The sequence below is a fragment of the Podarcis gaigeae genome (genome assembly GCF_964106915.1).
Source record: "Podarcis gaigeae genome assembly, chromosome: 9".
Taxonomy (NCBI): Eukaryota; Metazoa; Chordata; class Lepidosauria; order Squamata; family Lacertidae; genus Podarcis; species Podarcis gaigeae.
In genome coordinates, this window is record NC_139685.1 from 49,766,383 (window position 1) to 50,010,175 (window position 243,793).

Genomic DNA, 243,793 nt, shown 5'->3' on the forward strand with positions numbered 1-243,793 from the left:
TAATGAGACCAGGATAAACTGGTTTATGTGCTGATGCTTGTACAACTGTTGGCTTCCTTCTGTGGGGTTATGGTCTTGGGGTTGCTTAAAAGAAGTGGTTTGTGGCTTGCTTCAGAGACTGATTTATTTTTTCATGGGGCTACTGTAAAGTCTATGGGTTACAAGCTGTATCAAAACACTACTTTAATGGTTGTCTCAAAACACCACTTTAAAATAACCACTCAAGTGTGTGGACAAGGGAATGAGTTTAATAGAAAAAACAAGCAAAAAGTCCAATTATTGGAGGAAGGTGGGAGGCAGAGTCTTTGTAAGGAAAATCTCATTTAATTCTCTTTAAAAAAAGCAAAGAGCACCCCCACCCAAGATCTATAATCTTGACTATGGGCTATCAACACCAATTGGCATTAGCTGAATACTGAACTTTCTCCGGTATTTACAGCTGACAGACAATAGCATTTGCTGATAGACTGAATTATCTCTGTATTGCCTGCCACCTCGAGTAGTATAGAAAGCAGAATCGGTTCTGAGAGATAAAGTAATTTTCCACAGCGTTGCTCACTCTGGCAAATGCAAATAAAGGAGCAAAAGAGTCAATGCACACAAAGCCTTTAACTAACAGAACATCGTGTTACTAGTCCTTTAGTTTTTTTATATCCTTTCTCCCCCGCCCCACTACCCAACAAGGCCTTTTCATCTTGACTTATCTGTTCCTGCTGAGGCAGGCAGGCTGAGGTTTCCCCCCTCCCCTACCCTGCTGGTGTCAAGATACTTTTCTTCCCTTTCAAAATTCAGTGTCATGTAGCATTAAGGAAGTTGGTTTCTCAAATATAAATTCTCCCTCTTTTCCCATCAATGGTGCTGTATACAAGGTAACATATGTTGGATCCCAGTCCTTATTGTAAGGCAAAGCTGCAAACTGCAATCAGAAGTACAGGGGAACATTTCCCCCTCCTAGCTCTGCAGTAAAATTTCCTTTCTAGCTCTGCAATATATGCAGCAGTATCCAGCAGGACACGGGTGGCACTGTGGGTTAAACCACAGAGCCTAGGACTTGCCGATCAGAAGGTTGGCGGTTCAAATCCCCATGACGGGGTGAGCTCCTGTTGCTTGGTCCCTGCTGCTGCCAACCTAGCAGTTCGAAAGCACGTCAAAGTGCAAATAGATAAATAGGTACCGCTGTGGTGGGAAGGTAAACGGCGTTTCCATGTGCTGCTCTGGTTCACCAGAAGCGGCTTAGTCATGCTGGCCACATGACCCGGAAGTTGTATGCCGGCTCCTTCGGCCAATAAAGCGAGATGAGTGCCACAACCCCAGAGTCAGCCACGACTGGGCCTAATGGTCAGGGGTCCCTTTACTTTTACCTTTTAACCAGCAGGTTTGCCATATTTAGGAGTAAAATTAATGGGCAGCTTGTTTCCCTTGGCCTGGAGTACAATGAGTATAAGTGAGTACTGGTGTCACCATCATGACAGCTTCCTGAATTATTGACATCTGAATAAGCCAATGAAAAAAGAGCATGTGATTTGCTGTGCACTAAACACAGGAAGCTGCCTTATATGGATCCTGGTCATTGGTCCATCTAACTCTGTATGGTCTGCACTGACTGATTCTCCAGGATTTCAGGCATGATATATTACCACCCTACCTGCCAGAGATTGAATCTGGGACCTTCAACATGCTAAGCAAATGCTCAACTATTGAGCTATGGACAAGGAAATGAGAAAAAAATGTCCCTGGACTTGCCTCCCTCACCCCTTCAGCTAGTCTCCCAACTTCTAAATTATTATTAAATACATGCTGCGTGAGGCTATCAATTGCTACTAGTCATGTTTGTTCTACATTTCCTCTAAGATCAGAGGCAGCATCACTCTGAATGCCAGCTGGTGGGAAAGAACAGTAGGAGATGGCTATTGCCCTTGGCATTGCTCTTGACCTTTCCAGAGATGTTTGGTTAGCCCCTACTGGTTACAGGATGCTAGATGCCATACCATGCAACATCCAATGGATTGGGATGCTCCCAGCTTCACACAGGACCCAAGAGGAGCCCTGTCATGTCAGGGCTCCTTTTAGGGGGCCCTCAGAGATGCCCCCAAAGTCCCTGTTCCCCTTTTGCTACATTGTCAGGTGGCCTCCCCTCAGCTATGAACTAGCTATGAACCAGCCCAGGGCAGTCACAGTGGTGACAGCATGGAAAGCGCTTCCTGCTCCCTCTGCTGCTAGGCCTCAAAGCCCCAACCTTACATAAGCTACTCACCTGGTGCTGGACATGAACAGCCTCTCCAGTGCTTCTGGCCTCACCCCATCTCTCCTGGTCAGGTGAAGGGGGCCACCTTGGTCACATAGACGTAGGTGCCTAAAATGGCCTGCTCTGATCCACCTCCCCATGCAAAGATGAGGAGGCCATAAAGGGCATAAAGGAAGGGCAGGTTGCGATCACAGTTGGAGTCAAATAAGGACACAGGAACATAAGGAGCTTGAGGAGAGCCTTGCATCTGTCACTCTGATGCAAGCCAGCTGATCTGCACGAGGGCTCCGGACCAAAAAATGGGACATTCCAGGATCCAATCAGAAGCCGGGATGGTGACTGTAATTACAGGGTGTCCCACTCAAATCATGACTGTTGAGGGGTATGAGATAGGCCTTGGTTCTGATCCAAATCAGCAGAACTCCAGTAGGGGTCTTTCCTGATCTTATCTGGTGGTGCTATGGATTGAATCTGAGGCCTTCAACCTGCAAAACTTTTATTCCAATATCCAGCTAAATGCTTGACACATGATAAAAGATAGTGCTTGAGCTTGAACCTTATTTGAAATAGAAATCCTTGTAGAATATGCTTTCCACAAATCTTATTTGGAAGACACTGGAACCTTTGTTTAGCAAATGGTTTTCACACTAAATCCTGGTATGTCTACCGCAATACTGTATTTAACAACATGGCTGTTATTAAGTGTATTAAGTAGCTTTAGGTACAATTCAAAACTCCTTTTTTATTTTGGGCATAAGCATTATTCCTCTTGTAAAATCTCCTGGGAAATCCACTGCAGGCGAGAAAGTAGTTTTATGTTCTATTCTTCTCTGCCTTCAATATAAAATCTCGTACGGTGGTCCAGTCTTTAACTTATATGACATGGATATGTTAAACCATTTCCATTTATTTGCTTTATTAAGTTCAAGCTTCAGATAACATCACACTGCTAGTCTTCACTATTTCTGGTTAGGCTGCAATCCACATGGACCTGCCAATCCATCCCTTCACTGCCAACAGACACAAAAACCTCTGGTGTTTTCATTTTCTCCATTCTAAAAGTAACAAGCATTCAGATTATCTCTTTGTAGTATGCAGTCTATGCTCAGGTACAAATGTACGGTAAGTCAAATTGGGTGAAATTTAATGCTGCCTTTCCACATGCACAATGCCTTTTTGATTCAACAGAGGCATCCACTAATGCAGGCTATTTTCACCCATTCTGATTTTCACCAGGCACAATATTTGGGGCTTTTTTTCAGTTTACAGAAAAGGTGAGTAAGAGATGTGATATAAAATTATGTGAAGAAAGTGAATAGTGAGACATTTTTGTCTGATAATACGAGAACTCAGAGACATCCAGGGAAGCTTTGCATGTTGGAAGATTTGGGACAGAGAAAAGGAGGTATTTCATACAGGGAATAGCTTAACTATGGAATTTACTTCCCAAAGTGATACTGAGATCACCAACTTGGATGGCTTTAAAAAGGACTGCATAAATTCTTGAAAGATAAGGCTTTGTGCTACCTCCACTGTCAGAGACAGCACGTCTCTGAATACCAGTTGATGGTATCACAAGTGGGGATAGGGCTGGTGCACTCTCCTGCATGCAGGATTTCAAAAGCATTTGGTTGGCCACTGTGAGAGCAGGATGCTATATTAGATGGGCCTTTGACCTGAACCAGCAGGGCTCTTATGTTCCTAATCCACCAGACGTACATTTAAGATTGCATTGCAGCAGCAACCCCCTTTGTTGTGAGCAGAACCTAGGAGAGTAGAGCAGCAAAATTTATGGCATTTCAACTTCCAATATGCTGTTTCCCTTCAATGTCATGTTGGATCAGTGTGTTGTGGGTCATTGTCCATTTTGCTTGTGTTTATTCATAAGTCTGTTCCATCCTGTTTCCACATCAGCCTGTGAAAACTCCTATCATCAGAATTTAAATATATATTTCATTGCAATGTACACATTTCAGAAAATACATTTTATTCCCAAAATACACTCTTTCCATTGGTATGTTTTTACTATGTTTGTTGAGAAGGCAATGATATTACAAAATCTGGAGAAGTGTGAAATCCAAAGGATCATTGTGTTCTGATCCATACATTAATCCAGTATACATTAATCTACTTAATGTAGATGGAACTAATTTCTTCTTCATTGCTAGTGCAGTGTGTGGTTGGTATCGCAGTGAAGAACTTGTCGCAGTGGCAGAATTGGCACCAGAACTAATCACATCTGAACAGTATTAATGAGATAGTCAGAAAACAGCATTAAGGAAAGCTTCCAATTAAAATGAAAGTAAATTGCACTACACAGAAATCAGCAAGCTATCAGTAAGGTTTTAAATGCTTTTATGTCTTAGCAATCTCTGACATCTCTGTCAGTTCTGTTTTTCTCTCTCTTTCACACACACATTTGTTTTTGAGCCTAAGAACAAAAAGCAGAAGTATGCCTTCTAATTCCCCCATTATGAGATGAAATGCACTTCACACTTAGTTTTACCAATTTATAAATAAAATGTAATATGTCAAAAAATAAAACACAGAAGAATGCATTAGATACCACTGTAATGAACAGTTTCTCATACCCCAGTGATCTACAGTTCATATCACAGCAGTGAGCAAGGCAAGAGCACAGAAACAGTTTGGTTTCCATTGGCAAAAAGGTATATAAAATATGTATGTCTGCTTTATGCATATGTCTTCCTTTTTCATACTGTGGCACCTCGGGTTACATACGCTTTAGGTTACATACACTTCAGGTTACAGACTCCGCTAACCCAGAAATAGTACCTCGGGTTAAGAACTTTGCTTCAGGATGAGAACAGAAATCGTGGTCCAGTGGCAGCAGGAGGCCCCATTAGCTAAAGTGGTTAAGAACAGTTTCAGGTTAAGAACGGACCTCCGGAATGAATTAAGTACTTAACCCGAGGTACCACTGTATAGCTTATTATTTTAATTCTTCCCTCATGAGCAAGCATGAGTATCACTATCAAATAGAAAAACCTATCTTACTAAACTTCCTCTGCATATCTAAGAACATAGGGAAGAATGGCCATAGTGGTTCAAACCACAGGTTCTAACTAGCAGAACACATTGCCTATCACCTGTAGCCACATAGGTGACTCACAGATTCACAAAAATGCGACAAGATTTGCAATATTTATCTCCCAGTTCCTGACCAGGAAAGCACAAAACAACTAGGGAGATAGGCACCAGCCCTGCCTTTGATGTTCCTACCACTACCATACCTGATTTTTCTGGGTTGAGCATGAATGTCTGAAGGGGCTTCTAAGCATGTTCAGTTTAGTGCTTGGGCACTCTGATAATGCTTAGCATGGGAAGGTCTGTGGTGGACAGCTCTTTGGTAAACCAGATCGGGACCCTGGGATGGGATGGAGTGGCATGCATATCTCGACATGCCCTACTGGTGTTGTAATTCCCTCTTCAGGGGCAGAGCTACCTGTGAAAATAGAAGTTGCATTATGCTATGCAGCTTCTACATACTCTGTAACTAATGTGGATGGATTGTTTGAACTTTCTGCTTGCAACACACAGAGGTATTAATCTGTTTCATAGAAGTTTTCCTGAGAAAATACAGTAGGGTTTTATATTATTGTATGCAATTCGCTATTTAAATGGAGAATGAATTTTCTTTCTGCAGAAACACCAGGTTGTTCTATAGATTCTTATTTCTGAATATTCCCAATGGGCAATAGTGTAATTTCCATTTGAAATGTTAGAATGAAAAACAAAGCCTATCATTTAGACTCCCCACTCCAATAGCAATATTCAGCTTAATGGCAGTAAAAAAAGAAGTCATATATCTTGTAACAGCCGTAATATATGAAGTTCAGACTTCTAACTTTAAGGAATTTTGTGACATATTTATTGCTGATTCTTAACTAGATTTTGTTTCTCCTAGCTACAACTGAATACAACATGCAGCTTTTGCATGCATTACATTAAAATGCACTGGGAAATGCTCATTCTTAAATCCCATTTATTTATTTCAGTGGCAGAGCTTTATGTTGAAATTCTAAGGAGGTTTACTTAAATCAAACATAAGACCCACTGTGGTAATCCCTAGGGAGTGGATTTAGGAAATGGTGCAATCCAGTACCCATTTACCTAGCAGCCCAATTAAGAACATATGATGAGCCTGCTGTATCAAGCCCATTTAGTCCATCTGCCTGGTCTCACAGTGGACAACAAGAAGCCCAAGGGAAACCAGCAAGTGGAACCTGAATAAATTCACTCACTGAGTGAACTGAATTCATTGACACTTCTAAATCGATAGTATGGTTAGAACAGACTTTCTTTACACATAGCCTTACTTATCCTATGCTACATTATCCATCTGTTCTGACCCATCTGTTCTGTCAGTTGGAAAAGAGGATGGGCTCCTACACCTTTCATAGTTGTGTAGAAGAGGTAATTTCAGCTGGAAGAGATTGCATGACAAGCTGCAACCTGCTGAGCTTCCTTCTTCCACTCAATTGTTAGAAGGTGCAGAATCCCAGTCCTCTTTGCCATCTGCCCACCCTACTGATAAGTTTCCTTTCATTACAAAGAGTGAGCTGCTGCTTATACAAAGTTTTCATTATGCTGTTCTGAATCTTTTTAGGTACAATGTGGAAACCTATTGTATTTCTTGTGAAGCTTCTGCCTACCAGCATTAAGACTTCATGGACAACCCTGGTAAGCATTCTGTTGTTCTTTATGGGTTAGACAGAGGTATCTTAGCAAATTAAGTACTTGACCTAAATCAAGTGTGCGGAACCTTTGGCCCTCCAGTTGTTGCTGAACTGCAAATCCTATAATCCCTAGTCATATGCCATACTTGCAGGAGCTGATGGGAGTTATAGTTCAGCAACAGGTAGAGGGCCAAATGTTCCCCGCACCTGGTCTAGATAAACACAGGGAAAGGACAAATAACCCAGGTGTATTTTCGGATGTGAATTAGTAGTGTTTGGCCTTCTTTTGACCATGTGGCATTCTCTGGCATGTCTCCCTAGTCCTGGGTCTATAACCATATATTGCATGCAAATCCTGCTGACAGGGTGCAGAAATAATGGGAGAATACATATATACATACTTTCAGCATTTGTGTTCAGAATAAATTGTCCTTTATTTGATTCACTAGACATTTGGAATTCTGCCATGTTTAGCAACTGAAATGTATCACATTTGCTGATTCCTTTGTCAACAGAGCAAGTACAAGTTGCAGATACCCCCAGTCATTTTAACTCTCTGTGTCAGACTGGGAGAAGAGCAGCCCATACAAAAGATTCATTCTGTATTAATATAAATAGTCTGGACATGGATCAAATGAGGGTGGAGAAATTAATCATTCTTATAAGTGCATTCATCTCGTGACCTCCATGAGTGAAACATATCCATTTATCAGGCAAGAATGTGACTGGATCAAGTTGTGCAGAAATATCAAGGAAATAATTTTATATATATTTAATGCTCTGAGGTTAAATCATTGAGCCCAGGTCATTGAGAGGCAAGTTGTCCTGCCTGTCTGTCAAAGTTGGCCCATGGGGGTGGGGACAGAGAGATCTCCCAATAGGGATCTGGCCCGTTAGGCCAAAAAAGTTCCCTATTCCTGGCCTGAATAATGTGTCTGTTAAGGGTGTGGCCCTTAACAGTTTTCATTTCCTGACATTTTGGAACTTCAGCAACATGGAAAGCCATTAACAGAACATGTTAAACTGTTTTTGTGGTTAACTTGAACACAGTACTCTGCAGAAACAAGAGCAACAGTATTTGCCGAATCATAAAAGTGCATTTTTCAATTGTCATTATTAACTCACCTTGATGAAAGACGACCTGGGAACTATGGAAGTCATTATGAAATCCGGTGATATAGAGTTGGGCTGTCCTGCTCACCTGTCAAAGTCCCTTGGTGTTTGGAAAGGGCTGGGTGCAAGGTTTACAAAGTACTTGGTACTGTGCTTCCCAAGTATTCAACAACAGTCTGATTGCCAGGTGCTTGTGAAGTGCTGGGCAATGGGGCTTTGCAGGCCTGCTGGTTGCCCCCTTTTGGCAAAGCCCCACCTTTACCTGCCCTGCACTTGACTTCATATATACATCAAGTATAGAGCAGGTAAGTGTGGCTTGTAGGCTAAATGGGGAGGCCTGGTGGGGCAGATTAGGCCCATGGGCTAGAGTTTCACCACCCCTGATTTAGGCAGTATGGATATCATATTGAATCCTATCCTGCAGTCAGTACCAGTTTCACCCCTACCCTGGAACTTGGAGCCTTGGAGCTGGGTGGAGAGAGGTGGATCCAAGCTGACATTCTATTTGTACAGCAGACCTTTCTGTGTGTGATACTATTCTTATTCTCCATCTCCTACATCCCTCTGCATATCCTCAGTATCAGCACCAGAACTCTAGGGACCTCTCTGGAATAGATTTTGAAGAAGTGCAGGGTGATGAGATAAAATGGAAATCAAATTGTACAAGCAGAACTTTGATTGCTCAGCAGTGCATACAACCCCCAGATTTTGTTCCAATATAGGATAGTACATTTTAGGAAATAATGAAACCAAAGACACTTCAGTAGAAGGTAGGCATAGTTTAGTCCCAGTGAAACCAATATATTGTGTACATAAGTATCCAGATCAAGCCACTGTGAGTGTTACAACTGAGAACTTACAAAAGTTCAAGGGTTTGGAAAGCCCTAAAAATGTTCAGGGGTCAGTGCAAATCCTTTCAGAAACTCAAAGCCACACTTAAAGCACTTACTCACACCTCTGTCATCTTTCCCTTTCTCTTCTCCAAGCCCCCCCCCAAAAAAAATCTGGGATAGAGGAAGGTGCTTCTACTCTCGTGATAGAACATATTTTAACTGTTATTTTGGGTGGTATTCAACTAATTCCTACTCAGAGTAAGCCCAATGAAAAAACAAATCCAAGCCTATTTGTTTCAATGGGTCTATTTTGAGTATGACCTAGTCCAGAGTTTGCCAACCTTTTGGGACTTGTGGGTGCATTTGCAAAGAAGAGAAACCGCTAAGGACATCACACACAACACAGACCATTCTAACAGAATGCTTCCTTTAAGCCTCATTTTGGTTGGGTTGGGGGGAATGCTGTAGGTGCTAAGAGGGCCACACTGATGCACTCTTGTTTAAGGGGATGGGATGATTTTGAATTCCCCGTTTGCTGTTTAAGCCCAATAAGAAATTCAGCCCTAGACAAATTTGTTCTTCTTTGAGTTACATCATAGAGAACTCTTTCCACCCCCATCCCCCAGAATGTACAAAGGGCAACTACTGATCAAACAAATGAAGTTTGTGTAATGTTCTGAATAATTAGTTACAATTAAAATCTTGGAGGGTTTTTGCTTATGCAAAGAGGGTAAGCTGCCTGGAAAAGCAAGGTAGACATTTATGGTGGGGAACAATAATCTTGTGTTTTAATATGGCCATTGTTTCTCTGGCTAATTACTGCTGACTACACCAGTAGGGAGTCCTGCTATAAATCAGCAGGAGCTGACACCTCTCATGTGAATGCTCTTTTTTTGGAAGAGTTGAAGTCAAAACGAGAGGGAGGGAGTCAGAATGAAAACAACAGTCTAATAGTTTATTTTTCTGGGACTGGACTCAATATAGTCCATAATACACTCAGTATATATTTGTTGAGGCATATGCACCAACATGAGTTAGTAATCATGGCTCAAGGGTGTCAATGTGATAACCACTCTTGTGTTCCCAGTGCCATTCAAAATAGCCCTGTTAAACCTTGAACCCCTTCCAACCGGTTCAAGCAAATATGTTTTAACTTATGGCTGTTTTATTTCATATTTTTAAGGCATTGTTCCATTCTATAGTGGACCAAGCAACTGAGCCAAAAGCTTACAGATAGCCTATGTGTATTTTGGAAAGTGGAACAGAAAAGTGAGCAACACTTGATTATACAGCTATGAAAAAGTAACTACATTAAGAATAACGATGATCACACTGTTAAGCAGTTGAATGTTTCTTTTCAAGAGTTTAAGGAGCATAACCGCATCCTGATTTGAGCTGTATATTTGAGCTGGGACTTGTACCTGCACTGCTCCCATAATACCTTTGCAGTCTTAGCATCATAGTGCCTTAGTGTACTGTAGCATGTTACCTTGGTGCAGTGATGGCAGCCTTGTGTTGTTTGTGCTCTTCTTGAAGAAATCTTGGAGAAATCAATAGTGTTTAAAAACACAAAAATATTTACAGTGTTATCTGACACATTATAAACCTTTTTCACTAGTGAAATTGGAACTAGTATTGTGAAACATCTCTTAATGCTTTTAAAGACAGAGCCATAGTGATTTAGTGTCATGAAGCACAGCACATAGTCCTTTATTTTAGCCCAAGTTGCTTCATGGATGAGACTATAAGGATTCTATGAAGGAGGTCCTTTGAATTTGAATTGTCCATGATTACCATTGCAAAATCTCTCTGTGTTATCATGATGGACAGATCAGTTGGCTCATGGGCCAAATACATGCAGCAAAAAAGAGGCTTATATATAAAGCAATCCTGTAGTTTAGTGTCTTCTTATCAATAATTGTCTGGTGCTGTAATAGTTCCCATTTAGAAAGCATTCTCCATGCAAGGGAGAAAAGTTCCAGTTTCTGCATTTTAAAAGCTCTTATAATAGAATTTTCTAATGATTCACCTACATTCACAAATATTTAACAGAAAGCCAGCTTAACTGATTAAAAAGGATCTAGTTTTTTTCTCTCCCATCCAACTGATCTGTCTAGGTCCATACATTGAAACTCTTTGTCTCATTTCAGCAATCTAAACTGTATTATTTACATACCCGCTTTTTGACACTCATAAAAAGTCTATGAAGAGCTCTGCTGGGTCAGACCAAAGGCCAGAATTCTATTCTCAGAGTGGGCAGCCAGATGTTTATGGGAAGCCCAGAAGCAGAAAACAAATGCAATAGTGTTCTCCCACATGAGCTAAGCATCATTCAGTGTACTGTGAACTCCACTATGGTAGTCATCCAGTTTCCTGTGTCCACTGCCTTAGCTTGCATGCCATCTCCCCAAAGCTCAGAGACCTGTGAGTTGGGAACACAGAGAAAACATGTCTGCATGCCATTGTGTCAATGACCAGGGTAAACTTGCTAGTCCACTTTAAGACATCAGAACAGAGCAAACACTGGTATCAGTAGGCAAGGTATACTGATATAGAAGTTCATGTATTCATTAGGCCTTATGGCACTTTGCAGGTAGATAATACATATTCTCTCCATTTCAATGATACACTGAAGCTTTTAAGGTGGTAAGGACCTGTCCAAGAAAATCTTGTTTTCAGTGTGACCCAATAATTGCAATGCCTATTTTCTGGCCAGATGAAAATTTCATGTCCAAGATGTGTTACCTCCAGGGTTGCATGAATTATGGTCTGAATTATACTCAGTAGAATATATTGTATAATCAAAGCAATGCACACCATTTTAATTTAGCAGTAAAGGGCTGGAAGTATCAGTGGGATACTGTTAATTAGGAACTGGGGCATTAAACTTGCATCTGATTTATCTCTGTAGTCGGATTAACACCGATGCCAAGACTAAAGGTAGGTTGTGAAGTCATGTTGTACATGATTTGGAATTGATTTAATTGTGCAACCTGTCCTGGGTCTTTCTTTTCCTTTTGTTTTTCAACACTGCCTTGGCATTACAGATACAGTATGTTTCTCTTATCCTGCAGCCTTTGATGTTCCAGTTCAGTTATAATGAAGTCAGTTCCCACTGTGTCTAATTTTTTAAACAAGAACAAAAGAACGACTGCTGATTTTCTTCATGTTAACTATGCCTTTGGGGAAATGCTATAACAGTTTCTGAAAGTTGGAGGGAAATAATCAGTCCCCTGCCAGGGGGATAAGCAATGCAAAGAACAATGTCCAACTTTAGACAAGCTGATTGAAACAGAACTGGAGCCAAGCTCAAGCTTTGGTCTCACCTGCTAGTGGTGTCACTCATACTTAGCCATGTATATATGTTAAGGGGGATGCAAGATGAGCAGTTAATGTCATGCACATTTGCCGGGCCTTATGGAGAATGTGCGCATAATCCATGAAGATGGAATTATACACATTTCCTGGTCAATATACATAAACTCAGAGGATAAAATTTGGGTTTTCACTCTCTTGAGTTACTGCTAAAAAACCTGTAGATTGGTTAAAGTACACTCACTCTTGAGTTACTGCTAAAAAACCTGTAGATTGGTTAAAGTACACTCATACTTAGCCATGTATATATGTTAAGGGGGATGCAAGATGAGCCGTTAATGTCATGCACATTTGCCGGGCCTTATGGAGAATGTGCGCATAATCCATGAAGATGGAATTATACACATTTCCTGGTCAATATACATAAACTCAGAGGAAAAAATTTGGGTTTTCACTCTCTTGAGTTACTGCTAAAAAACCTGTAGATTGGTTAAAGTACAAAAGTTGATTTGAGAAGATATTTGATATCCCTAATAAAACACAATGGTTTAATGGAATTTAATTTTTCTTTATATACTGTTGACTTGGATTATGATTTTTTTCCTGCCATGATATGTTTAAAGTTATAATACAGATCATTTTTTAGAAACCCTAATCACAAGAATCAGTGAATGGAAACAAGGCAGAGAAAAGTCAACACTCGAAATGTTTCCCCTACCATTGAAGAGTATAAACATTCACCCCTTAAAAGATATTACAAGCTTACTGTTCTATCTCCTGTATTGTAACATGCAAATCATCCCAGAATCTATCATTCTTCTTGTAAACACATATTATGTTCTTTGATGATCTTGGCAGAATTTCTTATATACATCCTTACTGTGCAGTGCAAAGAAGGATTACATCAGTGTGGTGCTGCCCTCAGTCCTATTTGATTTCTCCAGTGTTGTGGATGTAGTTTCCAGCTGTTTTACAGATGCAGACAAGCTGAGAAATGGTTTTTAGGATTCCGTCAAAAGATCATGTAACGGGGGAAATGCAGGCTGCTGCTCTGAAAGGAACCCCTCCTTGTGCCACCTTACAGGGTTTCCTCAAATACTTGTAACTTAAACCAAAGGAATGGGCAAACCACAGAAGATTTAGAAGATATAGCATTCAAATAAATAATCCCCTGCTCAGGGGTTTCTGCATTTATTCTAACTTTTGCGTAGAAAACCATACTAGATCAGGTTGTGTCTTAAAAATCTCTTGTCAAGACATACTGGCCCACCACTGAAAAGTGAAACTTCCTTTCCCCCCCAGTGCTGATATTCTCAGTATATTCACTTTCTTCATGATTAGACCCCAAACAATGGGTACATTTAGATAGGGTTTTTTTTTGGGGGGGGGGGAGTTTGCTTGTTTGTTTTTTAAAAAGACAATCTCAGCTGAACTGGATCCCAGCCTATTTCTTTAAAGCCCTAATGAGTTTGGGAAGAGGTTTCACAAAAAAGCATCTTCTCCAAGCCAGGCCATTAAGATCCTTCTTGGAGGTTTGCTTTCAAGTTCTGCTGAAAGCAAACCTCCAAGTGAGGCAGGTAACCACCAGGGAGTGGGCCTTCTCAGTAGCATGCCCCCCGACCTTTGGCGACCATATGAATTGCAATAATTTCTTCTTCCCATTTCCATTTGTGACAGAATTCTCTGACCTCCCTAAAAGCTGGCTATGGAACAGCCTTCCCAGAAAAGTTTGCTTGGCGCATCTTTGTGAGAGATGAAGAGGATTTTTTTCCTGGAGATGAAGAGTTTTCTGTTCATCTGAGCATTTCAAATCATACATTCTTTTTGATATGAAGTTCTTGTCCTTATTAATTTTGTATCAGCAAAGTCTGTGATATTTGCAGGTGTTCATGCAATTTTAAATTATAGTCTATGCTCGGGTTGCAAACGTGATCCGTGCGGGATGCACGTTCGCAACCCGCGTGTTCGCAACCCGCAACGGCGCATCTGCACATATGTGGGTTGCGATTTGGTCTTCTGCGCATGCGCAAACCGCGATTTAGCACGTCTGTGCATGTGTGACCACTGAAACCTGGAAGTAACCCATTCCAGTACTTCCGGGTTTCAGCGGTCCATAACCCAAAAAAACACAACCTGAAGCAGCTGTAACCCGAGGTATGACTGTATATCCCCGTACTACAGGGATTAATGGCAGGACAGCAAAAGTGGATTTTGTGAACCCTTATTGTTGCTAAGAGACATTAACTTTGAGCCTGGAAGGATAAACACTCACTGTTTATTACGCAAAGGTCTGAGAATCTTACTGCCTATGTTTGAACATATTTTTTATAATTGGCAATCTCATGTGGATATCTATCTGGACGACTTATAAATTAAGATGGAGATCTTGATGGTTATTGTATTCTTAATGTGAGGAGATCTGCCTTTTTATATCATTTCCTCCATTTTATTTTCCCCCTTTTTTCACTATTTGTTAAATTTGTTTCTAAAAGAAGACTATTTTTTAATGAGTTATAGAAATACATAGATGGAGTGGTAGAGAAACATCAGATATCAACCTTATTTATTACACTGCCACGTGGTATCAGGAGCCTGGAAGAATTTTTGAAGAAATGAAGTGCAGCACGACTTGGAAGTGCACCATATCAGAGAGTGTTCCATGTGGCATGACTGAAAGAAAAGTTTAAAGAAAGAAAAAAGTGAGCCAAAGAAGATGTTAGAGCCAAAAATAAAACCCTACAGAGGTTTCTCACCCAAAGGAGGGGGGAAATCTTCGTTTTTTAACATGTGTTCACCTCCGTCAATAGCCACCTCCAATTGTAGAAATTGGTGAAATGTTTCAGTATAAGCCACAGGAAAAGTCCTTCAATGATGCTGCAAACAAGTTCTTATATATAACGTGAAATGTGTAAAGATATCCCTGATGCATTCAAGTCAATCAACACTTTTCAAAAGTCTCTTGAATACCAGGGGGGCAAGGCGACTGCATTTCTCTCCTGCTGCTCAGCCTCCACTTCTTTTGAACTGAATATCAGAGTGAATATATACAGTATATTAAAAAAAAAAAACTGATGAAAATTCATAAGTGGTGAGGTGTACAATAGAACCCCACATCAACTGAAGAAATAGCTTTGGACTTTGATATATTATTATTTATTGAATCTATATTATAAAGGTTAGAGTAGTTTCTATGCAACTTTGTTATCACACCCCAATAATTGGAAGACATACTTCAGTCAGCATTCATGTGAACTATGGCAGGAACCAAGGTGCCTTTTGTTTCTCTCTGTGGCCATGTTTGCATGCCATTCTAAGTCAAACTACGATTTAGTGTGAACAACAGATTGGTTCCCAAGGAAGAGATCAAAGTTGCCATGCTTTTCCTTGGAATTTTTAGGTCTGTGCAGCTTCTAAGGTTGCTTGATTCAGAAAAGGCTTAGGACTAGGTTTGGGTAGGGAAGAAAGTTCCCTGCAGGGAGTTCTCTTGTGTACCCAAACTGAGCAGGATTGACCTCCAAGTGTACAAACTGATGCACAGGGGTCCAATCCTGCTTTGTGTAACACTTTGTGTAACACTTCAGAAGCTCCTGACAACCAGCTGCTTGTTGGGTACTCTGGAAGAATTGAAAAATGTTGTGAGAAAACATCATCACCCATTTACACTGAGTTGTAAAATGTTCTTGGTTGTGCCAATAATGATACCGTGTGATATAGTTGTCTGGTTCTTCTTTCGATTCAATGGGTAGTATTCAGAAAGAAAATAGGAACACAAATCTCCCTCTCCCTGCTGAAAGGGAAAGTCTAAAATTGTGAAATATTTTGTATCGCTTCCACCTTCTGAACTATGTCTCATCAGGTTTAAATCCTTTGTATTTAATCTCAGAAGCTCAGCTTTTCCCATTAAATCTCAGCTTGCTTTCATCCTAAAACAAGAGAAAAGAATAGAAAAAGAAATACACATGCACAAAATCAAAGGACTCCGGCCATTCATCATCTGTGACTACGTTAGCAAATGGCTTTGTGTGTTGTGGACTTCCACATGATATGGTTAATAATGTGCTGCCATCAATGCTGTGTCCAAAACCTAGCCACACAAAAAAGGGCAGAAAAGAAAGAAAACAAAATAGCCTTTAGAGGGAGAGATTTCACATATATTCACACTGGGAAGCTACAAAAAGCTCTTTTATAAGGCATCAGCTTGTTTTTGGCAAATACCATAAATCAATAAATCTTATGTAAAAGCACCCCTCTTAGAATAACCTAAGTTATAATTACTACCACCAAAAGGCAAATCAGAGATTTGTTTCTCATGGAGAGAAAAGTGCCATTTTTAAAAAAATGCCATGTTTTGTTTTGGTTTAAGGAAACAAATATCTCCATGCTAAACTTCATTGGTAGAAGCCAATCAGACTAGAAAGCTAATTTCACACAGGCCCTGTTTAGTGAGAAAGAACAGATTGGCTGGGTAAAATGGATTTTACCCATACACCTCAGGATTTTCAAACCTTTAAGCTGCATGCAGTCACTTCAAATGGTGAACAAGCATAGAATACTAAAACCCTTTGATTTATTTCGAAGCAAACTTGGAACATGCAGCTTATAGGCAGCTTACTACCTCCTTTTATCCATAGAATGGATTACCTTCTAAACCAATGAGGAGTAGACTTCACATACTTAAGAGACAATAATTCAACATGCCTTGCAATGAAATGCAATTTCCAGAGGTTTTGCCTCTGGAAGAGACTCTTTTGAGATTGTCCGGAACCTTCATGCACATGGTTTTACTTTAGGAATGGTATGGACGAGATGAGTTAAAAGTCATTCCTTATCCCCTTCCTTGGGATGAAGAATTATAGGGGAACATGTGGCTGTCTTCTTCGGACAGAAAATACTTGAAAATAGAGAGCTGCAGCTTACAACTCCCCAGCATTTTACAACAGTGGGCAGTTCAGTAACATGGTAATCTTTCTTTGGTGCCATTAGTATTCCACATATGAATGGGATTTGGGGATCCAATCATAAGAACAGAGATGCAGGCAAAAGTTGACTAAATCAGGTTTGTAAAAGCTATCCACAAAAGAAAGGCAAGTACCCCAAATTCTTTAACTTGGATGAAAATCTGAACCAGAGAAGAATTTCTGGCTTCCTCCACCACCCGCCAGTCTCCAAACCACACTTCATTTATCTGTCAAGGGACAACAGTTAAGGAAGTGACAGTGTGTGGGAAGAAGGGAAGAGGTAAATTTTACCTTCCCACTCTGCATTTGTGTTGCTCAAGTTTGTGAGATGGTGGGAGAGAGAGAGTTGTCCCAAATGCAGCAGCCCTTGGAATAACTACATCCAGGGATGCCAACAGGCTCCCCTGGGCCTTGTGCACTATATGTGGATTGGGCCCCTTGCATCATGCCACCTCTGCTTGGCAATCTGTTGACAAGAATGGTATTTATGCACATATATTAACTTAACCTCACCTACCTCGCAGGACTGTTGAAAATATAAAAGGGAGGAGGAAAATTATACACAACCTATTGCTCCTAGGTGGTAAAACAAGATACAAATATATTTCACTCAGTGCATACCGGTAGTTAAACTGTGGAATACACCAGAGCAGGCAGTGTTGGTCACCAACTTGGTTGGCTTTGAAAGAGGACCAGAGAAATAGATGGAGGATAAGGCTATATCAGTGGCAAAAAAACAAACGATAACAAGAAGATTGGAAGACGATTGGTAAAGGATAACAACAAAGAGATGGAAAGATAGAACTGTGAACATCAAAGCAGCACAAATATGAGAGGATTGGACCTTTCCTGAGCTTGAAGCATGGGTACCCCCAACAAAAATTTAAAATTTGGCTAAATATTTGGAAATATTTGGAGTTTATTATGTATTGGTATAATTTGGAACTAATGTGATTTGATTGGTTTATTAATAAAAATTATTTTTAAAAAAGTCTTTATCAGTGGCTATGCACTGCCTCGACAGTCATAAACATGCAAAGAATTCTAGCTGTTATCATCTACTGGACTACAGAGCAGCTGGATTCTTATGGGAGGAAGATCATCCCTATGTGCCACACTACAACTCTTCAAGTTTTCAGTGTCTCCTTACCCAACTTCCTAAGAGAGTCAGTTCACTTCCTCAGTAACCCGGCTGAGATAAGGTTAGCCAGAGTCCCCTTTCGCTGCAATCAGAGCACACCAGATTAATGAACAACAACAAAAAATGTTAATAGTTACAGGTAGGTAGCCGTGTTGGTCTGCTGTAGTCAAAACAAAATAAAAATATTCCTTCTGGTAGCACCTTAGTTGGTCTCTAAGGTGCTACTGGAAGGATTTTTTTTATTTTGTTAAAAAATGTTAAGTTTTTTAACAAAACACAAAATAGATCTGCAGTCAAGGAAATAAACAAATGCAAATATCAGTTCTCTCTCTTAATCTTGGCAGTAGTGGATCTAGTAAAGGTAAAGGTAAAGGGACCCCTGACTGTTAGGTCCAGTTGCGAACAACGCGGGTTGTGGCGCTCATCTCGCTTTACTGGCCGAGGGAGCCGGTGTACAGCTTCCGGGTCACGTGGCCAGCATGACTAAGTTGCTTCTGGTGAACCAGAGCAGCGCACGGAAATGCTGTTTACCTTCCCGTCAGAGCGGTACCTATATATCTACTTGTACTTTGACGAGCTTTCAAACTGCTAGGTTGGCAGGAGCAGGGACTGAGCAACGGGAGCTCACCCTGTCGCAGGGATTTGAGCCACTTCTGATCGGCAAGCCCTAGGCTCAGTGGTTTAGACCACAGCGCCACCCGCGTCCTAGTAGGCATCTCTTATATGGCATCCAAAAAACCTCAGCAAAAGACAGTAGCTGAATCAAGTACATCTGTGTTCTCCTGGCAGAAGAGGCAGCATGAAATCTGGGAAGGATGGCATCTGCTGACTCCAAACTGAAGAGTCTTAACCAAAGATGTGGTTGCATATTTACAGGAACTTGCCCTCAATATTGATGTAATAGCTGAGCCCGCTTTAGGATATAAGGCATATTTATTCATTTATATGCCACATTTTACCTGTACCTTTGAGGCAGATTACAGAAATTAAAACAGCAAGCAGAACAACAATAAATACACATCTGGTGTCATCAGCTCCAGGTTTTAGGAGCCAGGCTTTCAGTGGTTAAGTTAGACCCAACTGGGCTGCTCATCTTATTGCATTGTTGAATAAGCATTTGAGAATTTGGTTGTTGTTGTTTAAAAAATTGTCTCTTAATTTATTTTACCTGTTTGTATTTTAGCATGTTTAGTTTCAGAGAGTGTGGAATAGGGAGGTTCCCCCTTGAATGCAAGCTGAGACAAGGATCTCCCCCCAACTGTAGTTCTAGCTTTGTGTAATTTCATATTATTTTCCATATCTAAGCAATATTCTTACAATTTGAGTTTTTCTTTTTTCTTTTCTTTTTTTTTAAAATAGTTAATATGCATATGAACTGCACTTCTGGCTATGAGCAGGAATGCCCAAACCAGTTGAGAATGCTTCTTCCTCACATAATTCTCCTATTCCTTTATTCCACTCTTAACATGATGCAGATTTAAAGATCGGCCTGAATGATTATTAGACTCATTTTACTTGGGTAGGGCTTTCGTAGATAATCTAAAGAGATGAATAAGGAGATCACAAATTCCTGACTGTAATCATTGGGCATTTGTTTCTTTTTAAAAAGGGATTTCTAACCTAACATCTGTTGTTTGAAGGGTCTGTGGAATACCTACTTTTTACTGGATAGTATTAGCAGGTGGGTTTATAATCAACTAAAATAAATGCTGTCGTTAATATTCTTTTTAGAAAAGAAACCTTAATACAAATTTTATTTGTAGCAGCAACAGATTGCGTTTACATTTGGTAAACTAAGACTGAAATATATTGCAATTCTTCTTAAGACTCAGAAGCGAAATTAAGAGAGGGATGGAGGGAAGGAAGAAGGGAGATCTGTAGCAGGCACTTGATAAGCCAGGATCTTAAATATTTTCCTCTGAGTGAGGGGTTGAAATCACACACTGCTCTTGTGGCAATGTCATATTTAGGCTCCTCACTCCACAGTCTTAAGCATCACATGATTTGACAGCAGATAATTGCTTCTGGAATGTTAGATAAGTTTGGCACAAGTAGAGCTCTACAAAATATTGCTACTTATTATATCTGACAGATGCAAATTGCAGTGGTTTTAAAGAGGTTTATTCCAGAACCTAACCTGTCACTCTAATTATTGTGTAGTCCCCCCCACCCTGCCAGAGAATATCATGTTGATAATCTAAGTGGGTGCAGCACTGAAATAACTTAGATAATTTAAATGCCTTTAGCCTAAAGCATGGCAGAGGCAAATCAAACTAACGTTGAGTGCAAATATGAAACCTTAGAACGATCAGTTCAGAAACACATCTCAATGTGGCTGTAAAAGTTCTTCATGTGCAAAGGGAGGGTCATGTGCAAAGGGAGGGCCTACCTTAGGCTCTGTTGAACCGTAGCAGAGCTACATGGTATCCTGTGCAACATTCCCAGGGCCAGTACAGCAGAACATGTGATCCCTTTGTCCCCACCCCTGGATCCAAGCCTGTCATGTTGCTATAGCATCAACCACTTTGCACAATGGCCTTCTGGGCAAGAAAGGGGATGGGAAGGATAGAGCCAAATATGGCACCTTTTGCAGAATCCAAGGAAATAAGCCTAATTAATTACCCACAAGGGAGAACATGGGGATATTAAGTGCTAGGGCTGTGAGATAGATCTGGATGAATCCTGGCTCTTGAACCAAATTGGGTGGATTTAGGTTGACCTAGGCCAGATAAGTTAGAGAAAGCCCTGGGTTGGATCAGGTCCACCAGGAGCAATATGGACAGTTTCGTACAGAGAAATTTCTCCTACAGAGAAGTTATGTCTCTATTACAAAATCAGCAGAGAATCTCGTGGCACTTGGAAAACATTTATTCTGTTATACATTTATTATATGCATAACATTTATTATGTTATACATTTTTGTGAACTATACCCCACTGAATCAGATGCGTGAAAGTGAGTTGCAGAGTGGTTAAGATTGAAGGCTTTTAAACAGTGAGCTTGGATGGAAATGAGATGCAGAAAAATACAGATTATGATGATGAAGTAGACTAGGACTATAATCCATGAAAGTTCATATCATAAGAATTGTGTTAAGTCTTTAAAGCGTCACAAGAAAACATTATGCTTTTTTGTTTTGTTTTCCAAATGCTAAGGTGACTACCTCTCCAGAAAAATATATTTGTTGGATATTAAGCACATATGACTTTGGACTCGGCTACATTCATAAAGTGCTTTATATGGCTTATAACACTGTGCAGTCCTGTCTTTCACTAACGGGATTTCCCTGTGTGAAATTTACAACGCGTTTCACCAGACCACTTTTTTAATGTGTCTACATCTAGCCTTTGTGTACTGTACCCTCTGTAATTGAAATAAAATGAGATGTTGCATAAACATGCCACGTATATTAATTCCAGTGGAGGATGGGCCATTAAGGCAAATGGGGCACTGCCCAACCTACCTGTCTGCCTTTCACCAGCCTTCACCTACCAGTAGGTGGTACCACTTGTCAGCTTTCTCCTGCTTAGTGGCCTTGTTGCAAAACTATGCAGTAAAGAGGATGGGGTAAAATTAGCTGGCTCTTCCTGTCATTGGCTCTGTGCTCCATCTATTGTTGGGCCTCTTGCCTTTCACCCCACCCATGCCAATGGTCACCAGTTAATTCTAAACAGCAGAGTGTTAGTACCTAGTGAAACAAATGTGATTGGTTGAATGATTCTTCAGTGATTCTCAGAAAGAGAACAAATCAGCAAGATTTAGTGGACAGATGTATAATATCATTCTTCTTGTAACTCATTCCTGGTAACTCTCTGAAGGAAGAAAGAATCCCTACAGCTTGCTTGGTGTATTACGTTCCATTTTTCACGTTAAGAACATTTCAGTCCAAGTTCTGCCTCTTCAGCTTTGTGAGCTATGGAGATATCTGTGAAACTCTCTTCATTTGCCAAACAACAACCTTCGAACATTACACCGCATGTCTGGGCAATCTCAGCCCTATCAACAAGGCTACTCTGTTCATTCCGGGAGGAAAGATTACGGAAGGCGGCATGAAAAGGAGAATCAAAATGACTATCAAGGGATACACTTACTTTTATAAAAAGACCTACTTAGAATACAGAGTCATCAGGCTGTCTCTTTGTGAAGTTCAGAAGGAGGTGTGCAGCAGACAGCATTGCGAGCCATCAATTCTCTTTCCTGTTCAGAGGTCAATAATCAGGGCCACTGGCACCAGGTAGCAGCAAACTAATTTGTTTATTATTCCAATGTGCCCAATTTTACATTCTCTAGTAGTATCTTTCCTACTGCAGTTTGTAGAAGAATTACAATTCTTCTTGCAAATGGTTGTAGCCAGGGCTTTTTTTTAGCTGGAACTCACTAGAACTCAATTCCAGCCCCTCTCAGGTGGGCCCCATTGCCATTATAAGAGAATGAAGGGAGGCGTTCGTGGTCAGTTCAGGCACCTCTTTTTCTAGAAAAACAGCACTGGTTGCAGCTGAATTTGTTATTCCATGACATTACTCTAACCTGTCTTGAAACTTATGGTGAAATGTGGATAAATAAATACATAAACCGAGTTAGTATCTGGCGATGCTTCATTAGCCACCAAGCAAAATAACTCCTCTGAGTTACTCCAGTGCCCACTATCTACACACATTCAAGAAAATCATCAGTTCATTCATGTTTTAGAAGAAAAATTAAAAGTGGAACCGAGTAGGGAAAATGTACCAAACCACTTGGAAACTTTTGATTCAGTTCTACTCCTGAATTTTTAGAAAAAAGATTTACTCGTTCTTTTCATTACTAGAAGTTGAATAATCCCAGACAGCCTAAAGATTTCCAGGTTTACTAGTGACCTCATAGGCATGGAATAGTGGCAAGATATCTGCTTGCACAGTGGAAAAAAAACAAACCCAACTGTGTATAGTTCTAATTATTGAATTGCATGAAGATAAATAGCAGCCTCAAAGGCGTCTTGCAATCAGCTAGCAGGAATAACTGAATAGGCACAAAGTTTTATTTATCATGAGAAGAATGATATAGTGCAAATATTTTTCAAGGGCTCCAAAAACACTGCCATGTCTCAATGGCTTTCAGAAAGGAAGAATTTGCAAAACAATCTATTCATTTTACGTTGAAACGTAAACACTTCTGTAATAAATACAGATAAGTCAGTGAGTTCATCACTTGGCAAATGCACAACTGTTCCAAGTCTATTGGAGGGAAAAGTTAAAATTTCAGCCCTGAAAATGAGCACAAGCACAATTTTGAGAAAGTCTCACACTTAAATCCCATTGACGCCAACAGTATTTAAATGCTTAACTGTACACTGAAGCCTAATTGAGTTCAATTAACATTCTTTGGATGGCAGCAGTGCTATTCAAATTACAAGTGATGCATTGGAAACAATCCAGATTATTGCAAGCAGAATAAATAAAAATTCCATGGGTATACAAGTCACACGCACTACTGGTTGTAGAACAAATTTTATGGCAGTTGCTTCATTTTTCTTGCACAGAGCTGCTTTGCATATGGAGGAGAATTTCTGAATTGTGATTGCCTGAGACACTCACCTTAAGATCCATGAAAAAATGGTCAAGGAGGAAATGTCAGCAGTGCATTAAGGCATGGGGTTAAGATTCAGAGCAAGGTTGAACATTACAAGAAAGCTGTCCATCATTATTTAAGAGCATTTGTTGTGGTTCTATGTTAACCAGACATGCAGTACTTCTGAGGCAGGGCAGCCTACAAAGCACCCTCCAAATGTTTGGACTCCAACTCCCATGATCCCTAATGATTGACTGTACTGGCTAGCGTGGGTACCTTACAGATGTTTTTGACTGCTACTCCCATCAGTCCCAGCAAGTCTGACCAAAGATCAGGGATGATGGGAGTTGGAGTCCAAAATATCTGGATGGCACTATGCTGACTATCCATATTGTAAGGAAGAATTACTTACTGTATTACACATGGTGTGGTGGCTCAGGCAGCCTTTATTGAGTGAAACAAACCTAGCATCAGCATCATCTAAACATCTTTAGGAGTTACAATGCAAGTGCCATTAATATGGGGAAAATATATAGAGAGCAGTCACCTTAACCTGGTGCCCTCCAGATGTTTTGGACCACGAATCCCATCAGCCATGACTTTTGGTCATGCTGGCTGGGCTGATGGGAGTTGTAATCTAAAGCATCTGCAGGACAATGGGTTAAGGAAGGCTAGTCTGGAGTATCCATACTAGAAATACAAATTATGGATCCTTTTGGGGGGCCCTTTCCCTTTCAAATAAACATGCAGAGACTTTGGTTCTTTGAAACAAAGTTTTATCCTTATCCTATTTTCATTGGAAATGAACTGGCACCGAGTTGGCTTAGTCGGTAGAGCATGAGACTCTTAATCTCAGGGTTGTGGATTTAAGCCCCACATTGGACAAAAAATTCCTGCACTGCAGGGGGTGCAGATTTTGGACCAGATAATCCTTACGGTTCCTTCCAACTGTACAGTGCTATGAAAACCTTTGGAACGACATGAAAATCATCCTGAAAATGAACACAGTTACCAACTGCAATAATAAAAACAGTAGTCACCCATTACTGAGATGAGCAAATATTTCAATCATAGGTGCTGCTGAGTGGCTTTTGTTCTGAAACTGGTTGTGATTGAACACTAAAATAATGAGATTCTTTATCATTTAAAGGGCTCAATTTCACCCACAGCTCTGAAGTCCAGACCTTAAATAAGTTTAATCATGAGCATCACTTGTCAGGCACTTCGCAAAAGGAGAGCCATCTTTTTGGAGTATATCAGTTTTTCATGCCTTCAGCCTGATGCTGCAATCCAGTATACACTCATGAGTTAATTCCATTGAAACTGATATGATTTATTCATTGATGAGTAAGTGTCATACTCGCAGTACTAGGGGCTGTTATGGTTGTAGGGAGAAAGAGACAAAAGGACTATAGATTAGCAGGCCAGAACAAAATCCTCAGACAAGTAATTAGCAAGGGCAAAGAGATTCTCATTAGCAGTTCAAGCTACAACTCCGGCTTTTCTCTTCTCACTAAAAGCTTTTGAAATTGGATTGCCATATTCAAAAATAAAGAACAGAATGCTGGAACACACTTTCAACAAATGAGACACAAGTGTGAAAATATTAAAATATGGAAAAACAAGCTTCTATGCTGTACTTTATAGAGGGTGATAAATATATCTCCAAGCTAACAGAGCTAGGGGAAAATACACAAACATTTAAATTGCATATAATGCGAGGTTATAGAAGAATACTAAGTAGGAGACGTAAGTCATAGAGGGGAAGAAAAACATGCACTGATTATTGAAATGTGGTAGGTCCATGTTTCTTTTTAGCAAATCCCAGTGTTTAATAATGTGACATTTCTGGGATGTTTTTCAAGGATGCTAAAAATTGGGTTTAATATATAATAAGGTCTGCAGCAATTTTTCTTTCTTTCTGGAACAGGCATTGATCTGACTTGGGAAACAGCAGTTAACTAATGAGTCTTGGTCTGGTCTTGCTTTCTATTACTCTTGTCCTCATGCACAGGCCAATGGGTGTTTATATGCATGTGAGCTATCCCAGCACCAGAAATGCCAAGGGATGCATACCCAGGACTATCATTTTCAGTGAAATAAATGGGACTGTTCTGACTACAGGAGTGGGGAACCTATGGTCTTCAAAGTTTGCTAGACTACAACTTCCCTCATCCCTGCCCATTGGCCATGCTGGCTGGGGCTGATGGGAGTTGGAATCCAACCATCTCTGAGCAGGCCACAGATTCCCCAGTCCAGCCTTACTTGTTGGGCAGCTGCAAACATGTGCACAAAAGGTTACTCTTGTTTGCAGCAAATTGCAGGCCCAAGGCATGTCCTAACAGCACTATTTTAGAACCATGCAAGCTCTAAATGACTTGGAACCCAAGTTCCTAAAATACTGCCTTAACCATTTTGGGCTCTAATATGGGCAGGACTGCAAGAAGATCAAACCTATCCATTCTTAAGGAAATCAGCCCTGAGTGCTCACTGGAAGGACAGATCATGAAGCCGAGGCTCCAATACTTTGGCCACCTCATGAGAAGAGAAGACTCCCTGGAAAAGACCCTGATGTTGGGAAAGATGGAGGGCACAAGGAGAAGGGGATGACAGAGGACGAGATGGTTGGACAGTGTTCTCGAAGCTACCAGCAAGAGTTTGACCAAACTGTGGGAGGTAGTGGAAGACAGAAGTGCCTGGCATGCTCTGGTCCATGGGGTCACGAAGAGTCAGACATGACTAAACGACTAAACAACAACAACAACAGCAACAACAAAATGGGCAGGAAAGGTCCTGTTGATGGTGTCACCACTGGGGGCTGAATGTTTGGGAGTGCCTGATAACAAGGTCTTATTGTTAGGTCCCCATCTGAATGCCCTCCCTATTGCGGTGTGCCTGACTCTCTCTCAACACTAACAATAACTTTTAGGAATAATCTAAAAACATTTGATTTACTGTTTGTTCAAAGGAGTTTATGTTGCCTTCAACAAAAGTATTAATGGTGATGATGATGATGATTGCAATTTTGAACAAAAGAAAAAAGCAACGAAAAAGACTATGACCCGAAAACAAAACCATCCAACAGAAATAGTGATTAAAAACCTGTGAAAATATCTGACAGTTCTTTGCTAGGTGTCTAAAAGATAACACTATGGGTACCCAGTGAACATCTCTAGGGAGTGAATCCCATAAACAGAGTGCAACACTAAGAAGGCCCTCTCTCCACTCACTACCTGGCTCTTTGAATTCTGCTCAGAAATGGACCAGGAGATGGTAGAGGTCTTTAAATCCTAGCAGGATATGTTCCAAGCAACTGGTCCCAGTTAGGAACCTTTCCGCCGTTTTGATCATAGTTACCAAGCATATCTCAAAGGCAGCCCTTCATATAATCCATTGCACTCTGGAGGTAACTAGAGCATGATTAAGACCATATCCAGGCTACCATCCCATTTCATCCTATCCTATCTGGTCAGGAGTAATGCCATGGGGAAATTCTCCATACCATTGCTGCAGGTACTACAGGTGATCAGTTCCCCAGGCTTAATGTTCACTTACTGTCTGTTTAATGTTCACTTAAAGGTAAAAGTAAATGTTCACTTACTGCTTGGCAAATGTCCCTCAGGTGTTTATCATAGCACATGACCTCAAGCCAATAACCAGGAATCAAGTCTTCATTCTAGTATCCATTAATCCCTAGATGTTGACAAGGGTGTGTTAATTTATCACAAACTCGCTGTGCTTCACATTTAGGCTTCCACATTGCTGGGAGTATTGCTCTTCATAGATAAAAACAAAAGGCAAACTTAGTTAATAACACAGTGTAATTAAGAGACTTTATGTATTCGAAAGCACGTCAAAGTGCTAGTAGATACTGCTCCGGCGGAAAGGTAAATGGCGTTTCCATGCACTGCTCTGGTTTCGCCAGAAGTGGCTTAGTCATGCTGGTCACATGACCTAGAAAAACTGTCTGCAGACAAACGTCTGCTCCCTTGGCCAGTAAAGCAAGATGAGCGCCACAACCCCAGATACTTAACTGTCAGGGTCCTTTACCTTTACCTTTTTATGTGTTTTGATATGGAACACCAAGTTAAGAAAAGACCACAACCTCTGTATCTGTCTAAATTTTAAATGAGCCAAATGATCTTGAGTAGGTTATGCCTGAGACTCCAATTTTCAATCATTTCCAAATATACTCAGGCTGGTGAGGAAATATATATTCTGCTTATCATAACAAAGTTATTTTAGTATTGTGGCTCTTGTGCTGAAAAAAAAGAAAATGGCAGACTATCATTCCACAAAGGTAATGGGACATACACTGTGCATGTACAGCTTTTTAGTTTTTCTGTTGTCATTTGTCTATTGCCTGAAACTAGACCTTCAGTAAATCATATCTGTCCTAACACTTGAACTTGCCACACAAAACTGAATCCTAATCTAACGTATCTGTGAGCCAACTTGAAGGGCCATTTTTCACCCCTCCTGTTCTTTTCAGGATGAAAAAGTCTAATATGCCATGGAATGATCCAGATGTAATATAAATGGATTCTTAAATGGCACCTCCAGCACTCTCCTCCAACTTTGCAAACCACAAGTATTTGTAATGGGCTTCAGGAGCTTATTTCTTGAGTCAAGTTCTGCTATACACTTTATGTTTAGCATTACCCTTTCCACCCTTCCCAACTCTCCCCCTCCTCCACCCACAACAACATCATGGAAAAATAAGCTTCTAAGCTTATGCAGGAATGTAAATTGTTGCTGGGCCATGCAAAACAGTGCCCTAGAAGGTAGTTGCAGATCTCGACTGGCCAAGATAGGAGATCTTGCACTACTGTGCTTTTTATGATTCCATTTACATTAAAATCTCCATAGGGCGATTGGAACTATGCAGAAGGGCCATAGCTCAGTGGTAGAGCATCTGCTTTGCATCCAGAAGGCCCAAGGTTCAATTCCCAGTATCTCTAGGTAGAGCTGGCATAGTACTCTGTCTGAAATAATGGAGAACATTGTCAGTCACCTTGAAGAAGCAATGTTCTCACTCAGTATAAGGCCACCTCCTACATTTCCTGTGTTTCTTCCTAGAAATGGCCTACAAATTCTAGCAGCTATGAGGCCATAGAGGTTAGGGCATAGCACAAATGTGCTGCTTCTGCCTCTCTCACAACCCTGCCCAGTTCTAGCAGGTGGTGCATTGTGGGTTGTGCAATGACAGCGGGGGGTGGAGGCTGGAGCCCACAGCAAAAAAACTTGTGGGTGCCCAGGCCCTGGGAGCCCCCTGGAGATGGAACCACTGGTGGGGGAAGAGGAGGGAGGGGGAAGCACACTGCCCCTGGCAGTGTGATCCCGGTGGGGTGCCATTGCGGCTCCCCCCACACACACTGGGGCCCACGCCCTTGCAGTCAGCATGCCACACCCCCAGGATGCATGTCACACCCCTGCAGGCAGCACGTCACACCCCAGGACGTGCATCATGCCCCTGTGGGCAGTGCGCCCCACTGCTGCCTGCTCTCCACCCCCCGGTGCCGGAGCATGAAGCTCCGCCATTGCTTCAGACTCTCCCTAGCCCATGACTTCTTCCCACCCTTCTCACTGAACCTGCTCCACACCTTCCTTGAGTACTTTTGCCTGAGTGGAATGTGTCTTTGAATAATGATAATGCCTCTGCCTGAAAGGATGACCAAAACTATTTACATGTGTAGAAACATCTGAGAGCCAGTGTGGTGTAGTGGTTAAGAGCGGTAGACTGGTAATCTGGTGAACCGGGTTCGCGTCCCCGCTCCTCCACATGCAGCTGCTGGGTGAGCTTGGGCTAGTCACACTTCTCTGAAGTCTCTCAGCCTCACTCACCTCACGGAGTATTTGTTGTGGGGGAGGAAGGGAAGGGAGATTGTTAGCCACTTTGAGACTCTTTAGAGTAGTGATAAAGCTATCCACCCAGTTTTGCCTCTCATTCACCAGAAGGTTCCCCACTGAAAACGTTCCCCACCCATGATGCTGAGGGACTAGCATCTGCACTGAGGGTAGGGCCCACGGACCTCTTAAAAAGTGAAGAGGCTCTAAGCTTCCTGCTTTCCTTCAAGGAATATAGAGTCTATAGGCCTGTTGTTGTGAGAGATGAAGCAAGCCTGTGAAAAAAGACAATAAAGGAAGTGTGTGTGTGTGTGTGTGTGTGTGTGTGTGTGTTTTAGATGCAGTTAAAATACTTTTTAATAAAGTAGCATTGACATCAGCCTTATTCTTTCCAGAAGAACATGAACAGATCTAAGAACCTTTAGAAAGGTAAACACATATCGGAAGCCTCAGTTGAAGACTTCAAGGTTTCTATCTGGTTTCACAACACCCTAAACATCTATAGAAAGGGTCTCCTTTGAAGATTTCAGCCCACTATTTCTTTTTCCCTTATCTGTGCAACCAACATCTTCATTCAGCTTTGGCTGGCTATTTTGTGAATTTCTAATCACAGCCTTTCTTTGTGGGCAAAGCTTAATCTTTTGAACTTGAGGAATAATTGTTATTGCAAGGAAAGTGTGTGTGGAGGTTATTGTGTGTGGCAGGGAGGGGAGAGAGTTGACCAAGGGGAAAGTAGCTACGGGGTCATTCACTGCTTCCAGTCTCTCTGGGTAGCAGAACAAGAACCTATTTGTTAGTGTTGGAATGTGGTCAATTTTACCGGAGATTGACACTCCATCTACCCAGGTTAACCATATTGCAGCGTATCATAAGAAGTGCATTAAAAAAGATTTACATCCACTGTTGCTGTTTTTAGGTGCAAGGAACCCATTTTTAAATCTTCGGTGGTTATAGTCACATCACACAATTTCCTGAAAGTGTAAGTGGCATTTGCCTTTTTAAAAAATGAGGACTTTCAAGGTTGTAACTTGCATAGGGAGTTTGGAAGGGGGGGGGCACACACCTGACCTTTTCCAGTTCTTTTCAAACAGAGGTTTGATATGCAGAAAGCATCAGGTTTCACTTGTAATCCAATTCAGTGCTGAGTTACATGATCATGCACTAATTGCTTAAATCAAACTGCTGCTAAGAGGGCGCTACGGGGCCTAATTGCCAACCCTGTGGCTTATGTGTTTTATTATTCAGCGTTAACAGCATTACTTATGACAGATTGATAGCAATGAAACTTCTAGGTCTTGATGAACTGAACTCCCATGGATTTCAATAGGACAAGGTCTGGATCCAACCCAATATTGTTCTGATCAAAAGCCATCATGAACTTCCTTTGGATTTGTCGTGGCAACTTATTTTATTTTAGTTATATTTATCTATATATTTATAGATATATTTTTATCTGTCTGTCTATACTATCTATATTTATATTTATCCATTGCTAGTATTTCTAAGTTGCCTTTCAGACCAAAAACCTAAGGTGCAAGTGGCCTCTCAAAATTCTTCACCCTCTTTGTGGGCAGAAAAACAGTAAGCCATGGGTTTGCCTAGGGAGTAGAGCAATTCTCCAGCAGTTTCTTGGGAGTGGCACTCACTATTAGCTGTGGCAACAGCACATACTCTTTTTTCATAAGTTTTTATTTCTTTCTGTTGCTGTAGCTACTGCTGTACAGGAACATTTGGGTGAGTGGGGAAGTGGGAGATTGTGGCCTTCACAAAAAAATGGAGAGGAAGTGTGAGAAAAATAAAAATAAAGAAGTCTTTGGGGCTGAGATTTTTGGTGCTAACCCTGGCAAAGCATACAAAGTGAAAACATAAAATACAAAATTAAAGCAGCAGGTTCTTTAAAAAAAAGAAAATAAAGCAAGAAAACTATAAAATAAAAGCTCTGACACGCTGCCTTTAACTAAATGCAGAGTGAAACAGAAGAGTTTTCAATGCCCTTGAAAAATTGATCAAGAAGAGGCAACATATATCCCTTGAGAGAGAGTTCTACAAGACTGAGGCCACCACTGAGAAGGCCCTGTTTTTAGTGCAATACAAAGCACAGTATGCAGTCTGAAGCATGATATCCTGTGTCTTTTTACAGGTGGAATTGCATGCTTTTACATAAGGTAGCATTAAAAAAATGTAATGCCCTCACCTGCAGTCTCAGGTGGTACATGCAATTTCAGCACAGCAGGACTCTAGCCTCTCATTACCACCACTGCTGTTGCCTATGTTGATCTAGTCTCAGGTGAGAATAGATGGGGATGCTTCATATAATATTGGTTGAACTGATGGAATTTAGTTAAACTGCCCAGCAGGTTAGGCCTAATATTATCATATCATAGCTGTAAATAGCCAGCAGGGTGATAATTTGTCAGTGCACAGCAATGAAACCTAAAGAGTTTGGGGAAGTTAGAAGCTCATTGATAGGTGTAAAGCAAGATAACAGATCATGATCCTGGTAGCAAAATACCATTTTGACCATGAAGATGAACAAATCTCCACCAAGGTTCAACAAATCATGGGAACAGATAGAAATGGTGAAGTTGGCACTCCTATACAGTGGTACCTCGCAAGACGAAAAATGCGCAAGACGAAAGAGTTTTCCGTTTTTTGAGTCGTTCCGCAAGACGAATTTCCCTATGGGCTTGCTTCACAAGATGAAACGTCTTGCGAGTTCTTGTGAGTTTGTTTCCTTTTTCTTAAAGCCGCTAAGCCATTAATAGACGCTAAGCCGCTAAGCCGCTAATAGCCGTGCTTCACAAGACAAAAAAACCGCAAGATGAAGAGACTCGCGGAACAGATTAATTTCGTCTTGCGAGGCACCACTGTATCTAAAGAACAAGAGGAGGACTTTGTTTCAGTGCTGCCTGGATTTTGAATATGTCTCTTAAAAACCATTTTTTACTGGAGCACAAAGTCACTAACATGACTGATGCCACATATGGCCTTGATTAAATTGTTTTGTTGCTGACTCACATTTTGGGCTATTATGGTGATGCATACAGATTTGCATGTCTGTAAACTTGTAAAAGTAGAACCCCAAGTCACAGGGGAGGTAAGATACAGTGTGTGCAAAAGATAACAGTTTCTTGGCACCCCCCCTCTTTTATTCAATCATGTGCTCATGTGCATGATTGCATCAACATTCCTTTCAGTAAGAGTGATTCGTTTTACCGAACTTAACTCATGGCTGTCTTAGATGCTTTAACAAACTTCAGTTAAAACAAAGGTTCCAGCTGATCTAACAAGCACCTGACAGCTGATCCACTCCACCCATAAAATTATCCTAGGGCTTTTTCCTAGGTGGGTCCCAATTAAGAGATATTTGAAATAATATATTTTATGAAAATTTGTACGCTTGAGTCCCTGACCTGAGGAATGCCTGTTATAAACGATAAAAGTCAGTTGTATAAGCTGGGAAGGTATTCAGAGTTCTCTGACTCTGGAGGAGCTATGGGAATAGCAGAGCAGCAGTCTCATTTCTGTAGGACCCAGAGTGCCTTCTGGAGACAATAGTAATGGCAATGCTAAATTTTGAAGTGTGGGAGCTCATAATGGGCAGCTGCCCCCCCCCCCAAGAGAGTCCAAAAATGCAACCAGTTATGTTGATCCATATTGCACAAACCCCCATTGAAGGATTTGTAGTGCTGCATCACAGCCCTGAATTTGCAGTAAGTTGGGGGTGGGGGGTGGGGATAGGGAAGCAAACGAGAAGGTAGATTACGCAGCAGCAGCACCCATGGTAATGACAGTGAGAATGGAGGGACACTGACAAGAGGAAAGTGGTGGTTTAAAACAACAGCACAAGGTTTAGGTAAAATTTAAGAAATGGAGAGAACTGAGAGGAAAATGGAGGCTTTAAACAATGACAGAGCTTTGAATAAAGCAGGGATGTAGGGACACAGAGGAAAATCATGCTTTTAAGCAACATGTAACTCAGGCGTTTCCGTGTGCTGCTCTGGTTTGCCAGAAGCGGCTTAGTCATGCTGGCCACCAGGGGCGCCGACTTATAAAAAATATTGGGGGGGCCCATAACGGGGTCCTGCCCCGGGAAGTTTTCTAAATTTTAGATGAAAATTAGTGAGTTTTAAAGTTTTTTAAAAGTATTTTAGAGTCATATGATCAACATTAGAACCCCGAAAACTCGACTCTCTATAACTCCACACTCCAGGAAACTCGACAAGCCTGAAACACTTTTTGGCTTTGAAAAAAGAAACAAAACAAAAACACGCACGGTATTTTCGTAAAAAGCTAATTTAATTTACAGTAACAATTATGCTTATAGACTATTACAGAGCAGTGAATATATAGCTCTGAAAAGACTGAAATGATATTTAAATAAATCCTAAACTATCATTAAAAGAATAAAACATAAAATATTGCTGTCGCACAGTAATAGCACTTTGATTAATAAGTGAAATAGCTAATTTAAGCTTACTTTGAATAAGGCTGAGGGTTCATTAAATAAATATAATATCTCAAAGTTAATGCTTTAATACAGTTAATAAAGTTAATACAGTATGCCTAATACTGTATGTAAATACTGTAATACTGTATGTAAATAACGGGCTTTAATTGGGTCTTACACCCTAAAAATATTTAAGTATTTGAAAATAACTAATACAGTACTATAGTAATATAGAAATACAGTACTAAACTAGTACTAATATTTCAAAACTGAAAATTTAACATTCTGTATGCATTTAATTCTCTATTTTATAAAGATTTTTATATCTGACAGTGAGTTTGGAGTAGCCCAATGCAAAAATCCTGAGGATCCATGTGGATCCCTGCTTTGTAACCACTTTTTGCACCACTGTGACCCTAGGCAACAGTGGGTGCATGATTTTTTTGGTGCAAGATGTAGCCATGGACATGCTATGTGATCTGATGGTGACTTTGGGGTGACCCAATGCAAAAATCCTGAGGATCCATGTGGATCCGTGCTTTGTCACCACGTTTTAAATGGGGAGGGAAGGAAAAACACAGAAGGGACAAGAAGCACAAGAGGGGTGTGCGGAGAAGCAGCTGGCTAAGGATGCAGGGGAGGAGTTTAACGGGGTGGGGGGGAGGAAAGGAAGGCAAAAATCCCCCCCCAGCCAGCCCTCTCTCTCTCTCTCTCTCTCTCTCCCACCTGCATCCCTAGAGCACGGAGAGGAGGAGGTGGTGGGCTGGAGCCTGCACGCAGTGTGACTAGGAAAGAATTAGAAGGAAGGACTCGATCCTTTCCTTAACCCTCTGCTTGCCAGGAGGGCAGGGGATTCCCTGCTCTTTGTTGAGTTTGAGCAAACGCAGCAACAGAAGCAGGTGGGCAGTAAGACCCTGAGGCAGAATGCAGGAAAGCAGCTGTACGCACAGCTGAGGCGCATGCAGGCTTTGGTGGAGGGACATGCTTTGAGAACATGTCTGAGCATGGTCACACCAAATGCATGAGGGAGATTTTGACTGAGGAGCCATCTGCACATATCTGAAACAAGCTTGAACACAGCTGCATGGGACAGTCACATCTTTGTGGACTCTCTTGTCTAGATCAAGATGTTGCCCTTAAGATACTGTTCAGCTCTTATTCCCATTAGCCTTTGCCAGCATGGTTCTAATGGAATCATAGAGTTTTAGGCGCCTTGTAGATAATCTAGTCCAACCCATCATTGATGCAAGAAACCTACTGCTACAGCATCAAGTGATGGCTGGCCTGCCTCTCCCTGAAGACCTCCAGCAAGAGAGGGTCCACTATCCCATTAGTTTCAGTGGTGAAGAAATGTATTTTATTACATAGTGGCTAGCCAAATTCAGTCTCTCCCCTACCACCCAAGATTGATATGCAATTTAGAATATGCCTTTGTCTTTGCACATTAAGATTTGTACTTATAATTAGGATCCGGGAAAATAAAAACCCTCAGGATAGTAGTGCCAGTGCTCGCTTTTATTGCTGTTTTCATTAGAAGAATCACTCCACAGAGAAGTCATCTGTGAGAGATTTCATTGGCTCAGAGCTTCCACTGGCAGCATAATATAGCTAATGACATAGTTATTCCCTAAGATTATTCATACTGGCACACCACTTCGGCACTATTGATCTCCGCTAAATAATTTTTCTTTCTCTTCTTTCAATTTCTTCCTAAGTAGAAAGTTGAAAGCTACTGGTGTGCCCTCGAAAAGTTAACAGCAGTTTCATTTCCTAGTTAAACTATATTATAAATATATGACAGCATGGACCAGTCTTTGTCATTCATTCTAGAACGCTTGCTTTCAGTTTTTGGAGTATAATTAAATGTGAGTCATGGGAGCACATATGATCTAAAGAACGGAAAATAAAAATCACACAAGCACAGGTGGCACGGGAGTAGAATACAGCTACAACACCCAACTCAGTGCCAGCCAAGGTCCAAGGTTTACAAAATGTGCAGTGGCCAATTGAACAAACATTAAGTGGCTAGATGAATGGTTTACTTAATGGTAGAATGGGGAAGGAACTAGTGGTCGTCAGCTGTCAAAAAAAGAAAAGAGAATGTTTTCAAAGGCTGGAATCCTATTGGTGTGCTTTTAATCCAGCCAATGGAAGGGGAGAGGAGACCATTTTTAGCAATTGCCCTTCTCCTTCTCCCATAAGCCACCACCACTTCACACACTGTTGAGTCTTCCAACTCTTTGGAGCCAATCGGTGAGGGGGGCACTGAGGCTTCAGAGGTGAGAAAGAATCCGCAAATATCACTTCGTCTCTCCTTCCGTTAGTGGAGGCATCTGGTGGATTAAAAGCCCTTCTTTGAGCACCAGGGTACCCAACTTGATTCCACCCGAAGACTCCAAAACCTCCCAAATTTATTACTCCTAACCATGAAGGATTTATATAGCTTTTACAGTTTAGATCCATGTGGATCTGCATCTTTTGAGATATCTGGTATGGATCTAGCTCCTAGGCAGCCTGGTAATATAGCAAGTTCTCTCTTTTGTCTACCATCTTCTTGCAAGACTCATCCTGCTGCCAAAGCAAATCATGTCTTCTCACCCTGTCTCATTGTCACACTGGAGTGAAGCAATCCTCTTCTCATAGAAAAAACCTAGTAAAATAGCATGATTGTTTCCTTCTTATAGCTGTTCCCATTTCATTATATACTTTATCAAACAGGGATATTTGGATTAAAACTGATAAGATGATGAAAATAGAGTAAAAAAAGAAAAGAAAAGGCAGCAACAAGAATTTTTGATCCAAGAGCGGACCATACCTCAAATACATTTGGTTGATTTTATTGACAGCTATTCGCCCCACTCCAACCATCTCTGCTTTAGGGGCAGAACTTACCCTTATGTGTGAGCCAATGGAACCAGACATAAAGGGAAGAAAAACAATTTGTAGTGCAGCTATTTTGATGCAACGTTGTTTTTATTAAATTTCTATACTGCCCTTCATCCGAACATCTCAAAGCAGCTCACAGCATAAAAAGACAAGATAGAAACACAAAATACATAATAAAAACAAGAACAGAACAAAACAATATCCCTGATCTTCCACAAATACGTTTAAAATGCTGACCTCACACAGGGCGGCAAAGGTCCACTTATACTGAGCCTTTACAGTTAGATGCTTCTGAAAGCCAGTTGCTGGATGGGAGAGAGCTCTTGTGGTCACATCCTGCTTGCCAGTTTCTCATAGGTATCTGGCTATCTGCTGGGAGAATAGGATGTTAAAATAGATGGACCATTGGGCTGATTCAGCAAGCTCTTCTTGTGTTCTTTAACCTGTTCCTTCCTTCTATGCAAAGACAATACTACCCTATAATTCAGAGTGAGAAACAAAGCGATGATTGCGGATTAAGCCCAGTGAGCGAGGCACTGTGTTCCTGGCAGCAGTGCTGCTGGTCTGCCTCTGTAAATAATATACTGATTGTTCCTTTGTAGAAATAACTTTCTTTTCCTGTTAGCCTTGCCTGTTTAAAAATAACATATCCCAGAAATGAAGGAGGGGAAACTGCAAGCAACAGGACACATGAAAAATGCCAAAGGGACTGATACTTCCTGGCATTCAAGACAGGAAGGCACAACATCAGTGGGGCTTGTAGAATATGATATACACACATTGTTTTAAAGGGTCTAAAACATAGCTGAGCTGCCAAGTTTTATATCAGGCAAAACTCATTTGATATACATAAAAAAAAATCTAAAGCTGGACATTAGAAAAGGGTTTTGCCAAGTTACGTTGAAATTAACCTTTCTCCAGTTTTCAAAACAAAGCCTCTGCAAAATTTTAATTTATTTCCCCCCCCCCCTTCTCAATAGTTAAGGTCTGCATGCATAGAGTAGTGTCCCTATTTCCCCTGATTTCAAGAAGTCATCCTGGTTACTGATTTGATCCTGGAATGTCACACTTTTCGTTAGGATGTCCCTATTTTCACTGGAGAAATGTTAGAGGGTATGGAGTTATCCGACCCCTGAGCCGTCTGAAGGCAATCCTGTATAGGGAAAGTTTTTTTTTAATATTTATTGTTGTATTATTATTTTTATATATGTTGAAAGTTGCCCAGAGTGGCTGGGGCAACCCAGTAAGGTGTGTGGGGTATAAATAGTAAAATTATCATTATGGAATGGGACGTCCCTATCTTCTTCCGAGTAATGTTGGAGGGTATGCAACCTTCTATAATCACTATAAGCAAGGGAGGAGAATTCTTCTCCCAGTCACAAATCCCAATGGTACATGCAGTAGCAATGGAGGAGAAAAATGCTCAGTCTGTATTTTAATGCTAAATGCCAGATTTGCAGCCATGAACTTGCAGTTGTTTGTGACTATATCATGTTCAGATTACATGCATTGAGCCAGCAGTTCCGCTAGCAGAAGCCAGCACAAGGACTCCTAGTAGTGCAAAATAATTTTCTTCCCCCAGCCTCCTTCCCCATGTGCCCCCTGTACCTCCCCCAGATTTTTTCTGGAGGGTCAGGAGAACCCCCAGAACAGCACATGGGGGAGGAAAGGGGTGATTGTTTCATCAGCTGAGCAGAAATGCAAGCACTGACTGCATTCCACAGCATCTCCTTAGAGCTGTGTTGAACTCCACCCACTGAAATCAAGTAACACAACTTACTTAAGTCCATTAATTTCATTGGGTCTACTCTCAGTATGACTTAGTTCACAGGTGGCCAATCTCTGGCCCATAGGCCTAATTAGGAAGCACTGCCCAACTCTGCAAATTGAATGTGGTCATAATGGGTCATTTGATATCACTGATGTCAGTAGGTTGCCCAGTGTCAAACTTGGCCTGTAAATGTTTGTGGAAGTAAGGGTCCAGCCCAACAGCTGGATCCATTTCCCCACTTCTGACTTAGTTGGATCAAGCCCATTATCTTGATTTAGAAGCTTCAGGCTGCAATCCTATATGCACTTAGGCTATATACACTTACCTGGGAGTAAGGCCCACTGAACTCAATAGCTGTTACTTTTAAGTAGACATGGTCGAGATTCCGCTGTTACCTAGAAGTAAGCCCCATTAAATGCAGCAGGCCTTACTTCTGAGGAAGCATGCAATGAGCTTGCAGCCGCAGAGGTACAAACAAACTTGATGTTGGGATATTTAATTCAGATGGTGCTAATGAGATGTAGGAAACCCGCTTCTCATTTTGTGTAAACAAAATGGGGCTCGAACTGTATTTGTTTTGCCATTTCTTCAGATTCCTGCTGTCATTTTTAGGAAAATATTTAAACACAATATAGCATAGTAAACTCAGTTTTTCCAAGGTTATAGCTTGTTGACATTGAAACTCATGCAGTTTTACACTGTCTGCTCAGGCTGCCACAGCACTCTTAGATCAACAGCGCCAGCTGCTCTCCTAATTCCTTTGGGAGCCAACATTTAAGTGCAGCTAAATATTAGGTCTAGGCCTAAATCTATTTTGTAAATATTGTCATTAATGGAGAGGAGATCCTTTTTAACATTTCTTGCTTTGTTGACAACTCCAGCTTTCCATATATATAACGTTTAAGGATCACCATAAGAAGTGTTTATTTCAGCTAGTTATGTTCCGCAATCTATTTATTTTTTTGCAATGTGTCATTTCTTCCTTCCCAGTAATAAAAGCAGTTGGTCACTCCACAAAGAATGTCATGATGACATGATGTCAGGTCATACTGTGTATGTGCGTATGGGGGGGGGGACAATTCAAAGGAAAACAACAATAAAAGACTGGGCCTTAAGTCTGGAACACAGCATTTGCAACTGCATTGAATTGAACTTGACATAAAGAAATGGTCATCAGTTCTGATGTGGAAGCTTCGATGAAGAAGGTCAAGAAATGCAACATGGCTGATAAGTGTGGTGCTATTTGCCTCTTTCCACTGCCCTTCGGATGTTGCCGCTGACTTGAATCCCTTTTAATTATTACATTTCTATCCCTCCTTTCCTCAAAGGAGCTCAACAAGACATAAAATGGCCCCCATTTTACCCTCATAAGAATAGGGTGTGATAGGTTGAGCTGAGTGACAGTGACTGGCTCAAAGTCACCCAATGAGCTTCACAGCAGAGTGGGGACCAGAATCCCAGTCTCCCAGGTCTTGGTTCAGGTTTAATGATAATTTTGCAGAACTGTAAAGTTTCATTAAGTTTATACAGTGGTACTAGTTCGGAGCCCCGTTCGCATCCTGAAGTGAATGTAACATTCGACTGTGCATCTGCACGTGTGCATGTCACGTTTCACCACTTCCGCGCATGCCTGTGACATCATTTTGAGTGTTTGCGCATGCACGAGTGGCAAAACCTGGAAGTAACGCGCTCCGTTACATTTGGGTCACCGTGGCGCACAACCCGAAAATGCTTAACCTGAAACGTATTCATCCCAAGGTATGACTGTACAGTGGTACCTTGGGTTAAGTACTTAATTCGTTCCGGAGGTCCGTACTTAACCTGAAACTGTTCTTAACCTGAAGCACCATTTTAGCTAATGGGGCCTCCAGCTGCTGCCATGCCGCCGGAGCACAATTTCTGTTCCCATCCTGAAGCAAAGTTCTTAACCTGAAGCACTATTTCTGGGTTAGCAGAGTCTGTAACCTGAAGCGTATGTAACCTGAAGCGTATGTAACCTGAAGCGTATGTATCCCGAGGTACCACTGTATAGGAACAGCCATTTGGAGAACTAATTCCTTTGTACATTTGCTGGCATCTTCTCAATATATTTTCTTCTCTCTTATCATATTACATTGGAATCGTCCCGTGCAACTGAGCAGAAAAAAGCTCCTGTTGCGTTGTCAACTGTTTGTCAGTCGCTTGACAGTAGGCAGACTGCTTTAAGGCGTGGAGGTATTTAAATAGAGAAGGAAATATATCAGGGAAGGTACAGTTTTTTCCTGCCCTACTGATCTTGCATTCTGCAGAAGGCTGAACTAGACAACCTCTGGAATAACTTTCAAATCTATGATTCTATGAATTTACAAAAGATAAAACCCATACTGACAACTATCCATTTAAAATACGATAGGCTAACAACTCAACCTTTTAAAAAACAAAAAACTACGTACATTTTGCTACCCGCCTTTCCCCCAATGAGCTCATGGAGGACCCTCTCTCCATATTATTCATATTACCAACCTTGTGATGTAGATTTGACTGAGAGTTGGTGACTGACCCAAGGTTACCCAATGAGTTTCATGGCCAAGTAGGAATTTGAACCCTGGTCTGTCAGCTCCTAGTCTGACACTTTAACAGCTACATCACACTGGCTCTCATCTAAATTAAGGATAACATGTACATGAGAACATCAATAACAAATGTTTCAGTAATACTGTATGGTGGCTGGTTACTGAGGACAGGGTCTTTTGAGTAGTGGTGACCCTGGCTTTGGACATCGCTCCCCAGAGAGGCTTGCTTATTAGTAGAAGGTTATCAAAGCAGGCACCACTCTCTTTTTGATCTGTTTTATTCTGGCTTGGGCATTAATTTGATGATACTTTATTTCCCCATCTTTTAGAGCATGTGAATATATATATTTTACTATATATATACTACAGATTTTATATATTGGATAACTGGTCTGGCTGGTGGTTTCAGATCTTAATAATAAATAGGGGATTGATTGACAGTGTGTTTAGTTACAGCTAGCCCTAATGAAGCTAAAGTTACCTGATGCTGAAATTACACTTTTGTAATGTTCTCCTTTGATCATGTAGTCAGCAATTTCACGGTCCATTTTATGAAGTTTTATGGAGGAGGCTGAATGGCACAGCTTTTCATTACAACACTCGTAAGCACTGAAATCTAAATCTTGTAGTTTGTATTATGCTCTATGTTTAGCGAAAAGGTATTTGGCCTTAAGCAACGCTGTGCATTTTTGCCTATAGAAGATGAACTCACATCGAAACTGCTTCTGTTATTATGGTGAATTTGTTTTCAATGAAAAACAGGGGGAAAAGAACAGTACTTTCCGAGTCCACTTATGGTGAAGATCATTTTTATATTCTTGCATAGTTTTCTGCCTGTGGAAATAATTTCCAAGTGATTTAAAAAGCTGGTTGCTCTTCACGTTTTCATTCTTTGCATTTGAATGCATCTGGCTTATCAAACTTTTCAAGGAAATGTAAGCCTCGAAGCACAGGAGCCGTACATAATTTGTCTTGTGTAGTCCCGGAGGCAGCCTCTGCATTCTTGAAACCATTTTATAGTGTTAGGGCAGATGTTTCTTTGTAGGTCAGGTCAGTTAGTGTAATGGGGAATTGAGAAATCTAGGGGAGAAATTGTATTTAATGTCACAGTAAGTCTAAAAATAATTTCTTTTACTCTAAGATTGCATTGCCTCGAGCGCAAAACAGCTCACTCCATATAGTAAGTATTAAGTATCTGACTGACTCGTATTCAGAACCGTGGCAACTGGTTTGAAGATACTCAGAACTGACCTGAATTATTGGGTCGTTCCCTATAAGGTGGGTTTCCTGCCATTCCCCTGAAGGTTATCCAAAGCAAGTAGGTATGAATGGTAAATCTATTTGGAGAATACAGACTAAGATACTGCTGAGAAGGCATCCTGATGCATATAGCAGATGTTTGATTCAGCAAAGTGCTGCAAACCTTCCATGCTGAAAAGTCTAGCGCTTAATGGGCTGAATCTCAGTGGAGGGCTGTATGCCTAACTGATGATCTTGTGACACCTGTGGTGGCATTTCTTCTTGTTGTTGCAAATGGTTCAAGAAAGGAAAATGCAGCACTTCTTGTTTCACAGTGGCTGCACGTTTTGCAGCACTACAGCTCTAGAAGAATCTGCATTCAACCTAAATTATGATAGCACACATAGGTAAACAATGGCTTTTTAAAGATGTTAGAGAAATTTCCATTCCATAAGTAGCATTGGGATGTTGGCTTTAAAGGCTCGCTTACCAGGAGAGGCAGATGGACTTCCCAAAAAGTCCATCTGTCCCTACATTGTCCATCACCTAGCAAAATGCTGTGGACAGTGGCCCAAATACAAGGGAAGTCAGTCATTCTAAAGTCCTGTTGAAATTCACAGGGCATAAATTGGTTGCAAGAAACCTGTCCTACTGATTTCAATGGGATGTTGGCCGTTTTTCTCAGAATGCAACCAGCATTTTTATGCACTTACCTGATCAAAATGATACTTGAGTGCAGAGTTCTTCAACTTTGGGCTCCATATGCTGTTGGATTCCAACTGCCATAAACCTTAGCCAGTTTAACCAATCACCAGTAGTGGTGAGAGTTGTAGTCCAACAACATCTAGACCCAAAGTTGAAGAAAGTTGCTTTAGTGTAAATGTGTACTGATAAGTAAGACCTACAGAGCTCAAAAGGCACCTGGGCATATAATAATAATAATAATAATAATAATAATAATAATAATAATAATGCGATAAAACCACAAGCATTAAAAGCTTCTCTAAACAGGGTAATAATAATAATAATAATAATAATAATAATAATAATAATAATAATAATTTATTATTTATACCCTACCCATCTGGCTGGGTTTCCCCAGCCACTCTGGGTGACTTCCAACAAAATATTAAAATACAATAGTCCTTCAGATATTAAAAGCTTCCCTAAAGAGGGCTGCCTTCAGATGTCTTCTAAAAGTCTGGTAGTTGTTTTTTCCTTTGACATCTGGCGGGAGGGCGTTCCACAGGGCGGGCGCCACTACCAAGAAGGCCCTCTGCCTGGTTCCCTGTATCTTCACTTCTCGCAATGAGGAAACATCCAGAAAGCCCTCGGAGCTGGAACTCAGTGTCCAGGCTGAACAATGGGGGTGGAGATGCTCCTTCAGGTATACTGGGTCAAGGCCATTTAGGGCTCTGAAGGTCAGCTCCAACACTTTGAATTGTGCTCAGAAACGTAATTCTATGCAAGAATGATTTAGATAAACAATTGGCAAATGTTCAAATTATTCCACAACCTTTGTCAAGGAATTGCAAGGAACAAGTTAATGATATATCCTATTTAATCACCCTTATTCTCAAATTGTTTTAAAGTCATCTAAAGTGGTGACTGCTTATTTTCATTACAAGTGCGTCAGAGGCAGCCTTGCTTCATACAGACACAACTCATGTTTTCTTTGCTACCTGCACATTCTGGTTCTGAACATCTGCTCTTGATCTTCTCTTATGAATACTTACACCTTGAATGTAAAATGATCCCTTCAGACTTTTTGGTAGGCCACCCTTGCTCTTATTCTTGTTTCAGAAAATAGAAAACATTCAACAATTGAAGCCACCTCTTACTTAAATTACATGGTCTCTCATAGGATCTTTGAGACTTGAAATTCTGGTGTTGTTTTGGAGATGTGGATAGCACAGCTTATTTATATTGAACCAGTATTACGGTGCACAAAACACCGTGTTATTTTTAACTGCATTTTTATTCTGATATCAAGTTGATTTTTATTTTATGTTACAATATTTACTTGTAGTTACCTGATGTTAAGCTACACAAGGCATTTAAAAGAGCACTGGCCTGCAGTCCCCAAACATTTGCTCATGAAGGGATGTGGTCCTTAGGGTGAAGATTTTTTCACCCATAAAAGGTGCTCAAATTCAGTATAAGAAGGGAAGAATACTGTAAACAATATGAACTGTTCTTCATATAAAATTGAAGGGGAGGCTTAATGATCTTCTTCTATGATGCAGCAAAAAGAGGACTGTAAATGGCAAGGAGAGTGCATCTCATTTACAAAATTGGAAAATTACAGTTTCTTGCTAAGTTTCAACTAATATATGTGCTTTTTTATACTGTACAGCTGTTTTCATGATGGTGTTGATATCCCAGTCCAATTTCCAACCTAAAAATGTGCAGAACTAGGATTACTATCAATTTTGTTTTCTCTCAGTTTCTCATTTTTTCTCATCTAAAATTCAGTTCTCCAAATTTCCACACCAGTTAGTTGTTTTTTAAAAGTTTTCATGAAAATTAATCAGCATTTTGCATAAATTTCTCCAAATATAGATGCTTTACCCCAATACATGCATTTCTGTGCACATTACTTAGCTGGAGAAATGTACTGCAAAATTCAGAGAATTGCAAATTTCAAAGGAAGGCTATGTTTTGGATTACATATTGTTTCAGAAATTGCATATTAGGTAAGCTCATCTTTAACTAATAACTGTATCAAATACCTCCCACAGCCATGGCCAGAACGTATAGTCTGCTTACTTCATTTGGGCATTTTATACTGAACATACTGAAGATATCTTTTTCATATTTCGTGCATGAAAGACGACAATGCAATTTTGTAAGGATGCCACAGGAAGCACATATATAAGAAAAAACTGTGGCATTTGCCATCCTGCTTCCTGAATTACAGAAATAAATGGAGGGTGCTGGTGACATGTCCTGAGGTTTAGTAGGACTTCTCTTTACAGTTTGCTGATTCTTTTGTCACTCACAAATCAGCATGACAGCTCCACAAAGCTCCGGGTCTTCAAACTAGACACGTCAAAAGAACTATAAAGAGTAAGTTAGTGAAATGTCCAGTTCAATATCTTTTTCTTTCAGCATTTGCTATCTCCATTGTTCTGTGACATTGTGCTAAGAAATGAGAATGATTATTTCCACCATAAATCCTCAATCTTTACCCAATAAATTGTGAACAACAAATGAATTCTCCCCAACCAACTCAATTTACTTAGGGAGGGATACATTTATTTATTTTTAATAAACAATATTTTAATACTGCCTTTTGGTCCTAACAATAACCCTCAAGGTGGTATACAAGAAAGGGAAATGCCAGAAAACCATATGAGAATTAAAACGACGTCTTAGAAAGCAAGAACAAAGTTTGAATCTAAGCCACTCTATGAATTGTAGCTCTGTTAGAGGGACAGGGGTTTCCCAACAAACTCTTAGAATACTTAACAAACCCCATCTCCCAGAATTCTGTGGGAGAAGCCATGACTGTGGCCATGGTGAACCAGGAGAGACAAAGTGGTAATCAAACACTTCTCTCATTCCCAAAGCAGGCTTCACACACAAACACATGCTACTTCTACTGAATTTAAACCATAATGTTTGAAAGTTTTGAAAATTATAGGAATATTATTTTAATATATGCATATTGTTTAAACACAAATGTCTCAAGCATGCAAAAAAGCTAAATGAGTAATCTTCCAGCATAAATGTCAAATTAGAGCATTTTCTCTGAATCTCGATGTTTTTTACAATGGAAGATAATGCTTCTCTCTCCCCCTCCCCCACTTCAGACAGACCATTAGTTTATTTGCTATCAGAGCTGTTACATATTACATTCTCAATCCTGACAACAGGAAATAACTGGAAAGCAACAAGGGACAAGGTAAAATGGAGTTCAAGGACCCTTTCAACATACTTTGAGTCTTTGAAGTTCATATGACTAACTGGGGTTGTAGAATATGCATCCACTGGATAGCAAATGACTTGCCATGGATTTATCACTATAGGAAAGCTTGTGCTTTGTTACATATTTCAAATCAAGAGACCACATTCGTTTTCATTTGTTATGTTTGTATCCCACCCTTACTCTAAGGAGTGGAGAGCATGATTTTCAAAACCTTATCTTTATTGGACTTGATGAGAGACATATCACATATAAATTACTTTGCATACAGCAGTGGCTTCTATATATTTATGTCAAGAACATAAGAAGAGCCTGCTGGATCAGGCCAAAGTCCCATCTAGTCCAGCATCTTGTTCTCATAAAGGCCAACTGGATGCTTATGGGAAGCTCAAAAGCAGGACCTGTTAGGATTCTTGCTCCATGCTTGCAGTCATGGGATTGTTGTCTGTCACATAACAGTGTATGTTTTCATTCCACAGTGTGGGAAATGACGGAGACAGGATGTTTGGTATTACTGTGTTTCTGTGATGTTGGACTATTGTCCTTTGTTCTTTCTCTTTGCTGTCTGATGAGAAAGAGGAAGGAGCCAAGTCAGAATGCTCCGAATGTATTATATGTAAATAAAGTAGATTAGCCAAAATGTTATGCTACTGAGTTCTGTTACGCAAACTGCTAACACTCTGCTGGATCCTAAGCGTGCTAATGCCTTTTGGTATCAGTCGCTGTGATGTTTGGGCTGGAGAAAGCTTTTGAAGCTCCCGAACAACCAACAAGGAGGGAGAGAACATGCCAATCGGGTATGTGTCTCTGCCAGGGTTCTACATGTGAGTAGGACGATCCTAAGAAGTGCAACAGAACTCTGCCCATTTGTAAATCTCAGCTACTGGCACTGGAAGTAGAACATAGCTGTCCTGACTAGTAACCATGGTCTTAACCATGGTTAAGTTAGTCTTAACTTGATCTGAAGCTCATGCTTTAATTTGAGTAATGAATGGAACTCCCTCAAATCAGCCTTAAGGAGTAGTTCAGTCTTCTTTAGAGTGACTCACGGAGTGTCCATGGTCAGTCAAATGGAATTTGAACATGGGTTTCTTATACCCAGCCTCAGATATTAGGCACCACATCCCACAGGTTAAAGGTGTAATAACAATAAGCTGAATATGTGATTGTGAGGGGCATCCCAATTCTATTTAAGTCTTCGAAGCTACTTTGGTTTTTCACACAGGACTTAAAAACTTGCCTCTCACTGTGACATTTTCCAACATCCTCTACAGTTGGCTAGTAAACTTTAGCACATTGGGAGTTAACAATTTATTGAAATTAATTGGACTCAGTTTCAAGAACATACACTCAGGCAATTTGGGAATACAGTGGTACCTCGGGTTACAGACGCTTCAGGTTACAGTCGCTTCAGGTTACAGACTCCATTAACCCAGAAATAGTACCTCAGGTTAAAAACTTTGCTTCAGGATGAGAACAGAAATCACATGGTGGCAGCACAGCAGCAGTGGGAGGCCCCATTAGCTAAAGTGGTACCTCAGGTTAAGAACATTTTCAGGTTAAGAACAGACCTCCAGAACGAATTAAGTTCTTAACCCGAGGTACCACTGTAATGGAATTAGGGCAGGTTTCTTCCTCTCCCAGAACTGGCTGTCTCACTCAATCACACACCCTTTATTCAGTATAGTAAAACTACGATTGCTGCCACCCCTGTCTTATGGGGTGTTTTTAATGTTTGAGGTTTTACTATGTTTTTATATGTACTGTAGGCCGCTCTACAGTATAATAATACCACTAATAATAGAAATCTCCATGATGAAACAAGGGTGATTTATTTACAGAGCTTTCTGTAAAGTCAAGTAGGAATTGTGTTTGAGCCATGGCCCCAGTCTCAAGCGCAGAGTTGGAGGAGTCCAGGGCTGCTGTTGGAGGAGGATGACCAGAGTCCAGGGCTGCTGTACTACCAGATGGGAAACTGGGCAGGGTTCCTGATGCTGAACTTGATGCTGCTGGTCAAGAACCTGTAGAACCCAAACTTTCATGGATCCCTTCCCCTGGGCATTAGATGGAGGGACTCAAGCGGCTTTGGTTCAATTCTAGCCTTCATCAGTTCCAGTTGTCCTCTTGGAGCTGTCCATGGTGCTACAACTCCTGCCTTTCCTTGCTGGGTACCTACACAGCAGTAGACAATGGTGCTGGTCTGTGCCTGTTTTCTAGTGCTTGAAGGGGAAGGCCAAGAGCACGTGCAGAAGGCCTCAGGTTCAATCCATGTCATCTCCATGTCAGTGTAGACAATACTGGGCTAGGTGGACCAATGCCCTGGCTTGGGCAGCTTTCTATGCTCCTTTACATTATACCCAGAAGTGGCATAGCATATGAGAGAGCGAGCTGCTCTGCTCTGTTAGCTTCCTGGCAGGTGGCTCGCTGGGAGAGAGTGGGGTGCGGCAAAGAGCATCAAGGAAGTTAGCTCAGTGCAAATGCACGGGCAGAACACATCCAGCACTCCTGGTGTGGGAGTTGGTATAAAAATGCCCAGTTGTTGTTTAAGTTTGTTTACTGCCCAGTACCCATAGATCTCAGGGCAGTTTACAATATAAAATAACAATGTAACAATATAGAAAACAGAAAATACATAATGGAAACAACCCAATAATCTCCCCTTCCACACCACATTTTAAAAGGGCATCGGATGTCTATCAGCCAGAGGCCTAAGACAGTGGTGTCCAAACCTTTTTCAAAGAGGGCCAGATTTGATGAAATGAAGGCTGTGGGGGCCAACCAAAGGCCAGTTGAGGGGGGTTTTTTGGATTTTACCCTAGGAAATAAACTGCCACAGGGGCCAGATTAAACCGACCAACAGGCCGGATTAGGCCCCTGAAACAGACTTTGGACATGCCTGGCCTAAGTAAATAAATATTCATATTGCCGTTGTTGCCCTTGTCGCACTGCATCTGTCAGCTTTGGGAAGTTCATTTAAACTTGTTTGTTTGTTTGTCCTGTTTGTTTGTTTGTTTGTTTGTTTACCACTTAATCCCCAGATAGGCTTCCAAGCAGTTTACACAGTATGCAAACCGAATGCACAAACAATAAAATATAAAACATTGGTAATTAAAATGTGCAATAAGACAATCTCATTAAAACAACACAGCAATTTAAAACACAGATGTGGGACAAGTAGCAGTAGAAGCAATTAAGCCAATGCAAGACTTTTCAAGCTAAAAGTTTAGTGGGGTTTCGCCTCTTTTGGAAAGCTCATCAAAAATGACCTAGTTGTGGGTCTGACAACTTTTATTCTAGAAGAGAAACACATCTGATCCTAAGAAATGTACTTGGTCTGCAACTCTATACACCCTTACCTGGAAGTAAGCCCCACTGAAAACAATGAGCAGCCATACATAGAAATACACTGCTAGTATACTGCAGTACAAAGACAGCGTTCTCTCCAAATTAAAAAACCGTTTGATAAATGTCATCTCAGCAACTTCTATAAAGGTTTCTTGTGTTATCAAAACTGGCAGACATTAAACAGAACATTTTTCAGAATAATGGCTATGGATGAAAGAATAAGCATTTAGACTCCCAGTAGCCCAGCCACCTGTGCAAACAGCAATCCAGCTTCAGTGTGAATGGCTGGATTCTGAAAAGCAAATTATTGGAGGCTTTGTGGAGAACATACTGCAGAAAATATTATCCAGACACGTTTGGATATTCTTATTAAATGGGACTTTCACACTGCACTTTCACAGTGCCCCAACCCCCACTCCCTGTAAAGTTACTTTTGCTTTGTTTCGGTTTTGTGAGTTCTGCTGCAACTTTGGTGTATTTGCCATCACACCTTCTAACAGACATGCCTTTCTGCAATTTAAAATAAACTGATTTTTGAGTTTACTGGCATCGTAAAAGATGGAAGCATTTTTTAAAATGCGCCATTAATGGCTATAGGAGCACAGGAAATGCTCTTGCTCCATCTAGCTTGTTATTGTCACCACTGATTGCAAGTGGCTCTATTTAAGGCAGAAGTCTCTCATAGAACCACTCGCATACAAGGCAGATGCTCTACCACTGACCTATAAATTCCCTCCACATGCTGAGGCAGCATGCCTCTGAATACCATTCCTGGGGAATAGCAGCAGGAGAGGGCTATATTGCCCTCCTGTCCTGCTCATGGACTTGCCTGGTGGCATGTTGATCAGAGTGAATGTCTTGGGGTGTTGTGGGTGAATGTCACCCCTGTCCCTGTCCACAGTTTGCCCTTGAGTACATGTGTTTTCTTAGAAAGGTAGATAAAAGAAAAGATATAGAGAAAAGGACAGAGAAATATTAATTGGGAGTGTACTGTCAATACCTGGCATCCATTCAGCAGCAGCTGATCATTAAAAAGTTAGGCTGCCTTCAATCTGCTTTGCTGAAAAAATCAATCTGAATGGGTTGCTGCCAGGTGTCACTCCAAAAGCATCTCTGCTGTAGAAAGTAAGTACAGTATTCACTGATGCAGCCCAGTCAAAGTGTGTCCTTAGAATGTCAAAGCATGTGGAATCACCATCTTGCAAATCGCCTGTGCACAGTATTTAGTTTCATTGCAAATTTGTCCTTCCCCTGTTTACTAATATCTCTGCTCATAAAAAGAGGAATATTTATGTGGCTTCATGTCAGATAATGCTATCATGTTTTTTGGTGTGTCCCCCTGTTTCTTTCACCTCCCCCCCTTTTGAATTAGTAAACCAGGACCTCTGTTTCCCTTAGCCCCCCGGCAATGTGCTTAAGTGCTTTTTTATGTGTTGATATACATTGTAAACCAAACAGCGGCTGGCCAACTTTGGATTCCCATTTTCAAAACTGTATATATTTGGCTCGGAGGCTGCAAATGACATGAATGGCCTGTCACAAAATACAGCTCTAGGAAGGCTTTCATCTTGCCCTCTCCGTTCCTTTGCAGTTATGAACTGAGCAAGAATAGTTGAAGGGGGAGGCGGGGAAACAAGACAAACAGAAACTCCAAAAAATCCCACCCCTTTCCTTTCCAGCTGAAAGGCTCCAGGTTGCACACTCTTAACTGAAACAAATGCTCAAAAATGCATCATTCAATTTCGGCCACAATTTCAGGCCCTATTTTGCTGAATGTGGGCAAATTAGCTTTTTCACCTTGAATAGCCATGCTCTCTGGGGTAGATGAGAAATGTAGTCCCAACCTTCTGGAGGGCACCAGGTTGAGGAAAACTGTTCTTGAAGAATTGAAGGCTGAGGCACCTCTGGGGGTCCATATGCCAGTGGTGTGTGTGGCCAAAAGTATTTGTGGCCACCCCACTTCATTGCGTGTGCACCTTCTCATGTACACACAGAGGACATGGCTGCTAGTCATGATGGCTATGTTCTACCTCCACTGTCAAAAGTTCTATGCCTCTGAATCTCAGTTGCTGGGAATCACAAGTCGGGAGATGTCAGGGACTGGACTGGACTGGACTTAGGAAGAATGGTGGGAGCCATCCCCCCCCACCTTTCTGAACTTTCCCAAGAGCAGGAGGACAGTATTGATTTAGAACAGTGGTTTGCAGAGGGACATAGTCCAGAGGGGGAAAGAAGGGAAATACTGGGTGAGGAACAGCTAGAAGAGGAAACACCAGGAAAGAGACATCTGGCAGATTCACTGTCTTTAGAAAGCATTCCTGACCCCCTTCCCCTAAGACTAGACGGGCTATGAGAGTGATAGAACAGAAAGCGCAGTGGCAACAAACTCAGATTACCCGACATAGGAGTGACAGAGATTAATGGGGACAGAGGGGGTGAACCTTTACTGGGAGCAACACCATTTTTTAGAGAGATATGCATTCCTTTGTCACTCACTGTGATTATTAAAAACTTATCTGGTAAGAATGCTCCTTTTGTTTGATCTGCTTATTTACTGCCACCAGGGGAGGGATCTGATTCCATGAAACCTGACAGGAGAGTAGTGCTGGTCCTGGCTTTGGTCTTCCCACAGGCATCTGGTTGGCCACAATGAAAACAAGAGGCTGGACCAGATGGACCATTGGCCAGATCCAGCAAGGCTCTTTTATTTTTTAGGTTCATCTTCACTTTATTTTTTAGGTGTCTTCACTGATGAATCTGAAGAGCCCTGGAGAGTAGCATAAATATTTGTTTCTTTTTTAAAGCTTTTAAAATGATTTCCTTTAAAGGAAAAAGCAGAGTTAAGAGAAACAAAAGCAAAACATTTCTTAAAGTGAGCCACCAGTGTGTGCAAGATCCACCCCCCATTTTGTTTCTCTGTTCAACTTTGTTTTTATAGAGCACATTTGTTTCATTATTCATTCAGTAATGCAAATCACATTCATTTTGTTCTTCATTTGTTGCAGTCACATTAATTTTCATTGCTCACATTTGTGGTCTGTGTGCAGCTACTGTGTTTGTGTAACGGAAGCAGAAGTCTCCTTGCCTTTCCATGGCTTCCTAGTGGGCTCCATTTTAATTACCCACCATATTATGTACTCTTTTCTATTTTTATTTTTAAAAATCACCCATGTCTACTGTTAGTGTTTTCTAGGCTTTCTAGCTTGCATGCTAGCCCCCTACTACTTCATTCACACATTGTGTTTGCTTCCTTCCTCAAGGAAGGGGCATAGCTCAGGGGTAGAGCCAACAGTGTAGCTAGCCACTTAGGTGCCCAGGGCGGTGCACACATCCTGCACCTGGGAGCAGAGTGAGCACAAAGCCTCTCCGCCGCCTCCCCCTCAACTGTAGGGCAGCTGAGGGAGAGGCAAGCCCCACGGTGCCAGGAGAGACACTTGGCTCGGGCATGCTGCAGGCCCCACGGTAAGTGCTGGCCTCCACAGTTTAGCGCCCAGTGCCAGCCGCGTTTCATTGTTTGTTGACTGAACTAAAAAGTTTGTGAGCCCCACCCCAATGTTTTTTTTTTTTTTTTTTTAAAAACATATTTTTGTCATTTTGTCAACCCCCTCAGTGATGACACCTGGGGCGGATCACACCCACCGCACCCCCCTTCCTACGCCACTGAGTAGAGTGTAAGAACACAAGAAGAGCCTGCTGGTTCAGGTCAATTTCCCATGTAGTCCAGCATCCTGGAACGCCCTTCCAGCAGATGTCAAAGCGATAAACAACTACCTGACATTCAGAAGACATCTTAAGGCAGCCCTGGTCAGGGAAGTTTTTAAGGTGTGATATTTTACTGTATTTTTGGTTTTTATGGAAGCCGCCCAGAGTGGCTGGGGAGGCCCAGCCAGATGGGCGGGGTATAAATTATTATTATTATTATTATTATTATTATTATTATTATTATTATCCCACAGTAGATAACCACATGCCTGTGGGAAACCTAAAAGCAGGATCCAAGCACAAAATCACTCTCCGCTCCTGTGACTTCTAGCAACTGGTACTTACACTAGTAGCCAAAACTGTGGAAACCTTTTAGGAAAAGTGTATTTCTGAGGTCTGATGGCTCATAACACCACTTTTTTGGAGTAATACCATAAAATTATATAACGACGGAAAGATAATTTAATGAAGAATGGATTGCAACAAAGTTTGTTCAGTTATCTGTATTCTGTCAAAAGTTATAGTCAAATAACCAGAAAAAGCAAGCACAACTTGCTTAGGTTGATATGCCGTAGCTTTGAATGTAGCCAGTGATCATGAATGTTTAGAGAGCTAATCAGGTGTTATGAGCCATCAAACTTTGGAAATACAGTGGTACCTCGGGTTACAGATGCTTCAGGTTACAGACTCCGCTAACCCAGAAATAGTACCTCAGGTTAAATACTTTGCTTCAGGATGAGAATAGAAATTGTGCAGTGGCGGCCCGGCAGCAGCAGCGGGAGGCCCCATTAGCTAAAGTGGTACCTCAGGTTAAGAACAGTTTCAGGTTAAGAACGGACCTCCGGAATGAAGTTCTTAACCTGAGGTACCACTGTACACTTTTTCATAAAGGTTTCCACAATTTTGGCTGCTAGCGTAGAAGGATTACTGCCCCCAACTCTGGAGCCACAGCATAGTCGTCATGGCTAGTAGCCATTGATAACCTTAAACTCAATTCATCTGCCCAATCCTCCTTTAAAGCCATCCGAGTTGATGGCTATCACTACTTCCTGTAGAAGTGAGTTCCACAGTTAAATGTGCACTGCACAAAGAGGTACTTTCTTTTATCTGTCCTGAATCTTCCAACCTTCAGCTTCCTTGGATGTCTATGAGTTGTAGAGTTCTATGTCTGTGTGTGTTAGAGAGAGAGAGAGAGAGAGAGAGAGAGAGAGAGAGAGAGAGCTTTTCATCCACCTTCTCCACGCCATAATGTTATCTGCTTTACATACACAGCATTTTGCTTTGCATACAGAAGGTCCCAGTCCTCAGCATCTCCAGGAAGGGCTAGAAAATACTCCCTGCTTGAAACCCTGGAGATGCTGCCGGTCCGTGCAGACAACATTGCGCTAGAGGGAGCAGGGGTCTGACTCAGTATGAAACAGCCTCCTGTGTTCCTACACTCCACAGTGCTGGCGTATTATTTGGTTATCCTGGCTGTTTTACTGCATATAAATAACATCCACTTATGACAATATTAATTCGAATAATTATACACTTATTCCCAGCTGTAATAGTGGCTTGAGACAGCTGCCTTCTGCAGACTCTACTGTGGAGTAGTGCATAAGTGGGATAACAGCCAGGGGAAAGCCTAGTAATAAAGATTAGTTACCTATAATCTTATTTTCTCCCATGAGAGGAAATAAAAGGATAGAGCTTAACAAATGGAGGGATATTCTGGCAAGGAAACTAAAAAGTACAGTAATATATAGAGAGTGGTTTTAAAAAATTAATTAAAAACATTTCATCTTCTCTGTCAGAAGTTATGTCTTCCTATCTACTGTAATAAAGAATATGCCTAAGTGATATTTTTTTTAAAGGGCTAACATTTGTTGATGGCTTTAAAAACAAAAAGAAACTCGCTTTGCAGAACTCTGTTGAAACAAAACAAAACAGACAATTACTTTCAACAAGTTTGGAGGAAGGTCATTAGCACATCAACTCAAATCTGTGTCAGCCACAGCTTCTGTGATGTATAAGGATCACAAAGCAGTTTTGGAACCTTGAGCATGGCCTCCATTTTCTCATGACTTCAAACCTATGGGCTTGTTTTCAGAATCAGTTATTCTGGGATAATGAGGAGATAGATCGATCTGTCCAATTTAAGTTTCTCACTTTTGCAACTTTAAGTTCAGCTTGATTTTTTTCTCATTGAAAATTCATTCAAATTTCTCCTAATGTATGCATTTTTGGAAACAGATCCCCCAAATTTAGCTTTGCATGTTATTTTGTCATGGGGTTCTCCAACCCCAAAAGTGTGCACACTATTGGGGTTGGAGAACAGCACCACAAAATTCAGAGAAGTGCAAATTTTGGAGGATAGCTGTGTTCTAGTTTACTTATTTGTTAGGGAAGTTCAAATTAGGTAGGTACTTATTAAAATGTGAATATGACACTTTTCTCACTCCTTAACACTTCAGCCCATGATTTCTTCATATATCCACACAGCTGCTAACAATTTGAAGTTAACTAAAGTGGAGGAAAGCAATTCCAGTTAAAACAGGGGCTCTTCTTCACATTGAGATAAGTGATGGTGTAAAACAAGAATAGAGAAGTTACCTTGGAAATTTACAGTTAGTTGGGATGTTGAACTTCCTGAACAGTCATAAGGATTTAGGAATAACCTCGGAAAGTAAATGAGTCACAATCCTATGCAGTTTTACCTGCAGAAAAGAGAAAACCAAAATGATCAGAGAATTGAAATAACTCCCCTGCAACAAAAAGGTACAACATTTGAGGCTATTTGGTTTAAAAACAAGGCAAATAAGAGTGAACATGATGGAGGGATATAAAATAATCAATGGTGTGGAGAAGTCAATACAGAGATGTTTGTCTGCCCGTCTTGTAATACTAGAAACCTGAGGTCATCCAATGAAACTAAATGTTGGAAGATTCAGGACAGGCAAAACTAAGTAACCCCCCCCCCCCAGCACATAGTTAAGCTACTGTATGTAATTTACTTCCACAAGAGGTAGTGATGACAACCAACTAAGGCAGTTTCAAAATGGGATTAAACATTTTATTTTATTTTAAAGAGAAGGCTATCAAGGGCTACTATTTGTCCCTGGCCATTGGCCATGGGGCTCCAAGAAAGATGGAGCTCCAAGAAAGTCAAATGTCCCCTTGACGCTTTCTGTGAATTAACCGAGGTGAAATTTGAGCAGGATGCAACTTAAACAACTTGTGTCTGTCATCTGAAACAGTGGTGAAGAAAATATTTTACTATACTTATGCACCTGATCACCAATCCAGGGAAGGTGGGAATGGTACCGCTATTTTCACCGGTTGACAGAACAGCAGTGGGCAAGTGTCCCTTGGCAAGTGTCAACATGCACATTGTGGCAAGTTACCACTGAGTAAGTGCTCATCTGTATTCATCCCATGCATTCCCAGTGTGAAAGTATGATTTATGTCCTTTTCCTCACTAACGTTGAGTTTCTACATTTGTTCTGTACAAATTAGTGCAGCGCAGTGTTGCCAGATGAGGTCATATTTGGCTATAGTATATTTTTGGTGACCGCTACTTGTAACCATAGCAGCTGTTTTCTATGTTTCTTTCTCTCTAGTGCAGAGGGAGGGAACCTCACTTTTTTTTAAGCCCTCAGGCCTCATTCCCACATGGGCAACCTTCCAGGGACTGCATGCCAGTGGTGGGTGGATCCTGAGGCAAAAGTGGCCAGAGTAACAGATATGACTCTTGCCTTTGTACAGTAGGCTTCCTTCCAGCCATGTAAACATATATACTATGTTTGTATACAGCTCCACTTGCACATGTATTCCATTAAGGCAAGCAAGAGGCATCACCATAGCATAAGAGCCTAAGAAGAACCCTGCTAGATCAGTCAATGGCCCATTGTCTCCAGCAGACTGTTCTCATGGTGGCTAACAAAATGCCTGTGGGAAAGCCACAAAAAGGAGCTGAGCACAAGAAGACTCTCCCCTCCTGTAGTTTCCAGTTACTAGTATTCAACAACATTACTGCCTCCAACCATGAAGGCAGAGCGTAGCCATCATGGCTAGTAGCTATTGGTAACTTTGTTCTCCATTAATTTGCTTAATTCTCTTTGAGAGCCATCCAAGTTAGTGTCCATCACAGCCTCCGCTGGGAGTGAGTTCATGCACTACGTAAAGAAGTATCTTGTCCTGGTCTTCCAATATTCAGCTTCATTGGATTTCTATGCGCTCTAGTGCTATGAGAGAGGGAGAATAATCTCTATTCACATTCTCCACGACACACATCATTTTATAGACTTATATCCTGTCACAGGACGGAATGGACAGGTGGGCGGAGACACTGAGCACCTCTGGTGTGACAGCCCCACTGGCCAAGAAGAAGAAAGTCAAGGAGGTCAAGTGAGTAGGGGCAGCGAGACACTAGGGGGAGCAGCTGTGCAAGCTGTCCCCCCCACTCTCCAGCTCTCCCCTGCTCTTTTTGCGCCGCTTTTGTGCCATTTCCTGCTTCAAACAATTTATTTATTTATTTGACACAAACACATGCATAAGTGGAAGGTGCTTAAGGGGGGTAAGGGGGCGTGTCTGTAATTTATTTATTTTAAAGCATTTTGTGCATTGGCTGGTTGGTTATAATATATGGATATAAAGTATTCAAAATGGAGGGTTTGGGAGTGATTTAAGTCCTGAGAAACAGGATCTAAGGGAGATCCTCGGAAGATATAACTGTTTGGTAGGGCCTTGGATAAACATCAAATTCTGAGGTTAGCCCACCAACCTGCTTTGAGATGTTATGACCACACTTTTGTTGTTTCTGAGACTGCAAATAATGTGAAAAGTAGGGGAAACCACCTCTAATGAAGTTCACAGCCCTTCGGCTTGAATTCAGACAGCACTAGGTATTCAGTTTTAGAAGGATGGGGAAGCTTGTTCTCAGAAAACAGAACAGACTATTCTTTATATTCCTAAAAGGCATACAATGCATGTATTCTTTGCTTTTACAATAATTGCTGGTGATTTAATTGCATGGGAACTACCATATATTTACAGAGAAAATACATGGATATTTTTGTTCTCTAAATCACAGTGCAGATTATATCATACAATAATTATCCTTTGGACTCTCAATAAGCAGTCGTGAAGTTTGAGAGAACAAAAGTCCTCTAAAAAGACAAATCTTCAAGGCTGGCTGGGTGACTGAACATTTCTTCCATCTCTTCCATTAACCTGCTCAACCAGCTATAAGACCTTTCCCCCTTTTTTTCTTTTGCTCTCCAGTCTTCAGTCTTCAGTCATGAACCAGTGATATGGCATGTCAGTTGTATGAGGCAAAGGTGGAGGTGGGCAACTTGAATGAAGCACCCACTAACAGAGGTTACCCTAGCAACTAGGACCTAACATTTAGTTTATCACATGCCTTATGGCAGGGATGCTATGAAGGTGTCCATCTTCTACATATGGCATGCCTATTGGGTAATGTTCAGTGGCAAGCTCTTATTTATTGTATTTGCTTACATTTTTATCTTGACTTTCTTCCATCATGGAGCCCAAAGTGTCATGCATGTGGTTCCTAGGCATCCAGACACTGTCTTGAACCTCCTTAATTTGCCAGGTGGTGGCCTCATGTGTCTTCAGATCATAGTCAGGGGTATGGAACCCCATAGCTCTTGTGAACAGAGCATAAGGTTGAGCACAGGAGAAACATACCAGGGAGCTATCTTTCCTTTGATAATGTGGGGTAATAGTGTAATTCCATATGCCATCTTTCCTCTTTCATTTTCAGTTATTCAGCAGGAGGGAGTGGACTGTGGTTCTGTATAATTTTGGTAATGCAGATGAAATTTTATTTAAAGCAAAAACAATCCAACTTAAAAGTACTATTTCTTTTTTTAAGGTGTAAGATTTGGCAGCTTGGCACTATGGAAAATGTAGAAATAGTGAAGGGACCTGGAAGGAATAGAAGCTACATTGGTGTGTCAGTCAATCATTTAACACTTATGTCCATTCGTATTACTCATATATTATAAATGGCATAGCACTAAATAGACAGGTAGTATTATGGTGCCACTGGTATGGTTACTGCAATTGGCTTTTGCCATCTACGAACATCATATAACTGCCAAAGTTGCTGTTGCATTAAAAAAGTGACTTGTAGGAAATTGAAGAATAACGAAAGAGCATCATTCTAATTTATAAATAATAATATTTAGCTGATGCCACTCTAAGGACAAGATTTACAGTGTTTTATTTCTCAAATTGTCAAAGAAAATGATTTAAATACACATTTAATATGCAGAACAAATAAATTTTGGAGGGGGAAGAAAAGTGTGCATGAAAGTTCACACACATTGTGCTTCTCTGCTTATATACTCATTTTTTGCAAGCAATTTCTAATATAATGCATTTTATACACTTCTTCACTAATATACAATTTGTGTGTGTGCATGTTTCCCTTGCAAATGCTTTCCTGTACACCTATTTTAAAAAGTTTCACAAAATTAAGAGAACTGTAAAATTCTGTTGGCATTCAGCGCAAACTGAGGAAAACTATGCTCTCCCTTTTATCCTATATGCTAACAATGAACTATAATGAACTCATTCTCTGTGCCTATCCTTATGTTGCCAAAATAGCACCATCAATGCACAGCAGGAAGGAACAGGAGGCGTGGGGAATCTCCAAGGTTTGTGGAAGTAACCTTGGGGGGGGGGGAACCTTCATGGGAGAAAATCTCTATAAAGTGTACATTTCGTGTTATAAATCAGTTGGAATGCTGAGAATGAAATCATGTTTTCCTTTAGTGATACATAACTTCTAGGAAAATACTCACACTCCATTAGAAAACCATATGTAATGTAATTAAGAGCTTACCCTATAACTTTCAAGTATATATAAATAAAAATCTATTTAATTTTTATTTGCATTTTTATGCTTTTTTAAATAGTTTACAGTATTCATAATGACCTTTGCCTTTGACATTTCCTTAAAGTTAATGCCTTGTTAAATTAAGTATGAGCAGGTTTGCTTTCAACTTTCAGCCAGTCAACCATCCAATACCAGGAAATGCCTTCTCTATTGGTTGTTACCTCTGACTTACATTTATTAATTCTACCTTTTAAAACATAATGAGAGTGAGTGTACCCCTCATATTTTTGCTTCTCTCGTACCCCCACCCCCACTACTACGTACATAAATATGTCAAAAGACTTTCTATTATATAATCAAATTCATTTCCAAGGTTTATAAGTATGAAATGAAAAAGTGATCCTCTCTGCCCTGCCATAAAGATTACCAGTGTTATGCACTGACACAACTGATCATTTGTTGTGTGGAGGGAAGACAGACCCCGCAGGCCAGAAATTTATCTTTGCCCTGGGCATGGGGCCAAGCACCACCATTGGTCAGTTGGCCCCAAGCCCAGGGGAATGCCCTCTGATTCCTGCCGTCAAATCTGGCGGCAGGAGGATGATCCAGCCTGCAATAGGCCGGTTCACAGAGGAGGCCTGGGGCCTGCCCGCAAAGCCATGCACCCAAGAACGGACTTCCTGGATGAGTTCTACCACAGATTCAAAGCCTTTTGCTTCACTCACAGTTTTGCGTAATGAGAAAGTATTGTGAACTAACATAAGAAGAGTTCTTCTGGATCACACCAAGAGTTCATCTAGTCCACCATCCTGTTTCATACCGTAGCTAACCAGGTGCCTTTGGAAAGCCCACAAATAACACAATAGCCATGTCCCATGGTTGTTCCATAGCAACTGGCCTTTAGTGGCATTGAATTTATTACTTCTCAGCCATTAGGATTATGTGAAGTATGTTTAGAAACTACTATTGAAAAAGCATTTCCACCAGAGACTATGGATCTGTTTTATTTCATACAATTACAGCCCACCATTCTTCCATCAACGTGGCGTATGTAGAGGCACTGACCAGACCCAGACCTCCTTTACTGCAGCAAGTTGGTTGTGCAAAGTGCCCTCAGGCCATGCCCTGATGTTTGGCAAAGAAAATTAACTTGGGAGATCAAACTCTAAAGAACCTGACACGATTTCAGTTGAAGTTGGTTTACAAATCTCACCTTGACTTAAGTACGTCAGAAATGGTTCAGTATGTGCTGGAAAGCAAGCCAGGAATGCTTCTGTCTCTTCTTAAAGTTAGGCAACTCAACATTCCAGTAATGGCAGAGACACTGCTGTTGAAATTATTTGCCTCTGGAATTCAATTCCCCCTTCCCCCCAAACCCAAGAATTTGGTTCAAATGTTATAGGTCTATAGCTTCTTAAACCTGATCTGAACATTTTGAGGCCCATCCACCATGATTTCAAATGGCTTATGAGTCATACTTGCAAGAACAAGGATTATGCATTCTCACAGTGTTTGTTTTGTTACGCCAAGCCATCTGCTCTAGGTTTTACATTTGATTTTTAAAAAAAAATCCTATATATCCTTAACTCATGGAATAGTATAGGACTAAAACCTTAGTGAATGAATGGGAAGGGATTCTCCAGGATCTGTGGAAAAGGTCAGGGCTATACTCTTGTAGATCTCTCATTCATTTGAATGAGGCTTGAACATCAGAACTTCCTCATAGCTTGTCCCCCATCTCTGCATGTTATCACCATCAGTCTTGCCAGAATCCTGCTTCTCAACTAATCTATTGAAATTATAGAGTGTGTTTAAAATATTTCAAGTTTGAACTTGGCTCTCTTAGGACCTAATCATGAATGCAGTTTCTTGGAGGAAATGATCATGAAAGAAAAAGGGGGGGCATTGTGTAAGCATACAATCACAGTTTCCCAGAGTTACCTGTCAAGAACATGAATGAATGTATGTGTTGAAATTATGCAGGTTCTTCTTCAATACTTGGAACCTTTTTTTTAATGAATGGCTGTTTCATATTATTCCTCCAGTGGCAAACCCCACAATTTCTAAAAGGGAAGATGCCATGCTTGAAGGCTGACTGGATTCCTCAATAACAATGCCAATCCCAAGTGTGAACCATGCTGTGAATATTTAGTGGTAAGAGAAACACACTTTGTACAGGCTTGGGTGCAAGATTAACAAGTTCCTGAGCTGAGCACTGGGTTATAATGAACCCCAACAAATGCTCCCCACCCCCACATCCTAGGAATGATTCCTGCTACCTCATTCAACATATTCTACCAAATCCATACATATATTCTGTCTTTAACCTTCAGAAGAAAATATGTTTATGTGTGAAATGACTATTGCGTGGACAGGCGGAGTCCCCAGATCCCCCGCGGTCCCCCCGTCATGCGGAATAATGACTCGAGGCAACATGCTCTGGGATTAAATTGACCACAACTTTATTAAATTTCAAATGTGGGTAGACCTTGGCTCAGGCATTGGGCGTTCTCCCTTCCCAGTCCCCAGCCGGGGACCTAGGGAGCATCAGGGTTATCCAGTGTGGGGGGGGTGGGGTGGGCCGGCTCTGGAGAACATATGTTCAAGCAGAGATAGCTGCCCCCGTAACACCGCCACCGCAGGGGAGAGCAATGACAACCTCTCGGTGCACGGCCAAAGCCTCCCTTCAGAAACCCCTTTAACGGGGAACCCTGGTATCGCCGCCGCAAAGAGGAAGATGGACTAAAGGATTCCACCCAAGGCCTGATACCGCCAAAGTTGTGACGTTTTGCTATGGGAAAGGCGAAACCTGGCAATGCAGGGAAATTCCTTTCCGGCCCTTTAACAGCGACCTTAACGTAGCAGCGCCCGCATACCTATGAAGAAAAGTTAACCTGCAAAATAAGACATTAACTGAGGGTGGGTAGAGTGGGAGAAGCTCTGGAGCCAAGTGAGGATTCCCAGGTAAGATCCTCCCTCTATTGTTTGGGCAGGTAATCCCTCCCCTACCTGGCCTGGTCTCCTTGGCAACGCTTCCCCCAGGTGGGATTGGGCAAATGACTGAGGTAGGCAGAGACCTCCAGGTATCCCACCTGAGGGAAGGCAAGGCCACGCCTATGCTGTTGGAGCTGCTCCAGATCTAGGGGCTGCACGCGTCCACGCAAAGGGTGCCCCCGTTTTAAGCGGGGAGCGGTCATTACCAGACTTTGGCTACCTATACAACCTATAAATAAAGGGGTAGAAGGGATCTAAATTTGCACCATTGAAAAAAAGCCTTTCTTTTAGCCAATCTACACCTGGTGATCAGACAAATGCATGACATAGGAGAGCAAGTCTCATCATACCAGAATTGCACATAGGTAGGGAACATGCAGAAATCCAACTCCGTTTACATTCAAAGCTGAATCTACCAAATCCACATATTCCCTAATAATATACACACTGAAATATAGCCATCCTAATTTCACACCTCCAAATTTTGCAGTGTAGTTCTTTGGCAACGTGAAATGAAAGACAAGGGTAAAGTGTGCATATAAATGCTTATATTATTGGAAGCAGGAAACAAAAATGCACTATACAGTCATATCTTGGAAGTCAAACAGCCTAGTTCTCAAACGTTTTGGCTTCCGAACAATCGAAACCCGGAAGTGGTTTTTGAACGTTCTTTTGGAAGCCAAACATCCTATTCTGCAGCTTCCAATTGGCTGCATGAGCTTCCTGCAGCCAATCAGAAGCCACGTTTTGGTTTCTGAATGTTTTGGAAGTTGGACGGACTTCCGTCCGACTTCCAAGGTACGACTGTATAAGGGTAAATTGTATTGGGAAAATGTGTATATTGGACAAAACTGCAAACAAAAATGTGCATATTAGCATACTAAAATGTTGGTGAATTTCCATAAAGATGTTATTTTAAATCTCAAGCTCATGTTGAAATGTGGCGAATTGAACTAAAGGAAAGACACAATAGTGATGGAGCAACATGCACAGGGCCTGAATTCAGATCCCTGTGCAGCAGCTCTTCTGGAGTGGTTGAGAACTAGGCTGGATGGAACGCCTCATCGCACTGTATCTTCCCACTGGCCGAATGGATGCTTAAAAGGGCTGGAGATCAGTATAAAGCTGTATACAAAGGGGAAAGGGAAGTAAAGAAAGAACACACAAGTCAGGTACCTTTCAACAGTTGCTAAGCTACATGGACCCCTCACCCCTCGAGGGAAAAGAATGCTAAAGATTTCACACTTCCTATGAAAGCAGCAGAAAAATACACCTTGCTTTTGCAGGAGGTCAGATGATTTTTTTTTAAGCGCTAAGAGGGGACCAAGGAATTTGTGTGTGAACTAGGTTCCATTTCTTTCCATTGGATTCTGAGCACGTTAAAATCTCTTGACTTTTGATGTGTGTTTTTCTGTTTTATGAACAGTTGCATAATTGGTGTAGCAAAACTCCCAGGATTTTTCATGGCCCCTAAAATTCCATCCCACTATAACAAAGAAATGAACATGTTAAACAGTTTCCCCCTCATCAGCTTTGGTTTGTGATGGGTGAAAGTCCATTAAATTAATTGGAATCAGTTGGTTGAGTTCAGTGGGCTTTGGCTCAAGCCCAGTGTGAATTATATCATCAGAAAAATATTCTTGGATTTCTTGTCATGCAAAACAAATGAGCAATGAATTTATATATGGAATACTGATGCAAGGGAAGTGTGGACTGAAGTAAGGACTACATTGGCGTGAGATTTTCATCCTCAGATAATAAGCACCATCTCAGATGAGTGGTAAAAAAACCTTTTAGACTTTACTTCCTTACCTGGGAGTAAGCGCTATTGAACTTACTGTTGCTTACTTTTGAGTAAAGTACATAGGTAAAGTACCTTTTAGGCCTTTATGATATGCAACATCCACTGCATAGAAAACTGTTGAGCAGTGGTACATGTTCTAGGTGAATTAAAACAAGCAATAAATAATCACCCCAATTAACCTTTCTTGCTAATAACATAGAGCAGATTTAAGCACCAGTGCAAACTATAATCTTACAGACATTTGAATCACACAAATTATAAGAAGAAAATGAAGAAGTTTTGTCTTTGCTTTTCCATGGGAGCAAAAACATGGTCTGGAAAAAGAACTTTATCCACAGTTATTCAAACAAATAATCATGATCTGATTATTTTGAAGAACTAATCATCTGTTAAAACATTTCTATTGCATACTGCCAGCTCATCAGTTTCATATGCACCTTGTATCTTCCTTTCTGATTTCTAGGAGAAATGTAAAACTCAAAAGTCATTCCTTCGACATCATTTTATGTTGACACTGCAATTTTGCCAGAAACAATCCTGCATTAAACCTACAGGGTATGAGCCTGTTTTCAATATGGCCTGTAGCTGGAGGGGAAACACTCTTCAATTACACAGGCCCGGTGGTGCTGGCAGAAATTCAGAGCAGCTGCAAAAATTACTAACATAAACTAGGACATCACTTGTGAGTTCTTCTTGTCTTAAATTTAGGGTTAAACAGCAAAATCTAGGAAACCCATCATTTATGAGCTCTTTTCAAATGATTTTTTTCCTACTGTGAAACTAATTTAATCTAATGGTCTTCTAGTCTATCGGTGGCTCTTTTCAACAGAACAGTGACAGTGTCAGCTATCCATGTCCTCAATGTTGGCTCAGTCCATGAGTCCACCTCTTCCCCAATGCTCTGGCGGGAAGGTAAATGGTGTTTCCGTGCGCTGCTCTGGTTTCACCAGAAGCGGCTTAGTCATGCTAGCCACATGCTAGCCAGAAAACCTGTCTGTGGACAAACGCCGGCTCCCTCAGCCAGTAAAGCGAGATGAGCAACCCCAGAGTCGTTTGCGACTGGACTTAACTGTCAGGGGTCCTTTACCTTTACCTTTTTATCTATTATATAACCATAGTATCCAAAATTCATGTCACTTTACAAGTGTCATTGTATTCCTGCTAACAATTTCAACTGTTTACAGTGGTCTCTCAGATATGTTAAGAAATTGTTCCAGGCCTTCAGACATAATTGGTTTTCCTGGTTTCTGATCTTTCCTGTCAATCTTGCCATTTCCACATATTCCATCAGCATGGTCTGCCACTCTTCTCTGGTCAGTACTATTTCTTCTTACCATCTCTGGGCTAAGAGCATCCTTGCTGCTGTCGTTGCAAACATAAACAGTTTTTATTTTCTTTTGGTAGTTCCTCATCTATAATTCTTAACAAAAAAGCCTCTGGGTTTTTTTTGACAAAGGTTATCTCAAACATTTTTTTTAACTCATTGTATATCATTTCCCAGAATGCTTTTACCACCCCACCAAAGGGCTTGGATTGGTCAGGGTAACCGCTTGCACACTGGACCCTCGCCCCTTTTGGCTGATAACAACAAACAACTGATATTCAGAACTCTCAGGGACGTAGCGGGAGCACAGGGAGGGGAGGAGATGGAGAGCGAGGGGGAGCAATCCGAGGGCAGCGTAGGAGATGACAGTAGCCCGAGAGATTCCATGAGCCTCTCCAGCGAATCGGAAGATTCACAGAAGGGGGCGCCGGTGGCCAGGGCAAGGGGGGCCCCAAGGGGGACACCCCAGAAGCAAGAGGCCAGCGGGGACTCCCAGAGCAGCAGTTGGAAATCAGGACCAGCTTCCCCACCAGAGCGTAGTGGGGGGGAGGAGTCCCAGGTATTGGGGCCAGCGTATTCACCACCAGCGAGAGAAGATGAGTCAGGATTGACCACGCCTCCATCGGAGAGCGGGGGAACGGTCAAGAGGAAGGTTGCCGGCTGGGCGCGCGCGCCAAGTTCAAATGTACAGCAGGTAGCCCGGATAGGGAACCAGGTCCTAAAGCCCGCCGGAAGGAGGGGCAAGAATCAGGGGGGTCAGCGTCAGAAGAGTCCAGAAAGGATGAAACTCCAGCGGGCAGGAGGGCCCAGAGGAGGAAGGAGCTAAGGAAGAGGTGGAGCAAGGCTAGAGTCTTAAACTGGTGTGGAAGGGGAGGAGATTCAGACGGAGCTTCGCCGGTCTAGGGTTTAAGACGTAGAGCTGCACGCTGCGGCTTCGAAATGGAAACTGAACGTCAATAAAGACTTTTGTACATAACTACAGCCGGGCGTTGGTCCTCTGTGAGCTGGGACCTAGGGGCGACTCTGACATTACTGTTGCTACTTCTCTTGCCATCGCCACCCACTCATCTGGTCCAGAGGGAGGCCACCAACAAGCAATGAGAAGGAGCAGAAGGAGCAGCAGTTGCCATTGCCTGTTCAGTCATCTTTTCTTTCTATTTTGGAAGAGGTGGAGACTGGGCCTAGAAGTAGTGGAAGAGCAAGTGGTTGATTGCAGGGTGAAGAAGAGGGTCCCCAAAAGGAGCTCTTGCCTATCACTCCCCCCCTCCCACATATGCACACACCAAAAACTCCTAGAGCCAGCGTTAGTTGAAAGGGTGAGTCTAAGGGTTTTTCCAAATGGAAATTCTGAGGATGATGTACGCAGTAATGAAAACTATTTGGAAGGCACTGACCCACTTAATCTTACATTTTCAAAATGAGAAATTAAACAGTGAACTATAATCAAAGTGTATTTCAAAGAGACAGAATGGATATAATGGTTAAAAGAAGCAGAGAAAATTTAAAGGGATAAGGTCTGCTATACATAATATAATTCCGTTTAGATTAACGGGATGTTTCACCGTTTGGTCCTGAGAATGACTGTCATATATTTTACACAACTAATCAGTTTTGACTTGGTGAAAAAAGTTTTATTTGCAATAATGCTATTAAAGTCGTAACACTTACTGTGTTGTAATTAACGTGTGTATTTCTTTCCCTTTCACTCGGCTAGTTACAACTTCTCAATATATATCTCTCTCTCTTCAGCAAGGGGCCTCTCTTGCCTTTTTTATTGCTTTATACAAGAGGGTTATTTATTTTAAAACCTAAACCAAACGTGGGATTGAAAAGCAGACATTCAGAATAAAAAAATGAACAAAAAGAAAACAAACCTTCACCTTTCATTATGCCTGTCATAAGAGTCTCCTTTATTAAATTTGCCTGATGTTTAAACCCTCTTATTTATTTATTTATTTTTTTAAAAAAAAGTCAGGTACATTTGGTTTTTACTATTTCGAACAGGCTGTGCTGAATGTAGTGATTATTCTAAGCTAAACAAATAAGTAATTTGCTCTTTGAAAATTAAAGAAAAATGCTTCAAGACATCTGTATGCAGAACATGATTCATAACGTTCATATAATTTAACAGATGTCATGGCATACGTTGATTTTGAAGAATAGAAAATCTAAATGGACTTGTCCCACATAGTGATATGGCCATGCATTAAAGTTGTACTTTGAAACACTTGGAATGAATAAAACTCAGACCTCCTTAAGAGGCACTTTCCACACCAGAAGAGCAATTTCCTTATTTTGCAAATACACCTGTCATTGTATCACACTGCTCCTTGATTCCTCTCATCTATGTAGCTCTCAAATGAGGACTTGCCCTTAAGCCAGGGTAAAGCCAGCTTTCCTTTCCTTACTGTTTCATCTAAAGCTGTTCCCACATCCAAAGTCTTTTCTGCCATGGAATCTGCTTGTCCATAATCAAAAAAGTTCTAGTCGAATTCATGTCTGTCCCCTATGCATAGCACAGCTTTTGGATCCCAGCTTATATATTCTCACTGCTGAAGGGTGCTAGGGAAGTAAGGTTTTACTTAAGGAGATGGTTTTTAAATGAAAGTTGGATCAGGGCACTACACAGATTCTTTCCTTCAATTGTTTTTTTAGGCAAACAATATCGCAAGCTAGTTCACGGGTGTAGCTAGGAACTAGTGCAACAAAGATATCCAAGAACAATGCTCCATTGGAAGGCAAAATCAACATAGATTTTACAGGGAAGATTCCGAACATAATCAGTCAACAATCCATCTGTTTTCAAGATGAACTTTGCACAGCAATGTGACATTTATTCTTTCATATTCTGGTCCATACATATTTCTCCATACATATTTCTCTTTTCATATTCTGGTCCATACATATTACGTATAAGCTTGTTTAGCTTTATACGTAAATCTGGCAGTGACAAACTGGAACGTGTCCAGAGGAGGGCAACCAAAATGGTCAAAGGCCTGGAAACGATGCCTTATGAGGAACGGCTAAGGGAGCTGGGAATGTTTAGCCTGGAGAAGAGGAGGTTAAGGGGTGATATGATAGCCATGTTCAAATATATAAAAGGATGTCACAGAGAGGAGGGAGAAAGGTTGTTTTCTGCTGCTCCAGAGAAGTGGACACGGAGCAATGGATCCAAACTACAAGAAAGAAGATTCCACCTAAACATTAGGAAGAACTTCCTGACAGTAAGAGCTGTTCGACAGTGGAATTTGCTGCCAAGGAGTGTGGTGGAGTCTACTTCTTTGGAGGTCTTTAAGCAGAGGCTTGACAACCATATGTCAGGAGTGCTCTGATGGTGTTTCCTGCTTGGCAGGGGGTTGGACTCGATGGCCCTTGTGGTCTCTTCCAACTCTATGATTCTATGATTCTATGACCCTTAGCCTGAAGTGAGATGAGCCCCGTAGTCACCTTTGATGGGGCTTAACCATCCAGGGGTCCTTTACCTTCTTCTTTTTTTAACCTACTAATGTGATGTAGGCCCAGTGTGGAGGACTGAGGGTGGATGTTAGATAAGGATAACAAACTATGGCTAACATTATTTGAAAAGTATTCTAATTCATTCACTGACAGGCTGTGGATGATCAGTCTCCACTGTTTACTTTTATGTTTCACATCTGACTTAGAATATAGTGCTCTAAGTTTACATTTTGGCACTAGTGTGTTTTTATTGTGTTTGCATTTTTCCTCACAGTTTCTTTTGATTTCATCCTATAGAGTCATATGAGGAATTGGCACTTGGCTGCCAGACTAAGAACAGGTGCTACCCATTTTAGGGAGACCAGGACGGATTTTGTAAATTATCTTCATATTACATATAGATGTGCAATGTATGCATTTATTTTTTGATTTTTTTAAAGCATTTGCTAGAGTGGGGAATCACTAAAAAGACCAAAAACACTAAATAAGAATATTCAATTTCACCCTCCAGTGCCAGATATAGGAATAAACATTATCAGATGTACCACAGAAAGCTTTTTATTGACTGCTTGTTGGGATAACACCATTTTGTTATCCCAACAAGTAGTCAATAAAAAGCTTTCTGTGGTATAGTCTTGCTCCCCTCACATTTCAGTTCCTGTTACTTTGGGCAGGAGAGTCTGATGGGTGTGAGGTTTTTTTTTCAAATAGCCTGGCCACTTTAAAAGAAGGAAAAATACCACCATGTGGCATTATACCTACTTTGGTCTGTTCCCTTCCAACATTTTGATGTGCAACTAAGTTCATCACTGAACCAATTTATAAAAGCCAAAATATCTTTTCATTTGTGCTTATTTCTCTGGCCTAAGAGAGCTCCCAGATATAAAAAGCTGATGCTGATATGAGTTCCATGTTTCTGACTGAGCAGTCCATTACATACGGTAAATTAAAATGCTATATCTAAGCATCTTTTCCCGACTATTTGCTCTCCTTTATTCTTTTTTCATGATGTCAGAGAAAGTCTGTTTGTGGATTACATGAGCTTTGGGGAGTACAAGAAAGGAGAAGGGCCATTAAAACTGAAAACTACAAATTATATATGTCTAAAGAAAGAGAAAAAGAATAGAGAAAGACCATTCTCGGACCTCACACACACAGCTTTCAACAATAGGAAGAAAAACTCTCGGGAATTCATACCCAAAAGTAATGGAAGAATTCTAGAATAATGACTGCTGGCTCAACCACCACCACCAGACCTTGTCTGCGTGCAACATAAACAGTCATTACATCAGCCTCTACAACTGAGAACAGACAATAAAAGCTGTCAATTTCCATACACCAGATTTCATAGCTACAGTGTTACTTTTGTGCGTGTGTAGCTAATAATTCATTTCCCTTTTTATATGGATCATAATGTCATTAGGTTACAATATTGGTTTTCTCTCTTCTCACGAGCTAATTCTTTCTTTATGGAAGACCAGCAATTCATTCTGAAATATATATGTATCAGTGCTCTGTTTCCAATGAACTTACTCAAAGCATTATGCAGAAATGCGGTAAGTCCACAAAAATCCCTTTTAAAAATTATTTGATTGGCTACAGCTGAAGAGAAAATAAAGCCACAAATTATAATTTGTTTACTGGGAACCTTTCTGTTGAACTTTGGCTAGCACTGAATTGCTGGACCAATCTGTTCTTTGGAAAGTTACAAAGAAGACAATGTCCGTTAGTGGACTTTAACAAGGAGCACATCAAATACAGCAGTTCTCAGCATGCTTTTACTTTGCGATTGTTTTTAAGTCACACGCTTCTTTTTGCTCAGCAAATTGTTTTCGAATAACGAAATAAAGGAGAAAATAAAGTCAACTAGCAACATAACTTCTAACTCTAACTCAGTCTTGTTTACCAGTGATTGCTGGTGCCCATTGGGACTGGTAGGGCAGAAAGCACGGAGGCCAAACAGCAGGTGGAGCCAGAGCCAACGACAGACAAAACCAAGGAATTCCAGTTTTCTAACTCCCTGGTGAGTTCTACAAGGAACAACACTGAGACTAAGGAAAGGGAAGTGACTGCCCGTGTGTTCCAATGGACCACCCTCCATTGAATTTCTGTTCTGAATTGCTTGTGTGGTACTTTCTTCTTGGACTGTCGGTGCTTTAATATGCCAACATTATAACGCCAGGCCTTGGGAGTGAAAACAGATCCCAAGACTAAGCTCTGAGTGTATTATTTATATCATTAATTTTGCATCATTTACATCATCCTTTGAAGGTATTGTGAGTCCACAAAGTGCTTCCAGATAGTTACTGTGCCTAACCAGCGAGTAAGACTTATGGAATAGTCATTAGCTCCATTGGCTTGAATCGTTGTAAACTACCTCAGTTAAAGCAAAGTGCTCCACACACGTTTTACTGCCCTCCTTTGAGTAGGCAAGTAGCTAGTACTGGAAGTGTTCACCAGACCTGTCCCTTGCCCTGTCCCATGCCAGGGGAGTTCAGCCTCCTCTTAGATATTTTTTTCCTGGAGGCAAGAGATGCATCAGGATAGAGAATTATGCAACCATACATCTCATATAGTTTATCCTCCCAGGACTGCCTTTGTTTTGTTCTTCTCTGTTTGGGTGAGTAGAAAACTTCCTCCTTTCCTGTTCTCAAATGTGTGCAAGCTTACCCGAACTTTCTTTTTTCCCCCATTTGCCATGGTAAGCAAAATAGAATATACTGACAAACATTGAAACTATTAAATATTTTCCCTTATCTCTTCCTCATGCATATTGCATGCCCTGACTAATTGGGTTGTGGATTACAGTTACTAAGTCAGCAGTTTCACAGCTAAAAAGAGCCCCTCCAGAATATTTTCTTTCCCCTAAAATGCTTACGACACTCCATTAGGATGCAAATGAATTTGAAGGGGGAATCTATTGGTTTTCTCTGGCATTCACTATCCCTGCACCCACAAAGGACAGGTTAAAATGTGGCTTTTGCCTGTCCAATGCAGCACTGCACAGCCAACAGCAACCTGCCTGTCATAGCTGCCAATGAAAAGGACACTCCTTGAATTGAGGAGTCATGCTGCCTTGAAATCCTGAGGGTGCTGCACAAAACCATTTTTCAGAATCAGTGCTGCTGCACCTTTTCCAAGTTGTCAAAATTTGCTCCTTGCTGAAGAAGTGGTGCTTAAGCTGGAAAAACAAACAAACCCTAAAATAGCATTTAATAGTCAATCACACTAGGCCTGACATATTAACACACAGCTACCTGACACAGGAAAGTGTGCTCTTTTCCCTCAAGTCAGTGACAAAAAGAGACAGTTGTTGTAATCAGCTTTCAGTGTTTCATCCAAAACCAAAATCGTTTCAGTCTAAAAGAGCTTTTCACTGAGAGAAGATGACAGGAGTGGGGCATTCTAACAGGAGCATGCTCATCTCTAAATCTACCAGTCGGGAGCTTAAGGTTCTGTTTTATGGCTTTTAATTTCTGCTTGTAAGCTGCCCAGAGAACCTTTGCTACTATGAGGTATGCAAATAAGTATAGGGTTTAAAAAAAATTAATTTAGGGTAGTGTTCCAGTATTGGAACACCTGTGAAACAATTCTCTTCAGGTGTCAGGATGCTGTCAGCGGCTCCCAGCTGGTTGCCCAGGAAAGTATAAAGACAAAGAAAAGTTTCTTACAGTCCTTTTTTATTTCAAACTTTACAGAGAGAAGCCATCGAACCCTGCCTCTTGGATAATGTTATTGTCCAGAGTGAATCTCCACCCCCTGTCTCTCTTTTTTGTATCGGATAAAAGTTAAGATATAGTGTTGAGAGAGGATTCTGCAGTTTTCTATCTCTTTTTATGATTCTTTTAGATTAGTTCATTTTTTATTATATCATGAAAAACTTAAAACTTTTCAAAAGAGAGAGAGAGATAGAAAATAAGTTAGCAAAACAACAACAAGCCAAAATCCTGTGTTAAAGAAGCCAAGGTTCTAAGAACAATCGTTCTTCTAAAGAATGATAGTGATAAAGTTAAGAAGACCGTGGCTGTTTCAATATGGCTAAAGGGCCCAAGCCCTTGCATTCTGCTTGAACCCTCTTACACTCTGGGTTGCTTACATTTACACCTTGCCTTGCTCGCCTTAGCCCAATAACACCCAAACTCTCAATGCAGACATTCTGGAGAACATTGGGTTGAGGGAATCTTTGCCTTGCCATGGGACATGAGTTTAATTTGAGCAGCGACACAGCAGAGCTCTTTTGAATGCCAGGGTTCACAAAGTAATAATTGTTGTGCACTTTTACCACTGAATAACCACAGCCAGCTCCCAAACATCTGGGATTAGGGGAAGGGAGCCAGAAGGCAACGAGGGAAGCTTGAAATCATGACCATTTGAACACTTCCATCATGCAGTGGTTATGATAGCACTTGAAGAGTACATTGTAGCTAACGGCTACTAAATACATTGAATGAGCATAGACTTGGCTGTAAGAAGGGAATTAGCAAAAGCAAAGAATAAAGAAAAAGGACATCACTGAGTTGGGGAGGGGGATGACTTGAAGCAATTTGGGGGCTGCTGACATGGTATATGGACAAATGAATTCCCAGTTTCAGATGCATTGCTCTCTGGAGACAGTAGTGTGGAATGAGAAAAAGAAACGATACAATTGTTCAAAAGCCCATGAAGTTTGCACACTTTTCCAAGAGAAAGTCTACTCCACATTGAATGAATAATGTGCTTGAGACGATGGATGCCAAACGATGATGTCAAGTAGTAGTTGCTAATACCCTTGGGCACGGGTCTCATGTCATATACTGTACTCATTCAAACATTATAGCCAATGATGTAATGAGTGTAAAAGATGCTTTGCCACATTATTTCCTGCTGCACAGCTCTATCAAACAGACGTGGCTATGTACTCCCAAGTTAGTTTGCTGATATTCTCACTTTTCTGTATGCTGCATGATGATAATGCTCATTCAGTCTCAGGGAATAGATTGCAAGATATCCACAGCAGAACATGCTACTCCCATTGAATGGAATAGGACTTACTCCCAGGCAACTAGTTATAGGATTGCAACCTTTATTGACTTAAATCTGAGTTCTAGCTCAGATGGCTTTTAAAGGGGGATAGATCTGTTAATGATTATTGGCCATTATGGCCACAGAGAAATATTTTTGGTTACTGTCCTTGATGCTGCGGCATGGCACTACAAATATAGATTCTCTTAAAGACATGATGTTCTTGAGTGGTGTTTTCTGTGAGTGCTGCTGACATACCGGTATGTGCACACATGAAATCCCACTTTAAAACGCATTGCTCTTAGGATACATTCAAATGGCAGATTAAAAATATAGAATATATTAAAATAGGTATATCTTATCCATGGCCCCCAACTGCCACATGATGATAATAAAATCCAGGAAATTAGGAAAGAATTATAACTTGAAAGAGTTTTTTAAAATAATTATTTGTTTTATTTTAATTCTTTCCCCCTCTAGCCAGTTCTCTTCCTGCATGCACTGAATGTTAGAATGAATACAAGTGCAACAAAAAATTTTAAATGTTATTTTTTGGGGGGTTTCAATAAGTAAATTTAAATCTTATCCCCACCCCAAGACAATAAATCATTCAAAGCATTAAATGAAGGCTAACATCACCCAGTCATGATGATGGGAATTGTGGTCCTGGAACATCTGGAGACACACAGGTTAGCCACAACAGCATTAGATGATCAGTGGCTTATATAGGTAGGAGTGCTATAATTCTAATCAATTGGAAAGTTTGGCTGTGCGTGCTAGTCATTTGTAGCCAGAAGAAGAGGGAGGGATCAGCTAGTTTGGGCAAGTTTGCAAAAATGGGGGGGGGGGCACCTACAGGTTCCATCTTCAGCATAAATGTGTGTGATTGCATGGAGGAAGGATGAGTTTGAAGAAAAGAGCAAAATTCCAGGCTGTTCAGCCAAGCCCCCTGAGTGGATTCAATCTGTAGAGATAAAGTATGTCTGGCTAATGGAGGAGAAAGAAGGAGAAAAGGAAGGGCATAAAAAGAGGGCAGAAGACACCAAGGAAGTGAGGGGCTTATATGCAACTGGCCGAGATGACTGGCAGAATCCGAGACCTGGGAGAAGAGAGGGTTGAAGAAGACTGGAAGAAATTTAAGATTTATTTACAAAAATATTGTAATTTGGTTGAATGTTAAGAAGGATGCTAGATCAAAATAACTGTCCACCACTAAATTAGATTTGAATTCGATGATAAGTGAGACTAAGGAAAATATAAACCTTTTGGAGAACTGCTAGACTGTACTTAAATGAGCGGATATAAGATTGCAAACAAGATGATAATTTGCTTGAAAAAACTTTTTAACGATGTAAGTGGGAGCGGGAGACGTGAGGGAGTCCAAAGAAGTGATGAAATTATGTTATGATATAAGTAATGTTGTTTATTATTTATGCATTTGTATTCAAAAATTTTAATAAATATATTTTTTTTTTAAAAAAAAAGGAAGTGAGGGGCTTGTGGGTGGCACAAAAACCTTGTGGGAAAGTTTTGACAATCCACTGGGGAAAATATTGAAAACTGAGTGGCGGGAGAGGAATCGCATATCCAGCTGGAGGGCAGTGATGCTGAGGAATCCCTCCTTCCTACTGGGGATTCCAAATATGCACAACACAGAATATTCTCTTAAGTGTATATGCTGCACTTGAACTCAAAATAAGGCCCAAACAACTTGTGACTCATCGAGATGACAGCCTACCTGCCATGTATATAGAATCATGGAATTGTAGAGTTGGAAGGGGGATGCCAAGGGTCTCCTAGTCCAACCAGGTTCTTGGCCTAACTATCCTTTTCCAGTCATTCTATGCAGGCAGCAAAAATAAGGGGTTTATTGCCATATATGCTAAGCGGATGGTGTTTGGTCTGGTGGGTTACTTTCACAAGTTATTCAAACTTTCCTTAAATTAGTTTTTCCCCTCTTCAAATTATGCACTGAGCATTTTTCATCTTTAATATCATTCATTTATATGACTGATTTTTTTCTCTGTCTCAAGGCACTTTTAGAGTGTTGCCATTTTGCATGAGGGATTCAATCTCAAACTGGCAAATTCGGTTTGCCCAATTAAAGTGTTTTTTGTAACCCTTGTGCAAGAAACCTTTTGGGGGGCTTTTTGAAATAAGGAAAATGATGGGGAAATGCACTGGGAATTGTCGGATAACATTCGTTGTGTGTAATATGTGATAGTGGTATATTCGTGTTTTAAATGTTTGGTGTGGATGTGGCCCAACTGAGCTTCTGCAAGGAGTAAAAGGGCCCTTGGGACAGAGTTGTGCCTATCTCCATCACACCAATATCAAGTCTGAAGTGCCTGAGGTGGCGGAATCTAGGAAGTCTCAGGGTGAAACAACACAGGGCAATAAGCATTACATGTTTGTAATAGTCAAAATTCTATTTGCAACTAAAGGACTACCCCTGTAGTCTCACAACTTATTGTCCATGTTCCAGCAAAATGTTACTAGCTGACATGTAAATCAATGATGTTTTGAAAACATCACTGAAGGACAGGCTAAAACTAGATGACCCAGTGTTGGTTATACTGTAAAATACTTATAAATGAATTATTGTCCAGAGCCCCAAGCTGAAGTTTTTATGTAAATACTGTGATCTTAATTTATGGTCTTCTTATTTGTGTAACATTCTAGCTATTGGCATTTGTCCTATGAATATATGGTTTTGGAAATTGTGCACCAAGGTTATAAAACACTCTTGTCCCAATTCACAGCTGTAACAGAGAAAGAAGAAAGAATCGCTTCTTTCAAAAGATTTGCCTGGTAAACTGTTTTACATTGAAGAACAGCATCACAGACATACGTTTGAGGGAAGTAAAAGCCTAGCCATTGGCAGGTTTAAAGTCAACAAAGGGATTCTTTTATTTTATTTTTTACATGCTGAACAATTGACCTGTGGAAATCATTGTCAAGGAATCAGCTGCCAGGAAATTTTTTGTTTTGTTTTTTTAAATTAGGGACATGAAAATCAGGGAAACGTTTAGGGAGCTGTCTTATGCCATGAGACCATAGCATGCTATGAATATCTCTCTCTTTTGCAGGCCTCCCCAGTGCAGTGGTGGAAAGCTTCTCTGTTGTTGGGCTGCCACTGGTGCTGTGCTGCTAGTGGGGCCAGAAACAGGACAGTGTGTGTGTGTGTGTGTGTGTGTGTGTGTGTGTCTGACAACAAGCATCCTTACACAACTGTAACACAAATTTCTGTTACACAACCAGCAGCCAGGAAACTAGGTGCTGTTTACTTCTTGTGTACACTCCCCCCCCTAACCATGGAATCTTAAAACCATGCTTCACTATATTTTTTGTGTGCCTGAATACACATGTGAAGGTGTGTGCAATTGTGTCTTTATTGGAAATCACATGAATTTCAGCTGGGCTTGAACCAGGGATTACAGCACAGTTGAGAAAGCATAGTGCAATATTAGCATCTCTTTCTGAAACAGTGACTTCAGCACTTTCCCACTCCTCTTATTCCCACTGGCTGCTCTTGTAAACGCAGCACCTTTGGATAGAGCACGTACAATCCTGAGATGCCAAAACTCCTTCCCTGCTTCTGAATCAGTTGAGAATAGGCGTGCCACTCAGTTCAGCCATGACAGCCTGGGAAAGAAAGGGGGGAAAGTGCTTTATTTGCCTGGTCTGCAGAATCTGGCTGATTAGAAAAGAGAAAGGGGAGATTACACGGTGTCAGCCATCAGGCACAGTTCGGTTTGGTTTAATTGCTCTGCCGAGCAAACTGGAGGCTGAAGTCTGAGCAATTTCAGAGCAAAAACTTTGTGACTTTCTCAGCACTCTTATGGAAATGTGTGGTATTAATGTGCAGTGAAAGTTCATTCCTGCTGGTGTTATGAAGAAAGTTCTGCTTTTTAAAAAAATGAAATTGTTATAGACAATGGGCTATAATAGATGAAGGATTCTCTTGAATTGGTATGCAAAAACAACAAAGCCTACCCCATAACTACATGTCAGTTTCACCTGAAAAGCCTTTGCCCTAGCATCTTCTTCCATTTCTTCGGTTGGAAGAACCATAGCTAGGTGGTTTACATATTGTTTACATACAAAAGATCCTGGGTTCAATCCCAGCTAAATCATCAGGTAGCAGTTGATAGGAAAGAGTTCTGCCAGATTCCATGGAGAGCAGCAACCAGCCTGAGTAGACAGTAAATGGATAAATTGTCTGGCCTGGTATATAACGGATGTTGCTTTGTTCTTCTCTTCCTTTCCCGATTTCTAAGGGTTTGAACAACTGGTAAACAGGGAGCCAGCAAGCTTTTACAATCCCTATCAAATGATTTTTTAAAAATGTTCTTACCATGGATATGAAATGCACAGGGGCTTTCATCTAGATCAGGGGTAGGGAAGCTCAGGCTTGGTGGTGGAGATGAATACTGTTCTCTAGCCTCTATCTGGCTCTTTCCAGGCATGTCAAACCTGAGGGACATTTAAGGGAGTAATCTGTTGGTGGGAAGAACCTAATGGGAGAAACAAACCTAGATGTTGCTGGTCAGGATCAGGAAAGGTTAGGTCTTCAGATCTCACTTTTGAGAAGTTGCTATAAAGGTGGGCAAGGGGTGAAAGAAGATGTTATTCCTAGGATCACTTTTGCTTGCTTGGAATAGAGACAGAGAATACTGTTGTTTGCTGATGTGTAACTTGTTACTGCGGTGTATGTATGTTGCATGTGCATTGTGTGCAATCTCTATGCATGTGAGAAAAGGAATGTGAGTTATAGCAATGGAGTGTGAATCTACATATCCAATGAGAGTAAGGGCTGCTTTCTGGCCAGTTTAAAATTTGAGACCCCTGTTGAGAATACTTAAAACAGAGGCCTCTGCTTTCTGTATCCCAGGTTCCGTTTATTCTTGATGATAGATGAAAAAGAGACTACTGTTAGGATAAGATACTAGACAGCCAGGTAGTATGTAGAAAAGGAATATTGTACGTGGCAATATTGTACAAGCAGTAGCTGAAGTATCTGTTGATTACACACAAAAGGAGAAAGAAACCATGGCAGGGACCCACTGTGAATCAAGTGAAGAATGAGTCAAAAATTCATCCTCAGTCATCACAGGAAAATGTGCTGAATCATCTGGTCAGCTCTGGGGGTTCCTTTGCTGGAGACAAAGGAGCATCTGTGCAGGTGGGGGAATGTCTGGCTTGGGTTACTTGTGGAATTACAGACAGCTATGGATCTTAGAGTTCTCACAAAGCATAAATGACATCATACGCTTGTGTCTATAGTGCTTCGCTTAAGAGTGCAAGCGGGAACTTACATGATGGAAAAACATCTAGAAAACAACCTTCTCAAAGAAAGTTCAGACTCGATTGGTTATAGGGGTGAGAAGGAACGACCAGTTCTCCTTGAGCCCTCAACAACTCAACTGTGCCTCTCTAGCTGATTGTGGGATCAAGGATGCCCTCTCCATAGATTTGACAATGTGTGGTTCTGAGTGGAATATTTAATAAGGAATAAACTGCTAAAACCCATCCTACTATGGACATTTGTTTATTCCATGTATTTATACATTGCTTAATATCTAGAATTTCTAATTTAACATTCCCTTAACAGACCCCAGCAAACACTTCCATTTGGAAGAAGATTGGGAGCTACCAAGAGGCTCTAGCATTCCAGCTGGACGACAGCATCCAAGGACAGCACAGAGCAGGGCAGGTGAGAGGTGAAGCCGGGAGACAAGGTGACCTAGAGAAGAGAAATGGCAACCAGAGAATTCGGAGGACCAGATAGAGAAGCTGTTCCTGCACTAAGGCAATGACAGCCTCTGTCATTATCCTAACTGCTCTACCTCCCCTTGATCAAAATGTTAATTTTCAGTTTCTCCTTCTCTCCTCCACATGGCTCGTACTTGATCACAGTCCACCTGCCAACTTGTGACAACAAAGAAATCCAATCAATCCAAGTCAGAAAACACGATTCCACCCCACCTCCAATAAGGACATTGGCCACAAAAACACACCAGCCTGGAGGGGTTCTTGTGCCAGTCCTGAAGTGGAATAGTTTATTATATTGTTACAAATGTTGGACACGCTCTCTGCCAAGCAGTAGCAAAATTCCAGGCAGGTTCAAGGCACTCACCTGGGATCTGTGTTCCTTTGAGAATCAAGTTGCAGTGGAGACTGCTGTAGCTTTAAGAAATATGATTTATTCTCATATTTACACCTGAGTTTGGATGGAGGGAGTCCAGATCTTACAGCATGGTCATCACAAGAGGGTCTTGTTTCACACAGCAGTGTAATACTGGAGTCCAAGGCATCTCTTCCAACCTTCAGCCAGCTTGCCCAAGATGGATCTCTGTCTTTTTGTTCTCCCTTCTTCCCAGCACACCTTGCTAAAAACACCCTTTTCCTGTCACCTCACACCCAGTCACCCTGGCAACCTTCCATACCATCTTTTTGGCCTAAAACTGTTTCTGTGGAATTTAGGTAGATGGTGCCTATTCAGCTCTCAGGATGCTGTTATTGGAGGAGAAAGTCTTCTTTTTTCATGCAGCAAAGGATGGCATAGTTTATCTCACATCACCTTCAAATGAATGCATTGGGAATGTGAAAAGAATGAGCAAAGTTTTAATATTTGACCCATTGCTTTAGGAGGATTTTTAAAAATGTATTTTGAGTAAGTTTTAAAAACAAACAAAAAACTTTACAACTTTTTTGACGTTGCCAAATAGTTCTCTCTAGAAACTGTTCCAATCTATAAATGCTAAAGGTTTTACTTTACAGTAATGTTATATATGGTTCTTTTTTAAAAAAAGAAAAAAAGTCTCAAAAGCCAAATTCTAAATTGAAAGAAAAATCCTTTTAAGGCCTTATCCATCCCTTAAATCCCAGGGAATTGGTGATCAGTGTAAAGTACAGTTTTCATTCTTTACCAGCTACTTATTAGTTCCCTCTGTTACATAAAAACAGTATCTCTCAAAATCTCTGACACCTTTTTTTTCCCATTGTTTCACATTTTCTGGCAAAAGAAATCAGTGGAGATTATCTAGTTCACTTTCTCAAAACCATGCAGTTTAATCAAAGTCAGTCTGTTTGATTTAATAGACCTCCTGACCTAGTTCTATGTGCTCCTGCAGTGAAGTGATTCTTTATACATCTGGCCACTAGTACATATATTACTGTACATATAGTAATAATGCACAAGTTGCTGTATATTGCTTATTACTGCTGTGCAAAAAACTTTTTCTGGTAGACTGGGATGGATAAGGGAGAAGGCCTACCAAAGGTCAACCTATGCTCACTCACTGAGAGTAGATAATAGCAACTGTGCTACAATGACCCAACCGTCTTCCTGCATTCATATAGAATATGGGAAATGGAAAGAAGGATAATGTTTCTACCATACTTATCAGAAATTAGATGTTGCTTCAGGAGCTGACAGTGTAAGAAACTTTGTAATGAGGAGAGTGAACGCACCCCTTCCATCCAACCTACTACTATATTCATGTTTAATCTTGAAAGTGGCCCTGTCCCATATTACGTTAGATATTGCTTACCAGCTCTGCTATATAGTGTAAAATGAGCAGTTTGCTGAGTAATGATTGTAGAAGCAGACCCATAGGCCTCAACCAAGATCTCTGAACTCTTAGGTTGCATCTTATAGAAGACTAGTAACAAAGAAGCAGCAAACAGACAAAGTTTGGGGCTTGGGCTTACATCTCTGCCTCCCAAAAAATTGTCAGTGGCCTTAGATAAGCTAGTCTTATCATCATTGTCTGGGCTTTACAGTAGGACAAGTGCATCAGACATGCATCATGTTGCTTTTGGGCCAAGCAGTGAGGTGATAGACCAAATTCTCTCTTTCAGTCAAAAAATGAGGAATGGAGGACCCTTTCAGATGAACAATTTGTAATAGTATAGCTGCTGTTTTGCTTCTGCATAATGTTGTTACCATTTCATCTATATTCCGGAATATTGCTGAAATCAAACCACTTGCTCCTAATGCAAAAAAATTGACATTTGTGAAATATTTGGAACAGTTCTGCAATATTTTCATTGTGTCGAAGGCGTTTTGTACTATTTCCTGCACTTTGCACGGCATTTGGGGGTGTGTGGTTTGACCAACTTCTTTTTCATGCTTTTAAAAACTGGAACAACAAGTGTTAAATACCGCCGCCCCCCCCCCAGTGAAAGAGCTTTAGAACCCTGTGTGCATGCTCATAACTCCAACATTTACTGGCTGGAGGAGCAAGGGAACAAAAGGGGAGTGCCTACAGCTTTTCACAATTTGTCACAATCTAAACTCATCCATTATTAGTGCAGATGGGGAAAACACTCTTTCCAAAATGATACATGACTGGTGGTGTGGATGGTCCACTACAGTTCACTACAAGAAAACATTGGAACTAATGTCTGTAAAACAGTACACCTGGAGTGGGCCAGAGAGCGCCAGAAATGGACAGATTCAGCCATCCCTACCCCTAGATAGGTCCATTGCTCGATCCCCTGGACAGACCCATTTATCTACAATCCACAATTCGTACAAGCTGGTTTGTAACCCGTGCAGATTGAATCCATAATGTGTTTTTGAATCACAACCTTTAATTTTTAGTTTGAAGAGATCTGGGAGCTCTAGAGTGCCTGCTGCTTTTGTTGAACAGTAGCCTAAAATGTCATGCATCTGGTCTTTTAGCTGTTAAAAATATTTAAAAGCCTGCCCTAGGTACATTAGCCAGGCATCTGATTGCCAGTTGAAACATTTCTTGTTTGTTTTGTATGCAACTTGCTACCGCCAAATGTTCCCAAAATGAGATTAGATTAAGGTACATGCTTTCAAAGAAACATCACAGAAATTAGCCTCCAATATATCCTTCTCATATATCCTCCCAGCCATTACGTTGCTTTCTTTACTCTCTCTCTCTCTCTCTCTCTCTCTCTCTCTCTCTCTCTCTCTCTCTAAAAAAGAATAGTGTCTGGCATATGTGAATAATTACTGCACACTCCAAACCCTCTCCTTTAGCAGCACTGAGCATACCAGAGAGTACTGACAGGACAGGCAATATTAGAAGGCCTGTGTGTTTCACTGAGCCTCTGAAGCCAGATGAAAACCTTTCTTTATGTGAAGTTTAGATGTTCAGCTAAACCATTGCACTTTACATTACCTATTACATAGGGCAGAAAATATTTGCCTGATTTTAATTAGAGAAGCATTTCTCAAACATCGCTGGGAAACCAGGATTAGCTCAGTCTACCAAAAAGAGAAGGAAGGAGAGAGACATTTAAAGTAGCAGTGAAATGTTGCTGGGGTTTTTTGGGGTGGTTGGGGGGGGGTGGAGAAGGGCAATGAAACTGCTTTGTGAAGTTTTAGGATTCAGCACACACAGAAACACGCCCAATTTCACCTAAGAATGACTTCTGCCAACTGGTGGCCTTGCTAGGAGAGGACAGATGTGATGTTCTCCTTGCTGTCTCCTAATGCTGAGCACTTAGGGGAAGTCAAGGATAGCATTAGATGGGTGAGCAAAGGATTGCCTTCGCTTAACTAGTGGCAGATGGGGTGGCGAAGCTGTGCTGCTCACCTGCTGACCTCCATCTGTCTGGGTTGCTGCAGCATCCCAGAAGGAGACTGGGACGAATGCAGTGGTGATGAAGTTGCTTCGGAGCAAACACGCGGTTAGGTAAAGGTAAAGGGACCCCTGACCATTAGGTCCAGTCATGACCGACTCTGGGGTTGCGGCGCTCATCTTGCTTTATTGGCCAAGGGAGCCAGCGTACAGCTTCCGGGTCATGTGCCAGCATGACTAAGCCGCTTCTGGCGAACCAGACCAGTGCACAGAAACGCCGTTTACCTTCCCACTGAAGTGGTACCTATTTATCTACTTGCACTTTGATGTGCTTTCGAACTGCTAGGTTGGCAGGAGCAGGGACCGAGCAATGGCAGCTCACCCTGCCGCGGGGATTCGAACCGCCGACCTTCTGATCAGCAGTTCCTAGGCTCTGTGGTTTAACCCACAGTGCCACCCTTCCCAAACATGTGATTAGGGACCTCCTAACTATCATCAGCACCCTTCACAACCTGCAGCTCCCAGAATTCTTTGGGGGAACCTATGACTGTAAAATAATAAATACATACGTGGTGTGAATGTAGCCATAGGTTGGCTGCCTTGTTCTCAGGTTGTACGATAGGCTGAGGATGGAAGAGAAAGGAAAAGCAATAAAGATAAATGAGGACAGAATTAAATGAAGGCAGAGTTAAAGGTATGTAATATTCTCTCTGTGTGTATTTCTGTATCTCTCTGTCTCTCTCTCTCCCTCTATCTGAAAGCATAGTGTGGTAAAATGCCTGCAGAAACCAGGGTGGGAGGTGGGCTCAACAAGGCCTTCACATGGTGCAAAAGCCACTTCCAGAAAACTAATGGAATAGAAATCCATATGTAGCTTTCTTAAACTGGAAAATCATGGGAGTAAAATGACAAAATTTAAGGGGGTATACTTTCATATTTCCTTCTGTTTTCACGAAGAATCATGGGGGGAAGGAGAGAAGCATGCATGTGTGGAAAAGGTGGGTGAGTAAGTAACATTGTCCAGGGGCATTGGTTGTTGTGTCACATTGGTCTGAGTTAAATTTAGCATGACATGCCAATATATTGGTCAAAAAGCAACAGTTCCATAAAGCAACAAATACTGCAGTTTGAAAAGAACATGAGAAAATGTAATGGAAGTTCTAGCATTTCTATGTGGGTTGTTTGTTTGGTGTTAGCCAAGACTCGACAACAGCATAAAAGTGATAAATTGCAATGACTCTTTGACTACGTAGGACAGGAGTGGGAAACCTCAGGCCAAATGCGACCGTCAAGACCCTCCGGACTCTGCCCAGACCATACCTCTCACCATCACCATCACTGTTCACTGCTTGTTTTGGATACTTTTGCCTGGCAGGAGTGTCTATTTGAGCTATGATAATGCCTCTTCCTTGCCTGGATGGAGAATGTATATTCTCTCCCCCCCCCCCCAATGTATAAACCTCTGAATTTTTGTGTGGTTGTAATGTAGCCAGTAAACAAAATTAAGAGCCCACTGGAAACCAGGCAGAGGGCCTTCTCAGTAGTGGCACCTGCTCTCTGGAATGCCCACCCATTGTCAGACAGATGAACAATGATACAACTTTTAGAAGATGTTTTTAATGTTTAATGTTTTATTGTATTTTTAATATTTTGTTGGGAGCTGTCCAGGGTGGCTGGGGCAGCCCAGTCAGATGGACTAATAGTAATAATAATAATAATAATAATAATAATAATAATATCATCTGTGAGGAAATGCAGTCCTTAGCTTGAGAGACGGAATGATTTATGACCCCTCATCTGGGGGCAGATGCAGATATTCAGACATGGAAAAGAAAATCCGAGTCCAGTGGTCTCCACTTCTTAGTGGTGTTTTGTTATTGTTTCTGTGTAATGCCTGAAGTGGAGGCTCACACAATATGTCAGTGGTCCTAAACTGGGAACACATGGGTCCATTTTGGAAGTTATAAATATATACAGAATACAGGAAGTCCAAGCCATGCATACTTCCTGTCCCCTGCCACCATTTAGAATTCCTGAAGCCACTCAAACCATGTGCAAGAATCCGTAGACTTCAGTGAGTACAGAGCCAAGCTCCTAATTCACAAATGGCTGAAATGTTATAGGTGTTAATAAAACATTCTCCCTGTTCATGCTTACCCCACCAAACATTTCTTGATTGGCTGTTCTTGGGTGGATGCCTGTGACATGTTTTTGTAAAGGGAGATGAGAGTACTGATATTAAAGCAGCAGATTGCATGTGTGTGAATGTGTATCCTACTCCAACATACTACTTGTAGATCATATGTGTATCCAATTATGAGCTACTAGAATAAAAGGAAAATGTAAAATGAAACAAAAAATATCTTGGAAGCACCATCAATTTGATCACTAAATCTAGAATAAGAATAATAATCAGGAACCTTTTGAGTTTCCTCTTTCTTTCTTCGCTTTCTTTTTTTGCTCCTTAAAAAAAAAAAAAGATCAAAGCCACCCTTGCTGAATGGATGTTAATGGTCCATGTGCTCATTTGCGAAAGCTCCGGGCCCCTGAAATTTGCACATTGATTGCCCCCCTCCCCGTCCATTTACAAAGAGCCCAATAGAAAGTGTATCTGACACTATTAGCAGGAATTATGCCTTCCTAACTAAACAAGGCCAATTTACCATGTGTGAAGCAGCAGCTAAACTGTGAGCCATGCAAGCTTTCATCTTCTGTAATAGAAGAAGGACACTGAAAGCCTGAGCTGCTGTGGGAGGGTTAATGAGTCTCTTCCTCATGCATATGTACCTTCCTCGCATTGTTTTCACAGAGATATATGTGTGTTCAAGCGAAGGCTAACAGGCTTGGGAAAATGACTGAAATGAAGATGGTAGTATTAATCTCCTAGATCAGCCATTACCATTCAAATGCAATGTGTTTCTATGTTTATGTCACTGGACATGTTGCTACTCCCCCCACCTTTTTCACACATGCACACTTCTGCTGCCCCATGAAAGCAGAAGAAAAAAACCACATGTTGGTCTGCTACCTAAGTTTTGTCACTTAATCCCCCTGATATTTTGGGTTAAGAGGGGACTCAGCTACATTGGCAAAGAAAAAGTGCTTCATTTGCATTGTTTATGCATTCTAACACTTTGACACCAGGTGGCACCGTGGAGTTTCGTTTTTGCCAACCTGATTTCTCATGCAAAGTTTGCAACACGTTTAACTGAAACACTTCTTTGATGTGTCGAGAGGGTTGCCAACAGATTGTTCCTGGAAACAATTTACACAGAAATGAGAGCTAAACTTCCACTATTTCTAGAAGTGGCTTTCATGTCACGTGAAAGATCAAATAAAATGCAAAAATGATCAGGTAAGGAAATGGCAAGAGAACAGAATGAACTGCCATTGGAATGCATCCAGTGTACTCCCGATGACAGCAACCTACCTACGGGGGTGCAGGGCAGGTTGTCTGAACACCTACATCTTTCCTCTGACATTTTGCTGCCGCTACATGACCTCCACCCCCCCCCTCAGTATCAGCTACTAGAGATGAAAGGGGCAGGCCCTGCTGCCAAGTAAGGCCAATGGGGGGCACTGCAGCAGAGTCAGTATGTTGAGCCCCTCTTTGTTAGATAATGATTTGGTTTATGATTTGGTGGAAGCAACTCTGGATGGAAAGGAAACTTGAAACCTGGTTTTGTGCATACTGCCTCTTGGCTGTGTAGAGCCTGTCTCTGGATTGTGATCGATGGCTGGGATCCTCTGAAAGGAAATGGATTCTAAAGTATCGGGGGGGGGGGGGGAAGGTGCAATCTGAACAGTTGGAAAAGGATGTTGATTGGCATCCCATGAAAGGAAATGCACCACTAAAGAGAAGCGTTGCTGAACCAATAGGTAGTTCTGAAACGTGGCAGAGGAAATATCAAAGCTTCCTCGTGTTATGTTAATACCTCATTAGCAAAATGAGCTTGGAAATAATCCTGTAAATGCCTGAGAGGCATTTTGTCCATAGAAGGTATATTGTATTGCTGTATAAATAATAGTGGCAATGCGGGATTTCATCACCGTCATAAACAATTGATCAGCAAGCTGTACTTAAGAGAGACCACATCTTGGTGCCAGCAGAGCTGCTCCTCCTAAAGACAGATTAGGTCAGCTAATGAATTTTCCTTCTGTTTCTGAAAAAGACATTTTATATATCTGCTTCTGGCTGAGATGCACTCTGGCTCTCGAGTTTCATACGATATTGGCCACCAGATAGTGGTAATTTTATTTTGCTGGATAAGATTATGCCAGCCTTCTTAACTATTAGCTAAGGGCTTTTGAGTCCCGTAAAGATTTTTTTGGATAAGAAATGAGAGCCAATTCACACAGCCTCACATTTGGCTTCTTCCACCATTCTCTTTCTCTCTCTCCTTAAAAAATAAAATCTTCATTATTAAATATGCACATGGTGGCAAACTAGTGATGTGAATATGCCACAGAGTCACCATGGACCTGATGTGGTGGATGCAATAATTCATGAAACTCATCTTAGGCCCTTACCACACTGGTCCACACCTGCACCAGGCCTTTAAAGCACTGTTATGCTACTTCTTCCAAAAAAATCCTGGGAACTCTAGTTATTAAGGTTGCTAAAAGTTGCCAGGAGACTTGCTATTCCCGCCACAAGAGCTACAACTCCCAAAGGTTCCTGGGAATAAGGATTGTTAAACCACACTGGGAAGTGTACCTTTATGAAAGGAGAGGTTTCCTAACCAGCCTCAGTACCCATGATTCTTTGGGACAATCTATGACTGTTAAAGTGGTATAGCAGTGCTTTCAAGGCATGGTGTGGATGTCGCTTTTGTGTTGTATTGCATCACATGAGCCCCTCCCTTCAGAAAGTAATCAGCAAAGTCTGCACTGATTGAAGAAAGAACACACACGCCACATCACATGTGGGCCCATTCTCATGACAGTTTAATACCCCTCTTTCCAATCGGCAGGTAGTACAGCTCTTTACTATGGGGAAATGGTGTACAAATAAACTGGTGGTGTTGGCGATGATTACATCTTTCACCCTTCTACTTTTTAACACAAAGCTAACTAGAAATAGACACATGGGTGTCCATGGCTGCATTCAGACAGCACTTTATTCCCTATTCTGATGTTTCTTTACTCAATAATTTCCACTTTGTATGTGATATTTCACAGGATGTAAAAGCCACTTCTAGTGGAATCTAACGGAAGTTTGGCATTCATTTCCATGTTATTTGCTTCTAGGGGAGGAAAAAATGTTTGCAGCTCCGTTAAGGCAGAACATTGCTGGAGTTTTGCTTTGAAATTTGGGGTGGTGTTTTGGCATACAATCCTTTCCCGCCATTTAAAAGTTAGCATTACGTGGCAGTACATCAAGCAAAAAGCCACAATGCCATAACACGACAGGTAATGCAGTATAAAATCTTGGACAGAAGCATGAGCATTATTATCAAGAAAACTAATGCAATAACCCCCACATCGCACCCTACAGGAATCTTTTTTTGTGGGGTGGGGAGTAAAACACTGAAAGTGGAGGGCAATGATAAATAGGCTTGTTTATTGGGGGGGGGCATTATAAAAACAGTGCCTGTACATTTTGCCTTATGCCTTTGGTTCTACAAATGCTAAAAAACTTGCTCTTTTTTAAAAGAAAGAAAGAAAGAAAGAAAGAAAGAAAGAAAGAAAGAAAGAAAGAAAGAGGTATCTAGGGATTATGGTTCATCTGCGGGAGAAGCAACTGCCCCCTTTATGGATGCCCATGGTGAAGTATATCCCATCAGATTTTGAAATGCTTACCTTCCATGATGCTTCTATAGCGGGGGTGGTGTGGGAGTGTCAGTGAGAAGGGAGTTTGTAAGAGGAGACAAAATAGTCATGAAACAAGCATTCGGCCACATGTAGTTTAATGGTTTGATTTACTGAGACTTCACTCTGGAATCTGTGTGTGTGGTTTCCCCCCTCCCCCTCGCTGACTGAGTTTGCCATATCAGTTTGCAAGCCTGGCAAACACTGAGGACATTTCTCCTCTAATATAAAAGTAAATTTGCTCAGTAGGCAATTTGCATCTTGCCTCTGTCTAGTCATGAGATCATTATAATCAAAAAACAGAGTCCCTAGAAATCTAGGTCACTCAGAGGCAGGGTTTTTCTTTCTTCCCCTAGCAAAAAAGAAGAAAAGAAGAATGGCACAGCATCTTTTATTGGAGGCTGCAGCTGTGGAAACGTGGAGCTAGCTAGCTATTCTTTCACACCCTCCAGAGCCTGATGCCGCTGCGAAAGCCCTATCCACTTTGCCTCAGAGTGATCTTATGATCACAGCATTACTCAGATTAATTGCCTTGGAAGTGAACAAACTTAGCCGTAAACTTGATGAGGGAATCGGGGTCTTTTCTGAAAAAGAAATTGTGTACTGATGTCAATCGCAAGCCAGCTACAGTGGCCTGTTTGATGCTCCATTTAAACCAAAGGAAGCAGTTAGTTAATCTCCACAAACTCAGATACCATCGATTGTAATGCATGGTTTTTATTCAACTATGTTAAAAAAAAAAAAACCCTCCCCACTAAGTTTTACTCAGATTAGACCCACTGAAATGAACAGATCATGGGCCATTAATTGAAATGGGTCTTCTCTGAGTAAAATTTAAATACTACATTTTCTGTTTTTGTCATGGCAAAGGACAAAACTAAATTATGGCAAAACATATCACTTTTATTTTAAAGAAAACACAGCTGTGGGGTCCTGGTCCAGAATGTGCTCCAGATTCAGATTAGGGCCCTGATTAAATTTCATGCTGACCACACACACCTGAAGCTGTAATTTCCGATTGAAGGTGCCATAAAGTAATAAATGTATAATGTAATAAATGTCAGGGCCAAACAGCAGCTGGAAGGAAACATGCACCCTGATCTGGATTGAGAGAACATTCTAGAGTGTGGCTCTGAAACTGCTCCCCCTCCCCCCCGAGTAAAAATGCCAAGTTCACTCTTGGTTTTTCAAAAGCATGTTTAGCATGACCATCACATTCAGCAGAAGATGTAGTTTGGCCTGAACACATGCTGCAATCCTGTATCTATTTACCAGGGAATAAGTACTCAGACATCTTTATGAGTAGAGATGTGGGAGAAATTCAACTCAGTTCACATTTAAAGGTGAACCTACCTAATTCTTAATTTCAAAAGCAGCTCACAACCCCCAAACTAGCTGTTGTTGTTGTTTTTTTAAAAAAGGACAACAAAATCACACTTCTCCAAATTTTGCAGTACTGTCTTCCAGCCAAGGAAAGTTTACAAGCATGGATATACTGAAGTGTGCATCCAAAATGCATATGTTAGTAAAAAATACAGAGAGAAAATGCATTATATTAGGAGAAACTGCTTTACAAAAATGTGTATATTAGGCTGACTTGTGAACAGACATTAGGATATAGCTACACTAAAATGCTGATGAATTTTAATTAAAATATATATCTCAAAATGATGTGGAAATGTGGAGAACTGAATTAAGGATGGGAGGTGGGGAATGAGAAATTGAGTGACCAAAATTGTGAGTAAACATGTGTAGGCTTGCATTGATAAACTGTATTGGCTCTGGAATATATAAATATGCAGTATGTGTGTCACCCTTTTGATATGAAGTGTGGGGAATGTGTGTGTGTTTAAATCTTATGCTTTATTAACATCATTACAAAGCTGCCTGGTCTTGTACCACAAGATTCTGCTTCAAAGAATTTGAGGAAGGATAATGTTCAAGCTCCATCTCATGTGCATGAGAAACAGCCTTTAAAAAGAGAAAGAAGGCAAGGAGTTTTTTTGATGGGGGAGGATCTGTGCTTAAAATGGTGTGTTTTCAAAAGGGGGGCAATGGATCCCTCGTCTGTGTGTGTGTTGCATGGCATTCAGGACTGTGCTGGAGCAGTGTGAAGCTCATCAAACAACTTTTTAAACTCGAGTAAGCAGGAACAAGCAAAACAGAAAGAGAAGACAACATGTGAATTAAAACTCTGTGAGGGGATCTCTAAACAATTTCTCATTCATAAGAGTCTTTGAATCTATTACAACATTTTTTTTCTAAAGCTTTTGGAAGCGTCAATCTCCCTGCTGCTGCTGCTTTCTGCATGTAGCGTTCAGCTGGCAGGTCATCGAAAGAAATATACACATCTCCCTGAATATAATAACCCTGTAACATTTCTCCTTTGGGAAAGCATCCGTAGTACGGAGGACTGGCTTTCCAGGCAGGTGATCCAAGCAGTCACCCAGAGTGCTGGGCTTGTGGGGTGTTTGGACTCAACTGTTCACCTAACAGCTGAAACAAATAGTACAAATAGTTCATCACCACTGAGGAAACAGGCGATGCTAACCTGTGGGGCCAGCACGGTGTTAGAATTTGGGGTTGTTATTGTTTACTTGCAACAGCACATTTCAGCAATTAGTGTTCACTGTTTTGAATATTGTATTTTAAAACGCTTGTAATAGGGCCTCACTGTGAAGGGAGGGTAAGAAATATAAAGAAAAGTAACAACAACAGTGGCCTTAACAAATGGGCTGTGTGTGAATTATTGGGCACGACTGTCATCAGATCCTTGTGTGTAAACATACTGTCTTTTACCACAGGGATAAAGTGTGTGTGTGTGTGTATTCTAGAGTGCCTCTTCAGGCAACCCCAAAGCACTTTTTACAACACATTTCAAACCAGTAACGTCAGGCCGTATATACACTGTAACTTAAAAGCACATTTGAAGTACATTCTTTTCCGCAAAGAATGAGCACTGTAGTTTACCCCTCACATAGTTAGAGTTTGCAGCAATGCTTAACAAACTACAGTGCACAGAATTCTTTGAGGAAAAGAATGCATTTCAAAGTTGCTCTAAAATAGCACATGCACAGCCTAAAAATTGTGAAATGGGATGGAAATACAATTAAAAACACACACAAGGTATTCAATAGTTAAATAGTGGAATGGATGCCAAGAACGTTCTTCACCCAGCATTTAAGACAAGGGTGAACATTTTTCACCCTGAGAGCCACATTCCCTTCAGTAAAACTTTATGAGGGCCACATGCCTACGAGTGAGCAGAGCTAGAAGCAAAAGTAGAAGGAGCAAAAGATAGGATTCTTTATATAGTAGCTTACATTCTAGCTGTGTATAAGTTAGAGATTTACACCCCCTCACACCCTTCCATCCTCAGGCAAACAAGTTGGGACAATTACCATGGTTAGGAACTGGCAAAAGCACTGAAGGGCTGATGAATGGCCCAGTGCCACACAGCAAGGCCTTGATGCTTGCATTTGGCCCTCAGACCCTTGCCCCTGATCAAGTTGATCTAAGGCTGGCCCTGGTACAATTCTGTGCAGCTGTATATGATTGGAGCATGGTTTCTCTTCGTAATGCAGTCGAGGAGGTGAAGCCACCAACCTTTCCTGAGAGCAAAGTTAATTAGATGAGAAAACGTGAAGAAGGCCACCTTAAGCTGCTTAAGCTAATGATGGGTGAGTTTCATTGGAAGAAAAAGGGAACATGCTGTACTAAACCTTTGAAACCCGGAGATAAATGCACGTCCCATTATGTCATGCTTGGAAATAGAAAAGACCCCGCTCTCTGATGCGCCTGCCCTTCTCTTGCTGTTTTTCTTTTGCGTATTGGATGTCACTTGAAACACAACAAATTGCCTGGTTTGTATCCTGTTACAGCTATCCTGGGAAATCACAAAGTCAAAACAGAAGCCGCTAAAATCATGAGGCGAAGGAAACGTCGATGGCACTGCAGGGGAAAAAAGAAACCCTGTCAGACTCAATTTTTCAGGGCCTCGGCCACTGTTGGGAAGGGCTCATTTCACAACAGTCTTGGCACTGCACAAGAGGGGAGGAGGAGGAGAGGAACAAGGCTTATTGCCGTACAATGCAAAGACATTCAAATGGGTCTTTCATATAACACAGAGTACAAAGAGACACCCAAAGGTTTTTCATATATACCCCTGACTACAAAGGGTGGAGGATTACAATTCACACAGGGTCAAAGTAGAGGTGAAATTCAATGTAACTTTGCATGTGTTGTATTAAAAAATAAATAATAAAAACCTAGCTTTTCTCCCAGTGTAGACAGCAGCTTCAGAGTAGCTGTTTCCCTCAAGATTGCATCAGAATTAGAAAAGAGTTAGGGACATAGGAAGTCCTTATATACTGAGTCAGATCCATTGGTTCATCTCGTTTAGTATTCCCTACTCTGACTGGCAGCAGCTTTCCAGTGTTTCAGGCAGAAGTCTACCTGGAAACATCATGGATTGAACCTAGGGTCTTCTGAATGCAATGCAGATGCTCTATCACTTAGCTACGGCCTGTCCTCAAAATGAGGCAAGACAGCAAAAAGCAGGATGATAGCGAGAGAGTCTAATATATGCTTCTGCCGTGAAAGGAGGGTCTTTTATCAGTTCTTGAAAATATTAGTGCTTGCAACTTTTTCAGCCCAATGGCCACATTCCCTCATGAGCAATTTCCTATTAAATTTCAGACAGGTATCAATATTGTCTTCTCAGCACCTATTGAAGACCTGCCTCTTCTGTCAAGGCTTTTAAGTAGAGCTCATTTCCAGTCTGCTTCTATACTGACATTGTTTTGAGTTGTTTCAGATGCTTTCGTGCTTGTGTGTTTGCCACCCTGGGCTCCATTGGGAGAGCAGGCTATAGATTTAATAAAACAGCAACATCAACAACCTTTTAAGGGAGCCACATGCCAATGGGGCCAGAGGCTGATGTGTGTGGAGCAACAGATATGATTCTTACCTACGTACAGTTGGCTACATTCCAACCAACCAAAAGTCTGGGGGGCTCTAAACATGCGCATCTTTCCATTAGGCATCTAGGCAAGCAGGAGGCATGGTCACAGTTGAAGAGCACACTCTAGACAGGACAAAGCACTCAAGAGTAGATGGAGCAAGGCCAGTGAGGAGCATGGTCTGAGTAGAAGCTGGATGTCCTGCAGTGGAACCAGGGGAGAGTTGTGAAGGCCAGACACAGAGGCTGGAGGGCAGCATCTGCTCCTGGGCCTGAGGTTCTTCAACCTTGTTGTAGTGTTCTGAAACAGGCCAAGAACTATTCCTGGGAATAAGCTGTCTTTTGCCCATGGACCCAGCTTCTGCTAATGGCAAATCAGGAAAAAGAGGACTTGAATGGTCAGATAGGAAGTCTGAAATGCATAGGTCATACTTGGCCCCAAAAGAGGACTACAAACATGTATTCAGAAAGTCATTGGTACAGGATGCAATATATGTTTTGACTGAGCAAAGAGAAAGAGAAAAATGAGTGTGCTATATAACTGTGAAGGCTTAAAGGAATGTTATCAATTCAGTTTAAGCCAACACAAGGTATAATTTTCCTGTAACAATATAAAACGATAATCTTAAAACAACTTCTTTTTTTAAAACAGGCATATTGCAAGCCGTAAGAAGCCTGGTGTTAATTTCAAAAGATTTTCATCGTTGAAGCCTCTAACTGGAGTTCAAATCAGGATTTGGCTTGGGTACAATCAGTATTAAGAGGATAATATCTGACCCAAACAGACAGCTTTTTAACAGATGCTTAATTAGAGCAAGCCCTGAACCCACAGATCAGCTGTAGATAGCCTGTTATTTCAGATGCAACTACTTAGTTGTAAATGAATACTGTTCTGGCCCACTGTCTTCTGCTCAGCACACTGACAACGGGCAACAACTTGACAACAACAGAAACTTTGCCAGAAAAGATTGGTTCAGCTTCCTTGTGCAAATGCAGAAGCAGAAATTTCCAAATTTTGCTCCCTGTGAAGAATAGCTAGAGAGTCTTGCTAAGCATCACTGTACTTGTAACTCCCATTCATTTTGAAAAATTGACTTAGCATAGTTTATTATGTAGTTTGTTACCATAAGCTAAAGTCATTGTAGTATAACAGAAACCACAATACTCAATTAAGTCATTCACAGTTGAAGGAATGAGATGGAGAGAGAGAAGTGCCTGGGAGGGGTCTTGAGGACCACATAGAGAGTTCTGGAAGGCCACCTGGGGCCCACAGGATGGAGTCTATTCACTCCAGATCTAGATGAACCTGTCCGGCTGGTTTGCGTCTGTCTGTAGAATCACAAAGTTGGAAGGACCCAAGAGCCATCTAGTCCAATCCGCTGTAATACAGGACTCTCAACACATGGTCTCCCATCCAATTTGAATATACTTGTGTGAACCTGCCTGAACACAAAGGTTAACTCTGGAGCCCCTGCTGTATATCCTTCCACCACCAAAAAGTCAGGGCCTTTTTTGTTTCTTCAAGGTCCAGCTCATCTTCGGGGCTGGCATGCCTGTTACATATCCAGAGTGACAATGATGGCCAGTTGCATTAGCCCATGGCATGGTGGGTCTGAGCTTGTGTTAAATCCACCACTGTTCCCCCAACGTAACAGCTGGGTGACTGTATTAGCCCAAAGTCTGGATCTTTGCCCTTTGCGCCACCATTCTCTGTGTAAGCTGTAACCAGTCAACCTGTGGCCATTTTTAACCCATTCCCAGTTACAGGGTCATTCATGTTCTCTCACTCTATCTGTGCTCCAAGCTGCAGACCCAACTAAGAATATATATATTTTCCCTGGTAGGGGAAAACAGCAACAACCTGGCAAGATGAAGAGTGGCAGATCAAGTAGTAGTTGAGGCGTAACTCCTTGTTCCTATCACTGCACACAAGACAGTTTAAATAAATATTTTAATTCTATTATTGGCATTTACACATAGAAAGCATACGGTATGTTACAATTTTTATCAAAATGTGAAAAATATGGGTGTTACATAAGTAACAAATGTAAAAAAAGGGGGGAGAAAAGAAGAAAAGCATTTTTCTTACTTTCCCTGAAAGTAAGAAAAGCATTCAGTATAGGAAAATATTGATACCAAAAACATAGTTTAGCTAAAACAAAAACGGGTGAGAAAGGGAGAGAAACAGCAACACCTCCCCACGCACACAGAAAACATTTATTTTTAAATTTTTAAACAGTACTATAGGAGCTGCATGGAAACACAGGGTTTGTTTACACAAAGCAAATTCAAAATGAGGGGGATTTAGAACAGTCACCTACCATGACTTGGAGTTTTTAGGCATTTCTCAGAGTCCCTTCTTAGGATACAGTTTGTACTTGGGTATGGGTAGATGAGCACAGAACACACGCGCATTGTATCAGCAATGCATAGAGCCTGTATGTATGTTTCCTACTTTCCCCTTTAAAGTATATGTGCTTGCACCAGAAGAACCCCCTCTTTGCATGCATTTTTAAAAAGAAAAGCAGACTGGTGCCATGTATAACTGATACAATGTGTGTATCTTTCATACTTAAGGACCTGTTAAATGCATGTTCCTCTGATCCAAGACTGCAATGATTTCCCCCCAATAAATATTTTTATGTCAAAAACTTCAGTCGTAGTAAACGTTGTGATGTAGGAAAAGGTCACTCCAGGATCTGGTAGGGAAGGCAGTGCTTACAATAAGAGTTAGTGCTTTATGGCTTTTAAACAACTTTTTATAGGCAAGTAGTCCTCACAATGGCCCCCTGTGAGGTAGGTTTGTAATTTTTTTTAAGAGCCCCCTCCCATTTTCATAGATGGCAAAACTGAAACACTGATATTGAATAGTTGCCAAGACCATACAGAGCTGAGATTCATTTGAAACCAGTGGAGTTCCGTCTACTAACCTCACCTTGCACTGTACCCACTCCCTGTTCTACAGATTCTATTATTTGTTCAACTTGATAATGTCAACTTGGTTTCCATACTAGCTAGAAATACTGTTGCTTGGAGGAAATAAGGACAGAAGATTCAGAAGTTCTCACACAACTTTGTCAAATATAATAATAAAAAACCCTAAAGTGCTGATGAGCTTGAGCTGGTTCTAGCACCCTTTGTATTGAGAAAGATAATATAGCCATCGCTCAAGCTTATCGTTCCTTAAAGTATCCAGATCTGAGCAACTGCGGTATACAGGAAATAGGTTTTCTGAGAGAACCTGATAGCATTGTTCCTTCACCCAGCCTTTGCAGAATTGCTTCAAATATCTCCCAACAAAAACAACATACTTGATATTCTTGCATTTCAGAACAACTTATTAAAATTGGATACAAACACGCTTTCCACAATAAACAGTCTTGGGTCCATATTTAGAACCAATCACTATTAATTTAAAAAATCACAAACCAAACATGGAATACAGAAAATTCTTTCCAAATGCTGCATGCCAAATACCTTGTTTGGAAATATAATGCATGCAGAGAAAAACAAATTCAACTGATCTCAATTAAATTAAACAAAAAAGATGTATTTGTCCTTTTCAGCAGCATAATAATGATTATTTTTTTTAAAAAAAATGTGTCCTAACTACTGGCCCTGGGTAAAAAAAATGTTGTTTTTATAAAAAAATCTGCCCTTCTCTTATCTACAACGATAGAATGGCTTGAAAGTTTCGTGCTTTTGCATTTTGACAATGTCAGTATGGAGTTCTATACATACTGTTCGGCTTCCCCATCTTTGGGTTGTGTTGTACCATTTTTGCTCTCTTCACTTACATTTGTGGTTGCCTTTTCTGGAAGAGATGCCAGATCTTTAAAAACATCCACATAATGCCCAAATCCTGGGCCCCAGTTCAAAAGGTTGTCCCAGTTGAAATTCCCTCCTTGCTGCCCAAGTCTTAAAGGTGACGTACTCTCATGAACACTGGGTGCAGTTGCCTGTGCACCCACAGGCCCACCACCCTCTCCTCTTCGGCCTGGGTATCTCCTGGGCTTCAACCTAGCCCCATAATTGTCTTCATCATCTGCATCTGACTCATTAACTTGAGATAATTTGGGCATTCTGGAGGTGTACACCATGGGCTTTTCCCTGTCATACTCCATCTCAGAACATGTAAAAGAGTCGTGGGAATCACTGTCAGATGATGATTCCGGTGCTGGAATGCCATCAGCTGGATTCCTTGTTCTGGACAGTGGCCTTCTGCAGTCCTCCTCAGAAGAAGACCTTCCATGGTCAGCGCTGCAGATGCTTGGATTTCTAGGACGCGGGGTGTTAAGCCTCTCCACCTCTTCAATGGAAAGGCCCACCGGAGGACCACTCTCCAGTGGAATCTGCCCTATGGGTTGCTTTAAGCGGCTTCCGGGCCTGGAACTATGAGTTACCATCATCTGAGGGCTCTTGCTTCTTCTCCCTAGTCGAGTGGGGTAGTTAAAAATGCCTGTCTGGCAGACATCATTGTGCATTTCCAAAGAGCTCCCTTCTCTAATGGAAAGATGCATGTCCCTTGCAGGGCTGTTTCTGTAGAAAGTCGACGATTTGGAAAACGGAGCAGGGCTGTGACGAGAAAGGTGGTTGGGTGTCGCGCATGCAGAGTGACTTAAGGAACTGGTCCTTAGGCCTTGACCGTACGAAGGCTGGTATGTTAAGCTGCTTGCCCCCAGGGGCATAGGCGACTGCCTTGCAAACCCCAAAGGACTGTGCCTTTGGATGGAGAATTTCGGCGTGTGACTCCGGAACTGCTTATAGTGCTGAATGATGTCTGCATCCGAAGGAGCTATGCTGCTTGCGTTGTCAATGTCATAGTGCTCTATCTCAGGCTCAGGAGAAGCTAGAGGAGCACTGGGGATAGTCTCTGTGTTGTGCGGGATATCCGTCTCATCAAAGATGAGGTAAGGGTTTTCCCTCTCAATTATATCAGGCTTCGGGTTTCCTTCAGGCTGCTTCCTGATCGTCATATCATCGCCGTAGGGTGGGATGTTATCGGGGTCATCAAAAGCATCATTCTCACTCCCCTTCTTTTTCTTCTCCTTTGCTTTCTTCTCCTCTTTGGGGGCCTTGGCCTTCTTTCCCTTGCACTGATTGCACAGGATCAAGCTCAGCACCAGCAAGGCCAGCACAGTAGCACAGCTACCAACAATGGCAGGAACAGCCCAGAGAGGCAAGGAGAGCTCAGCTGGGTAAGTCTGTGGGACACAGACATAGGCTCCATTCGCCTCTCCCTTACACACTTTCCCATGGGCACATATGATGCCAAGGCAAGCCACCACTGTGTCACACGTTCTCCCAGTGTAAGATTCTGGGCAGATGCAGGTAAATCCAGACCTTTCTCCAGGTTCACAGCTGCCACCATTCTGGCAGGGGTTGGAGGCACAGGCTCCAGGCAGCACACACTTGTATGTATACCACTGGTTAATGCACATCAATTCGCCCCCGCAGGGACTGCTGGCACAGATGTTGGGCCCTCGGCAGCCAATCTTCACAGAGGGGTCCGTTTTAGAGATAGTGGCGAGACTGTGCTTTCCGGTGAAGGGAAGGCTTTCATCCCCATACTTGAAATAGGCAATGCAGCCATCAAAATCTAGGAAAACAGAAAGAAATAATAATAAGGATTTGGAAACTGAAGGAGCTTAGCTTGTTTAATGGACGTTAACTTCCCCTTCCTCTTTCCCATTTTCTTTTCTTTGCGTGACATGTCCTTTTATATTATGACCATCTTAGTACTGATTTTTGAAAGCTGCTGAAGGGCAGGGTATAAATACTGTAAGCAAATAAATACTTTAATTAGAGGGAGCAAGGGAGCAATATAAACCAGGTATGAATGAATGAGTGAATACCACTCGGAGTTCTCTACAACATAGCACCCACAAAAGTACATGGACAGTCCACCAAACATGCCTACTTTAAAGCTTTATTCATGTCAGTGGTAGTTGGGAATAGAACCCAGTGCAGCAAACCAGCAACATGGCTTTTGTAAGAAATGGGTTCATATTTTCAGGGGTTGTAGCATTATTTATTTATTTATATATTTATTTTCAGTGCTTCGCATCTGCACGCACTTGGAGTGTCACCATCATGTTCAAAGTGAGTATCTGAGTCACAGCCCACTTGCTTAGAAATTGCTGATAAAATCCACAATTGCTGAGAAGTTCACTTATGAAACAATTATTGGACAAAATATCACAGAGTGAGAACAGTTTTAAATAAATAACAATTTAATCAGTCTAAGTAACTCTAAGCACTTTGGAAAGTCACATTAATTTCAAAGGCAGAGGTAAGCACACACATGCTACTTGAATATAGGTTCTGTTGAGTTCAATGTGGCATATTGGGTATAGGACTGCAGCCTCCATCTCTCCCACTGAAGAATCTCCTGTTGGACTCTCTCCCATTCGACTTAAAACTGATACATTTGAATGGCTCACATCTTTACTTTTGCTTTGTTGTACAGTTACACCACAATTCCCCCTTTTGCCCTCTAAAATTCCAGATAAGTTTATTTAGGATTGCATTATTGCCCAGAGTTTCTAAAACTTTTGCTACATTTTCCAACAGATCACCGAGTCTCTTCATGCACATTTTCTGTTTGATGGTTGACTGCCTTCAGAAGCCAGGAAATAAAACTGATGAAAAGAAACCCCCATGGGCTAAAAAAGGGCACGTGCAAATGGGCACATTTCTGTCAGCCAGTGACCAGATTACATCTGAACTTTGAAATTCAACGGGAGATTTTCGTGACAGTAGCCGGAGAACATGAAAATGTATTGTGACCTACCGACCATCCGATGAAATGTATTGCTTCCACAACTCTCTCTCTCTCCCACCCCCCATATCATTGTTTCTGTGCATAACTGGAAAATAAAGGCATCAGGACTACAGTTCTTAAACCACAAACAATTCTGGTGCTGGAGGAGACTCTTGAGAGTCCCATGGTCTGCAAGAAGATCAAACCTCTCCATCCTTAAGGAAATCAGCCCTGAGTGCTCACTGGAAGGACAGATCGTGAAGCTGAGGCTCCAATACTTTGGCCACCTCGTGAGAAGAGAAGAATCCCAGGAAAAGACCCTGATGTTGGGAAAGATTGAGGGCAGAAGGAGAGGGGGACAATGGAGGACAAGATGGTTGCACAGTGTTCTCAAAGCTACCAGCTTGAGTTTGACCAAACTGCGGGAGGTAATGGAAGACAGGAGTGCCTGGAGTGCTGTGGTCCATGGGGTCACAAAGAGTTTGACATGACTAAACGACTAAACAAAAACAAGGAGAAACAGTGCAATGCACTTTAATGAGACTGCGGTGGGGTTAATTTTGTAGCCGATGTCATCCTCCCATTGTTTTTTGATTGTCAAGGGGGTTTGTGCAGCTTTGGAGCAGTGTTTTGTATATTGTGGATACTAGCTGAAGATTCTGACACAAACTTTGTTGAATGAATTTATGTTAGAAATAACATCTTCTGCAGACATATAAAAAGGGGGGAAATCTTTCATTTGGAGTTCTTTCTTTGAAGTTGAAAAATCAAATGTCAGTTGAATTACAAACCATTCTTTCTTTCCTTTCTATGAATAAAATGAAATATTGCATCTCTGCATTTCAGAAGGTATTTCAAATAGCTCCAGGGAGCAGCAGCTTGATATAAAAAGGTGGTTACTATAGTATTACGGAGCAGAAAAAATGCCCAGGATATATTTTCATTGGATTGTGTGTTTTGCTCCATTAGTTGTACATCTCTAAAATTTGTTACATATTTATTTTTGCTTTCCTGATTCTTCAGATATCCTGAACATAGGAGTTCACACAGAGTTTTATACCTCCCTTCATAAATCTTTGGCATGTCACATGCAGTGTAATCCAATATTAAGAAAACACTGAATGAAAAAATGGTTTTGGAGCATGCATCCCTAGTTCAGGCCAGACTCCTGTAACTTGTCAACGTCCACATCAGTCATTTTAGTTAAATGCTCCATTTCCTCATCTCTTCCCATCAGCTTTGGTCCTAGCAGACTTCCTGTCAATACACATACTATGATTTTGACTTCATAATCAATATGCAGCAATAGGTCAGGAGCAGTGAATGCCCTAAGTGTCATTTCATTCACACTGCATCTCATACCAAACGAGGCAATTTGGATCTCGTTGTTTTCGTTGGATACGGTGAAAAATGTGAAGTGTGAATTTACAACAGGCAAGGTTATTCTATCTGGTGATAATCCTTTAAGTTAGATTCTTTTTTATATAAAGAGCTCTCTCTGAAACATCACTCCTTACTGCTGAACTAGTCTGGGTGTCTGTATTTAAAAATCACTTCCATTAAAAAAAGAATAAAAAAGGAATTCCAAGCATGAACACTAACACCCAAACTGCTGAGTTAATCTGTAAATGTGACTGTTTCTGTTCATGTGTGGCTCTGATTTAGTTGATCTGAACAACAAGAGGTTGCAATCCCTGCAGCGGAGGCCATGACAAGCAAACAGCAAGTTGAATGGAGTATTCTGCTACTAGGGTTTTAAGTAGGCAGCAATGCCATTACAAGAGGAGTGCCAACTCTAGTGCTATAGCAAGATGCTTCCATTGCTCAGAGATGATGTGGGCACTGGGACTGATGCAACTGACCCTATGTGCTCTGGAACTACAGTTGTGCCATATGCATTGGAGAGAACAATGAAAAACGGGATCAATGATATATGGTTTAGGACACAGCTCCTGATCTAACCCTTAGACAGCCTAATCAATCCTGCAATCCTTCTGTGTTGCTAAACTCTGAAGCTTGCCCTGTTGGCTGTGTATTACAAAATGATGCCTACCTAATGATACCCAACTATTTGTGATACTGTTCATATGTATGGCTTTCCTTCTTACCTGGATTGCTGCTTTTAGGGGCATGGTTAGGTGGGATTCCGCCAAGTGAAATCATAAGGACATTTAGTCCTCCAAAATCTTGTGTAACATGCAGGACGTCTCTACTGTAGGTCTTGTCGACTGTTAATATTGTGGAGCTCCCATTCTTCTCAACAAAGAAGGTATGCCAGTGGCCATCAGAAACATAAGCTTCAGGAATGCTGCGTTCCACCTTTCCACCAACTCCAGCATCAGAGATATACTGTACTTTGCCACCTTTGATCTACAAGGAAATATATATACAAATATATATGTATTTAAAAATCACAGAATTATAGAACTGTAGTGTCTGAAGGGACCCCAAGGGTCATCTAGTCCAAGCCCCTGCAATGTAGGAATTTCAGCCAAAGAAAATGCCTAAGTCAAAGGCTTGTGTGGCTCATAGAGCTAAACCACAAGGCCAGATTTGGTCCACATACTAAGCAAGTGATGGCTTAGCTTTACATGGTGCATCAGCAAAATGACCAAGAAGGAATGAGGGGGCCATGATCTCCTCCTTTGGAGGCCACATGCTTGTGTTTTTGCACCAAGCCATAGTTGGGCTTCCCGTGATGTGCAAACCAGGTAAAAAAGAAATTGCATCTTTTGTGCAACAGAAACTGCAGTGATACAGGCTTAAAAGGCCCCTGTGTATTTCCTTTTACGTTACACATTAATCAGCTAAGAAGCACTGGCGAGAACATGCAAGATTTGATGGGATGCAGCTACTCAAACCTTCATAAAGTTTATACATATATAGGTGACAGATAAGAAGCACCCATCTCTTGGGCTGAAAGCGTGATTTCATAGCTTCACATCCATGCTAGCAGTTTACACAGAGTCACTCCTTACAGACAGAATATGACCCTCAAAAAACTAAACCACACATTTTTAAATTGCCTTCTGTACACAAGGCAACACAAACAAAAATTGCTGAGGATGCAGGACTGTAGCCACATAGACTTTGGGGCTCTCTTGTTACAAACAGCCTGCACAACACCTGTGTTGGTCAAAGGATGTGGCTTCTTGATGTTTAGCTGAGAGGTGCTGGGGTCCTTGCATTGCCACCTGACTGAGTGGAAATGCATTCTCACAGCTGTGGAATAGCAGAGCAGGACTTCATATGTGCACTGTTCCAGGTCGCCAGATAAAGGCCACTGGTGCCTGAGCTTATCAGTTGGCTCCCTATCCACTTGCGATGTCTCCATTTTTTTTTTATAATATTTTTTTATTAGTTTTATGAAATACAGAAAAAAGAATAAAGAACATATTATAAAAGTAGAAAAAGAAAGTTACAAATTTTTCTTACTCTTTTTTCCAAATCTGTTGGACTTCCCCACATCCTCCCAACCCTGCATTCTCTGTAATGCATAACGTCTGCAATTTGTTAACTTATTTCAATACTTATTGTATCTTCCTTTTTATCATGTTACCCAATTTCAAATAAATTATGACCCAAATCATGTACGTTTTCATTTTAACACAATAAAGTTGTTTCATTATTCTATCTCTGACTCCTTGTACCTTAATTTGCATTTCTTTAATTTAACATTACTGAAGCTAGAATTTCCTAGAAGGTGCGTTTTTTAACATTCATACAACTTATAATGTTTTTCCAAATAGTCTTTAAATTTTCTCCAATCCTCCTCGAACGTTTCTTCTCCCAAGTCTCGGATTCTGCCAGTCATTTCGGCCAGTTCCATATAGTCCATCAACTGCGTGTGCCATTCCTCCAGTGTGGGTAAATCTTGTGTCTTCCAATGTTTTGCAATCAGGATCCTTGCTGCTGTAGTAGCATACATAAAAAAGGTTCTGTCCTTCTTAAGCACTCTCTGGTCCACCATGCCCAGGAGGAAGGCCTCTGGTTTCTTAGGTAAGGTATATCTAAATACCTTTTTTAGTTCATTATGAATCATTTCCCAAAAGGCCTTCACTTTCGGGCAGGTCCACCAGAGGTGAAAGAATGTCCCTTCCGCCTCTTTACATTTCCAGCATTTATTATCAGACAGGTGATATATCTTAGCAAGCTTGACTGGGGTCATGTACCACCGGTATATCATTTTCATAATGTTTTCCTTCAAGGCACTACATGCCGTAAATTTCATTCCGGTGTTCCATAACCTTTCCCAGTCTTCAAACATAATGTTATGCCCCAAATCCTGTGCCCACTTTATCATGGCGGATTTGACTGTCTCATCCTGAGTATTCCATTTAAGCAGCAGGTTATACATTCTCGAAAGTAGTTTACTTTTTGGTTCTAACAATTCTGTCTCTAGTTTCGATTTTTCCACCTGGAATCCAACCTTCTTGTCTACTTTAAAAACCTCTTGAATTTGTGCATAATGCAACCAATCTCGCACCTTGTTTTTTAGTTTTTCCAAGCTCTGCAACCTCCAATTGTCTCCAATCTTTTCAATAATTTCCCCATATTTAGGCCAATTGGCTTCCATATTAGGTCTCTTACGTGCCTTGGCCTCCACCGGTGAGAGCCACCTCGGAGTCTTACTCTCCAATAAGTCTTTATATTTTGTCCAGACCATTAAAATTGCTCTCCTGACAACGTGGTTTTTAAACAGTTTATGCACTTTAACCTTGTCATACCACAAATATGCATGCCACCCAAAGGCGTTGTCAAACCCTTCCAGATCTAGGACATCAGTGTTTTCCAGTAAAATCCAATCTTTCAACCAGCAGAAGGCTGCCGATTCGTAATATAACCTTAAGTCTGGCAGGGCAAATCCCCCTCTTTCTTTCGCATCAGTTAGTATCTTAAACTTTATTCGGGGCTTTTTGCCCTGCCAAACAAACTTAGAGATATCCTTCTGCCACCTTCCAAAGCATTCCACCTTGTCCACGATCTGTAGGGTCTGAAACAAAAATAACATTTTTGGCAATACATTCATCTTTATAGCTGCTATTCGGCCCAACAAGGAAAGTTTCAATCTTGACCATGTTTCCAAATCTCTTTTGATTTCTGACCAACATTTCTCATAGTTGTCCTTAAACAGATTCAAATTTTTGGAGGTCAGATACACCCCTAGGTATTTTACTTTTTTAACCACATTTAGTTCTGTTTCTTTCACAAACTCATCTGTTTCTATACTTGTCAAATTTTTTGCTATAACCTTAGTTTTTTGCTTGTTCAGTTTAAATCCCGCCACCCGACCAAAGTCAGAAATTAATTCTAACACTCTTTTAGTACTAGAGACAGGCTCCTGCAGTGTTAATACCAGGTCATCTGCAAATGCTTTCAATTTATATTGTTTCACTCCGACCTCAATTCCCTGTACCAACCGGTCCTTTCTAATCATATTCAATAGCACCTCCAGAACTGAAATAAACAATAGGGGGGATAGGGGGCACCCCTGCCGTGTCCCTTTTTCAATTTTAAACTCCTCTGTCACCACATTGTTTACTATCAATTTCGCTTTTTGTTCTGAATATATTGCTTCTATTCCATTTTCAAACCCCCGCCCCACTCCCATCCCTTCCAAATTTTTCTTCATAAACATCCAGGAAATATTGTCAAAGGCTTTCTCCACATCAATAAAGATTAACACTGCTCTAGTGTTTAGCTTTGTTTGTAAAAGCTCCAAAATGTCAATAATGTTTCTTGTGTTGCCAAACAAATGCCTACCAGGGAGAAAGCCAGCCTGGTCCTTATGGATCACTTCATTAAGCACTTTTTTAAACCTACTTGCCAAAATGTCTGCAAAAATTTTGTAATCCACATTTAGGAGTGAGATGGGGCGGTAGTTCTTAAGCTGAGTCTTTTCAGTTTCTAGTTTGGGTATCAATGTGATGAAAGCTTCTTTCCACGTTTCCGGTGCCTTCCTCCCCTCCATAATCTGGTTACAAACCTCCAACAAAGGTTGTATCAAATAGTCCTTCAAAACCTTATAGTATTTGGAGGTAAGTCCGTCGGGGCCTGGAGATTTGCTAATTGGAGGTTCTGAATGGCGCTTTCAATTTCTTGCTGTGTGATATTACTATTCAGGGTTGTTCTCATTTCCTGAGGTATTTTCTGTAATCCGTTGGTTTTAAGAAATTGGTCCACCTCCGAATCTTTCTGTGGCCCTTGTGAATAAAGCTCTTTGAAGTATCTCTGGAAGCACTTTCTAATTTCCTCGGGTTTCTGTACCATTCTCCCTTCAATCTCTAGATTTGTAACTGTATTAAGTTTTTGTCTCTTTTTCAACTGCCATGCTAGCAGTTTCCCACACTTATTTGCTGATTCAAAAGATCTTTGTTTCATTTGTTTAATTCTCCATTCCACCTCTTGATTTATCAATTTCAAATATTGTGCTTGGAAAAATTTCACTTCTCTCAGCACTTCCTTCGACTTGGGCCTGGATCTTAGTTTTTTTTCTCCATCTCTTATTTTTTCCAATATCTTCTCCTTCTTTTCATTCCAGAGTTTTTTCTTGATCGTGTTTTGTTGTATTAGAAACCCTCTCATGACTGCTTTACTTGCGTCCCAGATTATTCTTTTTTCCACAGTGGTATTTAAATTTATCTCAAAATAGTCCTTTAAAGTTTTTTGGGCCTTCTTAACAATCTTCTCATCCCTTAGTAGGGTGTCATTCATTTTCCATCTGAAGGATCCGGTTGTATTTAGTCTAAGTTCCATTTTCAAAGCATTATGGTCGGAGCAGGTTTTTGGGCAGATTTCCACCTTTCTAGTCTTAGGTGCCAGTCCTCTAGTTATCCATATTTGGTCGATTCGTGTCCATGTCAGATGAGCTTCAGAAAAGAAAGTCCCTTCTTTTCCTAGGGGGTTCTTAACCCTCCATATGTCAATTAAGTCCACATTGTCAGTCATTTCAAAAAAAGTTTTAGGTAGTCTGCCATCTTTCGTTATGTTAGCACTTTGCGACTTATCCATATTTACAGACACAACCCCATTCATATCACCCATCATGATGATGTTGTTATAGTCTAGATAGTCCAGCATAGTCTCATGCAGCTTCCTGAAAAATTCCGATTTTCCTTCATTTGGGGCGTATATTCCTAATATCAGAAATTTTTCTCCTTGTGTCTGAATTTCAATCGCCAAAATTCTGCCGTGTTCATCTTTAAATAAGAATTTCGGTGACAGGCTCTCCTTTGCATATATCACCACTCCTCTTTTCTTCACTTTGTCCGAAGAGATGAATTCTTGGCCTAGTCTTTTATTGATTAGCACTTTTCTGTGGAGCCTTGTCACATGTGTTTCTTGCAGGCAAATAATGTCCAATTGTTCTTTTCTCAAAATATGAAATACTTTTCTTCTTTTTTCCGGAGAATTTCCGCCGTTTATATTCCAACTAAGAAACTGCAGCGACATCCTGGTCTAATTGGTGGGTCTACAATGGGGTATCTAGGTTTCCCTCCGATCCCGGAGGTGGTAATGTTGGTCCAGATCCAGGCGGTGTAGGCTTTGGAGATGGTCCCGGTGGTGGTGGAGGCCAAGAAGCTGCAGCTCCTTTCTGGAGGTCCTCCTCGTGGTCGTGTAAGAACTTCTGTTGGTCCTCCGGTGTTTTAATTCTTACTTTCCTTCCTTTGTAGGTAAATGATAGTCCTTGCGGAAACTCCCACCTATAAGGGATTGTGTTGTATCTCAACAATTTGGTCAAATCTGTATAAGTGGTCCTAAGATCCAAAAGGTGTTTAGGTATATCTCTGTAAATTTCAGCCTTTTTACCTTCTATCTCCAAAGATTTTTTGAAATGTAGGCCTAGTATCTTGTCTCTTTCCTCTCTCGATCTCAAAATAACCAAACAGTCTCTGGACTTGTCCTTCTTTATCAATTTTCCCAGTCTAAAGGCAGTCACAATTTTAAAGTCCTTATCTTCCTCTATCCCCCAAAATTTGGAGAACAAAAGTGTTAAAAATCCCTGTAAGTTTCCTTCCTCCAATTCTGGGATAGCCCTTAATCTGAGATTATTTTCCTTACTTTTCAATTCAACCAATGACAGGTAGGCTTGTTGTTCCCCTACCTGTCTTTTCAGAGGCCTTACTTCCCCCCTAATCTCATCAACCTTTTTGTTCGCCTGTTCTGCTTTTTGACAAGCTTCCACCGCAAGCTTATAATTTTCAGTCGTTGCCCCTTGCAATTTTTCAATTGCCTGAGTATGATGAGAAACTTGCTCGGATAGTTTAGTAATAGAGGATGTAGCTTGGTCAATTTTTGATGATTGATTGTCCACTTTTTGATTTAAAATTCCAAGTTGTTCCAAGATTTGCTTCAGGACTATTTCAGATCCTCCAGTTGCCATATCTTCTGCAGCAGGCTCTACAGCAGGCTCTTCAATTTCCACCTCCTGTGCTATCAGCACAGTTGGGACGGATGATCTTCGTTGATGAGATAGGGTTGTTTGAATAAGTTGCCCTGGTTTCTTTTCTTTTTCTTTAGCTTTAGCTGCTCTTGTTCTCCCTGTGCCACTCATTCCACACCTGCCTCTGTTCAAGGTCAAATTTTCTTTTGTTTCATAAGTTAGACAAAGTCCAGAGTGTAAACAATTTAACCACAGAGAATCACAATAAAGTACAGTTCCCAGGCCTCTATATCTCCACAATCCTCTAGGTGGGGGTATTTCAAAGTTTCAAGGAAGGAGAGAACTCTTGTCCGCCATTGAAGTTCTTATATTCCCTATGTTAAGTCTTTAATAGTTCCAGAGCACAAAAGGAAGTTTCCACAGGCTTTCTTTGTCTTAAAGAAAAGCCACAAGGTGTCAAGAAAGGTCCCAGCAACAATGTTTAAACGTTAGTATCTCAGTCTATGTATCAGTTAGGCTCCAATAACAGTATCAGCAGTTTGACAGTTCTCCTTTGCACACTGACAGCCCGATCGCTGGGTTGTCTCTTTTAACTCCACATAGCTCAAAATTAGGAAGAAGGTCCCAAAAATAAAATCCACAACTTTTACAAAGATTTCCTGCTTGTTTTTTCACTACAAAGTCTGACAAATACACCCTCGTTTTACTTTTACAGTCCCTTTTCAGCGCTTCAGCGCTCTTCTGCGCAATTGCTTTAATCTGGTTAGCAGGATCGGGAGACGGACTTCCTGTTACTCGCCTCCCGTTTTCAGCCGAATTTCAACCAAATTCCCAAATTTTCCGATGTTTAACTCCCCTTACTCACGGGTATGTAGCAGCCAATTTTGATGTTTTCAAGAAGAAAGGTCGGCGCTCATCATCATCAGCAGCGCGGCTTTGCATCCACGAAAAGAGCGATGAACTCACAGCGCCGCTCCCCCTTTCGCGTTCTGGAGCCCCTTACGGAGCCCCTTCTTCGTTTCCGGGGGGGCTTTGGGCGCCCGCCGAGTCCCACGGCCGCAGGCTCGCTCTGCCTGCGGTTTTTCTTAATGGGTCTCCGCTTTGCCGTAGCGGACGACCCTTTTTCGCGGAGCCCCTCTTCACTGGGTAAAGAGGACCGCCATTGCTATTTTGCGCCGCCTCCGGAAGTCCCGCGATGTCTCCATTTTTTGCCTCCCATGCCACACTGTGGGAAAAGGTTTGACCTCTGCCCTTGCAGGCATTCTATAGTGATGGTATCCACTGACCAAGAAAATGCAAATAAAAGACCATGTTGCTATTGTCTGCTTAAAGAAAAAAGCAGAGGTAATTGCAAATTATGTGATAATATCCTGATAACTTGCTAGTGCAAGCTTTTGCATTGGAAAATATGGGTACTGAGAAGCCTGATACAACTGATAAATTAATGCTGGCTGAAGCACAGAATTGTGGTCTTACACTGGAGAGACTTATAGGCTAGGGAGAAAATGGAAATAATTAAAGGAGTCATGAAAACTTGGATCTTGTAACCATCCAAGAGGTTTGCCAGCACTACGGTTTCACTCATTTAGCGTTAGGGCTAAATTGACAGAGTCAGCCCTAAGAATTGACTCCACTGCTTTCTCTTGTGCAAAAGATACAGCAGAATACTCTGAAATCAATTTCCCTATATCGTAATTGCGTGTTGAGGTCCCCAATCCACCCCCCAAAATAACTCACAACGGACACGTAATTTTTGTTTAAGATTTTTGGCATGGTTTTGGCCACAACTTTATTAAAATACAAACTGTGAGTGGTTGTTTAGGCATTGGTTAAGACTATCTGTCCCCCCGCCTGGGGACAGAACTGACTTCCGGGCACCACCGAAAGACAGTGCGGGGGAAAGCAAGTCAGGGAAGAATTGGAGCTGAGACACAGACCCTCAACTCTCACCCGCCTGCTCCCCGAAGGCTTGCCGGCCCTAGTCCCATTCCAGGGATTGGACGAAAAGATGGCAAGCCCCAGGATTCCTTTAACGGAATTCCCTTTCCGCAGCAACCATGGAGGGGCAGGCCCAGCCTATCCTGAACCCCTCCATGGAGGGGTAGGCCCAGCCTATCCTAACCCCTCCTCCACCAGATTTATAACCAATGCCTAACCACAACCTTACAAGTTGTGACGATTTGCTACGCAGTAGGCAAAAACCACCCAGCCAGCCAATTTGCCAGGTGGAAAAATTCCTACCAGGCCCCTGCTCAAAGGCAGACGACCCCATGACAGGCATAGCAAGGTCAATGCAACAAACCCCTTATTCTAGGGCGGGTGGGCGGGTGATCCGTTGCACGCAGCAAAAGAGAAAGTACAAGGCGGCGTGCAGAGTATTTAAACCTTTTACCCCTCCCACCAAAATTGCAACATGACTTTTGCCCCAGCAACTCGGCAATCCAGTCAATGCCCCCTGGCCATCTTGGAGAACTTACCCAGCAACAAAGGGGTGGCTCAGTAGACCCCACCGCAACACGTGCTCTCCCTGAAGGAGAACACGCTTAGTGACGTTCACATGCTACATTAAGAGAATATGCAAGCTGTGTACCTATGTACACAAATACTTGAGCTGTACAATTAATTCACATGCACCACTCAATGTGTGCACAGCCTCTAGGCCCATGTACACAACAGTTGCACAAGTGTACACCATTTTACACAAACACTTGGAAACGTGTAGAAATATCTTGTACCTGTTCAGTGCAATGTGGGAACAAGCCCAATGATTCTTCAGCATCCTTGTGGGAGCCAGCTGTAACTGTGGCTTTAATGAAGCCAAAGTGCCTGGTACAAGTAAACGCCACTCAGTTCAATGGTGTATCTATCAGGAGTGGGGAACCACTGGCCCTTCAAATGGTATTAAACTCCATCTTCCAATACCTCTGACCATTGGTCATGTTGGTTATGGCTGATGGACATTGGAGTCTACAACATCTGGGAGGCCACAGGTTCCTCACCTGTGATCAATAGAATTGCAGCTGGTTAAAACCAAGGACTTTGCCTTAATTGATCTGAGGACTGGGTTGTGTGTGCTACTATGCCTTTAAAAAATCCAAGAGTTTTAAATCTGAGCTTGGTGGTCACATTTTATAGGAGGTCTGAATGAGGAGGGAAAAGTTAATCGGAGAAAAGATTTCACTCTAGCGTGCAATGTTTCATTAAGAACATATGCAACAAACATTATTCCGGCTGCCATTCAAATAGTCAGTACTTGGAGTCTAGACAAAGCTGATTAGAAGCAAAATCATTCAGCCCTTTTGATAGCTGGAGGTGTGCCCAACACTAGTCAACGCTCTGGTATTTCTAAAGTAAAAGACTGGGGCAAATTCAGGAGAAATGAAGACCACTTCATAACAAGTTGCCCAATCAAATCCACTTGGCCTTACCTTCACAGTAGTATAATTGCTGCTTTCCTGGATATGAATTAAAACTCCGCTTTTACTCCTTGTCCTGAATTTGACTTCTATACTCTCCATGGTACTCTGAGGCTCCAAAATGGTGTTGTCAAAGCTACGTCTCATCATGTATTCCCATTTCCTTTTCTGACTTATGTGGTAGTCAAGGCGACCTTTGCCTTCTAATGACAAGGCAGTATCAGCCGTAACATCTAGAATAAAGAAGTAAAGTGTGAAAAAATATAATAATTCATCATTCACAATTCTATCTCACCCACCCACCACAGATAAAGAATGAAAAGATCATAAATAAAAAGTAATGAAGAAAAAAATCTGTCAATTTTGATTTCTCAGTTTCTAACTTTTCCAATCTTAAGTTCAGTTATCCAACATTTTTAAAGCCCTCATGAAAACCAATTAGCAATTTTCTTCAAATTCTGCACATTTTTGTATACAAGTTACACTATTGGCCATGTTTTTTCAAAGTTTTCCCCCTGATATAATGCATTTTAATGCTATTTTCATGAATATATGCATTTGTATGCACACTTTTATATGCATTTTTACACACCTTATTTGGTTGGAGAATTGTACTGCAAAATGAAGAGTAATGTGAGTTGTATTGTATTGTATTGTATTGTATTGTATTGTATTGTATTGTATTGTAAAGTATGAATTGGGAATGAGAACTGAATTGACCAGCAGACCATGTTGAGAAAATGTGTCTGGTTTTTAACTGGTTAAAAAAAAACTAGCTTCCTTTCCAATAATTTCCCCAATTCCATTCTATTTCATACCCAACAGCCTTTAAGTGAAAACAAAAACAACCCTAGTTGCAATTAAGAATTAAAAAATATATTAAGGCAATAGAAAGTGGCTGGCTGGGTTTAATAGATGGATTCCTACTTTTTAAATGTGTTTCTGTTGCAATTTGCTGGTCCCTTGTGGAGTTGGGCCAGCATGATATTTTGCTTCATAATTACTGTTATAATGAATTCAATCATTACATATTTCTTCCATGTGCAAAGCAGAAAACACAAAGATGTTTATGGGAGATGTAAATGTAGGTTAAAAGCAGAAGGGGTGGGGGCAAAGAAACACTCTGTTTACATTTTTCACAGTGTTTTCCAGTCAGTCCTTCTTTGCAGTGACACTGCTGCCAAGACCACTGATCCACACAAGTGCCACCATGTTGGCAAGGGTTAATAGCACAAGTTCCTTCCAGCCTAGGACACCTGAACAAGCAAAAATAAAATAAAATAAAATAAATAACGATAGTTTCATTGCTTGCATATTTCTTAAATTATTCCCACCCCAGAGACCAAGACACCACACAGGATCTCCCCTTTCTCCACAATAGCCCTGTGAGACAGTGGGTCACTCAAGCTGACCCATTGAGCTTCCTTGCTGAGAAGGAGTTAGAACCAGAAATGATAAACACTTATTTTTTTCATTTCATGTGTCTAGCAGCATCAAACGTGATGAGGTAGAGCCATCCTCTCAATACTAATATCTTTGCTCCTTACATGGACTGAGCTTGGGTGGGGCAGTGGCAAGGTTGGAGCTACACAGCTGCACTCTCAGGGATGCCAAATTGGCAATGGTCCTCCTGTTGGTGAAGTCCAGCTCCACTGTCACCCCACCCCATTCAGGCGAGCAGCAGAAACACTGTTGTCAGAAGAGCAGCCCCACTGCTCTATCCAACAGGTAAAGGTAAGGGAAAGGACCCCTGGACGGTTAAGTCCTGTCAAAGGTGAAGGAGCTTCCAGGCCGAGGGAGCCGGTGTTTGTCCAGAGACAGCTTTCTGGGTCAAGTGACCAGTATGACTAAACAGCTTCTGGCGCAACAAAACACCGTGATGGAAAGCAGAATGCACAGAAAGGCCATTTACCTTCCTGCTGCAGCGGTACCTATTTATCTACTTGCACTGGCGTGCTTTCAAACTGCTAGGTTGGCAGAAGTTGGGACAGAGCTACAGGAGCACATTCTGCTGCAGGGATTCAAACCGCCAACCTTCTGATCGGCAAGCTCAAGAGGCTCAGTGGTTTAGACCACAGAGCCACCCACGTCCCACCTTTACCAACCATTTTTTTCCATTGACACCCAAGATGCTTCATTGATGTGCCACATATCTTTTGGGCTAACCTGCTGTCCCTGAGAGCAAGCTGTGCCAAAGGGAGAGGATAGCTCAGCGATGATATCGTGGAAACCACATTAGGGGAGAGATCTCTTGTGTTCAGATCCTGCTTGCAAGCTTCCCACAGGCAGCTGGTTGGCTGCTGTGAGAACTGGATGCTGCATTAGAGGGGCCATGGGCCTGATCCGGCAGGCTCTTCTTATGTTTTCACACAGAGGGAGGGAGGAAGGAAGGGTAACAAAACACCAGGGGCCAAGCACTGGGGCTGAGCAACAATGCCAGGATTTTGAGAGGCTGTGCCCTCTGAGCTGTCATGCAGTCTATTTCTTATGACAAGAGTGCATGCTCTGTATCCTTCATGGAGATTGTTGTGGACAGTGCCTTGTCACCTTAATGTAGGGCAAGAAAGAATGACTTCCTATTGGCCATTCTTGGCTGCATTTTCATCAAGTCTTTACTACTTCATTTTCTCTCTCTCTTCCAAACAAGATGGTTAGGAATATAAGCTAGGAGGGGACGTATTTGGATTGATGCCTATATTTTAATTTGATATTTAATTTCAGGATAAATTCATGCGTTTATAAAATGCAAGCCTGCTTCAAAAACCAGCTCCCCCCCCCCCACATTCCTCACACCCTCAAGCAGGAATGGGCACAGCTACATGAAGAAACATAAACCCTTTAACTCAACTCACACCGTCTCAACCATACATCATCCCAACACCTTTCTCTGAAGTGTGAAGTTAAAATGCTGCAAAATGTTTGCTGCTTCCTGCCTTTAATATTCCAAGTATGAGGAAGGTGCTTTCCGTTGAGGGATTGTTGACTTACACCATGAGACTGGTCATTTACGGCCTAAGTGGAAGTAAGTCCCACTGTATATTCAATGAAGTGTGCGCCCAAGTGAAAAGTGCACAGAATGGTAATCTTAAATGTTATCCCTGAACAAGAGGCACTCAAAGTAAAACAGTTTCCAAGTAACTACCCTAATGCATAAAGGAAACCAGGCTAAAACTTTTCAAAATGAAAAATGTAGCCCTGTTTTTTCCTTTTTCTTAAAAAAAGATAAACTCCACTCCCGACATAACTTGATTTTAAAATAGTACTCCTTCAGTTTAATGATGAAATACGCATTTCATCAGAGAGATTACTATATTCTACCTATGTTTTAGTGTGTAGCAGGGTAGCCACACTAGGGCTCATCCTCTTGTTCTGTATTTTGATTATATTGTGTCTTCTCATTGTTCCACAGCTATGCCTTGTGAAACCCTGATCTTACCAGCTGAATTGGATCTTATCAGATGCTCGGAAAATCTCAACAGAGGTTTTGCTTACCGAGCTTCCAATTCAGTGGGTAAGAGGTTCAGATGATCCCAAGGCACAGCCAGGGAAAAACAAGAAAAGCTCTAGAGACCCATGGGGGAATGAATCAGTACACAATCCAATCTAAATAGATAGCAAGTGAAAGTGTGAAGAAGCCCTTAGTGTGTTTCAGCCAAAGACTCTGATGGCACCTTATGTCATGATAAATCTGCCAGTCTTTAAGGTGCCATGAAACTCTGTTGTTTTTAAACCAGCTTTTTGTTATTCATTAAATATCACATTTACCAACATCCACCTGGCAGGATGTGACTGTTCCTGAATGTTTCTCTTATGCTGCTTGAAATCAAGTAAAATTGCTTCATGAGAATATTTATGCTTGATTATCCAGATAGACCAAATGACACACACACACACACACACACACACACACACTTCAGTTTTATAGCTTCATACTAGACATTGGCCACTTGTGAACCTCTGGGTCCCAGCAGCACATGTTAACATTGAGACGCAAAAGAGATTCCAGAGCCATTTAGTTGCAATAACCGCATTTCACACAGCCTGAAAATAGAATGCGGAAAGTAACCAGAGTGGAATAAACTTGAGCTGTCCATTGAATTTAGAGCAGTATGATTTTTACTTTACTGTCTGCCAAGTCAATCTGAAAGGAAGCCTGAAACACTTTTCTCTGTGCAACTGTCCAAGACATTAAATAAAGAATCCTGGTGGACAAGAGATAAAAAACAACAACAATATACACATCTATCCTTCACTGGTGAAGGTCCAATGTTTGGCTGTCTGTGAAATTGTAATTGATGTTGATCTCTGTGCTACAGAGCTTCAGGAAATCTTATGCCACAAGCTGAGACTATGAAAAGCAGAGGGGTGAGCTAACCACTCAGGACATCCTCTTATTCCACCCCTAAGTTCAAACAGTGGGATGGAAGAAACAACAGGTTCAGTTAATCAATCATTTTGAACAGTGTTCACAGGGGGAGATGGTACAGGGAACTGCCTTGACATCTGAGAGGAAAAGTGAGATAACAGACACTTGGACCATACGGACGGTGTTTAATGCACTGGATATAACAATGCAGACAAATGTTAAAGAATGGTGCTTTTCTAGATCTAGAACATCTGCTGGTGGACTTTATAGCATACTGTTGCTGATCTGTATGTCTGTTCATAGGAAAGGTGCCTTCTTATGAGTCATGAGAACATTAAGAAGAGTCCTGCTGGATCAGACCAAAGGCCTATCCAGTCCAGCATTTTCACAGTGACCAACTGGAGGTCTATGGGAAGCGCACAAGCATAACATGAACATGATAGCCCTCTCCCCAGCAAGCAGGATACAGAAGCACACCATGCCCAATGCCGGAGGAAGTGTAGCCACCATCATGACTACCCATTGATGGCCTTCTATTCAGCCCACTGGTCCACCTAGCTCAGGATTATCTGCACTGATTGGCAGTGGCTCTTCAAGTTTTCATGTGGGGTCCATTCTCAGCTCTACCTAGAGGTATCAAGAATGGAACCTGGGTCCTTCTGCATGCAAACATGAGCTGAGCTGAGCACACGCCCTTCAACTCTTTCACCATCTTTGTGTATGTCAGACTTTGCTGACTTCTCTTCCTAGTGGTGCTTAGGAACAAGCAACAACATGATGGCCCTCTTACATCATGCATAACAATACATATACAATCTTGGAGAGTGGAATTCTCATATACTTTGTAATATGGGTGGAGAACTATCCATGCAGTGTGGTGCAAATAAAGAGAACCCTCAGGTTCTTCTAGTGAAATGCACATTTCAACAGAGAAGGAGCATTTGGTCTACGACATAATTTGCAACCCAGCAAGAGAATCAGCCTGTAGATGCTGTCTCCTCGCGCACCTTTCCCCTGCTGTACCAGAGCATTCATGGGTAACAGACGTGAATTTTCAGACACGTGAGGATCACAAAACAGAATTAGTCAATTGTTATTCTGATATTACGTAAAACACATACTGATCCAAGATTCCTTCAGCTGCCAAAGCCTGGCTGGGTTCTAAGGGACGTCCATTGACTGCAAATTCCATTATGCAACCCACAAAATCGTGACTTTCCAGCTGTCCCTTCCTTTGAAGTATTGGCTCCAGGGCTCTGATACCTCCAATGGTGACTCTGTTTGGCTGCACGTCTAAAGTCCTGAGGGTGGGAGAGACAAAGAACAAACAATGAACTCAGAGGGGCTTACTTAACAATAGGACCCTAGTATAAGGCTGCAATCCTCTAACTAAGAGTAAATTCTCCTTAACTTCTGAGTAGGCATGTTTTAGATAGCACAATTGCTTTGTAACAATCAGAAGTCTCATTTTGACAACTCCGCATGTTGTACTGCTGCAAAGCCCTTAGCATGCTTTATACAGAAAGCACCATATATGATGCACATAGAACAGATTATTGTTCCTGAGGGTGTGGTGGGGGCAGGAAAAGACCTTGTAATGACAGCTGTGTCTGGACAATATGAGCTAAGCCAGGCATAGGCAAACTCGGCCCTCCAGATGTTTCAGGACTACAACTCCCATCATCCCTGACCACTGGTCATGTTAGCTATGGATGATGGGAGTTGTAGTTCCGAAGCATCTGGAGGGCCGAGTTTGCCTATGCCTCAGCTAAGCAATATGCAGAGTGTAACTAAACATGAGGATGCCATTGCAGTCCTCTGTTTTTTTTTTATAAGATGTAGCTCCACCATAAGTGGCTATTGGCCTGACCATACTGCATGTGATGTAAAAGCCTAGTGCGGCTTATAGCTAAGTCATTGGACCTCTTTACATGTTGCTCACAATGAAAAGGGTATGGATGGTTTAAGGGGTATGGAACTGTGTGTTTTGCTCTGCTCTTAACCTGCCATGCTCACCATAATATATGTAGCAGTGGGCCAATTCCACGCATGGAGGCTCCTGGAGTGATCGAGAACCCTGTTCGGAAATCATGTGGGACATCATGGACAGAACAGGCTCCCTGCTGCATAAGTCGTGGGGGAAATGATGGGGGGAGAGGTGCCATGCAATTTAGGATTGGGGCTAAATACATTGCCTGAAAGCTCTTGTCAGCACAAGTGTAGTTCCATTAGGCTTTGCAAACAAATATGTTTTGCTTTTGAATGAAACCATGAACTTTTTTACTTTTATTTTTAACATTTTTGGATCAGAGTCTAGTAGGGCACTGGAGGGACAGACTAATTCGACTTGATTATTTCTCATATAGGCCATTTTTGAAAACCGACAAAACCTTCGTCACCAAAAGCATGAATCTCTCTTTGTTCTTAGATCAAAGTGTTCACCTGAAAGTTAGTGAGTCATGCATCCATTTCATCTCTTTAATATATGGGTGGGTGGGTGTTTTGCTAGTAAACCTCGTTACGGCTTACTGAAATTTGATAGCTTGTTTTACATTGTCGGTAGCTGCATAACGTGGTTGCTGATGTCATCACAGCCAATTTCTCACTGAATGCTTCTTCTAATTATTCTCTTTTATATTCAGAAACTAGGGAGGTAGAAAAGATCACAGTGATATCTCTTCAGTAGCTTAATTGACTCAGCTGAGGCCCAGTCTGTGAACTAAAGATACATTAAATCCCATAGAATCAATAGGCCTCCTTCTGCAGAAAGGCTTCTTTTATTCTTTGCGGGCCAGGCGGTGTCTATTGAGCACAATCACCAAAGGATAAAATGAAAGGTTCTTTACCAGTCGCTAGATGAAGCCACATTGCTAACAGTGCAGTAGCCAGGTTCTTGTTCCTCTGAGCAGGAGTCCACGGTCAAGGACGCTGCCTGAAAAAATCACACTAAGATGATCATTTACGCATACCAACCCATCAAGTTTAGATTACATGGAGTACTAAATATATTTAGGGGTGAAACACTTATATTGTGGCTTAGGTTTCCGTGTATATCTTTATGCACTGGAGGGGATGGATACTTATAGGTAAATGAACTCTAATTGTCAGTTGCAGCTTTCATATTACAGACATAAGCACAGCTTTGCTCCTAGAAAACTAAGGCAGAATTTGGAAGAAGGGGGAAACCATGGCACTTAAATCTGTGTATGTTGGCAGCATAGATACCAGGGTGCTGTCAGATAAAGTTGTGTTCCTGCAGCACTGACATGAGTTTTGGAGGTTTCAAAAGAGGTGAAAATGATGCCCATATCTTGCCCCCTCAGTGGCTAATAGTAGCTTGGTGTGGGGAGGGTGGGATTTATGTCAGGGACTTGGATTAGGGCCAGTGGTTGCATGCTCTTCCTCCTCTCCATGACTGAAATGCAAAATGGATGGTTTCAGGCTCTAGTATTTCGAGAGAATGAAAAGAAACATTTCTCTCACCACTCTCTCCACAGTATGGATAATTTTACACACCTCTATCCTGTACTCACCTTTTTTCAAAATGGAAAAGCCACAGAAGCAAGGGAGGTCCGTACAGGAATTTCTATCAATTTATAGATTGCTATGTATTCTGAGATGGCAGAGCCATCTGAAGGAAGAGTTATTTCAAACAGTATTTTACTTGGATCTGATTTCATACAATTCAACTTTCTAATGATAGTCAAATGTTCCTGCTTGGTGACTTTAGCAGTTAATTTGCTACTGTTACCTCTTTAGTTATGAGAGTTTCTACTGTGTCACTTTGCTATATCTCAAACCTGACAAGTTAATGCTTTTACCAGCTTTCCATAAAAATTCTGAAGTCCTGTAGGAAATGACAGATTTTAAATCCAGTAGAGTTATTTTATACCCTTTTGACATGCAGAATGCTCCCCCACCCCCTCCAGCAGAAATACTTCAATAAAGGTAGTTCCTCCTTCACATTTTAGGTTTGTAAACACAGGGAGAAGGAAAAGTCTAGAGATTGAATTATTGTAGAGGCCTATCAAATAGTTCATCACGTCTTTTATGAAGTCTCCTTTGCTGATTTAAATACATTTCAACTTGAATATTATTGCAACTTTGCTTAATTGAAAAATGGATTCAATGGGCGGCACCCATTACATTAGTGCAATGATGTTTTGCTGCAGTATATTAACCCCCCCAATACCTTCGCCTTCCCCCACCACCTAAATCTCCTCCAGAGGTTCCAGAAGCCTCTGCAGCAGATTCAGTGGGTGCATGTGCATGTATATGTGGTAAGTAGAAAGGAAAGGGCAGGGAAACAAAAACAAAAATTGTAGGCTTGTTGAGGTCTGCTTTGAATTTTCCAGATAATCTCAACGGTTATTGGCAGGTACTAACACTGCAACATTGCAGCTGACACAGCATCCTGTACTGGAAATCATGGAGTCCTCAAAGAATCTGTCGCTGGGGAAAAATATTTCCTCCTTAGAGAACTGTTTTTCTTATGCTGCTTGACATTTAATCTCTCTACTCCTCAATCAGACCATTTGGGAGATGCTACAAATCTTTGGCGGTATGAATCACTATGCAGTATGGGAAATATATTTCAATAGGTTAAAAATAAAACAAAAAATGTGTTTCAGTCACTGAACAGGGCATTTTTGTTGAAGATAAAAACTACTCAGTGATTTGAAAACAGAAATGATGGTCGCTTCTTTCTAGATAACTAAATTACCAAAGGTGTTTTGTGGGAATTATACTGTATCAGCATATATAAGGTAGCATGGAGTCGTTCCATTTCACAGTTCCTTTAGTGTTGTTCATACTTGCTTTCCTCTCCATCTGTCTCCTGTATTTTATATTGAAAATGTTGCTACTTAATTTAGGAAATAATACTTGTGTCGTTGGTCTTGCCATGTGTATGAATGATGGTGCACATTGACAAACAGGCAATCTTTTTAATTTGTTCCACCGTTCATGTGTTACGGAGTGAGAAATTGCACTAACATATTTGATGGAGAGATCCTGACTTGGCTGTTTGCATTTAGCAAATCTAAGTTTTCATTTGCTCCCATTCCTTCCAGTTAATGGAAAACTCTGGAATGCTTAGTTTCAAAATCACAGTGACCATTGCTTCCCCTTAATTTAAAAGCAGAGATCTTTCTGTCTTTCTTTTTAAAGTAAATGCATCTGCTCACAATCTTTCCCTTAATAACACAGTGGCCCGTTAAAACACAAACCTGTCCACTGGTGCTTGGCAATGGAGAGGGTAAGGTGGTAGCAGCAAAAGATTTAGAAGGAGGTACACTGTCTAATATGGCAATTTTCTATATAGCAGAACTGGGTAGTTATCATCCACAAAGAAAACTCTGTTTCACATTTTTCAATAATTTCAGAACATTTGCAGAATGAACAAAATTCATCTCTGTTCAAAAATAACATGCATGGCAATTACATAGCCTTCAGTTACAAAGGGTTTTGTTTTTGCATCATTCCAAACATTAAATCTGCCTCTTAATTAGTCTTCAGTGCTTATTCTTCCTATAGTCTGCACCAATTAATTAGATCTGGATAGTCATTAATTCCCTTCATTAATCAACCTCACATTTAGAGAGCGTCCTTTGAAGAAGCCATTTAAAATGCTTCAGGGTAATTTTTATGGAACAAAAAAGCTTTTGTGTTTTTTAAAAGAAGTTTTTGCAAAAAACCCCAACCCAAAACCAAAGCCCCCTCAACCATCCATTTGTACTTCCTTAAAAGCTGATGTGACTTGGAACTGAGTGAAGCTTTATCATCATCATCATCATCATCATCATTATCATTATTATTTCTGTAAAGCAACGCTTACCATTCCAGCCCTCCGGGCAATAACAGTGTGAAACTGTCCATCAGACACCTTCTTTGCTGTGGTGAGTTTGTAAGTGCCACTGCCAAGATTGTATGAGAATCTCAGCCTCTCTTCTGTTATTTCCAGGGCCAGGAATTCTGCCCGATCTCCAGTCTGGTTGTCATAATTATATAACAGAAGGGCATTGCTTTGGATGGTGGCAAACTTGATGTATATATAATTGTTGTTCGGATCCATACTGGGGAATTCCATGTAAGACAATTCTTCAAATCCATAGCTATTTACTTCACAATGCTTTCCGAAAACTCCTGTGGAAATAAAAATGTAACAATGATCAAGAACTGCAGAAGCACTCTAAAATATAATTCTTTTAGGGGGGGTGGCAATCCTGTTGCAAGATCTGTTAGGATGAGAAGCTCAGGGTGCAGTAGATCTTCGGTTCAACCAGCTGATTCGTGGCCCAGCCAGTGCTAAGTACCCAACACTGGTTTAGCCAAAGATGTGATCACTGCAGATGGCGAGAGCAGTCATGAAATTAAAAGATGCCTGCTTCTTGGGAGAAAAGCAATGACAAACATAGACAGCATCTTAAAAAGCAGAGACATCACCTTGCCAACAAAGGTCCGTATAGTTAAAGCCATGGTTTTCCCAGTAGTGATGTATGGAAGTGAGAGCTGGACCATAAAGAAGGCTGATCGCCGAAGAATTGATGCTTTTGAATTATGGTGCTGGAGGAGACTCTTGAGAGTCCCATGGACTGCAAGAAGATCAAACCTATCCATTCTTAAGGAAATCAGCCCTGAGTGCTCACTGGAAGGAGAGATCCTGAAGCTAAGGCTCCAATACTTTGGCCACCTCATGAGAAGAGAAGACTCCCTGGAAAAGACCCTGATGTTGGGAAAGATGGATGGCACAAGGAGAAGGGGACGACAGAGGACGAGATGGTTGGATAGTGTTCTCGAAGCTACAAGCATGAGTTTGACCAAATTGCGGGAGGCAGTGGAAGACAGAAGTGCCTGGCGTGCTCTGGTCCATGGGGTCATGAAGAGTCGGACACGACTAAACAACAACAACATGTTCAGACTGGCTTAGCCAGGGCTCAGCCAGCTGAACTGAGGCTAGTGTAAATTCACCCAAAGGCGTAGGACAGGGTGTGGCCAGAGAAGGGGAACTTAGACTGGCTACTGTGATCAGGCAACCTGGCATAAAACATTATTTTAAAGGCTTGCTTTCCCTCTGCCCGGCTTAGGCCAAGCAGCAGAAGCTGAGCAGGGATTAGATCTGGTATAACTTTATGCCATCTTAATTGACACCAGCTTGCTTTTTGCCAACTTCTTGTATGACTGCTCTCTTGTTGAAGAAGCTGTCAAAAATGAAGATACTGGGTGAGAGCCAGCCAAGTTAGCACATTTAGATGCCATCTATTTCAATGGATAAATCATGCATTTATATATATTCTAATAGGAGTAAAAGTGGCAAATTTTTGCATCATCAGTATCATTTTTAAGAGAACCACTATTTGTATGGCATAAATATAGATTGGGAGTGATTATTTATGCGTTAAAGACATGTGGTCTACATATTTTTTAACCTCCATCAATTTGATTAAGACCTGTTTACACAGACTCTTTATTAGCACTCTGGTTCATGTTATCACTTAATGTTTTAATGTATGTGTCACTTTTCCTGCTTTCTTTTTAAAAAAAGTATTGATATTTTATGGCATTATTTTTTTAAAAAAGGCTTCTATTATTAGTAGCCTTGGGTGCTATATATTTAGCACAGGATACAATTATTCAAATATAATGTAAAAAATAAAATTCTAAAGCAAAATATTTGCAGTAGCTTCTATTGTTCTAAGCACCAATAAAATATTTTGGATTGTAGCCAATGAGGTCTAGTGAGTTCAAAGATTTCTATTTGAGCAATTGAACTTCCCATGCCAGATCTGCTGAAGAATGTTGGGGTAACCCCCAGAACAGATTTTGGGGGAAGCAGGTGAATGAGAGGCAAATAGGAATCCTTGTGACACGGGGGTGACTTTGATGGACATAACACTTCCCTTCCAAATGTGTTAAAATATCTCTTCATGTGTTACAAAAGTGGAAATGGTCTTTGTGACCTGTACTAACACATACATAATATCATTTAGATAAACAGTACCATATTATCTTGCCCTTTGGCATTCCATACGCCTATGAATTTTGCATACTACGTGTTCCCTGTTATATATTATTTACTTTCAAAACCAAATTTAGTCAATCAGTCAATACATCTGAATGCATTTCCCTCCTTCTGCCTACTTTTGCTTCCTTTTTTTATTTGTGCTGCTTCTGTTTCCCTTGTTTTAAATCATATTTCATTTCAAAACTAGCCAATAAATCCACCCCCTTTGCTATCAGCATTTTCTAGCTATGCCAAATAATATGGAATAAAAATAAAATCCAATATGGAACCAATGATAGATGCATTCCTCCTTGATTTTGGCAGAACACCATCTAGTATTCTTTAGATCAAATCAACATACAATGCATTTTGAAGAGTACATACAGTATGTTTCTTTGTTGTTAGCTGCTTTCAAACATGCAGGCACTACATTCCATCCATATTGTATTTCATCAAAATATGAATGCTTTTATAATAATATTTTTATAAAATACTTGGCTGCAGTCTTTAAAGGGTTTTAAGATGTTATGATGTTAACTATATTTTTGTAAAATGGCAAAGACCTTTTTTGCATCCTGCTTCTGACTGGCTCATTAATTTCTGAAGTTAGAAAAGAATGTGGCAAGTAGGAAACAAAGAGAAAGGGAAAGAACTAGATTGCAGGACAGGATGGGATTGGGTGGGATCTGAGATGGAGAGGAAGGCAGAAAGAGCAGAATTAGGATCAGGAAGAAATGAGATCTGAAGTAAGTGTTGGGAGATGTAGAATTGGAATATAGGAATGGGTTGGATTACGGATGGTCAAATATGTCAATTTTGGTTCCTCATTTTTCCAGTCTTGAATTCAGTTCTCCACATTAGTTTGCAAAATTCAACATCACTATAGTGACCCCCCCCAATATGCACATTTTTAATGCAATTTTGCCTAATATACACATTTTGCAAGTCATTTTCCCTAATATAATGAATGCATTTGTGCATGTTGTTTTCACCAATGTATGCATTTTTGCTCATATTACTTGCAGTAGTGGTGTTCATGCTCCCACTGCTGCTTCTCCTCTTCAGTATCCACTGCCTTGGCCCTCTTGGTAACTGGCAGTGGTGCTTGGCACTGGGAAGCCAGATGAGGAAAAATGCTTCATCCATGGCACATTGTTAAATGTTAGTGATTGTTAGGACAACATTGCAAAATTCGCAAGAGTGTGAATTTTGAAGGATTACTACATTTCAGTCCATATATTGTTTCAGGAAGTGCAAACTAGATCTATCTTGAAGGATGAACTGAACCACATTTCTCCTCCATTCCTAGCTTAGAGTTGGGAGAATTGGAATTGGACATTAGAATGGAATAGGACTGAGGAGCATCAGGGAAGAAGAATGAGCTCCTTCATTGCCCCAGCTCCTTCCTATAAAGAAGTATCACCTCTTTCTTTCCTTGCAATGAAGAAGGGAATCCTTTGGAAGACATCATCTGTGATAATAGAATAGGTGAGTTGAACCTAATTTCCCCTTCTCCCCATAATGATTATTTGGGAGAAATGTGATGGGAAGCTGCGCCAGCCGAAACTTACAAACAGATATAGATGCAACAGCTCTATTTTATATGATCAGTGGTAATTTAACATGGATTTTAAGTTCATGCAAGACTTGTATGTGATTGTAGCCAGATGCTGTATCTCCTCTTACATTTTCTATACACAGCAGGCTCACGGTCTAAGCTAGTGATTTCCAAGTTCTTCTATAATTGCTACCATATATTGGTCCTTCAAAAAAAAGAGAAGTCTTTCTGGCTTCATCCATACATTTCTTGAGAATACTGCTTGGCAATGATTGCAGGAATAAGGCACAATTGCTGCAAATATAATGTAGTTTGATTTTGACATACCTTTACATACGTTTAAGAGAAGCTTTAATAATTATAACATTATAAGTAATTGTGTTATACTGGGATGTCTGGTACCTCTGAGGCACTGGGGCATGATCTTTCCCAGCTCTTTAATGTTTTGTGGTTCAAATGCCCTCACTTATCCTGTGCTTTTACAGCTGTTCCTTGTCACAGGGTTTTCAAAGTACCAAAGCCCCATTCAGGAATTACATGTGATCTGCCATGGACCAGGTGCAGATGTCAAACAAAAACACAGTGTGGAGATTTGGAGTGGGATGCAAGATTTCCTTAACCTTCACACACCCCTTCCATCCAGTGTGTGAATTTCCTTTGCCTATCTTTAATCAATTTCTGTGTTACATATGTGACCATTGCTGAATAAAGCTGAAATGGAACTGTGTATGCTACTAACTTTGAGAACTCCAGTTTAACCGAGGCTCCCAAGGCGTATGGAAATTAAGAGTTTCTTCAAACCTCATCAAGATGTCTTCAGCAGATGCCCTGCTTTGATGTCTCCACCTACAGAGGCAGGGTAGCTAATCTTATTTGTGAAACTTCTTTAGCTGTGTATTGTAGAATGGAGAAAGGTAAAGAAAAGTGCCATCTTTCTCCTTCTAGAATATTATCTTCAAACTAGGGACTGGTGGAGGAAGGCAAGAAATGGGAGAGATGATAGAGTTTTGTAAAATTATGCATGGTGTGGAGGAAGTAAGGAGAGTGTAGATTATCTTTCACATTATGCAGAACCTGAGGTAACATCCAAATAAATTAAATGGTGGGAAATTCAGCACAGACCAATGATGTACTTCTTCACTCACTAGCGGTGTGTAGGGTTTACAATGCAGGAGGCTCTATGGAAGGCCACTAAGCCCAGCAGAATGGAGAGAACCAATGGTCCTCATGTCCTATTGTAGACTTCCCATAGGTATCTGGTTGGTTACCATGAGCAACACAATATGGAACAAGATAGGTTTTCATTATGATTCGGTAGGCATTCTTCTTATCTTTGTAATGACAATTGACAGAAAAAGGAGGAAAAGAAACTCTAGGTCCTGCAAAATATCATTTATTGTGAGTCCAAAGGGTTTTAGATATTTATTTTGTTATTTTTTTAAGCAACAGTTCTGACACACTAATCTACAGATACTGTAATTATTTCCTGTGAATACTGCAACATCCCTGGTGTGTCAGGATTGTTGCTAAGATGCCATTAATAAAAAATTTATTGCAAAACATGTTGGGCTCACAACAGATGAAATTTTGTAGCATTTGGAGATCCTGCCTCACCTTTTTTTGACTACTCCAGTTCTTTGTTTGGTTTCCTGCCAGATGGTAACTGACCAACCAAGTCACATTGCTTTGCTTTATTCTGATTAAAACATTATTATCATATAAAAATTAATAAGTAAGCTATAACATCCATAGGTGGTTGTATTTGGGGGCTAGGGTCAAAAGGATTAGGGTTCTGCAAGAAAATCTGAATAAAGTACCAAATTTCTACTCACCAAATGGACAATGACAGTAATATCCCTCCACTCCATTTTGACAGGATCCTCCATGGAAACAGGGGTTGCATTCACAGTAATTGACGGTGGAGTCACACATTTTTCCTGCAATAGTAGAAGACAGTACCATATGGAAACTGAGTTGCACTTAGGCAATTTGCATTATGAACAAAGTGGGATAATTTGCATTAGTTGTAACTTGAGCCCAGAAATAATTTGTTTAATTTAAAAGTGAGTTTCATTCTCTATATTCTGGAGTGAGTTTTTATTATTATATTTTTAATGTAGAAACACTGAACATCATACTGATGTGGAATTAACTTGTAATACTTTCATGGAGAGTAATTGCCATGACTAGGGATGGTGCAGAAATTCGATTCAGTTTGCATTTGAAGTAAACCTGCGTTTTCTGAAACAGGACCTGAACTGAGAAACAGCCATTCCTCAAAAATCACAATGCAGTTCTCCAGCCAAGTAATCTGTATAAAAATGCTTGTGCTGGGGTATATGCATATCTTTCTGATATGTATTGTATTATGGGGAGATGCTTTGCAAATGTGTCTAATAGGAGAAATGTGAATTAAAATGCTGACAATTTTCATGAGGATTATATATATATATATATATATATATATCATACTGATGTAGAAATATGGAGAACTGAATTTAAGAATGGGAAAAATGAGAAACTGGGACAAACTGAAACTGACAAACTTGTCCAGCTCTAGTCATAACTTCCTAAAATTGACGTGCAACAATAAGTTATTCCAATAAGAACTGGCCACTGCTCAGAGCATGGAAGTTCTCTACATGCTAACATGAACAGAGTTGAGCCTCAAACTGCATTCTAAAATGCTGCCACTTCTATTTTGAACGAAAAGCCAACAGAGATCTTGATCTGAATCCTGCACAGATTTGCCTCTGAAAATTTCCTATGGCTGCTATTCTCCCCTGAAGGTGATGTTTTCAATAGAAGAAGAAGAAGAAGAAGAAGAAGAAGAAGAAGAAGAAGAAGAAGAAGAAGAAGAAGCTGGTAGACTGTTATTTTGTAGAGAAACCTGCTTGGGACTGTATTCCAGAGCAGGGCCTCACACAGCTGCTTCAAACTGTTTTAAAAATGTGACTAACGTAATGTGTAGCTTTGCCCTAACCTTCAATCGTTGCATTCTCATTTTTTGTCACTTCATGATAGAACTTACTTGGACGCCGTTCATCACTGCAAGGGTTCGCTGCATGGTGCAAGCTGCACAGTTTTATTGCCTTTTGTAAAGATTTCTCCACTGAATTTAATTAAATTTGCAAGCCTGAAGATGGGTTGGTTTTTTAAAATACATTCCTCGGGCTATTTTTTCCCCTCCAAAACATTTCACAGCTCTATAATTAATTGCATATGGTTCAAATAATAATGTTTTGATGAGAGAAACTAGTGATTTGCTTGGGTAAATTATGCCCTGAAGTTAAACAAATCACCAAATGACTGGATTCGTGAACTCTGAAGGTCTACAAGAGGCTCATCTACAAGTTTCAATTTCACGGATTTTGAACACTTTGCCCATTTTCAACCAAACTGGGCAATGACTAATTTTGATAGGTTACTAGCTATTCTGTACATGCATGCCCAAAGATAAACTGTGAGGATCTGGAATGGGAGCCACATAATGTTTATCATTTTTAACAGAAAAACTCAGAAAGAATAGCCCAAAGCTGTACAAGTCTCCTCAGATATAAGCCCCACTGAGTTATATCCAACTTACCCACAGGTATTACTATATATAGATTGAAGGCTGGGGGGAATTCAACATCATGATAATATGATTGTTCTACGGGTAGGAGTGCCATATTTTGAAGAGCAAAAAAGAGGACACATTTGCCGACTTCTACTTTTAACTATGGATCGCTATGACAACTCTAACCATGAAAAAGAGGGCGTGTCCTGGGAAAAGAGGACATATGGCAACCCTACCCAGGCTCATGGGTAGCTCGCCACAGGCTGTAAACCGGGGGGGGGGGACTTGTTTACAGCTCATGGTTAGTCTGGAAAAAGCTAAGCCATGACCCTGGGTTTGGACAACACACTAAGCCAAGCCATGGCATAGCTCAGGATAGCAGCAACAGAATGACAGGGAGGGGCAAATGGGATATGATCCTTTCTTTGGAAGCCTACATACTCTAGGCCATGGTTTGGTTTAGCATGAAGAGAGAACCAGTTCTCTGCATTCTTGGTAAATAATGACAGTTGGATAATATGCAACTGAATCTCCAGTCAGCCAGCATGTCCCAGCAAGGATGGGGAGAAATGAGCAGTTAAGTTTCTGCTTTGTTGATTCACTGACAACCGTATGAAAAGCCTTTTATTTATCATTGCTTTATATGGAGTATTTGCATATAGTTGTTGGGAAGAACTGATTTAAGATAACGTTAGACTTTTTCTAAGATGGCAGTCTCTTTCAGATCACCTTCTTGCTTAAAAAACTGAACTGATTCCACAAAACTCATCCTAAAAAGGTCCAGAAAAGAGGAACTGAGGGGTTCATGGAAAGGGCAGACAACACACTACTGTATGTCATCTGATATATCCCATCTTGCAACTGATTCGTTCCAAAACAAAATATGATCATCATTAATAGACATAATTATAACAGATTGCTTAAACCTCAGTGTTACACTGATGTAATCTTTCATTATGGTTGCGCTCACTGCAATGAGCCTAATTGCTTCTATAGAGTGATGAAGTGAAATGCAGCTGGCCAAACATAATAAATCAGTGAAAAAACCTGTGTACCCCCTCAGCAAGGTAAGGGAAGCCATTCTAGATGAACTCAGACTTACAGTGAAAAGAAGGAAAGCTTGCTTTAGAAAACAACAGAAGCTACAGAGAAGAGCAGCTGCCTTGATCCAGACAGGGGTCATGCATACATACATATAGGATGGTATTCTACTAAGTCACTCAGAATAGACCCACTGAAATTAATGAACAGGACTAAATGTATTTCATTAATTTCAAAAGGTCTACTCTTTTGGTTCCTAAGGATTCCCAAGCAATACTGGGAACGAGGCTGCTAGTAACATATATTTTAGGTTTTTGTTATGAACAGGATGAAAAGGTCTCTGCCTTCAGTGTTCCTTTTGTATTGTTTTCAAACCTACTTTGGGCTGTTTTGTGATATATTTGTAAATTGTCAATTCAATCAATGAGTTACACTGATTTTCCTCTTTTACAATTATTCTCTCCTAGGAGAAAACACTGCCGCTTTACATTTCTAACATGGGTGTATTGTGTCTGCTACCATATTGCCTTTTTATTTCTGGAGAGGGAATGCAAGAGCATAACCCACATGATGGGAACACTTAATTCTCTCTCCCTCCCTCTCTCTCTCTCTCTCTCTCTCACACACACACACATTACTTTTCAAATTTCTTCCATGACACATTTCTGCTTTCAGCAGATGGGGGGAAAATTAATGTGTTACAATGTGGGGAAATACTGTATGTGACAAGCGTCAGGCATGACAGTCACCTCAGCAAATCACTGTAGTTTCATTAACCCCAATTACAAGCTACAGGACTGATGTGACTGCATTGTGTGCTATTGTTAAAATGAGTGTTCTGCTGAGGTGTCCCAGTGAGCTGGCAAGTACATGCCTATTTAACCTCTGATGCTAATGACTTAAAAGGTTACCCGCAATTGTGGCATGGAATTGTTCTGCTACGCTGCTGGCCAAATAATTTGATGTGATGATTCACTGCGAAACACAATCTCAGATCATTAGGTTAATTAGAACAGCCATTCAATTACGAATAATTACTTGTGACCTGAGGCTCAGCAGGCTATACTGATGGTGCATACATAGAAAGATCCCATCAGTGTCTTTTATGTCAAGGCGGCTCTAACAGTGAACATGTGTCAGTTGCCACATATGCTATTTAAATGGAGATGCATTTGATGGCTCTCGATACTTTCCTGGCAGAAAGCTAAGAGGCATCACTCTATATCTAACTGATATGTTTATTAGAAAGGCTGAAAATCCTGATTATGATTTTTTACACAAGGCTCTGTCTGGCAGATAAGTAGGATGGAACCATGCACGCTTTGACGCTTAGCTAATTTCTGGCTGAAAATCCTGATTATGATTTTTTACACAAGGCTCTGTCTGGCAGATAAGTAGGATGGAACCATGCACGCTTTGACACTTAGCTAATTTCTGGCAAAGGGACGCAGGTGGCGCTGTGGGTTAAAGCCTCAGCGCCTAGGACTTGCCGATCGAAAGGTCGGCGGTTCGAATCCCTGCGGCGGGGTGCGCTCCCGCTGCTCGGTCCCAGCGCCTGCCAACCTAGCAGTTCGAAAGCACCTCCGGGTGCAAGTAGATAAATAGGGACCGCTTACCAGCGGGAAGGTAAACGGTGTTTCCGTGTGCAGCTCTGGCTCGCCAGAGAAGCGATGTCACATTGGCCACGTGACCCGGAAGTGTCTCCGGACAGCGCCTGCCCCCGGCCTCTTAAGTGAGATGGGCGCACAACCCCAGAGTCTGTCAAGACTGGCCCGTACGGGCAGGGGTACCTTTACCTTTACCTTTACCTTCTGGCAAAAAGCATTAACAAAAAATCCACTGTTTAAGTTTAGACCTAGGCTCCTTCCACGTGTACATTTAAAGCACTATTATACCAATTTAATGACTTCCCCCAAAGAATTCTGGGAATACAGTTCACATGATTCTTTGGTGGAGGATGCCATGACTGTTTTAAGTGGTATAATAATGCTTTGAATGTATGGTGCAAGTGGGATCCTTGTTTTCACGAACAGCAGATGATGGGATGATAAACTTGGGGCGTGAGCTAACTGAAGATACACAGTGTAATCACCTTATGGAAGCAAAGCAGGTCCAGATCTGATCAGTTCCTGCGGGGATCGGGGGGCAACTGGAAGCCCCACATAAGCCACCTTGAGTTCCATTATGGAAAAATACAGAATACACATGTGTACATGCAGAATACACATAAATGATACATCTAGGTCTGAATTGCCAGTAGGAATGCCTATGATTAGATGCTCCTTCATAGGTAATACCACTAGTTCATCTCTGTGTTGCATTTAGAACAATCACACACATAGAAGAAAAAATTACCTGTATATCCAGTTTTGCAGACACAGTTGAAGCTTCCTGGGAAGTTCTGGCAGAGAGCACCATTTTTACAAGGGCCCGAGAGGCACTCGTTGAGATCTCTCTCACAGGCCATTCCAGTAAAACCACTGGGACAACTGCAAGAGAATCCGCCCACCAGGTTGTGGCAAGACCCTCCATTGTGGCAAGGTGATGGGAGACATTCATCTATGTCTGTTTCACACAGTGTGCCATCATATCCTGGCATACACCTACATGTAAAAGGCCGGAGAGGTTCATTTGCCACAACAATGACTGGGATACTCTCGTGGCTCTGTAGCTTAGGGCTCACACCCAGTTTTTTCAAGCAGCTGCCGCCATTTTGACAAGGATTTTGTAAACACGAGTCATGATCCACAGACTCTATTCGAACTCCGCTTTGACGGAAAAGGATTTCTTTGATGCTTTCAAAGAAGGTAGTCACACCACCTGGATTCACATACTGATAGCTGTTCCGTTTCACAGCTGCCATCAAGAAAGTCCGGTTGCTCTCCTGATAAGCCCCATAGAGTTGCACAGCAGTCCCTAATCCGGTTAACTGTGAATTGGCAATTCGCAGAAAATGAAGGTAGTGGTTGGTCAAAAATTCTCTCACGGATTGCACACTGAGACGAAGGAGAATGCTGTTATCAAGTGTGGCATTACTGAATCCTGAAAAGAAAACTCGGATACTGCTAGTGACAGAGTTGTGTACCCCATCATTGCTCAGGACTGTGAGATCAAATGTCCCATCGGTAGATCTTGCCAGGGAATTTAAATCACAAGTGCCTGCTGGAATATGGAAGAGGCTTGTAACTCCTGATGTAAGAGAGCACTGGAAACTGTCTAAAATATCTGGATCCTGAGGTTTTACATTGCCTAATGTTCCACCAGGGAACAGATTGCCAAAATAATGGACAAAGATCTCTACTGTTCTGGGTTGTGACGGGTTATCATTTTGATCTATTACCTTTACGTGCACAGTTCCTGTGGAAGACATCTGAGGAATGCCCGAGTCTCTTGTAATCACTGACAAGTAGAAATCACAAATTTGTTCTCTGTCAATCTCTCTAGTTGTGGTCAGAACTCCAGCAGTGCTGAGACTGAAATAACTGGTTCCTGTGCCAGTGCTAAGCAAGTAATAAGAAAAGGGGCCCTGATTTGGAGGAAGGTCAGGATCGGATGACTGAAGATTCAACACAAGTGTCCCTGCCCGGCTATTTTCCATTATTTCTCCTTCTGTGGTGGAGAGGGTGGGTCCATTGTCGTTGATATCTTCCAAAGCCACCAATAAAGAGGCACTACCTGTTGCTGACGGTGATCCTGAGTCAATGGCTAACACAGATAGGTTGTACACTGGTAAAGTTTCTCTATCCAGTTCTGCAGTCACTGTAACCTGTCCTGTCTGCGGGTTAATAGAAAAGGCACCGTTGTTGTTTCCATTGCCAATAAAATAGGAAAACCTGTTCCAGCTTGGGAGAGAGTCAGAGTCGAAGGCACTTACAAATGTCACGTGGGTCCCAACAGGAACGCCTTCACTGATTTGTACGTTGTATACCATGAAGCTGAAAACAGGGGGGTCATTGGCATCTAATATCGTGATATTCACAACCACTTCATCAATATCTGCACCACGAATGCTCCCGGCATTTTTTGCAAGCACTTTCAGAGAGATCCGTTCTTCCTTTTCCCTGTCGAGAGGTCCTGTGACATAAATCTGCCCGCTGCTGTCATCAATCTGGAAACCCTTTTTTCTGCTATTGCCGAAGATCAGATAGTGGACTTCTCCGTCAGTTCCCATATCGCGGTCGCTTGCAAAGACTTCTCCCACAATGGTGCCTTTAGAAGCTGCTTCGGAAACCTCAAAATAGTAAAGCTTGGACACGAATCGTGGCACATACTCGTTTGCTCCTTTTAAATGGATGTTGACATTCGCAAAGCTGCACCTTTCTTCATCGGGAACGTTAAAGGCCTTTATGGTGAGATGATAGCTCTGCTTTGTTTCATAATCTAAAAAGCCTTGGGTGGTGATGATTCCAGTATTAGGATCAATAACAAACAGATCACTGTCTGAAGACTGAACCGCATATGCAATTACAGCATTAGATCCGGAATCAGCATCAGTTGCAGAGAGACGAATGACAGTTGTTCCACTAGGGGCATTTTCTAAAACACTTGGAAAGTAGTCTTCTGGGCTAAAAGCTGGAGAATTATCATTCACATCAATAACATCTATGGTAATGCTACAGTAGCCTGTTCTGGCAACCCATCCGCCATCTGCAGCACTCACAGTAATCTCATGTTTTTGGCAAAGCTCATAATCAAGGGGTTTGGCAAGCCTTAATGCACCAGTAGATGCGTTAATTGCAAAGTTCCCAGCCTCATTTCCAGAAGAAATGTTGTATTTGATAAGTCCATTCATAGCTGTATCTTTGTCCCTTGCCGACACAGTCCTGAGAATAGTTCCAACAGCATTACTCTCAGGGGCAGTTATACTTATATGACTTTGAGAGAACTCTGGCGTGTGATAGTTTTCCTCTGTTACAACTATTTGCACAGGTACTTCTGATGAGAGAGGAGGGTTACCTTTGTCCTTTGCTTTTACTTTGATTAGAAAGTTTTTATTCATATCATTCCTCAGTGGCGATGCTACTGAAATCCAGCCTGTGTTACTGTCCAGTTCAAATTTACCTGTTAGGTTGTCATTTGAGAGAATGTATTGCACTTCTGAATTTAGACCAAAGTCTTTCGCATCAATGGCAGTTACCTTAATTAGTTTGGTACCAACAGCTACATTTTTAGTAACAGGTGTAAAATACTGACTAAAGAGAAACTGGGGAGCGTTGTCATTGCTATCCACAATGTTGATTGTGACTGTTGTCTCGCTCAGCAAGGGAGGGCTGCCTCGATCTGATGAGGTAACGATGAAACTGTGCCTGTTTAGATTGACATTACTGGGGCCGCTGGAGTTTTGGAACTTTAAAGGTTGCTTATTGAAAATCTCTCCTGTAGAAGCATTAATTCGGAAAAACTCCGACTGGGATTTGATGAAGTAGAAGACTTGCCCGTTGGATCCTTCATCTGGATCTGTTGCAGATATCTGGATCACTCGTGATCCAACTTCATTATGCTCAGGGCAATCCAAGTAATAGGACGGTTTTGTAAATCGTGGGGAATTGTCATTGATGTCTGTTACAAATATGGTCACATCTGTGCTTACCGTCCACCCAGAGTCATGTGCTGAAACTCGGATTCTGTAGCGATCTGTATCTTCCCTGTTCAGAAGTCTGCTGATTGTTATATCTCCTGTATTGGGGTTTATGACAAAAGGTATACTTGTATCCCTTATTGAATATTTACTGACAGCATTTGCTCCAATATCTTCATCTGATGTTGTGACTCGTGTTACAGTGTAACCCAAAGGTGCATTTTCAGGTACAAGAGCACTGAATATCTGAGAAAATTTGGGTGCATTATCATTTTCATCCAACACATTAATAAGCACCCGGACGGTGGTACTCTGAACAGGTACACCTCTGTCTGAAGCTTTGATAGTAAGTGTATAATGGGCCACATTCTCCCTATCTAAAGGTCGGACACTTCTGACTTCCCCATTGGTACGATGGATACTGAAGCTGTTCTCCTTATTGCCGCTGACAATTTCATAATTTAACTGTCCATTAGAGCCACTGTCCTTGTCCACAGCAGTTACAGTAATTATTTTACAAGGTGAGAGGTTTTCTAGTACTTCAGAAATTAAAGGATCTCGTTCAAATAGTGGTGCATTATCGTTTATGTCTATCACTGTCATTTCCAATTTTACATAAGAAGAAAATGGCGGAAAGCCCATATCTCTCGCCTCAATCCAGATGACATATTTCTGTATTGCTTCATAGTCTAAGGGTTGGCTGATGGTGACCTGTCCTGTTAGTTGGTCGATCTGAAAGGTGTTGCCAAGATTACCGCTAGCAATATAGTAAGACAAAGAGTCGCCTCTCGATGACAATCCAGAAACTGAAGTGACAAAAGTGCCAACGGCTTGATTTTCAGGAAATGTGAAAGTGTGCTGTTCAGCCTGAACTCGAGGAAAATCTGCTCTATTTACAAATCTTACAGTCACAGTTGTAGAATCTGTCTTTGGCAACGAGCCACCATCTTTAACATTAACAGAAAATGTCATTTCAGAAGTGCCAGACAGTCGTTCGGCAGCCATAATCGCTCCTCGTGATGGATCAATGTGGAATTTTTCAGAATTCTTCCCCGACAGGGAATAGTGAAGCTCAGCATTAGGTCCTGCATCAGCATCTGTAACTGTCACCGCAAATACAAATGTACCTGCAAAGGAAGACAAAAATAAGGTAATTAATCCTGTGAAATGGAACATTAATACTCATGCAACTGTTCATAACCAGAGAATGTTAAGTTATTGGACAATATACAAAGACTGTAAATAAAACTTAAAAATAAATAAATTACAACCACTAGCAGATGTATTGTTCACACTTAAGAGGTATTTAGGATGTTATAGGCATCCTTGACCAATAGCATATTTATGCATATTTAAATCTCACTGAAAGCAATGCAGTATGGAAGGCAACATTTTGAAATTTACATAGTTCACACAACAGGTTATGATACCAAAACTTGCTACTGTGCTGGGATCTCATGAGTGGTACTGGGTGCTTGTCTTGTCATAATGCACTGGTCATGTCTAGCAATAGGGTGCTAGACCAGTTGCCTTCACAGTGGGCTGTTGTGTTCGTTCTTTCTCTGTTAATTCAGACTGAGGACAATGCAAGGGATGCATTTTCCTTTGGTCAGATTTCCACATACCCAACTGTGATGGATCCTATGACACCATGACCATAGGATGCTTGACGCCATGTCTCTAGGATCCCATGGAGTTCAGGATCCTCAGCTGGCCAGAAGCAAACAGTAGGAAATATAATAATTGACAAAAAAAAATTGAAGAAATTGTTGAGCCAGGCAGCAGGTGAAGCAGGTGAGCAGATACAGTGATACCTCGGTTTACAAACTTAATCCGTTCCGGAAGTCCATTCTTAAACCGAAGCCATTCTTAAACTGAGGCATGCTTTCCCTAATGAGGCCTCCCGCCACCGGTGCCCTTCAACCGTTTGGCTTCTGTTCATAAACCAATGTAAAGTTCGCAAACCGAGACACTACTTCTGGTTTTGCGGAGTTCGTATACCGAACAGTTCGTAAACAGGGCTGTTCTTAAACTGAGGTACCACTGTATTTAGGACAGGATTTAGTTAACATATTTTGTATGAAAAGTGTATTCCTCCCAAAAATTAGTGCAGCGCTAGTGAAAACTCTAATAAGCTATAGATAACAATAACAAAACCTCAGGGGTCAGTAAGATTTAAAAGTCTCTTCCACTCTTGTTATCTTGGATTCTTTCTGTGCTATAAAAACTGTAAGCTTAGTATCATGTTGCTGTTATCAGCTTACCTGAACTTGTTGGTGAGGGAATATGAGTGACATAAGGGTGGTGCTGAAATTTGGGAGGATTGTCATTGACATCTGCAACAGTGACAAGGACACTTGTAGAACTGGAAAGAGCCTTTGGGAAACCACCATCCTTGGCCACGACGATCAAAGTGTAGTTCTCCTTAGCCTCTCTATCCAACAGAGCACTTGTGATGATCTGCCCGGTTGAAGGGTTGATTGTGAACTGTGAGTTTCCACCACTGAGACTGTAGCTGCAAAAAGTATAAGGAGGGAGAGACGCTTTTCATACCCATTTTAGTATGTAATATGCTGCTTTATATGTTGACAAATTGTAAATTCTTCAGGCAGGGAATCAAAGTATTTATATTTATTTAAAATATTTATATTATTCTCTTTCATCCAAAAGGATTTACAAGGCAGATTAACATCAATATAAAACAAACGTACAAAAGCAAAGTCAAAACAACATAATCACAGCTCCAGCAGTGATAAAATGACAGAGCTAAATATGGACATAAAAACAACAAATAACCCTGTTAGTGCCGTGATCAGATAAGCCTCCATAAGAAAAAGCTCCGTAATCTAGGGTGCCACCACTGACAAAAGCCCTGCCTTATACAGACCTGCTTCAAGTGACAAAGATGGGTCTGGGAGCACCTCTAGACTATTCATCTTTTCCTTCTGAGGGTAAGGAACCCCATCCAGAACAGATAAATTGTCCTGTCTCCTGGACATGAAAACCACCCACCCACAGGGTTTAAAAAGCTTCACACAGAAGTTAAATAGTGCCTTGGGCCACCCCATAGTGTGTTTTACCCCTTTGCATAAGTAACACAAAAAGGACACTAATGTTGCACATATACAAAATGAGTTCTTCCACAACTGGAAGCAGCAACAACACCATTTTTGAATTATTCAGAAGCTTGACGTTATGATAAATACTTAGAAATATTTTATTTGCGGTTTTCAATCAAATGCCTGATATACTGCCAATAGACAGATGGAGTGAATATAGCAATTGGTCATAACTAGCTATTTATCCTAGGGAAATGCCCTAGGTAGCAAAATAATTGCTCAGTTATTATTTAATAGAAAAGTCATGACCGCATGATGAAGTGCTATTTGTTTATAGAGAGAGGAGGAGGAAGAAAGACAGAAACTTTCCACATCACTGAGTTCCAAGAGGCAATTTTCAGATGAGTGTCACATCTGGGACTGACAGAAGTATTCTGCTATCAAACTATTCCCTGGCTTTCAAAATGTGGGGATTCTGATTTAGGATGAGGATAGGGCTACCTGCTGCTACATTACATTTTAAGCCTTGCTGCAGCTCCTAAGGTGATCTTGATTGTGATAACTTCCAGGGTGAATAACATCCCATGTGTTTTGACATAGAAAGACAGTTGTACATTGGGTCAATTTCATGCCCACTTGACAGAGTCCTTCGAAGTAGATAATCTGTCACACAGAACTGAATCAATTGCAACTGGAATGCAACAGTAATAACTGCCTCACCCATTTAAAACTATCAAGGCTCTTATTCTCTCCTTCCTTGTGGCCCTTTCTCTTTAAAAGGAGCTATCCTCTGTAAAATAGGACACTTCTGTAAAGTACTACTATGAACTACTTATCGTCTTTCTGTGACTACTTGGTAAAAGGTAGTCTGCAGTGCTAAAGTGTCAAAATCCCTTCAGCCTCTAAAATGTGGTCACTGCACATTCATTGAATGACTTTCCCTTAGGTTTGCCTGCTTTGAAGCTGAAGAACAGTCATCTATCATTAACTACCCCGTGGTGATAGGAGATATGGCAGCTGTGGCTTCTGATGCCTGTTCCCTCCTTGGTCCTCTTGCCCGCTGTCTTCCCAACCTGATTCAACTGGCCAGGGCTTGAGGTTTATAATGCAATACACAAAGAAGAAGATGGACTATAGAACAACTACCTCTTCTCCTGCTGCATTGGGAGTTTTAAAGGTATATCTGGCTGAATACTACTGAAAATAATATAAAGTCACCACTCCAGTCAGTGCACAATGGGTGTCCCCTAAATCAGATAAATCAATAGAAATACTTAACTAACTGAGGTTCTTCCTCCCTCAACATGAAGCCTGCTCCTCCCCAACATAAATCCTGGCTGCACCCATGCTGTTCACTATCTTCATAAGCTTCCTGCTTAAATCCCCTATTGATGGGTTTGGCTTTTTTAATGACCTGTGCAAACTTTTCTGGGTTGTGTATCTTATGGTTTATAATTCATTTAATCCATGTATAGTTTCATTCTTAATTGGAGCATATTTTCAAAAGCTAATGGGAGGTTGTTTGTTTGTTGTTGTTGTTTTAAAACAATTACGCACCAAGGCTGAAATCTTGATTCCATTTCCCCCATAGTAATATATCAACTCTTTTTAAGTTTCCATACATTTTTTTGTATTTTAATTTTATTTTGACAAGTGATATATCACTCAATTACAACTGGACTAAGTGGTGTACAAAAAATCAATTACAACTATCAAATCTGAATTCAATTGAAATGCCTGCTGAAATTTTTTAAAAGGCCTTCAGAAGGCAGCAGAATTTCAACAGGAAGGGGGCGTGTCTGACCTCAGCTGGAAGTTCCATAAAATTGGACCAAAAATACTGAATGCACAGTCTCTGGTGTATATGTACTGTGCATCTGGGCCTTTTAAAAAAGTTTTGTTGCACAGAATTGTAAAACTGCATTACTACAAATCAGCATAAAAGTTGATATCCGCCCTCTGTGTTTTTAGGGCCACAGGGTAAGAATAATAAAATAGGATTGTACAGCGAATCCCTTTATATATATATATATATATATATATATAATCCTAGGAAGTGAAAGTAACAGCCACCTCTATTTTGCGATGCCATTTCCACATGGTTATAAGACTTCTCAAAAAATGTAAATTTTCATGGGAAAAAATAACATGTAATGAAAAGCATTATTATGTCATATTTTATTAATTTTATTAATTTTATTGGATGCTTATCAGGCACACCTTATTTCTCTTCTTATTTCTCTTGTACTTTAATATCTACAAACAATTATGATTTATATTTTACTTATTGAAAAAAAGCTAATTTGAAATTCCAAAGAAAAGAAAAAGTGTAGTGAGTCGTTTAGCTCAGTTTGTGCCTTTTATGCAACAATAAACCAATATTTACACTCATTGAAACCACTTGAGAAAGGGTCCATTCTGGTTTCTTGAGTGGCAGGTAGTGATAATTGGCAACAAACATGAATCTCTCTGCATTCCATTAGGAACGCATCACTCCTCTGAGCAAATTGCTCAGGCTGTCACTGCCACTTAACCTCTCATTTTTTCTTTCATATAGTCAGCAATCAGATTTACTGGTAAAACTTGGAGGTGTCAGTAGAAATGTGCAAGCCATTTTGCCATAAAGCCAATCCAGCGAATGATGACTTTTCAGAAGGTGAGTGGCGCAAAGAAATCAGTTCAATTGCCATACACAGATTCGTCCTTTTTATGTTGAACTTTGTCGGAACTTGCTCAGTAAGAGCAAGAGAAATAGATTGGCCAGCAATTCTAAAGCTTTTTACTGCATGAAAAGTTAGGGATCAGCTTCTAAACACTCTTGTGGCAAAGTCATTATTGGATACAACCCAGTGTTTTTTCAGCCCACCTAAGTCAAATGGCTTAAATACAGAGCTATTTCATCTCGTTCATCCCTCCTTATGGTTTTGATCCATGGGCTATTATTAAAATGAGGATGCATTTTAAATTGTATTTTTAACCTGTATTTTAAATTGTTTTGTCCCCCCCCCCCAATAATGCTTTTATTGTAATTTTACTGGTGTTAGCCGCCCTGAGCCTGGCTCTGGCCGGGGAGGGCGGGGTATAAATAATTTTTTTTATTATTATTATTATTATTATTATTATTATTATTATTATTATTACTGTCACAAACCAATCCAGGGTGGCCATAAAATGATGGTCTCAGGCAACATATTTTTGGTGTCATGTAGCAGCTGATTTAATTTATTATAATTTTATTGACATTTTTGCCTCAGATACTAAAGTAGGTTAACTGGCTTTGGGTACTTTGCACCCTTAATGGAAGGGCAATATTTTTTGTTTCATCTCAAGCAGCAAAAAGTCTTGGGCTAACCCTGAACCATGTTGTATTTGTGAACAATGCAAGACAAAACCCAACATGCTCATTTCTCCTTTGTTCCCAAAGCAAGAAAAGGAAACAGGACCTAAATTAAACAGCATCGGAAGCACCACAAGAGCAACATACCTGATGATAGCATTCACTGATGCATCGGAATCAGAGGCATTTACAAGCAAAACGTCTGTCCCTGTGGGTGCGTCCTCCGGAATGGTTTTGGAATACATATTGAAGGCAAATTTGGGGACGTTATCATTGACATCATCTACTTTGACAGCAATAGTTCCAGTACCAGTAAGGGCAGGACTTCCTAGGGGGGAAAAGATATTTGAAATGCTAGAGGTTACCCAAGTTACAATACTAATACTGGATATGCCACTCTTCATTTATTATCTCACACATGAACATGTCACAGTTCACAGAGCTAGAAAGTCAAATCCATGCAAAGAGCAAGGTCACTTTCGTTTTTAAAGAAGGTCCTCTGGAACTCTCAGAGTATGAAGTCACACAGGAAAAGCTTTGAATCTTGTATTATCAAGTAAAGGGTTTGCTGCTTGCAAAGAGAAATGAGAACAATACACAAACACTGACCTGCAGTGAACCGGATGAATTTGATGACTGAAATTGGTCATCCAGTGAGTGCCACTAAAGTGAACAAGAGCATGCCAATAGGTGTAACAAAATCTGGACTGCCACTTTTTGTTAGAGAAAAGCTAAATACGGCTATGACTATTTGGGGAAGAGAAGCAACAGGGGGCAAAAGGGAAGGCTTAACTCCTTCCATGCCTGCTGCACAAAGGATCTGCTGTCCAGATGCATGTCTGCCAGCTGACAGAGGACTCCTGCTCTCAGACAACCTCTGCGCAGACTAGTTCATCACCCTGGAACATACATAACAATATAGCAAGTGCATTTAAGTATATGTAGAATGCTTCCCTGAATGATGATAGCTCACCCTGCACATATACCTCAATGCCACTGAGTTTTAGCATATTCTGAAAATTGCTGAAAAACCCTGCTTGAAATTTCAGTGGACAGAAAAACGAAGTTTCAAGGTTCAGGTAAGCATGTCTCTTGCCTCCTTTGTTTTCTGGAAATATTTTAGAAAACCCGCACTTACAAAAAAAAAAAACCAGTCAATATATAAGCCAAGGGTGGCTAGCCCATTGCCCATGGACCACATTTGACCCCAAAGAGTTGGGTTTTTTTGTCGCCCTGAAATTTGTCAATTAAAAAAAATACTGCTCCTGTGGTGCCATGATGTCAAAAATGTTTTCTATCCCTAAGCAGAAAATTGTCCATTAAAAAACCCATCTTTAAATTACAAACATGGAAGTTTGGAATTTGTGAAAACTGGCAACACTGTACAGCAGGTCCTGCAGCCCAGCATAATAATAAAAAGTAGCTTTCTAGTGCTCAAAGCTCACTCACTCTTAGTCTGATCAAAAGTGGTAGGCAACCTGGTGTCCTTGGACTATATCTCTTGACCATTGATGAGTCTGGCTGAGGATGATGGGAACTGTAGTCCAATAACGAGGGACAAAGGCTATATTAGTAGCTATGGTGGCTATGCTCTGCCTGCACAACTGAATGCTTCTGAATGCCAGAAACCAAAGGAAGGGAGAGGGCTCTAGTGCTTGGGTTTCCTCAGGCATCTGGGTGGCCATTATGAGAACAGTATGGCAAACTAGTTGGGCTCCTCTTAATCTTCTTATCTGGAAGGTACCAGGATCCCTAATTCACACAGATCTTGCTGACATGCCCTGATGATCCTTAATGCTCATGCAAAAATAAGTTACACAGAATTTAATGGGCAAAACAAAACAAAAATTCCTGAAACAGAAACAGAAGTGTATCTGAAGAAGTGTGCATGCACATGAAAGCTCATACCAAAAACTAACTTAGTTGGTCTTTAAGGTGCTACTGGAAGGAATTTTTTTTTTGTTTTGACTATGGCAGACCAACACGGCTACCTATCTGTAACTAGAATTTAATGGGGTTCACTGTCAAGTAAGTGTGCCTATGATTGCAGTTGTTGTTTTCAGGCCAGCAATATTAATGGTGAAGCCTACATACAGATTTCTTCCTCAACCATAAAAACTTTTACTTGGACTTGCATCTTTTTTTGTTTCAGTGAAGCTTACATCCATGTAAATGTATTTAGATTGATGGGTGGTTTGTGTGTGTTTTTTTTGGAAATAATGAAGATATTACTCTCTTCAGAATCAAAGTGACAGTTCTAAAGATTAAAATGAAACCCCAGAAAACTAATGACAAACTGTGCAGGCATCTGCTACTCCAAAAATGCACAAATAAAATAGATAGAGAATTATGATTGCAATTTTTTGTTGGATATCATTTAAGCTGCAGATGAATACAACTGTATGAAGCCCCATGTAAATTAATTATATCATTATCCTGATATACAGAAGCAAGTTGACAGGCTTGGAATTCCTTTTCCACTGAAACCTGTTGCTTTGCAGCAAAGCTGGAATCAAATGCTCACTGAATGGGGCCTCTGAGCAGATGTCATGTGCTATTAGAAAGTTTGAACTTTTCCATGGAATAAACCAGTTTCACTCTCAGCAGGAAAGCCAATCTTTCAAAATGTATTACATTCCAGGCAAAGTCCTGTATACTGTACATTGTTATGTTATGATTTTAAATTGGTAATAAAATAGCAAATGATTTCTTCGTTGTTTAGAATTCACCCTATTTTAACCGCAACACATCAAAATGGCAAATCAGCAAATCAATCTATCGTCTTCTAAACCAAATACTAAAACAGGAGAGTGATGGGGACAGAACATGGAGAATTTAATGCAACTTAATTGGACTGACACCCTAAAACAATTAAATAAACAAAAGTGTGATGAATAACACCAGAACGGCATAGACCGTAATTTCCTAAGTTCCTATGAAAGGAATTTCACTAACAGGATACTTTTCCTGGCAGAAGGGGAAGGGGATGGATTTTCCTCCCCCAGTCTTCCTGCTCTTGTGCTGCTATGATTTGTCTTACTGTGGGTTGTGATCTGTCTTGCTCGAGACAAACCATGAGATGTAACCAAGGTAAACAAAGGTTTGTTCTTACCCTTTCTGATTTATCTGGAGGAGACAAACCACAAACCCAGGTTTGAACAATGTGCTAAGTCAAACCATGGCTTAGCAGTGGATATCATGACAGAAGGAGAACTAGGTAAAAAGTCAGCAGCCATGCCCTCCTCTTCAGAAAGTTGCACATTGGCTTGTTCATGCTAAGCAATGGTTTTCCTTAGTGACATGTGCAAACTATGGGTAGGTATTATTGCATTGTTTTCCTGGCTACAATGTTAATCATCCTGTCCTGATTTCAAACATTCTTTTCACACTGCATCACCTTTTTTGTTATGGAACTGTGGCTTTTTGATCAATACACTGCCTTGTTGTGCTAAGTTTTCCTCACACCAGTGAACATGATGTGACACAGCAGCAGACATCTTTGGACATTTTACCACCCTCTGTGTGCATGCATGCTTCTGTTTCATGTTCAGTTCTGAAAATTGTGGGAAAGGACTATATGCACGAATGCAACCCCCAATTTTAGCACATGGTGTGATCCATGAAAAGAGCGGGAAAATTACAGTGCAAAACTCCTGTGATGTTCCATGTTATAATGGGGTTACAGACTTTTTTTCCCCTGGAAGCAATTGACATGGAAATGAACACTGAACTTCCACAATATTCTGCTAACTTCCCAGAGGTGACTTTTACACTGTGTGAAAGATCACATAAAATGCAGAAATGATCAAGTAAGGAAAAGTCAGCAAAACAGAATAAAGTGCTGTCTGAATACAGCCTGAGCCACTATATGCTAAGGACTGTAATGATCTGAATGTTCTGAAACAAAGTGCCTTGAACAGTCTGTAACTATGATACTGACTGCCAGATCCATGTGGCTATTCTGTACATGAATTACCTGACATGTTGCACATCATATACTTGACTTTCAAGTGGCCCACATGTAACTGCAGAGTTATGTGTAAATCACACTTTAGCATAATGAAAACAGTAGCTGTTTTACAATTCTGCAGATCAGAATTCAAAACAGACTATTATCCAAAAAGTAAACAGTGAGGGCTTTGATCAGGCTCCTAATTATCTATGTCCTTAATCTGGAAAGCAAAACAATATTGGGCAATACAAATCCCTGGAAAGTTGGGAGCTTGAAATTCTTGCTTGGAATGGACAGGCTAGCAGATCATCTGTCTATGCAGCAAAGCTGCCATCCAAATCTATGAAGTGATAACTATGTGAAAATTATTGTTGATATGACCTATATTGCACAGTATCTGATCGTAGCCAGATGATTTTACTTTGGATGTTATATCTCCTTTCAAAATATCAAGTCAAGACAATGTGCACTTTGAAGTGATACTAAAAATATGTGTAGTGCATTTAGAAGGTCAAGTATAGACTATAATTCATATTTGTAGTCAAAGTGGAATGTGAAACCTACATGGATTGTTTCAGCTTGGTGCAGATTTTTGATTCACCATGCCTTTCTATATTCTTTCCTATGATCCGTGGGCACAAAAAGAATACACATAAATTCTGTGAAGCATGACATCCTCTTGTTAAGTATAGGGCTTCAGGAATGTGGGTTTTGCATTGCAATTTAAAAAACAAAAAAGAAAAGAAAACCCAAACTTTAAATATATATAAAAATCACTTAACTCTTTGGAAAAGTTATTGCTGTTGGAAGACTAGGAAATCAGGTTATTTAAGAAACCACTGGCTAAGTCAGTCTTGCCCCTTAATGACTTCTGCATAACCCACAGTAAGCCTGCCTTTTCTTTCTTATTGAATTATGCTTTAAAAACACCCTGTTTGACTCTTGAAGATTAACCAACAGGATAAGTATTCCTTGCCATATGTTCAGGTTTTACTGGTCTTATCCTAGCAATTAAGTTTTCTGTAGCCTTGGAGCTGAAGAATTAACTCACAGACTTTCAATTTATAAGTTGTAGCATTCTGTTTCATCAGCAGTCCGAGACCACTGTTGCTAGGAAATTTTTGAGAAAATGTATAAGTTGGGAAATTTGCTTTGCACATCACCATGCTACTCAACCAACATCTGCTATTAGAGTTAAATAAAACAGCACTGAGAATGCACAATCGAGGTTCCACATTATTGAGAACCTGCATGTATAGAACAGACCCCCATCTACAGATGTCCCCCAACCAAGTGGCAGAAGGCAGGGGGTAGGTTGACATAATAGAAAGAACAATGGTTGGAGTGTCAGACTAGGACTTGGCAGCAAAGGTAAAGGTACCCCTGACCATTAGGTCCAGTCGCAGACGACTCTGGGGTTGCGGTGCTCATCTCGCTCTATGGGCCGAGGGAGCCGGTGTTTGTCCACAGACAGCTTCTGGGTCATGTGGCCAGCATGACTAAGCCGCTTCTGGCGAACCAGAGCAGCGCACGGAAACGCCGTATACCTTCCCACCAGAGTGGTACCTATTTATCTACTTGCACTTTGATGTGCTTTTGAACTGCTAGGTTGGCAGGAGCAGGGACCGAGCAACGAGCTCACCCCGTCGTGGGGGATTCAAACTGCTGATCTTCTGATCAGCAAGCCCTAGGCTCTGTGGTTTAACCCACAGTGCCACCCGTGTCCCTAGGACTTGGCAGACTAGGGTTCAAATCTCCATTCAGCCATGAAGCTCATTGGATGACCTTTGGCTAGTTGATGCCTCTTAGCCTAACCGACCTCATGGGGTTGTTGTGAGGATAACATGGACAGGGGGGAACCATATATGCCACCCTGAGCTCCTTAGAGGAATAATAATAATAATACATGTTAGATATCTGCAAGGAATATATCTTACACAGAGAGAGAAGGCCATAGTTGAGTGACATGCAGAAGGCCCTGGGTTCAGTCCCTGGTATTTCCAGGTATAGCTGGGAAAGTACCCTGCCTGGAATCCTGGAGAGCTGCTGCCAGTCAGTGTAGACAATACTGAGCTCAATGGACCAAAGGCCTGACTTAATCTAAGGCAAGTTCCTATGTTGCTTTTATCTGCTGGAAACAAAGGTCATGGATGTTCCTATAGTGACTCTGTTAGCGATGCTAGAAGCAGATACAAAGTAGAAACAGGACTATGATGTAGAGCAAAATAATTCTATAGGAATATGTAAACATTAGAATTTACACAGAACGCTTTAAAAGGCAATAAGTGGCTTGAAGACCACAGCACGGAATGCAATGGGGGTGGAGTGGGGCAAAGAAAAATAGAATAGCTTTCTTGAAATATGTAATTTGCCAAACCACTTAAGGGAACAGAGCTAACTATGAGGAAAGAAGCGTAACAAATCAAGATTGTGAAGCTGCATGGTTTGGATTTATTTTAAGCCTGAAAAAAAGCATGCCAGTGAGGCAGCTACAAATGTAACCCTTCTCTAGGCATAGAAGGAAGCATGAAAGAAAGAAAGAAAAATCTTGCTAGGTTTTGCAGAGGCAAAGAGAAATACCAAACAATATGTCTGCAAAGGTAGCAGGCTTGAAACAAAGAAAGTAAGGAACAACTAATCTGGCAAGTGCAGGCTTTTAAGGTTCGAATCAGAGCAAGTTGGTTGAAGGAGTTCTTCAGGTAACAGGCCGTTCTGCCTCATAAATGTGCAGGGTGGCAGAAGGGGGGGGGAGAAGGAGGAAAAACCATAGTTCACTCAGATGGCAAGCCAAGGCTGCTAGTAAGGATCCAGATGTGCTACTCTATAGTCAGGCAATTAATAACAGCAAGGATGGAAGCCAACATTTCTCCAGAAAAATGTTCAAAGATGAAAAAGTGAGGATAAAAGCTGCCGCTTTCTGGGGTGGCACACTGCCATTTCGCTCATCTCTGACTTTCAACATATGGCGTTATTTATTTGTTTTATTTCAAGAAAAGCTTCTCCCCCCCCCCCCATCATTTTCTCTCTCACACACACAAAGGTAGAGGTACTCAAATCTGAATGCAACAAAACTGACTTACCGGTATTTTACTTTGAGCAAAGACAGTAATACCTTTAGAAGGAAAATGTGCTCTTTTTCAGTGGTAAGGCAAATCCATTAATTATATGTTCATTAAATCTTTCTCTTCCCTTGACTTCAAATAGTTGCATGCCATGTTACTAGACACTCACATCTAATAACTGCATCTTCCCTTTGTAGACTATGATAGAGGACACTCTAGCAATGGGAAACTGCTTCTTCATCATGTTTTATGGACTGACATAAGAGTTGTGGCTGAGTTTCCAACTTCATAGGCTTTCACAGTATATTTGTGCTGCTAAGGACCTCAGATGAAAGGCCCATATGAACCACCATCTCAGCAGCCTGCCTGTTCTGGTGGTGGCTCATTATCATTCCCAAACATATTAGCATGGTGTGGGCTGACTTTTTTGTGCAGCTACCCTGAGCTGACCATGCCATGGGAACAAATAATGTTACACAAAGGGCAGATTTACACCAGGCCGTTAGTTTATTAAAGATGCTAGGGATTTGTAGCACTGAGAGGGAAAACTACAGTTCCAAAGATTATTTGTGGGAAGTCCTATGCCTTAAATTATGGTGTGGATATGCCTTTAGTAATATAGATAGCTAGAAATAAAAACTGAAGGTTGGTGAGAGAAGGGGAGGAGCACAAGAAAAAACATCCATTACCTCATTTTGATTGCTGTTTTGCATAGCTTGCAAATGGTAAGATATATCACCCAGGCTCCAAAATGAACATACTATAGTGGTCACTATGTGATTGACTTCTTCAGTTTTCCTATTAATTGAATTGTGGGGAGGATGCTATCTCTGAAAGCAAGAAGGCATGCAGCCATTACCTAGGGATACCTTTGCAAAGCAGAACAGCTGGTATGCTTGAGGGTCACCTGAAGGCAGTGCTTTGTCTCACTTACAAATGAGTGAGATAAAGAGAATGGAGGAAGAGAAAGGAACTCAATAAAGCATATCTCATAGTTAACACCAAAAAGAATTCTGCCATCAGCCAGCAGTTGTGGCTATGTGTGCAGCTGATCCGCAAGGGCCATTTACACAAGCCACACTGGAATGGCAGCTGCTCCTAGAAATCATTGAAGGGTAAGAATGCAGGAAAAACTCTCTATGTATTGATATGGTTTGTGATTCGTGGGTTTGAAGAAGTTTGCTAAAAGTCAGTTCCTACAAAGTTCCATGTAAGCTCTCCCCACTTCACACACAGCTATCTAACCTCTTTGTAACTGAAGTCCACCATCAATGTGAGCGAGTGACCTCCATACCCAGGAGCCTGGTGCACAGAGGTCCTCGGTTTTTCTAGACCAAAGAAGTATGATGTAACAAGCCAACCCCAGGAGCATCATATCTGCAAGTCTACCATAACAGTAGCAGAATGTGTGGTTAGATAGAGCTATGGAGCCACTGTCCACATAAACCTACAGTGATGGCAAACATGAAGACAAATAAGATTCTTGTGTGTGTGTAGACAGACATTTGGATGATATAGATTTTGTTAAGTAACATGTTTGGTGGGACATTTGTGTTGCTATTGCTGCTTATTTATCGAGTCAGGATGGTGGAGAGTTTGAGACTTGAAGGATTTCTACCTGTCCTTTTCTATCACCCATCTGTCTACCTAGAGACACAAAATACATTTGCTTCCATGTCTGCCATCACACCAAGTTTCCAGTACTTGTGTGGAGTATGTGTATACTACTACACTACGGGTGCAATCAGAGAAAGAAAATAATGAGGCAACTAAGACTTTGCCCTTCCCTTGATATGGTGCTCTATTTTTGAAAAGCACACACACAACTTATAAATCTGGGTTCTATGTAAGGAAGTACATTTCTGAAAATAAGCGACCAGCATTCACCCCCACCCCCCGGGTAATAAAAACCAAACCAAGGTCCGTGAGGTAATATCTGTTGCATGATTTATTTTCAGAGATTGTATGGATGAGTGTTAGTTTTTGACAAGCTGCCCTTTTTCATGATTTTGGCACACTCGGCTTTGCTTGCTGCAAAGGAATTCTGCCGTGTTATCTTGGCTGAAAACTGTGTGAATTACACAAGCTTAAAAATAGAAGTGACACATAGAAGGCATTAAATAAATATTTTTAAGGGCTACTATGTACAATAAATGTGGATCTTCACTGTAGCTTACACAGTTGCTTACTCAAGGGTAGTCCCGTTGTCTGTTTTGTCCCCATGAGTCTGAAAGTCAAAAACTTGGCAAAAAAACTCCTCAAACAATTCCAGATACAAGGTTTATAGCTTCTTCTTTTTTATTTCAGTAAGATTCGGTTCACTGGAGTATTATGTATTTTTGTGTGTGAACTGGAAACAATGTCAACCAAACCAACAATCACTGGGAAATGTCTATGAACACCTTCCAGTATCAGCTCATATTAGCTCACTCTACCCATTGGGATGTCTGCTCCAAACACAACCACATATATGGAGATCCATGTGGAGATTTTGAAAATGAAGACAGGGCTTTTGCACTTTTAACAGTAGAAGAGAACATTTAAGTGGATGTATCTTGTTATGTAAACTTCAGTGCCCTCTTCTACACAACTATTAAAGTTCTAGGAGTCCTGTCCTGGGGTACCTTAGATTTTTACCATGCCAGTACATTTCATTTGGGACACAGGAGGAGGTTTCTATTAACACAGCTAAATGCCACAAAAGGCTTGAGGAACCATTTGGAAACTTGGCTTTTAGATGCAGCTCTGTTTACACAGTATGCTGCTGCTGCTGCTACATATATTTCTATTCCAGAAAGAGGCTAAATTCATTTGGCCACTGTAAAATAGTAAATATTTTTTATATCTGTGTGGAATGGCCACAAGATGGAAGAGACCAGTTATCAACACAGCCAGATCTTTGTGTTCACCCTAGCGCAGTTCAGTGGTAGAGCATATGTTTTTCATGTAGAAAGTTCTAGGTTTAATTCCTGGCATTTCCAGGTAAGACTAGGAAGGACTCCTGCCTTAAATCCTGGAGAGTCACTAGACAATACTGAGCAAGAAGGACCAATGGACTTACTCAGTATAAGGCGTGTTCTCCATAACAGAGAGCACGTGTTGCGGTTGGGGAAACAGGCCACCCTGCAGTGACTAGGCAAATTTGGTGAGGAACCCAAGCCTTTAAGTGGTTAACTTTGGGTTGCTGGGGAGTTTTGATTGTTGCCAATTTGGAGGAGGGGTCAGAGTCTTTAAATACAGGGGCCAGACGTAGGACGTCCTCTTGGCCATTTTTGCACCGGATCACCCGCCCTCCCTCCCTTTTATAGGGTGGTTTTTTCATATCGCTTGACCTTGCTATGCCTGCCATGGGGTCGTTCGCCTTGGTGCGGGGGCCTGGTAGGAATTTTGCCATCTGGCTGATTGGCTGGTGCCATTTGGTTTTTGCCTACTGCGTAGCAAATCGTCACAACTTGTAAGGTTGGCGGTTAGGCATTGGTTAAATTGGTGCTTGGAGGGGTAAGTGCCTATCCCTCCAAATGATGCGAAGGGAATTCCGTTAAAGGAATCCAGGGGCTTGCCATTCTTTTCGTCCTTGTCCCCGGAGTCAGACTTGGGCCGTGCAAGCCCCACAGGAACAAGAGGGTGAGAAGTGCGGGACTGATGCCCACCTCCACTTTCTCACTCAATACTTGTTTCCCACACTGGATTCCGTTGGTGTACGGATTGCCAGCTCTGTCCCTGAGGGCATGGACAGATAGTCATAACCAATGCCTAAGCAACCACTCACATTTTTTGTATTTTAATAAAGTTGTGGCCAAAATTATGCCAAAAACCTTAAACAAAAAATCATGTGTGAAGTGTGAATTTTTTGGTGGGTGGCATTGTGGGACTCAACACGCAACACAGATTCCTATGTTCCAATTCTGCGGCTCATTTGGTGCTACTCCTCTTTCCCTTTCTTTATGTGCCAGAAGCAAAAAGCATCAGTTTTTATTCTTGTACACACTCCAGAAAACTACAGCTACCACACCACTGACAACCACATCTTTTATCTCCTGGGCTCCCCAGTGCAAAAGCTAGAAAGAAAAATCCTCTAACAGAGAGGACATAAAACGTGTAACTGATAGCAGTTGCCAGTAAAATACAGGATAACTTTCACGGTGCTTACAGGAATGCAGCATTCTATACTTTGCTTTTCTCTATCTTATTTCAACTTGCATTATTTCTGTTGTTTGGCAAATAGATCCAGCCTTGGAAAAAAACAAAAGCAAATGACCAGTTCTTGCACAAGCAGAGAAGCTATTAAGTGATAGTGACAGAGGTAGCAAATCAATAAAAAAGCACCATGGAAGTTAAAACTAGATATTAAATCCAGATTTTGAGAGCATAGATCTTTTACAGTGCAATCTAATACATGTCTACTCAGACGTAAGTACCATTAAGTTCACTGGGGCTTAGTCCCAGGTAAGGGTATAGCATTGCAGCCTTAATGTTTGTAGCAGTCTTTAGTGGAATCAGGATTCTATCACAAGAGTGTTATCAATTTATGTAATTCACCATCCCCCTGAACAGTAAGGAATGTTTAGTTTTACGTTTCATCATTTCTTTATATATAAGACTATGTCTCTTGGTACTTAAATAGGGCTGTGCAACCTGGATAAATAATTGACTTGGCTTACCTGAATCTGCTGCTGTGATCAGCATGTTATATTGCCCCTTTTTTTCTCGGTCCAAGCTCTGTACAAGGTGGAGTTCCCCATTGGCTGAGAGCGTAAAGGCCCCATCTTCATTTCCACCAATAAGAAGATAGGTCAATTTGCTATTTGGGCCCTGATCATCATCCCTTGCTACAACCTATAGAAGTAATGAAGCACAATATAACTGCAAATCCCTACCCAACGTGCCTTTGTTGGCCATACAATTATTTTTCATGTATCGAAGGAAAAGTGGCCTTGTGCTTGACGGAGCAGATACATCTATTAAAACTGATTAAAACAACGAAAAGATCCAGCATACCTTTAACTATTCCTTTAAAGATACCAATTATATTCCCACCCCCAGCCAGCTGCTGCTGTCAACAAAAGGTTGAACGTAGCTATTTAGAAAACAAATAGTAGACATGCATCTATATTAAAAAAAAAAGATTTAATAACACTTCAGTAACTACACCAAAAAATTACTGCAAAGCAAAAAATTGAGAGAATAAAGAAAAGTGGGTGAAAATGAGAAGCTTTTTTTTAAAAAAAATGAGGTCAAGATAAAAAAAAAGCTATTTAGTTTTTGTTTAATGCACTGTCAAGGGCTAAAACTATCTTAGAATTATAGAAACAAAACCAAGCATTTATATAGTTAACTGTATATGGTGGTATCAAACCGAATACTTTTGCAAATGAGACAACTTCCACTTGTGCAATAGGACTTCCTCACCTTGTCCTCCTACCTGCGTTGACCCCAAATATGCTCCGAAGGTTTGGGGAAACAGAATAGTTGGAGGTGCAAGGAAGAAAGTAGGGGGGGATCCCATTGTGCAAGTGGAAGTCATTCTCCTCATGAAAGGAGCTACTTAAAACTTGCAGTGCATGTTTAGCATAATACAAAATTGACGGCTGACATCCAACAACAGGTTACTCTGATTATGAAGGTGTTGCCTATTATGCACTATTTATTACTTTCTCACACATACTAACCTGGAGAATGACCTTTGGTAACGTTTCCAAGTTTTCTGGGACATTTACAGAATAGGGAGAGAGTTCAAATGTAGGAATATAATCATTTACATCCCTCAGAATAATGCTGACTGTAGTGGTATCAATCCGCGGGCTACTTCCACGATCAGCTGACTGAACTGTTAATGCATAAGAAGGCGTCTTCTCTCGGTCCAAAGGTTTAGCTACTGTTATTACCCCTGTGACGGAGTCAATCCGAAACACATTATTAGTATTTCCACTGATGATGGAATAGCGAACTTGCCCATTGGAACCCTCGTCTCCGTCTGCAGCAACCACCTGAACCACGTCTGTCCCAGTTAGAATATTTTCCGCAATCTCAACTTTGTATAATTGTTGAGCAAAGATGGGATTGTTATCATTGATGTCAAGGACTATCACAACTACATCAGTAGATGAAGAAAGAGGTGGCTGACCTTTGTCCATGGCAACTACAGTCAAGGTGTAATTAGAAACTGTCTCTCTGTCCAGTTCTCCAGTGAGCCTTACTTCTCCATCAATTGTACCAATACTGAATTTGTTTCTCAAAGGATTTAGTAGATTGTACTCAATGTAGCTGTTTGGACCACTGTCTGGGTCTGTTGCTTGGGCTTTGAAAACAATGGTGTCAATAGGGGTATTTTCTGGGATGTAGGTTAGCTTAGGAGAGATAAAACTTGGAGGGTTGTCATTCACGTCTAGCAGAATGATAGATACTTGTGCTGTGCTTGTGTATCTGGAGGCTGGAAGAGGAGCCATATCATGGACCTGAACAATAAGACTGTAGAAAGATTGGCTTTCACGGTCCAAAGGCTTCCTGATGCTTAGAATCCCATTTTTGTCAATGTTAAATTGGCTTTGGCTATCTCCAGAAGTAATGCTGTAGGACAATTGTGAGTTAGAACCTGAAAACCAAAACAAACAGAAAGAAGAGAGATTTAACCACTTTTAGTCATTAAGGACATAAAGCATGCTAGTTATCCTGAATGTTGCATAATCAATAGCATACTTCAACTGTTACCACCACTTACAGAGAACACATGGAGAAATGGGATTCTGTTTGCTGCACCATGTGAACATCAGTGTGCTCAGTGCAATGTTTGAAAGCAGAGACAATATGCATACAACTAGAAGATGATCCCTGCACTTGTCATTGGTATATTACCAGGACCATTTGGAATATGCACACAATTGCTTTAAAAGATAAGAAGTCATTGATTTGTCCCTGTGACAGTGCCTTTGGACAAGATCTTATATGCCAAAAGTCAGTATCACACCACCAAACCTGGTTTTGCTCTGGAGCAGCTGAGGCTGTGATCAGGTTACCAGTTTCTATTAAAGAAGAGATGGTTAAAATTCAGCTGAAGATCAGCAAACATTGCTTTATATGGGATATATAAACTCTCCCACTTGTTAACAAATACTGATTTAGATGTAGGATTTTTTTTCAGCAGACAATAAAGAGTTTCCACAATGACAACAGATTAATCCGATGAGGTGCTGTGTTGCGATTCTCAGTCATAAAGCTGAGAGATTCTAACTTCTGTATAAAATATTAGGTTCTGATAACATTCACCGTCCATGGTGTGACACAACATGCTACACTGGCAGCTGAATTGGTAATCCTTTTCCTGGCACTAGCAAGTTTAAGTCTATAACTCATGTGTGAGTGATCTATTGAGAACTGCTTCTTGATTCATTGAATAGAAAGGCACAATTTGAATAGAAAGCTGAATAAAAAAAATACAATTTACATTGGGGGGAGGGGTACCAGTTCCTTTTAAAAAGTTCCCATCTAGAAGAAGAACAGTTATTAGGCAGACAAGATTAGAATGGTGAGCACAGTTTTGGTTAATGGTAACTGAGAGCAGGAAAAACCATAATTCGGTGGCAGAGCAATGCATTACAAGCATAAAAATTCTCAGGCTAAGAAAGACTCCTGTCAGAAGCCACGGAGAATCATTGCCAGTCAGTGGAGACCAAGGGTTGGGTACCATTTTGCCCAGATATTTTTCATCCACACAGGCAAACGGTCAGGTGTGTGGTCTTCTCCAGCTGTTGAAGTTTCCTGACAGGGATAGGGGTTAAATACTCTCATCTGCAGGGACTGACCATGCCCAGTGAACCAGCTGACATCAAGGGAGTCACCTGATTGACAGACAGGTGTAGTTTCACTAAAATAGTTCATGGACAAAATTAGAATCCTGGTGGGCCAAGGCTAGTCCAGATTCCAGAGGTCCCCTACCACTGGTACAGCTAACAAGGAGTTTTATGAACCAGCCACCTAACTCAGTATAAGACAAGTTTCCTGTGTTTCTTAAGTTTCATGCACTGACAAAAATACCATGCATCCTTACTTCATTGGAATTTAAGGAGCCTAACTCAGCAAAACATCGCACCAAAAGCTGGTAAGCAGCTCCAAGCTATACACTGGGAAATATATGGTGACAGTTTAAAAACCCAAAACCCGTTCTGTTTGTATTATTCATTATAAAGTCAAACCAACATCTATCACTTTCTCATGTCTCCCCATTAATGGCTGAAACCTTACAGCGCTAAATAAATAATGTGGAAATTTTATCTGACTAATTGGTCATAAAGATTGAGGTTTGCATTTAATGGCTTTCATTTTCCATCAAGCCCTTCCTCAACAGTCTTTCCCCCCCACTTTTTGTAAAACGATATTAGTTATTGATACAGTCAATTGCTTTATTCTTTATGCTAACACTTCTCAGTAGCAATCTGAGGTTCTTAGCGGATAAATTAAGCCCTGTAATATTCAGTGAATCAATCATGGCTATTTATTACTCTAAAACTGAAAAGATGCTATTTCATTTTAGTGTTTATATATAGATGATGTATTAAATAACATTCTGCATATATTTTATGCCAGACCTAAATGAAAACTTGATCCTATATTTACCTTACACTTTAGCAGAGCTCTCTACAGAAAAAAAAATGCATTGATATGGGGGGGGGTGTATATAAGCCAGAAATTGAAGGGGAAAATACCATATTTAATAACTGGTAATTTATTAGCTGGTAGCAATTTTTCAACTGATTTAAATGGGAAAAAATAAGACTATAGAAGCAAGACAACAATTTTGGAATCAATACTGAAATGAAGTCATGACAGTGAAGTCTTTCACATTTATCAACTGAGCTGGTGTGATATTTTGAAATGTTTAGTTCCTCAGGGAACCTATAACAGTTTTCAACCCAGTTACTGTGAGGAAAAGGAAAGTTGCCAATTTAACTGGGATTAAAATCTTACAGAGGCAATATATTAGGAGGAGGGCAATGCAGAGAGGAACCTGAAAAAGTGGATAGATGGAAAATGAGACTTGAATAACATAAAATACGACACTGTGGCCAGCTTCTGGCTACCATTATGAGGAGCTCTGCTGCTACCATAGAACATAAAATTTTATTCTACTTCTAGCCACCAATGGTAAATACAGGTCACCAATATTGGTTCCAAAAATGCCCTGAATAAACAAAACATCTCCATTTTCATCACCACCAGTGAATTATTGGGGAATGGATTTCATCACAGCCCTGGCTGAAAGTAGGGATGGGGAAGGCGTTCAATTTTGTTTGCCCTCTATTAGAAAGCAGCTAATTGACATTACTCAATCCAATACAAAAACAAAAATACAGCTACCCTCAGAAATTCTCACGCACCCCAATTCTAAACAAGAACCTCGAGAACTCGTTGCCAATCACAGCACAAAAGAATGAACTAGATGGACTGATGGTCTCAGTATAAAACATTCATATATTTACATCAGATTATGTTTGAAATTGGTTTGAATTTTACAATCCAAGACAATAAGCAGCCTTCTTTCAATTATTGTCAAATTACATCTCGAAGGTTAACTGATATTATTTTCACAATAAGCATAAGCATTTCCCCATATTTTGGCATCAGCTCCTGGTCATACAATAAACGTTTGCAATGCTGGGTTTTAAAGCTGCTTTGCAGTTAAACTTTAAAGTGGATCAAACAATAAAAAATATCATTTATTTGTTCAAGATTTGAAAGTTATAGTTAATTTTCTTTGATGTTCATTTGTTCATAGAATGCCAAAAAATCCAAAACTTAATAATTATTGTTTTCAAAGGGTGTGTTAAACAGGAAATGACACTGGATATTTAGCATCTGAACTCTCCTTCCATCTTCATCATTGTTTATACTGTGGAAAAACAGGAAATTTGCCAGAATCCTGCCAATCTGTTGTTTCTAGATTCATTCTTGGAACATGCAGAAACAGACAATGTCTTAAGGAGAATGAAGTTTCAAAGTACAGCTGGATTATGTTTTCTGGGGTATTTGTTGAGACATGGGTAAGCTTTTGATCCATTTACAGGAAAACATTGGCATTATATTGACAAAATTAGCCATGCTTGTTCCATTGAAATCAGTGGAAGAAGGCGATCCTTGCCTAAATAAAGTCTCAACAATTTCCATAATATGTCTTCAAAATAATTATACTGATAAAATACTTTATATGAATTCTTGTCAGTGTAAATACAGTGGTACCTCGGGTTACAAACACCTCGGGTTACAAATACTTCATGTTACAGACTCCACTAACCTGGAAGTAGTACCTCAGGTTAAGAACTTTACCTCAGGATGAGAACAGAAATCATGTGGCGGCAGCAGCGGGAGGCCCCATTAGCTAAAGTGGTACCTCAGGTTAAGAACGGTTTCGGGTTAAGAACGGACCTCCGGAACGAATTAAGTTCATAAACAGAGATACCACGGTATATTGAATACTGAAATTAGAGGGCGTTTACAGTCTTTACCCAATAGAGTGGTACCTCTTGTTGCAAACAGGATCCGTTCCGGAGGCCCGTTCGAAACATGAAAAGAACCTGCAGAGGCGCGGCTGCGCACACATGGGTTGTGATTTGCCACTTCTGTGCATGCATGTGATGTAATTTTGCGCTTCTGAGCATGCACGAGTGGCAAAACCCGGAAGTAACCTGAAAGAACATAACATGAAGCGGACGTAACATGAGGTATGACTGTAACCTGAAGAAAGTTGGTCACACTCAGGGCTTTTTTTCAGCAGGAAAGTGCCTTCCAGCACCTCTTGCCACATCATGCCTTTGCCTCATGAGAAGGCTATCCTTGGAACACAAAGAGGACATCCTTTATGGGCACTGGAGAAGGTCTTTTCATGAGCCAGAGGTGCAGCGGGGCTTTAATGAGGCTCTTCAGCCTCCCGGGCTAACAGCTGATGTGCGGGAAGAAGCCTCCCTGTGTGTCAGCTCTGCAATCTGCCCTGTCTCTCAGGCTTCCGTGTGCAAGCAGAAGGGACAGGGCAGATTGCAGAGCTGATGCACAGGGAGCTCACAGTGTTCACAGAGCAGCCCTGTGTCTTCGGCTGACGCAGAAGCAGGAGGGACAGGGCAGCATTCCTGCACCTTTTTTTCTAGAAACAAGCACTGGTCGCACTGAATATCGCCTGGTCTATGCTCTGTAGCAACACCATGTATCTGCTACATGTTCTAATGGCCCACTTTAATAATATCATGCGATAATAACACATTTGAGCTGACAAAGTAAGTCTCAAATCCAATTGTTGGAGAGAGTTATAAGGTAATTTCCACTGTCATGCTTCTGAATGCCAGTTGCTACAAACAGCAGGAGAGGAGAATGTGGTTATGCTCAGGTCCAGCTTGCAGAATTTCTCTACACAGGTGGTTGGCCACTGTGAGAACAGGATGTTGGACCCGATGGGCCAGAAGGCTCTTCTTATGTTCTTATTTGGAATGGAAACCGATCAGGCTAGCATTTTTAAATCAATGCTCTGATTGACATTATGGTCTAGGTGTATCTACAAATGTAATGAGTTCAGTGGGATCTAATCTTAGGTAACTATGTATAGGATTGCAGACTGAATCCTCAAAAAGTTTCATCTATCCTCATTTACCATTTACTTAGTGAGTGAAACAAAACTATTTGATATTTATTTCAGATGCTACTAAGGGTGATGTTGATTATAAGTTTTGTAATATATTTATTTATAACTTTATAATAATAATAATTTATTTATAACTTTGACCCCTTATGAGAGATAATACTCATACTAAGGTACAAAATTAAATGTGCAAATTAAGGGATCAGGGAAAAAAGACAAAGGGCATTTTTAAAAAAAAACGATACCAAAATTAATCTACAATAGGGGCGATCCTATGAACAACAGTTAAATACAATGAGGGATAAAAAGGGGGGAAGTAGGGTGGATTATTAAACTAATATGCAGCATCGTTAGGACAACCCAGAATGCCATGGAAGGCTAGGTTGGGAGGTCGCTATAGAAGCTATGTTTGATGGTGAATTATGATGTGTAAACAGGAAAAAAATGGAAAATGCATAAATAATAAATAATCAAAAAGAATAAATGTGCAAATATACTCCCAAATGCCTACATTTTAAAAATGGGAAAATACATACCATCATCTGCATCAGTAACATTGAAAATAAGGATAGTAGATCCTGGAGGTTGGTTCTCCATCAAAGATGTGCTATATGATGCCATGCTGAATACTGGTGAATTATCATTTACATCCAGTATGTTGAAATAAGCCCTCACAGTGGAGGATTGCCCACCACCATCTTCCGCACGAACTGAAAGAATGTAATATTGCTGCACTTCATAGTCCAACATACAAGTTAAGTTAAAAACTCCAGTGACTGGGTTGAGGAAAAATGTTCCATCTCCATCGTCTTCACTCACAGTGTATGTGATTTCTCCATTCACACCTGAATCTTCATCTGTCGCTAAGATAGCTGCCACTAAAGAACCTAGAGATGAATTAGGAGAGTGGAAAAACCAAAATGGTTCATGTCAGAGAAAATATGTGTCCTGCTATCCATTATTATAAGTGTGTGCCAACATATCCATGAACAGTATTTAAATGATAGTTTATTTAAAAGCATTTGTATCCTATTCATTCAATAAAGAATCAAATCCATAAAGTTGGACACATGATCACCTTATTTTTTAAAAAAAAAAAGCCTGGGGGGGGGGGAGAGAAAATATACACTCAAAATATACCCTGGCCTGGTTCATACATAACACTGAGCCATGGTTTCTTCAACAAATGGTGAATTTGCTACGAGTTGTTTCACAAATGATCAAACAAGCCACAGTTTGTTTTTCCATAAATTTCTTTCTTTTCAAGCTGCTCTTGCCTCATAGCTTTTTTTAGTTTGGTGAGCTTCTGGGCTGGGGTGGTCAAACAAACCATGGTTAAGGAACAGTGCTGATATCACACATAATGCCAAACCACAGTTAAAAGAAACCATGGTTTGTAGCCAACAACTAATCATTGTTTCAATTTGTGGTTTGCTGGTAGGAAACAAATCCTTGTTGAACCACTAGGCAAGGTTCACACAGCACATTAAGCCTTGGTGTGATTTGTGAACTCTGCGCAGCAGCTTAACTATAGTTTGTTCATTGCCGGCAACCCATACTATGTCAAAGAATCATAGAACCGTAGAGTTGGAAGGGTAATGTTTTAATAATCCATAGTTTAGTGTTATGCGACAACAAAGCCACTGAATATATATTCAAATCAAAATTTCTGCCCAGCAAAATTTTAACTGAAGTTGAACTTTTTTCCCCTCCTTGGAAAAAAAGCATGATACAGTTATGTTCTTAATGGGAAAATGGTGTTCCAGATAAGTCCAGTAAAACTCCTCCATGTTTCAATATGGTGTACTACCCTATTTCCTCATAGACCTCTGAGAGTATAATTTCACATTTATAACTTTTTCAAAGAGATAATGTAATCTCCTTTCACAGCCTCTTATACATAGGTGTGTCAAGAGCTCCTGATACGTAACGAGATGTTTTAAATGGTCAGCAGCTAATCACTTTACTTGCTGGTTTTGAATTTTTCTTCATACTTGAAACAGAATATAATATAGTGCTTCAAATATCGAATGTGTTTTAACTCATTCTAAGTTCTGTTCTTATGCCAGTCAAAGAATGATATTTTTTTAAAATAGAAAAAGAAACAGAGGGAATCTAGTGAACTTATTCTCACTCCTCCACCTGTACAACCTTGGAAAAGAGTGAGCTGGGCTAGTTCAAGCAACTTTTGGATAATAATGTGCATATATTTGCCTATCTCTTCTAAGAGTGACAACTTCAAATTGTAGTAATTATAGTAGCAATTTAAGAGTTTTATGGGACAAGGGCAGCGAGTCCATAGTGTGCAGTAAACAAAAACATAAGCAGAGAATTGATGCACAAATCAGTTAAGCCTAGATACCTGGCCCTTTTAGAAGAAGAAGAAGAAGAGTTTGGATTTGATATCCCGCCTTTCACTCCCTTTAAGGAGTCTCAAAGCGGCTCACAATCTCCTTTCCCTTCCTCCCCCACAACAAGCACTCTGTGAGGTGAGTGGGGCTGAGAGACTTCAAAGAAGCGTGACTGGCCCAAGGTCACCCAGCAGTTGCATGTGGAGGAGCGGAGACGCGAACCCGGTTCCCCAGATTACGGGACTACCGCTCTTAACCACTACACCACACTGGCTCGTTTTAATGTCGTTCGTTATTTAACTGGTATTAAATTTGCTGAATTTGCTTATGTTCACACAAGAACACAGTATTTCCAAAGAAGTCTGAGTTATTACAGCTGTTAAAAGCACAAGGAAGAAGGAATGATAAGGACAGTAATGACATCTACTATTCACCTGGAGTGGTATCTTCTGTTATGTCAAAGGAATAGCAAGGTTTGGAGAACTTGGGTATATGATCATTAACATCACTAATAGTAATGTTTATTCTCATATCTGAAGACTGCAGGCCATCATCAGCACGAACTAGCAGAGAATATTTAGAACGGCGTTCTCGGTCCAAACGCTTGGTGGCTATCAACTCTCCCGATTCTGGATCGATATGGAAGCTGTCGTCTGCACCACTGATAATGGTGTAAGTTACCAGAGCATTTGCACCCTAAACAATGACAAGAAAAGGTCAAAGTGCATTATATTTTCATCCAAATTAACGGTAAGATTTTGCACTAATTCTAAGGATTTGATTACAAATTTTAAAGAAATTTTCAAGTAAGTAAGTAAGTAAACCATGGATTTGGAATGATGAGCTGATCATATCACTTTTATATTAAAAAGTAAACAGAAAAGTACAAAGAGCTAAGATTGGAATCTCCCTATAATGTCCCTCTAGGCTCCCCGACAGAAAAGATTCCCTTGCCAAATAAACATTTTTTGCAGCAATCTGTCATTCCTGATGTATTTACTTGCACTGGTACTGATCATATAAAAGAGAAATATACAGATGTGCCCCTTCTGTACCCAGCACTCTGCAAAAATGGGCCATGTGATGTTGTGTTGTCAGGTGACTGACCGGTGGGCAGCCCTTCTTACTCATCCTGTGGGAATGGGGGATCCAGTTCTTCACTTCTACTCCACTATAGCAGCTGGTTAAGAGATGCTGGTTAAGGAAGAACTGTGAGGGGAGAGGCTTCATCAGACAAGGCTTTCTTCCACCTGCATTGCCCCGCCCTCCAGTCTCTGCTTCTCAATTTGCATTGTATTATTTTATGCACTGTGACCTGCCGTTGTTTTATTGATTATAGTTTAGAATTTTTTTTTAATTGTTAAGAGTTGATTTCTGTTTAATTTTTATATGCTGGTATTTAATATTAGTCTATACTATTCTAACGGATTGTTGAATATTACTTTATTTGATATAAGTTGCCTATTTTAAAGTTATGCTTTATTATCACATCTTTAGATTGGATTAGATTGTTATATGGTGTACATTCTTTGTTTCTTCAGCTTGTAAACCACCTTGGGTATTGTAAAATAGAAAGACGGTATACAAATTAAAAGTGATGATGATGATGATGATGATGATGCTATAGCTGCAGCTTGCTTTTGGGGGAACCTGGAGCCTAGCTGGGCTACGACAGGTCAGAGCTGAGCTAAGTCTTGAGGAAATCGTATACCCATATGAACTTTTTCGGATGGCTGATATGAAGCAGAAGGTGGTGTTTCATACTGAACATTGTCTTGTAAAACACCTCATTCTGGTGATTCACAAGACTATGAAAACAAACAAAATGTTTATCTGTTCAATGGTATGGCAGGGAGCACTGCTCTCACTCTGAATGGACTTCAAAGCCATGTAGTCAAGCAAATTTGTCAATGTGATGATATCATCAAGCCTCATCAGAGTGAGATAGTGCATCGAGTTTTTACTGTGATTGACTGTGTTATGTTGACCAATGTAACTGGATGTGTGGCTAAGTAACATTTTCTATATGATCCCTGATAGACTGCAGTTCTCTCACGAAGAAATTGTTTTTTTTAAAAAAATGCACTGTGCAGTAGTTGTGAAAAGGCAGGAGATGACACATAAAAAGAGAAGCAAGGGGTTTGAGAAATCTTTGACTCTGAAAACCCTTCTTTTGCCTCCACATTTCTGTGAACAAAAATTCACTGTAGTCTTACTTCCTTGCCTACTCAGGGGATACATTCCACAGTATTACTTTCATACTCAATGTCTGTGCAGTGTGTAGAACACTTACTCGTAAAAGTATAATTAAAATGTTTGAACAAATTCTTTCGGTAATAATCTTATATTACTCAAGTGTTACATTCTTTATCATCCAAGTGTGATACTTCATTTTTACAACAATGTGACTCAGCTATAGACTCTTCTACCATAACTGCTGCTGTGGGGAAGAAGCAAATCCTATAAATTAGGCAAGTAAGAAGAAAATCTAGTAACTTCCTGTCAGCACTTTTGAAGTAAAGTAGTACTGTGCTGTGAGATATCATAGCTATCATTAATATTCATCCCATGGCACTAGAGAAAATGTTACACCTTCTGTGCAGATTGCAAAATAGTGACCACCTTGATCCCATTAAGCTGAATATTAGCCAAATGCAGCAATCAAATTCTGTCATATGAAACACTCTTTTACACGTTTAGGGAATGGGTTTCAAAGAAGCCTTAACCTAGTCTCGTCATTTGGCATGCACAATTTTTAAAACATGTCACTACAGATTTCATGTAGAGGTTTTTGTATGTCACAGATTTCTAACACTCTACTGAAGCTTAGAAGCTTTCTTGGAGATAGACACAGTGACAGAAACTTCCTTCAGGCATTAGGTAAAGGTAAAGATACCCCTGCCCGTACGGGCCAGTCTTGACAGACTCTGGGGTTGTGCACCCATCTCACTTAAGAGGCCAGGGGCCAGCGCTGTCCGGAGACACTTCCGGGTCACGTGGCCAGCGTGACATCGCTGCTCTGGCGAGCCAGAGCCGCACACGGAAACGCCATTTACCTTCCCGCTGGTAAGCGGTCCCTATTTATCTACTTGCACCCGGAGGTGCTTTCAAACTGCTAGGTTGGCAGGCGCTGGGACCGAGCAGCGGGAGCGCACCCCGCCGCAGGGATTCGAACCGCCGACCTTTCGATCGGCAAGTCCTAGGCGCTGAGGCTTTAACCCACAGCGCCACCTGCGTCCCTTCCTTCAGGCATTAATAACTGTCAAATTACTCAATTTTGGACATGCTGGCTAGCCCTGCCACTGGTGACTATGCAATTAACATAAATGACTGAAGTCATAGCTTTCACAGATACAGCTGGATCCATGAAGATTTCCATACGATTTGGAACTCTGGGACATGTGGAAACCGTATTGCAAATGAATGTATGTGCACTATAGGTGGTCAAGCTACTTGTATGAACATCAAGATGCAGCACTCAGATCCTGTGTCGAAAAATAACATGAGGGGACAATGTCTGAAGAGGGCAAGAGATATAAAAAATAAATAAATAAAATCATGCCATGCAAAGCAGACACAGAGAAAAGGAAGAAATCTGTACAGCAGTGGATGGTGCCTTAAACCCCACATGTGGCTCTCCAATGTTTAGGAATCTGCCACCTCACACATTTCTGCAAAATGTCATGAATCTATTTGAGGGGGCTGTAGCAGGTGGAGTTGGTCTCTGTGCGGCCCCCAGTATGCAGAAGAAGAGTTTGGATTTGATATCTTGCTTTATCACTACCCTAAGGAGTCTCAAAGCGGCTAACATTCTCCTTTCCCTTCCTCCCCCACAACAAACACTCTGTGAGGTGAGTGGGGCTGAGAGACTTCAAAGAAGTGTGACTAGCCCAAGGTCACCCAGCAGCTGCATATGGAGGAGCGGAGACGTGAACCCGGTTCACCAGATTACGAGTCCACTGCTCTTAACCACGACACCACACTGGCTCTCTTGGGGCCAGAAGAGGAGCTGTTCAGGTGTACCACATGCTGAGAAGAGGGAGGGGGCATTAAAAGGCTGTTATGTGGGAGAGTTTGAACCATCTCCCAGAAGAAAGAAGGAGCAGGTAAACAGGAAAGGAAACTCTACAAAAGGAAGAGAGGGGGTGGATGAAAGATAGGCAAGATGAGAGACTAGAAAATAGGAAGTAGAGGACAGACACACAGGAGAGAAAACATTGTATGTTAAATAAAGCAAAGCAAGCAATGTCCTGTGATGGATGAGGGCAATCAAATTAATTTAAGTAAGGTTCCCACTAGGGGAGTCTCTGAGAACAAGAGACCACATGGGGTCTGAAAAGTCCTGGAATCAAGTGTGCAGGGATAGAATGGGCAGTCTAAACTCACAGAAAAAAATTAAACACTTGCATTTTTCCACTCCATGCCACCGGCTTCCAGGCAAAAATCAGTGGGAGGAGAAGAAACAAGGCTGTAAATCTATGCCTAACAACATTGTTGTGACAGAAGTGTCCTGCTACCCTTCAAAGAAGCAACAATATCTTACCTCGTCAGCATCCATAGCTGTCAGCTGCATTATTTTAGAACCATCTCCGATATTTTCTTCTACAGTCAGATCAAGCATATCTGTAGGGAACACTGGCGGGTTGTCATTGACATCTTGAAGAGTTATTTCCACCTAGGAAGGAAAGGGGGAAAGCTCGTGATTCATTTCTTAAATATAAGTAGTGCAAGCTGCTTAACTTTACATTGAATCAGGGAAGCAGTGCGCAATCTGATGTTTCAGGAACTTTTCTGAAAACACAAACGAGAGAAAAAGTCCCGTGATGGTTAAAATTCCACATTGTTTTGAAATCTTCCGAGAAAAAGCCTGTAACCTACATAAAGCTAATTTGACTTGTTGATAGTAACTGATTTTAAATGGTCCTAGTCTAGTTTACGTTGGACATGGTCCACTGACTGACTGTCAATGTAATCCCTAAAAGTTGGACCCCAGAGGATAGCTGCCAAGACCCGGGGCACGGGATCATTCAACCATTAAATGCTGCTTGACATAAAGATGAGGTGGTGTAAAATTCTCCCTGAAATGTTTACATATTGGCATGTCCAACAGCCAGAAAGAAAGAGTGCAACTTTTAGCATTAAAAAAGAGTTCTGATTTGCCCTTCTTTGTATGAGAGCGTTAGGGGTATTTTTTTTAAAAAAAAGTCAATATTGGAAGCAAGTTGTTGTAACATCTCTGTGGATCTCCCCCTCTCCCTTTCCATGCTTAAACCCAAACACATTTTATTTTTCACAAGTTCTGTTTATATCTTTTACAAACACTAATGGCAGCGTCTGAAATTATTTGCCAAAGCTGTTTACTCCTTCTCCTGTGTAAGCAAGATTGTTTAGTTCTCATGGGCTTGCCGATGCTGCGTTTAAAAAGCCAAGAGCTTAGATTTCCACTGCTAGGTAGACACATACTAATAATCTCCCAATAAAGAAAAGACAGGCAACAGATGGTTTCTATCTATAGTGAAAGCAAAGGATTCCCAGAAGGCCTGGACCAATAAGTGGTCACCAAAACGTAAAGACCACCAAGGAGATAATGGCATAGTTGGGGGGCAGAGCTGCCTTCAGCAAACATTAGATAGCTGATTGTTTAGCAGGGCTGGAAAAGGGGGGCAGGAAGAGCGAGGGGCAACTTAAAAGTCAAAAGAGATAAGCGGATTGACAGACAGAAACGTCATTGTACTTCAGCAACCCACTTCATCACTATTGACAAGAGATTTCTGGTTTCAGAAACATGGATGGAAATAATCCAAGTATAAAAACCAGCACAAATATCTTTTTGAAACTTGTGTTGTTCATCCAATAAATTTGCATATCTCCCACTCTTTGGGGGATATGAACAATACATTGCAATACCCGGCTTCTTTGATCAGGAAAGCCAAAATCCAACACATTTTGGCATTTATTTATTTTTTTGAAATGGAGAATTAAATCAAATCTCAACCGAATGAGGGTAGCAAGAATTTAATGAATAGAAAGAAGCTCAGTGGAAAAATAAATTATGTGATGCTTGCCCAAACTCTTCTCTAATACAATGCAAACTATACAATTAAACTATACAAACTCTACTATTAAAGCACTATTATACAACTTTGAAATTTATGGCTCATGGTTTCCCCAAAGAATCCTGGGAAGTTTCTTAAGGGTGTTGAGAGTTGTTAAGTGTATTCCCCTCATACACTTGACAGAGTAGTTTAATAATCAATATCTCTCCTGCCATCCAGTCACTCTATGGTGGGAATAGGGGTCTCCGAATAAATCTCAGCAACCTTAACAAACTACAGTCTCCACGGTTCTTTGGGAGAGGCCAAAACTGTTTAAAGTCATATGACAATGCTTTAAATGTAAGGTATGTGCTATATATCAAAATATATGAAGGCAGGAAGTATGATTTTATAAATACCCCACCTGTTTATGTTTTGGATGTTTAGTTTGAATGCTTATAACCTGCTTTATAGCCCTGAGAAGCTTTCAAAGTGGCTTACAAAAGATTCACATAATAAAAATCAATAACAGAAATCATGGTGTTCCTCTGGTGCCAGGATAATTCACGTGGCATTTCCTTTTTTCATCCTTGGTCTTCCCTGGTGTCACCCTTCAGCCTGTGCCTACAAGGCAGCAGAGTCTGCTGGATCACTTCTGAACAGGGCCAAGCAGCTTGAACTCACTCAGCTTGTGATGGAGGTAGACTTTCTCTGGTTGGCAGTTGGCAACAGCTCCCACGAAGGCAACAGCTCTCAGAAGTACGTGTGTGGAGCTGAGCTGCTGGAACTAACTTGGCCCATGTTGTATCTCTCTCAGGTTGTACCTTCCCATGATAGAAGCTACAATACCAAATATGTATGGCATAGATACACATGTAAGGTGAGTGACTGCCCTCCACTTGGCCATCAACTCTATTATGAGGTACATATCAATAGACACTCCCTTACTTGTGTTATGCATATACACATTTCCTTGCATCTCTACCGACTGCTCAATAGCAGCACTTCCTACAGGCTGTTCACATTCCTAGTTCACCTGCAGTTCAACCCTCTCCCTCTCTACCCAACCCCATCACAAAACAAAGTCTTCCAGATGCCAACTCCACGAAGGACCTTCTAATGATATCATCTGGGACTAATCCATTTTAGAAGAAGGCATGGAAAATCCCTTTCTCTGAGAGTAAATGAACTGAGCACGAACTAATTACAAAGATGTAAATCATGGTCTCCTCAAGCCTGTCCCTCCTATGCCAAATTTGCACCTGGAGTTTTCTGTAGCTGCATTTTAAAGCTTCCGAACATAAGAATTAGCATACACATTGCTGATACAGCATCCCAAGCACAAACTGTAGAATTAAACAGCTTAAGAGTTTAATTTTCAAAGAATTAAAGCGCCCAAGAGGTTTGCTGAGGGTGGACGGGGGGTGGAGCGGGGAGAGAAGAAAAACGCTGCAGCGTTGTAATAATTAATTTTAACACATCAACAACAACCATTCTAAGGTCATTAGAAAAGCAAAGATGAATGACTGCTATATGCCACAGCTGCCAATCAAGTCTTGGCCCTTAAATGAGCACAGCTAGAGCAAGCAGTCGTGCTACCAAACCTATCACATTTCACCAGATCCCGTTTCAAGGTACTGCAGCTGCGAAGCTCTGCAGTTTATTTATTAATACCATATATATCACACACAGCTTGTGTTTCAGCTACAAGCTGACATTTTACCACTAGAACCCAAATTCACAATGTGCAACTGGCAGCTGTCCTTTGTAAACATCTATCTAGCTATTGTTTTAAGGTAGCTGTGCAACCTGCCTAAGATGCTATGTTACCAGGCAGAACAAATGCTGAAAATTCATGAAGCACACAGAGGATTAATGGAAAGAGAGGCTCTGTAAGTAGCATTTGGGATGATAAAAAGGAAGGGAAGGAAGAAATAGAAAGATAGTTGTGTAAGTTATTCTGAAAACTCCGTGTACTCCATAAAATACAACAGTAATATTAGATGCTGAAGTCCCAACTTCAACTCAGGAATACCGCAAGTTTATGTTTGTTACAGATATTTTAGCACTTGGAATCTAACATTAAAACACTGCATAATATTAATGTGAGAGTTGTGTTACCTTCTCAGACAACACAAAGAAGCCTAGGACCCCTGCATTACAGATATACAATATAGTCATTAAATTCTGATGGCACTAACGTAATTCATCTTTCGAGAATATAAATTGCATCCCTCAATTTTTCCAGAAAATACACATTATTGTTTTCTTTTCCACAATGACACAACCTTTCTTCCTCTTAGGATTTACACTCCTGCATGTGCCTGTTTTAACTGTCAAGCTGTCAATTTTGGGGGCCTGTTGGCAACTAACAAAACTGTGTTGTAGTGTTTGTGGCCCTGGAAAACACACAGGAACCACACAGTGAGGAATTTAAAGGTGTGCATAGTGCGTGCAGAAGTAGGGCTCCCTGCAGCTAAGACCCCCCCCCCCAATTTATTAGTATGTATTGTTAATTGAGAGAATATCTTTAGAACGGCACTTCAAATAATGAATTGCTATTATTCTAGTATTTTAGTGTGTTGAATTGCAATTGCTCTAGCATTTTAGTTTGCTGGGGGGAAAGACCAGCAAGGCCCAGTTGGTACTCAGTAATAGTCTGCTACAGGAGAGATGTGGAAGAGGAAAAATGACAGAGCCCTTGTCACATACAGCTGAAACAACTGACACCTATATCATCAATGATCAACAGCTCAGTCTGAATAATGACACTTTCCTATCCCAGGCCTTAGGTGGAAGGACTGTTCTTGCTTATTGACAACCTCCCAACCCAAAACAGCTGTTGGCCAGCAACACATGGCCAAAAAACAGAGATACAGACACAAAGACTGGACGCTGCAGCAAAGGCAGATGTCAACTCTGTCCTCATGCCTACCCTGGCAACACTATTACAGGATCTAATAATGTCATATACAACATATGGGGTTCATGCATTTGCCCATCTTCCAATGAGATATAAGAGATTATCTGCCAGCAATGCCTTCCTACATAGGGTGAACTGGCCAATCTCCATGCAAAAGAATAAATGGACACCAATCAGACATCAGAAATGACAATATTCAAAAAGCAGTAAGGGAACATTTCTGTCTCCCTGGCCACTCTGTGGCTGACCTTAAGGTGGCTATACTGGAACACAGGAACCTCAAAAGGAGCCTGAAATATGTTGAATTACATCAAGAAGTTCAATGCTATCACTTACAAAACAAATCAAGACAAAGGGTTTTATCTCACTCTGTATTTGTTTATTGACTTATCAATGCCAGGATGTCTGTGTTATCAACAACTCTATTGTGAATGACCACTGCCTCTACTTTTGCTGCATTTTGTTTGCCTCTGGCCTTACTGTTAGTAATTTCAACCATGTGTCTGCAATATATAAGCCTGCAATTCAGGATAACACTTCATGCATCTCATGAGATGGTCTGCAGTCTACAAAAGGTTCTGCTGCTTTTCTTTAACATGACACAAGACTCTTTGTTGTTTATGCTGCAATAGAACAGGGCTACAAGAAGGCTGATTGCCGAAGAATGGATGCTTTTGAATTATGGTGCTGGAGAAGACTCTTGAGAGTCCCATGGACTGCAAAAATTTCAAACCTATCCATTCTGAAGGAAATCAGCCCTGAGTGCTCACTGGAAGGACAGATTGTGAAGCTGAGGCTCCAAGACTTTGGCCACCACATGAGAAGAGAAGACTCCCTGGAAAAGTCCCTGATGTTGGGAAAGATGGAGGACACAAGGAGAAGGGGACGACAGAGGACAAGATGGTTGGACAGTGTTGTCGAAGCTACCAGCATGAGTTTGACCAAACTGCAGGAGGCAGTGGAAGACAGGACTGCCTGGTGTGCTCTGGTCCATGGGGTCACGAAGAGTCGGACACGACTAAACAACAACAATTTTAAAATGATTTATTTCTTTTCTAATTGGCAAGTATTTAAGGGTGAAAAGATCCTCTCCTTAGGAAAAGAAAGCATTGTTTCTACTCTTTTCCTCCAACATCTTTTTAACTGCTTAGCAAAAGAAAGGAAACAGGCAGGCCACAAAAATGCTGAGCCAGCTTATATGTGGCAATTATAGTTTGCATTGGCAAGGCAAGCATCTATTTGATAATCCTTTCTACTAACCACTGTGTCCTTGTGCATATATCCCATCAGAGAGCTACGGAAGGAATATGATCTAAGAAGAAAGAGGCCACCAGATGCCTTATTCCATATTTATATTTATTTGCACACTACCATTTCGTTAAAAATAAAACACAGAGGAAACTGGTGTGATGGTGGGCAACTGATTTTTAGAATTCTTTTTGCTATCTTCCTCACCACATACATTAATCTGTCACATCCCATAAGATATTCAAATAAGCTTCTCTTTTGCCCCAAAGAAACTAATCATATCTCAAGTCATTCTTTTCACCAGCACAAACAACATCTCAACAAAGGGTATCGTGACATCTTTCAAAACTAACAAATTAGTCAACGAAAGCTGAGTCCAGCTCAATAGCTGAATGAAATGACATCCTTAGTTTACAAGTATATGTGCATGGTTTGTTGGAAGTGAATTATAAACTGTGATCAACACACACACACACACACACACACACACACACGAAATAACATGCCTCTGATGAAGTGGACTCTAGTCCACAGAAGCAAATGCCATAATTAATTTACAAAAAGGTGCCAAAAGATTCTTCATTGTTGTTGTTCCTGCAACAAATTAACACTCTGGGAATGTCTATCTTCATAGTGGGGGGGGGGGCTGCCTTTGAAAACTTCCCCAAAATTTCAGTTAGTCTAAATACAGCAGGGACCAGCCAAAGGGAATATCTGCCATTTCTAAAACAACTGCATTGGCTGCTGGCCCATTTCCAAATTCAATTCAAAGGACTTGTGCTTATCTTAGCTCTCAATGACTTCATGTCAAAGGACCTAGAGGAGCACCTCCTACATCAGAGGTGACAAATCTTCTTAAGCTTGAGGGCCATATTCCCTGCTGGGCCACCTTCTGAGGGCCGTGTGCCAGCAGTAGGCAGGGCTAGAGGCAAAGGCGGGCCAAGCAATGAATATAACTTTTATCATTGTACAGTAGGCTATTTTCTGCACACGCTCACACAGTCTGTCTTTCATCCAGGAAATCAAGAGGCCTAATGGGAGTTCAGTGGCACATTTCTGCCAGTCAAAAACACTCACGGTAATTGGTTCTCCAGTTCTGATGTAAAAGCTTAGAGCACACTTGGCCAGACTGTGACTTGTCATATCCTACCACAGTGAAAGAGCAGGAAAAAGGAGTGGAAAGCAAATTCTTACAAAGTGTGCTTAGGAAGGGGCATACTAACAGTTCCACTATTATTTGTACATGGGAATGGGTGGCAGGCAAGTGCTATTTTTAGTAAAGACTGTAGTGTTTTATCTCCTTGCGTAAAAATCCATCACACCAAAAAAAACATTCATTAATTGCTGTGGCATGGGAAACAAAATTATTAGTGGGTGAAGAAATGCATGTGCCTGATAAATTTTATCCCTTTCAAACTGCACGGAAACAGATGAATAAACATTACTGTATACATAGTCAGTCACTTAGATACCACTATTTGTACCACTTAATCCTAACACACCCTCTGTACATTTTCAGGCATGCTAAAGAGAATTCTGATACATTGTCTAATGAAATAAACACAAGAGCCATGGATTGATCCAAGCCCCTCTGTCCCAATGTATACTTCCTGCCTCGAATTCCCAAACAAAGATGCACTTTGTGTTTCCCAGCCTGGCTCCCCTGATTGAAACAAACTCATTTATAAGTCTAAATATTCTGTCAAATCAGTTTGTGCAAAGATTTATTGGGGTGTCGAGTTAAGCCACTCCAGGGCAAGCCTGGAAGGGGAAGGCAAAACATAAATCTTGAGCGCTGTCCCAGTTTCATAAGAACCAGCAATGCAGACAAGTTTTTCGCGTACATCTTGTCTGGGGCTTCTGCATGTATAGGGCAATTGATTTTATTTCACCAATTAAGATGATTATTTCTATTAATCACTATGTATCACCTAGCAGTCAGAGGCATGTGTTCCTGGGGCCTGAGAGTACTCCTTGTCAAGGGCGAAGAAAAAATGCAGGATGAATGACAGACAAACTGGGCAGTCAGCCAAGAATTGCAAGAACAGCCCAGTAGTGTGGACAAGAAGTGGTTAGCTCTCCTCTTGACACAGAAATGCCTTCGAAAGCCCACTGAGTGTGTGGTGACATAATAAAGAGTCGTGCTTTGTGCGCTTGCCATGCTGCTTGAAAAGCTGGAACTGAATAAGTCATTCCCCCTTTTCACTCACCCAAATTCAAAGGAAATCATATTGCCCTGTTTAGCTTTCCTTGAAACTATTACAGCTTAAGTAATTGTTAAACTCATTTGCTGACCTTTTAAGATAGGGATAGCAACTTTTTTGACAAAGAAGAACTGAGGGCTGCAGTGACAGGCAGCCCTCCAAGAACCAAATACAGTGGTACCTCGGGTTAAGAACTTAATTTGTTCTGGCAGCGGCGTAGCGTGGGTTGTCAGCACCCGGGGCAAGGCAAGTAATTTGCTCCCCCTAACCCGTGGATTTTAGTAGGGGCAGAGAGCTGCGAGTGCGAGCGCCCCCCCCAGATGTTGCGCCCGGTGCGGCCGGCCCCCCTGCACCCCCCACGCTACGCCACTGCGTTCTGGAGGTCCGTTCTTAACCTGAAACTGTTCTTAACCTGAAGCACCACTTTAGCTAATGGGGCCTCCCACTGCCGCTGTGCGATTTCTGTTCTCATCCTGAAGCAAAGTTCTTAATCCGAGGTACTATTTCTGGGTTAGCGGAGTCTGTAACCTGAAGCATCTGTAATGTAAGGTACCACTGTACCAATGTGGGTGTGACTATTTACACACATTCCCTCACAAATTTACACACATGCAACCACACATGCAGGCACACAACACACTTCCATTCCTATCTGCAATATACATTTGAAACAGTATTATACCACTTGAAACAGTCATGGCTTGCTCCCCCCCCCGCAAAGCATCCTGGGAACTGTACTTTAAGTGTGCTGAGAGTTGTTGGGATTACTTATTCTTCCTGCAGAGCTACATTTTCCAGAGTTCCCTTGGAAGAGGGATTGACTGTAAAACCGCTTAGAGAATCAGCAGCCTTAACAAACTACAGTTCCCAGGATTCTCTGGGGGGAGCCATGGCAGTTTTATGATGCTGCTTTATATAAATAGTGCAGATGAGGCCTGATTCTCTCATCCTCACAGTTGTACAAACACACAACACACTTACTCACACTCTCAAGGCATGATGAGAGCCGCAACACCTAGGAATGGAAATACAGTAGTACCTCGGGTTACATATGCTTCAGGTTACATACGCTTCAGGCTACAGACTCCACTAACCCTGAAATAGTGCTTCAGGTTAATAACTTTGCTTCAGGATGAGAACAGAAATTGTGCTCCGGCAGCACGGCGGCAGCTGGAGGCCCCATTAGCTAAAGTGGTGCTTCATGTTAAGAACAGTTTCAGGTTATGAACGGACCTCTGGAACAAATTAAGTACTTAACCTGAGGTACCACTGTACAGGATGAAAGAGGTGGAAGAATCCTGTCGAAACCTTAGGAATGTGGAGAAAGAGAAACTGATCTCATAGTTACAGTTTAGGCGACTTTCTTCAGCCTTCAATCCATAGTGGAGATCTGTGTTTGTAAAAGCTAGTACAAAACCAGGATATGATAGTGATTCTGGACTGATTTCAGAGTGATCTTGTGTCAAGTCAATTTTCCCATTCTTTCAGTGATGATTAAGGTGGGAGTAGGGATCTGTATAAGTAAAACAACTCAGACACTCCAAGCAAGTACCAGGTGTCAGCAAACTTTTTCAGCAGGGGGCCAGTCCACTGTCCCTCAGACCTTGTGGGGGGCCAGACTATATTTTTTTGGGGGGGGGAATGAATGAATTCCTATGCCCCACAAATAACCCAGAGATGCATTTTAAATAAAAGCACACATTCTACTCATGAAAAAATATGCTGATTCCCGGACCATCCGCGGGCCAGATTTAGAAGGCGATTGGGCCAGATCCAGCCCCCAGGCCTTAGTTTGCCTACCCATGAAGTAGACACTTCATATTTTACAGCATACTAGCAAATGTGGGTTCTGAAGGCAATTTTCATCTTCTAGACCTCCTAGGTCGGTGCCCTCAGTTTTTGACTTGTTCTAATCTTGAGTGGTGACCCAGTCCCAGCTGACAGTGGTCTGTATTTCTCTTGTAAGTCTACATTTGATGTGGTTTGCGGTGCTACACAAAAAATAAAATAAAAAATGGTTTTGTGTGCGGTGATGTCTGAGTATGACCAACTCACCCAGGGCAGAGAGCCAACATACACATCCATTTCAAGTGGCTTTCCAGTGGTCACCATTCACAGGATGTCCTTGTGAACTTGGTCTCAGTAGCTTGCAGTTTCTTCCTAAGGGTAATTTTACCAAGTCGTGAAATTGGTGCTACATGGGATCTGCATGCCTCAATGTGCCTCAGGGTGTTATATATGAATGGTTTTTGCTTCCCTACTAAATGAACACAGGACAGAATGGGGAGGAGGATACCCATGTGAATTTTACACTTTACACCTGAATAACCCGGGCCTCAGAACTTTAGTCTTACAGACAGTGTGTCATTCCCTTCGGAAAAGTCTGGTGATTTTTCTTTAAGCCTGCATTAAACTTTCTGCAGCTAGCATTACCTTCAGTCATTAAAATCTGTTTTAGCCATCTGCCAGGCTGATACAAACGCTTGGCAAGCACCTTTTCATAGGATACGTTAAGAATAAAATACTGGAATTTTATACATTTGGGAATCATATAGTTTACAACTTTATGTTTAACTAAATGAGATGTATCACTGTTTAATAATATATGGATTTCAGAGGCATGCATATTACAATTCTAGGTGGGGGAGAAGCCAGGTTGCAGTTTAAGGGCAGAAATGTCACCAACAGTAAATTTATAAACGAGCAATTAGGTTTATAGGTGTCACTTCATACTATTAGTGCATTCAGTGGTGTCTGTTAGATCGAGACCAGAAAGGAATTTATTTTAGATTAATCTTATCAAGCTAGGTAGCTGTCAAAACCATTGGAAATGTTCCTTTTGTGTATGCATATCACTTGACTAAGTTGATAGACTATAGAGTCCACATTACACAAGATGTGAATCATCAGAACCTCTCTCTGTGTCCCTACCCCTCATCTTCTTACTGCAACACCTCTATAAAGAACCTTTCTCCTCTGTTATTTCCATTACACACTTCTGAAGTGCTTCCTAAAGATTTACAATAATGGATGTGAAAAGAAACAGATGAAATAGATTGACCAGGATGACCTTTCTAGTGTTTAACAGAGATACTTTTTCAAAATGGTTTCTTGCATATTTACAGGATTTTCCTTTTAAAGAAGCCTTCTCTTTCCATGCAGTTTTTGACTCTGCCTTCCATAGTCTGGGATATCAACAAAAAGTCCACCGAATGACATGGATATTCCTGCTTTTCCAAAACACCTTCTGTGCACGTGGGGTTCTTGTTACATCCCCTGCCTCCCCCCAAAATACCAATTTCACAAACTGATGTGCATTATAGGAAGAGGCTGGGGTAGTTTGTACAGCAAAATCTGATCTGCAAGCACACATGCGCAGTTTGGTGTCCAGAATTCATTTGAGCAGATTCTATCTCCACTCACAAGCACTTACACTGCAGAAAGGATGCACACGATTTTCAATGATTCCTTCTTTCATTTGCACAAGCTTCTGAAAAACTCTTCCAGAAAATTGAGGAACCTTCTAGAACAATTAGAGAGATGATGCAGGGATCTGCAGGCAGAAGGGGGAATTGGCCAAAATCAGCTCTCCTTTCCAACTGTCCCTTCCACAAATGGAAGAAGCCCTTTCCTATTTGCAGAAGGGACACTCTGAATACAATCCAGTGTCATTGCCCCCCCTCCTTAATGTTGAACATTAGACTTTGCTCACAAACATCTAGATCTAGCTCTAGATGTATGCAGTGTTGCATGATCACTTGCGCTGATTTATTTTATTTATGGAAAATACTGCTAACTCACAACAGAAAAATGCCAAAGTGGTTCACAACAACTATACAAAGAACCATACAATAAAAACCATATAAAAAGGTTACAATAAAAACTATATTCTAAAAAGTTTAAACAAGAAATCAGGTAATCGTTGTGGAAAGAGGTATTCTGAACTGCTCACATAAACCTGACAGAACAGAAAGGTTTTCAGCAGTTGAAACAGAAGAAGCCTTCTGAATTTCTGTTGGCAGAGTATTATTTCACAGGGCTGGATTGATAACATTAAAGCTCTATTACTTGCTACTGTCAAATGAGCCTCAAGCAATGGCCAGTGAGTGACATTTCTACAGATGATCTCAGTTACTGAGCTGAGATAAAAGGATTTTGGCAGTTCCTGAGATACCCTGGACCTAAGCTATTCAGGGCTTTGTAAATTAATGCAAGGGCCTTGAACCTGGCTTGGCTGTAGCAACCAATGCAGATGCTTTAACAACGGGGTCATGTGTTGTTATTAAGAAGCCCCCATCAGCAATTGCAGGGGCATTCAATGGAGAGCGATGCAGTGCTGATAGACACTTCAATGTACCTTTTATACACCTGAAGTGTCTTCAACCTGTGTTCTTCACCACTACTTTCCTTGTGTGGGATCTGTACACCCAGCAGTCAATTGTTGTTGTTTTCTCTAAAGAAGCAAACCCACTGGAAATAAGAAAAGGGTGTGACAAGTGCCACAGCCAATATAACAAAAGCCACTTCTGAAATCAATTAAAGCCATTTACAGATTATTCACATTTTCAATTGCATTTTGAAAAAGAATAGGAAAATATATATATTTGTTCTGTTTTCCAGATATTGGAAGTAGCCTGGTTTGTCATTAACACCCCCCCCTCCCACACACAACACCGCCCCACACACCCATACCAACCAAAGGAACAGGGTGACCAGCAATTATCCCAGGTAGCAGCTAGTAGCAGTGGGGTGCAGCACAAATTAATATCATATTTCAACACCTCTCCTACTTATAACACACTTAACAAATACAGAGGGGAAGCCTTTTGGCAAAATGCTTGCAAATAGTCACTGAGTTACATTAGAACTCTAATGTAAACATTTAGGGGGAACATGTAATGAATTGCATTTCCTCTGCAAGCACTGGGTTTCTAAACAGATGTAAAAATAGCCCCAACAAAGAAAATTCAGTGCCCCCCCAAACCCAGTAATAATCAGAATCCCTAGCATAGGCCAGATATCATTGCAAGATGCAGAATGAGGCGGCTGAGTTTGCAGGATGTCTTTGCTGGTTACTTTGTTATTGTCTTCATAACTGAAACACTATCTGCAAAATGCTGACCCCTCTCTTTTCTACACCTCTTACAGTAGAGGCAGAGGGTAACTAGCACAGTTTAGGCCTATATTTTCAACCAAGGAATAAAAGGAAGACCACTTCCTTGATTCAAGGCTATCTCTGGAAAAGGCATCCAGACTTCCAAAGCAGTTTTGGACTTTGCAGATGAATCATTTTGGGGGCTAACAGAAGGAAGAGAGAAATGAAAAGAGGTTTCGAAAGTAGCCTAACCTCAGAGGACTGAAAAGCTCCTGTCAAAGACCATACGAGGACAGTGAGGAGTATATACCTAAACCAGGTTTCTTCAACCTCTTCAAACCAAGGAGCCCCTGTTATAATAATAATATTTTTTATTATTATTTATACCCCACCCATCTGGCTGGGTTTCCCCAGACACTATGGGTGGCTCCCAACAGATTAAAGACAGAATAAAACAGGCATAGGCAAACTCCGGCCCTCCAGATGTTTGGGACTACAATTCCCATCATCCCTGACCACTGGTCCTGTTAGCTAGGGAAGATGGGAATTGTAGTCCTAAACATCTGGAGGGCCGGAGTTTGCCTATGCCTGGAATAAAACATCAAACATTAAAAACTTCCCTAAACAGAGCTGCCTTCAGATGTCTTCTAAAAGTCAGATAGTTGTTTATTTCCTTGAAATCAGGGAGGGCGTTCCTCAGGGAGGGCGTCACTACCGAGAAGGCCCTCTGCCTGGTTCCCTGTAACTTCACTTCTCACAGTGAGGGAACCCCCAGAAGGCCCTCAGAGCTGGACCTGAGTGTCCAGGCAGAAGCACGCATGCATTTGGGCACCCATTTCTTATTTTGTTTTACCACATATATGCATAGTACTAGCACTTCTGTTGTGATCCAGCTTGAATCTGCCCACAACCCATTGGTGGATCTCAAGCCACGAATGATCTTAAGCACTAAACCACCAATCAGTGGGGGCAAGGAGAGGGAGGGAGGGAGGGAGGGAGGGAGGGGAGGGAGGGGAGGGAGGGAAGGGAAGGGAAGGGAAGGGAAGGGATACCCAACTCCCTTGCTAGCTTAGAAGGATTTTCTTCCACACTACCCTGTGACAACACACGCTAAGAACTTTGTAACTTTGTATGGTACCTATTAATGGCAAGAAGAATGTGCTGAAAGTTCACTTACTAAGGTAGAGGCTATAAAATTGTCCATAATAGAGCAATTAAATCATAAAGAGATATGGCTAGCATCTGAGTTAATTTATAAATTTTTATTTTTATTTTAGATTCCCATCAAAATCTCCAAATCTTCAACATTACTTAATCACTCTGGAGACCATGGCAAAACAGTGAAACTGCTTAGTTCTCCTTTTTTGCATACCATTCATTTCCAGAGCAAACTTATTATGTAAAAATGACATCCTAACAGTGAAATATAATATCCACTAATGATTTTTGCAGATATCGTCGTAGAGCAGTAACAAATTTCATCAGTGTCAACCTCTGAAGGAAAACAAGGATTGTAACCAAAGAAGAATGATGAAAAATTAATTGGTTGGATGAAGCATTTGAAGGCTGAAACAATGAAATGAGAACTAGTGAGCATGTTAAGGAGAGCGTCATCCTGAGGTAAAGTATAAACCTAGTTCAACTTCCATATCCATTTTTTTTAAAAAAAGACAATGGAATAGATGCCTGCCTTGGGGACACAACCCACATTTGAAGAATGAACTCCAGGAATATCTCCACAATCCATGCCAGGCTGTGATAGGCAAAGAGAGGGGAGAGGAGGATGAAATTGGGAAAGAGCTGAGACCAGGAAAGAGAGACTAGAAGAGGCAGGTACTCCTTTCTCCCAGAAACCAGGAGCTGTGGATTGGGAGGCAGGAATCTGGCCTTTTCTCTTCCTTCCCAGGAACAGGAGAACATCAGTGGAGAGTAGGCTTCAACCAACTGCTGCGGGTGGGGGAACCAGAGTCAGAAGGCGGAGTAACAGCTGAGCCGCTCAGGACCAGATGGTGTTTCCACCACTGAAACAGACCCATCCTCCTCAATCTGCATACTTAACATTCCCGCAAGGCACAGCAGCCTTGCAAGTAAGCTCGCCTCGCCTCACCTTTACAAGCTTGGTGGATGGGTGTGTCAACTCATTGGGAAAACTCTGTTGCTTCTATGCTGTTCTGAACTCCTTGCCTTGTTTCTTGGACTCCTTAAACTTGGACTTTTGCTTATGGCCCAGCTAATCCCACTGTTCCTATTATTCGTTCTGAACTTTGAGGCTGCTGTGACTCTATGTCTGTTGCTGAGCCTCTACCGTAAATCTGCCTCAGTAAATGTGAATAAACTATTAAGGAGATAAATTTGGGGGAAAGAAAAAGGATTTTTAAATGTTATATATAATCATGTTTATATGAACAACTGTATGGAAATGTTTTCAAATACTACATTAAAAAAGTTAAAATGTTTCAAGAAAAAAGTAGAATTTTTAATTTAATCAAAATAAATAATTGCATTTATTTCCCATTCTTAGGAAGCTAATGGCCATTCAGTTAGGAAATCCTCTTCCTTATTAAGTCAATTATAGTTTGAATAAAACTGCAGGTTAAGTGGCAAATGACAAGTGCATTTGTCATCTTCATAAGATGACTGAAAACCAAAGATTGGTTTGATTTAAATTCAGTTAGCACGTACCAATTATTAGGGATTGGTAACATTTTATTTTAACTGTTGCTAAACTAATCTTGTTTACTCTAAACTGAAATACGTATTATAAATACATATAATATTCTTTAAGCGGGAAAAGCAACCTACAAAACTCTCCCGTTTAGTGCTTAGAAATTCTTTATAAAGTTGGCTGTGACTGATGCTAACACCTTTACTACATAGCTTCACAGTAGGAGTTCTTTGCCTTGTTAGCGAAACCAGACAAAAGCCATAGAGTGAGAGAAAAAAATGAATGAAGCCATTTGTATCTTCAAAAGACTTCAGGGTAAAAAACAGCAGAGCACCTGCTGGTTTTTCTATCCTCAAGCATGCTTGACTGAAGCCTAAACCCATAATAATTTCTGATCTATAAAGTTCACAGTGGCAATTAAGAATGTTGCAAACTACTTGTACTCCTGGGAGAATCCCTCTGAATTCAACAGTGTTTCTAAGTTAACATCTTTTGAACCACATCCTAGGTGCTCTAAGAAGCAGAACGGATTGACTGGGAAACCAAGGAGAATAAAGAGTGATGATCTAGCAGGAAGGGGGAGGGGGACTCACCTGATCCCAATAAGCAGTTTTATTCTGTTTTTAGTGATCTGTTGGGAGTCGCCCAGAGTAGCTGGGGAAACACAGCCAGATGGGCGGGGTACAAATAATAACATTATTATTATTATTATCTGATCCTGTTATATATGTGATAGGCTATGTATCAGTAAGTGAGATAACCAGGAAATTTTCCTCTAATTAAATTGGCACAGTTTGCCAATATCTAGCCATCTGAAACTGCAAGTAACCAAACATTTTATTAGGCTACCAAGGAAAGCTTTAAGTGTTCAGAATTAAAGTGAAAGAATACCAGAAACAAGACCACAGCATCCCAAGACTCTTTTTTTATTTAACCAGAGAAGCTCCACTGAGTCTTCATGAGACATCTAATAAGCTTGCACAAATACTACATAGATGATAAAGGAATTAAGGCTTGTGCAGTACATGAATTGGAAATGTCAAACAGGGTATGAATGTTGGCAGTGCCAAAAGAATTGAAATGAATAGCTTTGTCCACCTCAGCAGTTCTTTGTGTGATGTGATGCATACCTATATTTGTGCAAGCAGTGGTTGTTATCCATACCACATTGCATGAACTGACACCACTTCTACTGCATTTCCCCTTTTCCCCCCATGCATGTTATTGAAGAGGCATGAACACTTGCATGAGTACTGAAGATTGAGACTGAAGTTGTGTATCATACCATCAATTGCCTAAAACCTTCCATTGCTACTTTTGGGAAGTGGGACTGAAACTAAATCACTGCATTAATGGCTCTAATTGGTTCTGTAGCAAACAGTGTTTTAAAAACACATAGCCAGTACAGTAGTACCTCGGGTTAAGTACTTAATTCGTTCTGGAGGTCCATTCTTAACCTGAAACTGTTCTTGACCTGAAGCACCACTTTAGCTAATGGGGCCTCCTGCTGCTGCCACGCCGCCAGAGCACGATTTCTGTTCTCATCCTGAGAGGTACCACGGTATCTTAGAACCTCCCTGACACTCAAGGTCTCCATCTTCTTTTGTTGTCTACAATATACTACTGGGAAGTGTGCGGAATTATGCAATTGGACAAATTCAGCATCTATTTAAAAACAAAACACCACAACCATGAGCGTGTAGTTCTGGCATGAGAGACTTGCAAATTTGTGGAAAGTACACAAAAGAATATTTCAGGACAGTGAGAGGCTAAAAAACCTGAAATGCAATATGACTAGGATGAAACAGGAAGGAGAACGAGAAGCATGCCCACAGGGGCATCAAAGAGGGGCCAAATGAAGATGTTTGTGAGCTGGAACTGCTTGAGATGCAAAGAACTGAGGGCAGGAGTTTGATGAGATTAAAATAAGAAAACAAACCCTGGAAATGCGGTTGAACTGTAACTAGAAGCAGGGTGCCGCCATTCGAAGGAAGGTCAGTATGTTTGCTGTTTGTGGCAGCTGAGAAATGTGAGCTGGGAGTGCAATATTGGGTTTTTTGAATAGGGTTTATGGCAATGCATATCCTATGTGCAAAGCTGAGAAACAATGCTAAGTGCAACATCATTAGAAAAAGGAGGATTAGAGAGATGGCGAACAGAAATAAGTGAAGTTGTCAAGATTACTGCTGTAGTGATAATTCATTGGATTATTTCTAACTGAGATGTTTGTGTCGTTTTAAATTGCAGTTATGTCAACCAGTGCGACAATTTCAATGTTTAATCCATTGGTGGTGTTCGGTAAAATATTCCCCTGATTTCCATCTATGAGAAAAAATGAGTATCACTGTTGCATTAATCAGTGTGCTATTTCAGACTGTTGTACACCTCATAACCCTACATACTTAACAATGAACTATTTTATTTTATTTTATAACCCACTCTTCCTTCCAGGACCTCAAGGTGGCATACATGGTTCTTCCCCCTCCCTCACAACAAGCTCATGACTTTTTGGCTACATGTAGTGGTCAGGTTGTCGGACCCGAGACCAGGGTTCAAATCCCTACACAGCCACGAAGTTCACTGGATGACCGTGGGTCAGTCACTCTATCTCAGCCTAACCTACCCCACAGACATTTTGTGAGAATAGAATTAGGGGGACAGGGGCAGATTTAAGGCAGCATGACCGGTCCACCGCACTGGGCATCAAGCCTAAGAGATGCTACAGGGTGTTGCAATTATGATGCAATGAATTGAGCAGAACAAAAGGAGGGGGGGCGCCAAATTTTGGGATCACGCAGGGCACTGCTGAAATTTGAATGACCAAAGTCTACTCCTGAGGGGGAGAACCATGTACACTACTTTGACTTCCCTTGAGGAAACATGGGATACAAATGTAAATAGCAATTCAGCTTGCCAAAATGTCCTACCACTGACTATTCCTAGAAACGAACCCGTAAAATAGTGTGCTAGTTCTGCATGAAGTGATTACAGATAGGAAGTGACTTTGGTAACTTGAGAGACCAGCCAAAGCTGCAAAGAAAAGAAAAATCTGTACATTATATTAATACTGAAATATATTGTGTTAGACCATTGTAAATTCTAAATGAATCCAATTGCATCAATGGCCTTCTTCTCACATTACACAAAGTGTCTTATAAGCTCACTTTTGCTGAGCAAGACCTCCGAAGCAAAGAGGGAGAAAAAAGGTTAATCAAAACATGCGAGTGCAAAAATGCAAACTACTCAGATCTGTCAAAATTAATGATGGTGGCAAGAAGGAAACAATACAGTTCTCCTTTCTAGACTGCCAGAACCTGCATGGTCTGCGTCATGTTAATAAATGTTGTAGAAAAAAACTATGCTGTTCCTCTAGTTGTGGTATTTATGTATTTTATAGTCTATGATTTTAAATGCAAGAGGGAATACTCTATTAAACAATGGAATCTCCTGCAATCTGAATGGCCTCTTCGGGGCACAGAAAATTCTAAACATTCCCTTAGCATTCCACAGAAAATATATATGCTAAAGGCCAACTTATAAGGGCAAATTCGTACACAAAAAAAGGCATACCATTCAAAACAAGTTTACATTCGGATATCCCAAACACAGAGCCAAACCACGCATTATGCTAAATGCCTAGTTTGCACTTGTATTTTAAATCTAAAAGGTAGTGTAATCCAGAATGGAACTTGAGCAGAGTGGAATTAACCTTTCACAACACACCATACGGCCACAAGTGGCACAGAGTGCTTGAAAAAAAACAACAACCAAGGAGGAAAATGAAAACAGTAACAATCCCCTCCTAAAGATTTTGGTGAAATTTCTTCTTTGGCTCCACTCTCCATCAATCTTCCTTGTCTTTTTTTTTACCCATCCAATCAATTAATGTTGGGGGGGGGGGAGGTTTGAAATCTTCAGCACAGCTCTAGTTAAAAATAACAAATCTTCATCTGAATCTATGGCCAAATGATTTTGTTTCTACAGCATCAATTCCTAGTGCTGCATTTATTGTTACATTATCTCTGTTGAATTCAGACCTTACTTATTAGCTTACATTCCTAAGATTGTTCCTGCCTGTCTGCATCTCATATACAGCTTTACGTATCTCCAAAGACGATATTCAATATTCACTGTGTTGTGCAGCCAGATCTCAAACCTACTGCCAACTATAAAGATATCATACATTCAATTCTTATTTAATGAGAGTGTAGCTCATAAATTATATCAGCTTTTTGAGAGAGAGAGAGAGAGAGAGAGAGAGAGAGAGAGAGAGAGAGAAATGGAGTGGTATCAAAATGATGTGTCACCAAGTGCATATTTCGTTGGAAAAATGCAAGGTCAAAGGCCCATTTAGGCCACAGCCTAAGCACATGCAGACTTGAATGCAGAGTTCTACTGAAATAAGAGACTTATTCTCAAGAACTGGCTGGAATCCAAAAAGCTACTTTAGGTGAGTACAAGACCTAGCGGGTACCCAGTGGGATTTTCAAATGTTGTTCTTTCAACAAGAGACCCCCATATCACAAGATGTTTCGAAACTTCTTTCAGTTTCAAAACTACTTTGCAATTTGGTATACGGGAACCCTATCCAAAGGTCCCTTTGGCACACACAGCTAGTCGCAACCTGAGGAGAGACTCTAAAGACGAACTCAGTATGCAGGCAGGCTGGTATGGGAACAAGCATTCATTCAAGTACAGTGGTACCTCGGGTTACAGACACTTCAGGTTACAGACGCTTCAAGTTACAGACTCCGCCAACCCAGAAACAGTACCTCAGGTTAAGAACTTTGCTTCAGAATGAGAACAGAAATTGTGCGGTGGCGGTGCAGCAGCAGTGGCAGGCCCCATTAGCTAAAGTGGTACCTCAGGTTAAGAACAGTTTCAGGTTAAGAACGGACTTACAGAACGAATTAAGTTCTTAACCCGAGGTACCACTATATCTTGGTTCTAACCTTTTAATGCAATTTAACACCAGCATTTTGAATTGTGCTTGGAAATAGACCAGAAGGCAGTGCTGTTCTTGCAGGGTCTTTAAGATACGGCAGGCCTAAGCTGTGTACACACCATACATTTGGTGCACATTTAAACCACATTCCCCCAAAACCTGAGAACTATAGTTTATCCCTACCATTCCCAGCATCCTAAACAAACTAAAGTTTCCAGGATTCATAGGGGGAAATGGGCTTTAAATGTATTCTGTGTTCACTGCCTCAACCTAGTAAATGTACTTAACTATCTGCAATTCCTTAACAGTCTTTGAAGCAGGTCCAACTGTGAGACATTGTAGTAGACTCTCCTAAATGCTACCATAGCATGGATAGCTAACTTGCTTCATTACTTTAAACTGGATTAATGTTCTTTGGATCAGGTCCACACTGTTTTGGCAAAGATTCTGAATCAATGGTTACAACAATTAAATTTAGCTGTAGCGATAATAACACAGCCACTTATAGTGAAATGAGACACTGAAAATCATCATCACTCCAAATCATTTTGCTTTTATTGAAAGGGCCAAAGCTTTTAGGATGATAAAAATGAGTTCCTCTTGGTATTTGCCCATAATTCTAAATCATGAGTCATTACGGCTTCAAAAATATTGAAATAATTGAAGCAAAGGAAATAAAAGGATATGCATCTTTTCTGGAACGCGAATCGTTCCCACCAAAGAAGGAAAACCATGCATAGAATTCTCTGGCTAGTCTGGAAAGATTTAAGGCTGACCACTACAATGTAGTAGCTTGTATTTCCATCCACTGTTTAATTAAAAAATGAACCTTTACCCCATCTTTGGTTAAATGCATATAATAATTCATTTAAGACAGTAGCACTCTGTCAAAATTCACTGCTTTCTTTGTGAAGTTTGTCAGTTTACAAGACTTTCCAGACACAGCCATGAGCAAATTATGTTCATACAAATTATGCTGTGTTTCAGTATTATTGCCACAAAACAAAGCAAGTAATTAATGCACATGATTCAGAATTACATCTGAAACAAAACAGTCACAATTCTCCAGGGTACAAAAGTTCAATTCAGCCATTCAAGCATGAACCCAAGTAACCAAATTCAGTTAAAACAGCAATTATTTAAATGTTAATTATTCAAAGTCTCATTTTGTGCAAATTCAAATAGTAGCAGTGTCATGATGTATCAACTCTCTTAAGTATCACACTTATATTAACTTCTGCTTAAAATGTGAATGTTCACCAGTTCCTTCTGTTCAGTGATGTAGTTCCTATATTCAAACTGGATTGCTAACTGAGTACTTACTTGAAAAGCAGAAAGGCAAAAGCAGTCTTTCCTATCATCAAGAGGTAGATGCTTTAGATACTGGAGCTGAGTGGTCATGAAAAGGCAGCAAGTTGTTGTTGTTTATATATATTACTCCCAAGGAGAGGTGTTTGACGGACTTTCTTACTCAGGTACCAAAATAAATAACTTGATCATGGCTAATATGACCTTAACTTGCATCAGAGCATCTAGCACAGCCTTTCTCAACCTGTGGGTCCCCAGATGTTGTTGAACTACAACTCCCATCACCCCTAGCTAGCAAGGCCAGAGCTCAAGGATGATGAGAGTTGTAATCCAACAACATCTGGGGACCCACAGGTTGAGAACCGCTGATAGCAGTTCCAACAGGAGCCCTTGCATTACAGAGATCTCCCACTAAATTTAAAGGTGGTTTTTTTGTGTGTGAGGATGGTACACTCCACTGTTTGTTGAGCTGCCCTCTTTACACACCCAAAAAATTAAGACACATCTTTAAAAATGTCTTGCGAACCATTTTGGGGGGGCAAATTAATCAATGGAAAGGCAACTATTGAACCAAGCCAATGTCACCTGATTAAGATTGCAATCCTCGACACCTGGCTAATAGCCACTGGACACAGGAGTACAACTTAATTCCAAGTGCACACACATGAAATCATGCTTTAAGAAGACTACTCTCTGCAAATGTTTACCTTGCTGATTTTATAAATTAATGAATACTTGGGGAAAAACCCACAGGGGCTGAAGTCTAAATTAATATCTTAGTCAAATTGGTTTGAAGTAAATTATGTGAGATATCTGCAGTGAGAAATATAGCAATGCCTCTATGTCCTCTGCCTACTCTTCATCATTAAAAGTTAGATAGAGACACTTTTGAAATCCCTGGTACTATATGCTGTTGGCGGGGCAGTCAGGAACTGCTGAGAACATCGAAAGCATATGATTTCTATTACACTTTGTGGTTAAGCCATTTTGACCTTTTCTAGTTTATTCTCGCAACACAGATTTCACGGTATTCACCGTAGTCAGTCCAATCCCCAAAGGACGTTTTTAATGCACACGTTCCAAATTGCAAACTCTTAGCAGGGAACCCTCCATTTACCAATAAATTCCTTAACAGTGAGTTTTGTATAATTGCATTATGCTGGAAAGTGTTGAAGAACTGTTAGTACTTTGACCCAGCAAATCTATATGTATTCCAGTAGGGCGATGCAAGTTAGAAACTGCTCGTGTGGGAAGCACACTTGCATATTAATAATTCACATCCGATTTGCATCTGAGATTTGATTTTCTCTCTGCAAAGGGCATAAAAATCAATATCTGCTCCTGTATCGGTGTTTGACAAGTGATCAGATAGAGAAGAAAAGGCACACTTGGCCGACACCAGAAGATAAACACAAAAAAGTTTGGTTCCTGGTTTTGCTCTGTGCAAAAGGCTGCATAATACTGAGTGAAACATATCCTCACCCCCTTCATTAGGCATATTGCATTGTGCAGAATATACAGTGGTACCTCGGGTTACATATGCTTCAGGTTACATACGCTTCAGGTTACAGACTCCGCTAACCCAGAAATAGTGCTTCAGGTTAAGAACTTTGCTTCAGGATGAGAACAGAAATTGTGCTCCTGCAGCGCGGCAGCAGCAGCAGGAGGCCCCTTTAGCTAAAGTGGTGCTTCAGGTTAAGAACAGTTTCAGGTTAATTACGGAGCTCCAGAACAAATTAAGTACTTAACCCGAGGTACCACTGTACAGGGATGCAATTGTGAGCCTCCAAGCCTCTCTATCAGGCCCTTGGGACTTTGGCCATGTCCCTTCCCTAGACCACACTTTTCACTGGCCCTGCTCCTCTCCCTCCTGGAATGCTTTTGCTTGACTGGAATATGTCCTTGAACTGAGACAAGGTTTCTTGGTTGTCTGGACAGAGAGAAGTAGGTGTGAATGGGTGGCTGTGCCTAGAAATTCCTAACAGAATAATAGAACTGTAGACTTGGAAGGGATCCCGAGGGTCATCTAGTCCAACTCCCTGCAATGCAGGAATCTCAAGTAAAGCATCCATGACAGATGGCCATCCCACCTCTGTTTAAAAAACTCAAAAGAAGGAGAACCCACAACCTCCCTAGGAAGTCCATTCCACTGTTGAACAACTCTTACCGTCAGAAAGTTCTTCCTGATGTTTAGTCAGAATCTCCTGTCTTGTAACTTGAATCTATTGCTTTGGGTCCTACCCTCTGGAGCAGGAGAAAAGAAGCTTTCTCCATCTTCCATGTGACATACCTTTGAATATTTGAATATGGCTATCGTATCTCCTCTTAGTCTCCTCTTTTCCAGGTTAAACATACACAGTTTCCTCAACTGTTTCTCATAAGGCTGGTTTCCAGACCCTTGATTATCTTGGTTGTCCTCTGCACACATTCCAGCTTGTCAAAATCCTTCTTAAATTGTAGCACCCAGAACTGGACACAGCATTCCAGGTATGGTCTGACCAAGGCAGAATAGAGTGGTACTATTACTTCCCTTGACCTGGACACTATACTTCTGTTAGTGCAGCCTAGAAGAGCCTCAGCGCGCGCTCTCTCTCTCTCTCTCTCTCTCTCCGCTGCATCACACTGTTGACTCACGTTAACCTTGTGGTCTACTAAGACCCCTGGATCCTTTTATACTGGAAAGCCTGTGGACCCCCATCTTATATTTGTGCAGCTGCTTTTCCTAAGTGTAGAACTGAATGTAGCCTACTGTACAAAGGTAAGAGTCACATTGGTTGGTCTGGGCCTACCCACAAGGGAATACGTTCCTTGGATTGAAAAAGATTCCCCACTCCTGATGTAAACTAGCTGAAAGTTTCACCTGAATGGAAGGAGATCTGTCAGTAGGCCTAGCCTAGCTGTCACCCGTGACAGAATTATGCACAATATTTTCTGCACTGGCGCACACTGTAGTCACTGTGTGGCAGTGTGTCCCATTTCACAACTTGAGGACAAACAAGAAGGGCTGCCCCCTCTGTTGTTACTGGGCTGCCCCTGCCAAAGCATCCCTTACCTAGGTTGCAAGGCAGTAGCACAAAATGGTGGTGGTGAGGTTCTGGCAATATCTCACCAAAATCCAACAAGATCTCGCGCTCTCCACAAGATGTCACAGGAAATCACCACTTCTGTGGCAGCAGGATGGGTAGAGCATTCATGGGGGTGCTGCTTTGGGGGCTACCACTGCCTGCAGTGACTGCTTCATCTTGCCTCAGGGGAGGGTTGGCCCTACTATGTGGGAAGCTCACAGGCCACAATGTGAAGCAGAGGTTAGTAAATTCCCTTGGTAACCTGTCTGTATGCTACAAGGTACCGGTAGTTTCTCATGTAGTGACAGATGTATCATGACGACTATGTGGGGAACTGGCAATTGTGCAGTCACTCAGCTACTGCCATCATCTCCTAAAATAACTTTTCACAAGATCAAGACAAGTTGCTTCTGAGCGTTGCTCAGTCTAAAGTGTGGAGCTTGGAATCTCTGATGCTTAAGATATTTGGAGGCAACATGCTTCCTGAGTAATTTATTTTGAAAATAGGTAATTAAATATCCCACCCATCCACTGTCAAAACAGCGCTCAGGGGAGCTCACACCATTCTGGAATGAATAAGAATAAGAATATTCTGTACAAAAGTTTAGCAACAATAAAAGCTGAGGCAACTGCAGCCAACAAAACCAGCTGAAAAGCAACAGGGTGAAAAATGAAACAATGAAGCCAAGGTATGGTTTAAATCAAGACAGGTCAACTTGAAACTTCTTACAGTAAATTCCAAAAAATGTAGTAGGTGTTCTATAGCAGGCTTCCTCAACCTCGGCCCACTTATGCATTATTCAGGCAGTTTTTATGTACTCTAGTGCTTAGATCCTATACAATGAAGGAACCTAAGCGAGAGGAGGAATATTATGAATTTGTTAAGTGGCATGACAAATGCCAAGCGTTTATCTAAAAAAGCTTATGTTGGATAAACTTGTTACAAACAAAGTGGCTAAAATTGCAGACCTTGCAGAGAGACAAAGAATCAAATTTATTGACACAAATGTAATTCACTCTTAAAAGCATTAGCTCAAACAGAAACTGTATCACTGTAAATGGTAAGTGTGGAAAGTCCCAATACTCTAGCCATTTTTACTGATTGTTAAAACAAAACAAAAAATTGTTGTTTTTTGCAGTTACTATTTTAGTTAAACAGGTTTGCTATGTTAGTCTGTTGTAGCAGGGGCAGGAGGGTGGGGTGGACTCAGCAAGTCCTGAGGCACTTTAAACCAATGGCAATTTTAGGGAATAAATGTTTGTGGTCTAGAATCCACTGCATCATATTGATGCATCTGATGAAGCAGACTAACACATATGACATAATGAATGCATTCATCTGTAAAGTGCCAGACGAGTCGCTGACAATGATGATGTATTGGCTTTTTAAAATAATTTTTACCAATTTTTTTAAAAATAAAAAGCTGGCAAAATGTTCAAAACAGACAGACAGACAGATAGATATAGATAACAGATTAATCATAAGAATCCTTTGTTTCATATATATTTTTTTACAAGGCTCAGAAAATGCAGTGGGAAATATTTGGAAGGTCTATTCCTGCCATGAAGAATTCCATATACAGTGGTACCTAGGTTTACAAACTTAATCCATTCCTGAAGTCTGTTCTTAACCCCAATTTGTTCTTAAACCAACGCACACTTTCTCTATTGAGGCCTCCCGCCGCCAGTGCCCTTCCACAGTTCGGTTTCCATTTGTAAACCGTAAACCGAGGTAAAATTCACAAACTGGAACTCTATTTCCAGTTTTGCAGAGTTCATAAACGGAATCATTTGTAAACAGGACTGTTCTTAAACCGAGGTATCACTGTACCTGCAGCCTGAGCTGGGGTTACCAGAGCTTCAATGCTTTCATATACAAATCGAATAAAATGACGCAGATAAGACATTTTTCAATTATTGTTCCTTTATATAAATGTACCTTTGAAATTAACTTTTCAGATGGAGGGGGCGGGGACAAACCAGACCCTATGGTGCAATATTCTAAAGTGTCATTTCCCACAATTACCGGTAATACGTTGAAATATTCAATTAATGTTTTTATTTCTAATATACCTTGTGTCCCTTTCAGGACTGCTTGAGGCAAAATCAGAATGTTCTGCTTCCCCCACCTACTGCTACCCTGCTGCTGGGGGCCACACCTCTCTTAGCTGCGTTGTGCACCTGCAAAGCACTGGCAGCGGCGCCGGCTGTCTGAGAAATCTCATGCGCTCCATGAGATCTAATGAAATCTTGCCAGAAACAGGTGCTGCTACCAGTGCCACTTCTCTGCTGACGATGGAGTTGGCAGGACACGAAGAGGAGGAGGAGGCAAGGTGGGTGCTGCCTCTTGGGCTTCTGCCACTCAAGATGGACACCTCATCCTGCCTATCAGTGGCATGGGCCTGGTCTTGCAGATGTACAGACACTGACATATTAAAAGTAGTAATGGATAATATCCATTGTTAGTTGTACTTAGAGTAGAGCCATGGAAATCTTAAACTTAATTGATAATGGTTCTGTTATGAGTATATCTCATTGGGTATCACCCAATAATTCTTTCGTTGTCAAGCCACCATTTGCACCTTGCTGAACATTCAGATTCTGACTTGTACACCCGTCCTGCAGAACCAACTTCATATTTGGTTCAGCCAGGAAAATATTATGCTTCTTGCTAACACACCTGCCAGTAAAATGGCCGTTCTCTGGAAGCCACTAAGATCCAGCTGTGGAGCCACTGAAGAAAGATTTAAATTGAATTAGGCTATCAGAGACAACGTATCATTTCAGCTACCCTGTCAAAGCTGTTATTGATAGTGATAATAATGCAGTCATCCATCTGACCTCTCCGTGTCTTGACCATTAAACATTTACCAATTTACATCATACACATTTCCTGCTGCAGCATCCTGTCATTGCTCCCTTCAGTCCACACCTGCAGCCATGAACAACCTCTTTCCTTCATTTATTTTGTTTGGTTAAATATTATTTATAGGCTGTGAATAAGAACTGGCTGAATCTCCTCTCCTTTGGCCTATGAAAAGTCACTCCTTCCTATCCCCCCCCCCACAATGTTATTCATCTTTGGCCTGATCTGGGTTTAATTTCTTCTACTTAGAATTTCTCCCCACCCTTCATATCCTTCCTGAACCAGAAGAGTGACATTACAGGTGGATGCTGATGCATAAGGGCTGCACAGAGAGCTGTGTACTGTCACTGCATTATTACAACTTCCTATATTTTATAACTGATGCTGCCCCATTACATGCATCCAGAGTGATGAGGGACCTGGCTCTATGATGTGACCCAAAGGCTAGCAGATGCTGCAGCTGTCACAGCTGCCTTTACTTCCCTATTTTTTATTTTTAGAAAAGAAATTAATATAGAGGTCCTCAGCCATTGCAAAACCATCTGAGAGAATGTCTTCACTATTACAGTGGTACCTCAGGTTACATACGCTTCAGGTTACATACGCTTCAGGTTACATACGCTTCAGGTTACAGACTCCACTAACCCAGAAATAGTGCTTCAGGTTAAGAACTTTCTTTCAGGATAAGAACAGAAATCGTGCTTCAGTGGTGCGGCGGCAGCAGGAGGCCCCATTAGCTAAAGTGGTGCTTCAGGTTAAGAACAGTTTCAGGTTAAGTACGGACCTCCGGAATGAATTAAGTACTTAACACGAGGTACCACTGTACACAAAAACTTTTGATGGCTTTAAGAAGCAGCAGATGAGTGTCTAAGCCATCACCTGCAGAAAAAGAAACGTTGGTCCTGGTGCTTAGCTCAGCCTTCTGTAGAGATTTCCAAAAAAATTTAAAAGTTAGCAAAAACATTTCCCAGCACAAAGCGCACTCTCAAGGGTGTTGACCTCTCAGGCCAACAGACTTCAGTATAACAAATAACACAGCACCAAAAAAAGAGAGCCACAAAGTGGTACACAACAACATAAGACAAGATGCATTTCCATTCTCACTGTGGGGTAGAATGGAAAGGTGTGTCTTCAGTGGTCTGCAATCAGATAGATCTACAGAATGTACCCATATGCATAAACAAGAAATGAATCTCTGCATCCCACACTTTCCAAATGAAGCAGAAGTCTGCACACACAGAACAGCTGCTCCATGCACAGATGTCTAAAAGCAATTCCTAGGTCGGGGAGACCAAGGACAGTCCATATATACAATGCACATACATACACAGTTTATAGCGCACAACATTCTTTATCCCCTTTTCACACTCTCAACGTCACCTTGAGGACCATATCCCTAATAAACGTCGAAGTCTTCATGCAAAAAACATCTGCATCTGATTTGTTCTTCCTGCTGTTGAGCTTACCACCACCACAATCACAACCAGACGGGTTTGGCTGGACACACTGCCCTTTTATTACTTTATTACGCTTCACTGCCAATCCTTATGACAACATAATATGCAAAGTCATGGACTCATATTAAAAAAATATATAGCACACAGCTCTGTTCAGGAAGATCCCATCTGCTTGTAGATATTGTAGACGTTTCCTGGAATTGTTTTTATTCTAATTTCCTTTCATACTCAATATAATCACCAGAAATGCAGTCCTGCAACAACAGTATGCTTAAAACGAATACGCTGATGGATAAATAAAGAAATAACCTTAGTTATTTCCTTCTTTGGGTTCCCAAGTATATTTTGAGATTTTATTTAGACGGCAGACCAATCGTGCAAAACTTGGAAATGATGAATCCTGTGACATTTTGCAAGTCTAGTTAATTCCAAGCTTGTGCAAAACTGAACTTCTGTTGTGCAAATGTATACAAAGCCTCACTTGAGCTTTCTTCAAAAGTTACCCTCCACAGGCTCCACAAACATGTGCATGTAGAACTCTTGTTCTGCCTCCAATGCCACAATGTACACTGGCTCCAGATCTTTGTGCATTGGTTTGATGGAGAAATCTATGTGAAACTGCATTCTTTTGGCATTACATGAAATTCATAAGCTAGCCTTTTATTTTATTTTTGCTTTCCTAAGGGTATCTTATCTCACCCTGATTTGTACACAAGCAAATAAGGAATAGACTGTAGCTACATGCCAGCTATTTTGCCCAATCTGTCAGAATATCAAATATCTTTTAAGAGAAATCCAGAACTCAGAACCAATCTATGAAAATAACTCAAGCAGTCTTGGAATCGTTTCACTTTAAACTTATAAAGGGTTCCAAGACACCACCAGCTAACAAAGAATTAAGGGGGTGGGGGAGAGAAGCAACTCTCTTCGACTAATTCTATTCCATGTATAAATCACAAAGGTTTCTCATGAAATTACTGTACGTACTGCTTTTCGTAGCAGCTTGTGCTAATCCTGCCTCTGGGGGGCATCGGTCTCCATTGTGACAGATTAAATAAGGACGGCAGAAGAGGGCAGGTCCCTAAACAAAGCTTGTTACCGGGAGAGGAGAACACTCAACAGAGACCCTTTTTCAGCCTTAAGAGCAGAATCACTCTAAGTTCATTTCATACGGGGATAATTTCCACAGCAGGAGAAAAAGAAAGGCTGGAGAATGTGAGTCAATTTATGCTAAGCCTCATTCTTCGCTGGGGTCTTAACAATCAAATGGCACCTTCAAATAGATGTAAATTTTAAAAATTAGATGCATCCCCCCTTACAACATTTTTTTTTCTTTTAGTTATATGAGTTTAGCATCCTAATCCCAAGATTTTATTACTGTGCGTGGGGGCATGTCAACAGTTGGGCTCGTGAAGCATCGCAATGGAAGCTGATGCCACCCTAGGCTCTTTCGGAAGGAAGCACAAGGTATAAATTTAATTAATTACTTAATAAAGGTGTAAGGCTGGCATTGCAGGAAATGTCTGGACCCTAGTGTTTCAGGTGGTGATTTCAGTGCGAAAGTGTTAAGTGTACACGCCCATAACAGAAAAGAAACAGCAGAAATGTGAGATGGGAACTATGAAGGAGGAAAAGCTCATTAACCTTATCTGCATCCATCTGAAGATGACTTGACATCGCCAACCATGAATGATACTCGCAATAACTAAAGGAAGTGTTAATATTTTCTTCCCTAGAGTTGGGCTATAACCAATCATCTCTGCACAGCTGTATGTAGAATATGGCTTTATGGCTCATCTGGGACCAATTTCTTACATTCCCCTATAGTTGTTTAATTGTAAGTCACAGTAGGTAACTGCTGCCCTCCATATATAGTTACTGAAAAGGCCTTAAGTAGCCATGCCATTTGCCACAATTATGAGAACTGATAGCGATCCTCTCCAGCAAGAAAACATGCATGCATGCACACACAAACAACTTATTATTCATTAAATGTAAAAAACAACAACTTAGATATGTTCCCATACTCATATATATATATATATATATATAATTGGACACAACATAAATCTGTTACTCTGAGTTCTTTAATAGAACTCCACAAAGACTTTTAAAACTAATAGCTGCATTTAGAAGGGGAAAGGTTTTGTACTGCATCCAAAGTAAGAGTAGCTGTAATCTCCAAGCTATTTACTTTGGAGTAGGTCTATTAGTGTCATTTGTGTGGCTGCAGCGAATGGTTTTTGGACTGCAGCCAATTTTTCTCACTTTTATTAGGATGAAGATCATCCTAGATCCTCATTCTGCTTCTTTATTGTCTTCTGCTAGAGAGAGATTATTAGTCAAAAATCGTGAATAACGTATTAAATAGCTATCTATTCTGATGCAAATCCCTGTATAATGGGTTTAGATTTTAAAAAGCAACTGTCAAGCTCTGTAGTTTACAACAATCTTTATTACTTCCATGAGATCATTCCAGAGAAAACCTTGAGATTTTCAATATAGGTTTCCTGAACCGTAGATCTAAAAATAGAATTAATAAATGCTTAAGTATGATGATATTCTGCATTGCTAGATGGTTATTTTGACAAGCTGATGAAGCTAATTGAGACTGGACTGGGCAATCTAGGGCCTTTATATATGACTTGTAGTCTGACTACACATTATTAATCATATTTAAGACATCATTTGGGGAGGCAAAATTCCAGAAGGGCAACTACATTAATCTATTACACACAGAGCGAAAAAGCCTTGCGACATTTTAAAGACTAAAGCTGCAATTCTAGCCTCACTTACCTGGGAGTAAGCCCCACTGTATTCAAGAAGACTTATTTCTAAATAGACATGGTTAAACTTATTGGTTCAGTCCTCATACATGAATGAGCTTGCTTGAGCTCTGCCAATACCTCCCCTCCCCTTCTATCTGATCTCAGGAACCATCATGCACAATTTGGTTACAATATATTCAGAGGAGTCCAACTGTATAGTCAACATACCACTTTCCAAACTATATAATATAGGTGTATGGGCCTCAAACAAAATGACACATATACTAGACATGGAACTTCCTAAGGAGGGAAGGAACCTCCTCAGAATCTATAGTGTGACATTACAGAACATCAAAGAGAGGAAATGCTTACTCTAGCCACTGATGGAACTATGGTGTAATGGAATGCTTACTAACATTCTGACTACTAAGTGAAGTATAAAGGGCCAATTAGGCCAATTCTAGACATAGAACAAATGAACAGATTGGAACAAGGTGGTAGAATTTAATAATAAAATGAAAGAATGCACTGAACCATTTCAGACCACATGCAGGAAATCCACAATGCTGCTCTGCATTATAACAAACAAAACAAAAAATTCCCTGCAATTTGATAACCAGCACACCAGGGTGAAAACTAAACTACAATAGCTTCCAACTATTGTTGAAGGAGTGCAAGAAGGGAGGAAACTGTGGTAGAACAGTAGTGATTGACTACTAGGTTGAGCACATTAAGGTCCAATCATTACCTACCATATTCCGTCATAATTTGTTTCCATTGAACCTGACCCATACCATTTCAAATACAGATGGATATAATCTCTCTCCCCCCCCCCCCAGCACTCTTCTCCCGCACTGCCAACACACACATTTGTGAATATTTCTAAACCAAAGAAAGGAATAAAATCAGCAATGGGTTTCCTTATTTATTTATTTAATTAAATGTAGTGTGTTTTATAAAACATCCCTCTCTTCAGGGGTACAGAGTTGTTGGTAAAATGAATCTTAAAAATAGACTTAGAAGCTGCCAACATTATTTATTTACACACCCCGTGGCCCTTGTAAATGATACGCCTACTTTCCCTTGGGTTACATGCTGTGCTGCATGAATATTTTAGCGGCCACTGGTGTGTCAGGTACATGTCTTGAGAGGCTCTGATATAAGCTGAGACAATACTTTAACTGCAGGTCTGTAGAGACGTACATCTTCGAAATCAGTAGGATTTGGGGATGCACAGCTAAGAACCATACAGAAGAAACGGAAACGCTAACAAAAATTACTAAAAATATAATGACTTGCCATTATATATCAAATGATTAACGCTTGCATGTGGAAGTCTTGCTTTGTGGCAATCATAAAACAAAAACTACTACAGTGGTACCTCGGGTTAAGTACTTAATTCGTTCCGGAGGTCCGTTCTTAACCTGAAACTGTTCTTAACCTGAAGCACCACTTTAGCTAATGGGGCCTCCTGCTGCTGCTGCGCCGCCGGAGCATGATTTCTGTTCTCATCCTGAAGCAAAGTTCTTAACGTGAAGCACTATTTCTGGGTGAGCAGAGTCTGTAACCTGAAGCGTATGTAACCCGAGGTACCACTGTACTCAGAAAATTTACTTTGCTTGTCTGCATCAACGAACAGACAGAACCAGTGGGCAGAAAATTTACTTTGCTTGTCTGCATCAACGAACAGACAGAACCAGTGGGCCCAACCAATAGCACCCAGCGGGGAAAGGCACAGCTGTGTATATGGTCTTCTGGCAGCATCAGTCTTGCCATATACCAGGATGGTGAAAGGACAGGGCAGAGTGGAGAGCTTTTGGCACACCTGAGAGAGCATTGGATTGGCTCTGACAGTGGCTCTGACCTCACTGCTGCCCTGCCCCTTACCATCCTGACACAACGCAGTAATGCCGCTTCCAGGTGACCAGATCCAGTTTTGTCGCTACCCGCTGGCTGCTCCTGGACCCAAAAATATTTTATTGTTTTGTGGTATTTGTTCATGTAAACTGCTGGGGTGGAAGTGGGTGTTGTTTGGGCTCAATGGCAGTATAGAATTGTGTGCATAACTCCAACCCTAAAGGGATAATAATATTTAGCAGTGTTCTTTTAATCGCAGAATTTACACAGAAATAGCCCTACAAGGTCATCCTTCTAGGACATTGTCACTGGCACAAGAGTAACAATGCCCCCAAATTTCAGTCACTTGTCTTTTAGAGGTTTCTCTCTGTACACACACAAATACCCCCCCCCCAAAATCCCTCAACTTTCCGTAAGAGGTACTTTTTGTGCCCTAGCTGATGACACCTGTTGGAGGTTCCTCCTCCCCATTAATGACTGAATCGGCGGTGCAAGTTTAAGTACATAGATAGTTTTCCTTTTGAAAACAAAAAAGAGACCGGGGAAAAGAGATATATCCAGAAATCTATTTATTTTTGCCATTATGGTGCTTTTATTTTTTTGTCCCAGACAACATTAATACATTGGAATTTTATAAAAATCCCATGGCTTTTTCACAGAAAAACTGATCCAGGAAAGTAGATTTATGTATCTTCTTCTGACCAACACACATGGCTTTGTTTGGGGATATTTTACTATGCCAAGATACATTGAAGTTCAGTCCGAGGTGGGGAAACGTCCCAAAAAATCCATTCATGTTGTGTTTTTCAGAAGTCTAGGACAATATAAATAAATAAATAGTATACAAGCATTACAAAGCAAAATCGGGGGGGGGGCAGGGGGGCAGAATTTTGTAGGCTTAGCACCTTTGTGGCTTTCTCTCTATGCAGACATGCACCACAATATGTGATGTTCAATGCAGTTAGACAACACGTAGGACACAATGGCTGAAAGTGAGCCAAGTTTGAGAGCCAACTTCTTCATTATTTACACTGTGTGTGAGAGACGGGAGGCGAGGGGTTTTGGGTGCTACATTTAAGAAGAATGTAAGTCAGCACCATTGCGGGCACCATTTTGTTTCACTTGGACCAGTTTCGATCTTTTACTAACTCGGTTATTGACAGACTGCTGAAACAAGTGTGAGTGACAACATATGAACCGTTTCTGATCATTGTGGCTGGCCAGGCCCCGCAAGAAGAGGTTGGTTCTGTTTTCAGTCAGCACCACATGTTTGAGGAAGGGTAGCTGTGATGTCAGCTGCCTTGCAGGAGGTGGGGCTATGTCTCTCCTTATCATGGTTAGGCTGTGAGGATTTTAACAACTACAAAACCATGTCTTAGACTTTCTTTTGAGTATGTAGCTACAACACACACACAAACACTGAACACCACGATGATAAAAAAGACCTGGTAAGGGAACATCTACCTACTTTAAATGAATTCAAATTTCCAACACATGATAAGCTGTATCCAAGGGTACTAAAGGAGCTTGTGAATGTAATCTCAGAGCCTCTGTCTATAATCTTCGATCCCCAGATGGGACAGCTGCATATTCCTGCATTGCAAGAGGAGGTTGGACCCTTCCAACTCTACAATTCTGTATTCTATATTTTGAGTGGTCCAGTATTTTTTATTGTAGTTTTGTATGATTTGGTGATGGCCATTAGCTAAGTAATAAAATCCTATTTGCTTTCTGCTGTTTACAAAGAGTTGTTTTGGATATTTTCATCACCTGTAGAAATGTGGATAGTAATATCTACCACCAGAATCTATTGGAGAAACACCTATTCACATTTATTTTTGTAACCCTCAAGCCAAATGTAAGCCCCTCTGGACAAGTGGGCATAGGAGACATACGGGGTGCCTTCTGTATCAGTGAAACTTTAGCAAGCTCTTCAGTACAAACAAAGGGTAGTAGCGGGTTTCCTTGCAAGCCCCTTGGGAGGCATATGTTATGATAAATCAAGAAATAATTAAAATATTTAAATTAAAAAAATTAAAATTGAAACTTAAACTCATACTATGATCTCTGTGTAGTTCCTTCATCTATGACGATATTTTAGATAATAACCAAACTATTCATGCAATATATGTCTTTTATTGAGTCAGACTATGTATTTGTTGGACTACAAAAACCCTCGACCACTGGCTGTGCTTGCTGAGGCTGACAGGACTTGTAGTTTGGAGGGCACCAGGTTAGGGACAGCTGTTCTCCAACTGATAAGCTACAGCTCTCCAGGGTTTCAGACAGAGATTTGACATGTTAAACCTAAGATATGGCCCTTCCCCATGAAGATACAACCTGCTTCACAAACCTGGCAGCTTCCAGATGTGTTTGACTATTTGTGAACCAAAACATTCTGTTTTCTTTTTCTTTGTATTGTTGTTGGAAGTCACCCAGAGTGACTGGGGCAATGCAGAGTGACTGGGACAGGGTATAAGAAGTTGTTTGTTCTTATTCTTATTCTTATTCATAAAAGCCCCAGGTTGGCAAAGGCTGACATATACTGTCTGGTCAAGCTGCCATATCTTTAATAAAGAAACTAGTATTCCAAGACAAAATTAAAATCACTTAAATAGGCAGAATCCAGGATTGTTGTTGAGAAAATGAAGGGCAAAGAGGCACTCAGAAATAAAACTGTACTGTAGGCTTATTGTTTCCTATGAAAAAGTCTTCCTTCCTCTGGTGATTATTTTAACACTAAAAGAGTTTGTGCCTATGGGTGACTCTGTGTTTTTAAAAATGGATTCAGAACCCCGGGCTTGTAGCAACAGAACCATGTGTGTTTCAATAACCTTCAGTTCATACAATGACCAGTCAACAATGAGAAGATATGCTATTGGCATTTGGGTAAATTCCTAAAGCTTTCATTTTGGCATCTGGCAACCCTTCTGCAAACACATCTGTGACCCATTTGGGGCTGCACTTCAGGAACCATAAGCTAACCCTTGAACATTAATGCCCCCCCAAAAAAACTATGAAACACAAACTCGCTGGGCTTGGCCTTAATACCCAAACATCCCAGATTACAGTTCAGTTATATCTTCATTTCACTGTACTTCTTGCCATCATTCTTACTGCACATTTACAGCCACTGGTCACAAATACACATTAGATGCTAGGCTGGCAGAAGGGGGAGAGAGGCAGAGAACTAGTGTACACACGATACCTTTAAAACACATTTTTCCCCCTCAAAGAATTCTAGGCACCGCAGTTTGTTAAGAGTTCCTGGGGATTGAACCTCTGTGATGTCTAAACTGCAGTGCCCTGAATTCTTTGAGGGAAAGAATATACTTCAAATGTGATTTAAAGGTATAGTGTGTGTATATAGTGTCAGAGGCTATACCACTGGTCCTGTTAGATAGGGATGATGGGAGTTGTAGTCCCAAAACATCTGGAGGGCCGAGTTTGCCTATGCCTGGGCTACACTTTGCTTCGGAGAGTTTAGCACTAAACTGTGAGGATAAGAGATAAGCAGCATGGGCCTAGCCATGCCTACTCAGAAGCAAGCCCTATTGAATCACATATTTATATTTATTCAATTTGTAGCCTGCCCTTCCTCCTAAAGGAGCCCAGGATGGCAAACACATCAATTATAATCCAAGACTCCTACTACTGTGGCCTGCACTGTGCTGAGCTCCCTGGGCCTTCCCTACCCCCAGGAACTGGCAACAACACTTGATGTGCAAAAGGCTGGTGTGTAATGCTGCTCTGCTTGCACTGCCCCACAGACTAATGTAATGAACTCCAATCCCTATTTTCTTTCTCTTGCATACCTTAATGCAAGAGACATCTGGGCTTTATTAAAGCACAGTTTCCCATTACATCTGAACCAACAAACTGTGGTTTAAACCCTTACAATCCAGGCTTGCAACCCAGGATCAAATAACAATAGTTTAAGAAAGTATTGAAGTATTGCATTAAATAACATGGGGAAAAGGAACGAGGGAAGGAGGAAGCATGGTTTATCACAGAATTGTTGAGTTGGAAGGAACCGTGAGGGTCATCTAGACCAGGCTTCCTCAACCTCGGCCCTCCAGATGTTTTTGGCCTACAACTCCCATGATCCCTAGTTAGCAGGACCAGTGGTCAGGGATGATGGGAATTGTAGTCTCAAAACGTTTGGAGGGCAGAGGTTGAGGAAGCCTGGTCTAGACCAGTCCTCTGCAATGCATGAATCTTTTGTCCAACGTGGGGCTCGAACACACAACCCTGAGATTAAGAGTCTCGTGCTCTACTGACTGAGCTATAAACCTGGTCCAAGACTGAGATCATTACATCTGAATGAGCTCTGAATCTCAGTAGGTAATGAAACCTCTACGTACAAGCATGTATTCACAAAGGTGGCTCCTAACATATTATTTCACAGAGAATGAGTTTGTCTCTCACATAGTAAAGTAATTTTAATTAGCCCTGTGAATAAATGTGTGACAACAGCAATTTAGGGCTGCAGTTTTATACATTCCTTTTGTTTGCTTACTGAGAAATGTGCAGTTTCTCCAAGAAACAGTTAGTGAACGAATTCTCAAACACTCAAGAGTCTCAGAGTAAGTGGATTTAAAACCAGACATGCCACAGCTGTGGGTGGATTACCTTCCCTTACGGCTTTCTCACGAGAACAGGTAAAAAGCAGACACAGCTCTCCTTGGCACTAAATGAACCTAATTTCCCAGTCACTAATCTATAGCTTCCTGGAACTCATTAATTAAGTGAGAATTCCTTCATCATCCATAGCAGTTGGTTCCTATTGTTTAATGTTCACAGCTTCCACATCAGATGATGGGGCATAATTTCCAAGAAAATGTGTGCACTTGTAAATATTATGTAAAAATAATATTGTCAAAATTACATGAGTGCTTAAATAGTTATCAGTGATGTGTGTAACTGAGAACTGATAAAAAGATTCTCAATGATAATTTCTGACTTCCCCTAAGAATCTGAACTACAGTACTACCATTAATAGCTTTTAGCCATTAAAAAAAAAATGGTAGAAGAGAAAGCTATATTGTGAAGCGTCAGAGTGACATTTCTGAAAACCACACTTATGGCTCCCCTAAGATTCTAATACATGTAATTCTATAATTTAAATAACAATTATTTATATTAGTATTGATTGATTTTTAATCATTTTTTACATGGGTCTCAAGGAGATTTACAAACATACCCTATGCACAGCTACAGATACTTTTAAAAGCAGTATAAAGAACCTACTATAAGTTTTCGTTTTGTATTGCTCTTAAACCTTTTCCAACCGGATGGAAATATTTGTTGAAGAATCCACCTGCCCATCTCTGAATCTCTACATATTTACTTATATGGTACTATTATAAAATATATTATTAATAATACTATTGCACCATTGGTGCATTAGAGCAATTTTAGAGAAAAAGATGGAAGTTAGCTAAGTTAGTTAGCCTACTTATGTAGTTCACACCATGATGGACTCTTCTGTCCTCCAAGACTCTTAGGATAGCAGATTATTTGCTAGGTCTCACAGGTCGAACCTGCAACAAAATGTTGCACTGTATCCTTAGCTCCTGTTCAGGGCCAGTCAATTATGCTCTTTTCCACAACGATAAATCATCCGATTCCCTGTTTCATTTCCTGACTGATGTGCAACATTCAGTGGCTACTGAACACGCTTGGTCTTCATTTGGCTATTGTTTTCTTTTTGGATAGATGGAATTTTGTATGGTTTCATACAGGTTTTTAGACTAACATGCTTAGTTGGACAGATGGTTTTTACTGCACTGTATTGTTATCTTCTCTGATTTTATGTTAACTATGTAAAATTCTGTCACATTAAGATAGCTTTTGTTCGAAGTCAAACTTCATGGAATGGAAAAAGCACTACACCTGAAGAACACAGATCAGAATGGAAATTGATGCTTTCTTACATCTGTAGTAGTGTTAGTAGTAATAATTCTGCAGACCTCAGGATTCCCCAAACATGTAGATATCTCCCTCCTGTTCCTCAGTGGCCTTGTTTTGGCTCCATTTCTGTCAGGACTCTCCATCTGAGTTTGCTATTAAAGGGAGTGCTGAGTAGATCATAATAACGATATCCAACCTTAAAATATCAAGCATAAATGAATCCTTCTCCAGGTGGTTATATCCCTTTGAACTCACAATAAGTTTATTTTCCCCCAGCTGTTAATATGGTAAAATTCAATCAAAATGAAAAACTTTGTAGAATAGAAATGGTGATTTAGAAAAAGTATAGCCTTTAAAGATTAATCTTTTAAATAATGCATTTTAAATAGACTGTAGCCAATGTTATTAATACTCACAGAAGACCCTTTGAAATTAATAGGCATTACTCAGGCTGAAATCCTGCCTCTACATACCTAGGAGTAAGCTCCAATAGGTTTAACAGAAGTTACTTCAGAGTAGTCATAGTTAGGATTGAGCTGTAACTTAGGTCCATTAATTTCAGGAGGTCTACCCTGAATGGAATCAAGTTAGATGCAGCCCACAATTATTTTACGTAGCCTGGCCCTGAAATTCAAAGTAATTTATTTATGTAAGGCAAAGATGATGAACTACTCTAATCTTACAGAAGAAGAAACCTCATCTATCTACTAAGGATTCATGGTGTCAGGTATATGCCAGAACAGGAAATGTGCCTTTTTGAACCCAGAGACTTGGGTAGTTACATATCATACTAAAATAAATACTGGTAACGTTACCAATAACATTATCTTGAGATATTTATCAGCACCTTACAAACAATCTCTTGGTAATATACTATCCCTGCCTATATTTTTAAAAGCAGCCTAATTCTCACAGCAGCTTTCCAATAGGGCTACAACAGTTGCAGATGCATAACTATGGCTTGCGTTACAGACAGACAGACAGACAGACATCAACATTGCCAAAGCGGGGATATTGACTGGCACATGTTAAATTTGTCCATCATTAATGCAATTTAAAGAGAAACACACATCTCACCACAGTGAACAATACTGTGATTAGCTGAATGTGAGCAGCTCAGTCTGTTGTTCAGGTGTGAGCTTTGGTTGAGCAATTTTAAGGCCTCTTTTTTATTCTTATGGGTTTTTCAATCTTTAAACCAGATTTGGACTAGTCAGCCCTTCAAATACAGAACTACCTACCCTCTGACAGCTCTTTACACCAAAGGCTGTCCTCTGCAAAGAAGAAAGCATAGCCACCGCCCAAATCAACAACCTTCTTATGCCTATGTCAAAGAACAAAATACAGTGGTACGTTGGGTTAAGAACTTAATTTGTTCTGGAGGTCCGTTCTTAACCTGCAACTGTTCTTAACCTGAGGTACCACTTTAGCTAATGGGGCCTCCTGCTGCTGCCACCTTGCAATTTCTGTTCTCATCCTGAAGCAAAGTTCTTAACCCGAGGTACTATTTCTGGGTTAGCAGAGTCTGTAACCTGAAGTGTCTGTAACACGAGGTAATAATAATAATAATAATAAATAATAATAATAATAATAATAATAATAATAATAATAATAACAATAATAATAATTTATTTATACCCCGCCCATCTGGCTGAGTTTCCTCAGCCACTCTGGGCGGCTCCCAATCAAGTGTTAAAAACAGTACAGCGTTACATATTAAAAACTTCCCTGAACAGGGCTGCCTTAAGATGTCTTCTAAATGTCAGGTAGTTATTTATCTCTTTGACATCTGATGGGAGGGCGTTCCACAGGGCGGGCGCCACTACCGAGAAGGCCCTCTGCCTGGTTCCCTGTAGCTTTGCTTCTTGCAATGAGGGAACCTCCAGAAGGCCCTTGGTGCTGGACCTCAGTGTCCGGGCAGAATGATGGGGGTGGAGACGCTCCTTCAGGTATACAGGACCAAGGCCGTTTAGGGCTTTAAAGGTCAGCACCAACACTTTGAATCGTGCTCGGAAACGTACTGGGAGCCAATGCAGATCTCTCAGAACCGGTGTTATGTGGTCCCGGCGGCCACTCCCAGTCACCAGTCTAGCTGCCGCATTCTGGATTAATTGCAGTTTCCGGGTCACCTTCAGAGGTAGCCCCACGTAGAGCGCGTTGCAGTAGTCCAAGCGGGAGATAACTGTACATTCCTGTTTGCTGAAAGTAATGGGTGCCTTTCATTACTTACTGTAAGTACAGAATTCTGGCCAAATTTTGAACGCTCTACACCTGAAATTTACTGCCCAGTTGTTAATTCACTGTAGGTATTTAAAGAATTATACAGAAGAAAGGGATCCCAAGGGTCATTTAGTCGAACCCCCTGAAATGCAAGAATCACAGCTAAAGAACCCCTGCTTTAAAACCTCTCATGAAGGAGAGTCCACCACCTCCCGAGGGAGTCTTGTCTACTATCAGAAATCTCTTACCATTACAAAATTCCTCCTAATGCCTGGTCAGGATCTCGTTTCCTATAATTTGAATCCGTTGGTTTGGGGTCCTAGCCACTGGAGGGTTTTAAACCTAACAAATTTTATATCATTTTAATCAACTTCCAAGTGGTTTAGTATAAAGCAATATAAACGATTCATTTAAAATGGCAGTAAGATCAAATATTAAAAACAATTTTTATTCAAGTACTGTTAGGAATAGCAGGACTAGATTAACCATTGTTCACGGAGCATTACAGACGACAGCCTCAATAAAAATGGGGCCCTGCCGTTCTCCATTGACAGCACCTCTCTGTGACCTCAGACCATCTCTTAGGCTGGATTCATTTGACACACTTCTCCCTTCCTCTTCCCAACCCAAACAAGATGAGCAAAAGCAGCCTTCCTCCAATTTGTGAGAAATTTAATATGTGATAGCAATAACCTTGCTGCACAAGAATCTGAAAGATAAAGATCAATGTATCATGGCGGGTTTCAAATTGGGGAATATGAGCTAGGCTCATTTGCGTGAGAGGTCCAGAGCTGCAGGCCATATTTGATGCCATTTAATTTAGCCCCTCTGGTTGCAGTTGGGGATTTTGAGGAAAGGAGGAAATATTGTTTTCAAATCGAAAAAAATGGCTTCTCCTAAGGGGAAAGGGAAGATTAAGGCTAATCTTTGACTTCAATTTTTCATTGGCCTTCTAAAGTTCTACAGAAATATAATACTCTCTCTCTCTCTCTCTGTAAAATAGCTTTAGAAAACCTTCTAAAGCTCAATGGGAGGAAGGAAGTCTATCATTTGGTATAGTAACAAGAACATCAGAAAAGTGGGTGTGGGGATGCTTTCTTTCTTGATAATGTTTCCTCATATGTAGGCAATTTTTCCTGTTTTCTCCCTAATAACAGAAATTCAATAGTTTAGTAAATAATACTTTACTTTCTCCAGGGGTGAAACTCCACAAATATCAAATCATTTCGGAATATATATATATATATATATAGAGAGAGAGAGAGAGAGGCGTCACTCTATGATCAATGTCTGTAGAAAGAATTTTTTTTTTAATGCAAAGCATAGTGACTGTTACCAGGATTCTGTGACAAAAAAGTGGATTTTTGCATCACTGTTGAGTTTTCCCCCATAGAAGCTTGCCTGGTGCCACTACTGCAAGCTTTCTGTGCCAGGCAAATATTTACTCTCTGAAGCATTTAGTCAACAATAATGGTTCTACTTTTAGTAGCTATATTTTGGTGTTCATCCAGCTGGTGGTGGGTATCTCTGTTTAAGTGATTTTGTGGATGAAGCCTTTTACATCACAGAGCCCTCCCGATCACTGCTCTTTTGCAAGAAGGATTCAGTGCCATACCAGCAAATTTGGGTTTCTGCAGTTAAAGTGGATTCAAGTGCTCCAGCATAATAAACTGCTTTTGCAGCAAGGAATGCAACGGGAAACCGCACTAGAAAGTGTGGGATAACATCTGATTGACAAGAAGTTGTATGTAACCTTTGCGCAAATAAATCAGGAAGAATGCTCAATAAAAAATGAGCATCTTTTTGTGTGCAAACAAATCAGGATGAATGCTGAAAAAGGAGATGGTCTGGAGGTGTCCATTTGGACTGTTTTAATGAGTATATCCTATAGACTGTATTTTGAAATATATATATTTTGTACATCACTTTGGGATTTCCTTTGGCTGTGGGAAGCGATGAATAAATCTAATAAACTAAACTTAATAAATGAAACTGTACTGTGGAGATTGAAGACAGATGGGAATACAGAAGACTAAACTGCTTAACAGGAAAAATCTTATGATATATGTAGTATTATCATTTTTTTGCTTAGACTTTGAATTAGAGTTTCTGGCGAGTTCTGCAACATGCCAAGCAGAACAGAATGAGATGGAGACTCCAGTAAAAAATCTCCTGATAAAGGTGATACAATAGACACTACAGGATTTCCATTGTGCACACACACACATATGATTAAGAAGCAAGAACTACAGAAGATGAGCATTTACACAGCAGCCTCTGCAAGCAGAACCAATTCCTTCACTCACTTACATACAATAGTTTGGTAAAACTACAGATGGGAACTGACTACTTCCTCTGACTTACCTTGCTTAATATATGCTTTTTTCCAACTTATCAAGTTTGACTATTGTTTTTATTGGCTGCTCATATAAAGGACTGAACTGCAAAGATAAGGAATCAAAATGAAAATAAAGCATGTTAAAAACAAGGATGTCAGACATCCGACATTACTTTTTTCCAGCCCAGCTCAAGGGAATTTCACAGCTGGTCTCCGTGCCATTTCCCAGTGCTTTCACTTTCATCTGCTTCCCCTCTTCCACACAGCATAACACACCTGCAGCCCAAGAAAACCCATGCAAAACTATTGGGGAAGCCTAGCAAAGTTCCCCTTCAAAAGCTTTCTGCAGTGACTCAAAAAAGGTTTGAGGAATGCCAAAAATCACAAACTAAACAAACAGTTCAAATGTATGAAAGCATAACAGGAGACATTACAAGGTAAGCAATAAAGACCTATTCAGCTGAAACCAACTCACTGAGAATTCTTACAACTTATTGTGGATTTTCCCTTTGTTGTAGTCTACTTTTTCTAATCTCTTCCAGGGTCTGCTTTGATGACCTACAATGCTTTGAGATCTTGCCTAGTGCAAAATCTCTTATTATTTAGAAATTAGTACTTGTGCTCAGAGGTCCTTATGCACAATCCTTATTAATGGAAGAGCTAAATCTCCCACTGCTCAATGGGGCTTACTCCCAGGAAAGTGTGCTTAGGAGCATCTTCCACCACACTCCAAAATGTTTGTGCCTGTGCAACCTGCAGCAAACTCAAGCATAATCATAGCCACTTGATATCACAATCCAGGTTATGTTCATATCAGCATTCAAAATTCACCAGGCACCAGGCACATTTTGCACCTATGACTGGGGATCCTTGGATCTTGACTGTTTTCACACACTAGCAATACATCATGTGGAATTCTATCTGTTATATTTTATCTGCACAAACAGAATGAATTTCAGGAACCAAAAAGTTGCTTTGAAAAATATGACTCTCAAACTGTCTGACCCCAAAACGGCAACTAGGCATTCTGTTTGGGCAACTGTAACCCTGGTTTAAGGAGCCATTTGGCACCTAGCTTATTACCTGAGTTTTTAACACTGGTTCATATAAGACTGATAGGTACTCAAACTAAACAAGATGGATGATATCTAACTAAGTCTCACACAAGACACATTGAAGTCCATAAGGCTACCTAAATCCATTGACTGCAGCAAGTCTGCTCTGAGTCTGACTCATGTCATATATCATCCTAAGGATGATATCCAGTTAAAACCCCCCCCCCAATGAAATCAATGGATTTTAAGTTGCTGTCATTTTCAATAAATTTTGATTGAAGTTTTAAGTGGTTTTGCAGTTTTCTCAATCTGAATCTTATGGGACTCATGAACTTTGCTATTTATTGTTTTAATATTCATCCAGCTGCATCACTTCTTTCCCTTTTTTTAAGGCTTGGTAGGAAGAGTGGAGGAGCTGTGAAGTTTGCAATGGGATACAAACCCTTTCAACTTGAGGTCAACATTTCAGATCCAGCTCAGGTCATCACTCACATAAGGCTGTTACAGCCTGACAACAGAGGGCATGTGGAACTGACAACTGGAAGTATCACCCACATTGTTTGTAAAAATGCTCGGTTCAGCTGAATAAAGTATCTCACAAAGCAACACAGCAAAAAATCAATGACTGAAGCAGCAACTTCTTTAAAAAGAAGCATTTCATTAAAGATAAGAATGCCACCAAAGCAAAAGAAGTATTTTGAACGAACCTTAAGATTGCTTCTGGTCACAAGAAAAATGCAACATGAGGTTCTATAATCAATAAGAGATAGCACAGACACTCTACAGCCAGCAACAATAGTGACAGTAATGTATTGTCTTTAAGATAACTGGTACATAGACAAAGAGTAACGATTATAGAGCCGTGACCTTTCATTTCAAATCTCTCTCTTAATTTGGCATTAGAAGGCAGGGTTGTTTTCTCCAGTCGCAGTACTGATATTTTGGTTTTTTAAAAAATTGCTAGATGTTATTAATGAGGAAAAACAGTTTCGCTCTTACTTTGAAATGTAACTTGACTACACGCTTAAAGTTTAATTCTTCAAATACCATCACGATTGCAAACACACAGATGAAAAAAATAATTTTTATTTCAATGAAACAAAATTTCATGTACATCAAACTTCCTGAGTGCTGTTTCACCAATGCGTTCCCTGAAAGGAAAACTCTGGCAAAGCTGACCCCTCCCACCCCATCCCTGTGGGTCAACTTTGACAGATAGGACCAGTCACCTGACATCACCATGATATCAGATGACTGATAGGTGTGTGGTCCTGCCCACCTCTGAGAGTTGGCCTGTGGAGCAGGAAGAGTGAATGATATTGCCTGCCAAGCCAAAAAGGTTCCCCACCCCATCAGTGAAAGTTTAGGCTGATTCGAAAGTTTAGGCTGATTTATTCCATCTTCCCAACATTTCCTAACCTGTTAATTTTTGTATTTTAAATGATCTTTCACACAATGTGAAATCCACTTCTGGAAATCTTGGGGAAATTTTCATGTTAATTGTTTCCATAAATAAACCCACTTGCAACCCTATTAACTTGGGAAATTGCAGCTTTGCAATGTAATTCATTCATGTCGTGAACGTTTAAGTTTAGTATAATGCGAGGATATAGTGATGAAAAAACCATAGTCCCACAATGTGATAGGTGTAAAAGGAACATTAGAAACCAGGAGAGGAGTACTAAGGTTGTAACCACAACAATAAACCTCACATCTGAACGCAGCCTCAGGTACACTGGTGGTGCACACTTTTGGAAAGAATAAGGATCTCCTCATCTTCTCTGGTATGGTTTTAAATGGTGCAAGTGTTCTCTTCTGTGAAGCTGCAGGAACATGGGACAAGGAAAACCACAGTCCTTTTGCCCTGATTTTAAGAAGTGAGCGTCAGTGGATTTATACAGTCCAGAGAGCACAAAAGGGTGGAATTATGCTCACTCAGCTTCATTATCTTTGCCATTAATACCACAAAAAAACATTGTCACTGTTGAGAATACCTTTAAATATGATGCCTCCATTGCCACCCTGGTAAATGCTCTCCAAACCCTTCAAAGGGGTTATATAAAGAGCCATTAAAACATCCAGCAGTTCATTATTTGCAGCCACTGCCGGATAAAAGGAATTGGTGGTTGAACTAAATAATGACATGCACCACTTTGCTGGGAACAAATTATTAGGTTGCACAAAAATGAGGCCACCCTGGATGTCCATGTGAGCAATAAGGCAGCTGCCACCTTGTCCTCTGAAATAATTCAAAGAGAGTTACAATGACAAGGCAGCTTTTATCAGCCCTGTGCTTGTGCCCACCGAAGAAAATACTGCTGATATACAGCTGACAAATGCACACACGCGCGCGCACACACACACACACACACACACACAGTCAAAACAGCAGGACCTCTACTTTGAAGGAATTACGGTGTCAATCAGGGGATGCAGCTGTGGTACAGACAGCTTTGCAGCATGTCTTAGGTATGCCAGTCTTTGTCAGGTTCACCTTTTAGCCACCGTGCTGAAGTGACAGGAAGCCAGGAAGCCTTTTTGGCTTCCGAGAAATATTTCAATTCACTCAGATTCATCAGTCTGCAAATGAACAGACAGGTCAAATTTTCAAGGAAGGATAAGCCGGACCTCCCTGCTTACTGCGGTTTGTTGTGAATCAGCAGCATGCTGGTGCACACTGCATGACTGCTCCGCTTCTTTCCTAGTGCGAGGGGCATAAACAAAGGGGCAAGCCTTGGCTTCTCATTACATTGGTACCAGGGACTGTGGTTTGTTGTATCCGAACAAGCCATGACTGCTAGTCAACTTTAAGCCATTGTGTACTGACTTCTTGCTTCTTAAGGAGCAGCAAACCATGAACTTGCGCACTCCAGGGAGCCAAGGGGGAGTGGGCAGTGGGCTCTAGGATGCTGCTCATTCACACTAAGCCAGAATGTTTGACTTATTGTTATGTGCAAACACAGCCACCAAGGGTTAGAGTCAATGTAGCACCAAGGAGAACTTCCATCAGCATGAGGATTCATCCCTGCACAGCAATATTTTCTTGCTCTCTGTTCTGGGTTCTCCCTCCATTCCTCCAGAGCAGATTTGGGGTGCACAGGCAGAGGGGGAAAGTCCCTTTTTGTCAGTGCTAATCCTTGCACCAGTGTAACTGTTTAGTTGAATGCAGATCATAACAGCTGCTTGTTTGTAAAGAATTTATATAAATACTGCACATGGCTTTGTGTTTCTCCTTGATTCTATCATGCAGTTATCACTTGTGAAATTATCTCTTGTGAACCATCAGCACCATTTAACACATAAAGACACACAATGGCCCTGTCCATGTTATGGAACTGAGCTGTGGCTGGCCATGCTCAAAGAGTGCAGCACCTCACATGCTACCTTCTGCATTGGCTTCCGACCAAAAGCTTTATGTGTCAAGTACATTTTCAGTCATGGATTTTAACTAAGTGATCTTAATTAGTTAATATGATTAGGGGAGGCAATCTTGCACCCACCTTAACATACAGAAAGCACACTGGTTGCAATCGTATCCTCGTGTTTCTAGCAGAGAGCAGGAACTGCAGCCTTTATTTAATATTTCAGTCATGAAAAAGCAAGAGCAAAAAAGCAGGCTAGTACCAATGTATATCTATCAACAAATCTGATGATGGGGATAAAAGAACATGATTTTTGTGCTATGAGACGTATGTTTAAATCTTGCAGTCTACATGCAACTTTGAATTTCATGACAGGTTATTAGACTACCTGAAAGTTCAGCTCCGGTTAAACATTACATGGCACCCAAAGCAACCAGCAAATGATTACATTTTATACCAATAAGGAATGATTGGCCATCTTTGGACAGTGCTGGCCTTTTGTTTTGTGGTTCTATTTGGGCCTTGGAATGTTGTGTCATGTTCATTTGGCTGCTAGAAGGAAGAGAAGGCACCTTTGTGTAAAAAAAAAAAAATGTTCATTGGAAATGGAATCAGAATTGTAAATGACATTTTTCCTTCTCAGGATTAACAAATTGTCACCCTGCAAATCAGATAAAGACAGATAATCTCTTAGGCAGAGTGTCAAGATTACTGATCAAACCAATTCCATTTTGCAGTGCTTTCTTGTGACAAATTGACTCAGACATGTCAGAGCAGCGGCAAGAACACGGGCTGATCTCCTATGCACTTCACAGGCTGATGAGTTATATACTTTGCAATTGTTACACAGAGGATATCTGTATTCAGAACTTTGTATAAACTAGATACAAAGATGTGGCACCAAATAGGAGCAAGAAAAAAGACTTTATACTGATAGGACTATTGGCACTCATGGGAATTTACCCACACGTCATACGCATGACCAATATAATAATCTGGTAGGGCAAATATATTGATGAGTATTCACCAGTCAGATAGAAATACAGACTCACTTCCAGCATCCCCTACACTTGTAGATATGAACTGTGAAAAGTCAAAAGGGTATAAGATCCATTGACGTTGTTTGAATGTGCAGGCAGGTGCATTCTCTAAGAGAAATGATAAATATCTAAAGTGGCTCATAAGTGCTGAAAGATGAACATTTAGTTAAGAATGAAGATCAAGGGAGGCGACTTGGGCCTATAAATATCACATTTTCAGGCATGAGGAAGAAAATAAACAACATAAGAGTGTTAGAGGTGTGTGTGAGAAAACCCAGATATGTTTATGGGTGAATGAAAGTCACACACAGAGAGAATAACAAGGCTGTAACCAGCAAATGCATTCACTAATATTTAACAGTACAATTATAACTTTGTTTACTCATAAGTAAGCCCTATGGAACTTAGTGGGGCTTGTCCCCAGGTAAGTATTTTTAAAATAGAAAATGTTGGCTCAAATCCTTTTTCATTCACCATACATTCAGCACTTATTTTGTTAAAAAACAACAACCCAAAAAAACACCTAATTACGGTTTCTGCCCTGTGCACAGGAAAAAAGAGTAACTCCTCCTTGATTTTGTTTCCAAATAGAGTATACGGAGAGCACTTTGTATTTTCTCCCCTTCTATTTAATTAAGTGGCATTTGTCACTTTAATGATAAATATTTCTCCTGTCACAATGCTAAATGACATTTTCAATAGGAAAGCCTCTAATAAGAAGCAGCCAGTCGGCGCTCCCGGACACTAGAACTACTGTTCTCTTTCAGTGCTTTCTTTTAAATCTTGCCTTGTTTTGCCTCAACAACCCAATGTACAAAGCTGTTGCAGGCTGCCCTCCCCAAAGCCACAGCTGTCAATATCAGGTTGTTTAGCCCCGGAGTCTGCGAGCAGGCGAGAGTCAGTCTTCCCATGAAAATCGAGTCAATGACCTGCATCCCTTGCTCCTGTGAACCAAGAGATGGCTATAATTTTTCTTCCCCCTCAGTTTTCACATGTTGTAAATGTTCACTCAAGTCATTAGCCAATACAAAAATGCATCAGTTCCTGCAAAGTTAAGGTCTCCTTGAATGGTCGTATTGTGGCTGATTAGGCACAGTTTTCTTCTTTGTCAATTTTCAGGGTTTGGGGGGGAAATAGAGAGAAAATAAAAGGAGGGAAAATCAGGGGGTGTTAAGGTATTTTTTTACTCACAGGCTGTGTTCGCCTTACTACCTAATCAAGTGGAAAGAGCCTTTCTCTGCCATGTTCCATTGTAGAAAATTGCGGCAATAAAAAAAGCCTAAAGATTTCCCCAAACTTTGGTCATTTAAAAGGCACACGTTTAGTCAATTGCTGTCACATCAAAATGGAAAAAGTGAACCAAAAAGGAATAATTATAAGTGGGGGGGGAGAGAACCTGCTTCTGTAGCCATTTGAAACTGCAGCCAATGAAAAACCATATACACCCAGGAATCCTTTTACTTTTCAAAGGCGTGCACTTGAAAAAAGATGGTACAGAGGCTTGAATGGGGAGTTGCTTCTTGGTGACCATAGAAACATTAGAAATGGTCGAAGATGCAGTCCACTGAACTTCAAATGACTTTATTAAAGCGTCACTAATCAGAATCCAGAGTTTCAGCAATGGGGACAAAAGTCTGAATAGCCTTCAAAAGTCAAATGAGCATCATTTTGACGACAACAATTTTTTAAAAAATCTTTTGTTGAAACGTTTACAAGAATTAATCTCCAGAAGATCACATACACCCAAATGAAGCATGACGGTTACCATATACCATGCTGCGGCTCAAGATGGGGTCAGAGCAGATAATGGTGAGCGAGGGGAGAGGAGAGTGAGCGATCAGCATTTCTGTCTATTAAATAAATTAACCATATTGTAATCTCTGGTGCAGTAACATCTGAAAACAATGCAAGCGTGATCCAATCGAAGTGAGGTCTTCTTTTCTTTTCTTTTCTTGTTTTTGGCCCCATTGATTTGATCCCATAGGTTTCAATGGACAAGAGAGAAGCATGTGCTTAATTCTCTCAAAATTACATAAATGTACTTATCACTGGGCTGTCTGGTAGCCTATCGACTAAAAACTTTCAGTTGAGCATCAGTGGTGAATCGCTTGCAGGTCTTCGCACAGCAGTTATTATAAGGGCATACCTGAACATCGCACAAATGGAAAGAGAAATATTTACATATAGCAAATTAAATGGTCTGCTCCCAATTTATCAAAACAAGTCAGGGAGCTTGTAAAGGTAGGAGTAATTTATGGAAATAAACACTCTTATCAGATCCATGTGTTGACCTAGCACAGTATGAATGCTCCTGCAAGGGCTTGATCCTCCTTCTAGCTTTTTAAATAGAATACCTCAGAGACGTATTCTCTTTCCTTCAATATTGCAAAGCATCTTACTTATTTCTCTACAATTCAGCAGATCAGTCTTCATAAAATATTAACAAAATGCTATTATTATCTTCATATTAACCATCTGTATAAACATCCATAAGCCATACCAGTGTTTTCTAGTGCTAGACCTGCAAGCTGCAGCCATTTTTCTTAACGAAAACTAATATGAAGAGTCTCACTTCATATACTGAAATTCCACATCTCTTTCTGCTCTCTTATAAACTCCATCGTGCACACTGGACCTAAAATCAAAGGGAAATGATGCATCCTCCTTTCTGGATTTTGCCAGATAAATAACATCACTTTTAAAATATATTTTACAGATAACAACAGTAAACAAAAAACAAAGCCCAGCATACAAACACGGAAAGTCAATATTGAGATGTCCATAGTATACAGGACTGGTCCTTTTTGACTCTTTACGCTTCTATCAACCATTTCTAATATGAAAATACAAACTCGTTTACACAGGGTTGTTACATGCTATGATAAGTATTATTTTTTTAAGAAAAAAATAATTGCTTTCAAAGTTTAGGTGGCCAATCTGCAGCATGGGTGTGACAGACTGTATTTGTATTATATGGACACTATTTGTTATGGATAAATCACTGTGTGTTAGTTTCTGACCTGTTTAAAAAAACAAAAACATGTAGGGACTCTTAAGTGACGAATACAGGAGGCCAAAGTTAAATACATTAAATGGGAGAAGTTCACAGCTCAATGGTAGAGCATCTTCTTTGCAGGCTAAAGGTTCAGTCCCAGATATCACCTGGTACGGCTGGGAAAGAATCCTGTCTGACACATAGGAGACCTGCTACCAATCAGTGCAGATAATACTGAGCTAGATGGGCCAATGGGCTAACTCGGTATAAGGCAGCTTTGAATGTTCCTAACATTTAGCATCATGCATGACAACAATTCCTTTACTTCAGTTGTCCAAATTGTTGGACACTTGTTGCTCTGATATATTTTGTATTTTTATTTCAGCCTATTTTCTGAAATGTGTTCAGTGGCACTACTTTTGGACTCAGGGTAATAGGACTTGAATAGTTCTGACAAATGTTATCATTTGCTGCCTTAATAATAATAATTTAAAGTTATAAGGGAATGCAATGAAGCACAGCTATTTACAAAACAGAATCATGCTATAGTTTATCCTTTTATATATATATATTTTTTAATTGCTTAAGGCAAAATGCACAGGACTGGGAAAGTGGGTCTGAAGGTCTTTTGAGCAGCCAAGTACATTCCTTTTTCCTTTTGTTTTAAGGGTTCTTTATCTCAGCTGGACTACATAGAGTTCTGTCCCAGTTGCTTCAAAACCTGAACCAAATAGTTATAAATGGACCATATAATGGGATAACAGCTAACGCACATAATCCACTAGTAACAAAACAGGCAGAGTAAAGAAGAGATTTCTGTTAGGAACCCCGGGGATGCCTCACACTGATTGCCTACTAAGAGTATCTCTGAGCATTCAATGAAGAGACTCCAGCTATAATCTTTTTTCTTGCTGTTAGAAAACTTCTTTGTTTCTTGAAAGGTTGTACTACTTCAGTAGTAAACTCACAATGAAAAGAGAGCACTAATTTGCATTGGCTTTAAGTATGTGCTTTTCTAATGCCACAAAGCTGATGCCTAATAAAGCCCAGCTATACATAATGGTGGTGCAAATGCAAAGTGCTGGCAGCAAGATATGTGCATCTGAATTACTCTCTGATGGCCATGGAGAATTTGGAATATGCCCTACTGTACTACGGGGGAAATAAAGAAAGTTCCAGCTTTGGCGGTAGCTGTGGAATGTGCCCTCAGTGGATGGCCCTTCCTGTGAGGTGTTCCCTTTCTCCACACCGCCAACCCTGTTGCCCACTGGCTTAGCCCTCTTCTCCTAGGTCCAATCTGCATAATCACACAGTATAAAGCAAACAGAAGCTGCTGCTCCTCCTTTCCTTTGCCCTATCACTCAGAGAGGGCAGGTAAACAGGTGCCAGCAGCAATAAAAATCAGGTAGAATCATAGAATTGTAGAGTTGGAAGGGCCCAAGAAGGTCATTTAATCCAACCCTGTGTGATGCAGAAATATTTTACTCAACGTGGGGCTCGAACCTACAACGCTGAGATTAAGACTCTCAGGTTCTGCTAACTAAGCTACATCAGGTGGCTTGGGCTCAGCAATGTGTGCTTCGCTGGGTTGCAGATCTGAGCAAGTGCCTGAAGATCCTGACCATTGGCGTAAGCCTGGGACCCTGCCAGTAAGTCTGCACTTACAAGAGTTTTTTTCTTACACAGTCTCATGGGATGAACTGCATGCAAGGGGCTGGTGCAGAAGGAAAACTGTGCCATCTCTAAGCCTTGCTTAAGAGATCAGAATCACCCCACGTGTTTATGTGCTTCCCTACACTCCCTCCTGTTTCCTGGAGAGTTTCTTGGCAGTTCATGAGAGTTTGGAAGTGTTCTGTTAACTGCTACAAAGGAGTACACCATTGCTTCACTGAAATTACAGTGGTACCTCAGGTTACAAATGCTTCAGGTTACAGATGCTTCAGGTTACAGACTCCACTTACCCAGAAATAGTACCTCAGGTTAAGAACTTTGCTTCAGGATGAGCACAGAAATCGTGCGGCAGTGGTGCGGTGGCAGCGGAAGGCCTCATTAACTAACGTTGTGTCTCAGGTTAAGAACAGTTTCAGGTTAAGAACGGACCTCCCGAACGAATTAAGTTCTTAACCCGAGGTACCACTGTACTTGCATAAAATGTGCTTTCCAGTAGGATGTCACACACAATATGCTATTGTGAAGAATGTATCACGATGTTGCTGTTTGAGCCGTTCTGGGCACACGATGCCCCAAAAGGCGGCCTATAATGTTGTAAATAAATGAATTGTTGCTAGGGAATGTACACACAGCATCCCAACAATGACTTTGCAGCATATGTAACCACTCACAAACAAGTGAAAGGGGAAAAAAGCCAACTAAGGCCAAGTCACCACACTCCAGGCTATGCTGCAACTTTTGCACTACACTATGTAAACAAAATATCTGTCAGCATTTCTACAAGTTTTTCAATGGAGCAGATAAAAAAAGTACGGAGAAGACAGAATTCCCCGGTACTAGTCTGAATCGCTAATTAGAGTTGATGTGAAAGGAAATTACTCTTTCACAGTATGTAACTGAGAATCGTCTGTAGATGGCAGATCTATCTGATAAGAGATCAGGTTCTTAAATTTGTTAATACTTAAGGCTAGACCAGGGATGGGGAAGCTGCCGCCCTCCAGATGCTGCTGGAATGCAACTCCCATTAGCCCCAACCAGCATGGCTGATGGCAAGGGATGCTGAGAGATGTAGTTCAGCCACATCTGGAGAGTCAGAGGTTCTGCATCCCTGGGCTGGATCACACATGTGGAAAAGCGTTTCCTGTCTGCACCACTTCAGGCTGGGCCTTCACAGAGGAACTCTGCACCTCCTAGCAAATATTTGGCAAATCTGATCTCTGTAACTCTATTATTTCCATGCAGAGTTTTTGATGTAGGGGAGCAGTGGTACCAGGTGGTACTATATAGGAAAAGTTTCAGCACATGATTCTGCTGGTTGTAGAAAATGACCCTCTGTTTCCCTAAAACCAGCAGAGGAGACCCCACTGTTCCAAGACTTCTTGAGCTTCCATGACAGTAGGTCCCCTTTCCCAAACCCCTTATTCTATCAGAATCGGCCCATTCAGTAGGCCAGGAATACAAGGTTCACCAATCCAGACTCCCCTATGCGCGTAAAGAAAGGGGTTTTAATCAGTTGTTCACCCATTTCTCACCAGTTCGGAAGAAGTTAGAAAATATTTGAAAATGAAAAATAAAAAAACTTAATAATTTCAACAGTTAATTATGCCATCTTAACACTTTCAAGTCTATACATGAACTGACAGTCAGCTGAAGAGTTTTAAAGGCATAAAAAAGGTAAAGGTAAAGGTACCCCTGCCCGTACGGGCCAGTCTTGACAGACTCTGGGGTTGTGCGCCCATCTCACTTAAGAGGCCAGGGGCCAGCGCTGTCCGGAGACACTTCCGGGTCACGTAGCCAGCGTGACAAAGCTGCATCTGGCGAGCCAGAGCCGCACACGGAAACGCCGTTTACCTTCCCGCTGGTAAGCGGTCCCTATTTATCTACTTGCACCCGGAGGTGCTTTCGAACTGCTAGGTTGGCAGGCGCTGGGACCGAGCAGCAGGAGCGCACCCCGCCGCAGGGATTCGAACCGCCGACCTTTCGATCGGCAAGTCCTAGGCGCTGAGGCTTTAACCCACAGCGCCAAACACACAAACTCTCTCACACACCCACTGCTAGCTCCTCAGTATATGCCTCCTTATTAGAGCACCCTTTTTTTCATTTGCCACAGTTCTTGGTGGCGTAAGCAAAACCCGATTCCTTTGTATTCTCTCAAAGGAAAATGGGCAGACTTTCTTTAGTCGTCTTAAAGTTATATCCCCAAAGAAGCCAAAAAATAACAAAATTCTTCAAAAATGCCTGCTTATTAAGAGACATATGCAATAAACACTGCTTTGGATGGAGTCTAATTGACTCCCTGACAAAGGTTTCTATAGAAGGGTTCTCTATTAAGTTGCACTGTTGTCCTCCTAGTACTTGAATTTATCGCTAACCCCATTCAAGTGGGTACTGTGTTAACAATATTGCCTCACAACTCTCATTAATGAATTCTGCCCATGCAGACTGTTTTATTATAGGGTAAAGAATACCTTGATTGCCAAACGATTAATGCCGATAACACAAACTGTGTTTCTCCTTTGACAATTTCACCATAAAAGATTTGTCACTGAGGCTGGCTTTTTTTCATCCCACAGTGAACTTAGGCATTTTCAAATATTCTGTGTGTGAACCGATAACATGCAGGAGGGGAAGAGGGGAACTTGGGGTTGTAATTAATGGTCCCAATCTTTCATGCACCCAACCCGTGCTTATGAAGTTCTGTCTATATACATACACCCTCAACATTTCTAGGCTCCAGACTCATAATTTACACTCTTGACAAAATAGGAGCTACATATGGTACATGTAGGGTCCTTTAAAGGCAGAAATTCAAATACAAAGAAGTTAGATGTATTCACAGAATGTTTACATAGGATTCTTTTCTTGGAATCCAGACAGAATTTGGCAGAATCCCACATTAAATATATTGCCTCAATAAGACGATTTTAACAGCTTGAGATGTGCACATATAATGCCCAGTCCTATTCAGGATCCTAACCCAACTCCCTTTTTTAGGTTTATCACACTATGGAATTAGACCAAGGTGATAGGACTTGCTGGCAATTAACACTTAACATTCCTATAATACTGTAAAGAATTAATAGTATTTTATATACATTATTTGAATAATCCTTACAATCACAGTTTTAGTTTTCTCATGTTTTGTTTCAGCTATCCTGTCAAGTAAGTTATTGCTATTCATCTATTTATAGGTTAGACCAGACATTTCAAACACTACAAACTGTTATGAAAGCCACCATGAGCTAGCACGGCCATACTAAAAACAAAAACAAAAAACAATTAATTAATTGTTCAATTAAAAAAATTACTAGAAGCAGAAAAACCTATAGGAAGATCAATACTATTAGAAATTATCAGCTGTTCATCAGGGACAGTGTTATCAGAGAAATGAAAGACACTGTGAATTACTGCTCTGCAAACAAATGTTGAAAATTGGTTTAAGAGAGCAATAACTCCTGCTGGAGAAAGTCTGTTTAACTGCCTCTAAAAAGAAAAAGAAAAAGCTTCTCAGGGGGCAGGCCTGAGCCTCAGCAGGCTCACCTTCCTTTGGCTATTAAGAAAAACAAAGAATGGATTTTTTCATGAGTTATTTATTGCTCATTTGTAACACCCACTACGGGAGCTTTCGGAAAACGACTGTTTCTTGCTGCAGTGCTGATGACCTAATATAATGGACATCATCTCAATCCTACTGAAGTAAATGGCCAGGATACAATTCAATGTTCCAGATCAAAACACAACTTACCCTTTCCCGCTGTGATTTTGGGCCTCCCCCGTCCCCCAGCTTCAAATGCATCAAACTTCTTTTGAAACTCCTCGCATGTGATTTGTTATGCCACACAGAGAGTTGCAGCAGGGAACATCGTAGCATTGTTCCCTGTGACCAGGAACACAACTGGAATGAGGAGAATTATATGGCTCATTCACCCTGTTTGGTATGGATCCTTTTGGAGTTCTTCACAATCCCTTTTACGCACAGTGGTACCTCGGGTTAAGAATTTAATTCGTTCTGGAGGTCCATTCTTAACCTGAAACTGAGGTACCACTTTAGCTAATAGGGCCTCCTGGTGCCGCCGCCACGCGATTTCTGTTCTCATCCAGAAGCAAAGTTCTTAACCCGAGGTACTATTTCTGGGTTAGCAGAGTCTGTAACCTGAAGTGTCTGTAACCCGAGGTACCACTGTATTTTAACCACGCTGAACAACAGCAAACTTGACCACCTCACACTCGCCCCTAACTCTAGCCCTCCTGCATTCATGCTGAGACGTTTTCCTCAGGCTGCCTTCATTGGGCCCCTTGCATCTGTCCAAGGTCCTGGATGCCCTCTGCTTCGCCTGGCCTTTAACTCTGACTTATGAATCGATATTGCCAGCTTTCCCTGAAAGCCACAGACCTGGACACAAAGTATCATTCAGAAGCCTTTCCCAGCTCAGCCTGCAGATACCAGGAGTGAAACCCATAACCTTCTACATGAAAGACATGTGCTCTATCACCCAGTGATAGCTTTCCCATCTATGGTCCATACAGAATAAATAGACCATTCGCTGATCTCTAACAATGCCAGCACACCAACCACTGATGCCCCAACAGACCACAGCCCCACTTGTGGGGCAAAAATATCCTGAAGGTGTTACAACTCCAAGGTTTTCTTAGCACACATGGACTGCTTTATAGAACAAGGAGACAGACTTGTTGGCATCCATCTGTCTCGAGAGACAATGGAGGGTGCCTCCAGGGATGAAGTTAAACTGCTGCGTTAGCAGCACTGAAGTGACCTCCCCAAAGCACAAGGCCCAGATGACAGGACTCCCTCTTGGCCTTGTTTATGAGGTCCAAAGGAAAGCAGAGCAATACATTTGGCACCAGTTGGCTGCAGTTGCCGCGGGAGGGATCATCCAACCATTTTAGGGACTCCACTCAGATTTGGGTTTACTCCTTAGCCTTTTCTTCTCCCAAAGATATACCACAAGGCAGTGGAGGTTTAGGATCAGAGTCTTCCTTCCCCTAGATGGGCTACCGTCCCAGGTTGAGGAGCCCCATCTGTCCCTAACTTCCTTCTACATCATATGCAGAAATTGCCTTTTTGACTGTTGGACCCATTATGGGTCTTGCCGCTCAAACCCCCTGAGCCTGTCTTCACATGCAGGGGAAAACAGTCCTAGAGTACCAATTATTATCTTTCCTGTAGTATAATTATCAAATAAACAGTCTTGGTTCTGTGCTGCTCCTTACATTCAACTTACATTGCCCCACCACTGAAGAAAGTTGCAGCAGAACAATGAACTCTCAACATTTATTTCAGCCTTTTAAATTGCTGCTCTTACTATCTTACACTCCTATACTTCATACACAAAGCCCTGATCATAAAAAATAACAATAGACATATTTATCAGTCACAGCCATCTGTGTCCCTTTTGCTTGAGCCAAGTATTTTGGCAGGCATGTGTATTTCTGTTTCTTACCCAATAGGATCTTGCCTTGCAAGGAAAGTATTTACTCCCAATTCCGTCTTTCTCTATCAGTGCAAAGGTCATGTAGTGCTTTAAATCTGTCAAGAATTGGATTTAAAATAATATGGTACCGTTCCCTGTGATTAATTAAGCACGAGCTCAATTTGATGGCTGAAACTGAGTCTCCCCACCACTGAGAGAGAACATGCCACCAAACCACATGTTACATGCCGGTTGTGTGTTTTCATGCCCAACTTTTTATTTTAAAAAAAGAAAAGCTATATTGAAGGCTGTAATTGAAAGCTCCTTTTTGAATGATGAAAATTGCCCTCCCCAAACTGCTTTTATACCTATGTGAGGAGGTGTGATGGGTAGGTTAGAAAGATGCTGTTATATTTTTCCTGCTCCCTGACCAGCACAAGGAAGCTTGGTTAGTGTATCCCTGTAAGTTCACAGAAGCAATTATCCTGGCCATAAATATCAGCTTCAAGTTATACAGCTACCTTTCTACTCTTAAAAGCTTTTATTCTGGCCATCACAAATTTGATTTTCTTTTTTAAAAAATAAATAAATCACAGGGCAGATTTTATACATTCCTCATTTTCTTCTTCTCCATTTTCATTAGGAAAGCAGGTGTGACCCCTAGGCAAATATACTATGAAAAATATCAGTGTCCTGTTGTCCGCCAGGCTTTTCTCTGCAATCAAGTAAATGCTGGATTAAGACATGCTTTTCTGTCTCGTGTTGTGCACATTGTCTCCCAAGACTAACAAAATGGCATTTGCAGAGGGACATTTCCCTATCATTTGCTCTGCCACCTACTCAATAAGAGGCATTTTTTCCCCTAGTAACTTCACATCTCGCTATGTGTATCAACATGGCAGCAACACCCTAAGTCATGATAGTTATATATATATACATATAGGCTAGAGATAAAGTGAGTCAAACTAAGTAAGTCAAACAGTCAGTCAAGCTGTTGATTGGGTGAATTTGGAGTTAGGGCAATTCAGAACACAAACTCCCCCCATTCAGAACCCAAGGCAAGCCTATTCCCCTCCAAACGCAGGACTGGGCTTGTATTGGTTGGTATTAGGGAATGTCTAGCTTCCCTGTTGCTAGCTCACCCCTTTTCTCCTCCCTTTCTTTTCAAATGGGTGAGGAACAGAAACAGCAATGTTTCCCTTACCTCCTTCCATCTGCCACAGCACCTAGAACACCCCAATAGCAGCATCCCAGGTGCAAGGGGCTCTGGGAAACATAATTCACCATGTCTCCTAAGCCTAAACTATAAGGACAAGCTCTAGAGAACTATCTTTTCCTAAGCACTTTGTTTCTGGGACACTGCTTTCTCAGCACTCCAGGTGCCACACCAGAGAGAAGAAAGCTTACCATTCTCCATTCAGGAGCATGGCAAGGTTCCCAATTCAGAATTGGCTGGCAGGGGAGGCATAATTCAAGGTTCCAAAATTTGGCGAAACAGCTGAAGCTGCAGAGCCCAAACCCAAAACAAATCCTGGAGATTACAGCCCTCTCTAGAAATGAATGGAACAAGTTTGTCCAAACTAATGGTTCAATCAGGAACTGTATTTGTACAATGTACTATATTTAGGCTGCAATCCTGTAAACACACTTAGTTGAGAATAAGTGACTGAACTTAACAGGCCTTAAATTTGTGTAGATATATACTGGACTACACTGTTATTAGTACTCAGCCAGTATACTAATCATGAGTATATTGTGTTTTTGCCACTAATCAAAGATCAGTCGGAAGGGGGAGAAATCTACATTTAATTGCTAGATCCTTGAAACGCTGCAAAATAGCAACCATGCTCCTGCTGTGTTCTTACGCAGAAGACTTCAGACCTGATAAAAAACCTATTCACAACAAAAAAAGCAAAAGAAGCTGAAACAATTAAAAAGCTGAAACAATCCCTGCCTCTTTTAGTGGCAATATTTCTTTATCATTCGGACAGCATGAGGCTTCATGATGGATTACAAAAACAACAGTGGCGGAAGGGGAGATTGGGGGGGGGGGGAGAAACACCAGGGAGCCTAAATAGTTATATGAAAACTCCTAGGAAAACATCAATCTTTAGTTGTGCAGAGGTATTATATATTTTAAAAAATCCAGGCATCTTAATCATGCTTCCAACAAATTCCTTTAGAAATTGCCTGACTTCTCACACAGAACCAAATGAAAGCAACAAGCTCTATAAATGTAAGTTTCAAATATATTTGTAAGAGTAAGTCCCCCCCCCCAAAAAAAAATGCATTACACAGCGTGATTGCCCCAAGTTTAGGTGCCTTCCCCTCTCTGCATCAGAGCAGCCTTTGGTGCTCCAGATGTGGCACATGATTGCAATCCTGTGCACAGTTACTTATGCTAAAACCCCTTTGAAATCAATGGTACTTCATATGTCACACAAGTGAACAGGACTGCAGGCTGAATGTGTATAGGCTAGAAATGTATGAGGTTCGCTGCTCTGCGATAAAAGGCAGGATATCTCCCCCAACATGGCATGTTTAGCACAAACAATACCACTCTGGTTAGAAGCACTCAAAATTAACAGTTGAAACCTGGTATATTCAAGTAAAAGTACACCCTGCCCCACAATATTCCTCCCCAACTTCAACAACACCTGGATTCCATAAGAAAGTAACATCTCAAATAATCTATAATTCAACAGGCTGTCATATGAGCAATACAATACAGGTGGGTGTGGTTATGCAAATTATTTTGAAGCAGCCCACTCCCCCCCCCCCGCTTTCACACCACTGAGGTAGCAGTGACTGAAGTGTCATGGGATTGTTTTACTTCCAATGTTTTTATTTGTTTGAACACATGAGGGATTGCTTACACCTTTGCCATACATATCACAACTCCTATTAAATCACATTAAAAACAGTCCTTGATTATAAAGGAACGAAATTCCACTCTGTCCGAGGATGCAGCTATACAGCAGCAAATAAAATGTTCTAAGTGTGTTTTGACGCGGGTGGCGCTGTGGTCTAAACTACTGAGCCTAGGCTTGCCGCTCGGAAGGTCGGCAGTTCAAATCCCCGCGACGGGGTGAGCTCCCGTTGCTCAGTCCCTGCTCCTGCCAACCTAGCAGTTCAAAAGCACGTCAATGTGCAAGTAGATAAATAGGTACTGCTCTGGCGGGACAGTAAACAGCGTTTCCATGCGCTGCTCTGGTTCGCCAGAAGCAGCTTAGTTATGCTAGCCACATGACCCGGAAAACTGTCTGTGGACAAACACCGGCTTCCTTGGCATATAGAGTGAGATGAGCATGCAACCCCAGACTCATCCATGACTGGACCTAATGTTCAGGGGTACCTTTACTTTTATGTGTGTTTTAAGTGCAATATACAATGTGGCACTAGATGGTGATAGAGAGCCTTATGGAAAATTCAATGCATTTTTTAAAAAAAGCATTTTCAGAATTTTTATATATATATATGTAGATTCCACCTGAATTGTCACTGTGTGTAAATTGTGAGGATATTTGTAGCATGTCATTATACAATATGAAAAGGAGCACATGCCAATCAAAGCAGTTATTCAGAATCTTGTCTCCTGTTCAAAATACTTGCTTAGCACAGGGCAGGAAAGCCCTGACATAGAACTTAAATAAGCAGCGTGCAGAGCATGAAGTTATGTCTATCTTCCTCCCCAAAATAATAAAATCATGAAGTTGGAGGGAACCCTGAGGGTCATCTAGTCCAACCCCCTACAATGCAGGAATTCTGTCCAGAGCCATCCCTGGGTGGGCACGATCCACCAACCTTCTGGCTAAAAGTCAGATGCCATGACCCATTGCACCACCCAGGGCAGCAATAAGTTGTTACTTTTAAAGGATGCTGCTATTTTAAAGGGGGGCATGGATTATTATTCTGCTTCTTTGGAAAAATTATAACATTGGGGTTTTAATCTTATGCAGACTTCCCACCACCTATGTAATTGGTTTCAGTAACAGACCGTGTGGTGCAAATGGAGACACTTGCCTAGCCTCCCGGCAGGTGAGTCGCTGCTCTTTATCAAGAGGAAGAGGGGGAGAAGAGAGGAGTTGCAAACACACCACCAGGAATGGCGTATTGGCTCTGCCAGTGCCTTTGCACCACGCTGAACTTGCCACCACCTTCCCCATCCGCTCCTCATGATAAGCTTCTGTTACTCACCTGCCATTAGGTCAGGTAAGCATCTCCGCCCCACTATGGTGTCCACTACTGAATGGTTTTGTCAAGATGCTGTTTAACCAATATAAAGCATTCTGAAAGCTCCTGGTGGAACATTTACTTGAAAATCAGCTGTCTTGGCATGGTGACGCCATGGATCCAGCCTCCCAGTAGCAGCGCCCTACTTACTGGGACAGGGTGGAGGTAGCTCAAGGCAGTGTAGGCCTTCTAAGTAATCACCTGTTCCTTCCACAGACACCCAATTATTTGCATGAATAGGTCTTGAACCTTCAATTAAGTGCATGCAAGTAAGAGATTGCAAGCTTAGACTTAACTTTCCCATAATCGGATACTATATATTAACACCCCAATTCATAACATCTTTAAATTCAAATGTGAACCTTGTTTGGCTTAGCTCCTTTGGTTTAACTGAGCTGAACTCATAATTGGAGCTGAAAACCTGTTGATAACATTATTTCTTCCGTAATAAAGCACTTTAAGATTCCTTCTAGTAATATGAATCATTCATTATAACATAGCAACAGCTGAAATGGTCAAATTCCTTATTGATCTTTCTCATGAAGCCCTAATAAATCATGTAACAACAAATTATGCTCTTTTACACGTTTTCAGCCACTTTCTGCCTTTAAAACTTATTGTGAAAAACAAATGCAAACGGCGTTTTTGCAATCGCTGCTGTCCACAAACTCAGTTCATCTCAAAGGCATAATTCCAGAGTAAACTGATGCAAGTACAGTATACTGACAGAACAAGAAATTTTGGAGTTTTACAGTGCAATCTTATGCAAGTTTACTCGGAGGTATGTCCCAGTGAATTAAACAGGGCTTATTTCCAGGTAAGTGGGTGCAGGATTAAAGCTTGCAATCTTTTCCAACTCCCAAGTAAACGTGCAGAGGGTTGCAGTGTGGATTAGCATATTGATGTCAGTCTTTGGAATATGCAATTGTGTTCAGTTTCAGAACTAAAAGGCTTAAGACCCTGAGGGAAATGTTTGACTCATTCTACACTTCCGGCATCCCCTGCTGGTTGAGTATAGAAGAGGTTCTGCTCTGAACTGCCAGTGCACAAAAATGAAATGACTCATGCAGAAGTCAGAGGAGCCTGAACAATGTCAAAATGGGGGGGGGAGGGAGAATAAAAGCCCCGCCTTGTTGGCTGAGAGGTTTCCAAATTTATCTTTCTGGAAGACAATACCCATTCTAGCCACATGAAAGATTATACAAATATGCTTGCTTAACAGCAAAACACCTTCAGCAGAAACAGACACTTGGCAGAACATTAAGATATCATAACTAATGTTTTGGAATCCGTTCACTCTAAATCACCAATCAGGTTACTAACAGAGTCTTTTTAACATCCACCATTTGGCTTCTGTAACAACCTAAGGGTATCAGCAAGTCTTTAGACACAATCCTGAATATTGGCAAGACCAGAGGAATAGAAGCTGTGTTCAGAGGTGAAGGGAAACTCATTTGGAAAGGGAGTCAAAATTTTCCTGGGCCTTGTCCAAATGCTCTAGCACTGAACAATGATCAGTAAGAAAACAGTCCACTCTCTTGTAGAAGCAGCTAAAAACTCAAAAGTCTACTTAGCAAGTTAAGTTAAACTGAAGTGATCAGGAAGAGGCCTAAGAGAAAGCCCCGTATCATACAGCATTTTTCATACATGGGGAAAATGTCACAGCCCACAGTTAAAGCCAAATAGTTAATACCGAGTGTTGGCTTGTGCAGTTAGAACGAAAAGTCACTTATGTAGAATGCTAATCAGCTCACGGATGTCAAAGAAAAAACAACTCTGCTTTGCTCCAACACAATCTGTTGAGTGGATATTAATGTTGAAGAAAACAACATGCAATTTTGAAGGTTTCTTTTATACAGCGAAGAAAAAAATTCCAACAATGAAAAACCTTGGTACCTGTAAAATAGCTGACTTCTGTAAGACAAAGACTGCAAATCTATACATGTTTTCCTGGAAGTAAGTCCCTCTGAACTCAGTGGGACATACTTCTGAGAAGTCCATGCAAGTCTACTCTGAAGTAAATTCCTCTGGAAGCAAGGGGACTGGATACAAAAATATGTATTGTAGAACAGCATAATTGAACTGAGCTGACAGGACCAAAAACAAAACAGCTATTTACTTTTCAAAGAAATAAATAAAATAGATGTTACCTCTGCTCTCTGAGTTCGTGGCAAAGCAGCAGATTTTTCGATGGCATAAACGTCCACCAGATACAGGCGAGCTCCTTGTTCCCGGTCCAAAATGGCAGCAGTCTGGATCACCCCGGTGTGGCGCCCAATGGTAAAGAGTCGGCCAAACATTTTGTCTTCACAACGCACCGAGACTATGAAATACTCCACTAGAGCTTCAGTGCCCCTAGGACTAGCTGCCTCAATGGATATCACATCTGTCCCAATAGGCTCGCCTTCTTTTAAAATGGTGATGTATTTTGGCTGAGTGAAAACAGGCCCATCAAGTCCTTGCAGAATTACAGTCATCTCAGTGGTGGATTTCCTTCTCTCTGGGCCAAGATCTGTGGCTGCAACGATGAAGCTGTACATAAGCTGAGATGGCACTAAGGTTGTTGACACTCTCAGGTCCCCACTGTATCGATCCACGATAAAGGTGTCTGTGTCCCCGTTAATTATTTCATACTCCACCTCCCCATTTGCTCCTTCGTCAGGATCCGCGGCAACAATCGTGGTCAGAACTGTGCCAATCACAACAGAGGGGTCTGCAGCAAGGGCATTTTGTGATACAAAAGTAGGAATGTTGTCATTCTGGTCAGTTACCAAAATGGTCACATTCTTCAAAGCAAACTTTCTAGATTCTACAGGGACAGCCTGGTCAGTTGCTTTCACTGTTAGCTCAAAGAGATTAGCAAACTCACGATCTATTTCAGCACTGGTATATATTGTTCCTTTGACTTCATCAATACGGAAGTGGTTCCCTCTTGGCATCTGCTGAATGATTGTATAGGTCAGCTGCCCATTAATATCTGCATCTGGGTCATGAGCAGTTACAGCAATGACTGAGGTGCCAATGGCAATGTTCTCAACAACAGACTTAAAGATATCTCCAGGTGGGAATTTGGGTGGGTTGTCATTATAATCCCTGACATATATTACAACAGACATGGTAGAGGATTGAGGAGGCCTTCCTTTGTCTTTTGCAGTGATGTTTAGTTTATACATGGACTGGGTTTCGAAATCCAACTTTTTGGCCAGGAAAATGCTGCCAGTGTTGGGACTGATGCTAAACGTCCCGTGGTTGTTTGTTCCTGTAATGCTATAATGAAGGTCAGCATTGTCCCCTGAGTCAGAATCAGTGGCAGTAACAGAAGACACAAGTTCCCCAATCCTCATGTTTTCCAAGACATCAACAAACAAAGTTGACTTGGGAAAGGAAGGGCTGTTGTCATTTTCATCCAGTATGTCAATGTTCAATGTACAAACAGAGCTTAGGGGAACCACCCCAGAATCTACTGCTTGGATGGTAAGTGAGTAAGCTGCAGTAGCTTCGTGGTCCAGTTTGCCAATTAAAGTCACCTGACCAGTGCCACTGTCTATTGTAAATTGGTTTTCTTCGTTGCCCTTAATGACAGAATAGTGGATCAGTCCATTATTGCTTTCATCAACATCGGAGGCAGACACCCTTAAAACGTGTGTCAGGTTTGCAGCTAGTTCTGATATTGTAGCTTGGTAAAGTTCTTTTAAAAACTTGGGTGCATTATCATTGATATCCTTCAAGTAAACCTGCACAGTTGCCTGGTCCCTTAAAGGCTTTGGCAACCCCTGATCCATCGCAATGACTGTAAGCGTAAACACGGCTGCTCCCCTCTGCCTCATAAGGGATTCCCTGTCCAACTGATGAGTGCTTGTAATTTCCCCACTCATGGCATTCAACTCAAAATCAGGCTGCATGTGTTCAAATGAGTATCTGACTTCACCGTTCGACCCAGAGTCTTTGTCAACAGCACTGATTTTACCTACAAAGGACCCACCATTCTGCTCCTCCTCATAATAAAAAACATAATTGGTACTGTTAAACAATGGCCTGTTATCATTGACATCTTCTAAAATGACAGTGACATTTACAGTGGCACTGAGGGGTTCCACAGCTCTATCAGAAGCCTCCACCAGTAGTGTGTATCTTTCCTGAAGTTCACGATCCAGCTCACACTTTATATACAGCTGCCCATCTGGAAATATGCCAAAGGCATCTCCAGTATTTCCTTCTATTATGGCGTAAGCTATTTCTCCATTTGCGCCTGAATCTCGGTCAGAAGCATGCACGCTAAAGAACCTGGAGTTCACAGGCTCCAGCTCAGAGATGGTGACTTCGTAGGAGAGCTGGTCAAACACGGGTGGGTTGTCATTTACATCATGGACAGAGACTGTTAAAATGAAACTAGAGGAATGCTGAGGGACCCCGAAATCTGTGGCCATAATCTCCACTTGATAAGACCCAGCATTTATGTCCAGTGGCCCTTTCAAGCTTACAGCACCACTCTGCTCATCAACATTAAATAGGTCCTTGGGATTTTGCTTAAGGCTGTAGAGGACCTTGCCGTTCACCCCTTCATCAGGGTCAACTGCTTTGGCTTGGAAGATGGTATGCCCAGTACTCCAGTTCTCAACCACATTCACGCTTTCCACTGCATGCAGGAAGTGGGGGGAATTGTCATTTAAATCTCTGACAGTTATATTGACCAAGGCATCCCCCGTTATTGTCCCACCACTCGCCACCACTTTGAGCTGGTAAAAGGCCTGCTCTTCCCTGTCTATGACGCTGGCGGTGGTGATCAGGCCTGTCATCTTGTGAATCTCAAAGATACCCCTCTGATCGCCTGTGGTGATCAGGTAAGTAATGTTGGTGCTTAGGTCCATAGAGGAAGCGGAAACACGGCCTACGTGGTAACCCAAGGCCACATTTTCAAACACCACAAAGCTGTAGATATCCTGGCCAAACACCGGGGGATTATCCTGGGTGTCTAAGACAGTGACAGTAACGATGGCCTGGTTCTGGGACTGGAGGTTGCCGCCATCACTGGCCACTACCTGCAGCTGGTAAGCAGTCTTTTCCTCTCTATCCAGGACTGTTTTGGTGGTGATAACCCCCGTTAGGCTATGAATCTGAAACCTGGAGGTGTCTCCTGCTGAGATGCTGTACCTGATGGTCCCATTCAGCCCAAGGTCGGGGTCACTGGCAGACACTGTGGCTACATAACTGCCTGCAGGCTCATTTTCTTGGATGTGGGCAAAGTACTGGACAGGGTAGAAGAGGGGGCTGTTATCATTCACATCAAGCAGGCTGACGTTAACCTGAGCCACTGAGGAGAGGGGAGGAGAGCCCAGGTCAGTGGCTAGGACCTGCAGGGTGTATTGCCCCTGTTCTTCCCGATCTAGCTGTGAGATTGTGCTGAGCCTGCCTGATATAGGATCCAAGCGGAAAAATCCCCACGGAGCAACTGACAGACCACCCGCCACCCCTCCTGGCTCAGATTCTTGCAAGGAGAAGCGCACTGTGCCATTATCTCCCAAGTCGCCATCGGCAGCAGTGAGAACTAGCAGCTCAGTTCCTGAAGGGGAATTCTCTGCCACAGACACATGATAACCATCTGGCTGGCCAAACCGGGGCCTCTCGTCATTAACATCCAGGATATTCACAACCAGCTGGGCATAGGAAACTTTGGGCTGCACACCTTGGTCACGAGCGCTGATGTTTAGCACTACCTGGGAAGCTATCTCCCTGTCTAGCCCACCAGAAGCTGCTGTGCTTGGGCCAGAAACCCCCAGGAGAGGCCTAGTCATGATGGTGTCAAGGCTTCTGGTGGTGACTAGGCCACTGTGCTCACTAATACAGAACCAGCCCAGCTCATTGCCAGAAACAATACTATACTTGAGGTTGGCGTTAAGACCAGAGTCACGATCCGTAGCACTCAGGCCTTGCACATAGCTCCCGGGTGGCACCTCTTCACTGATATTCACTTGGTACACCGACTGCCCAAAGACAGGCGGGTGATCGTTGATGTCGTTCACAAAGATCACCAGGCTAGCCACGGAGGAACGGCTCACTGGGGCAGGAGCAGCTCCTTCTGGGCTCAGGGCAGAGGGGAGGGCACTGGGGGATGGCGGGGGAGCCCCAAAGTTGTCCATCACAGCCACGGTGAGGTTATAGGTGGGTATGCGCTCCCGGTCAAGAGCAGCGGCCACTTTGATAAGGCTCAGGTTGGGGACTTTGCTGCTCTGCACCTCAAAGTGGCGCTGCTCATTCCCACCCAAGATGGACACCGAGATATTCCCATTGGCCGCCGGCGAGTCGGCATCACTCACAGTCAACAGCGCCACCACTGTGCCGGGCGCCGCATTCTCATCCACAGAGGCAAAGCGGGAGGTGGCCGGGAAATAGCGGAATTTGACCCGTGGCTCATTATCGTTCACATCGAGCAGGCGAATCAGAGCCTCGGCACGGCCACTTAAAGCCGGCACCCCGCGGTCTGTAGCCTGGACGGTGAGGGAGTACTGACGCCGGGACTCGTAGTCCAGCACCTCCCGGATCCGGATGACCCCGCTTTCCGGGTCCACCTCAAAAGGAAGCGCCCCCGTTCCATCTCCAGCAGCACTTTCTGTCCCCTCCAGGCGGTAGCTGATGTCAGCATTGGTGCCCTCATCAGCATCCGCCGCCGTCACCTGCAGGACACTGGCCCCGACAGGTGCATCCTCAGGCACACGAGCTTGGTAGAGGGTTTGGCTAAAGACTGGCGGGTTGTCATTTATATCCTGCACCGTGACGTTGACTTGTAAGTATCCACGCCTCCGCGGCTCCCCTTTGTCCTCCACCTGCACCAGCAGTTGGTAGGCCGGGGTGGCCTCTCGATCCAGCCCGCCACGAGAGACCAAGTGCAGGAAGGCCCCTTCCCCACTGGGGTTGAGAGTGATGTTGAGCCGGAAGCGGCCCTCTTCGTTGCCACCCACGATGCGGTAAGAGCTGTGGTCCACGCCATTGGTCCCGCTGTCTGCATCGGTAGCTGTGTCCAGGATAAGCTGCCGGCCGCTCCCCGTGTCCTCCTTGAAGGTCACCACAATGGAAGGGTCCGGGAAGACAGGAGCATTGTCATTCAGGTCCAGCACCACCACACGCACCTCGCTGGGGTAGGTCGGTTGGCTGGAGAGCACCACAAGATCCATCACATCGCTGGCCAGGCTCTCGCGGTCGATGGTGGCACGGGTGTGGAGGTCTCCTGAAGTGGCATTGATGGAGAACAGGGCGTGGTGCTCACTCAGGCGATAGGTGAAGCCCGGTCGGGTGGCAATGGTGCCCACCCAGGTGCCCGGAGGTTGCTCCTCCAGCACCTGGAACAGCTGCCGTGGCTCAGCTGAGGCATGGAGTGGAGGCAGCAGCAGGAAGGAGGCGAAGTAGGGGAGAAGAGGCCAGGTGAAAGAGCCCATGGTGCAAGCCGGGATGTCGAGCGGGGCGGGGCAAAGATCCTCCCTCACAGCCAAAGGCCAACCCAGCAGGCAAGCCAAGACAACCCAGAGATGCCCAAAGTCCGTGGAGAGTCGGGCCGGCAGCGCCAATCCACATCACCAGCGGAGCCCAGGTGGGGAAGCGCGGGTTGTCACGGCCTCCGCAGCCGCGGGCATCTCTTCTCGCGTGCAGGGCAGGCGCCAGGCGAAACAAGCCGTCGGTCCGAGAGCCGTCGCTGCCTCCCACCAAGGCGCAGCCTTCTCTTGTTCTGTTACCCCTTCCACTCCCTTCAAGCGACTTGTGCGGGCTCGGGGACCAGCGTTTGCCTGGCCAAAATGAACCCCCCGCGGCTCCGGGCTGGATGGTTACTCACAGAGAGCGAGAAGAGTCCGTCCAGTCCTCTCGCGCCGAGAGCCGACGGGACGCGCGAAGGAACAACTTGGCATGAAAAGTGCCAGCGCTCTTTGCTCGCTATAACCCAGCGTCCTCTCTTTGCAGAGAAAAGATGCAGCCGATTCCTCCTCCTCCTCCTTCTCAGCTTCTTCGGAGCGTCTTTTCTCCGCCGTCTTGTCCCACCTTTAGCAGTCGCGACCGCTGCTTGGAGCCCTTCTGGACGTGCGCGCAGCTCGGAGCGCTCCTGGGCATTGTGCGAAAAAAGTTCTCTTCGGCTAAGAGCGGCCGCCCGAGCGGCTCGCCTCTCTTTTGTACATCCCTGCGAGCATCAGCTCCGCCGCGGGCTGGGCATTCGGCGGCGCGCACAGCACCCACAAGGCGCGCGGAGACACCTCGCCGGAGATCAGGGGTGCAAAACGAAAAGGGGAGACGCGGGGCGAGGAGACTCCTTTTTTTTTTTTTACTCTGCCGAGACGAGCAGGAACTTTTTGGGTTGCAGCGTCTCCCCTGCAAGGCTCGGAGCGCCCGGCAGCCGCTCAGCTGGGCGCGAGTTCGGGTCCCCGCTTCGCCTCCATCAGCTGCTCGGCTCGCCCAGCCGGACGGCAGAGAGGAGAGCGCGCTCGCGCGAGGGAGCCTCCTGCCCGCACCCACCGCGCAGCAGCGAGCCCGGCAGAAACTTTGCACGCCCCTCCTGGCGCTCTCGGCTCTTCACTCGCCGGCGCGACGCCCTCCTGCTCGGCCCCAGCCCGCCCCGTCCCCGCCTCCCATTGGCCAGCCGCCTCCCGGCCCGCCCACGCGCCTCCCCGTCGAGTCCCAGCTCGGCGGCCGGCTCCGCCCCCAGCCCCTCGTCCTCCTCCCCGCGCGGAGAGCCGGGGTCGCTTCGGCCCGCGCGCCACTGGCTCCTCGGCGCGTCAGTCAACAGGAGCCAGAGGAGCCGCCGCTCGTCGGAGGGGTCGGCCAGAGCAGCTCCGTCGGGCGGCCGCTAAGGAGCGTGGAGAGAGACGCTGCTGGTTACTCCGCAGAGAGCGGGCGGCGGGGGGGGGGGGGACTCGCCGCCGTCAACAATAAGTCCGAAAGGGGATTAAGCAAAGCATGTCTGGGAAGGCGCGACGCGGATTTGGCTTTAACCGCTTCGCCGCCGTCGGAAGCGGGCGATTCGCTTTCTGTCCTCCGCTGCGGGACTCGGGAGCGTCGGCGCGGTTGGCTGCCGGGGCTTAGCGCAGGCAAGAGGTCTACTTTGCCTCTAGCTAAGGGTCGAGGCTTTAGACAAGGGGGGAGGGAAGACGTCGACATTCTATTCTTGGGGACCCCCACACCTTTCCTCGCCCGCCCCGAAAGGTAGTGCTTCTTGCGGGATTCCCGCATCCCCAGCAGCAAACGGGCAGTTCTCCCTAGCTCTGCGTGCGCGCGCTCCCAGGCGCTTACTTAATTTGCAAACAGGTTACAGAGGTCTTGTTTAAAAAATGATAATAAATCGTTTTCTTTTTTTTTTACCCACCCAAGGGAGTAAATTGACAAGTATGGGAGGGCAGCCGGTGGCTGTTGCAGGAAACTTGGGTGCGTCTCGTGCATGCTTCTCACAATAAGCATGTCTCTTGCACGCCAGTCTGGCCAGTCCTTTGGGTGATTCTAGGCTGCCACTATTTCCAGGTGGAATTGAATCACAATCCAGGTTGCACAATTAATGGTGATTTGATAAAGAAAGTCATGGGGAAATGCACCAGAAAGTGTGGGGTAACACATGCCTGACTCAATATATTTACCCGTAGAACCTCCCCACAAATCAGAATGACCACAACCATGTGACTCAGACACTGCTGCCATTTCTCAACCTAACCTCCCTCACAGGGTTGTTGTGGAGGTAAAATGGATTGGTG

General features: G+C 41.4%; 1 protein-coding gene across 1 annotated transcript; it reads right to left on the reverse strand.

Annotated features, from left to right (window-relative positions):
• Positions 1–97,272: 97,272 nt before the first annotated feature.
• FAT4 (FAT atypical cadherin 4) lies at positions 97,273–242,572 on the reverse strand. The gene is made up of 17 exons (XM_083755156.1): positions 236,225–242,572; positions 169,923–170,054; positions 165,814–166,075; positions 163,565–163,915; positions 157,081–158,003; positions 156,073–156,247; positions 144,545–144,725; positions 140,266–140,516; positions 134,779–139,128; positions 129,656–129,760; positions 124,100–124,407; positions 121,110–121,195; positions 119,385–119,564; positions 115,029–115,153; positions 113,910–114,130; positions 104,207–104,468; positions 97,273–100,934 (listed from the first exon to the last, which is right to left on the reverse strand). Exons 1-17 carry the CDS (start codon positions 241,502–241,504, stop codon positions 99,067–99,069), a joined length of 15,060 nt encoding a protein of 5,019 aa, XP_083611282.1. The 5' UTR covers positions 241,505–242,572; the 3' UTR covers positions 97,273–99,066.
• Positions 242,573–243,793: the final 1,221 nt, after the last annotated feature.

Coding starts and splice junctions, on each gene's coding strand:
- FAT4 (XM_083755156.1), bottom strand. CDS start 241,504: ATGGGCTCTTTCACCTGGCCTCTTCTCCCCTACTTCGCCTCCTTCCTG. Junction 156,248..157,080: donor TACCAAAGGTCATTCTCCAG/GTTAGTATGTGT, acceptor TTACTTCTATAG/GTTGTAGCAAGGGATGATGA. Junction 119,565..121,109: donor GTGGCTTCATCTAGCGACTG/GTAAAGAACCTT, acceptor TCCCACCCTCAG/GACTTTAGACGTGCAGCCAA.